The sequence below is a fragment of the Pogona vitticeps genome, chromosome 4 (assembly GCF_051106095.1).
Source record: "Pogona vitticeps strain Pit_001003342236 chromosome 4, PviZW2.1, whole genome shotgun sequence".
Taxonomy (NCBI): Eukaryota; Metazoa; Chordata; class Lepidosauria; order Squamata; family Agamidae; genus Pogona; species Pogona vitticeps.
The window spans coordinates 6,617,902-6,906,259 of NC_135786.1; the positions used below are offsets into that span (position 1 = coordinate 6,617,902).

The 288,358-nt window shown below is 44.2% G+C and overlaps 3 protein-coding genes, 1 long non-coding RNA gene and 1 pseudogene across 11 annotated transcripts; 3 read left to right on the forward strand and 2 right to left on the reverse strand.

Annotated features, from left to right (window-relative positions):
- Positions 1–21,938: 21,938 nt before the first annotated feature.
- Positions 21,939–23,711, forward strand: LOC110090670 (sentrin-specific protease 7-like; annotated as a pseudogene). Its single transcript, XR_013544256.1, has one exon. The product of XR_013544256.1 is annotated as a sentrin-specific protease 7-like (transcript).
- Positions 23,712–23,974: 263 nt separating this feature from the next.
- On the forward strand, positions 23,975–49,854 carry TCEA2 (transcription elongation factor A2). Its single transcript, XM_020814397.3, has 10 exons — positions 23,975–24,209; positions 30,499–30,561; positions 33,354–33,459; positions 34,386–34,467; positions 41,553–41,686; positions 42,334–42,390; positions 44,310–44,464; positions 45,855–46,001; positions 47,348–47,419; positions 49,605–49,854. The coding sequence occupies exons 1-10, from the start codon at positions 24,009–24,011 to the stop codon at positions 49,611–49,613; spliced, it is 1,026 nt and encodes a 341-aa protein (XP_020670056.2). The 5' UTR covers positions 23,975–24,008; the 3' UTR covers positions 49,614–49,854.
- An 11,551-nt stretch (positions 49,855–61,405) lies between these two features.
- RGS19 (regulator of G protein signaling 19) lies at positions 61,406–127,461 on the reverse strand. 4 transcript variants are annotated; one of them, XM_072996715.2, is made up of 6 exons: positions 127,238–127,461; positions 80,954–81,100; positions 75,588–75,727; positions 67,443–67,514; positions 63,996–64,230; positions 61,406–62,116 (listed from the first exon to the last, which is right to left on the reverse strand). In XM_072996715.2, exons 2-6 carry the CDS (start codon positions 80,981–80,983, stop codon positions 61,928–61,930), a joined length of 666 nt encoding a protein of 221 aa, XP_072852816.1. In that variant the 5' UTR covers positions 80,984–81,100; positions 127,238–127,461; the 3' UTR covers positions 61,406–61,927. The 4 variants fall into 4 exon arrangements, with proteins under 4 accessions (XP_072852816.1, XP_020670057.1, XP_078248118.1 ...); XM_020814398.3 differs by lacking the exon at positions 127,238–127,461 and adding an exon at positions 100,158–109,880; XM_078391992.1 differs by lacking the exon at positions 127,238–127,461 and adding an exon at positions 83,282–83,305.
- Positions 127,462–153,920: 26,459 nt separating this feature from the next.
- Positions 153,921–188,953, reverse strand: LKAAEAR1 (LKAAEAR motif containing 1). 4 transcript variants are annotated; one of them, XM_072996718.2, is made up of 5 exons: positions 188,933–188,953; positions 168,836–168,932; positions 161,712–162,034; positions 156,934–157,056; positions 153,921–154,115 (listed from the first exon to the last, which is right to left on the reverse strand). In XM_072996718.2, the coding sequence occupies exons 3-5, from the start codon at positions 162,003–162,005 to the stop codon at positions 154,053–154,055; spliced, it is 480 nt and encodes a 159-aa protein (XP_072852819.2). In that variant the 5' UTR covers positions 162,006–162,034; positions 168,836–168,932; positions 188,933–188,953; the 3' UTR covers positions 153,921–154,052. The 4 variants fall into 4 exon arrangements, with proteins under 4 accessions (XP_072852819.2, XP_072852817.2, XP_072852818.2 ...); XM_072996716.2 differs by lacking the exon at positions 188,933–188,953 and adding an exon at positions 169,991–170,089; XM_072996717.2 differs by lacking the exon at positions 188,933–188,953 and adding an exon at positions 169,995–170,088.
- Positions 161,942–164,574, forward strand: LOC144588701 (uncharacterized). Its single transcript, XR_013544374.1, has 2 exons — positions 161,942–162,048; positions 164,230–164,574. It is a non-coding gene; the product is annotated as an uncharacterized LOC144588701 (long non-coding RNA).
- Positions 188,954–288,358: the final 99,405 nt, after the last annotated feature.

Below are 288,358 nucleotides of genomic sequence, written 5' to 3' on the forward strand. Positions count from 1 at the left end.
TGTGTTTTGAACGAACTGCAGTTTCTAAATAGTCTAAAAAGGGAGCTCTGGATGCAGAAAGGGGCAACAGTCTAGTCGTGAGATAAGCTAAGCATCAGTAATGTTTTCTCTCTCCAGGACCGGTCGCAGCTAGAACACCAAAGAGACTTGCCTTATAGAACAGTGGTCCCCAACCTTGGGCCTGTAGATGTTCTTGGATTTCAACGCCTAGAAATCCTGGTCAGCAGAGGTGGTGGTGAAGGCTTCTGGGAGTTGTAGTCCAAGAACATCTGGAGGCCCAAGGTTGGGGACTACTGCTATAGAAGACATTTAGGCGTTCAGTGAGAAAGTTGTATCCATCAACATCCCCAGAGACTTCAAAGCCCCTGAAGGAAACAGAGCTTTCTTTCTTTCTTTCTTTCTTTCTTTCTTTCTTTCTTTCTTTCTTTCTTTCTTTCTTTCTTTCTTTCTTTCTTTCTTTCTTTCTTTCTTTCTTTCTTTCTTTCTTTCTTTCTTTCTTTCTTTCTTTCTTTCTTTCTTTCTTTCTTTCTTTCTATCCTGCCCATCTAGACCAAAGGTCTACTGGTTGGTGTGGGTTTTTCGGGGTCTTTGCCGTGTTCTGAAGGCTGTTCTTCCTCATGTTTCACCAGTCTCTGTGGCCGGCATCTTCAGAGGACAGGAACAGGAACTCTGTCCGTGCTCTGTTGCAGTTTGTTGGACAGTTGAGTATTTATAGCTGTGGGAACAGCTTTTGTCCTTTTCAGGAGATTGGGTGATTATGATGTTTTCGGTGTATTGTTGCAATAAGGGGGAGAGATTATCTGTCACTGTGATTGATGAGTGTCGTTAGCTGGTCTTTTGTGTGCTATGATTCCTGTGGCTGGGTAGACTTCGTTGACCTTTTGCAGGCTGTATTTTTCAGTGCTTTTTCAGTCTACTCTTCAAGCAGAACAGCTTCAAGCAGTATCACGAACCAACCTCCCTCTAGGGAGCGCTGTTCATTCGGCCAGAGAGTGTCCGGGCATTTATGTACCCCTTATCAGCTGGCTGACTCCTAGTAACACCAGCTAGGTGTAACATAAATCCTTTCTCACAAGTCTGACCTAAAAGATCTCTCTTACGCCTGCTTAGATCTAACTTGGCTTCATCGCCATTGTCGTTTAGTCGTGTCCGACTCTTCGTGACCCCATGAACCAGAGCACACCAGGCCCTCCTATCTTTCATGGTCTTTTCCATGATGTTGGGAAAATGTTCCATGATGTTGTGAAGGCAAGAGGAGAAGGGGACGACAGAGGATGAGATGGTTGGACAGTGTCATCGAAGCGAACAACATGAATTTGACACAACTCCGGGAGGCAGTGGAGTCTTTAAGACTCACTTAAGCTCAGAAAAACAGGACTCTGTAAATAGCAACCGTGGCCTCAGTCCTAGGGATTCAGGATTTTCAGCCTTGCCGTTCAAGAGACCAACACTCCCAATCTTTCAGATGAAATATTTTTATTGAAAAAAATAAAGTTTCATAAAGAAATCAGTTTATTGCACAAGCATTAGCATCTGAACGCATATTCCAGGATTATTACAGTTAAATAAGACTTCATTGAGACCTTAATAAAGCTAAATATAAAAAATTATAAAATTGAAGCTAAATATTCTAAAAACCTCTAAAAGCCTCTTTCAGGGTAGGCAAAAGGCATAAGGCCCCCCCTCCTTATTCTCTGATTCTCTACATAGTCAATTCCTTACCCTAGGTCTTGGCATAAGAAAAAAAAAGAACTCAAATATTATTCTGGTTCGTAAGGAACACTCCACACAATACAACATTCGTTTTTCTACGTGCTAAACTCCTCCTTTCTCTTCTGTCTTCCAAGGTGTCAACGAATTATAATTCAGGGCAGTAGAATTAGCCCCCTCCTCTCTTTCTTGTGAGAATGCAGGTGTTGTTTCGTTCCTCCTATCTTCTTCCAATTAGGATGGAATGTCGTGTCTGGTCTCTTATCTCGTCCTTGCTGTACCGGCCTTAAGAAAATTTTCTCACCATCTCTTCCGAAAAACATTCCCAGTTTAAAAATGATCTTCCCACAGGACAATTCAGTTTCCATTCTCAGGACTACATAAACCATTCAGATTACAGGCTTTAACTCACATACTCATGAGCATGACAACCAGAACGAGCCAAGCACAATGGATCCCAACGGGTGAGCCCCTTATCAACATCACTTGTTCTTGTCGGGATGAATAATGTTTTATTTTTATATTACTGTATTGATATGCCACCTTTCTCCGCAAAGGGGACTCAAAAGTGACTCACAGCAACTAAAGGTATCAATCAATCAGCAGTTTTAAAATATGATGGTTTGATTTTTTAAAAATGAGAAATTAACCCCGAGGAGAAATGGTTTGGTGGAATGGCCCCTTCAGCTGCCCAGTTGTTCTCAGACTACACAATGTGAAGAATGGAGGTCGTGATTCATTGCGATTCACATCTGTCGAAATCAGATTCCGCGCTGGTGAATTCACTGTAGCCATCCAGATTTGCAAGAGTCAGCAAGGTTCAGCGTGGGTCTTAATTCGAATTTAAATTGCTGAGCCAATGACTAATGCAGTCGGACCCTCAATCAGTTTCGCTCATTACCTTGGGAATTAGGCCCACTGACTTCACTTACTGGATCTGTCTAGGATTGGATTGTTAAATTTGGACCCCATCCTGACCCCTGCCTTTTCAACCAAGGTGAGCAACTTCCGGAGGTCCCAACCGTTCACTCCTTTGCTCTCTTTATAGCTTTTCTCATAAAAAAATCTTTCTTCAAAATTGAAAAGTCCTCTTTATGCCATCTGGTGGACTATTATTATTATTATTATTATTATTATTATTATTATTATTATTATTATTATTATTATTATTATTATTATTATTATTATTATTATTATTATTATTATTATTATTATTATTATTATTATTATTATTATTATTATTATTTTTATTTTATTTTATTTTATTTTATTTTATTTTATTTTATTTTAAAGGAGTTTGGGGAACCAGAGAAACCCTCCCCCCTCAAGTGTGGCAAAATTGCTTCCTTTGTAGGAAAACCAGGACGTTTTCTGAGCTAAATGTTAATGCTATTTGAATAAGGAGCCTGAGTGGTACTCTGTTTTAAAGTTTTGGCAATGGTTTGAGGAGACAACTAGAGGTTTGTGTGTTTCGTTTCGATTTTGCTTTTTTGCAAGATGCACTCCGAAATAATAAAATTCGAACCACTTTTTAAAAAAAATGATGTGGTCATTTAGCTTCTAGGAAAGGGGTTGCGTGATAGAATGACATGTTGTGACCGAGTGCCTTTTTCATCAGCCGGCTTCAATGCCTTCCTCTTTGAAAGAAGCATTTAACAGTTCTATACCTCTCAAATGGGAGTACGGCTTTGTGGACATGCTTTTTTCTCCAGTTCAGAAATATTCACATTTTTTCTATAGGTCTTCAGCTGTTGCCAATTATTACATGGACCATGTTTTCATGGGAAAGCTGTTTTGACTTCCACCAAGTTCTAATGTACCTCAGAGCAGGGCTTTCTGGGAAAAACAAAAAAATAGCAGCCATTCCTTTTTCCTACCCCCAAAGAGCTTTGTCTAACTGCCTTCTATTAATGCAGCCTTTTCTAGTTGGTGAAATAGTTGAAAAATGGCTTTTGTCCATCTGACGCAGCCCCACAAAAGGCAGATTTTTTGTTTCTTGTATGCAGTACAACTTACTGTTTCCTGCTGAATTGAGGAACCACATCCACCATCTTGTGTGAATTGGAAGAAAAATAAAAATAAAGCTATGACAGGATGCCGTCACCCGAATATGGAGGGCATCTCACTCGGTATCCTCAAATGCCCAACCGAACTTTGCAGGCAGAGAAATCATATTTTGGGGTGGTGGGGTGGAAGAATCGATGTTCGCCTCCTGCTGACCAATCACAAAACAAAATACACTCATGTGCAGATTACAGGAGATGTGAAAAAAATCCTGCAGTGACAATCAGGCAACTTTAGCACTTAAGGAACTCTCCTTTCTAGCGCCAGGTTATCTGTCATGTTAGGCTTGGCCCACATCCTTTCCAAATTTAGGCAACCTTTTAGGATAAGTTTTCCATCCGCAGCATCAAGAACGGCTGGGGATGATGGGTGGTTGTAGCTTAACCCATCTGGAAGGTCTTAGAGCTTCACATCCCGAAGTCCGTTGTATGGGACGATGGATTCACCATGGAAGCTGAAACCGGAGAAGTGGATCCATTGGGCTTCTCGCGGACGTTCTTCAGTGGTGTTTTTTAAAAGAGAGAAAAGAGTTGGGGAGGGGGAGGAGAAATCATTGAAGTCCAACTCTTTGCTCTTTGGCCCCGTGGTGTGCTGGAGGTGAAGGAATAAAGCACTGAGCGCTTATCTGATGGAGCGTCCGAGCTCTGCCAAAGCTCCTTGCTATCAGCTTGAGACACATGTGCAATTGGCAGAGCTTCTGGGAAGGAACAATACAAACAGTCTTCATTGTGGAGTCAACAATGCTGGGAGAAGGAGCCCGTGGGCTGTGGGCGGCCTGCAAGCCTCTCTGCAGGCGATTCCAAGCCAGGAAGATGCTGTCAAAATCAAACACTGGAGATGGCAGATTTCTGGAGCATGACTTCCCCCTCCCTGCCCCAACCTTTTCTCGCTCTCTCTTCTTTTTTTTGGTTTGTTCCCAAAGGAAAATTCCTCCTTTGGGAAGGATTTGGAGCCAACAGTATAAAAGCAAGAAGCTTTTTTTGGTCTTCATAAAAGAGATGATGGTTGCGGTCATTGGTGAGCTTAAAATAAACTGCTGTTGCCAGCCAGTTTAGGAAAGGAGATCCATTGGCCAAGGTGCTAGTTCTCACGCCAGCCGACGGAGTGGAGGGTGTTCTAGAGAAGTTCTAGAGAAGCTGAACAAAAGCAACTGAATATAATTGGCCATATGTCATGGCAGGCATACAATTGGCACTATGTCATAGGCATAGGTTTGAAGTATATTTGATTTTTCAAAACTATGAATCCTGATGTTTTAAAGATTTTTAAAAATGGCATTTTAAATTTCCACACCAATAGTTTTAAACAGAAACTTGATCTTTCCCAAATGCTTACAAACAAATCTGTCACAGATTTTTATTTTTTTATGTACATCACTCTAAACGCTTCAAAATATCACAATAATATAAGGGTTTCTGGATTTTCTTCCCAGGAGAGTTTGAACTGATATATGTGTTTTGACTGATTGTATGGCATGCCTTATAATTATTCAAAAAGCATAAAAAGCGGCATTCAAGATTCTGACCCTATTTCCGCCTGTGAGGGTTCATCTGACAAGAAAGACTTTTTAGGCTCTCTGTGTGTAGGGGTAGATGAAACGCCTCAGGTTCTTTCAAACATTCAACTTTTATTTCTGGATCATCGAGGAAACTCTGAACATCAACGTTAACATTTAACAACTCTGCTGAACTTAAAGGATTAATAAAAAAATTCTTCTCATAAACTAGAAAAGGATTTTCAAACATTTGTTCCCATACTCCTCCAACATCTTCTATCTCTAAGTCCATCAGCAGTGGCTCTGGTGATAATGACAGCAAGAACAACTGTTGTCCTGGTGGGCCTTGGGTATCCATGAAGTCATATCTCAGGTATTCTTTCTCTGCTTGATTTCTCTTCACTGATTTTAATTCCCCACTCCTGAGATTCTTTCTTGCCCCAATATGAGGGTTTCTCGGATACCCTTTCTCTCCTTCTCCTGTCAACTTCCTCCCAAGAGACCATCAGTTTTTCCCACTTATGGGTCCACAGGTTCTTCAAACAGATCCATTCCCAGGAAACTTCACACTGTCACCTTTTACTTTTGCTTCTTGCTTCTTTTTTGCAATGTTAAATGTTTCTTTTGTCATCTATCTTGGTTTTTCTTTCTTTTACTACAGGAATTGTCTTTTTTAAAATTTTTCTCTAGTGATATATCTGGTTTCAATCTACAGTTCTTCAGGTTCATGGACAATCGAGTTTAATAACACAAATCTGTTCTTTGTATGGGCTTGAAATTCACCAGAAATGTTGGTTAAATTATATTTTGGTGTTAGGATTCTTTTAGTGCTCTTCTTCAGCTTTACTCTGTTTGATATTAACAGTTCACTATCAGTATCACAATAAGCTCCTGTTCTTGTTTTGGCAGAGGTAATACAGCTTCTCCATTTCCTGTTTCCAATTACATAGTCCATTTGATTTCTGTATTGAACATTTGGTAAAGTCTAAGTACACTGTCCTCTGTTCAGCTGTTTGAAGCATGTATTTGTGATTAACAGACTATTGGCTTCACAGAACTCTAAGAATCATTCTCTTGCTTTGTTTCTGATTCCTGGGCCAAATTCTTCAATAACATGTGGTTCTTTCGGTTCTGCTTTTGCATTCCAGACACTTTTGATAACAAGCATGACTTGTTTTGTTGTGTGAACAATTTCCTTCTGGATACTTGCACAAAACCTTTCAATTTCATCTTCTTCAGCATCTATAGATGAAGCATATAATTGGAACATAAATTTGAATGATGCTTATGTTGATAGATTTTTCCCAGAAGTCTGAGATTATACAGTCATACTTCTCATGTTCCATGTTCTGCTTGTATGTGTTGTGCTGCATCAGACTTTCCTTTCACCTCTATGCACATCAGCCACTAGTCGTCCTTTCAGCTTTAATCTAGTTGCGTCATTACTGGCTGCGCTATTCGTACTTACTCTTTGCTCTTCCCCAGTAGCTGACAGAGAGCTTTCTGACCATCTTCCAGCACTATTTCTTTTTTGGACTGTCTCATCATAGGGTTTTTGAAGTTAGAAAGGTTCAGCAGTGCTTTACCATTGCCTTCTTCTGTGCATTACTAAGAAAAGTTAGCTTGGCAGTCACTGCTGTTGTCTGTGACATGTCACCTTCAGCCACCAAAGCTACCTAGTAGCCGTCCTGCCCAAGTTTCTCTGCCCCCATCACCACTGGAACTATCCATTCTATTCTGTTGATGTGGCCATTACTCCTTGGTCTGGTGCCTCATCTGTGACTATTACACTTTGGGTAACCCTGCTAAGGAGTCCAGACTCATAACGGAGCCTAGCCTCCTGATGACATTTCTCTTGGCTTCTCTGAGACATGCAAACCCCATCATCACACGAAATGGGATCAATCTGATAGGATATAATTAGTATTAATGGGATAAGAAGACATTTGGTAGAACTTTACAGGCAGTTTTGTTGATGCCAACCTTCCAAGAAGACAGTTGTGATTATGGTTGCTGGATGGTTTATGAATGTCTAGTTACTACCAAGAAAATTTCTGGAGTGGGAATGCTTCTGATCCCAGTAGGGGCACTTTCAGTCCAAACAGAGGTGTGTGCATAAGTTGCCTCACCCAAAGATGGCAAGGTTAGGTGCTCGCCATGCAGATCACAAATTTCGGATGCATCTTAAGTGACGATTATATCGTCCAGGTAACTGTGTGTGCCACTGAAAAGAGACACACTGCAGTTTTTATGAGGGATGGAGTGGAAGGAGGAAGATAGACGGATAGGTAGGCCAAAAAGAGAGACCTTGACACTATAAGAGAACAGCATCAGGGAATGGTAAGAGGGGCCTCTGGAGATCTGAACAGTATATTTGATTGTCCCTTGCAAGGTTTAAGCTCCCTGCTCCCACCTGTGCCCAACCTGTATGAAAAAAATAAACTCAGTACCCAACAGCCTCTGCTGATCTCCTTTCAAAACAAAACAAATCCATATAATTGTTGCATGTATGGATTTATGCATCACTCAGCATTGAGGGGGCAAACTAATAGTTTAAATTGAAAAAAAGACAATAATGCTAGGAAAACTTGAAGGCAGTAAGAAAAGAGGAAGACCAACCTGAGATGGATTGACTCTGTAAAGGAATCCACAGCCTTGAGTTTTCAAGAGCTAAACAGGAATGTAAATGACAGGATGTTCTGAAATAATCATTCACAGGGCTACCATCAGTCAGGGGCAACTTCATAACGCATGCCAACAACGCCTTGTAAGCTAACACATCCAGGAAATATCTCTCAGGGAAGACCAATCCTCTCTTCCCCCACCTGCAACACAAAGGGCTGCAGGTTAAAGAGAGCTACGGTTCAGATTATTTTGGCCGGGTCGTTTAGTTGTGTGATTAAGCTAAAGCTCAACCTAGTCCAGATAGGCGGGGTATAAACAAACAAACAAACAAACAAACAAACAAACAAACAAACAAACAAACAAACAAACAAATAAAAGAACTTCCCCGTTAGCTTTCTGGTAGTTCGGAATGGATCGAAAACAAATGAGGTGGCCCTCACTGGCTGTAGTCCAACAAAGGCCAACGGGCTTTGAATGAACCTGTAGATACACCTCCACCTTGTGTCAGATGGAGATATGTGAACCCTCTCTGCTTCCCATGGCAGTAGCTTTATTAGAAAATCTGGAGAGGGTTATTTTTTTCACAAAAATCTAATGCAAGGCTGTGAAACCTCTCCTTTTAAAATTTATTCTGCTGTTATCTCTGACCAGTGACGGGGAAATGAAAGAAAGTTACATATGTGAAAAACTTGCAAAGAGCTAAGTGTTATTTTATGCTTGGAAGCTGTTGCATCGTCTTCATCCATGCTTTGATTTCTTAAAAGGTGTTTCATGGATGTTATTTGTGCTTTCTATTCCTGAGGCTGTTCCGTAGGTTTTATCTGTATTTTGAAGTCTGAGAATGTTATCGCTGTATTGGATAGCTCAGATAGCCAGGTATCTGGCTGTGGAGCCAGAGTTTGGGAGTTCGATTCCCCTGTTGTGCTTTCTGGAGAAGAGCCAGCCTGGGTGGCCTTGGGCAAGCTGCACAGTCCCAGAGCACCCCCAGTGGAAGAAAATGGTAAACCACTTCTCAGTATTCTCAACCTGGAAAACCCTGAAAAAAGTCACCATTAGCAAGAATTGACCTGATGACATATGATGCTTATACTTATGAAATAGATATGCACACATTTATACTATGTTTTACCTCTAGCAATGGGGCTTAACCTGAGTAGACAGCCATCCCTACCTTAGAATGTTTTGGCTTTATAGAGGCTATCTTTGATTCCGGTTCAAGTCTGTCGCCCCATCTATTGCTAAAATGCGCGCGCGCGCGCGCGCGCGCGCGCGCGCGCGCGCGCACACACACACACACACACACACACACACACACACACACACACACACACACACACACACACACACACACACACACACACACACACACACACACACACACACACACACACACACACACACACACACACACACAGCGCCTTCCCAAACTGGAACTAAAAAAAAAATAGGAGCTTCTCTGCAGCTAATTTCTATCAGCACTCCTTAGAACTTTCTGGCATAGCTACCATGGTTCCTTTTTCACCCTGTGCTGCACCATGAATTTACAGCAGAAATAGAAACTTTAATTCATGAATCCTCAGAATCAAATCCAAGATGGGAACCACTGAACCATTCTTCCAGGAACTTGTCTATTGAATGGATGAGGAGGAAGTGAGTGAAAGCTAAGGAAAGAGAGGCTGCTAAGAAGAAAGGTGGGAACCAGTGGAGACAACTCCCTTAATAAAACGTGAAATGTTTCAAGAACAAATATTTTTTCCACGTCCACAGCAAGTCCTCTGCCTGAAAGGGAGACCATGCGAAGATGCAGCCTGAGCTTCCAGATATTATTTATTCCCCAATCATAGTGGCTAGAAGATTCTGGGAATTGCAATTTAAAACCAACCAACCAGCCAGCCAGCCTGCCTGCCTAGGGCCACCGAAAGGAAGTCCAAGCTGTATCAAGGATATAGCAAATACAAAGGCTGAAATCCATACAAGAAAAGCCAGGGTGGGTGCGGGCACTAATGTACAACATGAAGATCATGTACTCATTTCAATCTTTCCCCAGGAGCAGGTTTAGAGCCAAAATGGTTCAATTTCCCCACCCGCAGAGTACCTCTTTCTGTGGCACCTTGTTGACTAGTTGCATTGCCCTTATCAACATGCCAGAAATACTCTGCTTTTCTCTAGTGTTCCGTTCTGCTTCTATACCTCGAAAATTGTTCTTATGTGCAGTCCTGCCCTTTCCAACATATGGTGACACTACGAATTTCCAAGACATAGTATCTTTTCCAGTGAATCTTGTTTTCTCATGATATGTCCAAAGCACAATAGCTTCAGTTTAGTGATTTTAGTTACTAGGCTTGGTTTGATCCGGAAAATCCACGTCCTTGACATTTGCCTAGCTATGCGCGAGGATTTTGGCCGCACATTGGCCAATCGCTGTCAAAATGCTTTAAAATGCAATTCTTGAAAGTAAAAGCAAAGCAAGGCTAGAAATTATAGCTCATCGCTCTGAAAAGAAGATTGTAACTTTTCATTGGGGTATCTTTAAGAAGTAATTGAGTTTCATGCTTGTTACCCTGGAGGTAACTGGGTTATCAGTTCTAACAAGCTGCTTCCCAAGCCTGTCGAACCAAACTCTGTACTTAGCAGTTTCCCAGCCTAATGGGCCAACAGTGTCTTCCCCCATTCCAACATGCTCTTCCAACATGCTTCTGCTGGTGCTTGCTCTCTCCATTTTGTAGCTACTGTGTGAGAAACCCCTAGGGCTCCCCATTTCATGACCATCACAGCCTTCCTTTGCCAGGAGGTGGAAGGGACTATTCTTTTGCATTGGTGCCGACGGGCCGGCTGGCTGGCATGCGCCTCCCAAGGGAGGTGTTAACAGGAGGTCGTGCGTTTCTGGGAATTGTGCTGATCAGGGAAGGAGATTGTCATTGTTTGAGTGAGAGGTTTGCATCAGGAATATGAGATCTCTGCTTGGTTGAGGGCAGCAGATGAGTTGTATGGGTAAAATCAGAGGAAACCAACAAGTGTTATATCAGTACAGTGGTGCCTCGCTAGACAGTTACCCCACATGACAGTTTTTTTGCTAGACACTGACTTTTTGCGATCGCTATAGCGATTCGCAAAACAGTGATTCCTATGGGGGAATTTTGCTGGACAATGTTTGGTCCCTGCTTCGCAAACCGATTTTCGCTAGACGACGATTTTGACAGCTCCCTCCGTGCTCGCAAAACAGGTGTTTTTGTGACCTAAGCTTCGCAAGACAGTGATTTAAACAGCTGATCGGCGGTTCGCAAAGCGGCTTTCCTATTGCTGATCTTCGTTAGACAACGATGATTCTTCCCCATTGGAATGCATTAAACAGGTTTCAATGCATGGTTTCATAGACTCATGGTAATAATAACTGCATGTCATCAAGTCTTTGACTTATGTTGACCCCTTCTAGGGATATCATGGTAGTGAGTGCTCAGAAGCGGTTTTCCATTCTCTTCTTCTGGAGGTACCCTGGGGCTATGAAGCTTGCCCAAGAACACACAGGTTGGTTCTACTGGGGGGAAACAAACTCTCAACCTCTAGCCAGGCTTAACTCCCTGAGGTATCAAGCCACCTCCACTGATGGTCCAAAAATGAAAGGAGGAGGTTGTCTGGAAGGCAAAAACCTGGGATTATCTTGAAAGCTGATCTCCCACATTTCTGTCCTTGGTTTTGCTGATGTCTCTGGGAAGCAGACATGTATGCGGGTGACGGGCAAGTCTGCAATGGTCATGGTGGTGGGATAGATGATTTAGGAAGCATTAAATAGTAAAGCCTTCTGTGAGAGCTCAGAAGCCCCCACCTTCCCACAGCCAGTTTTGATGTGGCGCCATTGAGAGTTTTTTAAATTTTTTTCTTTCTTTTTTTTGCTGAGGCTAAAAAGGAAATACATGACCACCGGTCAAGGGCACAGAAGAAGCACAGAAGAGAATGGCTGCAGGGAGGGGAGGCGTGTAGCAGGGCAAGGGACACAAATAGCAAACGCATCGCTTGCACTTTCTACGGGTGCAGCGAAATAAAAAAGGAAGACGTCCACCGTGCACAAATGACCGTGTCAACACTAATACATCTAAATATATATCCATCTCCATCATGCTGCACGGTGAACGGGTGGCTGAAATCCAGTAATAAGCACAACCAGAGCAGACCCATTCAATCAGTGGGGATTTGGTGAGTCAGTGATTTACTACTGGAGCTAGATGAAGAGCTTGGAAAAGTGACTCAGTCCTATGGCTCAATCCTGGGAAAACTGAGCTTCTGGAGCACTCATCCTTCATAGTGTTTACTTGCCATGTCATGCCGTTTGAAGCGTTCAAAAAGAGTTGGAACCAAGTGTCATCCGCTGTATCGTTCCGTCACGTCTGGTTCAAGTGTGGTTGTGCAGCCCTGAGATCCTGCACTGGTGTTTTGTTGCAAATGGTGAGCTAACTGACGGCCAAGAGATTGTGGTGGAATCTTTAAAAAGATGGCGGCCATTGTAAATCCTAGAGACAGGTTCTGAATGGTGTTAGTTGTTAAGTCATGTCCGACTCTTTGTCACCCCATGGACCAGAGCACGCCAGGCCCTCCTGTCTTCTGCTGCCCCCCAGAGTTGGGTCAAATTCGTGTTGGTTGCTTTGATGACCCTGTCCATCCATCTCATCCTCTGTCGTCCCCTCCTCCTCTTGCCTTCACCCTTTCCCAACATCAGGGTCTTTTCCAGGGAGTCTTCTCTTCTCATGAGATGGCCAAACTATTGATGGGATCTGTAATCCAAAACATCTGAAAGCTGCCGGTTTGGGGAAAGCAACGCTAAAGGGACTGATGAACTGGCTGGATGTTGATTGGCTTCTCATGATCCTTGAGTTTCTGGGCTCTGTTAGAGGAGGAACCAATACAGTACATTGATTTTAAAAGTAACATTCAATTTTATACTGTTTTATATATTTTATATATTATATATATATATATATATATATATATATAAAATAAAAAAGTTATTACAAGTATGCACACACACAGAAGGCTGTGCAAAAATCCAAACACACACACACACACACACACACACACAGAGAGAGAGAGAGAGAGAGAGAGAGAGAAAGGCTGTGCAAGTATCCAAAGGTCACTGATGGCTTTTCCTGCCCAAAGAGCGGGAACCTCTCTGTTTCTTGCCTCCTTGGGAATTCCTGCGGCTGCAACAGGCCGGCTCCTGAAGAGGTGGGGTTTCCTTCTCCTGCGCTCTCTCCACCCAGGCTTGCTGGCATGGGTCTTTTGTTTTAAAGGGGTGGAGCCGAACCAGACGACGCCACCCGAGCTGCTTCATCCCTGCAGGCAGCCAAAAGCTACCAAGTCCCACAGTACCGGCTGAACTGGACTTTCCATGAACCGTTGGAAGGAAAGGAATTCTGCATTATAAAGCAATGGGAAGGAATATTTAGGGTAACTGGCATCACTGAGTGGTGAAAGGTATGAGCTGGGAGGTCAGGAAATTTTGGACCAGGTGAATGCTCTGTACTGGAGTACTCAGAATATTGTGTGCTCAACAAACTTGTTCAGCTCTTGCAAACTCAAGCCTGTGGCTTCCTTTAGTGAGTTAGCCCATCTTCTCTTTTGTCTTCCTCTTTTCCTGCTGCCTTCATCCTTTACTAGCATTAATGTCTTTTCTAGAAAATCCTGTCTTTTCATGATGTGCCCAGAGTCGGACAGACTCGGTTTCAACATTTTTTATTTTCAGATATAATAATAAACAATGTAAAGCAGGAACTCATAATTTTACACACCTTTGTGGTGACAAACATATCAAGATAACATTTAAAAAATAAAGTTGCTCTACTGGTGTAACATTTCGAGTTACCTACAAATGTCCTTTTTAAAAGCACATTTAAAGACATTGAGAGGATTTTTTTCAAGTTTCATTTCACTTTCTTGCTAATTTCTCTTTTTTCTGAAATAAGAGAAAAGGAACAAGCAGCACCATGTGGTATAGTTACTTTTCCCACATTGTACTGGGTAATGGCAGCTGGTTACTTCTGAAATACTGCAAACAGCAATAATAAAAAATAATTTTCCAGGCTCTGATCCAAAGATAAGAAGTCACTAAACTAAATAAACTAAGTAAATTTAAAAAGGGAGAGATGGAAAATCTTTTAGGGAGATGACCTCAGAACTGGCCATGCTCAGTGGGGCATGGAGTGCTGATTGTTGAAGGTAAATAGAAAACTTGGAGCCATAAAATTTACACCATGGTTGGAATTGTGAATTGCAGTGCCCGGCGCAACATTTTATGGTGGGTTCCATATGTGCAGTGTGGTATTATTTAGACTTAGACCCAACATCTCTGGCCAATGCTGCAACTCGGAGCTCAGTCCCAGCGATTAGAAAAGTTACTTTTTTGGACTGTAACTGTCAGAATTCCCCAGGCAGCATGGGATGCTGAGAGTTACAGTCTAGAATCTCACCCCAGCAAGCTCCACTCTGAGTGCAGTTACACTAAGAAAACACACACACACACACACACAAACAGAGCAAGCATATTTTGAACCATTTTTTTAAAAAGGGACTGCATGAAACTTAGATGTGTGGATTGTTTTAACAGGGAATTATGTTATTCAGATTGGAAATAAGGTATTTTACTCTTCCACCAGAGGGTCATTTATTTTAACTCGGATGTCAAATCAATTTATTTGGAATTGTTTCATCATGTGTGAATGTTTATGTTGGTGTAAATTGTGTCTGTGGGGTTTGCCACTCACTGGTGTGCCTTCAGTGCACTCCCTCTCCCTCTTTCTTTTTGTCTTTCCCTCCTTCACAAGCCTAGAAGTGCCTATCTAGTCAAAATGCCGGTCAAAATCTAATCAAAATGTTTGGTCAGTTTCAGCCCCAGCTCCTGTGGAAGCCTTGTCAGTTTCAACTCTAGCTGGGTGGTTTCTTCTCCTTCTCTACCATCTAAGTGTGCTTGTTTATCTGTCTGTCTCCCTGCCCATGTATTGGGCTGCAGGAAAAACTGTTTTAATTTTTTTTCCTGTCCATCATTCTGTTCTAGTGATATTTCAGATTGCAAGAAATAAAACAAAAAACCCAAACAAACAAAAGTATAAAAAACAACACTACAGCAGCAGTGACTAATGGTTGTGAGAGGCAGCCAGAAAACCACACCTGGGTGGGAATAGTACAAAGCCTCAAATGCAACATCTCTAAAACCCCTCAAACAATATACAATGCGGATGGACACAGTGACTCCAAAAATCACGTGACTACCATGTGCCTTTAAAACCGAATTCAAAATCCCCGAACCCTCACTTGATTTATTTCAATTGTGTAACCGTATTCTCAGTCTTTAAAGACTAGGCAAGAATAAAGTAATGCTCTAAGTTTCTTTTTCTCATGGAATAAACATCAGTTCCTGTTTACTTGCTTTCCCCATCTTGATCCATTCAAATGATTATTTTACGATCGCTAACAGAAGATAATCTAGTTACTACATAATAACTTTTGTTATTGTTGCTTACGCTGCTTGTTCACTTATGCAAGGTGCCCCAAGGCAGAATGCAAAATTAAAAACACAGAGCATGTTGCAAAAGCTCTAAATGCACAAAGATAAAAGTTCTTAAACTTGTTTGTATCAATAGCACATAACTATCGGGAATCCACGGAAGTATATATACAAATCCTCAAAATTGCCACGGAACAGAACAGGTCTTGTTACAGCATTCTAGTTCTTAAGAAGGTTCCAAAAATAGTTTAAAATATATGGACTTGACTCAGCAAAAGTGAATGTTATTAAGACTGTGCTATAGACTTTTCTGGAAACCTGCCTCCAATTCTTGAGTAAACATGCACTGTCCCCATCAGAACTTTTCTTTCAAGAGAATGACTGGGCTCACATGTGGCTCATGTAATACATATTTTCCTATGTAAGACTGAGAACCAATATAGGGTATTGGATAGTCTGTTGGACTAAGACTCAGGGGATGTGAGTTTAAATCCTCACTGGCTAGGGATATTGACGATGGGATGGCCATAGAAAATCACATCTGGAACATCTGTTATACCTCAAAAACTCTGAGAATCACTGGAAGTCATCAGAACCTTGATGACACGTATAAACGACACATCAGATTAGAAAGAGCAGTAGCACTGGGTTCAAAATGACAATCTTATGAACGGTCGCCCTTCGGAATCTTGCCTCCATGCTTGAGCTGACTTCTGGTAGTTTTGCAGACATCTTATTTCCAACTTTGTGATGTACGAAGATTTGAGGTGCAAACCTAGATTTTAACCTGGAAGCTATGCCAGCCCCCAGGAAAGTGGGAATGAGGAGTTTTACCTTTGTTCCTTCCTTTCTCTCCTCTCCTGTTCCTCCTGCTCAGCTTTGACATGACAGAGCACCCTGGAATCTGGGAAACATCACATGCTATCTCTGTGGTTGCAGACAATGCGGTGACAGAGATCGGATGATACAAACCACATTTTACAGTCCACCCTTTGCATAAATGAACAATTCTGTGAGGTGCTTGGGATGGGGCCTTAAACTCAGCTTTCGCATTCCTGTTCTCAATCAACTGCCTACTTCAAGACCTCAGCCACACCATCCCTCTGTTGAAGCGTGACCTTCTGTAGTCTGCCGGATTTTGCCACGGGATGGAACGACGCCAGGTCCTATACTGTTTCCAGATTCTGGTTTGGACTATTGCCTCATGTGTGCTACACTGAGCCTCATTGTTCTGGGAAACCTGGGAGCATCTATCCCCACTTCTCCTGCTGTAATGAGAATCGTGCTGCTAAAGTTTCAATTTTAACCTTTAAAAAAGGTGTGTGCAGAATCCATGTACAGTATCTCAAAATCCACATGCTCTGTCTTAACAGTCTTGTTACCCCATTTCCCAATTATGTCAGGCTCAGGGTAAATACATGCACATGTGATTTCAAAGTCATCGTTTTTTTACTTTGGTGTTCAGGAGAGGTGCTGAAGAGAGAGTGTATTTACTCAGAGAAGCCATGAGAGGTGTTTGGACCAGGTAGTCAGTGATTCCATTCTCCTACTGCTATGTAACTTACAAATAATCTGATATCCAGAGGGTCTAGAATCTTTTCTTAACTGGACTTGGGAGCAGAGTCTCACCTTATCTCCCTTTCTGCTACCTAAGAACCCTAACTGGCTTTCCGAGCCTGGATTCCTGATTGACTACATAGACTTTCTGTCTCTGAAAAGTCTATAGTGCCTGGATATATTGATGATGGGCTCCAACTCCTAGTGAATGCTGGGCCTCTGTCTTTGCTCCCTGGTGCTCCTGCCTCATCCCACAGACCCCTCTCTTGTCCAGAGGTTTCCCTCCCTTTGCTTCTGCATCCTTTCACATCCTCCTTGGTGACCACTTCCACCCTCACTGCCCTTGCAGTGAGCACTGGATGGCAGAGTGAACTTTTTGGAAGGTGCCAGCTCAGAATACCTTATTTTCTTGGCAGAGACATCTGTGTTTCCACGTTCCAAGCATCCAGAAAGCCTGTGCCTCTGTTCTCTGAAGAGCAGAAAAAAGAACGATGGAGTCTATATTGAGAATTTGCCAATGGTATGAGAGGAAGTCTGTTTTCTATTTCCTACAAGAGCTTATTTCAAGGATTGGGAGCTCAGCACATCCTTTTAACTCTGCCCTAGAATATGCATATAGACAGATACTTTAAAATGTATTTTTTTAAAAAGTGGAGGGCAAATAGTTATAGTTTAAAAATATGTAAATAAAGAGACGGGTAAAGATCAGCTAATTTTGTGTACCAGCATGCAAAGACTTGGGGTGACAGTTCTAGAAAAGAACCTCAGTGAGGTTGCGTGTCCTGTGCAAAGATACAGGGTTGATTTGTACTAAAAGGCTGCTCCTGCAGGACTGAGATAGTGACCACGCCAGCTGACATAGCACCCAAATACTTCTTGCAAGGTCTCATACTACCACCTACAGGCACTTCTCCTGTATTGATGCTTGAGAAGCAGAAGGAATCATATGGAAACAGAAAATGGAAAGCCATGTTTCTCTTATTCTAATATTTATCACCATAAACCCAAGTATACATATGTGCTTAACTCAACTTTACCCTGAAAACTGATTTAGGGCCATCTATACTTTGTATAAATAAGAAATATGAAAAAAAATTAAAACCACATTGAAGGGATATATTGCAGCAAACATAGAGTAATTAGCTATGTTAAAAATCAGATATTAAATATCAAACACCTGTTGGAATAAAAATGTTTTCATTCACTGCCAAAAAGAGAGGAGAGAGGGGGCCAGCCCAGCCTTGTGGGAGAGGGTGTTCCATAGCCTGGAGGAAGCCACTGAGAAGGCCCGTTTTTGGGTCTCTTCCCCAAATAATCATAAGACCCAAGGAAGGTTGTTTGGTGAAGCATATTCCAACAGATAGCCTAGACCCGAACAATACAAGGCTTTACAGGTCATAACCAGCAGTGGTAGCCAGTGAAACGGGCTAGTAGCTAGTGAAGCTGTTGTAATAGAGGAGTTACATACTCCTTGTAATCAACCCATGGTATGTAGTTTTCGCGAAGGCTTTCATGGCTGGGATCTAATGGTTTTTGTGGGTTTTTTGGGCTCTTTGCCGTGTTCTGAAGGTTGTACTTCCTAACGTTTCGCCAGTCTCTGTGGCCAGCATATTCAGAGGACTGTCCTTCAGGAGTGCTGTCCTCTGAAGATGCCAGCCACAGAGACTGGCGAAACGTTAGGAAGTACAACCTTCAGAACACGGCCAAAGAGCCCGGAAAACCCACAACAACCGTAAGTAGTTTTGCTGCAGCATTTTGAACCAGCTGAAGTTTCTGAACCATCTTCAGAGGCAGCCTTATGTAGAGAATGTTGCTATAATCCAGGGGTTTTCAACTCAATTTACCTGGGGGCCGCTAGAGGCAGAGTCTGGGTGATGCTGGGCTGCATCAGATTTTCCGCCAAGCGGAGCAAGAGCCCGAGGAAGCCGCCCAGGAGTTCCCTTAGCCGACAGACAGGTGGGCTGGCTGGCAGGCTGCAGTTCTGGATGGAGGGTGCAAGAGGTGCTGTCTTGGGAGAGCTGGCGAGCGAGGCAAGGCTTTTTTTTACTCTTGACAGCAGAGGATGTGTGGGCACTTTGGGGGGGGCAGGCAAGGCGGGGGCCACAAACTATCATCTGGGGGGCTGCAAATGGCCCCCGGGCCGCATGTTTGAGACCCCTGCTATAATCCAAACATAATGTAACCAAGGCATGTGCCACTTGTAGCCAAATTCATTTTATTTATTTATTTATTTTATTTGATTTATATCCCGCCTATCTGGTCTATAGTATACGACCACTCTGCGCGGCTTCCAATATAACATACAGTGGTGCCTCGCATAGCGATCACTCCGTTTAGTGATGAAATCGCTTTGCGACGCATTTTTTGCGATCGCAAAAGCGATCACTTTGTGATGTTCCCTATGGGGGAATTTCACTTTACGATGATCGGTTCCCTGCTTTGGGAATTGAGCATCGCAAAGCGATGATTTTTAAACAGCTGATCGGTGGTTTCAAAATGGCCGCCGGGTAAACAAAATGGCCACCCGCTGTTTTCTGGGACGGATTCCTTGCTTACCAGGCAGCGAAAATGGCCGCGCTATGGAGGATCTTCGCTGAACTGTGAGTTTTAAGCCCATAGGAACGCATTACTTGCGTTTTAATGCATTTCTATGGGCTTTTTTATTTCGCATTGCAACGTTTTCGTTCTGCAGCGATTTTTGTATATACAATAAAATAGCATAGCAATATTACATGACACAATCAATAACAAATACAGTACAAAATAGAGTAAATAATAGAGAGAAAAGAAAAGAAAATCAAGTGTTGACAAGAGGGAAGGCCTGGGTGTACATCCATGTTTTTAGTTGGCTTTTAAAGGTACCCAGCGTGGGGGCTGCGCGAATCTCCGGAGGGAGGTTATTCCAGAGGTGAGGAGCCACCGCTGAGAAGGCCTGATTTCATGCCTTTTCCTTCCAGGCCTCCCTCGGCGTCAGGCTCCTCAGCCTCACCTCCTGACTTGCGCGGGTGATCCGGGTAGATCTTGGTGGGAGAAGGCGTTCCACCAAGTATCAAGGTCCTAAACCGTTTAGGGCCTTATAGGTGAGCATTAAAACTTTGAATTCAATGCAGAAACGGATGGGCAGCCAGTGCAGCGTGGCCAGAACAGGAGAAATATGTTGGTGTTTTCTCACTCCAGTAAGGAGTCTGGCCGCTGCATTCTGCACCACCTGAAGTTTCCGCATCAGCCTCAAAGGCAGCCCCATTGGACATTTCAAGAAACAGGTGCAGCTGGCGCACTAGTAGCAAATGCACTTCCGGGCTTCCAGGTTGATCTTCTGTTCTTTTTTTTCTTTTTCTTTTTTACAAATAGCAGTCCTCTTTATCACCTTGCTCAGTCCATGACCAATTTAAAGACAACTCCCCCCCAAAGTGATATTTCTTTCTTTCTTTGTATCTGAGAATTATGTAATTTAAAATTATGGACATATATGAAATGTAGATAAAATTAAAAACAAATTTAAATGTTAAGATAATTAAACTATTGTTGACCAGAAGTGGGCTACTTCAATAGCATTATCTCAGCTATTTGTGGGTTCTTGATGGGGCTGGACTTGATGATCTATATATAGAATCCTTTCCAACTCTACGGTTTTAAGATTATATCAGCCCTTTAATATCTTCTCTTGTATATGTGGTGGGACATAAATTGTATGCACATAAGTGCAGCACTAGTTACATTTCTTTGTGCATCTTTGTTCAACCAAAGAAGGGGCTGAACAAAGATGCACAGCCAGATGATGTTTATGTTCAGTCTCCATTGTCAAGGCTCCCAGATGCTTACCAATGGGAAAACCCACTACACGGGTGGACTTCAGGATCAAGAAATAAGACTTATTCAAGTTGGAAGAGGAAAAGGCACTCTGAACACTGCAACAGTGGTGAAGGATCAGCTTATGGGCAACCCAAAGTTACCTTGACGAATGTTTTGAGGACGAAAACAGGAAGACAATACAGTGGTGCCCCGCATAGCGATGATAATCCGTGCAGCAAAAATCGCTGCAAAGCGATTTCATCGCTATGCGGTTTTAAAAAGCCCATAGGAATGCATTGAAACCCCTTCAATGCATTCCTATGGACTTAAAACTCACCTTTAAGTGAAAATCCTCCATACGGCGGCCATTTTCGCTGCCCAGTAAGTGAGGAATCTGGGTGAAAACACAGCGGGTGGCCATTTTTTTACCCAGCGGCCATTTTGGAATCGCCGATCAGCTGTTGGAAAATCATTGCTGTGCGATGATCGGTAAGCGAAACAGAGTACCAATCATCGCAAAGCGATTTTTTTCCATTTAATACATCGCAATGTAATCGCTTTTGCGATCGCAAAATCTCCATCGCTATGCGGATTCGTCATTAAACGGGGCGCCCGTTAAGCGAGGCACCACTGTATATGCAAAAACAGTTTTTAAATGATCTTAATGTATTAGATGCTAACATGTTGCAGTCAGATGAACAGCTCTCCTCATCTATTGCCAACCTAGAATCATGTCAAAAAATAAGCTGTCAACAAAGCCATATTTTATCTAAAAGGTATGGCAGGCAACCCAAAGTTATTTGACGAATGTCCTGGAGACGGAAATAGGAAGAAAATACATAAAGACACAGCTAATAAATGATGCTAATTTATCTCATGGTGTCAAGTTGCAAACAGATCAACAAACCTCATCATCTGTTGACAGTGTAGAGATATGTCAAATACTAAGTCCTCTTCGTGAAAGCCTTTTAATATCTGGAAGGTATGGAAGATGCCATAGAATGACAAATGACTGGAAACCACCCAAAGATGCAAAAAATTATCTCATAAAAAAAGAGGACTGGACAGAGAAAAGAAGGAAAGAGCCCAGATATCAAATTCCTAACTTGAAGGAAACTCCTAACTTGAAGGAAACACATTTTCAAAACAGTGAAAGCAGAAGACAGAGTGATGTTTCTCTAAATCAATGTAACTCCTCTGCACATGAGAACAGCTCAAAATCTTCTTCCAAGACAGAGGTGCTTTCTATCACTAGCAAGGAGAAAGAGATGCCACCACTGGTCCCTGTTGCTAAGAAGCAGAACTCTGCCTCCAGAAGAGCCATTGAATAAGCCTGAAAGTAAGGAGAGAGCTAATCCAGTTGAACCAATTGTGCTTTCTGGTGATGAAGAAGGAAATGTTGAAGCAAAAGGTCCAGAGAAGCATTTCCAGACTGGGAAAGGCTACGGACATAAGAAAAAAGAAAAGAAACAAGAATCTGAACTACTTGTTCCAGAAGTTCTGTCCCAGAGCGTAACTGAAAACAAAACAGAACAGGTTTCAGAGGAACTGCTTACAATCAAGTCTATTGCAGATGACAGCATCCTCAGGGAATAGTTGGACCTTGCCTTAGATCTCAAGTTTGAAATGCTTTTTGTTGGGAAATACAAAGGACCATCAACAGATTGTTTCAGATTTACAACCAGATGCATTAAGATCCCTTTTGAAGTGGCTCATAATAAGAAAATAGAACTGTCTCTGGATCCAATGCCTTTAAGAAGGTTTGGACTGTGGATGAATAATGATCCCTCAGTTGTGAGATATGATGCCATCATTTTTCTTTGGCTGTCATCAGATTATGTGGGACAAATTGAAAACAAAATAGGACTGTCTATATTAAACCGGCAAGTGAAAAATACTGAACACATTTTTATAAAGCTGCTTGAGCCGCTTACAGGGAAGGAGCATGTCATGCTGAATAAGATAATAGTGGAAATAAGCAAGAAGAATCCCTCTCCAGATCTCACTAACTCTATACCCTGGGAGGAAGTTCTTCAAGAAATCTCATGTGAAGAAGACAGCTGCATCATGGACTATTGCTACAAGTCATTTCAGCAGCAGTTGCAAAAGGACAGTGTCTCAGTTCTGACAGAGACACCACCTCAGGTATCAAAGGCAAGTGTTCCCAAACCCAATTACACTGTACTACAGAAGCAAAGTAATGGGCAATATTCATTTTCTATCTCCTCTACAAAACACAGTGAATGGAAAGAGTTGCGAGAGACTGGACCGGTTCAGAAGTATGTAGACTGATTGGGTAATCTTGAATTATGTAAAAGTAAATTATATATGCCTTCACACTCCTCTTGTCATGGAGTGGGCTGCCTAGCTTGCCTCTAGACGTCCACCTGTTTGCATGGTCCTCTGCAAAGGAGGACCACGTTCCTCATTACTTAAGTGGTGCTCCCTTAATGGTTAACCATTGATCTGAGACCATGCAATAGAGTTTTGCCACATGCTGTAGAATTACTATCCATTTTCTCTCATTAATTGCTTCTTTTTGAATAAAATAGAAATAGAAAAATACCAAAAGAGACAACAAATGGCCTTGATTTTTCTTCCTACCACATTTTTTTCTCACATTAGACACAGTTGATTAATCCAGAATGAGGCAAAGTGTGGGCCTCCAGATGTTGTTTGACCTCAGCTCCCATCAGCTCTAGCCCCTGTACCCAGTGAACATTTCACATACCTTATTAGGATGCTCACAGAATGGGAGAGACTTAGCACATCAGCCTATAAACTGGTATAAGCAGTTTTATGCAAACTTTGTGGGAATAGATAAGCAGCCAACCTAACTCCATCATCCATAGATTAAGCCCCTTCAACTGCAGCTTTTCTGTTCTTTGCACCTTTCTCTTCATTCTCTCCTATCATCTTTCCAGTTTTCTCCCTTTTTTTTTACTCTTTCGCCTCATTTCATTGATGCTGTCAAAATCCCATTTCCCCGCATAATCCAAAGATGCTAAAAAGTCTATGAGGCCAACGAGCATCCTGGGGCTTGTAGTCCTTTCCTTCGAAGCTACGCATATAACCCTCGCGACGCAGAACTTCAACTCCCACAATGCTTCACGGATCCCCACACAGCCGTCGCCGCGTTGCCCTCCGGGAGCTGTAGTCCCGGCTCGCCCTTCGGATGCGGCCGTTGAAGGAGCCCGAGGGGCGCGGCGGGACTACGTTTCCCGTCGTTCCTCGGGCCTGCGCAAACAACGGAACAGGCGGCCGTGTGTTTATATGTGTGTGTGTGTGAGGCGGTCGCTGCTCTTTCCGCGGCCGGCCGGACTGCGGCACGGTTCGCTCGGCAGCCTCTTGGGGTTCTTTTCCTCACCCCCGACAGCCCAGGACGAGCCGGGGGGGGGCGGCGCCATGGGCGGGGAGGAGGAAATCGTGCGCATTGCCAAGCGGCTCGACAAGATGGTCGCCAAGAAAAGCGCGGTGAGTGAAGGACTGGCTCCGCCGCAAGACTGACGGGCACCGACCGACCGACGGAAGGACGGCCCGGTTCCCTTCATTTTGCCGCCCCTTCAGGGGGGGAAACAGGCGGGGAGGCAGGCGCCAAGTCTTCCCGAAGGCCGCCCGTCGTCTTCAACGCCCTCACAGAGAGAAGGCTGCCGCTCAGCTCCTCAGAGGTTTTTTTTTCCCCCTCGTCGTGAGGGAAGGCAAGCCCGCCAGCGCTCCCCTGCTCCCCACTTCGCCTTTTCCCCCCCCCCTCGTTGCCTTGACAACAACGCTCCTGCGTCCCGAGAGACTGGCCCCGCCCCCCAGCAGCGCCGTCCCAACGGCTTTTTCCCTCGTCGCCCCGCCCCTGGCGCTTAAAAAAAAATAAGCCCCGCCCCCGGCGCGAGGGTCAAGCGCCGCCCACATTCTCCCGAGCTCGCTCGGCCCGCGCTCTAGCCTTCCTGCTCCCTCCCAGCTCAGCCCCCCCGCCCATTCTCGCTCGCAGCTCGCCCCGCCCCTTGGTCCCGCCCCTTCTCGCCCTCAGCCACGCCTCTCTCTTCCCTTTAGTCCGGGACGTCCTGCCTTTTTGGTCCTTTTTTTTTTTTTTTTTTTTTTTTTTTAATTATTTTATTTTATTTAGAAACAAGGATAGAGGGTACAGAAAGAAAGAGGGGATAGGAAAGGAAAAATAGTTTTTGGGGGATAGGAGAGCATAAAGTATAACATCATCCAATCAATTCATATTACTAATACATATCAACTTTTTGCTTTTTCACAGTTTGATTACCCTCCTGCTTTTATCTTATCATTTAATTTTAATTTTATTCTATGTTATTCCAACATCGTCTAGTAGCTGCTGCCATTTATACAATACATCCCATCTTTCCGTTTCTTTTTGAATTGAACAGTCTTTCAGCCCATCTGACAGAATATCCATTTTTTTCACTTCCCATATTTTCACCATAAAATTATCTGGTTTCAGTATCTCTGCCTCCTTAAGATTTTTGTCATAGTACTTTTTAATTTTGGAAGCTGCATGGGTCACTGGATAACTCTCTACTGCATTCATATTACCTGGTGTCATGTCTAATACAGACGATTCTAAAGTCTGTACAACTTCATTTAAGTTTTGTTTGGCATCTGCTGTCCCCTCTTTCGTCCCTTTCATCAAATTTTCTATTTTGCTAAGACCTGCATTCACTCGCTGGAACCCTGTTAATATTAGCCTTTGTATATTAATCTGCCATTCCTTTTCTATTTCTTGCACCACTATTCCAGAATTTTGGGATTGAAGAGACCAAGCCTCCATTTGTTCTTTTGAATTTTTGGGGTCCATCTCAGGCTTTGGGGTTTGTTTAAATACCACAATAATCACCCCCTAGAAATCCTTCCCGTTTCCACAATTTTATCAACAATTCAAACCCCTCATCATAAACCTCCCCTTAGATCTCCCTCCAATCTTTGTCCAGATATTGTAGTATAAAAATCAACTTTTAGCCCAGCAAATACAATATCAATTAGAACCGTGACGCAGTCATTTCTTCTTCTCCTGAGTTCAGCAAGCTTCTATTTTTAGACTCACACGTGGTCACAAACAAAACAACAGTCACAGAGTCTCAAACTGTCCAGTAGATTGTCCTTGGAGCTCGTCTTGTGATCTTCATTAACCCCTTAATGCTCCTTAGTCCAGTCGGCCACGTCAGCTCCAACCACCAGATTCTATTATTTATAGTTCACAAAGTCCAGAGAAGGCAAAGAATAACACACTGCATCCACCGAAGTCTCTTAAATCCAGTCAGACGGTGTTGCTATCTGGGATTTTTCTCCAGAAACATAAGATTTATTTTTCCATCTCAGACTCTCGGCTTTAGAATCAGCCTGGCGTTTTAATAGTTCACTTGGAGAAGCTTAGTTTCGCTTTTGAGTCAGACTGATAAGATAAACCCGCCGCTGCATTATTCTTTCTGCCAAATAATTTCATTCTTATTTCAGCTTAATGAGGCTGTTTCATAAATCAGAGGCTTCGGCTTACTTACTTGTTATATATTTTTAGTTTATATTGAGTGCTCTCCTCTCCCCCGGTAAAGGGTTCCTCGCGGCTCAGTGCCAAAAAATGGCGCCCGCTCCGGTCTGTGCACGGTGATTTCTTCAGAAGAAAAAAGTCCGGGTCTGCCTCCCTTTCTTCTCCTTCTGCTGCTCACCATCTGCTTCAGAGAGACTTCTTCTAGACTCTCCTTTGATCCCCATTTCAAAAAGAGGATCCTGGACCGGAGGGTTCCAGCTTTTCCAGAGAGAGCTCCTCTCTGGAGTTGCTGGCAGCACCGCAACAAAGCCCCGCCTCTCCTGCCTTTTTGGTCCTGATGAGGGTTCAATTTGGCGAATGTTGGTTTTCGTTTCCCATTTAGGTTTTTCAGCGAACAGCTCACAGAATGGGGGTGCTCAATGGCTTTCCCTCCTGCTGTATCTTAATATTTGCATTTTTAACATCTTGGATTCTTGCATGTTTATTGGTTCTATTGCTTTTTAAATGTTGTAATGCCGCCCAGAGTAGACCGTTGGTCTAGATGGGCGGGGTATAAATCTAATAAATAAATAAATAAATGAACAGAGGTGGTCCAGGGGAGCTCTGCTTTAAAGGAAGAATGCATGAGGGGTTGTGCAAGAAAAGCTTAAAATTGGGTTTGAGGATGTGCAGGGTATTGTGTATTTTTGGTTCTTATCTATGGCCTGGAATTATTGATGGGAAAAAAAAAAAAAAGCTAGAAAAATTTGCAGCGTGGCTTTATTTTATTTATTTATTTGATTTATACCCCGCCTATCTGGACTACCAGACCACTCTAGGCGGCTTCCAATACAAAATCAGACAATAAAACACAGGTAAGTACATGATAATTCAGTAATGGCTGCAATGAAATAAAGGATAGGGAAAAGTAAGAAAAAAAATAAAAAATCAAGAGTTGGCTGGAGGGAAGGCCTGAATGAACAACCATGTTTTCATTTGGGTTTTAAAGAATTTAATGGGTTAAGAGGATGACCCACAAAGAAATAGTAAAAAGAATGAATGAAGACTAAGAAATCATGAAATCCTAAAATGCTGGGTTCATATGATGAGACATGAAAAGTTGCAATTGCTAGGGTGGATTATTCAGGGTAAAATAAAAGCAGCACAGGAACGAAGTTATCTGAAGAACCTTGGAGACTCTTTTCTGCAACTTCATCTTTTAGAACTGCCCTCCCCAGGAAGGGTCATGTTGCCATCCAATGTCTGGTAGTAGAGGAACAGGAACAAGAAGAAAGGGAGTTCCGTAGGCCAAAGTAAATGTGCTGATATTCTCACCATGAACAAGGATCAGAAAATATCAGTTGCATGAATTCTTTTGTCTAAAGCTGGGCTGGGCAACAGTAGTAGTTTTAGAAGAGGTTGCCATGTTAGTCTGCGCTAGCATGTCAGACAAAAACACCACCACCACCACCACAACAACAAAAAAATAGACAACTCTGGTACCTTACAGACTAACTGCTATATTTGAATGTGAGCTTTCATGGACAAATCCACTTCCTCGGACATTAGACATTTTTTTTCTTTTCCTTTTGTTTTTGCCTGAAAAGGAAACCTGTTTTGATTCCAGTATTGCTATAGCACCGAAGTCCTGTAGGAAAAGATGGGGCTCTTTATTTTAGCCTTTCCAACCTGTCCTTTCCTTAGTAACCCTAATAGTCCACAGTCATCACCTGTCAGCCCTAGAGGTAAAGGTAAAGGTTCCCCTTGACAATTTTTGTCCAGTCGTATTCGACTCTAAGGGGTGGTGCTCATCCCCGTTTCCAACCCATAGAGTTAGCGTTTTGTCCAAAGACAATCTTCCGTGGTCACGTGGCCAGTGCGACTAGACGCAGAACGCCATTACCTTCCCACCGAGGTGGTCCCTATTTATCTACTTGGATTTGCATGCTTTCGAACCGCTAGGTTGGCGGGAGCTGGGACAAGCGACAGGCGCTCACTCCGTCGCATGGATTCGATCTTACGACTGCTTGGTCTTCTGACCCTGCAGCACAGGCTTCTGCGGTTTAGCCTGCAATGCCACCACGTCCCTAGAAAGCCACGTCAGCCCTAGAAAGGTGTTACAAAAAATGAAAGAGAAATGAAAAAACAAAAGTCTTAGTAACACTTTAAGCTCGTATAAAATAGCCCACATTTAGGAGGTTTTTTTAAAAAAATAATGGCCTCTCTCCCTCCCTCTCTGTCCACTCTCTGTCATTCTTGCAATATAATGACCCACAACATAAACCCAAAGTTTAACACATGATAGTTTGCCATAAAATCTGATTTCAGGACAGCTTATCCTGCCCACAGCACAAATTGCAAGCAGTCACAATGATGAAAATAGGGAATTTATGCCAGTGTAAGTGCAATTACAGCAATTGCAGCTGGAAATTGCTAGTAATTAGCAAGTTGCTGCTTGCGTTCCTGGTTGTGTGTCTTGTCTGTGCAATTTGACTTGTGACCAGGAATGAAAGTATTGCTATTATGTGCTGTCACGTCACTTCCGACTAATGGTGTTCCTATGGATGAATGGCCTCCAGCCCTGCTAGACTCTGGTAAGTGGCAGCTTATAAATTCGTGATACTGTACTTTGCTGCCATGATTTATACAAATACAGTACACTTAAATCCCTGGTAAGTACCCTGTAGGCTTTTGGCCAGTGAGCTAATTTGCCTTGCAAAATGTGCACAATTTTTCAAAGGTGAAAAGATAGCATAAAATACTGAGCATTATCTGTGCTGGTTAAGTGTATAATTTCTCCCGCTTAAAAAAAGCCTTTATCTTTTGGAATGCCTTCGATCTTTTAGTATAATACAATAGCAAAAGGATAAAGCAAATATCTAAGTGAGCCACGTAATTATTATCCTGCTGTTTAAAGAGATGGTTAAAAACTCCAGTGAAATCAGAAATGCTAGTTTGAAAGGATTTGTATTTTCCTGACTTTCAGAAAGATGAAGAGGAACAGCTTTAATGAGAACAAATAGTGTCTTCTAGATACTATCGCTCCTGGCTTTTTTTTTTTCATATCAATCTCATGGCCTGTGCAATTCTGGATTGTTCTGGGGATTAAATCATTTTCAGAGGTGAAACAGAAAAACAAGCCTGTTTTATAAATAATGGAAGGTCGAAAGGGAGAGGGGCCGGTTTAAGCCTCCTCCTCCGTTTGTGGTTACTCGTACTGGAGAGGTTTTTTTTTAAAAACCCAGAGCATTTACTGATTGAACCCAGCAAGAGAGCCCTTATCTTATGAAATGGGTAGGGAAGTTGCTCTGGAGTTGGAGACACATTCCAGACGATTTACTTGGCTAGCCCTCGCATTCCTTTATCAGACCTTGACAGGGCATAAAAAGTGGGAAGAGACAGATGCAAGGGGGCCAGGTGAAACCGGTTGACTGAACATCCTTTGCAACCTGCAGATTTATTTAACTACCTGGATTTGGTGTTTTCTAAAAGATTTTTAAAAGCTCATTCATTCATTTCATTTCATTTATTTAATTTATACCCCGCCTATCTGGTCCGAAAGGACCACTCATCTGATCTGTTTTGTGTGCTGCTGAACACACACTTCTTTCACTTCTGTACAGTCTTCCACTTAAAAGAGTGGTTGGCAACTCTCTGTATCCAGATTGGTTGCAGAAGCCTTGTGTTTTGGAAGCTCCAGTGTGTTTTGGTGGCGATTGTGCCGCTGGCACCACCTTCTTTTAAGCCATCTGTTTTTGTTGACTGCTGTTTCTTCTGTTTCGAATAAAAAACAAACAAACAAACGTTGGCGTGATTGGTCAAGAACACTTTATTTATGTATTTATTCGATTTATATCCCGCCCATCTGGTATATTCTACCACTCTGGGCAGCTATTATACACTTGCATATTATAATGTGACTGGTAGTTCTTCCTTCCCCTGTGTGTGTGTGTGTGTGTGTGTGTGTGTGTGTGTGTTTATTTGTTTGTGTGTGTGTGTGTGTGTTGCTTGAATGCTGCAAGGTGAAAATTGTTCAGTGGTGGGAAAACAATAAAGTTGTCTTGATTTGAGAAACATCGCGCAATGTAACACAACAGTTGTTTGCTGCAAGAACTGCGAGTTTAACCAGGCGTGTTTGTGTTCCTCAAACAGCATTTTCTTTGCTCGGCTTGATTTTGAAATTAATAATTCGCTAGACATGTTCTCAGTTGCTTTTGTGAAGCAAATTGGACTCATGTTGATTGTTAGGTAGTGTTAATATGTAGCATTTTTTTACTCTTCCAGGAAGGAGCAATAGATTTACTGAAAGAGCTGAAAAGTATGCCAATAACTCTGGATTTACTGCAGGTAAATTGTGTTGGTGGATACTCCTTGTGTTTTACCCTGCTACCAGCCTCTTGCTTCTGCTTTGGCATCTGTTTATCTAATGCAATGTGCAATTTTTTCTTTTTGGTTCTTCAGTGACATATCTACTTTGATAATCTCTACTGCAATGGCATTTGTGATGGCTTGAGGACTAAAGAGCTGATGATCATTAGCACTAATATTTTCAAAATTTGGTTGGCACAATCTCTTCAGCTCATTGAAATCAGCCAGAAATGTCGATGCAGAATTTTCAGATATTTTGAAGCCATTTGGTGAAAATTATTTTCCTTTTGGGGAAAAACCCTTAGAGACGAAGAATTTTTTTTTTTGGAAAAAAATTAAAATGCTTATTTTCACATCTGAACTAAATGTATTTCAGTGTCTTAAAAAAAACTAAAATAGTTCATTTCTAACTTAGAATGCAAGATTGTACTAGTTATGGTACTGGAATTGGCAATGTACTGTGCACTATGGAGAAAAGTTACAAATTGCTGTACCCTCCATATCCTGAACAGATCATTGTTTTTGCCATCCGAGACGTAGAAAACAGAAATTAAAACAGAGTGTATTATTTAGATACAAGCAGTCTTGCTTCTGCAGGGCTGTCTCTACTAAATGAGAAAAATCAAAAGAATGCAAACGGGCTGCCAGCAGTGAAACCCATGTTCCTCTCATGCAGATGGCAGCACTCACTAGTTGCAGAAATACATCTCGTATGGGAGTGCCAGTATACGTCTGTAGCATAATGTAATTATCCTTGTCTATTTCTGTAGATTGTTTTGCATGCTAATCTTAATACTCTGCAGTTCCTGGCAGTCTGAGTAAGTGAAACCTTACCTTGAAAGGTGTTTCACTATTTTAGCAAACCTTTTTTGATGTCCCCCCCCCAGTTTAAGAAAGCCTTATGATGCTACTAAGAAAGTACCCCTGAATTTTCATCATCGTCATCTTAGAACTGCCAAGTTGGAAGGGACCAATTTTCCTAGTTTTCTCCCAGACTTTCAGGACTCTAGCCAGAAGGATGTGTTTCAAGAGTTGTAACCAAGGTGCATGAATCATGATTCATTCAGATAATGTTATGGATACCAGATTAAGAAGTTGTTGGGAGAACCATATAATCTTATTCTTGTAAAATAAAACAGCATCAGCATTATTCTTGCTCCAGGGTAACTGCAAGGAGCACGCTGATACCCAGAACCTGGTACATTTTCAGAATAAGTGTTTACTTGTTATTGTGGGGTATTCGGGCTCTTTGGCCGTGTTCTAAAGGTTGTTCTTCCTAATGTTTCGCTAGTCTCTGTGGTGTCCTCTGAAGAGGCCGGCCACAGAGACTGGCGAAACATTAGGAAGAACAACCTTCAGAATACAGCCAAAGAGCCCGAAAAACCCACAACAACCATTACATCCTGGCCGTGAAAGCCTTCGCGAATACATTGTTTACTTGTTAGTTCTTATTTTTAACTCTTTGACATTACTTGTATAACTTACTATTTTGAGAGTAGTACCTCAGTAATGTGTTACATTTCTAAGGTGTTACTAACACGTTACTTTTTAGTTACTTTAAAAAAAGTATTATTAAATATAAAAAGCAAAGTAAATCCGAAAATGGTCTGAACCCTGTCTAAATGAGTCCTTGGCTTTTCCTATTTAGAATCAATGAATAACAGTATGGCTGGAATCCTATTGGTAGTTTATGTATGTGTAAGTGAAATTGCATTAGTTGTGGTGGCAAACTGTTGCCGATTAATGAGATGCAATCCATGTTCCTGGTTACGTAACTATTGCATGATTGGGCACCTGGCCAAGAATGCAACCAACCCCTGGCTAATTAGTGCACTTCACTCTAGTGACTTATTCAATTCCACTTATGCACTCAAAAACTAGTACTAAGCTTTGAGTACATGTTACACCACAAAATAATGAGATTACTAGTTGTTTCAACATTTATTTTGGGGGGGGGCAATAATATTCTTGCTTCTCGTTACCCCTAAAAGAAGCACATTGCAAGAAATGTAATTACTTCTATTGCATTATTTTCAAGCATTGGGAACAGTTGCTTGTTTGCAAAGTCAGGCCCTTGTCATCTCCATTGAAATAAACATGCGTAGCAGACCCAGGTTGTTAAAAGGACGGTGTCTCAGTGTAATCTGGCACATTGCTTCCCTGAGTGGTCATCTTGACATCTAGTACAAAATCTACCGGGAAATCCTGATGGTGAGCAATGCGCTCTAGCCCCAAGCTGCCTCTGAGAATCCTGTGCCCAGAGGTTTATGTTCTGTCTGTTGAGAGTAGAAGGCTTAGACATATTCCTCTCCTCTACCCATGCTTCTCTTTTAGCAGTCATCACAGTATCCTGTGATTGTGAATTCTTTAACTGAGCTTTAAGTTTCATCAGGAAGTGTTTATTTGTTTTATCTTGACCGTGCTGCTAATCAGTTGACTTGCACGCTTCCCTAGCTCTAATGTTTTTGGAGAGTTACAGCCCATTCAGCGCCCTGTCTCCAGTTGGGTAAGTCCTTGATGTCCCCGGGAAGAGCAAGACAGAACCCAGGTCCTACACAGAATGGGCAGAATCCTTTCTGGCATGAATAAGAAAAGGGTTATAAAGAACTGAAACGAAAAAAAGTGCTGTTTCATTGAACGAAGCAAGCACAAACCGTTACAAAGCCTGAGATTTGGCCTTTGTCTTTAGCTACTGCTTCCTTTTTGTGGGAACTTTTATCTAACCAGCCTTAGTCTGATGAATTGGTCACTCCTTTCTTATTGGCTTGCAGTCTACCCGGATTGGGATGTCTGTGAATGCGCTTCGGAAGCAAGCCACGGATGAAGAAGTGATCACACTGGCCAAATCACTGATCAAGGCCTGGAAGAAACTTCTAGGTAAGGAGAAAAATACTTTTGGATAGTTTTACTTGAATATAAGATGGGTGCTGCTGATTTAGATGGAACGATCCATCAGGGGAGTCGAACTGTGGCCCTCCAGATGTTCTTGGACTTCAACTCCCAGAAGCCTTCACCACCACCTCTGCTGGCCAGGATTTCTGGGAGTTGAAGGCCAAGAACATCTGGAGGGCCACAGTTCGACACCACTGATCTAGCCAGTTGCTCATGCAGAGTTAGTCCACAAGCAGGGCAACCCCCCCCCCCCACCAGAATCATTCCCCTCCTTTCTTCTCAGAGTGTCTGTTACCTTACAGTCCTTTTGTCGATCATTTGAGTCAAAACTTGCAGTCCCCACAATTCAGTTAACAGAAGATGCATCTCCTGGTTGCCTTTTAAAAATTGTTTCTTAACATTGTAGAACATTCATTACGTAGGAAGTTGGACTATAATGTTAGTACTGAAAATATGCCTGCTCTTATTCCTCTTAACGAGCAGATACTAGTATCAACCCAAAAACATAACTTCAGGCAATGCTCGGAGAACCATCAGACTGATGAGAACAAAATCCGTTTTCTAGCCTTTGGGGCGGACCCTTTATTGCTGGGAGAGGCATCTTCTTCTCTTAACTTTTGGTGGTGTTGCTCTTCAAGGCTTCATAAGCCACTGTGATCAGCAGAATTATCAGAGAAATGAATGCCCGGGTGCAGGAGGCTGGAATGATGTATTTTGCCATCATGCTGAACCGTGTCTCTGCTTTTGCCCAGAGTTTATACACTGGGCTGCCCGTATGGATCATTTAAGAATGATCAAGCAGTCAGACGCTTTTAGACATCTGCTGGGTACAGAGAGAGGATCTCAGTCCGGATGGCAATTAATTCTGTTGTTGCTTCTTCTCTTCCCTGCGGCTCTTTTACGATGTTCAGATGCCTCCGAGGATAAAAGCGACGAGAGGAAGAAGAACTTGCCAGCTTCCTCAAAGGAGAGTGGCAACCCAAGAGACCAAAGGTAATGCTTCCCTTTAGCCAGAAATGGTGTTGCTGTATTTGGTCCTCTCTCTCCCCCATCTTGGCACCACAATTAATTTCCAGTGTTAAAACAGAATGGGATCATTTTGTCTTTATATTGACATATGAAGGCTGCTTAGAGGGAGAGAGTGCTACAGGGAGATCAGTCAAGGTGGTGACTTTTTTAAAAAAAAGTTAACAGTTGTAAATAAAACAAAAATAAATGTCTACAAAACACAGCAGTGTTTCTGAGATTATTTTGATTGTTTATGATTTGGTTCACCTTCATTTCTTCTTCATTCAAACCTCATGTGTTATTAATAAAAACATTCCTTCTGGTTTTGTTGATTTACTTTGTGGCTCTTTTCCACACTTGTTAACCCACCCTTCCTTCTGTCCCGCATGTACCGTGCAGACACACACTCATACACATGGTTTCTTCCTTAACCGTTGAGTTTAGGAAAGCTCTTTAGAAAGAAAGAAAGAAACAGTAGAAAGAGTAAAAGAAAGAAAGAGTAGAAACAGCGGGCCATGCAGCAATCCTGCAACCTTTCCAATCTAAGCTCAGTTTACAGCAGTCCCTGTCATGCATCAGATTTGTACAAATTTTCATGAGTCCCCAGCCCAGTTGACACATGAGTTTTCATTTCTAGGAGATAGTTTATACTGGCGTAGTCTCTCTGAGATTAGAAAGAACTGTGCTGGATCTGACCAAAGGCCTATCTAGAACAGCATTCTGTTCACACGGTAGCTGACCATTTGACTCTGGGAAACTCTCTAGCAGAACATGAGTGCAACTGTAACTCCTGTATTCTATTCTCCAGAAACTGCTAGAGCTGATATTGCCATCTTGAATAATACTCAGTGGCCAAAATCTTGTTGCGTAGTGTAGTAAATTGCACTCAGATAGACCCATTGAATCAATGGGTATTTCATGAGTCAAATCCCGTGTAAACGCTATGTTTCCAAATGCTAAAGTCACAACAAGAGTTGTGACTTTAACATTTGAACCAATGGAACATTCTGAACCAATGGAACTAAAGGGGCTGACTTGCCAATTTCCTTCTGATACAACGAGCCTTCCTTAGTTGTGACCAAATTCCTTCTGATACAATGAGTAACTTCCTTAGTTACTATGCTAAGCGACAGGATTTCTCCCATTATTTCCTTTAAAAATACTAGAGGAGACCAATTTGAATCAGTGGAACTTATGGAGGAGTTGACTTACTAAATTCTCACTGATTGAAAGGGCCTACTCTAGTGCAATGTACTGTGCTATCAGCATTTTAGCTATTGATGGTCCTAGCCCCCACAAGAGAAAGGGCGTTTCTATGAATATGTAATAATGCTGGTAGAAAAAAATGTTCTTTGGATAAAAACACAAGGCCATATAACTAGCCAGGTGTTCCTTAAAATGTGGCTCCACAGTGACCAACCACTTAGGAGCTGGTTGTCTGAAGCTTTCAGATGTAACACATTTTTGTAACTATTTAACAATCTGGAGAAGCTGACTTTGCAATGAAATCCTGATGTTGCAGATGTCCAGTGCTCCACATGGTTAGGCTAACTGCTATGTCCATTGTCAGTTATGTTACTTTTTCTGTGCGGTTTGGGATTATATGTTTTTCTCCTAAATTCAGTTCCTTTGCTAGGTGCTTACCATGGACATATCTGGGTTTGGCCTTTTATTTTGCAGTGCTTTTGCAAAGAGTTTTTGTCTGCAACAGACAGAATCTTGATTGTGTTTAATGGCAGGAACAAGATCACACCTGCTGAGATTTTAATTCCTTTGTTCCATATCTCAGTCTGTAAATTGGAGAGGTAAGAATTAGAGATGGGCACGAACCAGTTCGTCGTGGTTCGTAAAGGCGGCAGCACAGGTGTTATTGCTCCCCTCCTCCTCTGGCTCAATCAGCCCCTCACCAGGCCTAGCGCCCTCGCTTCCAGCATCATCTCAACTGATCTTCCAGTTCTGGCAATGGCTCAGGCTTCTCTGCCCCGCCCTCTTGTCTGATCTGCCAATCAGACAAAAGGGTGGGGCAGAGAAATCTGGGCTCTTGCTCGTGACTGGGAGATTAGCTAAGGAGGTGGGAAAAGCAAGCAAGCTGGGCTTGGTGAGTGGCTGATTGGCTGAGGCTGTGGAGGGGAGCAGCAGGACCTGTGCTGGCACCTTTATGAACCGGGACGAACTGGGACAAACCAGTTTGTGCCCTTCTCTATCAAGAATCTGCCAGAGACTGGAATTCTGTTGATGGAAGTATGCCTGTGGAAAGCTGATGTTGTTACCAGCAGGGAGTGATCTTTCAGAAATTAAACACTTCCTACTTCTGCAGCCCCCAGGTCTCCTCTATAATCCCTTTCATCAAGTGGGAACCATGGGATGGGAGGAGGAAGACTTTAATTACTGGAAGTTGCATCTGGGGATAATATCCTGGCGGGGATGATTTTTGATCATGACTCCCTCCTTCTCTCATGCAGCTTCCACATGAGAAGAGGGATTGCACAAACTGAGTGACAGAAGTTGGGTGTTTTTAATTACTGAAAATTGCTGCCTGCTAATGATGTCATCAGCCTTCTGCAGGTATCGTTATGCCAATAGGATTTCAGCCACTACACTAGGCCATTAGCCCCGCATCACACAGGTAAATGATAGTCATAAGAAACATGGCTTGGGTTTGGTCAACCTTTTCATCGGTCACCTTGTGTTTTTGTGGTTTGGGTTCATAAGTTTGGGAAGTAGCTCAGCTACAGATTTGCTTCACACAACTGTTTTGCCACATGATGCTCCTTCCCTGGTGATGGATAAAGTAACAGCAACCCTAGTCTTTTCACATTATCTGTGGGGCCTTTCGTCTTAATTAATGCATGGCTTGAGTGCACTAAGGCAAGCCGTGTGCTTTCTTAAGCCAAACTGTAGCTGTTTGGTTGAGACTGTTCCCATTCCCATAAGTGAACTGTGAAAGGAAATGGATAATACTTCAATGTGCTTACGAGGTTAACAGCTTCAGCTGAGCTTTGTGGCAGGGCAAGCCATCCGCCATCCACCTACACAAACAGAGAGTAAACATGCGCTGGGGCTTGTTAGAGCAGCCAGTCCTGGATTACTCAAGCCGGTGAGTTTTCCCACATATTTCAGGGAAGGACTGCAAAAGTAAACACTCAGGGTGGCAGAAATGCCACCATAACTTAAACGGGTGGTGGAGCCAAACTTCCCCATTGAGTCTGTAGAGCCAGAAGGCGGGAGTGCAATTCCCCACTTGTGTCTCCCAGGAGAAAAGCCACTTTCGGGAGAGTGCCACCAGAAGCCACCAAAGATAGGAAGGTCAGTTCTGAGCAATTTATACCTCAGAAACCCTGGCAAAGGTGGTCATAAGTCAGAACTGACTTGATGGCACATCCTTGTCATTTGATATGACCATCTATGGTCTCCTGAGCAGCACAAATTCCTTGGGCATTCTGAACCGTAAAAAGCTTTTCTGAACTTGCCAGCCCGAAATACGCGCTTCCTGCAGCTTCAGGTCCGTGAGCGGTTGGGCTGGGACACAAGGGAAGGGCCCCTGCGGAGTGTGACCTCTTGGAAAGGGGCCTCGGCCCTAATCTGCTAATGCCTTCTGCGTGACGCAAGGGTGCTCCGTAGCAGAGAGTGAAAAGCTCTGATCATGGCTTACCCGTTGGAAACCTTTGGATCTAACAGCTGTCCTCTTCAATAAAACGTAGAGTCTAGATTCTCAGATCTAGTAGGCAGATCTCAAATATTTACTCTTCTGTCCAGGCGTGCTGGTTGGCCAACATATCTCCAGCATCCCGTATATAATAGCTATATGCATTCTGTCACTTCAGTTCAAGGCAGGCGTTGCATGGCGTGCAGGATGCATGCAGTTCTCCAATTTATTTATTTATTTTTGTCAGCCCTCCATGGATTTCCCCCTCAAAACTCACTGAATAGTTTATCTCTGAAAAATTGGTAATGCAACTCCCAACTTGTTTTCCATCTTGTTTGCAGTTATTTTATGCTTATATCACCTTGCTTACACTTATTTAGTGGATATCTATTATTTCAGAAGTAACTTTAATGTAAAACTATTTTTCAATCTCTCTCTCTCTCTCTCTCTCTCTCAGTCTAACTGATTTGGAAAGTTTTCGGTCACATCTAGTACTTCTTGGTTTCTGATAACAAATTAACTTTGAAGGAGTCTGTGTGACTTGAAACCCTTGCTGAAAAGCAATATCAGACCACAAAATAAGCACAGAAAACATACACGCAAGGTATAAAATAGGTGGAATCTGACTCTCAGCTGACTGAGAGCAACTGCTTCTGCTTTGACTGAAATATGAGATTAGTTTTTACGTTCCTGGACCACTAAAAACCTCTTATGAGATTTGTCAAAATGTCTGTTTTCCAGTACTATGGAATGTTTTGTCCCTCTGCATCAGTGACTCCAAAACTGATGTCCCCAGATGTTCTTGGACTACAATTCCCAGAGACTCCGGCCAGCACAGCGAGTGGCAAAAACTTCTGGGAGTTCTAGTCCCAAAAGATCTGGCCACCCAAGATTGGGAAGCCCTGCTCTAGATGCTGTTAATGTCCCACTGCTGTCAGTGCCCTCCAGCCAAACCGGTGGTTGGAGGAGATGTTCTCCAGCAGCATCGGAAGGGCTTCACATGCCCCGTGGCATTGTTGAGATTAAATTAGTTCAGACGGAAAGGTGTTTTGTCAGGCAAGGGGGCTTGGTGCAATCCAGTAGGGGAGTTAGCATTTACTGTTGCAGGATGAACAAAACAGGGCACGTCTTACTGGGAAATTGTCCTGCCTAAGGACCTTAGAGATGAACTTATTTTAATGAGCTTTCACAGAATTTAGTCTTAGTAAAATACATTCCGAAACAAACCTTAGTGATCATATAGATTAGTTACTGGGACGGAAGGAACATTCCGTGAAGTGATTGATCTGGTATAATTTAGTCGTTGATCGGTGAGGCGTAGGTTTCATTTTTGCTTTATTTTTCTCTGAGTAAAATTATTTGGTGGGGGCTGAGATAAGGCCCTCTTGTAGGACATATCAGAGAAAACGACAACAACAAAAATATCGAGACAAAAATATTGTGGCACATTAAAGACGAATTGCTATATTTTAATGTGAGCTTTCTTGGGTCAAATCCACTTCCTCGGACATAAGATTGAGACCGTAGGAACTGCCATATTTATATGCAGCCCCATGACCAAGCGGGGATAGATATAATAGATAATGTGACAATGGTTCGTTAGTAAACGAATAGGGCTATCAGGCTGTGAATAATTTCAGTTATGGGTCTCTGAAGTAACAATAGCATAGTTGAGACAGATGGCCAACAATGTGAATCAACGTAGGATTTCATATTTAGTAATGACTTAAGAACCCCTGATTGATGTTCAGTCCTTTTAAGTGGATTTCCAGCTTTAGTATACACTTTATCACAGCTGTATCTCATTTTGTGGTACCCTCCCCCCCAAATGATGACTTTCAGGTCATTCAATGTGTGGATAATGCTGAAATTTCTGAAAGCACCCAAAATCTCATGGCAGGACACACCTTTCCTCTTGCTTGGGTCATGGGCTGCCTAAAATGTTCTTGTTAGGATTACAAAATAATATATGTATCTGATATTGCTGCCTTCTTTTACACCCAGAATTGGGAACCATATACATAAAACAAAATTCAGCCTTAAAGGTTTAGCACTAGTAGTAAAATGAGAGAAGTCGAACTCCAGAATAATGCTGATCTCTGTTCCTTTCTATAATCCTGTTTTTTGTACACTCATGAATACAGACACTGGTAATATTATTATTCTGTTAGAAACTCAGCTCATTATTTAGACACTTCTAAGAACTCTACAGCGTGGTGGGTTTTATCTTGGTTTCGTGGGGTGCTATTTCCACTGATCATTTTATTGCCTGTGTTTTATATTTTAACATACTGCACAATGGTTATTTGATGGTCTGAAAATATAGTCAGTCGATTACCGTGTTTCTCCGAAAATAAGACAGGTTCTTATATTAATTTTTCTTCCAAAAAACACAGAAGGGCTTATTTTCAGGGGATGTTTTATATTTTTCCATGTACGACAATCTATGTTTATTCAAATACAGTCATGTCATCTGGTTGGTGCACAAGGGTGGAGGGCGAGGTTTCATTTAACTGGGGCTTATTTTGGGGATAGGGCTTATATTATGATCATCCTGAAAAATCCTACTAGGGCTTATTTTCAGATTAGGTCTTATTTGTGGGGAAACAGGGTAAGTTCATTTTTGATTCAGGGTATCTTATAGCTAACTCTGGCCCACTCTTGGGATTGCATGTGGAGATGGGCCTTTGTTCTGATCCAGTAGGACTGTGATGCTCATAATCCCAATTGAGTCTACTGTCAAAACAAGGGATTTGATAGGAGGCTTTTAGTTGAATTTGACAGTGGCGTCCTGCCATCCAACAGGAATTGATCCAGGAAAATTCACACCAGGTTTACAGATTAAGAGAGTACATGGATCATAGCTCGGAAATGCCGTTTTGAGCTCACAATATGCCAGCATGCATACGCTACGGTGGGTAACGTCATTAAAAGACAATATTTAAAGCTAAGAACAATGAGTATACAAATATTTTTTTTAAAAAAAATGCTACTCTGAGAAATGGAAAACACAAAAATGGAAAACAAGCAGTACTAAAATCGCACACAGGTAGCTAGTTACGAAGGGAAGGCTTGCCTAAAGAGAAAGGTCTTTGCCTGCTTGTGGAAGGATAGCAAAGATGGGGCAAACCGGACGTCCAGTGGCCATGAATTCCAAGGTTTTCAGCCACCAGATTGTGAAAGAAACGGAATAAGGTCACCTTGTTCCATCCCTTGATGGGGTCCTTTTGGGGGTTTGAAAAATTTCGAAGTACAGGTTTTTTTTTTATTGGATGATTTTGTGATTCCATGATTCTGTGAATCAGTTTTGGGAGCTTAGATTCTTTTTCAAAGTTTACCCAGTTTTACATTCTCTTGCGCTCAACACAGCTTGATCTCCGTCCTGTGGACCAAGAAATTCTAACCTGCTCAGTGTCTCTTTTAGCTCCACCAAAAGACAGGATCCTCCGAAAACCCCCACTACTCCAAAAATCACCACCTTTCCACCGATGCCTGTCACATGTGACACCGTGCGTACCAAGTGCCGAGAAATGTTGACCTCTGCTCTACAGACGGACGGTAAGGAAAAATTGTTAGCTGTTGCCCCTTTCTTTCCGTATGTCTTTTCGTTCTTTACCTTCCTGAATCTTTGCATTTATAAAACGTCCTGTGGTTGGTTGGTGTTAATAATGGCTGCTGTGAAACTGTGGGCTTTCTCAGAGTGATGTGCTATTCTGTGCTCATCCCGGTCCCACTGTGGCATTTTCTACCCATTTCCCACTTTTCCTAGGTCACTTTTCTTTCGTTGTTGTTTAGATAGGATTTTGGCATTTATGCTAGGCCAATATGAAGAGGTGCTCTAGCTAGCACTCATTGAGTGCTCTATAATTCTTTTCTAAAAGATTTATTCTGATGGTGTTGTAAAACTCTTTTTTTAAAAAAAAAAGTTTAACTGTATTGGTTTTTATTTGAGTTTACTTCCACCCCAAGTGTCCCTTTTTGGCCAGAAAGGTAGGATATGTATTACAATAATAATAATAAAAAAACCCAATAAGCTACAGAGAATTGTTTGAGTTGGAAATGTATCTGAAATCTATGCTCTATGTTCTGGACCTCTGAGTGCAGAGGGACCCCTGCGTGCTATGAAATTTGTCTATCATTCTCGCCTGCTGGCCCTTTTTTGTCCGTTAGAGGAGTCTGATTAGTTTATTCCTGTTCCTTCCCAGGTGACTATGTAGCTATTGGCGCCGACTGTGAGCAGATCTCAGCCCAGATAGAAGAATATATCCTTGCTTGGAAAGAATTTGAGTGTTGTTGTTGCTGTTGTTGTTTTTATTTTTATTTTTTTGGAGCTGCCACTGTTCCAGATGTTTTTTATATTTAAGTCTCTCTGTACAGCGCAACACGCTGAAAAGTGTTTGGCCATGGCTTTTTCCAGAAAATCTCAAGAAGCATACAGGTTGGACTGTTTTTTTTTTAGGATGTTGTTGAACTCTTTAGAAAGGATCCCTATACTTTAGCAAAATGCTGTAAGGCAGGGGAGAAAAAGGAGAAGCACAATCCTAAATAGTCAATGTGTCTGATGATTGAGAGTAAGCTATCTGTGGCTATACTGAATCCAAACCTACTCAGCCTAGAGATGGTTTAAAGTTACTTTGAATTAGAGTAAGACCCCTGTATCTGCAGGGGGTGAATTCTAAGTCCCCCACAGATGCTGAAAAATGCAGATTATAGCAAACACTAATATCACAGCAATTGCTACACATAGCTTGTTCTCCGGCTCCCTCTCGTGGCCAGTTCTGGTAATTTCATAATTAGAAATATATATTTATAGAAAAAAAAATTCTTCTAAACATTTGCATATTTTCAGACCATAGATCGGTGAACCAGTGGATGTTGGTCCTGTCAATAAGGGATGTGTGTGTCCCTCCTGTGCCTGATCCTGGCTTGATTTAGTGCTGGCCTTGCAGCTAGCTATGAGTCTGGGCAGAGCAGGATCTAACAAAGATTAGCATCTTCTTCTGCTTTTTTTAAAAAATGGCTCCACTACCAGCTGGGATCAGGTGGAACAACTGTGCGGGCCGATCTGAGATCAACTGGTGCAGGGAAAGTGGGGCTGGCTCCAGAAATGTTGCCCATGCCACACCCATTATCTAGCTGGCAGATCTTTGAGTCTGGATTGCACTACTGCCTGTGAGCAATGCCCAAGGAGCAAAAGGGAAGAACAGGTGAACTGGGAGCAGCTTAATCGGGAGCGCAACCCATTGGACCCTATGATGGTCTGGAGCCCATTGTGGTCTGACATATTCTTGGAAGGAAATGTATGTCCTAGTCCATATTTCCATGAGAATAAAACTGCTTCCAGCGATGGGAGCCACATTTGCGTTGCGTTGCAGAGGGTTCTGACGATGTCTTCATGTCTCTAGGTTAGGCCTGGGAGTGAAGGTGGGATCTGGAGAGTAGAGACCTCCAACGCAGGAGGGGGTAAGGAAAGAAGGCCCCTTTGAAGAAGGAGATAAAACCCTTTGACTTACTTCCCGTGATGGTTTTCCTCCTCTTTTCGTTGTGGAGAGATCTGGAAAAAGGGCGTTTTATAGAATTATGGAATCATCGAGTTGGAGGGGGCCTCTAAGGCTACCGGGTCCAACCCTCTGCTCAACACAGGGATCCAAATCAAAGCAGATCTGGCAGAGAGAGGTCTAAATTTCTCCTGAATGTCTCCAACCTTGGAGTGCTCAACACCTCTCAAGGTCATGGGTCCCATGATGATCCTGCTCTAACAGGTAAGAACTTCTTCCCGATATCCAGCCTAAATCTGGCTTCTTGGAGCTTGAGCCCATTATTATGTGCCCTGCACTCGTGGGGTGACGGAGAACAGATCCTGCCCCTCCTCTGTATGATTACCGTTCAAGTCTTCGAAAAGGGCTGCCCTATCACCCCTCAGTCTTCTTTTCTCAAGGCTAAACAGGCCCAGTTCTTTCAGACTTTCCTCACAGTTCTTGGTTTCCATGATCATCCTTTCAGAGGACTTCCCCGGATGGTCTCTCCCATTCTCCAGCTTCTCTCCAGGTACAGAAAAATACAGGGTCTGTGAACCCCCCCCCACACCCTTTTTTTAACAAGACAAGCCACGGCAATAGGTCATTGTGGCAGGAGCTCAGACAAAAATCTCTTGGGCTGCTCCTTAACGGCTTTTTTGCACGTATCTACCAAGAGGTCAAGAACACGGACTTGAAATACAAGAACCGAATCAGGAGCCGCCTGTCCAACCTGAAGGACTCCAAGAACCCCGACCTCCGCAAGAACGTCTTGTGCGGCGTGATCACCCCGGAGCAAATTGCCGTGATGACCTCGGAGGTGAGAAGGGAGGTCTTGCAGAGCCTGAAAGATCCCGAGGGGGTGGCTTGCTGGCGGCCCGCCCGCGTCCCTGCAGAGCTAGGAGCCACGTGGCCGGGTTCTCAAAATTCTCCAGAGCCTGTGTGGGGTGTAGTGGTTAAGGTGTCAGACGGGGATTCAAAAAACCTGGGTTCAAATCCCCACTCAGCCCTGGAAGCTCCCTGGGGGGGGGGGGGGTTAGGGGGAGGAAAGCCCTGGAAAAAAGCTCTCCTGGAACATCATCCTATGCCTGCCTTAAAAATTTTATCAGGGTCAGCATAATTTGGAAGTGGTTCATCACGCACATCATCCCCACTACCGTTCGCACAGCAGTTGTTCACGAGGAAGACTATCCATTGAAGGGCCAGGAGTCTTATATTTCGTTTGATTGGGGGCGGGGGGTGCCTGGGTGGATTCCCAGAGGGACCGAATATAAAGGCAGGAGTCTATGATAAACTTTAAGGACAACGAAAGAACTTCACGCCTCTGAGGTTAAAAAAAAAAAAGAGAGAGAGAGAGAAGGGAGCTGCCGGCCTCTCTTTTATTCCAGAGGGGCCGAGTTGGCTACTGTGGAAAACAGCCTGCTAGCCAGGAGGCCCCTTTCCTCTGGTTCAGCGTGGCTCTTATGTTAAATTAGGCGACATTTCTGTGCTCCTTTTAGCCATCCCCAGCTTAAGTGGTGTCAAGCTTGCTCAAGAGTAGCTCCACTTTTTGCAAGGGTATGAATGGAGTGGAATCGCTCCTCTGTTCGTGATGACAGAGAGTGAGGCAATGTATGATTGCGGCTAGCTTTGTATACGCAACAGACCCCAACCTTTTTGAGTCGCTGCTCCCTTTTATAATAGCCAAATCACCTGTGATTCCCCCCCACCCCTCGCCACCACATTTGCATAAAGAGGGGGTTTTAATGGGGCAAAGTCGTCCCACCTGAGAAAGTGATTTCGTTCTCCCTCAAAGGGCTGGTTTCTCATAGACACACATACGTACTCTGAAAGGTCAAGGAAGAAATTATTTTAAAAGGTTTATGATTCCCGGTGTGGTGTATTATAGAGTGACGGACAAGGACTTTGGAGAGCAGGGATTCAAATCCCCACTTGGTCCTAGAAAGTCACTGGGGAGTAGAATTGTTAAAGCCACTCCTTGAACATCTCACGTAACCTTGGAAGCCCTTATTAGGGTTGCTCTAGGTCACTTCCAGCTTGGTGGCACAGAACACATACAACATACATAAGGCAACCCGCACCCCTATCAGAAAACACTTTGTCATGACCCTCCGGCTGGGAAACACGGATCTTTTGCAGAAATGCTGCCGACAGATACATAAATGAGTGACTCGACCTGAGATCATGCGTTCACCTTCTTTCCCTGAAAGGAAATGGCCAGCAATGAGCTGAAGGAGATCCGGAAAGCCATGACCAAGGAGGCGATCAGGGAGCATCAGATGGCCAAAACCGGAGGGACCCAAACGGATCTCTTCACCTGTGGGAAGTGCAAGAAAAAGAACTGCACCTACACTCAGGTAAGGGCTTCAGGCGTCCCCACAGAGCCACCTGAAGGGATCCCCATCCATGCCCTGCTTGGAGAAAGGGCGCTTCTCACATGATCCATAATAGAGACGCTATCTGTAACCCCTGAGGGAAGGGAAGGCTGCTCTTTATTTACTTACGGAAACAGAGAGAGAGAGAGAGAGAGAGAGAGAAAAGAACAGCAGAGATGTCAGACGTTCAGGCTAATAGAGCAACTAAGATTACTCATCTATCTGTAAGGAAGATCAGTGTTCTATTCAAAGAAAGGAATGCAACATTGGCCAGAGGTGGTGAGCTCTCTCGGGCAAAGCCTTTTCTTGATGCAGATTTCTGGGCCCACCAAGAAAACTTCCCTACAAATTGCAAATTACAGTAGGGATGTGGTATCCGCAGGAGATCAAATCCAAGCCCCCCACCCCCAGATGGCAAAAAATGCAGAAGCATGGAGTGCTGTACATCGAATGGTCTCTTCTCCCCTCTAGTGGCAAGTTCTGGTAAATACATGCTGGGTGTTTTTAGTGTTTTCATGCAGCAGATAAATGAATCAGTGGATACTGATCCCGTGGATAGAGGGGTCCTACAGTAGTTTGTGTTTAGTCAGCCTTTAACTCTGTGTTAAAACACCTGTTCCTGCAAAGAGTCAGTTTGCAAAAGAAGCTGGTCTTTGTCCTTCCTCAGGATTAACATACACTAGAAATTGGCCATGTTAAAAATTTAATTATCTGCTTTCTAAGAATGGGGTGGATTTTTCCAGGTGGCACATTTGTCAGAAATCGCCATTGTGAGAAAATCACGGGGAGAGTTCAACGTTGTTTATGAATGCGCTCTTCTGCAGAGAACTCGGCTTTAAAGGGTTCAGATGCCTTTGGAATATGGCACATGGTTCTGCTCACCCCTCTTCTGGTAGGGTTTGCTCGATCTGGAGAAGACACCAAAGGGCAACGAGAATGATCCAAGAGTAGACACGCCTTATCTATGCAGGGGAAAAACAAAAGGCCTAAAACATTTTTATTTGGGAGAAAGATGACAGCGGCACATGATTAAGCGGAAAAATTAGGATTTTACCAAACAGTCCTCTCTTTCGCTCTTGCAATGTAGAACTTGGAAATGTCCAGTGCATCTGATTCACAGCATGCTTTAGAGGAGACAAAAAGGAAAGAAACATCATCCATATGTAAAGTTGGCGGTGGTAGTGGATGAAGGCGTGTGGGTGAGGTTTAGATGCCCCGTCTTGGCCACTGGAACTAAGCGAGTGCATAGGACAGAAGGGTGACATGGAAAGACAGCTAGTTGGCCCCTGTTTGTGCTCCTCCTGAGATGTTTTGTCTCTCCCACACAGGTGCAGACCCGCAGTTCAGATGAGCCCATGACCACTTTTGTGGTGTGCAACGAGTGTGGGAATCGCTGGAAGGCAAGTGTTACCAGACCCCTTTCGGTCAAAGGGTCAAACTCTGGGCAATACCATAGTACTGTCAGTTCTTCTCCCTGAGCTGGCTCTGAGGTTGATTGGAGGGGGGGGGAGTGTCAAGGTGTCGAACCCTTTTCCTGCTAGCCATTTGTCTACCCAAATTTGCCTTCTTCCCTGCTCACAAAGCATAAAGTAGCCGTGGAGGGCAGCAGACAAGGGAAAAGGTTAAGCCGTCCTTCCCTACAGCCATTTCTCAGCAAAAGCAGCCACCTTTTGTGGTTCTTTTTGCAGGGTTTAATAATAATAACCTTTAAACGGCAGAGCTGGAAAAGGGACCCTATGGATCATCCAGTCCCTACCAAGAAGACACAGTGGGGAATTGAACCCCCAACCTCTGGCTCCGCAGCCAGAGACCTTAGCCACTGAGCTAACAGTTCTGTTGTTACTATTTTGAAAATCAGCAGGAAAAAAAAGAATTGTGGTACTATTTGTAAAGCATTAGTTGCAAAAGGTAGTGTGGATTTGACTCTGGGCAAGTGAAAGGGTACCATAGGCCCTGCTTCAAGACTGAAATACCCTTGGCCGATTTGGAGAGAGGGGTAGTGTTGGTCCATTTGGAATAAAAAACAAGGGGTCCCAAAGAGGTATGATGAGGTCTGCCCGAAGATGTCCTGTTGGCCACTGGGAAGGTTTAAGTCCTCATTCCATTTTATAAACTAAGAGACTGTGTTGTAATTTGCCTTTGAGAACACCCCCTTTCACTCTCGAGAAACAGATGCCTAAACCCTGCTGGTCCGTGTAGGTTTAAATGCAGAGTTTTGTACCCTGGCCAAAAGCTTGCATTTTGTGCAGAATAAGATTTCCAACTTATATGGATTTTATGGCAATCTGTTCTGACTTCTCTTAAAGCATCTCAGTTGTTGTTGTTTTATTATTTTACTTGCCAGCCCGTGCAACAGAGGATGATTTCAATTGGCCAGATGACGTTCTTCTGCCATATTTATGATTTGCCCATTGAAAACCTCTCGGCACTTTGGGGCTGCCGCAAAGAGATTCCCGGCATGATTGGCATTTTTCAGAAAGCTTCAGAAGGCGAACGACTCGTTGCCAGAATACCAAACGGGTCACAGGCTCGCAAACAGCGTGAACAGCAGTTGTGACTAGATATGGGCACGAACCTCGATTCGGAGGTTCGTGCCAGTTCGTACACATGACTCTACAGATGCCGCACATTTCCTTCCCCTTGCCTCCCCCGGCTGGATCCCCCACGCACCAGCTGGCACACACACCTCTCCTCCTCATCCTCCTCTCTGGCTATTCAACCTGTCTCTGGCAGGACCCCGGGGTTGCCTGTCCTGCCTCCTTATCTGAATGGGCGATCAGCCAAAGAGGTGGGACAGAGAAGCCCGTGCGCCCGCCAGAGGCGAGGAGGAGAGGAGCGTGCACCAGCTGGTGAGTGGGGGATCCAGCCATGGAAGCAGGAAACGGCAGCACGCAGCACCTGTAGTGCTGTACGTACAAACCAGCGCCAACCTCCGAACTGAGGACTTCTCTAGTTGTGACTCCCCCCTTTGCCATTTAATGGCTGCACTGAAGACTGTGTTACCTATTTGTTGCTACACCCACCAGCCCTCTTTCCTTGGGGTTTGAGATTGATGGTTAAATCCATTGATAGTGTCGACAGCACCCAATTATTTGCTGGTCTGTAACTTTTTCTGACTGTATAGCCAAGAATTTTAAATGATTAGACTTTGGGATTCTGGTAGCTAGAGCTTAGCCTTCTTGGAGTCGAAACTCTCAGCTCCATCTCCCACCTAGTTCTCTCCTCTACAAGTTCCATCTTTTTGTTGCCAACGGGGTGGATAAAAATCGAGGATTTAAAAAATCCAAATCGATTGCAAACCCAATTTAATTTTTTTAAATGATTTTTTTAAAATGGTAAAAAAATCCAATTTTTAAAATGTAAATTGAGATGTCAGTCAATTTGATTTCAATCGAATCCCCCTTGGTTGCCATCACTGTTGAACCACAAACCAACTACACTGCAGAGAAAGTAAAAAAGAATTATCTTTTTTTCTCTCCTGTGGACCTGTAGCTCTTTTGCCTTCCAGGACAGACCAAGCTTGGGGCAGGGAAATACTTGGCTTCTTCCCTAACTCTCTAAAAAAAATCCTTTCCTCTCTTGCAGTTCTGCTGAGACCTCTCTGACTGGAGCACCCATCATCTGTCCTGGGCCGGGTCTCTGCCACACACCTCCCCGACCAGCACTCTCAGAACAAATTTGTCATGTTTCTCTGGCCCCGACTTTGCTTTGTGCTCTGTACATTAGCCAGGTGAGGAAGGCGTCCGCACTTCTGTGGAAAGGCGCGCCAATTGGAAGCCGGAGGTGCCAAGCAGTATTGTGAGGATTTGGAACTGTATTAAACGTTTTGTTTGCTTGTTGTTGTTTTTTTTAAAAAAATATCGGCCAAGTGTCTCATCTTGAATCTCAAAATGCTCCACTGCTTCTTGTGACTTTCCATTTGTTCCAGTTGCCTCTTTTGGAAGCCAACGTGAACGTTTGTTGAACTCTTTAGCCCGGATGGGGCAGGCTCCCGCTCTTGACACAGAGGGGACCCCGTTCTGTCTGCAGCTGCTCAAGCGGCTCTTTCTGCCGTTGTCACCGAAACGATATGTCCCCTGCGGCAAACAGAAATACATCTCTCCCCTGCCTGAGGAGGAGGCAAGGACCGAGCGGTCTCTGATCTTCATTGGTAGAATTTCTTTTGGGGGCGAGAGTTGAGCCAGGTCAAAAGCTGGAGGGACCCGCTTTTGTTAGGTGCTTGGGCAGAGCGAGACACAGCCGCAAGGAGGTGGGAATTCGTGAGGATCCCCTCTTTTGCTAGACCCACCCGTCCCAGTGCTTGGGGTGCAAAGCAAGCTTTTATTTTTGAGCACTCTTTCCCAGCTTTCTGGTTGAATGTTGTGGAAGGTGGGCACTTGACCCTTCGCCTACGCTATGCACTTCCGGCCACGCTCCCCAGTTGCAATTCTCTGTCCTAGACAAGAATTCTAACCACTCGCCCTTTGAGAGAGGGGGCGGAGGAGGACTCTGTCGGACACCCCTCGCCTTCCCCACTTGGACCAGGCAGTTTTCCTGATTTGTTAAGGGCTGGAAATGCAGCCTGTGATGAAAGTTAGGGCTCCAGCCTCCATCTGGGCTGGTGCGTGTGTTTTGGGTGCGTGAAACGAAGGAATGCAAACCCACCGTGGAGTGGAGCAATTTGGCCAGCAGGCCAACCCACCAGGTCTCTGGCATTTCTGGGGAAGGTGCATTACCTACACGAGCGTTATCTGAGGCTGGCAAAGGAGACATCCTGGAGGAGAGACGCGGACCACTAGCAAAGGAAGGCGTCAAGAGCAGTGCTTGAATATTCAAAGTCGGTGGAGGGAGAGCAAGAGAAGCAGTGGCTTATCTTGGCTGGTAAGTGCCAAAGGCCAGCCGCTCAACCCTGTTAAAGATAGCCTGTAAGAAAGATGTAAGGCACCGTGCTTCCCCCATAAATAGAAAGAGTGCACTTTTGTGGAAAGGTGAGAGCACACAGCTCTTTGCAAAAATTTTTAAAAAATACACGCTGATGCAATTCGGATTGCAGCTCTCACCCTTTGGCTGCATCCAGCGATCTATGCCTGTTTTTTTGTTTTGTTATGTGTACAGTTGCAAACGAACAAAAATAATAAAATGCCTAAGTGAACAAGGCCGTGAGCTCGTCCTGTGATTCAGGTTGTTAAATCCCCCCCCCCAAGTTCTTGCAGAGAAAGATTTCACTGCAGGCAAAATTTGAGCCTGCCTTTACAGGGCTGTTACCTGGATTCGGTGGTTTGATCTTGGCAGGATTTGTTTTGTTCTGCTTGGGTTTTGGCACAGGTGAACAAGGGGAATCTCTTCGTGGGATTAGGTCCGATGAAGAATATTATTTTAATGTCACCCTGTAGCCTTTAAAACAGAAAAGGAAAGCCACCAGTCCAGCTTGGCCGTGTCATCCAGGTTGGCTTGGTTTGGTGCCCTTCAATCCAGGTGCATAGTTTTGGGTGGGTGGGTGGTTAGAGAGGGGCACCTCCCGGGTGGTTACACAAAGAAATTGCAAGCTTGATCTTTATGGTATTACTGTGTCTTAAGTCCTGAAATGGGGCAGAGGTAGGTGGGCACACAGCTCAGTATGTTACGGTTATGGGCGTTCTTTAGTAATCAGGTGCAATGAGGACTGGCATGGAAGATGGGTTATATTATATTTTTGCAACCTGTCTACGTGGTAGGAAGACATCTGCAGCAGCCTCTTCTCCATGTCCCGCGCTGGAACAACAAACACCATTTAAAAATTAAAACAAGAAAAAAACCCCACTGCAGTTCTTTCTTTTTAAAACACTGTAAATGAATTAACAGCAACCATGAGCATGCCTTGTTTGTTTGTGTGGGAAAAGGAGACCTTGTGGGGGAAACAAAAACAAAACTAAACCCAGGTTGTTTGGGCAGAAAGGATGATGGATAGGAAAGGGCTTGACATCATGATCTGAAAACGCAACCCCCCTCTTCTGTTTGTGGCTGAATTCCACAGCAATTTTGTACCTGTGCCAGTCGGAGAACATACTAAATATGGCAAATATTCGCAGTCGAGTCTGCCCGCCTCCTCCCGAACTTGCATCTTTTATGGTGTATAAACATACGTAGCCCACCCGAAAGCAGTTCCATTCTGGCTGAGGAGCTGCTCAGCATGGAAAGAAAATGCTGATGCATTGAGCAAATGAGGGTTGCCATGGCATTCCTTCAAAGACATCCATCGGGTAGGAGGAGCATTTGAAAGGAGGAAGGGATCCTACCAGTGCAAGTCAGAGGCTGGAGGATTGGGGCTGCTCTTAAAGCTGGCCATCCGACGTCTTTGCTACAGCACACCGGCCTGCTCTCAGAGCATTCCTGTCTGCACCTTTCTGCCCCCTGTTAAGGACTTTTACTTCTCCGGGCCTGGCTAGAATCCTATGGGTTGGATCGTTGGTTCTAGCATGCATGCTTGCTGGAACCAACCGAAAGCAAGCGTTCCTCTTTTAATTTGCTAATGTCATGAAGTGAAACACTTCGGGACATGGGCAAAAGTGTAATCACTTTCCTTGCTCAGCAGAGGGCAGGAGACACACACTCAAAAAAACCTTTGTTATTTTTTAGTGTATGTCGACTCTTGCTGATGTGATATATCAGCTATAGAAAAAGGTTGTTTTTTTTTTTTTAAGAGCCGGTTGAGAAACCTCCCACATTTGAGTCCATGGCAATGGCTTCAGCTGCAGGTGCTTTCTCGGCTGGCCCTTGAAGATTAGAAGGAGCCGCTTCTGTCATGTGAATGGCCACATGCTTTAAATCGAGCCCAACCGCTCCCAGGCAGCCCACACAAGCAAAGCAAAGCATCCTGCTTCTATACTGCCCCCGTAGCGCTTAAAGCACTAAATTTAATTATGCAGGCTACACATTCCCCCTGCTGCCCACCCCACCCCACGAAATGAGTAGTCAATGTTTTGACCTTGGAAGGAGGGAAGTCTGTGTCAGCCTTGAGCTGGCTACCTAGGTCTGTTGGGGTCAAACTCAGGTGGTGAGCAGAGTCTTGACTGAAATACTGCAGTTTAGCCACTCCACAAAGCTCCCTGCTGCAAGTATAGCCATACCCTTAGGCTCACAGGCCAAGATTCATGGTAGAAAAATGAACCCTTAGTATTTTTAACATAAGGATTTGCAGGGAGTTTCAAATAATTTATATGTGAATCTCTTTCAGCAATATTGCCATTGCATTGACGGAGGTCCTGAGGGTGGGTGGCCCCAATATCAGTGGTTTGGGAAACTCCCTCTATTGGGGAGGTGACTTTCACCCCGAAGAGTGAGGTTCGCAGCTTGGGGATCCACCTGGATCCGGCGCTTACCATGGAAACCCAGGTGGCATCGGTGGTCCACTCTGCCTGTTTCCATCTCTGGCAGATTGACCAGCTGCGTCCCTATCTTAATGTGGGAGCCCTCACCACTCTGGTCCATGCGCTCGCAGTCTCGAGATTAGACTACTGTAATGCGCTCTACGTGGAGCTACCTTTGAGATTGATGTGGAAACTTCGAATGGCGCAGAATGCGGCAGCCAGACTTCTCACTGGGGTGAGAAAATATTTGCATATTTCCCCTTCTCTGGCTGCCTTGCATTGGCTGCCTGTTTGTTTCTGCATTGATTTCAGTGTTAATGATGACATATAAAGCCCTAAATGGTTTAGGACCTCGACATCTGGCGGAACGCCTCCTCCCACCTAGATCTACCTGAATTACTCACTCTAGCCAGGATGGGTGGCTGAGGGGCCTAATGCCGAGGGAGGCCCAGAGAGAAAGAACAAGAAAGCGGGCCTTCTTGGTGGTGGCCCCTCGCCTCTGGAACAATCTCCCCCCAGATATTTGTCTGGCTCCCTCGCTGGGTGTTTTTAAGAGCAAACTTAAGACCTGGCTCTTTAAGCAAGCCTTCCATCCTGTCATCACTTGAATATTTTTTCCCATCTTGAACTATACTACTACTGTACTGTTGTTTTTTATTTTATTATATTGTTTTTATTCTATCTATTGTTGTTATCCACGCAGAGTAGACTTTGGTCTACATGGGTGGGGTATAAATTCATTCAATCAATCAATCAATCAATCAATCAATCAATCAATCAATCAATCAATCAGTCAATCAATCAATCAATCAATCAATCAATCAATCAATCAGGTATAAAATTCAGGTCACACAATGGCCAAACCGTTGTCTATAAGAAACATATCCGCAGTTTGAGTTGCAGCTCTGTCTTCTTATTTTTTTAACAAATGAGCCATGCTGCATTCACCTGAGTGCAAACTGAAGAAGTGGCTCAATTTCTAAAGGTCACATGGTTCCCTAGTGTGCTCAAGAAAAGGATTTTACAGTAGGACACCCCCCCATCCCTGGTATCTGCTGATTCACTTATCCGCTGGATGAAAATATAAAAACTCCCAGAAATACCTATTTTTATGTATTTCCAGAGTGCATTTACCAGAATTGGCCACTAGAGGGAACCAGAGATATGCAATGTGTAGTGTTCAATTCTTCCACATGTTTCAGCATCCGCAGGGGTCGGACTTTGGAACAGATCTCCCACAGATCCTGCCGTCCTATAGGTGTCTGCACTGCATTCTGCACATGGTTCACAGAAATGCCTTTACAAAAGTATCGTCATAATAAGGGATACCACAAGCAGCAACACTGGGAGTTCTAATACCCTAAATGGAATCACGAATTTTGCAAAATTCTGTCGGCGTCTTTTTTGGGGGTGAAAAATGGGGGGATACTTGAGAAGAAAAGGCTCCATCTCTCTGGTATTCTTTGTTGCCCCTTCCCCAGCCCTGTAATATCCCTCTTAAGAGAGGGCAAGTGGAACAGCATACTGTGTTCCAAATGTAGCCAACCTACAGATATGTCTAAAGTACATTATGATACTAGCCTTGCACAAGTTACATATTTTTTTTTTAAAAAAAAATCTTTTGCGTAGTATACATTATTTTGCTTTGGACTTCTACCCCAAATCAGTTGGCACCCACGAAGGTTGCAACTTCCCCATGGAATCCCACTATGGAGCTGATCATCAGAGAGACCAGCTGAAGGTTTCCAGCTCTTGGCTGCATTCCTCCAGAAACCCCAAATGAATATTAAACTAGCCAGCACTGAAACATGCCATCTTGCAGTAGAACCTTGGTTCTGCCAGACAGGCAACCAAGTATTGTTGGGTTGATGGGACAGAGGCTCAACCTTGAGTCCCCAGATGGTATTGGACTAAAAAACAAAAACAAAACCCAAAGCCTTCACTGCTACCTGCATTGGCCAGGGCTTCTGGGAGTTTTAACCCAAGACCATCTGGGGACCCAAGGTTGGGAACCACTGCGCTAGCGTCTAGTGAACATTTGCGCAGGCAGATTTTCTGATAGTGATTTGCAACCGAGCCTCAAGAGCGTATTCGTTTCCATAGTTCTCGTTGCACTTTCTTGCAAACTGTCCTTGTTCCACATTCCTTTCCTGGCTTTTGCATCACAATCACTGTATATTTAGGGGACGTGGTGGTGCTGTGCTAAACCGCAGAAGCCTGTGCTGCAGGGTCAGAAGACCAAGCAATCGTAAGATCGAATCCACGCGACGGAGTGAGCTCCCGTCGCTTGTCCCAGCTCCCGCCAACCTAGCGGTTCGAAAGCATGTAAATGTGAGTAGATAAATAGGGACCACCTCGGTGGGAAGGTAATGGCGTTCCGTGTCTAAGTCGCACTGGCCATGTGACCACGGAAGATTGTCTTCAGACAAAACGCTGGCTCTATGGCTTGGAAACGGGGATGAGCACCGCCCCCTAGAGTCGAACACGACTGGACAAAAATTGTCAGGGGAACCTTTACCATTACCACTGTATATTTAACTAGGAGAAAAAAGAGACCAAGATCCATGCAGCGCCATGGAATCATTCAGAAACATTGTCTTGTGCAAGCTGCTCTGAAGAGCCCTTGTTGCATTACCTGTATTGACATAGAAGTTCGATCAGGAATCATTCACTTTGAAAGATGGTTGCAAGGGTAGCTTCAGAAGATGGCAACCAGCTTGCAAAGATACCATAGGTGTAACATGCAACCACATGCTCTTGTTCTGGGTTCCAGTCAGTCACACGTTGCTGCTTCCAGGATTTCCCATGCTATCTCACTGTTTTACTGTCTCCAATAACCATTTGCATCAGTATGTGGCCTTTACAGACTCTTTGTAGCTCTTTATTGCCCTCCTTTCTGTGCAGGATTGATACCAAGCCCCCTGCAGATGCTGAAAACCGTGGATTATGGAGAACACTACACACGACATGATAAACAAAAAAATCCAAATATATGTATTTTCACCATGTATCATCACAACTGGTCACTAGAGGGAACCAGAGACCATGCTATGTATTCTTGCCTCTGGTTCCCTCTAGTGATGTGGTTTGTTATATGTTTCTTTTTAAATGCATGTTGTAAGCCGCCTAGAGTGGTCACAATTGACTAGATAGGCGGGGTATAAATGAAATAAATAAAATAAAAATAATAAATAAATAATAGTGGCCAGTTCTGGTAAATACATCATGAAAATGCACATTTCGTTTTTTTTCTTTTGATATTTTTAAACCATGGATCAGTGAAACCACAGATAATGGTCCCATGGATACAGGGGTCCTACTGTCTTTTGGAAACCATGTGGTTCCTCAAAACTGGATACCTCCCTTTTGTGTGTGCACGCACACACACACCCCTGCGCCATTTTGATTGCATCAGAACAGGCACTTGGGGATACTCAATCTCTATTTGTGTATGTGTGCTTTAGAGCAGTGGTCCCCAACCTTGGGCTTCCAGATGTTCTTGGACTGCAACTCCAACCACCTCTTCTGGCCAGGATTTCTGGAAGTTGAAGTCCAAGAACATCTGGAGGCCCAAGGTTGAGGACCACTGCTTTAGAGGATCAACTTACAGCTCTGTATTTCATGGCTGAAGGCTGAACTTACAGGATTTTTTGGTAACAATCCTGGAAGTATTCCACTCTGTGCTAACATTTCTGGCTACTTGATGCACCCTTCAATCACTAATAAGTTTTTCTTAGGCCTAAGACACACAAGCAATGATTTAACACTGCCATCTCTCAATGAATCCCCCCACAGCCAAGAAGAGATTCGAACTCAAGTCTCCAGATATCTAGGCCAACGCCCCATCTACGACAGGAACTCGTATCTATATCCTGTTTCCCACAGGCCACAAAACCAGGAGCCCAAGAAACAACTGAGCTTCGTATTGGGATGGAGATGGAAAGGCCGCACCTCAATATTTTTGGAGAAAAGTGTTTCAGAGAAAATCACTCAGTTGTCCATGTACGTGCATAAAATTTGGGGGCTTTCTTTTGCCTCTGAATAAGGCATGTGAACACAAAACGTACTCCTTATTTGCACATCTGTTTCAGACTCTCGCCCCCGCCCCATGTTTTAAATTTCGGGAGGGGGGGAAAAAAGGCAGGATCGGAAGGGATGGCCTGTGGAATGAAAAAGGTGAAGAACTTTGCTTGGAGCAGCTGTGCAAAATGGTCATGTTTCACCTACAGCAGTGGTTCCCAATCTTGGGCCTCCAGATGTTCTTGGACTTCAACTCCCAAAAATCCTGGCCAGCAGTGGTAGTGAAGCTTTCTGGGAGTTGTCGTCCAAGAACATCTGGAGGCCCAAGGTTGGGTCTAGAGAACATCTGTCAGGTTACATAGTTGTCCTTCAACGATGTGATTTTCAAACCGAGCCTGTCTTTGGGTGCGAGAGGTGTGCAAAATCAGCTGTGATAACCACACACCCTTCAGCACTTGAGGAGTTTCTTCTTCTAATGACAAGCATCTACCATGCATAATGTTGTCTGGATGCAGGCCAACCCATACTGCCTCCATGGTAATTTATTCTACTGCTGGTTGCTAGAGAGGAGCTCTAGATCCCAATATCGAGTGATGCCGAGTCTTGTCATCTGCATGAGAAGATCAAAGCCCCCACATACCAGGACCACTTCAGAATATTTTTTTTGTTAGAGAAAAAGTAATTATACGCTTAAAAGACTTGTGGGAGAGTGTGCACTTAAGTTGCAGTGTGAAAATACAAGGTTCTTCTCTAGAGCAGGGGCTGTCATTACCTCGAGAGGTGGCGGGCCCTCCTAACACTGGAGGCATTCAACAGAAAGACAACTATCTGTCAGGTAGAGTTCCTCCACTGAGCAGGAGGTTGAACTTGATGACTCCCTCCCAACTCCACGACTCTTTTATGATTTTATGACTGGGGAGGAGATGGCTTCATGGACTGCCAGTGTGGATGTGATATGCTGATATGCCATCATCCTGCTTCTCACCATGGACAGGCTGTTCCAAATACCTCCAAGGACTCATTCTGGCTTGACTGTTTGGCCACGAAGGGCCTAGGGGGTGCTACTCTGGTGGCACCATAACCGTGGGACCAAATGAAGAGGCAAGGCCGCTCGGTATTGCACTGATCCAGAAAAGCCACACTGCTTTTACACCCAGTGCAACCTCTGAAGTTATTCTGGCAAACCCAAGTTTTCCATCTGTGAAGGGATCATCTACTTTCCAAAATTTGTTCTGAAACCCCCAAATTTCACAACCTGGACCAAACCGACCAGATATGGTAGCCCTATGAAGTGGAGAGGACTGAGCATCTTGTCCACCTTCGTTACCTGTGGGAAAGAGGACATTTCAGCAGGTGTAGATTTCCTCTTCTCACTGTTAGTACAGGAGACCTGTCGGCTATTTCATGTGGCCACCATGTCATGCCTCAGAAAGCCAGTGAGGATGGCCACATGGGACACCTGATGAGAGCTTCTGTATCTTTAATAATTAGGTAGAAGCAGGAATTTCCTTATATGTACCTTCTCCTGTAACCAGCACTTGCTGAAATTCCTACGCACACTCGCACACACACAGAGGACCATGAGCCCTGTGTGTCCACCCTAATCACAGCAGAACTTTCCTGGGTTTTTCTAGTGCGGTAGTTCCCAGCAATTGACTATAATTCCCAGAAATCCTGGCCAGCACAGCTCATGGTGAAGGCTTCTGGGAGTTTTAGTCCAAGAACATCTGGGGACCCAACTTTGGGAGCCACTGTTCTAGTCCATTATGTCAGTACAGCGGTGCCTCGACGTACAAACGTCCCGATGTATGATCATTTCGAGTCACGACCAGCTCCGGCCGCAAAGTTTTGCTTCTACTTGCGACCGGAGCTTCCACTTACGAACAGAAAAAGGCAGGAAAAAAAGGCAGGGAATTCAAGTTTCTAACTGTAGGCGGCGACGAGGCTGCTTCTTCCTAGCTCTTTCGCCCCAGCAGTTGGAGAGTGTGTGATCAGAGGAGGTTCGGGACTGCCTGGCTTCTGCTTCTGTGTGTGTGTGTGTATTTGCAGGGAGGCTTTGGGATGCCTGGTAAGGTAAGGTGCTGTTTTCTGCGTTTTAAAAACTGTTCAAGGTGTTTTTGCAGCATGTTTTGAGCTGGGGGGGGTTATGTTTCTGTGCTCTGATGGGTCTTGCAGTGTGGATTTAAAATGTGAAAAGTAGACTGCAATACAGTAGTGCCTCGCTTGACGAGGATAATTCATTCCATTGAAATCGCTGTTAAGCGAAATCCTCGTCAAGCGAAACTAAAAAGCCCATTGATATGCATTGAAAACAGGTTCAATGTGTTCCAATGGACTAAATACCTCAGCGTCCAGTGAAGATCCGCCATGGGGCAGCTATTTTCGGTGCCTGTAAAGCAAGGAATCCGTCCTAAAGCACAGCGGAAAGCCAGTTTGCACAGCGGGCAGCCATTTTAGAGCTGCCAATCAGCTGTTTTAGAATCATCTAGTGAAAAATCGGTTCCCGAAGCAGGAAACGGATCATGAAGCAAAATTTCCCTATCTAAACATCGTTTTGCGATCGCTATTGCGATCGCAAAAACCTCATTGTAAAGCGGATTCGTCATTTAATGAGGTAATCGTTAAGCGAGGCACCACTGTATTATATAAAATAAAAAATTAGACTAATCTTAAAATGTAGAATTTATTTATTTTTGCATTCTGTGGCTCCTATGGTTTGTGTACTGTGACCTCTCTTTGCTGGTCCATGCTGCCTGGCTTGGTGTAAAATGGAATTTAGACTCAAGTCTCTCTCTCCCTCTCCCCCATTGTCTTCTCTCTCTCTCTGCTCTCTTTTTGTGCTGAGGGGGTTTGTTTGCTGGAATAATGGTTGCTGGTTTTGGTTTAAAATGTGTTTTGTTTAAAAGGTGCTTGGTTTGGTTTAAAATGTGTTGGTGTAAAAAGTGTAGGTTTAAAATGTGTTTTAGACTCCAAACTCTCTCCCCCCCCAATTGTCTTCTCGCTGTCTCTGTCTTCTCTCTTCTTGTGCTTAAAAGCACAAACCTTTGTCTGAGGGGTCTGTCTGCCCCAGTGATGATCTTTCTTTCTTTCTTTCTTTCTTTCCTCATTTCCTCATTGTCCTTTCCTCCATCCCCCCTCCCTCCTTTCCTGCCCTTTTTAAAACCTAAATCATTTTAGATTAAAAGAAGAAAAATTCTCCCCCTAGTGGTAGATAGATTAGCCACTTTTTGCATGAGTTCCTATGGGAACGAATGCTTCGACTTAAAACTGGCACCTCTACGTACAACCCAAAAAGAGCCGGAATGGATTAATTGAATTTCAGTGCATTTCAATGGGAAATGCTGGGTCGACTTACGAACATTTCGACTTGCAACCCTCTTCTGGGATGGATTATGGCTGTAAGTCGAGGCACCACTGTATAGGCATGGCCGCCATGCAAGCAGAATGTGTCAGCTTGTCTTGGGTGAGATTTCTGAACCTGGGGTTTCAGGAAATCTGACATCCAGGTGGATTCTGTGGAGGGCAGAAACAGCAGGTCTTCCAAGAAGCTCCTGAGAAACCCTCCAACCTGTTCCTCTTAAAGCAATGGTTCCCAGCTTTGGGTCCGCAGATGTTCTGAAATCCCCAGAAATTCTGGCCAGCAGTTGTAGTTCAAGAACACCCAGGGACACAAGGTTGGGAACCCCTGCTTCATGAGCTGTGAAGCCACACCCGAATTTTGCCCTCATCGCTGAGACGAGAAATCCACCCCTGAGATCTGTATGCAGCTGAAATAAAACATAACCTCATAATACAGAACAAAAGCTTCTTGAAGGGAGCAAAATACTACTTCGGGCAAAAAGTCACTTCTGTGTAATCTGGATTTTTCTCATCTCACCTCTGAGCCTGGAAAAGGTAGTGACTCGCACTACAACTCCCAGAATCCCCAGTGTCCTACAGCTAGGGGATTTTGGGTGCTGTAATCCTGACAGTAGCTTTTCCAAGCCCTCTCCAAGTTAGCTAGCAGAGGCTTTGTTTAAAGTTACCACCATGGGACCGGCATGGAAACAATTCTTTTTAAAGAGGAGAAGGGGGGGAAAAAAAGACAGATCCAACAGAGAAAAATATTCAGAAAACGTGGACTTTGGCCTTTTTTTTTTTCCTTTTTCTTTTACCATGATGCCCGGATTCCTCCCAACCCATCCCAGTCTCTCTCTCTCTCATCCTCTGGTTATTCTGTCTGGGGCCGCACGGATTCAGTAGTAAAAGCAGAGGCCTGAGTTTCTGAGGTTCACAACAGCGGCAGCAGGTACCACGGCCCACTTGTCTGGCGAAAGGAAACAGGATGACGTCGGGCGAATTTTGCCAGCAACCGGACAATCGTGCTGGAGACAGAAGTGCGGCGCGTCAAGGGGATGCGGTTTTGGGTCTCTCGGTCCTGCCCAAGACGAAGTGGAAGCTCTGTTCTCTGTTTTTAAATTAACTGGACACCGGCTGTAGGTCAGGAGAGCATGACTCCGTACTTTTCTCTCCGTCTCTCTCCATCACCACCCCGCGCAGTGTGGCAGTGGAGGACGGGGGGGCTTAGGACTCCGAGGACGACCGGGAGACGGTCTGGAGCAAGGCTTTGTAGATGGACGAGTTCAGAAAACGGGGGTAGGAGTCTCTGTGCATGAGGGTGTAGATTTGGAGCTGTGCGTCGTCGAAGGTGTGAGAGGACGGTTCCTGCATCTTGCGGTTGATGCCTTCCCGCACGCGTGAATCCAGGCTGACCTGCATCAACAGGGGAGGGGGGTGGGTGGGTGGAGGAGATGCACATGTCACTTAGGAGGGAAAAGAAGAGAGGAGAACGGCTGCAGGAGGAAGGGGCCACGGTGGGCGGGTGGGGAATGGAAACTCCAAAAAGGCCGGAGCAAAAAGATGAGGAGGGTATGTAAGATGAGTCACAAAGAAGCTGGTCTTTAGCAGAAGGCAGAACCTGGACCTCCTCATCCAGAGGATTCTGTATCAGTAACATCAAGACCAGCATCCTTCAAATCTGGAACCCTCCAGAAAGACAGGATTACAGTAGGACTGTTACATCCGCGCGGGATCAGTTCCAAGCCCCCATGCGGAGGCTGAAAAACGCGGATTATAGCAAACACTATTTTAATAGCTGTTATGCATAGCATGGTCTCTGGCTCCCTTTAGTAACCAGTTCTGGTTTCATCTTTAGAAATATATGTTATCTAGGATTTTTCTTTTAATATTTTCAGACTACGAATCAGTGAATCAGTGGATACTGATCCCGTGGATATGAGAATCCTACTGCCAGCTAGGGGTGATGGGAGTTGTAATGCATACAGTGCCAGATTAAGGCTGGTGTAGGCAATACCTGAAGCCTGCCGAGGCTGTAAGCAGTTACACCTGGATCAGGAAATGTGGCATCTCTGAAGGGAGAACTTAACTAGACGTCAGCTTCACAATTAGAAAGTGATAAAATGTTTTCCCTCCAGAGAACCAATGTTTTTGAATTTGATTACTTTCTGGTCACTAATCATGAAAGAAAAGCACCCTAATTTGCAGGTTGTGGTGCTACCTGGGGAATTCTTGCTGAATTCTGAAAGTTGGACACCCCACCCCCCACCCAAACAGCACAGCTCTCATCAACACTAATTGCGCTAATGTTGCTCTACCCTCTTTCCCCGAAAATAAGTCCTAACCTGAAAATAAGCCCTAGTATCATTTTTCAGGAGGCTCGTAATATGAGCCCTACCCCAAAAATAAGCCCCAGTGAAGTGAAATACCGCCCTCCATCCTTGTGCACCAACCAGAAAATGACATGGATGTATTTGAATAAATGTAGATTGTCATACATGGAAAAATATAAAACATCCCCTGAAAATAAGCCTTACTGCGTTTTTTGGAGGAAAAATTAATATACGTAAGACCCTGTCTTATTTTCAGAGAAACACGGTAGCATTTCAGTTTCTCCAGCCCTAGTTGGAACCAGCTGAACCCAGGAGCTTCTGCCTGCAAGAGTCCTTGGTAGGGATGGGCATGAAGCACGTCATGCCATGGCATCACAGGTGTCAATTGTTCCCTACCTCCCACCAGCTGGTGCTCGGGATTTCTTCCCTCCCTGTCGCACGATCTCCCAGTCGCAGCAGGAGCACAGACTTCTGTGCCTCCTCCAGCAGCTGCCCGGTCAGATGAGGAGGCAGGGCAGGGATTCCTGCAGTGCTGCCTGTGACTGGGCAGCTGCTGGAGGAGGCAGAGAAGGAAGTCCATGTTCCTGCCAGTACCGGAAGATCGCACAACGGGAAGCAAATAAGCAGCATGCACTGGCTGGTAGAATGGGGGAGCTGGTGGGGTGGTGGTGGTAGGGAACACGCAACACCTGTGATGCCACATTGATGACTTAGGATGACCATGAACCTGCACAAAGTGCTTCGTGTCCATCTCTAGTTCTGGGTTCACTGAGATGCAAGGGCTGCTGGACTCCTCAGTCAAACTGCACCCTTAGCATCACCATCAAGCTGCACAGTGAGTGAGAGTCTTGGATCCTAGGAATTGCTGCTCAAAGCAGCAACGCCCCCCCCCCCCAGCTCTGCTCTAATGGAGAAACACGTTAAGCCACGCTTTGGGTGGGCCGATCCACCGAGTGCAGTACCTCCTTGGGCGAAAGGATGGAGATGTAATCCTCGTAGATCATCCGCGCCTTCTCTTCAATGGCGTGCTTGTTACACTCGCTTTTCAGCTCCTCGCAAGCCAGCCAGAAGAGCATGTTCTCCTCGCTGTATTCAGTCCGTAAGAATTCCCGAAACACGTTCCTGCCGGCTGGGTTTTTCATCAACTTGTCGAACGACTGGGACCAGCCCTTGACTTCCTCCGTGCTGGGTTTGGTGCTGGAGAAGGTAGCCCCCGTCCAGCAGAGGCAAAGCAACGAGGAAGGGGCCAAAAGGAACGACAGAAGGAGAAGAGGAGAGACTTCAGTGACTTTCCAGTATGCTCTGCCTGTCCTTAACCATTTGCCCTCATACACATTCACTGGGGGGGGGGGAGGGTTGGGTTACGTGGGGTGTCTTAAAATAAATCTACTGTTTCTCCAGTTGGAAACGCCAAACCAGGTACTACGTTCAGGGCAACAAACTAGAATGATCCCTGGACACTAACATTGCTTTGTTATTGTTATTCTTATTTTGTACACAAAACAGTTCAACCTTTCACATCTTTTCAAGCAGAGCATTTTTTTCAGCATAAAGAATGATGAAGGAGAAAGCTTGGAAAAGTTACTTTTGGGGTTGTTGGCACCCAGAATCTTCCAGCCCACTAGCAGCCCACTGGCTGGGGTATACTGAAAAGCTCTAGTCCAAAAAAGTAACTTTTCTAAGTTCATAGTAAGAGTAATGCACATGCACGCAAATGCACCTGGATACAGGACAAATCTTCTGTGACTGGGAAGAAATCCGGTCAATGCAGCACTTATGCCATTCAATTTATGCCTCACTATGTGATCTAGCAGGTGGCTGAGATAATTCTATTGAAGTACCCCACTTCTGATCAAAAACAAACTAATTATATTAACATTTAAATTTGTTTTTAATTTTACGTATGTTTTATATAGATCCATAATTTTAAACTGTGAAACACTCTGGTATGAATAAAGAAAGATGCTAATAGATACCCGGTTTCCCCCCAAAATAAGACCTACCCTGAAAATAAGCCCTAGTATGATTTTTCAGGATGCTCGTCATATAAGCCCTATCCCCAAAATAAGCCCCAGTTAAGTGAAACCCTGCCCTCCACCCTTATGCAGCAACTAAAAGAAGATGACATGACTGCATTTGAATAAATGTAGATGGCTGTACGTGAAAAAAAAATCCCCTGAAAATCAGCCCTAATGCGTTTTTTGGAGCCAAAATTAATATAAGGCCCTGTCTAATTTTCGGGGAAACATGGTAGTTTGGTCCATGCAAATACCTAAAAGTCTGCACAGCATCGAGAATAAAGTTAATAATGCATTTCAAATATGCATGCGTTGTCTGCTGAGCCCTGTGCCTTTTCTTGAAAGATATCCGTGGGAGCTGGGTGTTTGCCAATACATGCAGAAGCAACACGCATTCTTTGTGATTAAAGTACAGTGGTGCCTCGCTTAACGATTACCTCGTTAAACGACAAACCCATCTGACGATTAGGTTTTTGTGATCGCGTTTGGAATCACAAATAATGTTTCAATGGGAAAAAACGCCTGCTTCGGGAACTGATTTTTCGCTTTACGATGACCAGAAAACAGCTGATTGTCGGGTTTCAAAATGGCCATCCGCTGTGCAAAATGGCTCCCCGCTGTGTTAGGGACGGATTCTTCGCTTTACAGGCACCCGAAAATGGCCGCCCTATGGAGGATCTTCGCTGGACAAGCAGGTATTTCGCCCTTTGGAACACATTGAATGGTTTTCAATACATTTCAATGGGCTTTTTTATTTCGCTTGACGACGATTTCGCTCTACAGCGATTTCGCTGGAACGGGTTAATGTCGTCAAGCGAGGCACCGCTGTAAAGAAACAAAATGATAACAGTGTGGCATCCTAAGCTTCTAGAAAGCAACCACACAACACTGGGGCTATTATATGGGGAAAAAGCCACTTGGACTTAACTTCCTGGCCAGGTTCAAGGAAGGCTAAATATAAATTATCCAAGGTTAGAGAAAACAGCCATTCTGGTGGAGGAGAGGGAGGGCTGGAAGCTATAGCTCGAACGAGTAACCTTTTAATATGCACATATTTGCATTAACTCTACCCCACATCTGAATTTCACATGCAGTGCAATGAAAGAGCAACGCAGGACCAAGAAGCCTCGTTGTCAAATCAGTGGAAAGCTTTTCTCGTTCCCCCCGCCTCACGCTACCTTACCTTCTCCCAAAATAAGCCTTTGATTTTTAAGATTTCGCCATGCAACCCCTTTCAAGTCTACTGAAGCTTGGAAATAGGGTGTCTTTCTTTGGAGAGATGGGTTGTAAAATTTTACAGTGGAGGTGACCGTGATATAAAGCTGGCACCTCAGTTCTCCCATGCCATCTCTTTATAGTTTACAGAGTCGCGCCTCGGCACTAGACGGTCGGGATATAAAGGCAACAAATAACGAAATAAATAAGTTACGCTCGATCTGCACTTTTAAGGATTTTATGCGCTGGCTGTATCCTCTGAGAATCTGTACATCTGCAACTATTGAGATGCTGTGCGGTACAAACACATACACGCACAAGAACATTCAGCAACATGCGTAGGTTCAAAAGTGTCTCTTTGCTTCTAAAACCCACACAAATGCACTTTCATCAATGGTGCATAAAACACGGCACACTATGAAGGTCACATAGATCTTGATGCAAAATGTACATGCTGTGAGGTGATACATGGAAAGCTTTGCCCAGAACGAGGGGAAAACGAAGTTTGAGAATGGCACACATTGTCTCCTAATTGTGGAGAGTTTTGTTGTTCAACTGGTTTCAGCGATGCTTCTGAGTTGCCTTAAATACAGCTGTGCCCCGCTTTACGATTCCCCCGCATTACGACGAATCCGCTTCACAACGTTTTTGTGATCGCAAAACAATGGGGGAATTTCGCTTTGTGATGATCGGTTCCCTGCTTCGGGAACCAATTCTTCGCAAAACGATGTTTTTTAAACAGCTGATCGGCGGCTTCAAAATGGCCGCTGGGTAATTTAAATGGCTCCCTGCTATGTTTAGGGACGGATTCCTCGTTATACAGGCACTGAAAATGGCTGCCGTATGGAGGATCTTCGCCGGACAGTGAGTTTTTAGCCCACTGGAACACATTGAACGGTTCTTAATGCGTTTCAATGGGCTTTTTATTTTCGCTTTACGACATTTTCGCTTAACAGCGATTTTCCTGGAACGGATTATCGCCGTTAAGTGAGGCACCACTGTTGTGGAAATATTTTAGTGGAAAAATCCAATGTACAAAAATGTAATACTAAAGGGGGAAGGGAGAGAATTAATTTGTCAAGACAGGACAGGAGAGATCGCCAGCTGCAGCGTGATGGGGCTTCTGTAGGCAGTACAGGCGCAAAACGGATGCCGTACATGCCGCAGGGAACTCACCAAGATTCACAGTTTGGGATGGGCTCCAGTTTGGTGTCTCGCGTTGGCCTCCAGCGCTCACGATCCTCATTCCTAAGGAGAGAAGGAAACGTTAACAGACAGGATTGGGAGGTGGGGGGGGCGAGCACCAAGAACGGAAGGAACGATGGGCTGGCTTTGTAGAATGATCGCTGTTTGAAGATGATTAACGGGATGAGGTAGAGTTCTATTTGTCTGAGGTCTTTCAATTTGTTGGTTCCCACAAGCTTCTGTGAAAAGACTGGCTGGCCAGGAGGGCGTGAGTACAAACGTCACTTTGCTCCAACACCTACAGTAAATAACGGATGCTATTTTTAAGGGAGGAGAGGAGCTTGAATGTTGGCCATGAAGGGCCAAGGAAGCAGAAGTCAATGAGTTTTGTATTGTTTTGAGGAAGACATGGTCCTCATTTTCACCCAAAAACATACAGTCGTGCCCCGCTTAACAATTACCCCGTATAACGACGAATCCGCTTCATGATGTTTTTGCGATCAGAATTGCGATCGCCAAACGATGTTTTAAATGGTTTTTTTTTTTTTTTTTTTGCTTTGCTTTGCGAAGATCGGTTCCCTGCTTCGGGAACCGATTCTTCGCATTACAACGATCAAAACAGCTGATCATCTGGTTTTCAAAATGGCCGCAAGCTGCTCAAAATGGCTCCCTGCTGTGTTTTTGGATGGATTCCTCGCTCTACAGGCACCGAAAATGGCCACCCCTATGGAGGATCTTCGCTGTACGGTGAATTATTCAGCCCAATGGAACGCATTAACCAGGTTTTAATGCATTTCAATGGGTTTTTTTATTTCCCTTAACGAGGATTTCGCTCTACAGCGATTTCGCTGGAACCAATTAACGTCGTTAAGCAAGGCACCACTGTACAAGTTCACCAGGCTGCCTTGTGTAAGCCATTTTCTATTCCCCCCCCCCATTCATTTAAGAATATATTTGTCACATTTGAATACAAGGTATTACAAATCATAAAATCTTCTATTAACCTGACCTCCCACCTAGGATTCCTAGCATGGTGGGTAAAAAGCAATGATTTAAAAGATATTGTGATTTAAAACACAATTTAAATTTTTAAAACTGATTTTTTTTTAAAAAAAAAATTAAATCATCCAAAAAAGCTCAATTTCAAAATTTAAATCAAACCCACCCTGGTTCTAAGTGTTTTGTAAAAAAAACAAAACCCCATGGAAGCATCCCTAAAACCCTGCATGGCTTATCCAGTAAAACCCTAAAACTGTATACATGGCTTACAAAAGTTACAGTTGAAATACAAATAAAACCTTGCAAAATCAGTGCTGATCTTGGATATTCTGGCTTACTCAGGGCCCAAAAGAAGAGCGGGATAACAAATGAAAACACAGAACAAACATATCTGCATAAAAACAGGACATTTGTCAAGTTACTTCCACTTTATAGAAGCAACAGCAGAGGTAGCCTCTTGAAAGAGGTATAATGAAATAAAGCCATCAATGTACTACATTGCCTTAACTGTCCAGGTGTTATGGAAAGCATACAAACATTCCAACTGCTCAGGTGTTTAAACATGCCCGGGTATACAAGGCCTAGATAAATGTGAGATTGCTTGTTATCAGTGGCAAAAGGCAGGAAGTCTGTAGCACTGTGCTGATTTCACAGTAGATATTTTGGATGGCAGAAGGAGTCTGTCTGTCTGTACGTCCGTCCCCCCCCCCACCTACCTAAAGCAGAAGTGTTGTGCTTGAAGACAGGCTTCACTCTGAAATGTTGGGGTGAGACGCCCCCCACGTAAGCATGAGCCGCTCTGGTCTATATCATTCTCTCCAAATGGAATAATACATCAGTAAATAAAGACAGAATGAGTGGAGAGAAAGGATTAACGGTGCCTACGTTGATGACTAATGATGATCAACAGGTCATGCAATGTGAAAATTTAAGCAAGCTTCTGCTCCCGTGATTTAAAACACAAAGAGGAATTAAAAATGACCTGGATGTCACTACTAGATCAGATGTAAAAGTGGGGTGAGCTCAGAAATCAAGCTTCCACCCCTCTCCAAATTCACTCCCCGTTTGAGATGAGTGAAAACGTTATTCCTAGGTGAAAGCTTTTCAAACCACAAGAAATTCACCTTAAGAGCCCTTCAGCCTCTTGCCGTTCCCAACTGTATTTATTTCTACGCTTGCTTTCATGTGGCCTTCTCGGCTGCCCATTCAAGGAGCCTCCGGAAGAGCCGAAGGGAAGAGTACAACAACATGAAGAATAAAGAAATAAAAAGAATAAATAACCCCTGTTTCTGAACACATCAAATCCTGATGAAGGATGAAGAGCAGAACAAATTCGGGCTGGATTGAAGGTGGAGCTCGGCTTCCTGGTAGCTGTTCAAGGCAGTCATTGATCAGCATCCTATGAAGTTTCCGCCAGTAGAGGCCAGTGTTCTCTCAGAGTTAAGCGAAGAGCCGCCCTCCCTGTTCAGGCAGAAGGATTTGGGATCTCCCAAGCACACTGCATGGTTTACCAGGGAGAAGAACCCTATCCTTCCTCATACATCCTGGTCATCGCCTATGCAAAGGGAGAGGCGAGCCACCTCGTCCTGTCGAAGCACTGCACACAATTCGGAAAGCTGGGGGAAAAAATTCATGCATCAAGATGACCAAGGGGGTCTTCTAAGGACATTGTGTGAATGTGGTTCTTTTGCTTCCAGGACCATCAGTTGATTTCTATTTTAATTGCAGTTTGTTGCTCGAGAGAATTTGGCTCGATTCACCGATGCACGGCGTTTGGCAAGAGGTCATAATAAATTCACACAAATGAACACAATAATTTTCTTTCTCTTCTTGCTTTTCAGGCGATTGCAAAGGTAATGCCTATGTCCAAGAGGCATGATCCCAGATCAAACAGATAAAGAACGAAGGGGTGGTGAATGCTGCTTTGAGAAACAAGGGCATATAATAATAACTGCATGTCATCAAGTCAAATTCTGACCCACGCTGACCCTTTTCCAGGCTTTTCTAGGTGGGCAGCATTCAGAGCTGGTTTACCAGTGACTCCTTCTGAGGGCACTCGATGACTGTGCAGCTTGCCCAAAGCCACACAGGCTGGCTCTTCCCCTAGGAGGCACGGTAAGGAATCGAACACCCAACCTCTGGTTCTACAGTCCGATATCTAACTCACTGAGCTATCCAGCCAGCTAAGCTTACCATCTGGATCTTAAATCCTCACACTCTTGTGTAGGAAACGTAAAGACCTGAAAATGCTTTTTTTTTTTTTTGGAATGACCAGTCTAAGAATCCCCCTGGCAGTGCGGGTCTGCAGCCATGCTGACTTAGCAATTCTTGGAGGTACCAGATTCCAGAAGGGGGAAATCAGTGAATAGAAAATACCTCTCTCTTAGCAGAACTGGGAGGGCAGCAGCCTGTCTCTCACCATTCCCAAAGAGCTCTCCTGCAGGTGGTTTATCTCAAAAACCTTCTCTAGAAACCCAAACCTTGGGCATCACTGGGGGTGGTGGGAGGTGGAATGGGGCATGAAGGAACAGCATGTTGTTATGTGCTCCAGCATGACGTTGGACCTAGGCTTTTGAAAATAGTAGCAGGCATTGTCGTAAATCAAGTAGATTCTGATTTATAGCCACACTTTTCAGGATTTTCCAGTTAGAAAATAGAACTGCAGTACAGTGGTGCCTCGCATTACGACGTTAATTCATTCCAGCAAATGTGAAAATAAAAAGCCCATTGAACGCACTGAAACCCCTTCAATGCATTCCAATGGGCTGGAAACTCACCATCCAGTGAAGATCCTCCATAGGGTGGCCATTTTTGGTGGCTGTCTTATTTATTTATTTATTTATTTATTTATTTATTTATTTATTTATTTCCCGCCCATCTGGTATATCATACCACTCTTGAGAGGAATCTATCCCAAAAAACAGCAGGGAGCCATTTTATTTACCCGGTGGCCATTTTGAAACCGCCGATCAGCTGTAGGAAAATCTTTTTGCGAAGAAAATGTGAAAAAAGCCTATTCAGACCATCGTTTTGCGATTGCAAAAACATCGTCGTAATGCAGTTTCATCGTAATGCGGGGCAATTGTAAAGCGGGGCATGACTGTATCTGTAGGGAATCAGTTCCAAACACCCCCACCATCATGGCCGAAAAATGGGGAAATGCTATACATAGCATGGTCTCTGGCTCCCTCTAGTAACCTCTTCTGGCAAATACACTGTGAAAATACATATACACATGTACTTCTGGGTTTTTTAAATTTAATCTTTTCAGGCAGCAGATAAGTGGATACCGCAGATTCTGATCCTGTGAGTGGGTGGGTTCTACTGTATTCTGAAGTGGTATTCCCTTCTTCTGTGCAGCTTGCCCATGATTACACAGGCTGGCTCTTCTAGCTGGAGGCACCGTGGGGGAATCAAACTCCCAGCCTCTCGCTCAGCAATAACTTTCTCAAATTCTGTGTGGATCTGCTTTTTGATGAATCAGCCCCCTTTTAATCAATCAATCAACCAATCAATCAATCGTCATTACACCCATTCATGATTTCCACTCTTCGTCCAAATGGAAAACACATGTTTTCAGATACTTTCATCTGAAGTTTTGTCTGAGCTGAGGCCAAATCCTTCATTTCCCCTTATTCCCTCCCCAACCCCCAGTTCTGATCAAACCTTCTAAGAGGGGTCTTTAGTTAAGGCCACCACTTCTCCAGAAAGCCTTCTGCTCGCCACGTAAACATTTGCTGCTCATTGTTCTGCAGCACCATAAAAGTCCACCTAGTCGCACTTGTCTACTTGTCCAGCTGTTTCCAGAGGTTACAGAATCTGGATGTTTGAACACACTGGCCGGGAATCCATCACTGTCTCCACCCAGTCATCACCAACTCTGAAGCAAGATTCTTTGCTGGTGTGGTGCCTCTACTCATGAGCGTGATCCCAGTCTCTGTACAAACAGGACTTCAGACTTGGCAATAATTATGAGAAGACAGATACACTCAAACCACTCGCTATGAGGAACCTCGTGGTTAAAACGCAGTACTGCAGTAGAAACTCTGCTCATGAACTGAGTTCTATCCCAGGCTCATGGTTGACTCAGCATTCCATCCTTCTGAAGTCGGTAAGTTGAGTACCCAGCTTGCTGGGGGGGGGGGGAATATCTAGCCTGCATAATTAAATTATATACACCCAGAGAGTGCTTTAAGCACTATGGGGCAGTATAGAAGCAACCTATGCTGCTTTATAACAGGCGTGAGGAGTGTCCAGGACTGGGTGTTTTGGACTACAACTCCCATAAACCCTCACTACTGGCCATGTACCTGGACTTCTGGGGACTGGAAGACAAGAACACATGCAGGGCCACAGGGTGGCAGCCTGCTTTAAAAGTTAGCGGTGCTTTGCTCCCGAAAAAGGAATGTGAGAAAGGCAAAAATAGGTAAGGCTATCAGGTGCAAACTAAGGTAGAAAACGCTGCTTTTTTCACAGAAAAGATCACAGGGAAATAATCCAGTGGAGAAGAACATCCTAGATCTAACACTGAGAAACAAGAATCCTGAACCCAAACAAAACTGAATACACAGAGCCTTCAAAAGCCTCCACATGCCCAGAAAGCACAAATACGACACCATCTGCTCAAGATGGTGTTTATACTTTCTTCGTCAGAGAGTCCCCCCCGAGGATCCTCCAGTTATAAACAAGCAGAAGCATACGGACAGCACAGCTGAGCATCAGGCCACAAAAGAAAAAAGGCATCTCCTCAAGTCTATGCAATGATGCATCAGGCCGGACCAACTGTTCATTCAGTTCTTTTAAAAACCCTCTGGTTAATTTATGTATTTAATAAATAAATAAATACTGTGTTTCTGTATCCATGATTCAAAACACCCATTAATATGGTGCTTCTGTATCCCTGATTCAAGACATCAAACTTTCCATAGCAAAGGGAAGCATGGATGTTGCGGACATCAATGGCACCAGTCGAGATGGTCTACAGCAGTGGTCCCCAATCATTTTTGCTTCCACGGACCAGTTTAGCATGTGGGTGAGCCATCTGTGCATGTGTGGGAGGGGCCATGGGTGTGTGGGAGGGGCCGTGTGTGAGTAGGAGGGCCGTGTGTGAGTGGGAGGGGCATGGGTACATGGGAGGGGCTATGCATGCATGGGAGGTCAGTGTGTGTGGGAGGGGCCATGGGTAGATGGGAGGGGCTGTGCATGTGTGGGAGGGCCATGTGAGTGGGAGGAGCATGGGTACATGGGAGGGGCTATGCATGCATGGGAGGGCCGTGTGCGAGTGGGAGGGGCCATGGGTTCATGGGAGGGGCTGTGCCTGTGTGGGAGGGCCATGTGAGTGGGAGGGGCATGTGTAGATGGGAGGGGCTGTGCATGTGTGGATGGGCCATGTGAGTGGGAGGGGCCATGGGTTCATGGAGGGGCTGTGCATGTGTGGGAGAGCCATGTGAGTGGGAGGGGCATGGGTAGATGGGAGGGGCTGTGCATGTGTGGATGGGCCATGTGAGTGGGAGGGGCCATGGGTTCATGGAGGGGCTGTGCATGTGTGGGAGGGCCATGTGAGTGGGAGGAGCCGTATGTGCATGGGAGGGACAGGAGATTTGTCTCTGGCCCATTCCTGGCAAGACAGGAGACCCTCTTGTGCTTGCAAACATTCACAAAGAGACACCAAGCAAGGGGCCGGGGGGGGGGATTTCCAGAACCCGACTCCTTCTTTCAACCACTTCTCACCAAAACACAAAGCTATTGTCGGGGCTGTTTTTCAACGAGACTTTTTAAAAAAACCTACAAGTCCCACCCAGCTAGCAGTCTGGATAGGCCTCACTTCCTGTTTGAAAAGGAAACAGCTTTGCTGGGAAGCTTCCTTTTCAAACAGGAAGTTAGGCCTATCCAAGGCAGGAAGCCTGTCAGGAGAGGGCCTACTCTCCAGGTGAGCACAATTTAATGACCGTAAGGTCTGCAGCCTGCAGAGGGACTCCCAGAAAGCGGGATGATGGGATGTGGAGTAAAAAAAAAATCCATAATGTACATTCACATCTTTTTACTCTCTCTCTCTCTCTCTCTGGTTTTGTCATTATTTCTAGGAGAAGATTTCTAGGCCCACAGGGCGAGGCCATAGCTCAGTGACACAGAATCGGCTCTGCCTGTCAAAGACTGCAAGTCCGATCCCAAGTATTTCTGCAGGGTAGACGTCTTTGCCTGAAACCTGAGCAGCTGCCACCAGTCTACCAGTCTACTACCGATAATGCTGGGTTAAGTTAGACCAAGCATCTAACCCAGGATTAAGGCCATTTCCGATCTTCTAGTGCTAGTGTGTTGTAGTACAAACAAAACGTTCTCATCTCTATAAGCCAGAGGAAGGGAAGCTCCCCAGGGACAGGGGGCCCTTTTAGAGCCCCAGCGCCTGCGAAGTGGTTGCAATGGCCCCTCTGAACAGAAAACGTAACAGCAATAAAACAAAACTGGGAGGACGGGAAGAGAAGATGTGGCGGCTCATCGCCTTGTTCAAAAGAGAAATCACCAAATATCCCCCCCCCTTTTTTTTCATGCAAGAAATTGTTTAGGGGTTCCGGAGGTCTGAAAAAGGGGCTCAGAATGGATGTGAAAGGAGATGAGAGTGCATGCGTTTATGATCCTGCCTTGTTAAAACAGATGCTAAGCCTTCCACGTTTTCACCCCCATTTTGATGCTCACTACAAAGGGTCTTATTTACATGCACACTTTTGAAAAAAAGATCCTTCTATTTCCATGTTCCTTTGGCATGCACGTGCATGCCCGTCAATTTTGGAGCCCTTGTGGCGCAGTGGTTAAAGGGCAGCTCCCAACCTGAGTTCGATCCCAGCGGGCTCTGGCAGCTGGCTTGAGACCGACTCTGCCTTTCATCCTCTCGAGGTCGGTAAATCGAGGGACCCATCTTGCTGGTCAGGAGGGGCGAAGTGTAGCCTTGCATAATGAAATGGGAAACCACCCAGAGAGGGGGTTCAAGCCCTATGGGGCGATCTATAAGCAGCACGCTTTGCTTGGGCTTTCGTTTGGCAGATTCATGTTCGCGAGGACATTTGGTAAATGCTGAATTTGTCCGCTGCAGCGAGAAATACACTTTCCCTTCTCAAACCCCGTCGCGGCCGCCCGGCCTACCATGAGCAACTGCAGCAACAGCACCAGCATAAGCAGCAGGGGTTGGCCCGTCGGTGGTTGCTGGCCCGTCGCAGTGCAGTCGGAGACGTCTCATGCTGGGACATCGGAAGCGGTCTCTCCGGGTATTCTGGCTCTGGGTACTAGAAAGGAGAGAAACAGAAGGGTAAGTAACACAGTTCCGCCCCCCCTGGATCCCTGCTAGGAGGTAATACTTCTAAAAGGTTACCCTCTTCACAACTCTGGGTGCAATTTGTATTTCTAGATCTAGATCATGTTTCTTCTGCACCAGAAGCATCACAATACAATTAACAAACAGATCAGTTTTCACCCAATAACAGACCACACCCGAACCATTTGGGGCAGCTACTACCCATGGTACATGTTGAGGGGCACCGAGAACACCGACATGAGGTGTATGTGTTTGCGCCTTGCCTGTTCACCTCCACATTCACAACGGACTGTGAGGATGCAAAAGCCCTCTTCTCTTAGATCCACCAATGCCTATTAAGTGAATAAAACAATAAAAATAATCGTGAACTGTCAAGGTGAATTCTGACTTCTGACAAACCTTTTCAAGGTTTTCTAGGTACAGGGGAGAGTAACTCAGAAGTCGTTTACCCTTCCCTTCTTCAGGGCGTGCCTTTCTTACCCAAACAGTACTACACATACAGCGGGACCTAGGTTTACGAAAGCCTCGGTTTACATAATTTTCGGTTTAACGAGCCAAAATCCCTAGAAAATAATGCCCCGGTTTATGTTTCTTTTCTCCTCCCCCCGATCTATGAAAGGGTTTCCGCAGGATGCATTGCGCCTGGGGGTTTCTAGCGCGGCCCCCGTTCCTAGCGCAATCTGTGTTACTGGTTTAACGAAATTTCCCCAGAAGATGCATGAATTTCGTAAACCGAGGTATGCCTCTACCTGGGAATAGACAGGCACAGTTTCAGCTTCCGTGTGCCACCTCAGCCGTACGTCTCTGAGGGTGGATTGTCTGCCCTTTCAACTAATATTTTTGCAGCGCCAGCTTTCTTCTCTCAGGTCTGAGAAGCGACTGAGCTATTCTACACATCTTTTTAAAGACGTATTCTTCACTGACCGCTCTTTGGTCTTCCGAGAGGGTAGCTGTTTTTCTGGTTGCCACAGAAGAACAACAAAGGGTCTCGAAGCACCTTAAAGATTAATGAACAGATTCTGACCGGTGTTCATTTTTGTGAACTGTAGCCTACTTGTATCAGATGAGCTGGTTACCATCTATGGGACAGAGCTTTTGATATTTTAACGACCAGGAGGATCCGACTGGAAATTTACCCATGCAAAATGTGAAATTGTGTAAGCAATGTCAGTGCATTGCCGGTAATTACAAAGGAGCTGGTTGCATTCCTGGGAGCGTGACTCGACATGCAATAGGCACCCAACGGAGAACATGATTGGTATCTCATTAATACTGTACATTTGTGACAATTTTGCCACTATGATAGAGGATTTCACCACCACGCACAAACTCATCACCGTATTGCTCCTGCTTGTTATCAATAGCCTGGGATTAATTTAGCCACCATCATTATCATTGTTTGTTTGATTCTACAGGCTGCCTTTCTCCCAACAAAGGGGCCCAGGGAGGCTCACAATATTAAAAACGAATAGAATTAAAAATATAATAAGCTAAACATTTAAAAAAACAACTCTATGCCCAATTAACATACAATTAATTAAAGCAAGTAAATATTTAAAAACTATCTTAACTTGAGTTCAGAGACTCAATCATGATTATGAAAAACCCTGCCTGAAAAGTTGGGACTTTGTGGAAGGATAAAAGGGCTAGCGTGATCTCCCGAGGGAAAGATGGGTCTTCTTCACCTGTCGGTGGAAGGATAAATGGAAGGTGGATCAGCTTGATCTCCCGAGGGATAGCGTTCCATAGCTTGGGAGCTGCCACAGAGAAGGCCCTCACCTGTGTCCCCATCAGCTGTGCAATGGGACAAAGAAAAAGGTTTCCTCTGATGATCTTAAATGCCAAGAAGGCTCATATGGGGAGATAAGGTCCTTCACGCAGCCTGGACCCAAGCTGTATGGGGCTTTATAGGTCATGAACAATGCTTCTTGGGAAAGGGAACTGAATATCAACAGGGGGCTTGAAGGTCATTGCCAGGCGTGCAATGTCACATTTTCAGCACCTTGTGACCAGGAAACTGTTTGTTAAAAATAAGAGTATCTTCCAACAGCAGTCCCATGTATAAATGGATAAATATTTGCTATGCAGTCCCACTCTTGAATCTGAAGAAGTGGACTTGTCCACGAAAGCTCGCATTAAAATATACAGCAGTTAAGTCTTTAAGGTGACACAACATTTCTGTCTTCTTTATTGTGTATTTTTCTCTCTTTTTTTTCTTTTCCGCCAAATATGCTAACAAGGCTACCTCTTCTAAAAATACATGAATGGCTAACAGGATTCTGACCTTGTATGTTTCTTTACAAAGGCAATCAATCCATGCTGGAAATACCTACTGGAAGTGGGTTTATGTCCAAGCACACACACTCGTTCATTTATTCAAAATACAAATAAAAAAAAAATCAGGAATACGTCAAATGTGAAAAAGCAACACTTTGCCTGCAGGAGGATTGCAGCATTCTAGTACTTCTCAACAGAGCAGGAAAAAAGGTGCTGGTTCTGGCGCCTTGGACCGCTGGATAATAAGAATCTAGACAGATCAAACACTTACCTAGGCATGGCATCACTTGAAATAATTTTCATTGGAAGGAAGATTAAAACGGACTACCACAGCATGAAGCCAGACCATCTAGTTATTGCAAATTTGCAAACATGAAATACGTAAATAACAAGACTAACGTGCAGAAAATGGCCAATGCTTGTGTGGAAACAGATGGACAGAAGAGTGCATGCCAAAAAAAAAAAAAAAAAAAAAAAAAAAAAAAAAAAAACAAAAAAAACAGAAAACTTCAGACTGTATGTATTTCAGCCCCTGAAACGTCCTCATTAGCCTCAAATTTTCACTCTCAGCAATTTTGTTCTTTCCAGCCTTTGAAAGCTGTTGTTATCTACATAAACAGAGCCTTTAATCTTCCCTAAACACACTGAGCTCACTGGAAGGACAGGTCCTGAAGCTGAGGCTCCAGTACTTTGGCCACCTCATGAGAAGAGAAGACTCCCTGGAAAAGATCCTGATGTTGGGAAAGAGTGAAGGCAAGAGGAGAAGGGGACGACAGAGGACGAGATGGATGGACAGGGTCATCGAAGCTACCAACATGAATTTGACCCAACTCCGGGAGGCAATGGAAGACGGGAGGGCCTGGCGTGCTCTGGTCCATGGGGTCACAAAGAGTTGGACAAGACTAAACAACAAAACAAACTGAGATTCCTTAGTCCGATTTGCTCCCGTCTTCTCTGCCCTTCTTCCTTGTCCTTTTTTCAAACTTTTTGTAACTGTAGAGCTCTGTCTGAAAATGTGGTGTTCCGAGCCGCTTAGGGTACAATCCCACGGGCGTTTAGCCTGCTGTGTGTCTAGTGCAGGTACGGGGTGGTTTACTCCCTTTTCATGGTGATTGCATGATGTAATTGCTGGAGTGAATAAGTCCATCTCCAGGGCATTCCTATCTACAGCTTTCTGGGTCTGTGGTCAAGGGCTTTGACTTTCTGGGTCTGGGTAGGACGGCTCTGTTTTGGTTCCATTTCCAGTGTGTGATCACCAAAGTCCTCATTGAATTTCCCAGTGCTTAAGAAGACAGCCCATTCACAGCATTGGCAAATTAAATCCTTCTTCTGCTCCTTGAAGGGGCAGAGGATGTTAATTTTTTAAAGACTGCATAAGGGCAGTTTAGAAAAAAAAGAATTTAAAATTAAAAACTTCCTCCTAGAAGCAAGAGGAAACAGGAGAGGGAAACAAGGTTTTCTCTTCTTTTTCTTTTTGTGAGAAGCAGGGGAGATCTTTTCCTTTTCGTGACTTGTTTCAAAAATCAAGTCAAGAACCTGCCTGCACAGATTTGGCTGCCAGCAGGTTCTCGGCCCTATCTTTAAGGCAAGTCACATAAAGAAAAAAATCTCCCCTCCTCCCCATTTCCTCCTGTTTCTGGGAGGAACTTTTAAACTTTTTTTAAAGTGATGTAGTGCATTTGCACTGCCCTGATACAGTGGAGCAGAGGAAGTGTCTACATTTTTAAATACTGAGAAGCAGCTAGCTTGCTTCTTAAGCTACAGTGGTGCCTCGCTTAAAGAGCGCACCGTTTAACGACGAATCCGCATAGCGATGTCGCTTTTGTGATCGCAAAAGTGATCGCATTGCGATGTTTAGATAGGCAAAAACTCGCATTGTGATGATCAGTAAGCATTTCGCTTACCGATCTTCGCATTGCGATGTTTTTACAACAGCTGATCGGCGGTTCCAAAATGGCCGCCGCATGCCCACAATGGCCGCTGCAAGTGTTTTTGTGCCCTGCCCTCGCTTACCGAGGGCACGAAAATGGCGGCACTATGGAGGAACTTCACTGAACTGTTGAGTTTGGGCCCCATAGGAACGCATTAAACTAAGTTTAATGCGTTCCTATGGGGTTTTTCGATCCGTTTAGCGATGTTTTTGCATAGCGACGATTAATCCGGAACGGATTAACGTCGCTATGCGGGGCACCACTGTACTTTACAATATGGCAAATGGACAACAGAAGGAACTGCACCAAAGAGGGCTGCTTGAAGTGCATATGTCATTTGGAGAGAAGGATCACATCAAATGGCATCCTAGTGACCCTATGTAGCCCACTCTAGCCCACTCCAAAGATAGTCATGTAGAGAAGCTCTTAAAATAGTCCAGTGTAAGAACAAGAAATGGAAACTCCAGGGAGGTGCCTGTCTCTTCCACACTCTCTGCCTTATAACCTTCTATGGGGATTGCAAGATTTTGTACACGGAAGTTCCCAAATTTAGCCCCAATCATTTCCACAAAGCGCCAGGAAAGAAACCTGATGACAACTAAGCCAGTCCACTGCTGCTGGTCAGAGCTGGCAATATTAGCTTAACCGAGGGGCTGACTTCATGTATTGGCTCCTTATCCACACTATTGTGGAAAGGAAAGCAACACATGCTGCTTCTTGGCTCACCACGTTCGCCTCTTTTTCAAGCCATATCCCTTCTTCTCCTCCTGTCTTGGGAGAGGGGTAAAAAAACCCACAACTGCTGGAAGACAAACTCTTTCAAACCCTTCCATTTAAATCAACCAGAGACTCCACTTTCACATTAAGACAATATCGCTAGCAAAAGATGCCGATTCTGGAATTTCTGGAAACGGCAGTTCAGAAAACAAGAGCCAAATATTCGACACACACCCCACCCGCTGGTCCCCATATCCCTACCATCACTTCACCTGTTTCCCCACTTCATAAACGGTCGGCATGGACAGATCTGTTCTGCCGTTCTGGCCCACGGTGGCTGTCTTCTCCGGCCACAGGCTGGCCACTCCTCCTGTTGACACCTGCCCTGCCTAGGGCACCTGCAGCTCAAGGAATGGCACCTGTGGGAAGAGAAAGGGAACGCTTCTTAGTCTCATCACAAGCCCCTAGTCTATGACATCCCACTAGGACCTTTTATTTTCACACTTTTTCCAGAAATCCATGGTGGATTACAATCTGAAACATCACAACATCTTCTCATGCGTTGAGCTGTATGCGAACACCTTGCTTGTTTACATGTAACAATGGCATCCTCTTGTTCCATGAAATGCCTGCTTGAGAAAAATACGTGAACATCTGCTGGAAAAATCGTGACCGTGCACAGATGGATCTGTCAACCACAATGAACTAGTTTATTTAGAACATGGGGCACCGTTTCTCTCACGGAAAAGAATGTACTCCCCAAACACCTGATCCGGTCTAATTCTGGATGCTAAGCAACATCGTGCCTGGTGGATTCCTGGATGAGGATGGATTCCTGGATGGATTCCAGGTAGAGACAGGAAGGAAAACTCATCCTGAGATCCTGGAATACCACCGCCAATGGGAGATTTAACTGCTGTCTGTATCCCTGTGTTCTTTTCTGCAGAAGTTGGGTGTCTTCAATAAAATGTTGCGTCATCACTGACTAGGCTTTCACCTACTCCAGATTTTTCTTTTTCCCTCTCATTCTATTTCTATTTTTTAAAATTATTTTATTTTGTACATACAAAACAACAAAGTAAAACAACAAAAACGACAAAAACAACACATCCATACTACATATATAGATCCGATAATTTGTTGTTGTGTAGGTCATCTAATACTATCAACAGGTTCTTTTAAGCGCTATTTTTTCTTCCCCTCTTATTCTATTTGGACTTCTCCCATCTCATTTGGATCTGGATTTGTTTGGTTTCTTTTTTCCCCCCTAGGTGGACTGCAGACACTTGCGCCCACACTTAACTACAATGAACAAATGGGAGACTGAGACTAAAGATGCATAAAAATGGTAGCAATGCAGATTTTACTCATTAATCATTGATGCTGGCACCGATATAGACCAAACAAGAAGCAGAAGTTCTAAAACCTTGCTCCTGAAGAAGACCACTGCCGAAATGCATTGAGCCTGAGCTTTTTTAGGTTAAGAATAAAATCTGCATTGCTACCATTTTTATACATCTTGAGACTCAGTCTCCCATTTGTGAATGTACCAGTTCCCTCTGCTTTGTTTAACTATAATGAAGCCACTGAAGATTGACATCCACTTAGAATCACAAAATAACTAAGTTGGAAGGGGCCTATAAGACCACTGAGTCCAACCCCCTGCTCATTGCAGGAAGCAAAGTCAAAGCAGATCTGACAAATGTTCAGCTTTCTTTGGAGTGCCTCCAGTGTTGGAGCGCTCACCACCTGCCGAGGCCATTGGTTCCGCTGTCGTACTGCTCGAACAGTTGAGAAGTTTTTCCTGACATTCAGCTTAAATCTGGACTCCTGTAACTTGAGCCCATTATTATGCATCCTACATTCTCGGATGATTGAGAACAGATCCTTCAAAGCATTCCAGAACAGCTTCGTTGTGTGAACTAGAGGATGAAACATGGGCAGAAAAAAGATGGATGTGTCTACCCAATTTATCTTCCTGTAATTTCTTCCTCCCTCCCGCTTCTTGGTCTGTCCTCCACATTCCATTCAGCCTGCCTGTTGCCCCACCATCTTTCTCAGCCTGCAAACATGCTGTGCTATTAACTTCCCACCAGGTTGCTTTTGAGAGGACGCCCTCCTCAAAGAGTTTCTTTTCTTTAAAGTTTCAGACACCTTTACAAATCTGAAGTCATCCTAAGTCAGCTGAGACCTCCCTCATCTGCAAGGTGTGCATGTGGGTGGTTCTAGGAAGCATTTCTAGGAATGCACCAGGAAGCCCATGAGTGGGATCCCATGATCTACCAACTTTCTTCCCGTCTTTGAAGCTACAGACATGGATGGAAAACTGCTTAGTAATGGTTCAGGGATCTGAGTTTGGGAAGGTCACTGTTCTGGATCACAATGCCGAGAGATTTCCAGAGTCTGATGCTCAGGGACGCTAGAAGGTGCACGACACTCAACTATATGCCTCCTTTCTGCCCAAATCCAAGGAAACAGTTCCACTTCTAAATGGGTGTCTAGTGCTAGCAACTGAGGGTAAACAATCCAAAACTTAATCCAGACAAGACCAGACATGTTCCTGGTCAGCCAAAATACAGATCAAAGAAGAGAGATTCAACCTGAGCTGGATGGAGTCACCTTGCCCTTGAAAACAGAGGCCTCCAACTTGAGAGTATTCTTGGGTTTCCCTCTGAGCCCGAATGCCTGGGTTTCAGTGGTGGCTAGGAAAACATCTGCATGTCTAAAACCGGTGTGCTACCTGCCATCTGGAGAGTTTGGACTTGCACATGGAGATGCATGCCTCAGTTATATCACATCTGGATTACTGAAACACAGTCTCAAATGGGGTTGACTTTGGAACCTCCAGTGGGTCCAAATTATTGCAGCAAGGTTGATGGCTAGAGAATTGAACAGCCTCACCGGCTACCAGTTTACACACTTCAAAGGGTTGTTTGTGACCTGTGAAAGATGCTACAACCTGGATCCAACCCACATTTCAACAAATGAGCCTGTTCAGGTCTTAAGATCTTTACGATAGTCTTTCTCTGAAGAGGCAGATCTGTCAAAGGATGTGACAGAAGGTCTATTCAGCCACGGTTCCCAAGTTTGGGAATGCCCGCTTAGACAAGAGACCAGAAGACTAGTCCATTCCTTGCTTTCCTTTAGGTAGCAGGTGTTACATACAGCACTGATGTTACCTGTCTGTCATGGGTTTGGAGGGAAAGTTCCATCCTATGGGGAGTGGAAGGCGGGACATCAGGAGGAGGGGCTGTACTGTATATAAATGTGATGCCTGTGTGGTGAAGGGAGATGCTGAGAGACACTGGGTTGTGACGAAGCAGCAGCTGGGAAGAAGAAGCTGTTGTGGGAGTCTGTGTGTCAGACAGGGTACTACTGTGTGTCAGAGTACCAACCTGATAGGTTCAGGTGTCTGTTGGTTAGCCAGAACTGATAGGTTCAGGGTCTGTGCTTCAAGTTAAGGGTTCTGTGTGAACCAAACTGTATGCTTGCATGAGTGAGAATAAGCCACGTTACTTTATCCTATTCACCTGATTGTTTATTTTTCCCTGTGTGTATTTAAAATAAACCTTATTCTTTTTATTGGTTAAAAATCCATCCCTGGTCTGTGTGACTTCTTAAAGGGAATGGTTGGTGGCAGCTTAGTGTAACTGTGTGACATATCCCAGTAGGTCTGGGTTTGTCACATTGATTGGTGTCCAGCGGGTGGGATACGACTGGTCCAGTTGTCCAGTGGTCCAGCAAAGCCTTGGCAGGTGTGCCCAGAGCAAGGGGGGTCTAGTCAGGGACAGTCTGAGGCGCGTAGGTAATCTTCTAGGTGTACCTCACGGGGAGGTGCGCTAGTAGAAGAACGTGCCAACTGGGGAGACTTAGATTAAGGTGCTCTGAGGCAGCCTAGTTTTGGCGGGAAAAAGCTGAGGCAAAACTGCGTAGCAACAGCGAGCTAGCTTGCCAGCTGAGAGGCCCAGCAGAGGGGGGTAGGCTCTGACTCGATACTGTTGCAAGTAGTGCTGAAGAACAGCAGCAATCTCTATAGGATAGCTGGTTCTGAGGCAAGCAGGAAAAAAAAAGTGGTCGTTTTATTTTGAGGCTTGACTTTTTAAAGCAGCCTGTTCTGAGGGGGGGTATGCCCTTGACTCGAAGCCAAGTAGCAGACATGAGTGAAGTGAAAGACCCCCAGATTGACCAAGGTTCTGAGGATGAATTTGGCTCAGTGCAGGGTGACAGCACAGGAGAGCAGGACCCAGAACTCAGAAAAATACTCCTAGCCCAACAGCATGAACTGAGGGTGAGGGAAATGGAGGAAAGATTAGAGAGAGAAAGAAGGGAGGAAAGGGAGAAACAAAGGCAATTTGAACTAGAGAGAGAGAGAGAGAAAATTGCTCTGGAAAAAGAAAGAATGGTGTTTGAATTAAGAAAACTGGAACTAATGAACCAGAACAATAATAATAATAGGGATTCTGAGGGAGGCCAACTGTCTAAGGCTGACCTGAAGAAATTCCCTGTGTACCACAAGGGAGATTGTCCTGAGGTGTTCTTTTCCTTAGTGGAAAGAGCGTTTGTGGACTTCTCAGTGAGGGAAACTGAGAAGATGACCATCATGCGGTCTTTAATCAGTGGTAGCCTGGCTGAGGTTTATGCCGAGATGCCTGAGGAATTGATGAAAGATTTTGCAGAGTTTAAAAAACTGGTGTTTGCAAGACATGGGATAAATGCAGAGCAGCTGAGACAAAGGTTCAGGTCCCTCACTAAAAAACCAGAACAAACTTTTACCCAAGTGGGGGCCCAATTGGTGAGGCTGCTTGAGAAATGGCTATCGCAGGAGGGAATAGAGACCTATGAGCAGCTTAAAGACTTGATAGCCCTGGAACAGTTCTATTCAGTCCTGCAGGGGGAATTGAAATTCCAGGTGAGGGAAAGGAAACCGAAATCTGTGGCAGCAGCCGCAGAGATCGCAGATTTTATCTCCCAAATAAGAAAGCCCTTGGGAGAGGGGAAATCTGTAGGTAAACCCAAAGAAACCTACAGCAAGTACTCTCAGGGACCAGGGAAAAGCCAGCAAGGGGGAGGGGCCCATGGTGAAGGGAAGCCCTCAGACATGAAACAAAGACCTCAGATTTTGGAGGGAAAACCAAAACAAGATGAGAGAGAATCAAAATATACCAGAAAATGTTATTTCTGTCAGGGAAAGGGTCATCTAATCTCAGAGTGTGAGAAATTAAAGCAGCTAAAAGGAATGGTGCCTCAGAATTCTAGTGGGACCAAGCCAAAAGCTGTGTTCTGTGTCCAGAAAGAGCAAGGCTCAATGTCACAGAGGGAGCCTGTTGCCATGGCTACTCAGTCTGGGACAGCTGCCTCTGCTGATCAGGCTGGGGAAAATGGTCCTCTTATGGAGGTAAAGCGCTGCTTGCTGATAAAAACAGATTCTCAGTTGTTTGAGACAGCAGGGGTGGACGTAGGAATACTTGACCGTCAGTATAGGGGGCTGCGGGACACTTGTTCCCAGGTAACCCTGTGCCATCCAGATATCATCCCTAGGGAGTTTATAATCCCAAATGAGAGCATGAAGGTGGCAGGGATTGAGGGGCAGGTAATCTCTCTGCCAGTAGCAGAGGTACCTGTCAACTTTCAAGGCTGGAGGGGAGATTGGCGGATAGCGATTTCATCGACTCTGCCAGCAGCCGTGCTCGTGGGAAATGACCTGGCTGAACATGTGAAACGGGTGCTAGTGATTACACGCTCACAAGCCACCACAGGGACAGTTCAGGGGGGTAATGATGAGCCAGAGACGGAAGCAGAGGGGAGTTCAGAAGCTGTGGTGGAAACCTTAACCACAGACAGCAGATTTGGACAGGAGCAGAAGGCAGACGCCACTCTCCAAAAGTGTTTTGAACAGGTGACTGACGCGCAACTAACACCTGAAACCCCAGTGAGATTTCTGGAGAAAAAGGGGATTTTATATAGAGAAACCCTGAGGAATATCTCAAAAGGGGGAGATGGGATCAGAAGTCAGCTGGTGGTACCTGAAAAGTGTCGCCCCATGATCTTACAAAGGGGTCACTCTGACATGTTTGCTGCACACTTAGGGGTGAAAGAGCCCCTTGATTTGATCAAACAAAATTGGGAGCAGATCACCCAGGATGACCCACAAGACGTTGTGACTTACATAGACACCTTGATGAATGACCTAAGGAGAAATCTAGAGCTGGCAGCAGAAAACCTGCAAGCTCAGAAGGTCAGACAGAAAACATGGTATGACCACAAAGCTAGAGAGAGACACTTTGACCCAGGGGAGGAAGTGCTTTGGCTTAGGCCCTGCAGAGAGAATAAACTGCAGCTCAAATGGGCAGGACCATATAGGGTCATTTCCAAGATGTCAGACCTGAACTACCTAATAGAGCAGGAGGAGAACCAAGCAAGGAGGGTGGTTCATGTGAATGCCCTAAAACCCTACTACAGAGGGGAACAGAGGGTTTTATTCGCGATAAAAGCAGCTGAGAGTGAGGAAGCGGAATTACCCTTCTGGGAGGGTAGAGGGGAAGTAAAATACAACCCAGAGGAGGTAAAGATCAGTCCTGCACTCACCCAAGACCAGCAGCAAGAACTAAAAATGCTGCTTAGTAAATATCAACAGGTGTTTTCCAACAAGCCGGGGATAGTGAAGGGAGTGATGCATCGGATCCACACAGGGGATGCACCCCCGCAGGCAGTATCCCCATACCGAGTAACGGGACCCTATAGGGACAAGGTGCGGAAGGAGCTGGACGAAATGCTGAGGGAGAACATAATCGTCCCCTCTTCTAGTCCTTGGTCCTCTCCGATAGTCCTTGTGGACAAGCCTGATGGGAGCATTAGGTTTTGTGTTGATTACAGGAAATTAAACCGTGTAACCACTCCTGATGCCTACCCAATGCCCAGGCTAGACAACCTGATTGAAACCATAGGGGGTTGTCGGTTCATCTCATCATTGGACCTGGTAAAGGGATATTGGCAATTAAGAATTGATCCCAGGGATCAAGAAAAGACTGCCTTTTGCAGCCCTTTTGGTCTCTATGAGTTTCGAGTCCTGAGCTTTGGTCTCAGAAATGCACCAGCCACATTCCAAAGGCTGATGGACCAGACCTTGGCAGGGCTCAGTGACTTTACAGTGGCCTACATTGACGACATAGGGATCTTCAGTAATACCTGGGAAGATCACCTGATACACCTGGAGTTAGTGCTGCAGAGGTTAAGTGCAGCAGGGCTAACGGTAAAGGCCAACAAGTGTCAGCTGGGTAGCCCAGAAATAAAATACTTGGGTCACATGGTAGGGGGAGGAATGATAAAACCCCTGGAGGCCAAAATAGAAGCTGTTCGTGATTGGCCTAGACCCCACACCAAGAAAAAGGTCAAATCATTTCTTGGGTTGGTGGGCTACTACAGAAAGTTCATCCCGAGGTTTAGCGAGATTGCGGCTCCGCTGACCGATCTGACGAGGAAGACGGCTGATGACCGCATCCCGTGGACCAGCGACTGTGAGGAGGCGTTCCAGAGGTTGAAGGAGGCGTTAATCAACTATCCTGTCCTGCGTGCTCCAGACTTCGACCGGGAGTTCATCATCTACACCGATGCGTCTAACAGCGGGGTAGGAGCAGTTCTGTGCCAGGAGGATGAGAATGGTGACCAGCATCCAGTATCCTACCTGAGTAGGAAACTCCAAAAAGGTGAGAGACATTTGGCAACCGTGGAGAAGGAGTGTTTGGCCATAGTCTACGCGATCCAGAAGGCCAAGCCTTACATCTGGGGAAGACATTTTATTCTGTGTACTGACCATTCACCATTGCAATGGTTAAAGACAATGAAAACCCACAATAGCAAACTTATGAGGTGGGCTTTAAACCTACAGGACTATGACTTTGAAGTGAAGGTGGTCAGAGGGTCAGTGAACTGTGTTGCTGACGCCTTATCAAGAAGACCTGAAGAATGAAGACGGCGAAAGAACATGGACTATGTGTATATATTGATGACAAAAAGTAAAATGTACCTGGTTTAGAATTTGGTTTGTATGAATAAAGGTAAATGGATGTATTGTATATGGTAAATGTTTAAATGCCTATTTGCTATGGTTAACTTAGAATGTAAGTATGTGTAAGTATAATATGGTATGTATAAATGTTGTTGTATGTTTTATTCAGGTTGTTTTTTTGGTGAAAAGCACCTTAGCTTTCCCCCTACAAAACAACTTATAAAGAGGGGAGGTGTTACATACAGCACTGATGTTACCTGTCTGTCATGGGTTTGGAGGGAAAGTTCCATCCTATGGGGAGTGGAAGGCGGGACATCAGGAGGAGGGGCTGTACTGTATATAAATGTGATGCCTGTGTGGTGAAGGGAGATGCTGAGAGACACTGGGTTGTGACGAAGCAGCAGCTGGGAAGAAGAAGCTGTTGTGGGAGTCTGTGTGTCAGACAGGGTACTACTGTGTGTCAGAGTACCAACCTGATAGGTTCAGGTGTCTGTTGGTTAGCCAGAACTGATAGGTTCAGGGTCTGTGCTTCAAGTTAAGGGTTCTGTGTGAACCAAACTGTATGCTTGCATGAGTGAGAATAAGCCACGTTACTTTATCCTATTCACCTGATTGTTTATTTTTCCCTGTGTGTATTTAAAATAAACCTTATTCTTTTTATTGGTTAAAAATCCATCCCTGGTCTGTGTGACTTCTTAAAGGGAATGGTTGGTGGCAGCTTAGTGTAACTGTGTGACATATCCCAGTAGGTCTGGGTTTGTCACAGCAGGGAGGACCTTTTTAAAGGTAGGCTTTTAAGAACAGGATCAAGCCACCGGGTTTCACTGCATGACGCTGTGTGTTCTTGCTGCTTTTCATGTGTGGGTGTTCTTAAATCAACAGTTTTTAAAATACGGTTGTATGCAGAATGGTTAATGTTGTAACAGCTAATTGTGTTTTTAAATTGTGATTTAGGTTGTACTTTAAAAAAAAATCATTTTGTGAGTTACCCCGGGTGCCTCTATCAGAAGAAAGGTGGCACAAATAAAATATACTATAAATAGAGAAATGGCACAAATAAAATATACTATAAATAGTAACAAGCAGAAGCCACATGGAAGTCAAGAATTTGCGGGCTCACGAACTGGCTGCCAATTAAAGAGATGTTTTATTTATTTTAAAGACGCCCCTGAAGCCTTGTGTTCTCTTTCCTAGCCACATAAAAGCTACAGTTCCAGATATACATTCGTTGAGCCTGATCTATTCTACAGGGTTCCCGTGAGAATAAAATGTACTCGTTGGAGAGAAGACAACAACATATAAATAAGACTAATAAATAAATAATGAAATGAATCAGCACATCTTTTCTGTAGGCCTGAAGACAACTTGGGAAAATCACATTTTGGCATACGAATTCCAGAATCCCCCAGCCTGCAGGTCCACAGGAAACTAACATTTAAAACAGCTACTTTGTCAAGCATGCAAGGCCAAAAACTATGCTCTCTCTAGATGCTCTCCAATTCAATTCGGCCACTCTGCTGGAAATGCCAGGAGATGCTTCACTCATTCTGTACGTAGGGTTTTTCTGAAATTAGCACCTAACTACACAACATGGGAATGAGACTAATACACATTTGCAAACATTTGCTTCACTCACAAGAGCCAGATCCGTCTGAAGGTCTTTCTAAAGAAGTGGTGGGAAGCCTGTGGCTTTCCACAGTTGGAATCCAACTCACATCAACAAAGGACAATGTTCAGGAATAATGACAACTGTAGTCACCCATTGGCAGGGTCATAGAATGATAGAATCGAGTTGGAAGGACCATTGTGCCCAACCCCCTGCTCAAGACAGGAATCCAAATCAAATCAGTTCTCACAGATGGTTGTCCCATTTTTCTCTTGAATGCCTCCAGCATTGAAGCGCTCACCACCTCCCTAGGGAACTGCTGCCGTTATCGTACTGCTCTAACAGTTAAGAAGCTTTTCCTGATACAGTGGTGCCTCGCTTAACGATTGCCTCGCTTAATGAGGAAATCGCTTGACGATTAGGTTTTTGCGATTACAAAAGCGATTGCAAAATGATGGTTTAAATGGGAAAAATCCGCTTCACGACAATCGGTTCCCTGCCTCGGGAACCAATTTTCGCATTACGACGATCTAAAAACAGCTGATTGCTGGGTTTCAAAATGGCCGCCGGGTGTACAAAATGGACCCCACTCTTTTCTAGGACGGATTTCTCGCTTTACAGGCAGCGAAAATGGCCGCCCCTATGGAGGATCTTTGCTGGACGGTGAGTTTTCAGCCCATTGGAACGCATTGAAAGGTTTTCAATGCGTTTCAATGGACTTTTTTATTTCGCTTAATGAGGATTTCGTTCTACAGAGATTTCGCTGGAACAGATTATCCTTGTTAAGTGAGGCACCACTGTATTCTGGTTCATCTGGGTCACAGGCTCACTATACTTCCTATAAAGTGTGGAGGTCATGGCAATCCAGTGTCTCCTGCCTGGGCATGCACAGAAAGGTTGGAAATGTTTGCTCTAGCTTAGTACTGTCTTCTTCAATGGAGATTCTTCCCGGGCTCTCTCCAGCTCTCCTAGCCTTACTTCACTGAATCACGTTCCAAACTGTAAATATTCAACTTTTAGTCCCAAGGGACACAGACGTTGTGACACCGAGTTATAAAACTTTTGGTAGAAAAGTCTTGTGGTGGCCCATTCCCCAACACACCTGGCACGTGGGTGTGTGTCAATGAATCTCTCCCTGGTAGCATCTCTATGTAAAGCTAAGGAAGAAGCATTGGAGAGCTTCTTTCAGTCAGTGTCAACACAGTGGTTCCCAACCTTGGGTCCCTAGACGTTCTTGGACTTCAACTCCCAGAAGCCTTCGCCACCAGCGGTGCTGTCAAGAGCTTCTGGGAATTGCAGTCCAAGAATGTATGGGAATCCAAGGTTGGGAAACCACCAATCTGGATGGATCAAGGGTCTGAGTAAGTATAGCGCAGCTCGCTCTTTTCCCATAACTACTGTTATGAGGTTTGCTATCAAATTGCTTTCACTGTGGATTTATTTGGCATCAACACCCGGCCAAAGTACCGTATTTTTCGCACCATAAGACGCACTTTCCCCCCACAAAACAGGGGGGTGGAAAGTCTGTGCGTCTTATGGAGCGAAGAAAACAGATTATATTTTCCTATTTTCTTCTCCTAAAAATTGGTGCGTCTTATGGAAAGGTGCGTCTTATGGAGCAACTCACATCTGAATGGAAAATTACTCAGAAGCCGTTACTGCTAATCTCGGATTTTAATTTTGCTGCTGCTGGACTACAACCTCTTCCTTTCATGCAAACTACTTCTCAGCACTTCATGACACACAGCCCAGCATCCCCGGGGCCGGGGTCTAGACTCTCTCCCTGGCTTTTGTTGTACCTGAAATATGAGCTGCTTCTTCCCAACACCCCTCCAGTAACCTCAGAGGTGTGGGGCACATCCTATGAGAATTGAAAATGAAACTGACCCTGATTTACATCTTTGGAAGCATTCTCTCGGACTCTAGAGTGAAGCCTTCTAGCTCTGCAGTTCAAAGATTACAATTATTGATGGGGCAAATATAAAAACACATCAGGATATTCGTTCAATATCCCTGATTTGTCAGATATTTGTTGCTTCGTATTCTTGAGATCCAGAGACCCCCAATGAATACAAAGCAATGAATATAACACTTTTACATTTGTCCATTCGTTCCCTATCTGCTTATGCCACCGCGGATCAGCTGTTCCTAAGCAGAGAGGGATTTTCCCTTCGGGCGGCTTGCTAAAGCCTAACCAAAGGGAATCCCACCCCCGGGGCTGGGGAGTGGCTTGGTTTCTCTTCTTATGCCTGCGCGGTGTAAAAGAGGAGGGAAGGAAACCCCCAGCCACTGCGGGATCACTTTGATCCCAGCTTTCTCCCCTCTTGCTAAATCCAGTGCGGGGCTGAGCAAGTGGAGGGGTAAAGGAATTGAAGGGCTGCATGATCGCTTGTTTTCCCCCTCCTTTTGCTAAGCCCTGAGGCATAGCAAGAGGAGGGAAAGGAAGAAGAAGAAGAAGAAGAAGAAGAAGAAGAAGAAGAAGAAGAAGAAGAAGAAGAAGAAGAAGAAGAAGAAGAAAAGACCTGATGAACGACGAATAGATTCATTGTTCCTCGGGTCACAATTCATGGCAGTTCCTCCCCATCTCTAATTATAACTCCCCCCCCAACAAATCACACACTGGCCCATATCCATAATACAGATTACAGTGGTGCCTCGCTTGACGATGTTAATTCATCCCAGTGAAATCACTGTAGAGCGAAAACATCGTCAAACGTAACCAAAAAAACCCCCATTGAAATGCATTGAAAACCCATTCAATGCGTTCCAATGGGCTGAAAAACGCATAGTCCAACGAAGATCCTCCATACGGTGGCCATTTTTGGTGCCTGTATAGCGAGGAATCTGTCCTAGAAAACAGCGGGGGCCCATTTTGAAAGCCGGTGGCCATTTTGAAACCCAACAATCAGCTGTTTGCTGATCGTCGTAAAGAGAAAAATCCGTTCCCGAAACAGGGAACCGATCAACGTGGAGCGAAATTCCCCCATTCAAAACATCGTTTTTGTGATCACAAAAGCGATTGCAAAAATGTCGACGGAATGCGGATTCGTCGTAGAGCGGGGTAATCGTCCAGCAGGGCACGACTGTATTAATAATCGTGTGCTGACAAGTCAAGTCTGACTTATAGCAACCCTTTTCATGGTTTTCCCGGTAGAGGATGCTCAGAAGTGGTTTCCCATTCTTTTCTTCTGGTGGCACCTTGGGACAGCTGGCCCAAGGCCACCCAGGCTGGCTCCTCTCATAGGAGGCACAGTGGGGAATCAAACTCCCAACCTCAGACTCTGTAGAAAGATACCTAAACCACTGGGGTATTCAGTCAGCGATGCAGACGATGACACCCGTTTTCATTTTGTGTCATCTTCCAAGGGGGCATCAAGGATTACTCACACCCTTCCACATTCATCTCTTTAACAACAAGAATTAGAACTTGGAACTCGATTAGAAAGGAAAGCTGAGGTTCTCTCAGACTAGGATGCACAGGATACAGTTGGGTGACAGTCATGCGTTCGTAGCACCAAAGCCCAAAACGTTCTGCATGCTAAAGGCGTTGGGTCAATCTGCGGTATTTTCAATGGACAGCCTTGGGAGACCTTGGCCAACCACGGGCAACACTGCACAGGGCAGAATGGACCCCTGTCGCTTGCGTCTTGGTGTAGCCCTTCAAAATAATGTTCTCTCAACAACAACACTGCCGAGCGTTAGAGCTAAGAGAGGCAAGCTGTGAAGCAATATCCAGTTCACTTCCCTATCATGGTGAGGATGTTGTCAGTCCCAGAGAATACACGCCCCTCTCTACTTATTTTTTACACTCGTGTTTATTATTGTAGATTCCAAGTTTGCAGCTTGTTCCTTGCTTAGAAGGGCATCTTGTCTTCTGCGTGTGGCATCAGTGTTATATCTAGAATACATGCCTTTTGTACTACCTGTGTTCAGGAACACACACACACACACCGATATCTCTTAAAGTATGAGAGAGAGAGAGAGAGACACACACACACAGAAGTAGTGCAGTATCTTGCATACAAGCCTTCAAGGCTACCAACAGTTGCGCCAGCAGCTGGCACCAACAGTAGCAACTTCAAGGCACCGAAAAGCCACAATACCGGCACCCTTCAAGGATAGCTGCCCACTTCTCTGCCAGCAACTGCTGCCGTTTCCTGCAAACTCAAGCTCTTCCTGTACATTTAACCGATGTCTGGCAAATAATGATAGTGGTCCGGTTTCAAAAGGCTGTCGAACAAGATTATACGCTATTCAAGCACTTTGAATATGCTGGGGATAAGAAAGATTAAAAACGATACGAGCTAAGACACAAAAGATGGCTCAGTTGTGACAGATACACTTCCGCTTGGTCTCTAGACAAACAGGATGTTAAAATCCCCCACTTGAAACACCTCGTGTGAAATCTTATCTGCTTGACGCATCGGTTTCGGGGAATGGCCTATTCCCAAGCTGGCTTCTTGGTTTGATGAGTAAAACTTCGCATGCGGGGGGGGGGGAACCCACAGAAAGCAAATGTTAGCATGAAAGGGCTTAGCTTGGAATCTTGTTACGCAATCTCGCGAACGCCCGGCCAAATCCATGAAAAAACTCTGCAGGCTTCTTGTGTGTTTATGCTAATATCACGACCAGACGCGCACTTCCGTGGAGCCCAGGTGCTGGCCTTGTCAAATGTATTAGCAAGAAGCAGCTAGAGGCTGGACGCCCGGGCCAGATGCACTGGGAGATATAGAGGGAATTAACAAGACCACACCAGAAGAAACAGATGGTGGCCATTAGAAGGAAGGACCGGGTTTTGTTTTTTTAAAAAAAAGAACTGGAGCTATAAAAATCTGGGATAGGGTCTCTGGGTCTGAAACAGCTGCAGAGCTAAGAAACCTAAAGGGTTCAAGACAGAGCAGCACACTTTTGCAAAGGATGTCTTGCCATTTATTATTATTCGGATGATGATGCCTGCTGCTGTTACGGCCATGAGAACCCACAAGGGGAGAACCCTACTGTTAGCAATATGGTTTCTGAAATCCCTTCCATCCTGCTCGCAGTTGGAATATGGAGTAAATCTCAGGCAGGCATTCCCAGCCTGCAGCGACAGACCAGCCCGGTGTGAGTTTTCGCCACCTTTCCTTGGGGAAAAGAGAAAGCTGGCCAACATCTGTGAAGCTCTGACACCGCTCTAGCTGTGGTGTCCTGTGCAGTTATTTAGCCATCTGGGCACGCGGCAGGACCCAACGGTCATGCCAACAGAGCATCCTTTGTTGAGGGAATAAAACCCCGGCTGCTGTCAAACCTGGCAAAGGAGAATGCAAAACCCAAAGAGAGAAACTGAGTAGCTACAAGACAGGAGGGGAAAAAAGGAAGGGCCAACTAAACAATGGCAATCCAGAGTTATCTGCAGGTGACCACCTTATCTATCGCCTGAGAAACCTATAAGTGGGACAGGAAGCAACAGTTAGAACTGGATATGGAACAACTGATTGGTTCAAAATAGGGAAAGGAATACGACAAGGCTGTATATTGTCTCCCTGCTTATTTAACTTATATGCAGAATACATCATGCAAAAGGCTGGACTGGAGGAATCCCAAAACGGAATTAAGATTGCCGGAAGAAATATCAACAACCTCAGATATGCAGATGATACTACTCTGAAAGCAGAAAGTGAGGAGGAATTAAAGAGCCTCTTAATGAGGGTGTGAAAGAGGAGATCACCAAAAATGGTTGGAAGTTCAACATCAAAACTACTAAGATCATGGCCACTGGTTCCATCACCTCCTGGCAAATAGAAGGGGAAGATATGGAGGCAGGGACAGATTTTACTTTCTTGGGCTCCATGATCGCTGCAGGCAGTGACAGCAGCCACGAAATTAAAAGAGGCCTGCTTCTTGGGAGGAAAGTGATGGCAAACCTCGACAGCATCTTAAAAAGCAGAGACATCACCTTGCCGACCAAAGTCCGAATAGTCAAAGCTATGGTTTTTCCTTTAGTGATGTATGGAATTGAGACCATAAAGAAGGCTTTATAATTCTATGATAAATTGTTCTTTCTTATTCACCTTCTTTGGTGCTCCTTTTTTGCCTTCTCGACTACTCATTTAGTCATGTCCGACTCTTCGTGACCCCATGGACCAGAGCACACCAGGCCCTCCTATCTTCCACTGCTTCCTGGAGTTGGGTCAAATTCATGTTGGTCGCTTCGATGACCCTGTCCAACCATCTCATCCTCTGTCGTCCCCTTCTCCTCTTGCCCTCACACTTTCCTAGACAGTTTTTGCCAGTCTGGATGAACAATCAAAACCACTGAGCAAGACTGAAGATCAGGGTGGCTTTAAACCACAATTTAAATCTTAAAAAATTGATTTTTGGGGGGGATGATTTAAATAAAAAAAAATTAATGTTTTTAAAATCATGATTTCAATCAATGTTATTTTTTTTAAAAAAAATCATTGATTGTTATCCATCTTGTTGCCAATGGCTGATTCTGCGCAAAGCAATCTGCATGTTGCATGCAATTTGCAAAGTAATTCCATCTTGTCCTACTTCCTTAGTTCAAAAATTTGCTTGTGTTGTTCATGCATATTTGCTTAAAATATGTCATTTAGCTCTGAGGCAGAGACGACCTCCATTTCAAACGTGAATCCCACTCAACAGTTGGGGCAATTCAAGGTCTATGTTAAAAAAAAACCCAACTGCTGCCAATTCATTTGTGTTGTGCTACCCAAACAATGCACTCTTTGAAAAACACATTCTGCCCCAAAGATATTCATATTTCCATTGCAACAGGCGCAGCCCCTCATAGCCCAGTTGCCAAAGGACAGGTAAATCCTCCAGATTTCCTGCCTTCCCGGCTGATGGCAAAAAAACAGAGAAGTTCGCTAAGGACTTGGTGAACTGCTACCTATACTTAGTGAGTTTTCTTCAGTTTTGAAAGCTGCAAAAGACTAGCCCGCCTTGTGTGTGCAAATCCACAGAGACTCTACCCCAGCAAAGAAGGAAGTTCATTTTGGGTAGCTAAAATACCAGCAGTTATCTCAAAATGCCCTTTAAAAAGGGGAAGAACATACTGTGTGTTAATCTTGAAGAGGAACGATCTCAAAAATGCGGAAATTTCTCAAGACAATAAAACAGGACTTTTCTTTTCTTTAAAGCGGACTTGTTTTGTTACTGGGAATCAAACAGCTGTATACGACGCATAACGAGGTCCCGTTCACGGGTCATGCAGGCTCAGCCGTATCTGACGCTACTGAGAGAACCGGGGAGGCTACGTAGGCTGGCAATCCGAGGAGCAGAAGGCAAAACAAGCTTTGCCCGGTGAAGGGAGACCAGTGGGCCTGCTGGCTGTGGCCACATCACACTACCCCCTTGAACTGCCTGGATCTGAACTGCACAGTTTTCGTTTTTACACAGATTTATTAAATAAATTATTTATTTATTAAACAAGCAAATGTTCAATAAATACTGTATTTTTGCTGCATAAGACACACCTTTCCATAAGATGCACCAATTTTTTAGGAGAAGAAAACAGGAAAATATAATCTGTTTTCTTCACTCCATAAGACGCACAGACTTTCCACCCGCCTGTTTTGTGGGGGAAAAGTGCGTCTTATGGTGCGAAAAATAGGGTAAATATTCAAAAAAAAATGGTGTCTCCAGCCACCCTGAACCAGGGGTACGAGCTAAACACCCAAATGTCAAAGTGGTCTTCTGGCCTCGAAACACAACATCAGCCTCTAGATTAGGGGGTTTATAAGGACTTTTAAGGCTCATTATACACTGTATGGAAAGGATGGTCAACACTATGGAAGAGAAAGCCTATAGAGAGAACTGGTCTCTCTCCCTCTGTGTATCGACTGTTTAAGCTTTGCGGTGATGGTTTTTCTGGGGGAGGCATAAGAGTTATACACAGATTTTGAACTATATGGGGGTTTGGCACCCGGAACCCCTACTTTGTTGAAGGGGGCAGTGTATTCTGTGAGTCATTGTCCAAAACCCAAACATCTCCTATCTTTGGGCTTGGTTGTCTCTACGTCTATGTAGAAAGTGTCTGTGAAACTAAAACATACGTTTCTTCTGGGACAGTCATGCATGGTATGAAACAGGGGTCTGGAAGGGTGCCCATAAATACATCAAAATCTTTGCACTTCACTGGACTGTGTTTTTAAATTAGCAGACACCCTGCTTAACTACATATGGCTTCTTATGCATTTATGGATAAAGGGCTCCTATCACTCACCAACTGAAATATATTCTGCATGTATTCTGGTTTAATTCATTATTTTTAAATGATTTAAAAAAAAGACACTATGGGAAAACTTTAAAGATATACAAATGCTGTTTGGGCCTTTCGTCACTTATTGTGGCTTTTGTAAAAGTTATTTTCTTGAATGACAATTCCTACAATGTTTTATATCGTCGTTGTCATCTAGTCGTGTCCGACTCTTTGTGACCCCCATGGACCAGAGCACTCCAGGCCCTCCTGTCTTCCACTGCCTCCCGGAGTTGGGTCAAATTCATGTTGGTTGCTTCGATGACATTGTCCAACCATCTCGTCCTCTGTCGTCCCCTTCTCTCCTCTTGCCTTCACACTTTCCCAACATCAAGGTCTTTTCCAATGTTTTCTATAGCATGGCTCTATTGGCTAGGGGGATTCTGGGAATTGTAGTCTCACGTTCTGCCTGTTTTCAGTCCTGTCAAGGAGCTACTGTGCAATACAAAATGGCAGAGGAGGGAACACTGTGGCTGCCATTGAGAACTCATGATTAGAACCTAAATGGGTTGAAACCTCCATCTCATGTGGCCTTTTGCGGGAGGTCAGAAGAGCAGCAGATTGAAGGGAAGCTCTGCACCCCATTACACACAGGGCTCCACAAGAAAGCAGAAGGATGATTGTTTTCTTTCAGGGTGCAATAAGTCTCTCAACTCAAGGATGGCCAGTCCCTTTGGCCAATATACGTGGAGAAACATAAGCACTGGTAAGGGGAAAACCAGAGAAGAGGGAAAGCTATGCCTTGGCACTGTGATTTTAATGATATTCTATATAATGCAATGGCATTTTTATTCTACTTTTCTTTCCCATTTGACTGGGTTCGCAGTAAGCCCCAAACATCACACCTAGAAGACTCTAGAGTAACAATAGACAAAGGGAAGGTAAGAGAGTGCATTCAGGGGGAGCAGAATTTCGAGAACGCGAAAGTTTATATCAATAAACACTGGAATTTTGAACACTTTCCCTCCTGCTCTAAACATCTTTATTTTTAAAAAAGGACCAGTCACCAAAAGACAGATTTTCCAGCCTTCATTTTCAACAGGACAGACAATGTGAAAGGTGAGATCCTATTTGGCACGGACTCAAAAACATTGAGATTGAGGGAAGCAGCTCTGGAAGACCTACACTTAGACCAAGGTGGTAACCACTCATTTGCCTTCTGCTCTTTGACTAGTAAAAATTGTTTCGGCAAGCAAGCTTCTGATAATCAAACACAGGTGGCTTGCGGTACCTCCCCTCCGGCTCTCTGAGATGACACACACACACCCCTGCTAGGACCACAGAGTGTCCCTACATGGAAAGCACTCTGTAGGGTCATTTTCCCTTTTTGACGTCCGAGGTGCCACAAAAACAGAGAGACAGTTAGAAAGGAAGTGAAAGCAGGTGACTAATAAAAAAAGAGAGAATCTTATAAACTACAAAGTAGTCTGAACTTGAAGGAACTGTCATAGCAAGACGGATGTGTGACCTTCAGGTTCCTAAGAAAGATGGGTTGGACCTTTTCTAGGAAGAGAGAACCTACAGACCAATCAGCACGGCATGACTCTTACTACTCGTCTCTAAAGCAAAAGCCATCCGTAAGGCAGGGTTGTAGAATGACCCTACCTTTTCCATGGCTGGCCGGGTTCCGTTTAGCCATTGTGGAGGTCCCTCTGAGCCCACCGGCGCCTGCTTCCAGGCCTGGCGTGCTATGTTTCATAGACAAGGGCCAAAGCAAAGGCTTGAGGTGTGGCAGAAGAAAAAAAAAGAAAGAAAAGAAAGGAAGGAAGAGGAGAGAAGGGAAGCTAGCGTTGCATTACTTAACAGGAAAGGGAGTGGCGAAGGAAGTGGCATAATCAAATGCAACGCTGAAGCCCATTTTTGGGAAAACCCCAGCGACTTGACGACTTGCCCTGAAGGCTTCCTAGAGGCAGGAAAAGCCAGGAGCCACACCAAGCATGAAGAAAGGAAGTGGTTGAGAAATAAAGCCAAAGGGCGGCCGTGGCACAGGATGGTGGCGTTTGGCACAAGGAGGCTCGGTGCCCTCTTCTCTTGCCACACTGCAACGCTGATTTGTACAGAGACGTTTACTTTAATGGGCAAGTTCCTTCCAAAGTTCTGGCTTCCTTGGCAAGTTACCTTTTTGGACTACAATGCCCAGAATCCTCCAGCCGTCATAACCACTGGTTTCAAAAAAATAACAATGAACTAATAAGCATAGTTCTTTAGGCTGATGTACAATTTCTGTTATCTCTTCAACGCAACTCAGTAGACTAGTTTATTGTGCCTGTTTTGGACGACCACTCAAAGCACTGGAAGAATCCTGCTGGGTCTGGCTGTAGTGATGGACCCAGCATTTCTCCTAAATTGCTTGTTGGCTGTACTGTGGAACGGGGTGCTTTTTATCACCTTGAGTAGATGGGCTGATTTTGCCCACCATGGAAGGTAGGGAGCTCATTGCTATCATTTGGACTTGGGGGGGTTCTAATTAGACATTCTAAGTGGGTTCTTGGGCGCCATGATCACTGCAGATGGTGACAGCAGCCACAAAATTGAAAGTCGCCTGCTTCCAGGGAGGAAAGCGATGACAAACCTAGACAGCATCTTAAAAAGCAGAGACATCACCTTGCCACCAAAGGTCCGCATAGTCAAAGCTATGGTTTTTCCACTAGCGATGTATGGAAGTGAGAGCTGGACCATAAAGAAGGCTGCCCACCGAAGAATTGATGATTTTGAATGGTGGTGCTGGAGGAGGTGCTTGAGAGTCCCCTGGACTGCAAGGAGAACAAACCTATCCGTTCTGAAGGAAATCAACCCTGAGTGCTCACTGGAAGGACAGATCATGAAGCTGAGGCTCCAAACCTTTGGCCATGTTATGAGAAGAGAAGACTCCCTGGAAAAGACTCTGATGTTGGGAAAGAGTGAAGGCAAGAGGAGAAGGGGACGATGGAGGATGAGATGGTTGGACAGTGTCCCCAAAGTGAATTTGACAACATGACTTTGACCCAACTCCGGGAGGCAGTGGAAGGCAGGAGGGTCTTGCTGTGCTCTGGTCCATGGGGTCACGATGAGTCAGACACGACTAAACAACAACAAAGTGGTTGCCTTTGAAGGGAAAGTTAAAAAAACTGTTTGTGCCTTTCTGAAGAATCATCCAGTCCTTCTGTATCCATTCTACATTTGTGTGTGTGTGTGTGTGTGTGTGTGTGTGTGTGTGTGTTTGTGTGTGAGAGAGGGAGAGGGAGGGAGGAAGGAAAGCATGCTAGTTTTGCTGAGGTGTTTTTCTGCAAACTGTGGAAAAACTAGAGGGTAAAAAAATAAAGTGCTCTATGTCTCACTCTCGCACTGGAGCCAAGGAATCTGACAGACTTGCAAATTCCTTGTTCAGGTGTCTTGTCGTGTTGGCATAGCCTAAATGGACAAAACTGAGAATTTCAACAAGTACCGTATTTTTCACACGCCTCATTTTGGGATATGAGAGACAGTTCTCTGAAATTCCATACGTAGCTGTTTCTATCGTATTCCCGCAAGGCCAAAAAACCCCATACCTAACAAACCCAAAATATGGGTATATAGAAGGCAGTCGCAAATCTGAGTGTCAGCAGGGTGCTCTGGGAGAAGAGCCCGTTTAGTCTGCTCCTCAAGTAATCCCTTTATTTTCTCCTATAAAAATGAATGCCTATCATTTAGTCCACACAGAAAAAGGAGAAGCAATTTTGCTGCAGGCCAAAAAATCTAGAACTTATTATTGCTTTCCTAGTAATCCTGCATAATAAAGAGCCTCATTTTTTCCCCTCCTTTCCTTGGGTATTTTTTTTTCTAGGGGCGCAATTCATGTGCATTTAGCCGAGACAATCTACATTTGCTCATTAGTAGCAGCTCTTCCTGTTAGCAAACTCAACTTTGCAAAGAAGTCCATAAAGAATCACTAACCCACAAAAATGTGTTGCTGGCTGCTTGCCCGCAACTGTCCATGTTGTCATGTGTATCCTTCAACTACCAAAAAATAAAAATAAAAAAAGTAGGGTATACATTTTGTCAAGCTTTTTAGGAACGAACGTCTGGCTAGGATTCCCACACTGGGCACGGGGCTAAACGCAAGAGTATATAGGAAGGAAATACACGATCTTTCTGCATTGCATTTAAGTGGAAATAAATTGTTTTATTTGCCAAGATGAACCTTCTCCTCCTAGATCTGAAGGTTCTACGATGAATGCAAGAGATCCAACAGTAAAGCTAGATGACCCTTGTTGTACTCCAACAACATCCAGAGTGGTTTACCAGTACCTGGAGAATAAAGACACTTCTTAAATATCTTGAAAAAGTTGCTGTAAATCGGATATGACTTGACACCACATAACAACACAACAACGGAAGTGGCAGTTCTTCTGTCCTAGACGAGGCTCATCTTGAAAGAGGCTTTCTATTACGTTTTTTATGGTCAAACACTCTCATGCTGGCTGTACATGCAAAACACACGAATGAAATATATTACCATTAAAAGCCCAGCAGAAAAAAACCAGTGATTTCTAGCAGAACTTCAAATGTCAGTTTTTAAAAATCCCTCCATGTTTACGGAAATGGAGAAGTTAATTTGCTCTTGCTCGTGTTGAGAAGGATAGAATTTAATTTGCTGTAGTATCCTTATGTAATTTGTTAATTAAATTATTTTTTAAGAAACAAGCAATTTACAAAGAATGGCATGTCTGGTGTCACTACTAGCTTTCAATGACAATTTTTGTCATTTGCTTGTTTCAAAAGCACATTTTTTTTGTGTTTAAATTGCTTATTCTCATCAGGCACTTTCCAGATGCATTAAATTACAAGTCCTATAATGATCGGACCAATAGCTGGGGAGTATGGGATTTGTAGTCCAACCCATCTGGAAACTGTGAGATTAGAGAAGGTATTTTTTTGAAGCATGGGATCTATGCACTTGTTCTATTAATTTTTTTTTCACTGACCTGCATCTCTATTCTTACTACCTCACCAACACAGAAAATACTCACCCAGCTCTTTAATTGCCTAGATTATATGTCTGGATTAGAAAAATTCATTTAGAGGTAACACATTCATTCTAGTCACTGGAATAATGTAATAGAAACCTAACTAGAATCCTGAAGTACAGCACTAAGTAGCAACCAAATTACCTGATGATCTTAATCAGAAATACTGTGAGTGCCTCTGACCATGTGCAGAACATTTCCTGCAGTATCTGCAGAATCAAGATGCTGGGTTGCACATTTTCCTGAAATGTAGGATGAACAGAGAAAGATTCACATTTTTTTATATTTCACATAATCTCACACCCTCCAAAAGAACTGCCTTTTCATAAAGCAATAAAAATTGCAGGGACAACCGATCAAGACAGAGCACCCCCGTTTACTTGGAGGCAAGACTCATTTAACCATCCTAGCTGTTCGCTGTCATAATCCTTCCGCCTTCAAGATTTAAATCAAACTAGTACTGATGCCCCAGAATCATATCTATAAAAAGTTTGGCAACGCTGAATCAGATAAGTACCTATTAAAGCTCCGTAAAAGACAGCTTAAAAAGAGTCGATAGCTATTTAATCAGCATTTCCCCTTAGACAAAATGGAATGCATTTCCTAACGCCCTTTCGAAAAGCATTCCTGAGCGGCATAGGGGGAAGAGCTGCCGTAGATGGAGGCAGAAGAAACGCAAGCCAAGTCACATTATCTCTCACAAGGAAAGGATGCCCATACAATGGGTGCCAAGATAACTTTGTGCCAAAGTGGGGGGGGGGGGGAGAGAAAGTCTCTAAATTTGGCCCGCAATATCAATTATGCAAAACACTCAGAATAACACTCCACAGACATTCTTTCAGGATGTTTGCCAAAAAGAATCTAAGGCACCTTACGGATGGTAAGCCATGGAGAAGGTTCGATGCTGGCTCTCCAATATAAAACACGTACTCCGAAGGCAAGAGTTGTTGTGGGTTTTGTTTTATTTTTCTACACAACTAGGAAACATGCCATTCCCCCTCCCAAAGTGAGCCCCCAACGGTTTTCTAATTTTCGTTTTCTGCAAAAAAACAAAACAAATCTTTTGAGGCCTTACATTGGTCCAGTGGGATTAGGTTTAGATGGAAAAATCTGAATTTATGGGAGTGCAATTTGCAAATTTATTTGCGCAGTTTATACTCCACCTTTCTCCTGAACTCCCAATCATACAGCCAGAGACCTAAACCACTGAGCCAGCCAGCCAGCACCTTCTCACAGTCTCCATTACTCTATTCTTTAGCAAGGTTTTAGGCTGCGTTAACAGAAGTATAGTTTCCGAATTCCACGAGGTGCTAATTCTCTTCTATTCAGCACTGGTTAGGCCTTGAGTCTTGTGTCCAGTTCCGGACACCACATTTCAAGAAGGATGCTGACAAATTGGAACAAGTGCAGAGTTCAGATGAGGGTGACAAGGAGGGAGGAAAGGCTGAAAGAACTGGGCATGCTGAGAAAAGAAGACTGGGGGGGAGATAGGATAACATTTTTCAAATACTTGAAAGGCTGTCATACAGAGGAGGTGCAATATCTGTTCTCGATCATCCCAGAGGACACGCAACAATGGGCTCAAGTTACAGGAAGCTAGATTTTGTCTGAATATCAGGAAAAACTTCCCAACCGTTAGAGCAGTACGACAATGGAACTAATGACCTCGAGAGGTGGCGAGCGCTCCAACACTGGAGATATTCAAGAGAAACTTAGACAACCACCTGGCAGGTATCCTTTAATTTGTATTCCTGCATGGAGCAGAAGGTTGGACTTGATGGCCTTATAGGCCACTTCCAACTTCATGATTCTAAAATTTTATTATTCTAAGGTTCTAGGGGGTGTCTAGGTTGAAAGAAATCAACCCTGAGTGCTCACTGGAGGGGCAGATCCTGAAGCTGAGGCTCCAATCCTTTGGCCATCTCATGAGAAGAGAAGACTCCCTGGAAAATACCTTGATGTTGGGAAAGTGTGACGGCAAGAGGAGAAGGAGACAACAGAGGACGAGAGGGTTGGACAGTGTCATTGAAGCGACCGGCATGAATTTGACCCAACTCTGGGAGGCAGTGGAAGACAGGAGGGCCTGGCGTGCTCTGGTCCATGGGGTCACGAAGAGTCGGACACGGCTTAACAACTAAACAACAAAAGGGGGTGTCTGTCAACTTCTTGGCCGCAGGGATTTCTGAATAAGATTATGTAGGTTTTGCAGCAGCTTCAGTCCGTCCTGGGGGGGGTGGATGGGTGAGTGGAGCCCAGAGGGTGGTCCAGCTGGACTCCTCTTTGATGTCATGGCTGCCGGCCTCTGAGGCCCTCCAGGATTCTGTTCTGTCCACTATGCTCTTTAATATAGCAGTGAACTTTCTATGACCTCTCCCAATTTGAAGAGACCCTTGTACAGCAGGCCTAGGCAAAGAGGCAGTCCTGAAACGAGCAAAACCAGGGAGCTGGACAGGGGACAGATTGCATTTGTCTTCAGTGTGGAAGGGACGGTCACTCTCGAATTGGCCTTCTCAGCCACACTAGACGCTGTTCCAAGTCCTCCATACAGAGCACGTCACCATAGTCTCTCGAAACTGAAGAATGCCTACAGAACCTTCTAGGAGAGGTTAGAGTCTAGGGGTTTGGGGTCATCAGTATCTGGATGACAAACAGAACAATGTAGCCACCCCCTATTATTGAGGGATTTCCTGTAATTTTGCATGCTTCCTAAAAAGATGCATGTGAGGGGGAGATGCTAACCTTAACTGCATCGTTGCAGATTGCCAACAAGGCTTGTAAAGATGATTGTTTGGTTTTTTTTAACCAGAATCCTCCGAAGGTAGCACTTCTGTCTTGCTGCAGCTCTTCAGGAAGCATGTAAAAAATGCTGAAAGTTCCCATTTTGGAGGAGTTTCATAATGCCTAAAACCAAAAATGGCAAACTTTCTGGTGCAGGTCTGATGCGCTCCTTCCCTAAACTGGCCTGTAGCACTTTCTCAGGCCACACTCGTGGCTCAAGCACACTTTTCGTACTCTGCCTTTTGCTCCACCCTTCTGTTTCTGAAGATGGTGGAGGAAGAAGAGGAGGAAGTGGCAGTAACAGGTAAGGAGGCGATGGAGGCAGGGGACGGGTTATTAAATTCCCCTCCCTCTATGCACAAACCCAAAAAACGAATCACGAACCACTTCGTTTTTTCCAGGGTTCGAAACGGTTTGAGGGGAGCCACGAACCACCCCCGATTCCTCATTTTTCCAGTTTATGCCCATCTCTAGTTAGAACAAACACTTTGAATTTTGGCCGGCAATAGCAGAATTCAAGTAAATGCATCCCGAAGAAGTCAAGTCATTGTACACTGATATATACACCAGTATTGGTGCAACATCACTCAAATGTTTGTGAAATAGAGGCAAGTGAAAACTGAGCCTGTAAGGGTGCATTGCTGAGCATGTGCACTGTAGTGGCAGGTTCACAATACAGTACATTGTTAAGGGAGAGACTGCCCACCTTTTGCCAAAATAACGAAGCAAGGGAACAGGGCTCCCCTCCCCCGAGTTTAAATAACGAATAGCCACTCCGCCACTCATCATAACATTCAATTTCACAACTTTTGACTTGTATCTTGTCTTACAAGGTTTGATATATATGCTTCTCTCCACCATTATTCTTCCCCTGCCATACCCCTCAATGTCCTGGTTCATACCCCTGGGGGGGGTATGTGTACCCCACATTCAGAATCACTGCTATAGATCAGACTCCCATTCTTTCTGTTGGCTGGCACCTCCGTTGGCAGCCAGAATGCCATCTGAAGATTTAATGAGCTCAGCCAAGGGGAACCACCACATGGCACTACTTCACCTGCAGCGCGGCCACTTGGATGACTCCCAGATCCAAATTTACATCCATTCACATACACAGAGAAATGGATATACAGTGGTGCCCCGCTTGATGATTACCTTGTTGTACGACAAATCTGCTGTACGATGAGATTTTTGTGATCGCTATTGCGATCGCAAAACGATGTGTCTATGGGGAAAATCCGCTTTACGATGATCGGTTCCCTGCTTCAGGAACCGATTTTTCACTTAACAACAATCAAAACAGCTGATCGTTGGGTTTCCAAAATGGCTGCCCGCTGTGCAAAATGGCTCCCCGCTGTATTAGGGACGGATTCTTCGCTCTACAGGGAGCAGAAAATGGCCACCCTATGGAGGCTCTTCACTTTACAATGAGATATTTCACCCATTAGAACACATTAACCGGTTTCTAATGCATTCTACTAGGCTTTTTACTTTTGCTTGACGACAATTTCGCTCTACAGTGATTTCGCTGGAACGGATTAACGTCATCAAGCGAGGCACTACTGTACGTATTATCATCAGACTGTCTGACACAGTATTACATTGCCCACCCCAAGTATCCTGCAGTACCTTAGCCAGCCAGGAGGGGGCATTTATGACTTGCTAAATTGGAAAGTGATCTTTCCGGATCAGATGTACGTACATTTCTGTAAGATGGGTCTCTCCCGGCCTGATCTTGCGCTGTGGACCAAAAGAAGATTCTTACGGCCCCTTAAAGGGGGCAACCCACAAAACCTTATATCAAATAAGGTGTGTTTTCAAAGAGACGACAAGATTCTATGTTGGCTTTGGGGCAACACATTAAGATGGTTACCCCCCCCCAGAAATTTTTGCCACAGAAGATTTTAGAGGCAAGCCCCAGCATCTGGACTGTACCTGGTGAACTACTGCTGCAAGTGCAGGTCTGATCGTTATTTGTTATTTATTCATTCGAAATATTTTCATCCCTCCTTTCTCCTTAAAAAGATACAAGGCGGCTTACATCATTAAAAGCCAACATTAAAGCTAACAGTGAGTATGCAAATACTAAAAGGGATCAAACAAATACTATACAAAAACAAACAAAGAAACAAAAAAGCAACAGCAAGACACATGCAAAGCAGTAAGATACACCAATTTAACAACAACAACAACAACAAAAAACACCACCACAACACTTGGGGAGTGAGTCACTCAGGGAAAGCCTGTCTGAAGAAGGTCTTGGCCAGCTTGTGGAAGGACAACAAAGACGGGGCCAGCCTGGCCTCCAGTGGCAGGGAGTTCCACAGTCTGGGAGAAGCCACGGAGAAGGCCTTCTCCCACATCCCTACCAAACGCACCCATCAGGGTGGCAGGGTCCTGTGAATGTCCAACCAATATCCTTGCTCCTGCTTTCTGGAACAACTGCATTTTGTAGAGCATATCTAGTGCCTAAGTGGAATCCTCATTGCACCTAGCAATCCTAAAATGGAAAGCACACAATGAAAGGAGCTTTACACAACAGGAGGCAACTCAGAACTTTAAAGTGTCATCCTATGCATGTTTGCACCTCAGGAAGTCTTGATGTGACCAAAAAAGGTCTGCACAGGGTCTTGGCTTCTGACTTGATGTAGGAAGCAAAGCGCAGAAGCCCCCATCTCCGGGCTAGATTCCAAAAGAAACAATACTATTTTCAGAGCCGAACAGAAGCAATGCCATATTTTCTTGCATAAGGGATCTGATTTAAAATCAAATTGATTAAAAATGCACTTTTTTGAAAATGAGTTTTTTGATGACTTAAATTTTAAAAATTCTGTTTTTGAAATTTAAAGTGTGATTTAAATCAATTTGATTTTTTTAAAAAAAAACCTATTGATTTTTATTTCCCCTGCGTTCTTACACACTAATGCCACATCTCCTCTTCCATCTTCACTGTTGCCCCGGGGTAGTTAACAACCTACTTAAAAGGCATGTTTAAAATTACAAGATGAAAACCATCCATGGCAAACATTTTAAAAACAAAGCACCATACAATTCTAAATCCACCCTACTTGTCTTCACCTCTTAAACAAACTACAGAGGGTTTCTAAGCCCCTGACAGCCAAGTTGGGGATGCATGGGGGGGGAGCACAAGGAAGGAACTACAGTACATGATTCTGCTGAATCTCTTCCTGACGGAGAATCTGCTCCTGACGGATGCCTGTTTTTCTTCCTTTTTCAGAGCAGTTTGTCTATTTATTAATACAGTGGTGCCTCGCTTAACGAGGATAATCCGTTCCAGCAAAATCGCTGTAGAGCGAAATGCTCGTTAAACGAAATAAAAAATCCCACTGAAACGCATTGAAAACCCGTTCAATGCGTTCCAATGGGCTCAAAAACTCCCCGTCCAGCAAAGATCCTCCATAGGGTCGGCCATTTTCGGTGCCTGTAAAGCGAGGAATCCGTCCAAAAACACAACGGGGAGCCATTTTACACAGCGGGCAGCCATTTTGAAGCCGCCAATTAGCTGTTTTAAAAACGTCATAATGCAAAGACTCGGTTCCCGAAGCAGGGAACCAATAGTCATAAAGCGGATTTTGCCTATTAAAACATCGTATAGCGGTTTCATTGTTTAACGAGGCAATCATTAAGCGAGGCACCACTGTAATTGGATGCTGTCCAATCAATTCTAACTCACAATGACCCTTTCAGGGTTTTCTAGTTATAATAATAATAATTTATTGTCATTGTAAGTATATACACATACAACGAAATAGTTAGACGGTACTCAGAAATAGTTTACCATTCCCTTCTTTTGGGGGCTCCCTGGGGCCACCTAACTTGCCCAAGTCTACACAGGCTGGCTCTTCTGGGATGCACAGCGGGGAACTGAACTCCCAACCTCTCGGCTCTTCTACCAGACGCCTACCTTACTGAGCTATCCAGCCAGCATCTATTTATTATGCTCTTCTAATGTTTTAAAATTACAAAAGGCTAGGTATAAAAATGATGGGGGAAACCCCTGCTTAGTCTCTGCTATTCTTCAACTGAGGCAAAGGAGGTGGAGAAAATACAGACCATCTGTGACTTTTGAGAAAAGAGCTCTTTTTGGGAAACGGAACATTTAAGAAAGAAATCAGATGTTAGCTGTGTCTAACAGGCTGCGGAGCTGAAACCAAAACAAATCAAACATGTAGCTTGCAAACAAAGCTGTATCTATAGTTCTTCAAGTTTTTTTTAAAGCTTCATTTAGAACACAAGCTAATGGATAGGAGAAGGGTTCCACCCATTAAAATTGCACAATTAACAAAGTGGTTTGGGTTTCTCCCAGTGCCTCATATATACAGTCTCAGTAACGTCTTAGAGTGATCTGGTAAGTTGGGTCTCATTACTGTCCCCATATAGTGCAGAGGTGTAGGGAGAGCGACAGCAGCTCATTTAGATGCTGCGCAGAACAATCCTGTACATTTTTTACTCTATGCCCCAGGGTGCTCAATGGTGCTTGCTAGAACAGCAATCCTATACTTAACTGAACTACTAGAAGCCCCATGGAACTGAATGGCATTTTCCTTCATAGGATGGTGTTGATCAAGCCCAAACTGAAGAATTTCCAGCTCAGAGCCCACAGATTCAGCTACCATGGGTTATCAGCTGTCTGCGCTCACAGAAGATCTAAATTAGAATAAACGGCCAGAATCTTGTGGCTCTTTGCATGACATATGCAGAAAGGTGAATTCTTGAAGTGCTGGGGAACATCTCAGCTACGTTCCTGTTAGTACACCTATGTACAATGTCATGCCACAATACCACATCAATTAGCTGCAATTAGGCTATGGCAATTTGCACACACTTTATGCAAACCCAATAAAGATTATGGCCATTAACTCTCAGCTTATTTCATCAGATCTGCCCCTTGTGGTGCACCAGGAAAAAGTATGGTAGCATCCAGTAAAATAGTATTCTAGCGAAGAGTATCTAAGCCAATCCCACTTATAGGTTTCAGAAACAATGGGGATACTCCTCCACCTTTATAGTGGTGCCTTGACTTACGAATGCCCCTACATACGAACATTTCGACTTATCAACAGCTCCGTTCACAAAATTTTGCTTCGACTTGTGAAATTCGACTTACGAACAACAACCACCACCACCACCACCCCCGGCAAAAGTGGGAAATTGACTCTGGACAGCCTGGAACTGTAATTTTAAAAATGTAAAATTTGGTTTAAAAGGTGATTGGTTTGGTTTAAAGCTGCTTGGTTTTAAAGTTGTTTTGTTTAAAAGGTGTTTGTTCCCTCCTTCCTTGCCCTTTTTTTTAACCCAAGTCATATACAGTGGTGCCTCGCTTAACGAGTGCACCGTATAACGGATTCGCATAGCGTTCCCTTTTTTGGGATCGCTAATGCTAAGGCATCCCAACTGCCACAATGGGCAAAACTCGCATTGCGACGCCCGCGGATCAGCTGTTCGGCGGTTTCAAAATGGCCGTCGGACGCCCAAAATGGCCGCGTGCAGCGTTTTTGCGCCCTGCCCTCACTTACTGAGGGCGCGAAAATGGTTGCGGATGGGGAAAACTTCGCTTAACGGTGAGTACAGAAGCCACTGGAACGCATTAAACTAAGTTTAACGCGTTCCAATGGCATTTTCCATCCCGTTTAGCGATGTTTTCTTATAGCGATGGTTAATCCGGAACGGATTAACCTCGCTATGCGAGGCACCACTGTAGGTTAAAAATAATTTCACCCCCTAGTGGTAGAGGATGGATTAACCTGTTTCAAATTACAAATGGCGCCTCTGCATACAAACAGCCGGAATGGATTACGTAATCGGTTTTCAATGCATTCCTATGGGAAATGCTGATTTGATTTACGAACTTTTCAATTTACAAACATCTTCTGGGATAGATTAAGTTCCTAAGTGGAGGCACCACTGTACTACTATTTGGAACAGGATGAGGCCTTGTGCTGAGCTCCACAGGACCATCTAACCGGCAATGGGATTTCGAAAGCAAAACTAATAAAGTAGATGAATTCTATGGTCACGTTTAGAGATGGGCATGAACCACCAGTTCGTTTATCAGCTGAACAGGTGTTTGGCGCTTCAAAGCCCTGCCTCCTCCAGCAGGCACCCACTCAGAGGAAGAGGTTGGAGGAGGCGGGGCAGGGAAGGTGGGGTGCTGCCTCTGAATGGGTCCCTGCTAGAGGAGGCGGGGCTAGGAAGCACCAAAAAAACTGTTCAGCCGAGAAACGAATCAGCATGAACTGCCAAATCTGTGGTTCGTGCCCATGTCTAGTCATGTTAGACACAGCCCTGCTCAGCCAATGGGACAGCTGTCCCATCCCCATGCGGACTCAGCATGGGAGAAGGTGGGAGGAAACAAAGAAGCAGAAGACGACAATGACAGCTCAGGAAGCAATGCACAAGGAACTGGAGATGCTGCCACTGGTTGTCCGCATAGAGATATTGCCGAGGAATTCACAACGGCTGGAGCAGTCCTGCTTGCACCGTCGCTAAGGAAAGGAAAACATTTTTGTTGTATTTTACCACCACAGCAAGACTGCAATTTCCATTCTCTCCAGAGTCATTGCTCCTGGCCTCAAGACTTTAGTGATCTGCAAGGCTTATTAAGTCAACTCAGGAGAAATACACAGGGCCCCAAACAACACACATGTTTGAAAATGAAAATGACTAAGTCGCATGTTGTGTAAAAATATTCTAAAATGCTTTCGTTGACTGGGAAAAGATGGGGTGCCCATTAGGAAAATACGTAAATAAACGGGCAAGTTAGGAAAAACGTGTAGAAATAAACACAAAGAAACCGCAGCTTGAGAAGGGCACAAACGGGTTTGTCCCAATCTGTCTCTTAATCCAGTGGTCCCCAACCTCGGGCCTCCAGATGTTCTTGGACTAGAACTCCCAGAAGCCTTCACCACCACCTCTGATGGTCAGGATTTCTGGGAGTTGAAGTTCAAGAACATCTGGGGGCCCAAGGTTGGGGACCACTGTCTTAATCTGATCTGCCACTCACTAACCTCAACTTGCTTTCCCCAACGCCTGGGCTAATCTCCCAGTCATGAGCATGAGATCAGCCAAGAGAAGAAACAATCGGGAAGCCTAAACTCTTGCAGGGACTGGCAGATCAGTTGAAGAGGTGCAGAAAGCTGAGCACGCTGGGCCTGGCGAGTGGTTGATCGAGCCAGAGGAGGTGGGGTAGAGGAGCATCCGCATCTGTGCTATTACCTTTACAGACTGGCACGAACTGGTTTATGCCCATCTTGAACCACAATGTACTGTGCCCTGATATGCAACAAAGCCAGGAAGAAAACGAAGCGGGATTAAAGAAGCAGAAGGAACTAAAAAAGGAAACATTTTCACATCCCTAAATCCACAAAGGTGGAAGGAAGCAGGAAAGAAAAAAGAAGACCAAGTACAAGATGGATGGATGCCTTAAAGCAGAGAGGTTCCCAAGCTTGGGTCTCCAGATGTTGTCGGACTAAAACACCCAGAAGCCTTCACCACTAGCTATGTTGGCCAAGATGAGTTGTAGTCCAAGAACATCTGTGAACTTAAGGTTGGGAAGCAGCGTCGTAATGGAAGCTACAGGCTTGAGTTTACAAGACTAGCGCTGTTGAGGACAAGACATTTCGGAGATCACTCATTCATGAGGCCATCCTACATTGGAAGCAACTTGAGAACACATAACAAGAAGTAATAACAAGTCATAATGACGACGACCATAACCATAATAAGCCACTCTATATAAGAAGCGTCAAATACCCACTGCACACCTCACACAGCAATGAGGCAAATCATTGGGCATTTCTCTCCCAGGCTCCTTGCCCCATAGCTATACCTAATGCTTAAGAGTCACCGCTGGATAGTGGGGAAAAAAATCTATTCCTTTGACATGCGGTGCTGGAGGAGAGATTTTCAGATACAGTGGACCCTTGACTTACAGATGGCTCAACTTACAGACTTTTCAAGTTATAGACTTCTCTGGCTACAAAATTTAGGTTTGACTTGCAACCGGAGAATCAACCTACAGACCAGAAAAAAACCCAAAATGGAACAAAAACGGAACAAAAATGGCCGGTTACGGATTAACCAGTTTTCAATGCATTGTAGGTCAATGGAGACTCGACCTACAGACTGACCTGCAGCCACCGTTCCAATATGTATTAATTCCGTAAGTAGAGGGTCCACTGTACTCTGGACTGCCAGAAAGAGGAAGAAGTGGGTCTTAGAGCAAATCAAGCCTGAACTGGAAGCAAAACAATGACCAAGCTGAGTCTGTCGTATTTTGGACACATCACGAGAAGACAGAATTCTCTGGAAAGGACAACAAGGATGGGGAAGGTAAAAGGCAGCAGGAAGAGGAAGACCCAATACGAGATGGACTGGTTCTGTAACGGAAGCCACAGGCTTGAGTCTGCAAGACCTGAGCAGGGCCGTTGAGGACAGGACATTTTGGAGAGGGCTCCTTCATGGGGTCATCGTAAGTCGGAGGGGACTTGCCGGCACATGACAACAGCAGGACAGCAGCTCCTGTTCTTTGTGCGGGACGCCTCTGGTTCCTCCGTGTGAGGAAAGACAGAGGAAAGGACTGCCTGGCTGCAGAAGGAATGGCACATGGACCAACTGCCTGGCTGGTGCTTCTGCCAACCTGATCTTGTAGCCCACACTGTTCCCCTTGGTCACACATTTAGTTATGACACATGACATCAATTCATTCTTGGCTTGTGGCGACTGTTTGCGTTTTCACGATATGTGGGATGTCCAAGGTGTGATTTATCCTTGCCACCCCCAGTACGTTTCCATGGCTGAGTGGGGATTTGAACCCCAGTCTCCTGAGCCCTGGTCTAACATCATATCCACTACACCTCAATGGCTCTTACACATCATGAAAGAGATGGGGGGGGGGAGAGATAGAGATAGAGATAGAGAGATGTAATGATGTAAGTTGCCTTGGGTCCTTTCTACGGAGAAAAGTGGGGTGCAGATACTTTAAATAAATAAAATAATAAATTAAGATTGCCAATATATTGCAAAATAGAAAACAGAAGTTAAACAAAATTCCAATGCATCTTTCCTAAGTAAGGATAGAATCATAGAATCAGAAGGGGACCATAAGGCCATCGAGTCCAACCCTGTGCTCAAGGCAGGAATCCAAATCAAAGCAGATCTGACCGAGGGTTGTCCAATTTTCTCTTGCATGCCTCCAGCCTTGGAGCGCTCACCACCGCCTAAGGTCATGGGTCCCATGGTTGTACCACACTAACAGTTAAGAAGTTGCCTATCACTAAGTCACCTGTTGGGTCTGCTATCCAGCTGCTAATGGAAGATGGGGGAAGCTTCCAGGGTCTCTTGTGTCTCTTCCTTGGGGTTCTAGGTCTTATGGTCAGCCACGGACTGGGCAGCCCTTCAAAGGGAGAAGCGTCAAAGGGGGACACAAGGGGGATACCCTACGCACCCATGTGACTAGACCGGCCCCTCCATTTCAAAGTGACAACCCAGCCAGTCTGAAACACCCACTCAACGGGCAGCAATGGAAGCACATCAATCCTGACTCTGCTGGTCAAGTATATTTGGTAAGAAAGTAAGAGAACAGTGAATGTCATCTGCATGCCAGGGTGGGAGAGGAATGGCAGTGACAGTGAATCTCTCCTGAGCCGTTTATTCTGCTCTACACACAGATCTGGGACACAAATCCTGCAAGGCAAAAACGTTCACGAGCGCTTAGCACTCCCTGTCAAGATCGAAAAGGTTTTTAATGACTGATGCTGTGCTTTCCCACCGATGCCTCATAAAAAAAAAACCCAGTGCTCTAATTCATTAATTGCTCAACTGTTGTGTTTGAAGGCGGGCAAGCATGCCGAACCAGACCAGGTGAGCGGCAGAAATGCTAATGCAGAGCAGTCAATATCTAGGAGGCGAGAAAATCTGGAGGGGAAAAAAAATATCAAGCGTTCAAGGCAGACTCTTGAAGCCGCACAAGGTCTAAAGTGAATTGTGTGTGCACAGCCAAGGAGGCGAAATAGAGACACATTTGTTTCTTTACAAAAGAAGATGGACAAAATGTTAATAACAATTAAGCAAAAAGAACAAAAATTAAATTTTCCTAGAAAAGGAATGTTGGGGGTTGGGTGGTTACAAAATTACTTGTCAGATTATACAGACAGAGATGTGACATATTTTTCAAACCAGCACCGAACTGAACCTTATGAAATGATAAGAACATCTGGAAGTGCTTAGCTGAGTTTCCTGGACAAAAGCAATAGTTACAAAGAAAAAGATGAAATGCACTCCTTCGTTCACAGGACCGAAGAAGCGATAGAGGACGGAATGGAGTTAAAACTGTCCCTACAACCGGTGCTTGAAAGATTAGAATATTTTGTTTATGAAAGGTGGTTGACTTGCCAGATGTTCTTCCTGAAACAGACACCTAGAGCTAATGTGCAGAAATTCCTTGCACAAAGCAGCAAGAACTATCCTAATGGCAATGATTGCCCTTATCATTCCGGAGACTCTCTTGGAAATTCAGCAGATCGAGGGATGGCTTCTCTCCCCAGCCACCATGAGCTCAAAGTGATCGCGATTTCTGGGCACTTCCAACCTGGAACTAGTGTGACAGCTTTCTTTACTTAGGTTCCCCTTTTCCTGCTCCGAGAGACCTACACAGTTTCAGCACATGGCTCACAAAGGGAAAAAAAAGGCTTTATAGGAAGCGGAAGAGAGACAGAGAGAGATGGAGAGGGGGGGAGACTTCCCCTTATGGAGTTGTTGCATGTGACAACCAGAGTGAGGAAGGACTGTGAAGGATCGGTTTCACTCTTACCATTATTCACTTCTTACCAGACAACATGCTGGATTTCTTTATTTTAAAGATGTTGTTGTTTAGTCGTGTCTGACTCTTCGTGACCCCATGGACCAGAGCACGCCAGGCCCTCCTGTCTTCCACTGCCTCCCGGAGTTGGGTCAAAGTCATGTTGGTATTTTTAAAAATACGTATTACTTAGACAAACCTCAACAGCATCTTATAAAGCAGAGACGTCACCTTGACGACAAAGGTCCGCATAGTCAAAGCTATGGTTTTCCCAGTAGCGATTTATGGAAATGAGAGCTGGACCCTAAAGAAGGCTGACCGCCGAAGAATTGATGCTTTTGAATTGTGGTGCTGGGGGAGACTCTTGAGAGTCCCCTGGACTGCAAGGAGAACAAACCTATCCATTTTGAAGGAAATCAACCCTGAGTGATCACTGGAAGGACAAATCCTGAAGCTGAGGCTCCAAGACTTTGGCCATCGCGTGAGAAGAGAAGACTCCCTGGAAAAGACCCTGATGTTGGGAAAGTGTGAGGGCAAGAGGAGAAGGGGGACGACAGAGGACAAGATGGTTGGACAGTGTCATCGAAGAGACCAACGTGAATTTGACCCAACTCCTGGAGGCAGTGGAAGACAGGAGGGCCTGCCGTGCTCTGGTTCATGGGGTCACGAGGAGCCGGACACGACTAAACAACAACAATTACTTTTCTACCAACTGAAGCTGCCCAATGGGCCAATATACAGATGGAAACATTTTAAAACAGAGCAAATAAATTCCACAGCTTTAACATTTGTGAACTTCTACATTAAGGACTAACGCTAGAGGTCTAAGACAATGAAAAACAAAGCAGAATATCATTTACCCAAGGCTGCTCTTAATTTCACAGAATATTTGACAGGGGTCAAATAAAAACTGGCCAAATGGTGATTAATAACTTGCCAGATAAGCAGCTGCCCAACTTCAGACTTTAATGATGTCACAGAAAATGGATAAAGGCTCCTGTATGATATCACACCGTTGCTAGAAGATGTGTTGCATCTTCTCAGTGACAAGTCACTGCGATTTCCGTAACTGGAAAATACCTTGCTACAAACGCTCCATATTGGAGGAAGACTTTTAGATTCCCATGGAACAAAAGGCCACAACTCTGGCCACACTGCATGCATGGCAACTCTTATGATCCAGAAAGACACTCGAAAACACCCGTCTTGAGAGTCAAACAGTGTCACAAACACTCATCTTTTGTTTGTCTCCAGCTCTTAACATTTAGAACTGCTCTGATTTCAAGAAATCGAAACTGTCCAAGATTTTTAATTATCCTTATTAATGCTTACATGTTGTCGAGTGAAACTGACTTAATGGCGATCCTCTCCAGGGATTCCTAGGTAGAGAATATTCAGAAGTGGTCTTCTATACCATGCCTCAATTATCAACCAAAATGGTGATGGCAAACTGAGAAATCAAAAGGAGATCAAGACTTGATCATAAAGGAACCAGAAGAGATCCTTGGATGTAAGGATGTGTTGCTGGAGACCAAGTTAGGATTGTTCAAACAATGCTGTTCCTGGTTACAATGGGTGGATATGAAACTTTGGAAGACAGATGACTTGAGGGTGGGGTCAACTCCTTTGAAATGCAATGTTTCAGGAGAGCTTCGTGGATATCACAGGCCATGAAAAATCATCACAAACCAACCGTTTCTGCCCATCACAATAGGAAAAGAGGAAAACCTAACGTATGATGGATGGACTTAATAAAAGAAGCCTTAGTTCAAATTGGAAGATCTGAAGAGGGCTGTTAAGGACAGGACTTTTTGGAGTTTATTAACTCCCTGAGATGTCGAACATCAGAACCAATTTCACAGCACATCACATGCACGCACACAAAGTGGTCCTGGTCACGGAAATTGTACGTGAGCATCACTTCTAATCCTCCTTCAAACGCTAGAGATATGAAACCCACGAGCCTGGGATCTAAGTCACAATTATTCCCATGTTGCAAAGATCTGCCTGGAGCCCATTTCATCAATCACTGATTAATTAATATTCTTTTATCAAGGATGCCGTATGAGGCAGCCGGAGAGCATGATCTGCTGCGTGATGCTCTCTCTTTGTAAATGGACAAGATAGTTTCAGAGTCCTGGATGCTGGGAAGCATTCCGAAAAATTAACAAATGAAGAGGCTCTTTGTTCTTCATACCCTTTGCTAATGCTATTTAGTTTACATCCTGTCCATTTAGGAGAGGATGGTGGTTGCACTGAAATTTCAAATGTCATAAAATAAAATAAAATAAAACAAAATCAACCAATCAATCAGAAATGATGACACTTGGCTAGCATACATGACAGAAACTAGTCTGTCCAGAGGTAAGGGGCTCTATTTAGGTTGTCCAGTTTCAAATGGAAATGGATATGAGTCAAACGTCAGGATCTGCTGGATTCTTTATCTGCCTGATGTCTGGTTCGGGAGACTCTAGCAGCCGGTGTGGTGGAATGGACACAGTGATCGAATAGAACCTGGAGGATTTGGACTCAAATCCATGGGGATTCCCTGGAGGTAAAACCAATCCTTAAACATCTTGCGCATGCTGAAAAACCTATCAGGGGCAGGGTAGATAAAAATCTATTTAAAAAAATCAAATTGATTTAAATCACCATCAATCATGATTTAATTTTTTTTAAAAAAATAGACATTTTCATCAAAAAATCCATTTTTTTAAAAAAGGGAAAATCCAATCATTAAATCAAACTCACCCTGATCACATGACAACAGAGAGCTGCACCTCCAGAGAAATAATTTTCTCTCTCTTTCTCTCTTAAACACATATACAAACACACAAAACTTGGAAAAGGTGTTTCAGCATCATTGCCTTATGGAAAAAAAAACCCTTGCTTTTCTTGGCAAGGTCTTAGCTTTTTGTCACTGGCGCTCAGGACAGACTCAAATCTGACCACGGTGCGGGGGACCCCAATATTTGGGATTAAGGAGAACTGCCTCCCCCCCTCCAGCTTTCAAGCTGCTTCTGCTTGTTTCCATTTTCTATGAAAACCCAACTCCACGCTTCTACCAGTTTCCCCCCCATGTGCAATTCCTGGGTGGCCAGAGTTTTGAAAGTGGGGGGGGGAGAGGCAGTATTGAGTGAAAAAAGAAAAAATAGAAGGCCCAATTCCACAAATTCAAGAGTACCGTATTTTTCGCTCCATAAGACACACCTTTCCATAAGATGCACCAATTTTTTAGGAGAAGAAAACAGGAAAATATAATCTGTTTTCTTCGCTCCATAAGACACACAGACTTTCCACCCCCCCCGTTTTGTGGGAAAAAAAGTGCGTCTTATGGTGCGAAAAAATATGGTAAGTGATCCTTTTCACCGGACCATTGAAAATAAAGCAAACAGCAAGAAAAGATATTTCAGAAAAGAAACATTACTGCACGTAAGCCAGAGAACTCCTTAAATCCATACATTAAATTCCAGTCTGTTCTCACATTCGGTGCTAGGTTACAGTGCTTGTCTTCAAACTGCGTGAAACTCTTGATCCTCTACCCCCACATTTCAGTCATCAATATTTGGCTACCGTGGGATGCTTTCATTCCTACAGTCTTGGTCATCTAAACCAGCGGTCCCCAACCTTTTTTGGGGCCGCGGACCGGCTGGGGGGAGCAAGCTCCATGAGCGGGGTGTGTGTGTCATGGGGGGTGCAGAGATCCGTATCCGAGGTCCAGTTCCAAGCCCGCAGACCGGCATCGGGTCGCGGACCGGGGGTTGATGACCCCTGATCTAAACGTCTCCAGCCCCATAGCTAACTCCAGCCATTTCTCCCCACTACCCCCAGACCTCAAGCTAACTGGTCTCCCAGAGCTGGTCTCACCAAGCCACCATTTCTCTCCAAAAGATATAACACACGGCAGTGCTGTCACAACACCCACCTAAATGCATGCCTCATTGGCCAACTCTTCAGCCGTCTGAGAGCAGGAAACCTCCCCAAGCCCCAGTTTAAATCACAATTTAAATTTTACAAAATCAAGATTGTTTGACAATTTAATTTTTTTGATTGAAAATCTGATTTAAACCACTATTTAAATTGAGTTTGTTTTAAAAAATCATTGATTTTTATCCACCCTGCAGTCTGCTGACTGCATTCTTAAATTGATCTTAAAACATGTATTAAATTTGTATCACAAATATATTCTTTTTTTTTAAAAAAAAGCAGCTCTCAAGGCTGCTGATAAATGGAAGAATGAAACCTTTAGAATCACTGCAATGATTAAAAAGCATCTAAGCCATCACAGAAGCGTGTGCACGCACCCATATCTTGTGCTCCCCTTTGTTTGAAAAAACTGAGTGTGAAATCCAACTCACAGCTGCCTCGGTGGTAAACTTTAAAACAACTTCCTGCCTCATCTAAGACAAGAGCTGCAAAATTCATCTTGCCATCTAAGAATAATCTCCTGGTAGCAAATCCCATTTTGCCCCAAACGTTTCGACTTTTAGCCCTTGCTTTGAAGAAGTGGGATTTTCCAAAGAAAGCTTGCAAAGCATATTATTTTTTTAAATTAGTAGCTTATAAAGGTACTGTACTGCCTGTTCTTGCATTTTAAAGCGCCTGTTTGAAACGAATGTTGTGCGTTCCCATTACACCTAAAAGCAGCGAAAGGGAAAAACCAGCTGCAATGCTGAGAACACCATTTCCCATGTGCCTGTCAAATATGCCTCCGGAGCTGATGGTCCTCCCAACAGGGCCTCTCGTAAGAATCTTAACATCTGTAGAAGGGTCACAGTGTTCCAAGATGAAAGGACGGGCTTCAGATGCAGGAAGAAGCATGTGGCCATTTATTTTAAAACAGAGATGAAAAGCAGAGGCTGCACATCTTCAGCATAACGTGCAAAGCAAAAAAGGCTAGATAAACCCCTGACACGTCCGGCCGTCAGGGACCCAAACCGGGAAAGGCCCTCCTGAAAAAGATTCAGCCGTCCTCCCTCGCTCTCTGTTAAAACAGGCGATCAGATCTGTTCCCTTACAGCCGGCATTTTAAAACCAACATCCTGGAATAGCGTGCCTATTTTCTGACATCTGCCTATGATGCTATTTTACAGCTCTTGGAAGCCAGCGCTGTGTTTTGTTTTTTTATGAGATCTCTCTATCTTTAGAGGAAGAGGGACAAAAACGCCGGGAGATGCCTTAAGTGAGCTTGTCGCTCTTGCAGAAAGGCAGGGTGCGGATGGTAGGACAAATACTAAATCTAGATAGGATTGGGAAGACCTGTTCACACTAAGAACACAGCCCAGCTCCTCTTTGAATGCAAAGGGCACAATGCTGCTCTGTGCAGAGGTGGCACCTATATGGGAAGGAATTCCCATCCTGTAGGGTGTGCATGCGCATGATCGCCTTCAGAGCACTGTTCTGTGCAGATCAGACTTGTTTGCCTCTACTGGCAGCACACAGTGACTTTATAGGCCAAGAAGAGAGAACTATATGCTGAGCGGGGACCCGTGTCTCTTTCTTTCTTCCCCCACAGATGTGGTACCCTGGCTGTACAATGTATGCCCTCTGGGAAATCTGATAATAGTGGTGCCTCGCTTAACAATTGCCTCGCTTAATGAGGAAATCGCTGTACGATTAGGTTTTTGCGATCGCAAAACGATGGTTTAAATGTTTTTTTTTTCATTTAACGATGTTCAGTTCCCTGCTTCGGGAACCGATTTTCGCTTTACGACAATCAGCAAACAGCTGATCGTCGAGTTTCAAAATGGCCGCCGGCTGAAGAAAATGGCCCCCCGCTATTTTCTAGGACGGATTCCTCGCTTTACAGGCACCGGAAATGGCCGCTGTATGGAGGATCTTTGCTGGATGAGCAGGTATTCAGCCCATTGGAACGCACTGAACTGTTTTCAATGCATTTCAATGGGTGTTTTTTTATTTCGTTTGACGATGTTTTCGCTCTACAGCGATTTTGGCGGAACGAATTAACATCATCAAGCGAGGCACCACTGTATTTTGGATAACAGACCTTTACAGGGCCTGATAACGCTCACCCAAAGAATGTATAGTAAGTGGAAGTCCACCTTTGGGAAGACTTACATGCAGAGACCCTACTTACATGCAGAAGTCTTACATGCAGAGAGAGAGATCCCTAATTTTATCAACCATCTTTCAGCTGACTGGTTTATCTTGCTAGTTTTACGGTCTTGGATTTTTTAAAATGTTAGCTGCCGCTACTATAGCCGGCATCGAAGAGAAACAAACAAAAATTACGTCGCCACGTTGCAGTCTAAAATCCTTGGGTCCTCAACTCCATAACAGCCGCAACGGGTTGAAGTCTCTTGAAAGCATGCAGGTGAGAAGAGAGTCACCATGCATTCCCATCTCAAAGAGTTCACATCCATCATTTGCCCCAGACGAAGCTCCCTGGAAACCACCCTTATCTGAAAACACAAAACGGCCTTCTGCATCTGATTGTGGATTCATCCAATGAGCACTCTACAGCTGTACGGGCAGCTATTCTCCAGGGCCTCATGTAGGTTTTTCCCATCATCTGTGACCTGATCCTTTCCCACTTGAGAGCCAACGATCCAACCCAGCTGAATCCCCTTTGGATGGGGCTGGACAAACTCATCCGCTAAGGGAGGACTTCTGGCCTAGGAAATCCTGGGTTTCGGTTTCATTTTTATGCATTTATACACTGAGTTATCAACTGCTCCACATCAAATAATTTTTAATCTTACAAAAGATTCAGACAAACAATTATTACATATTCGCAGTGAAAAGAAAATCGTCGAAGAGTCCTCTGGCACATTAAAGACAAGGGAGTTTTACCGAGGAGTAGAGATTGGGAGTTCTGGGAGAAGAGCCAGCCTGGGTGGCCCTGGGCCAGCTGCATTAGTCCCGGGACGCCCCCAGAAGAAGGGAAGGGAAAGCCACTTTGTAGTATCCCCTACCTGGAAAAAGCTCACCATTAGTCAGAATTGACTTGATGGCGCATGATTATTTTTATAATGAAGTGGGCTAAAATCCATGGCAGCTCCTGATAAATAAAACATGTTCCTCTTTAATGCACCAGGGGACTCTGTGCCCTTATTGCTGCAACACACTAACACGGCCAACATGTGGTCCAGAAACCCATAAAAAAAGGAGTATATTAATAAAACTGAGACAGAAGGGTGTTTTTTTGGTGGTGGTGGTGGGGGGAATGGCCTTGTCTGGAAATGCCTAAAGATCTTCAACCAAGCTCAAATAGAGGGAAGTAAAGAGGTCTGTGCTGTTTCGGCCGGGAAGGCATTCAGGAGGACGGGTGCCACGACATTCAGAACCCTGCGCTTTGTGGCCCTCCAAGCAAATTTCACACCCACATTTTAGACCACTTTGTGGATCAAACTTGACAACGGAAGAGTGGGCAGTGGCAATCCCCTCCATGTAGCCCTGACTTGTCCTCACCGACCAAGGGACGCAGGTCACTCTCTGGTTCCTTAAACCTATAAGGTGACTTTAGCAATGCTCTCCCACCAGAGGTCAAATCTTAGCAGGGTGCAAAAAGGAGAAGGGGGGGGGAAGTAAAAGAGGAAAACCCCACTGCTCTTGCTGGAAGAAATATCAACAACCTCCGAAATGCAGATGATACCACTCTGATGGCAGAAAGTGAGGAGGAATTAAAGAACCTTGTAATGAGGGTGAAAGAGGAGAGTGCAAAAAACGGCCTGAAACTCAACATCAAAAAAACTAAGATCATGGCCACTGGTCCCATCACCTCCTGGCAAATAGAAGCGGAAGATACGGAGGCAGTAACAGATTTTACTTTCTTGGGCTCCATGATCACTCCAGATGGTGACAGCAGCCACAAAATTAAAAGACACCTGCTTCTTGGGAGGAAAGCGATGGCAAGACCTTGACAGCATCTTAAAGAGCAGAGACATCACCTTGCCAACAAAAGTCCGAATAGTCAAAGCTATGGTTTTTCCTCTCGTGATCTATGGAAGTGAGAGCTGGACCATAAAGAAAGCAGACCGCCGAAGAATTGATGCCTTTGAATTGTGGTGCTGGAGGAGGCTCTTGAGAATCCCCTGGACTGCAAAGAGAACAAACCTATCAATTCTAAAGGAAATCAACCCTGAGTGCTCACTGGAAGGACAGATCCTGAAGCTGAGGCTCCAGTACTTTGGCCATCTAATGAGAAGAAAAGACTCCCTGGAAAAGACCCTGATGTTGGGAAAGTGTGAAGGCAGGAGGAGAAGGGGACGACCGAGGATGAGATGGTTGGACAGTGTCTGCGAAGCAACCAACATGAATTTGACCCAACTCCGGGAGGCAGTGGAAGACAGGAGGGCCTGGCGTGCTCTGGTCCATGGGGTCACAAAGAGTCGGACACAACTAAACGACGACGAAGTGCTCAAGACACGATGGGAAAAGCCGTATTAATGCCACCAGTAAATCCCAAATCCGGCACCGCCAGTTCTTGTCTAAGACAGACGAGAGCCATGATGCCACGAATGTTAAGGATTTAACCCGGGATGTTTCTCCATTCTGCGCACGCATGCAGAGAGAAGCCCCAAAATGCCATGGCAGGCTTGCAGAAGCTATGCAGCAGCCAGATTCTCCCTCATGGATAAATCTGTATTTCTCTGTTGAGAAACAAGAGAAAGAGCTGTGGGGGGGGAGGGGAGAGGGAAATCCCAGTCTGCCATTTCCACACCCCCCTTGAACATATTTCCCATTTGCAAGGGGAGATCTGGGGGAATCCTCTTTGCTTCAAGGCGAAAGATGCCAGTTCTGTAAGGTGGGGCAGCAGCAGCCGGGAGGGGGTGGTGGAATCTCTGCACTGCAAGAGGGAAGGAGGGAGGGGGGGGGGAAACCCTACACCTTCCATTTTGGGAAGGGAAAACCCTTGCATGTTCTTTCTCCCTCCACTACCCCCCCTCGCCAAGCCTTCCACAATAACGGGGAAGGGTAGCTAAGCGGTGCAAGAACGTGGGAAGGAAGGAAAGCGGTGGCAGCATGTCTGCATGCATGGATGACAGGGCTAGGAAAGGACTGCAACACACACACACACACACACGTGTCGACCAGCCGCGGGGAGCATCCTGCAGAGAGTGGAGGATGTGTGCACCGGTCGGCGGTGCGTGTGTGGCAACGGGCACATGTGCCTCAACAGAAATGCATGCACACGGCTAGGGATGCGTACGCGTGGCGGTCCACACACATGCACACACAGAAAACACGCGGGCGCACACTCGGTGCACTCGTCCCCGTGCAAGGCGGGCTCCGGCACGCGGATCCCCGGGTCTCCGAAGAGAAGCTCCGGGAAGAAGAAGAGGAGGAGGAGGCCGAGAAGGGGACCAAAGGGGGGGGGGGTTTCCATCCTTCGGCTCCGGATCAAAGGCGGTGCAAAGCCGGGGCGATGCCAGGCTGCCTCCGTCTCGTCTGAAGGCAAGGCGGAGGGGGGGGGGACAGGGTGTCCTGCTTCTGGCTGCCTTGCAAAGCCCGGCGCGTGGCTTTCATGGCAAGGCTGCAACAACCCCCCCACACTTCCTCACCCCCCCATGGGAGGGGGGGCCCATTTGCAAGACGCCGCCACCTCTGCCCCTTCCTCCTCCTCACCCCCCCACCCCACCCCGCCCGTCTTTTGCACCGACCCGACCCGCTTCCCCTCTCCCCGTTGCAACCGCATCTGCCCGCCGGGCACACTTGATGCGCGCATCCAGACGACGGCGGCGGGACGCTCTCCTCCCCCCCCCCTCCCGAGTCAATTCTTTAAAAAAAAAAAGGAACGGAGGAAAAGCCGTTCCTGTAACGTTCCGGCCAGCCAGCCGAGCGAGACAGGAAGAGAAGCTCGGCAGAGGAAGAGGGATGGAGGCGAAAGCGGGCTCCGATCGCGCTCCCCCCCTCCTCCGAGGAAGCGCCCCCCCTCTTTCCTCCACACCTCCTCTCCCCCCCCCCCACAGGCATACACACCTCTGCCCGCCGGCCGTGCACCCCCGCCCGGGAGAAGGCGAGGAGTTGCAAAGCCCCCCCCCTCTCCACCCTCCTTCCCCGGAGACCAAAGAAATAATAAATCAGGGACTGAATCGAAAGGGCGGACCGGGGGGGGGGGAAGGAGAGAGAGATCGACTCACCCTTGGTGCATCCGAGGCCCCCACCGCCGCCGCCGCCTCCCGGCTGCCTGGCGGACATCCGTACCTGCCTTTCCCCCCCCCTCCTCTTCCTCCTCCTCCTCCTCCTCTTCGGCTCTTGTTGGGAGCTCCAGAATCGACACCCTTGGAAGGAAAGGAAAGGGGGGGGGGCAGAGAGAGAAGAAAAAATGCAAAGAGACTGGCTGGCAGGGTCTCCACTGCGCACGCGCGTTCCCGGGCCCCAGCGATTGACTTCCTAAACCAAGGGCTGCTTTTTTTTTTTTTTTTTTTTGCACTTCCTCGCGTCGAGGGAGCTCAGCCCCCCCCCCTCCCCTCCCCGCTCCTCTCTCTCTCTCTCTCTCTCTCTTTTGCAGGATCGGGCCGCAGCAGCAGCAGCAGCAGCTGCAGGCGGGGAAGGTGCGGGAAGGCAAGAGGGGAGGAAGGAGGTGGGAGAAGCCCCGTGCATGATGTGCGTGTGTCTCCCCCCCCCGACCCCTTTCTCCGTCGTTGCTTGGGCAGCGCTCCCTCCCCCCCAAAAGGCATGCATGCATGCATGCTCGCATGCAACGAAGCCACCGCAGGGTACATAAAGCGGCGGCAGGCGTGGAAGGAAGACTTTATTATTATCATTTTTTGTTGCCATGGATTCAGAGCTGCTCACCTCTGCATTGCATCGCCCGCCGGCTGAAATGGAGGGGGGGGGAGGAATGAAGTAGTTTGGGGTACCCTTCCCTCCCGAGACCCCCCCTCCGTTCCCTGCGCGAGCGCGCCCCCGGATCGGCGATCCCCGGGCGCTTGGATTTGGCTTGGTCCCGTGTTTTGGTTTCCAGGGAGAGATGGAGCAGAAGGTAATTGGGGGGGGGAGGCGTAATGACCCAACACACACACACACACACACACACGTTATTTATTTATTTATTTATTTATTTATTTATTTATTTATTTAGGTCATGTGCCATGCAAGAATGCATGCAGCCGCCAGCGTCTCTGAACATGGGCAGAGTGCCCTCCTTTTGGTCCAGAAGAGTTCTTGGAACAGGGAAGGCATCAAGTCCTCCCTGGCCCCTGGTGTCATCTCTGGAGTAAGAAGGGGCTAAGACAGTGGTGTTCAATAGCGGTGGATCTATCTCCTTGGTTGAGATGGGCCAACTGGGCCTCGGGATGAGGAGGATGATAGCCTGGAGTCTCTTAGGCTTCCCCTGTAACAGGGGAGGATGGCCAGTCCCTCCTCCAAGTCTTACAGTGGCCACCATAAGCATGGTGGAGGAGGAGGAACGGGCGGGGGGGCATGGTGGCCCACTGGTTTGCGTGCCCACAAGGACATCGGCAGAGTTGTTGGGGGGGTGGTCAGCTTTGAAGTGGGAAGGGACTCGTCATGACGGTCCTTCAAGAAAGTTTGGAAATGGTCGAACCAGATTGGTTCTCTTAGCTTTTTCTCTTGGTAACAAAAATCGAAAATCGGTCTCAATCAGAGAAGATCTGGGCCAGTGGCCGTCTTGGCTGGCAAACTAGCAAAAGAAAGAAAGAAAGAAAGAAAGAGTAACCTTTATTCGATTTCAGTTCCCCATTTTGGGACCAAGCCATCAGATGCTTTGCATTATGAGCAAGGATAATAATAACAAGAATGTGTTGCCAAGTCAAGTCGGAGTTACGTTGACCCTTTCCAAGGTTTTCTAGGCTGCTCGGTCCACATTTCCTTCTTCCGGGGGTGGGGGGGGAGAAGCTCTGGAACGGTGCAGCTTGCCCAAGGCCACACAGGCTGGCTCTTCTTCCAAGAGACACCCACAGGGAATCAGGCTCTCCTACCGAGCTTGCTGGCCAGTCACCTAGGAACAGAGTTTCCAATAATTGTTGCTAAGGAAATGAATTCTCCACCATCACCCCAGGTGCTTTGAGAATTGCAACCAAACTCAGAGAGAAGAGGGAAGCTAGAGATCGGCTTCAGATGTTGCCAGTACATTGTGTTGTGAGCACAATATCTTGTGGACACAGTGTTGACATTGGGGTGAAGTCCGGTTGCTAAAGTCTGCGCTGAATTAGACTTACTGAATTGCCACTTGCTGGCTAAAAATCCTGTTGCATAAATTATGTCCACGGAAGGGTGATGACATCACTAAGGGCGGGGCTTTCAAAAAAAATCCAGTGGGAATCCTCCAGGCCTAATTCTGAGACTGGAAGCCGTCAAAACGGCAGGGAATGGAGGAGACCTCATATATGTCCATGCTGCTGCCGTGGAAGTTCTTCACATCCTCTTAAAAAGCACTCCAGGCCCTTTTGCAGGTTGGAAGGAATTCCCTGCGTCTTGCCAAGATCCCCGTTGGAGAATTAATTCTCACAAAGACATCCTCTGCAAAGAACACATGGAGGATGGGACTTAGTTGTGAGGGATATCAGGGACAGAGAACCAGGTACACTGATTAAAGTTGATTAGAAGAAAGATGGGTATCAAGCTCCTATTAATACATTTGGCCTATCTGTTGTTGTTATATGTCGGCAAGTCACCTTTTGAGTTACGGCAAGCCTATAGAATGAATGATCTCCAAAATGTTCTGTCCTCAACTGCCCGGCTCAGCTCCTGTAAACTCAATCCTATGGCTTCGTTGAGAGAGTCAGTCCATCTCATATTTGGTCGTCCTCTTTTCCTGCTGCCTTTTACCTTTCCCAGCAGGATTATCTTTTCCAAAGACTCTTGCCTTCACATGATGTGCCCAAATTAGGGCACCAAGGTAGGACACCCTCAGTTTCATCATTTTTACCTTCAGCAATTGTTCAGGCTTGATTTGATAAAGGTCAGTCCATCTAGTGAAGATGTCAATTTACGCCTTGGTCATTGAAGTACTAAACGATTGTTAATATATTCGTGATTTGTTGTTGGGAGCCAGGGTGATATAACAAGAGTGTCAGACACAGGAGACCTGGGTTCAAATTCATGCTTGTCCTTTGGGAAATTCATAGGTGAGTGACCACTCCTTGAACATGACACATTTCTTAACAACCCTACTATGGTTGCCATGAGTTGGGATTGACCTTGCGTGCCACACAATTTGTGTTAAATGTTTTACGGTCTCTTGCCTGTGGCAAGAAATCCAGGATGATCCCAATCTTAAAAGATTATTGCCTAAGACTCCTTTTTGAGACTTCCCGGTCTACCCAGTCAAGACCGTCTTCAAACTACCCTTGCTATCAAGACCTTTTCCTCAGTTTGGAAGGCTCACCTTTTTTTGGGACTACAATATTGGCTTGGGGATTCTGGCAGTAGTAGTAAAACAATGGACATTCCCAAGCTTTGATTTTTTCCTAGTCTTCAAACGAAATCTAACTTCTTGTAACTATGTCCTGTAAGATTTACCATGCCCTCTGGAAAGCAAACAGTGGGCCTTTTTTCTTTGTGTCAGCCCTTCTGAGATTTAAAGCACACCGGAATATTTCTATATTGTATGTTTACTGCAGTTTTGCACTTACTGTTAGCTGCTTCCAGTGTTCCTGTGACTACGTTTTTAAAAGTTAATAAAAAAATTACATGCCATCAAGTTGATTCTGACTTACTGAGGGTTTTCTAGGTGTGGAGTTCATTGGCATCCTTCAGTCTCGAGAGACTATGGTATCGTGCTCTGCATGGAGGACTTGGAACAGCGTCTAGTGTGGCTGAGAAGGACTCAGACATGATTTACCATTCTCTTCTCTTCAGTGTGCTGTGGGACCATTAGCCCAAGGCCACATAGGCTGGTTCTACTTGCAGGGAAAACAGTGGGGAATTGAACTCCCAGCCTCTCTCTCTCCAGCCAATTAAAAGGTCTGTGTTTGTAAAAATACAAGATTAGATGTTCTACGATTACAAATCAGCAATATCGTTCCTGTGGTCTTAAGTTGTCAAAACAAAAGCAAAGTGTGCTGCTTCTATACTGCCCCATAGTGCTTAAAGCACTCTGGATGGTTTACAAACTTCATTATGCAGGCTACACATTCCCCCCCCCCCCAGCCTCAGCAAGCTCGGTTCTCAATTTACTGACCTTGGAATGATGGAGGGCTGAGTGAACCTCAAGCTAACTAACTGGATTGAACTCTGATCATGAGCAGAGTTTTGGCAGCAGTTTAACCACTGTGCCACAAGATTCATGATTAGTAGTGAATTGCAACTAGAGTTGGCTCATTAAATCCATTGAACTCATATAGGGAACCCAACTCTCCACCAACGCAATGGGCCTGTTCTAGTTGCAAATTACTCTTGGATTTCAGCCACTAGATTTCAAAGGTGAATGTGTATGCTGTATGTTCAGACAAGACCTGGGCGGGGGAGGGGGGGCGTGCATGCAAATCTCAATTCAGTAATTTATTAATTGTTCAAGACATGTCCATGGAGCAAAAGCAATAGACAGCCTTGTGGCATGGATTGGAATGATGGGTCCATTTTACAGTATTTGGTATATGCTTTCATTGGATCCAGCCAGCTTCCCAAGTTGCATCTGAAAAGCAGGATGAAATGCATGAAAATTTACATATATATCAAATAAAACTTGCTAAGGTGCTCTAAGGCTGTTTGTTGTGCTTGATTTTTCAACAGTTCTTGCGAAATCAGACTTGGGCTGTTAAGGCATTTCAGGGCTGTAGACTTTGAATCAAAACAGATGGGCTTAAAATGTGCTGAACTTAGTCAGATTCCAATGGTAAGCCATTTACATCCCTGGATAAACTTGCTCCAGAGAAATCCCATTTATAACAAGCTTGACAATCAATGTGTGGTACTTAAAGTAAATTACTATACAAAGCTATGATTTTTTTTAAAAAAAGAAAAGATAAATTATACAAAGTCAAAGGACTTTCCTTCTGAGAGTGTCAGTTCAGCTGGAATCCAATTACAAATAAGAAAGAAAAGACGTGGGGATTAAACGAGATAAATCAAGTATCAACATTGCCTGATCTTGGCCGTTTATGTTGTTTTTCACTGTCATCAGTACTGTCTTTGTTGAGGCTGAAGTGTGAAAATCCTGCAGATCTCTCCTAATTCCAACTTTTACATACATTGTGCATGTTTTGGAATATAGGCTGAGGAGAAAGAATGGAATAAAAATTGCAATGCAACCTTGTCCATATTCATTGCGGGGTAAATACCACTGCAGTACAAAAAAGGGTGAATTTGAAATGTGGATTTATTACAAGATGCTGAGTGGGTGATCAATGAAGAAGAACTAATGTGAATGAGTAAAGGCCAAGAAATTATAAAGCACATAGAGTGTAAAAACCAGGATACTCCAGTCATGTTAATGGGAAATGCCAAGTAGGGATGCTACGCCTACATTCAAAGAGAAATAAATAAGAAAAGACGTGCAGTAAAGGGAAACACTTTTGGGCTGAAGAATTCAAGAAATGGTTTAGATGCACCACAACTTAGTTGTTTAGACCCGCCCCATCCAAAATCAAAATAATTATAGTGGCATTCATCCTTGGGCAGCAGGAAAACAACAGCAAGAAACATCCACCAGCTCTATAGCAAAAAAAAAAAAAAAGAAAAAGAAAAAGAAAAAGAAAAAGTAGTATCTCAAATAGAGATACTTAGAATGTTTCTGGTTACAGAGCTCGTGAATCATGAGGCAAATACTTCCTTATCAACCCTGGCTATCAATGTGAAAAATCTTAGTTGAAAAACATAGGGTTTGAAAGCAGTCTTCTGCTATGTCAGACCACTGTGGAAACGACAGTTGAAGAAGCTGTATACGCTTGGCTTGGGGAAGAGAAGACTGGAAACTGATATGATATCACTTATCAGTAGCAATCTGGACTGCAAAGAGAACAAACCTATCCATTTTGAAGGAAATCAACCCTGAATGCTCACTAGAAGGACAGATCCTGAAGCTGAGGCTCCAATACTTTGGCCATCTCATGAGAAGAGAAGACTCCCTGGAAAAGGCACTGATGTTGGGAAAGTGTGAAGGCAAGAGGAGAGGGGGACAACAGAGGATGAGATGGATGGACGGAGTCATCGAAGCAACCAGCATGAATTTGACCCAACTCCGGGAGGCAGCGGAAGACAGGAGGGCCTTGCGTGCTCTGGTCCATGGGGTCACGAAGAGTCGGACATGACTAAATTACTAAACAAGAAAATCAGTAGCAATTATCTGGAGGGCTGACATGGAAGATCAAGTAAACTTGTATTCTGCTGCTCCAGAGCGAAGAACATGCAGTAGTGGATTCAACTTGAGAGCAGGGAGATTTTGTCTAAGCAACAGGAAGAATGTATGGACATCAGAGGGTGTGTAACAGTCAAATGGACTACGTACCTTGGTGGGTGGTGAGTTCTCCTTCATCAGAGGTTTTCAAATAGAAGCTAGATAGAAATCGATTGTGAATGCTTTGTCAGTAGGTTGGACTTGATCCTTGGAGCCCCTTCCAACTGTATAGTTAGTTCCATGATTCTGTGACTCATTTAACTTGGTTTTTTCTGGCAACTGAACTCAAGGGTTTCAGATCTTTTCAGAGCGTGACCTGAACTTGCTGGGGCTGAACCTGTGAACGCCTTTTGTGTGCAGAAATCAAGTATTCTGCTGCTGAAGTATGGATTTTGCTCCCCTAGCCAGATAGCCAGTGAAGGGGGGATAATAGGCTTTATGGCTCATCTGTATCCGGAAAGATTTTTGAGGTTTTTTTTGTTAGTAGCATCCAGATGTAATGGTCACTTTGAAAATGGACTGCCTTGCCTCAGAAAACCAAGAGTACTTTTTGTTCCAACCACTGTTTTAGTTGATTGCAGCCCGTGACTTTTGCCCTTTTCCCCACGGTGTCACAACCTGGACGATGTAACCGATAAACAGTAATTAGCTGTAATGTTGTATGGCTTTGCTTTTAATAGATGGACCAAGTCCTGTGATGACCTTATATAAAGGATACCATGTAGACATGACTCAACAATCTCAACTCGGAAAGAAAATAAAGAAGAACAAAGGGAACGAACAGAAAAATAGGAAAACATGTGTCGCTTTTCTCTATTCGCCTGGTAAAAGGTAAAGGTAAAGGTTCCCCTTGACAATTTTTGTCCAGTCGTGTTCGACTCTAGGGGGCGGTGCTCATCCCCATTTCCAAGCCATAGAGCCAGCATTTTGTCCGAAGACAATCTTCCGTGGTCACATGGCCAGTGCGACTTAGACACGGAACGCTGTTACCTTCCCACCGAGGTGGTCCCTATTTATCTACTTGTATTTGCATGCTTTCGAACCGCTAGGTTGGCGGGAGCTGGGACAAAGCAACGGGAGCTCACTCCGTCGCGTGGATTCGATCTTACGACTGCTTGGTCTTCTGACCCTGCAGCACAGGCTTCTGCGGTTTAACCCGCAGCGCCACCACGTCCCTTTCTATTCGCCTGAGAAAGTATAAATCTTTGGAGGGTGACATCAAAGTTCTTATTGACTCTGTTGATTTAACCCTCTGTAGCTCAGAATGCAAATAAGGACAAAAATGTCTGGGAGTATAATCCACCTGCTGGGATAGCTCAGTGAGTTACATTTCTCGTTGTGAAGCCAAAGTTTGGGAGTTCGGTCCCCCACTGTGCCTCCTGAGAGTAGAGCCAGCCTGTGTTGCCTTGGGCAGGCTGTGCAGTCCCAGGGCACCCCCCAGAAGAAGGGAGTGATAAACGTCTTCTGAGTATTCCCTACTTGAAAAGGGTTGCCATAAATCAGAATTGGCTTGACGGCACACAATTATTATAATCCATCAATCCCTATCCGGTAGATCAGTGGAAGTTTTGCTGTTAGCAAGAGTAGGATTCTACTTTAAATTAAACAGTATATTAAGAATAGCCCATATGTGGGAAGGGAGAGTATAGATCTTGTAGAAGTGAGATATGATTAAAGATTCTTCCTACATTCAAATTGTACATTGTTTGGCAAGTCTAAACGGAGTGATGTAGTTTTTCGCCTTGTCTCAACAGAAGGAGCAAACGCAACTAGAGGTGACGAGAGAAATGGAGTGGTGGAACTTTTAGAACAAAGTAAAGAGAGTACCTGTTCTTCATACAATACACCATTAGCTCACAAAGTGACGATAACATATAAAATTGGAAAATGACAAACAAAGGGGAGTTTATTAATACTTTAGTATTCTGGGGTGAAATTTCTTATTATAATTTTAGTTATTAATGTACTTAGATCAGTGGTTCTTAAATGGTGCTCTGAAGGTTTTTGTGGGGTTCCCACCATGTGCTTTCCATGCAATAGCCATCAATTTATTAAAAAAAAAAATAGAATTTCTGCAGACAGCAATAAAGGTTTTCAATACAGAGAAGCGTTAAGCGTCATTCTTTTCGGCCACACTAAAAATATTGTATTTCTCCCTGGGTCCTTCCATCCTAAGATGTATCTCGTCAGACCCATAGTTCACATTATTAGGCATCACCCCTGTGACATTTCCTCCGGTGGTTCCTTCTTCTTCTGATTTTGAGAACACAATACAGTTACTGGTAGAGTTTGCTGTTGTACGGCCTTGGTGAAAAAGGGACGTGGTGGCGCTGTGGGCTAAACCGCAGAAGCCTCTGTGCTGCAGGGTCAGAAGACCAAGCAGTCGTAAGATCGAATCCACGCAATGGAGTGAGCTCCTGTCGCTTGTCCCAGCTCCTGCCAACCTAGCGGTTTGAAAGCATGCAAATGCGAGTAGATAAATAGGGACCACCTCGGTGGGAAGGTAACAGCGTTCCGTGTCTAAGTCGCATTGGCCATGTGACCACGGAAGATTGTCTTCGGACAAAACGCTGGCTCTATGGCTTGGAAACGGGGATGAGCACCGCCTCCTAGAGTCGAACACGACTGGACAAAAATTGTCAAGGGGAACCTTTACCTTTACGGCCTTGGTGATGGCTGCAGGCAAAGAGGGCTTTGTTTCAGATGAAATGAGAACAGTCGTAGAAGAGGCATGCCAGTGGCAATTGAGTTCATCTGTGACAAAACGTTGCAGCCGATCCCCAGCTTCCAGCTGGATTGCTCCTGTTCTGGTTGGCTGCATTCTCCTCCTCCAGGATAATGCAACTGGCATTGGGAAATGATCTGCTCTCCAGATGTTGACGGACTGCATATCTCATCAGCCTTAGTAGCCACAGCCAAGGACAAAGGAGTACTGGGAGTTGCAGTCCAGTAGAAACTACACCACCACAAGTTCCCTATGTGAAGTGTAAGGAACTCAAAATATGCAGTCATTGGTACAAGTTGTTAGAACTAAAGTAGATCCCAGTTTGGCAGTTTCATGTACTGCCAAACTGGGTAGATCCTAATCCATGAAGATCCATGTACAGGAATGACAAGTCATTATTATATGCCTTGTGATACAGTGGTTAAACTGCAGTACTACAGCCAAAACCCGGCTCACAACCCAGGTTTAATCCCAGGTAGCTGGCTCGAACTTCACTCAGCCTTCCATCCTTCTGAGGTTGGTAAATTGGGTACCCAGCTTACTGGGGTTGGCAGCAATATGTAGCCTGCATAATGAAGTTTGTAAACTGCCTAAAATGCTGTGGGGCTGTATATAAGCAGCACACTTTGCTTTAGTACCATAGGAGCAAGAAGAGGCCGAGAAGCAGATTTTACTTCAATACATTATGGAAAGGGATATCTTGGAGAGATGGGAGTAGCTGCCAAAGATGATGATCTCAGCATTGGGGAGAATAGGGTTGAACTGCGTATTACAGTCAAGCATGGAATGTGACTTAGCCAAAGGAATTCATCTCATCACTCATCATGGCAGTGAAAGAACATGTGCTGCTGGTGTTACGTACATCAGTTGGGTTGTCTGGTTCTTAAGTTGTCAGATTGCTTGTTTTAGATTACCGTCCTTATGCGTGGTGGCCATCAGAGTACTTTTGGCTCTTATAAGTGCAGAACTGGAAAGGACCCCATGGATCATCAAATCCAGCCCTTGTCAAAGAGATACAGTATGTGTGCGTGTCTGTTCTCTTCTACCAGCGACTCTGAAGGACTCTGTTTTGCTTCCATAGTGGGCTTTGTGTCCCACAGTTCAGGAAGTATAGGAGACAGATGCCCATACTTCTTGTTGAACCCAGGGTGTCTTCCCAGGTGAACAAAATGCTGCTTCCGTTGCACCTTAGGCTGATCCAGGCCCCTGACTCTTCCTTAGAAAAATCACCCCCAATACTGCACTTGGGTTGGTCCTCTCCTATTTCTCAAACAGAAATAATAGAGGGGACATTTTTAAGCCCCCCCCCCAAAAAAAATTGCAAGGAGTTGTGTTTATATGGTAGCCTGCCTCCTCTGGGTAGCTCAGTTTATCCTGCTCAGGCAGTTTGATTTCCAAAGGGGTTGTGCGATGGCTCCTAGAGGTTCCAGAAAAGGGAGAAATGGCCCCAAAACCTTTGACAACAGCCCATCTTAGCTCTGGGCATTGAGAAGGAAGCGGTTCCCTCCCACATGCAACATGGATGGACCACAATTCATTGTTGAAATAGCAGGAGGCTACATTTTGATCACACTAGTATTTAAAATTGAGACCGTTGTCTTTTATTATTTGGGAAGTAAGGCCTAACCACAGCAGATGTGTTCCTCCCAAGCTCTAACGTTGGGGAATGAAACTGTTAATGCAGCCATGCAGGGAGTCCAACTTTGACGAGAAGACTGCTAGAGGAAGAGTCTTTATCTTCTTCTGAGATTTAAATCCCACTCCCCAACCTCTCTGGGGTGGTGGTGGACAGAGATACTGTACCTAAAATGGGTCAGCCGAAAGTAGGCAGAGGTCACCTGGCAGATCTCGGGGCGATTTGATCTACATGGATCTCAGATCCCAGGATCTTGACAATGACACCTAAAAGCCTTCTCGTTGCCCTTCCAAACTAGGCCGCGGAGATAAACAAATCAAAAATTTGGCAGGAAGACCAGGTGGCGGTTATTGTAGGAGCAGGCTATGAGCTGCTTTGGTGCCGAAAACAATGTCTTGGATGTGTCACCTATTTATAAAAGGTTCCTATTTGGCGTGTTAACTACCTGACGTGCTGTTAAAGACTAACAACCCTCTCCGTTGACAATAGGACTTTTAGCCCCTCGGTTTCCAAAAGAGTCGGAAAATAAGCAGAATGGTGTAAGGTGCAGTAAAGCTGCCGGCCGGGCAAAGCCCAAGACTGTTAAATTAGAGTTTCAGGAATTGTGCTGCAGCGTGGGATGGAGTGATAGAGTTTTTAAAAAGGTAACTTTTCTAAGCTCTGCATTGGCTGACCACGTTGGGAAAGAGGATTTTGGCATATATGAGGAACAGGGCTCTTTCTAAATAAAGGAGCAAAGGTGATTTGGCAGATCACCTGGATGTCCTTCTGGCTCCACCATCTTTTTCTGGAGGGAAAAAAATTTGTGCATTTCATTCCAGGTTGTGTTCTTTTGTATATCCAGCAGGTGCCGCCCAACTCCAGGAAGACAGGACCCTGATTTCATTGGCATCCTTGTGACCGATGGGTCTTCTGAAGAGGACCGAACCTCTGCAGTGCTGAAAGCAAGGTTCTCTCTCTCTCTCTCTTCCACACAGTGTGGCATAGGGCAGTCTGCTCTCAGTTGATTCCAGTGCAGAGTCTTTCGTGTCTCATTGGTGCTGAGTTTCCAAATGCAGGAACGGCAGAATTTCCAACAAGCTTCTGTACCTTGGCGAGCTTTGGTTGTTTGCTGCACAGCTGTGCAAGTGACACTTTTGCATCCAGGAGTGTTTTCACCTGTGCAGGGTTGAAGCAATCCCGCTTCTAAGGTCCGGAAAAGGGAGCTGAACAGAAAGACGGTAAAACTGGACTGAGAGGAACATGTGGGGAGGGAAAGGCAGGTAGAGGAGGCCTCCTCTCCTCTTTTATGGAGGCGGGTTCTCTATTTGAAGGCCTGCCAGAACAACGTCAAAAGCTGTCCAGTTCAAATTTGATTCATCAGATCGTCATTTAGTCGTTTGGTCGTGTCCGACTCTTCGTGACCCCATGGACCAGAGCACGCCAGGCCCTCCTATCTTCCACTGCCTCCCGGAGTTGGGTCAGATTCATTCTGGTCGCTTCGATGACACTGTCCAACCATCTCGTCCTCAGTCGTCCCCTTCTCCTCTTGCCGTCACACTTTCCCAACATCAGGGTCTTTTCCAAGGAGTCTCCTCTTCTCATTAGATGGCCAAAGTACTGGAGCCTCAGCTTCAGGATCTGTCCTTCCAGTGAGCACTCAGGGTTGATTTCCTTTAGAATTGATAGGTTTGTTCTCCTTGCAGTCCAGGGGACTCTCAAGAGCCTCCTCCAGCACCACTTCATCAGATATAAAGGTGCGAAAGGGAGAGGGATCAGGGAATCTGAAACTTCTCATCTGCATGTATTTATTTATTAATTTATCTTCTATGCCATCTTTCTCCTATAATGTCAGCTCGTAATAACTGGAATAAAATTACTGTGTGTGTGTATTTCTCTTTGTATGTGTTTTGTGTGAGTGTGTATGCGTATACACACAGCATGATGAAGTAGACACGCCAAGGAAACATACAATAATATAAAAATTTGATCATGGAAAATACTATAGGAACCTTTAAAAGCACATTTAAAATGTCATAACCTCAGTTTTATGGAAAGTCTAGCTTTGGCACCTGCTGTGAGTCACCCTAAAAGCCCGAGTAACAAGAAATCTCTTTACCTGATGGTGGAAGGATAGAAAAAAAGGAGGGGGGCATATGACTCTGGAAAAATTGTGAAAGATTTATACAGAGGTGTCAAATGTTTGTTGGAACTGTGAAGCACAAGAGGGAAGCTTTTACCATATGTGGTGGACTTGTAGAGTAGCGAAACAGTATTGGATAGCAGTACGTACTCTTACCAAAAAAATACTGCTTTGTAATGTTCCACTAACCGCAGAATTGTTTTTACTGGACATTATACCAGACAATATAGATAAGACAAAGAACTACCGAGTTATATATATATATAGCCGCTGCAGCCAGAATTCTTTATGCTAAGAACTGGAAGAAATCGGAGATACCGAAACAAGAGGAACTCATTGAGAAGATAGGGGAAGCGGCAGAAATGCATATTCTATCAGAAGTGTTGAAAGACTGTCCAACACAAAAGGCAGCTGAACGATGGGATTTGTTTTATAAATGGCTTGAGTCACCAGATAGTGCTTGAATAACATAGAATTAAACTAAGACATAACTGTAAGTTGAAAGCCGGAGGGCAATCAAATTGTAGAAAGGCGGAAAGTTGACTTGGTATCGTGACATGAATAATTGGATGACAGTACATTTTGTGTTCTCCTCCCCCCCTTCCCCCCCATATCCCCCTCTACCTTCTATACTCCTTATCTTATCCCTAGTTGTTAAAAATACAAAATAAATTAAAAAAAAGAGAAAGGGGCAACTCTCAAGGAATGGCACTCCACAACCTGGGGGAGCAGCCACAGAGAAGGCTCTATCTCACATTCCCACTCAAAGTGACTGTGAAGGTCTTGGCAATGAGAGACGTTCTGAAGATCTGTGGAGTTGAGATGATGCCAGTAGCACCCGGACACTAGACTCAGCAAGCAAATGGGTCTCCTGGTTCTCCACTTCCCCACTCAAGGGAGATGTATAGTAATTCTGTTTAAATTGGAAGAACTATATAGCTCACTTTGCACCAGGAGGTATGAATCCACACATGTTGTTTGATGCCAGCCAGCACCCCCTTTCGCCCCCCTTTTTAGTCAGGTGCGAATGGTGGTTCCTCTATGAGGACAGGTGTGTCAAGATATCAGCTCTCTTGCCTCTTCCCTCATCCTATCAGTTTTTCCACTGCTGAAAATACGATGGGGCATTCTTTCTGCCGGGCTAATGGTTAGATTGGGGGCAGGTCCAGCTTTGGAATCCAGTGGTCATCCTAGGGAAACTAAAAGGATGTTCCAAGTACTATCTGTTGACCCACACAGGTGCTGGATAGCTCCATGGATATGGGAACAAGGGTTATATCTAGTTCCCTGGCAGGAGTCCCAATACAGACATCAGGAGGTGTCTCTCCTAGGTCTGCCTGGAATTTGAGAACTTCATCAGAGACCCTGGGACAGGTCCCTCCATCTTGATCAATTAGGTTGGTGAGCGCTGCGGGCAACTAGTGGAACAAGCAGGAGGGAGGATCACCCCAAAACTTTGAGTGGGATGTCACCCTGCTCAGCCCCAACCTGTCTTTGCTGAGTACAGGGTCACACCCCCGACTTTGGAGCCTTCTCTCAAGGGCCACCAAGTTGCCATCACCCTTCTTGAGCTTCCGACAAGCAGTGGGAACTGTTCCTATTTCAGAAGTTTGGACATTGTTTTTCGCAGAGCAGGGCCGGACTGGCCATCTGGCACTTCTGGCAAATGCCAGAAGGGCCGATGGTCAGAAGGGCCGGTTCCTGCCTCACCTTCCCCCCCCCCGCCCTCCTTCCTCCCCCAATACGGGATGGGAGCCGTCAGGCTCTGCTCCTGGGGCTTTTGCGGTGGTTGAAGTTTTCCAGCAACAAAACCCCAGACAGTGGCTTGTTCTGTTGCTTGGCAGGGGGCCGGTTCTGCTCCCTTCCTCCCTCCCTCCCGGCGGGGTGGGGAGAGGGAGGGCGCGCGGACACGGCCGTTGCACGCGAGACCGCGGACGGACTTGCTCCCTTGCACCGGTAGCAGCTTCCCTCCCCCAACCCACTCGGCCACGCTCGCTCGCTCACCTGCCTTCCCTCCCTCCTTCCTCTCCCTCCACCTCCCGACCAGCGTGTTTGTGTCTGGCAGAGGGAGATGGCGCTTGTGCCGGTCTCCATGGCAGTGGGCGGAATGGTCGGGGCCGCAGCGCAGCTCTGAGTGAGCAGCTCCCCCCGCCCCCTCTGCTTTCCCCTCCCTTCCGTGTGTTTGTGTCAGGCTGGTCGCGGCGGTGGCGGCTGAGCGGCTGCCCGGGGCGCCCGGCTCGGAGCAGCGGGCGAGGGGCTCAAGGACCGAGCCAGCCAGCCAACCAACCAAACAACGAACGAAGGAAGGAGGGCGAGACAAAACAGTCCCCCTGCTTGCGACCAACCGACTCGGCCTCAGCGCGGCGGCCGCCCCTCCCCCGGCTTCAGGAAGTGGGGGCCGGACTCCCCTCCGGTCGAGGAGGGGAAGGCAAATCCTGTGGGAGGATTCCCTTCCCTCTCAGAGGAGTGGGAACTGCTTCCTCCCTTCAGCGCGCTTCTGAGGGCTCCAGCAGAAAGGGGGTGAAGTGAGGTATTCCTCGCGGCCCCCCACCCCAATATAGAGGGCCTGCTTGCTTTGTGTGTGTGGGGAGAAGTGGAGGTAGTAACAGGACACTCCCCCCTCCGCTCCTGGAGAGAGGAGGGCGGAAAACAGGCAGTGGGGGAATTTAAACATGACACATCCGCTCTAATTTCCCCTTTTCTAGGCCCCGAAGAGAAAGAAGGGGGATACAGTGGTAAGCAGCCAGAGAAAAATCTCCCCCTCTTCCCTGCCTCCCCTTCCCACCCAGTCTGATTTGTAGTGAAGGGAAGCGCCTATTTCCATTCTCCATGTTTTTGAGGTTGTTTTTTTTTTTTTTTTTGCACACATACATGGGAGTGTGTGCGTGTTTAGTCTGTGTTTGGTATAGAACCTGGTTGACGTGGATCGTGGAAGTAGAAATTATAGTGAATAGAACGGCGGGCAACTGTTGGTGATTTGCAGGTGGAGTTTTTTGGATTTTTCTTTTTAAGAACAGAAGGGTTTATATACACAGAGACTCCAGCTCTTGCTGCCATTTCCCTCTCTTAAAATGAGCCTGATGAAATTCTATCTCTGCTCAGCATGCCTGATAAGCAAAACAATAAAAGGCACTGATTTTTGGCTCCTTTCTTCTTGCCACATAAAATGTTGTTGTTTGGGTCCCCCTGTCCATTTATATCTCACATTTTGAAAGATGCCCTGTCATCTGGCAAATCTGGTGGGTGGTGGCGGTTTCTAAATGTCATAGGTTGAGCAACCATTACAGAAAAAGTAAATTAAAAAAAACTTACTGAATTTTTGCACAGGAGTCCTTTATCTTTTTTAAATTGGAGCATCCTTCTGCCTGTGTTTTCTTAATGGGTGTAGGAATGTTTATGGAGGGAGAAAAAAGGGGCAGGATATATTCTCTGGTGGGAGAAGGAGACGAAAAAAAATAAGCAGGATTCCCTTGCTTAGTGTTAGGAATATACTGTATAATGTGGAGATATAATTCAAGTTGCTTTTTAAATATTTTGCCTTCAGTTTTAATACTCCCTTGAAAGTCTGTTTATGTGATATGTTACTGTTATAATTGTAGAATCTGTATATTTTGTATTGTAGTGCTTATTTATAAAAACATGATTTCTCGGTCATCACGTGGCCGCCCGTGAGGTGCGTGCCCTGCTGACTCCTGGGCCGCGGCGTCTGTGGGCTGTGATATGCGCTCACAGAGCGGCACTGTGAGCGTGGCTGACTCAGCCTGGCCCCTAATATTCAACCTGGCTGCGGCCCGGCGAGAGGAGTCTGACTGCTGGCCGCAGCCGCATCATAGACCCTAGGAACTTTTCAAACATAAGAGAACAAGGGCTTCATATATCTGCAATGGAAGATTTAAGTAAAGTCTTGATCAAATTTAATGAGAATGCCACAGCTGAAAATTTGTGGTGTGAATTAACTAGTCTAGCTTTGCATTGGGACAAATTGAAGACATCAGCGCTAGAAGAATACACTGTAAGGGTGTCAAGAGAAACGCCCATGGAAGATCTAAGTCAACAATTTGATGAAATGGAGCTGTTAAATAAGCCATGTGCAACATGTAAGAAATGTGCCATTTGTTGCTATCAAATTCTACGGCGCTACAATTTATTAACAGATGCCTATAATGTGATAGGTCTAGCTTACAAATTCCTACTGACTCTATCATTTACTCAAGTTGCTTGTGAGAGAAGCTTCTCCACCTTGAGGTTCATCAAGAATCGACTGAGGAATACTGTATCCCAGGACCATTTGGATTCATTCATGTTAATGGCAACAGAAAAAGAAATCCTCATGAGTCTTGATGTGGATGCCATCATCAACAGAGTTGCAGAGAGTAGTGAAGCCCTGCAAAGTCTTCTTATTCCTTGATAACGTATCATTCCTAAGTCTTTCCAGTATTAGTAGGGTTCAAATTTAAAATGTTCAAATCATAAACGAGGTGGAAAGTTCTTGAGGCGAGCCTTTTGTTCCTGGTGGAAGTGTTGATGTAGGAGGATCTGCTACTTATGGCTTGTTCACATTGAACGTTTTGTTGCAGTTATGTTTAATGATCTAATGTTTCAATACATTAAAATAGCTATAAGATCTCACATTGTACTGTTGGTGTTTTTTGTTTAGAGAGCACTAGCATTGCCAAATTTAAACATTAAATTTTAATTACACTTTTTGTTAAACATGATGATTTTATAGGTTTAGATTTCCTGATGCTCCTTGTTATTTATACAACCAGGGCAATGATTGGGATAGGGAGAACTCGTAAGCATGTACCAATACCACTATACCAGCAACGCCCTTTCAGCGCGCCACAATATCGTGAATGGAGCCCACAACAGATGGGCCTGTGTCCCCACAGCCGGTGGGCCTGTGTGCTCTAAATGCCAGGGCCGATTTTTGGTCCCAGTCCGGCCCTGTCGCAGAGGTTGAGAAAGTTACAAATCTCAGGCCTCCCTACCTCATCAATGCGACCACAGCTTAATATTGAAGCGTCTGTTATGAGCCCAAGTATATCGGTCCCTGCCATCTCGAAATACAGCTGGAAAAAATCATGCATAAAATTCTCACAAACTGCTGCTAGCGAGTGCTGACAATATCGGGCCAAATCGACCAAGGGCCTGATTCGGTGCAAGGCAACTTTCTGTGTTGCTGTGCTTTGCTCCGTGTTGAGGATACATTTCTAAAGGGCGTTTTTCTAACAACATAGTTCGAAATCTTCTGTTTTAGAAGAATTAACACTGCCTCTCTTCTTTGAATGTTGCAAGATGCCAAGAATTCCCCCTGAAGCCCTTATCTTTTCAATTACTCTTGAAAATTCAATGTTTTGCTTCAATCTGATTTCAGGCACAAGCTCTGTTTAATTAGTTCTCTGCTGCTCCCTTGGAAATGTGATTCCAACAAAGATCAGTCTGGCTTTCTTCTCAACTGTTCCTCATTCTGTCTCTGGCTTCTCCTTTCCTTGATCTTTCCCGCTCCGGTATCTGAGTGACTCATAATTTTATAGTCACTGTTTCTTCTATGAGCAAATACTCTGAGGCACAGAAACAAGTTCCCATCTGGATATTGCAGCAGCTGCTTTTATTGCCCCTTTTTACTTTTTTTTTTTTTGGCTCAGCGTTCAGGGAAGTTGGTCTTTTTGGACTGCAACCGCCCAAAACCACCCCATCCGCTTGACCGCTTGACCATGTAGACTGGGGGGAATTCTGAGAGGTGTTGTCCAGAAAATAAAATGTCCAGACCCAACAAATCCTGTTGTGCAGCTCCGCCTGCATAATGCAAAGTTGTCAAAGCAGTTGGAAGAATTAGGGCAGGGCAGGAGCACTCTTCATGAAGCCTTTGCACATGCATGCTGTGCAGCAGTTGCAAGTGGACCCCCACAATCAATGGCACAATCAAATCGCAAAGTAGTGGTTACTTGGATGCTTCCACTAGTGCACCTTTAAGTTGTACCAGAATGAATGGGATCCAGCTTTTGTTTGTTTCTCATTTATTGTCATAGATCTCCCATAAAACCCTCTTAGGGTTGCTATAAGTTCTAATTTGATGGCACATGACAGCAAGAAATACAAGACAGGTGCCATTAAAACCTAAACTGTAGCCTCAAGACTATAACCCTACTGACATTTTGACAAATCTAATGCTTCTCTTCTGATCTCATGTTATTGCTCACCCTCAACACACTAGCATTCTTATGAGGTCAGAACGTCTTCAACAACTTGACTCATTACAAGGGCGATCTCATTTGTTCTTCTTGCTCCAGATTGAATACCACAACCCAACCAGGAAAATGTTCAAGCAAAACAGAAGTTGAGTAGACGTGGCTGTTGGCCACCTGTTAACAATTTCTATATCACCATCATGATGATTCAGCAACCTTCCTTAGGCCCCCTTTCATTGATACAGTGGGCTTGGGTGTGCCAGTTGTTTCCAGTCCTGTTTTTTAAACTTCCAGGGGAAGCCAAAAAATGAATTAGCCTCAGTTTAGTGCATTCATATATTTGCACGTAATAATCTGCTGTCACAGCTGCTTGTCTATGTACTTAAATTTCCAGATTCGAACAATCTGTGGCGAAGTACTCGGGAAAATATTTGCCAACTCTGTTGCTAAAATAAATATGTAACTTGTGCTGATACCAGCTGGACAGGATCACATCCAAGACACAACTTGGAGATGTTAGTGAAGAGAACTTATTAGAGCATGGAAAACAGAGGTGTGTGTATTTCTGGTTCTGAATGAATGGAAAGTTTACTGTTTTAAAAAAGTTGCAAGTGGGAAATCGTTCAGCAGGTCCAAAATGCAGCAGCCAGACTGCTCTATAGAACTAGTAAATTTGATCGTAATCTGGTCTTGGTCTACACTGGCTCCCTGTTAGTTTCTCTGCTCAATTCAAAGTGCTGGTTATTACCTTTAAAGCCTAAATGATTGGACCTCGATACTTGTTAGAACATCTCTCCCAAAAAGACAGCTTCTTGTGTCACACGCTCCTCGAATTCCACAATGCTAAATGCTTAGGGAAGCATTTTGTGGAACAAACTGTCAGCTGAGGTATGTCAGGTTCTACCCTTCCCAATATTCAATAAGTTTCTGAAGACAGAATTATATAAGCCAGTCTTTAAGAACATCATGACCTCAAATGATATTAAATTTGATGATGGAACTTTAGGGTTTTTTTTTTTGAGATTACCACACTCAAGTCGGTTATAGCACCATTTCGATTATTTTATTATGGGAACAATGTGGGTGGGGGTTGTGAGGTTTTCCTGGTTTGTGCACTGCCCAGTACTTTGGCCATCTCATGAGAAGAGAACACTCCTTGGAAAAGACCCTGATGTTGGGAAAGTGTGAAGGCAAGAGGAGAAGGGGACGACGGAGGACGAGATGATTGGACAGGGTCATCGAAGCAATCAACCTGAATTTGACCCAACTCCGGGAGGCAGTGGAAGATAGGAGGGCCTGGCGTGCTCTGGTCCATGGGGTCACGAAGAGTTGGACACGACTTAACGACTAAACAACAACACACTGCCCAGAGTAGTGCAAATTCACCAATCGTGTTGTAATTAATTAATTAAATAGTAAGACGAATGGCCAACAAGGATCTAGACAAGGATCTGAAGCATGGGTTCCAAAAATTAGCATGAGAAGATTCAAAGTGAGATAGATGTGTGAAAAGAATCTAGCTATCATCCTAGATCACAAATCAAATATGATTCAGGAGTGTAATGCAGTTGTTAAAAAGGTTAATGCAATCTTGGGCCGCCTGAACACAAGCATCATCCTCACAGCATAAGAAGTAACATTTCCACTCTGTTCTGCATTAGTCAATCTATCCTGGTAACAATTTGATGGTAGAAAACAACAATAACAAAACTATGTTTGTAATGCTGCATCCAGTTCTCGAAAGGAGAAAAAAAAAAGACAGCCCACATTTTAAAAAGCACATTGACAAATTAGAGCGTATCCAGGATGGTGAGGGAAACTGAAAAGACTCTTATAAGAAATCACTGAAAGAGCATTGTGTGCTTAGCCAGGGGAAAAAAAGATTAGAAGAGGCATGACACCCATCTTCAAATATCTGAAGGGCTGCCAGGCATATCATGGAGCAGATTAGTTCTCTGCTGCTCCATGGGACAGGATTAGGTCGAAGGAGAAGAAAACCAGAGGTAAACTTTAGGAAAAGCATCTTCCTCAGTGATACTAGATATATCATAGAATCATAGAAAAGTGAAGTTGGAAGGGGCCTACAAGGCCATCAAGTCCAACCCCCTGCAAAATGCAGGAAGACCATCAAAGCATACCTGCATTGAACAGGGGGTTGGGCTTGATGGCCTTCACTAGAGATATCAGAGGCTGCTCAGAGAGAGCTGCTTTATTATGCCTATCATTGGGCGCATGGATGGCAAGGTTGGATTAGATGGTCAACTGGATTCCTTCCGGTTCTGAGATTCTGTCGAAGGGACTGGGGAGCAGTGGTCTCACTCCCAGCAAGGGACAGAAAGTGTAAACGGCTTTCACAGGCTGCCATTGGACCCAAGACCTGGGACAGGGTGCAAGCATCAGAGAATTTGGAGATGGGTGCAGAGTCAGAGGGAAGTCCTGGTCCTGAATGGCGAACAGAATCAAGAGCCAGAAGCTGCATTATTGTCAATTTTACTTATATATCACTTTTCTGTATATAATGCTTGTGCCAATTTACGTTAAAACTTACAAAATATAACAGTACAAAACAGTTGAACTGACTGTCATGTATAGTGCAATCTGGAATTTATAAGAGTAAGATCTGTTTCTCTCTCTCTCTCTCTCTCTCTCTCTGAACTAATACATACATCGATGTAGACATACAGCAGATATAAAACCAACCTAGTAAACAGTTCCTTATAACTCCCAGAAGCTTTCGCCAGTAGCTGTGCTGGTCAGGATTTCTGGGAATTTTAGTCTAAGAGTATCTGGGGACCCCTCTGTGTGTGTGTGTGTGTGTGTGTGTGTGTGTGTGTGTGTGTGTGTGTGTGTGTGTGTGTGTGTGTGAACCACTGCATTAAACTAAGGTGGACAACTGCAGTCCTCCAGATGTTTCTGGGCTATAATCCTTACACTCCCCTAGCATTGGCTATGCTTGCTAGTGTAGGACTGAGAAGAACTATGGACCAAAAACTTCTGGAGCTCTTAGTAGCCAAGGATTCTGGCCAGTCTTTGGGAAGCACATGAATGCAATGTGAGTGCAACGGCATTCTTTTCCAAGTTCTGCTTCCAGCTGAAATCCAGTGAAGACGTGTGTAGATTTAGGATTTGATTTCATTCTCTCCTTCCGCACCTCTGCAGTGGAGACCATGCAGACACTTGAGCAATGCCTGGCTTGGAATGGACCAGGGTGAACTGGCTCAAAGTGAATCAAGACAAGTTGGAGATTTTTGTTCCTGGAGGGCCCCTCCGAAAGGTTGGAGTGAATTATCCCTAGACTGGACAACGTTGTCCCCCTGTTTAGGGATCGAGTTCACAATCTGGGCCCATTGTTCTTCTGGTACCATCGGTTCTTATGTTTATGCTTGGTCACTGTTATTTGTGTTATCTTTTAATGTCCACTGTTGGTTTGGTTCGGTTTTTAATTACTTGTAAACCACACAGAATAGTGCTTTGGCTAATGGGGCAGTACATAAAATCAATTCATTTAACAATGTTGCCATGTTTGTTTCACATTAGACTTCCTCACAGTGGACCTGGTTTCCCATTTCAAAGTCTGTTCTCCCAACTTAAGGCTTGGTCACACTGGCAATATGAACCACAGTTGAATCGATTTTAACATTATTTAAATTGATTTCTAAATTCCTGGGCACAGGGTGCATGGCTGAACTCAATTTATTTGGACTACAAAGCGAGTTTTTCAACTGACAAGCAGGGTCCATTCCCAAATCAATTCAATTAAATTCAGTTTGGTAGTTGTGAATCGTATTGTCATTTTTATTTGTGCCTGTGTGGATTTTGGAGGGGCACCATGTTTTTTTTCCTCCAATTCTTTTAAATTCTTTACTAAAATGTTTAGCAATTGATCAGTGCAGTGTGACCATATATGATATTATTGTTGTATCACTTCATCAATGCATTTGATATTAGAACCACCATCCCTGTCTCTTCATTTCGCTGATGAAACCATGTATTCCCATCAACTGGGGTCTCCTCTGTAATGTTTCCCCCATGTTTTCTTGGAAGCACATAATACCAGATGGTGTCTCGTTGACAGTGGGACATTGTAGGGAAATGCAGCCATCAATTTAGCGATGTATCCCATACTTAAAGAAAAATTTAAAAAATGTTACCAAGAGTGTGCTCCTCAAACAAAATGGAAATTGCGCTGATTCAAGTGTAGCTTCCCAAACTGGTTTTAATTACTATAGATATATCAAAGTAAGTTCAGTCAAAATGAGAACACCTACTGTGTTATAGACCAGGTGACTTTATGTGATATTTTAAAAAGTCAGGACTGGCATCAATGTACAATTGGCAGAGTGGCCGAGCCCTTGGAGTCCCAGATCATTAAAGCATAGATAGCTGTAATAAAGAAATTACAAGCTAGAAGCAGCAAGATTATAAAGGCAAAATCTAATTGTCCACAATTCCATCAGCCCAGGAAGAGAGGTTAAAAACCACACTAATGAACTTCAAAGGGCAATGCATTTTAAACTCGGGCAGAATATATTTGACAAGTTCAGAAACTAGTCTGACTTCCTTGGGGCCTTTTCTCAGCAGATTCTTTCAGATAGCCTCCCCCTGGATGGGTAGTGGAAAGCAGCACAGAACTATTCTGAAATATTAGGAATCTTGATTGAATACAATTCAAAAAGCCACTAAGAAATCCTCTTTAGATTTCAAAATATATTGTTTCTCACTTCTGCTCTCTGTTTGCCCTTGAAATACAGAAAAGGGTGAAAAGCAGAACGCTAAGGAAAATAACATCTAATCTCACAGAGAACCTCGGTTTTATTTGATCAGAGGTCCAGCATGATGGAAATATCTGGGGGATGAGGAAGGGACTATATACGTAACACATATTTAAAGAACTTTATCTTTAAGTCTGAGAAACTCTGACCCCAGACAGCATGGTGGCTGGCAGATGTGAGGTGTTATAATCCCAAAACTAGTCTTCCCAAATTCTGCTCTTACCCTTGGGTTCTTCTGTTAGCTTCAAGCGTCAGCATTCCTGGATTTTCATACTATTTTTACCTGGGTTTTTTTTGGGGGGGAGGGAGGACTTTCCCACCCCTCCAAAAATAAAAATCATGGCCTATGAATAACTGAAGCATAGCCATAGCATTGCTGCAGGTCCTTCCTTCTTTCTATCCATCATCAGCTCCTCCCTCCCTCCCTCCCTCCCTCCGTCCCTCTACCTCTTCCTTCCTTCCTTCCTTCCTTCCTTCCTTCCTTCCTTCCTTCCTTCCTTCCTTCCTTCCTTCCTTCCTTCCTTCCTTCCTTCCTTCCTTCCTTCCTTCCTTCCTTCCTTCCTTCCTTCCTTCCTTCCTTCCTTTCTCCCTCCCTCCCTCTACCCTTTCCTTCCTTCCTTCCTTCCTTCCTTCCTTCCTTCCTTCCTTCCTTCCTTCCTTCCTTCCTTCCTTCCTTCCTTCCTTCCTTTCTCCCTCTACCCTTTCCTTCCTTCCTTCCTTCCTTCCTTCCTTCCTTCCTTCCTTCCTTCCTTCCTTCCTTCCTTCCTTCCTTCCTTCCTTCCTTCCTTCCTTCCTTCCTTCCTTCCTTCCTTCCTTCCTTCCTTCCTTCCTTCCTTCGGCATTGCCATGTCAAAACTTAAACTTGTGTATTTTGCAATTAAAAAACAACAACCACTGTCAGAAAAGGGGAGCAGAGAAATCTGGATGCTGCCATGTCCAGTGCCTCCCCCATGGCACTAGATTGGCCAAAGTTCCCTCTGGGAGGAAACCCCAGTAGCATCCAGCAACCTCGGTTCCAGATGCTGCCACCGGCATCCTTGGCTGGATGTGTGCCTTGCAAAAAGGGGAAAGATGTTTCAGCAGACCAACTGTGGCAAGTGACATGGGGAGGGGTTGGCAGTAGAAAGTCATGGAGCCATGGTGTAGTGGAAGCGGCGCTTGCAGGGTTGAAGCCCCAGGACCATCTGAGTTACATCTGCCACCCTCTCCAACTCCCCTGCTCACTCAGCGTTGAATTGCAGTTCTAATAGTATATTCTTGCAAGCTGTCCTTGTAACAAGTTGTTTAAGGCTGGTTTGCTCTTGAATGGGCAATGATGAAGAGCCATTTTCTTTACACGACCTTTAAGACTGAGTAGCTTTTTTAGCACTAGGCAATGGAGTAGTGCTTCAAATCTGGCTGAAGTAGCATTAAAAAAAGACTTAACACAGGAAGCATGGCAACTAGGACACATGGATACACTATGGTGTTTCTCTCTAAGGTTCTTTGGCTTTCTGCTGTTCAAATGCACACTTTGGGATAAAGCATACAAAAATGTACATTGGGACAGAGAGAGCACATTGCAGGAATGCCTTTAAATAATTTTTCAGTGCAATATTTATGCAGATTCCTTTGAAAATGCTAATTAACACAGAAAGGGGCTTTATTATTACCATCAGGAAGGAGATTCAGGGTATTGAAAGCAAGGACAAGCAGATTCAAGAACAGTTTTTACCCAAGTGCAGTATTGAGTTTAAATGCGGGGCCATAGGTTTTTGGTGGAATTTTAATTGCTGAGAGAAAACGGGGTATCTATATTTGGATGGTGAAAGTTGTGTATATTTTAACTTTTTTTTTGTAGTGTTGTCCAGTTTTACCTTGGGGAAGAGCACCTCATTTCGTTGCACCCACTTGTGAGCGCAATGACAAATAAATTTCTTATGTCTTATGTCTTATGTCTTTATGGACTTTCAAGGGAGCACAGGCAGAAGTCCAGAAGCAGAACCCCTCTCCCACAATGTGTTTTAACAGCACTATACAATTTTTTCCAGGATGTTTTCTTTCCCAGTGGAAGAGCCATTTTAATGTCTCAGGGTATGACTATATTGACATATAATGTGGGATATTCTACAGGATTGGGACAATCTGATTTGCATTTTTTCCCACTGAATACATGGCATGTGAGTCAATGCGTATCAGTCTGAACTCTCTCCCCGCCCCCCCAAATCTGTTGTTTTTCCCTCTGCCATTGGGGCTTCTACCTTTTTTTTTCACAGCAGATACATTTGCATCTGTTGGAGTGGTGTGATTGCTTGAACAGATGTAGCGGAATTTGTAGTTATTTCTGGCCATTCCATCCAGCTTTGCTAGCAGTGGATGAGAGAGGCTGAATCCTCTCCTCCCCACATCTGGTGCCTGGGTCTGCTTCTTTCTCTCTTCCTTTCCTCTTCTTTATTTTCTTTTTCTTTTCTTTTAAAAGCTGGCTGACCTAGCACCGAAGTAGGGAAGGAAGTGGGAATGAGGCTTTAAGGCAGCTGTACTGTAGTTGTGCCTGCTGGAAACCTGCACAGCCAGAGCAGAGCAGAACTACCTTCTGGAACAAGGCTAAAGGGGAAAAATGCACTAAAATGGTGGCATATAAATCAAAACAATCCATAAAATAAATACATTTAACAGTCTACAGCTTCCTGGCTGATCTGGGAAGTGAAGTGCAAGAAGCCAAGGCGGCAGCTAGCTGCTGGAAGGATGATTGTGTAATGAAAGACAAGGCGTTTGCACATACCCCTTAGCCACCTCATGACTGGACCCAAGAACCCGAAACTATACTGGTGGAGATTTCTCAAAATTTATTTCCACCCTTGAATTATTTTCTTTATTTTATTAATCACTCTTCTGCTCAAAGCGAAGCCGTATAATGTTCAAAGGTGTGTATGTGATTGCAAAGCGTTATTTGAAAACATTTTTTTACACCTAACCATGCAGAATAACAGCTCTGGCCACCTGTGTTTAAATTGCTTTCTGAAAGCAATTTCTCCTTCACCAAATGGAACGAGGGATGGCCATAACCTGTACGGACAAATTTTCAACAGAGAACCAGTTTTCAGCGACTGATAATAACCCACATAGTTTATTGAACCACAGTTGTAGCCCCCCCAGAGTTTTCATATCTGGTTGACTTCTTTCCATCCGTGTCTTGCTCCCCTTATATGGCACGGTTCTACTCAAGAGTTCAGTGCCTTCTGATAAAGATCTCGCCAGTTTCATCCTCAAGTATTTCTTCAATCCGGCCTCTCTGGAAAACAAATTAAAGAAAGGAAAATGACATCGGAGAGCAATGGAATTCCCAGATATATTTAGAAGCCTATTCATTCAAAATCTTGACAGAGTTGGGACAAAGGGAGAAAACCGGTAAAGGCAGGATTGCTGCGTTTATCTGAAATAAGCAGGAGTCTTTTATTTGTCTAGTCATACGATTATTTTCACAAATTAATAGTCTAAACAATTTTTGATGTGTTGCCAAAGGCATTTTGCAAATGAATAGCAGAAGCGAATTCAGGGTTTTAAACCCCATGCTAGAAGTTATTTCTACCTTTCATTCTGGCAGGGAGACAACTTTTAAAAGCATAGTCTTTAAAACAATGCTGTTTCTCCTCCTTGGGTCTCCAAAGTGCTTTTTTAAAAACAACTCAGAACTGGTTAAGCAATGTGACATTTAGACGTATGCCGCACGGGGCTTAAATTGAGCCAGGAAATTTCCCGGCGGTGGTTCAGTCCTGAGATACATGTGGTTAGTGTTCGCGATCAAGATTCCTTTGAGCATGTGCCCGACTGTGTCTCCTACAGCATGGACCCACCTCAGCCACACACTATCAGGTTTCTAGACAGAGTGGGGTGAGCGATTGGTGCTGAGCTTCGGAATTTCTCTTTTCAAAATGCAACTACAGTAGATCCAGCTTTGTGTGCCAATGGATATATATCTGTGAAAGTCAGAATCATCCCAGCCAGTTGTGGGTGCCACCATTTTATATATTCCCTCCCTCCCTCTCTCTTTTTAAAATTAGCCTTCCTTGCCTCCAAAATGCTCAAGTTGGTGTACATGGCTGTCCTTCTCAGCTGTAACTGCACACAGACCTGTGATGTTAGCCAGCCTGCAAGTGTGACCGGCCCATGCTCACTCAGTCTGTTTCAAAGTCCCACGGGATTTGAACCCAGGTCTCCTAAATCCCAGCCAATACATCACACTTGCTATCTCACTAGAGAAAGCCCAGAGTCCTGCTTTTGGGATTTCTATCTGCTAAGTTGGTTTTTTAGAGTAAAGATGAAAAAGTTTGATAGCGGATCTGTTTCATCGAGATATGTAGAGTGGAGAAAGTTGGTTTCTTGGACAATTTTACAGACACGCTGGGCAGGTTCTGGGGGGGGGGTGCAGTAAAAAAAGGAGGAATTTCTCCAACCTCCATATAAGGACCTTTTTTACATGGTCAGTCTGGCTCCCAGTGGTTTGCCAGACCAATAAATAACAGCACCCCAGAGAAGAAGCACAAACTGAATGGAACGAACAAAATGCTTTACCATTCACTAATCTGTTTCAACCAACTGCTAACAAGATTCTCCAAATCAAAATACTGTACAGTGATGACAGCTAGGGATGGGAGGGGTTTTTTTTGTATTTTATTTCTTGGACTACAAATCCCATAATTCTCCATTGTGGTTGTTCTACGTCTCACACACACCTTTGGAAGTAAAGCTTCAGGTGGAAAAGTTTGAGGGTTAGCTTCCTCCAGGTCTACCCAGGCTTCCTGATCCTGCCCCTGGGAGCTTTCTTTATGAACAAGAAGCTAGGTGGAAATCTGAAAATCTCGTTTCTAGTGACAGCTGTTCTCCTCCTCGTTGTTCTAGGCATTTTTATGCCGGAGGAAGATGGCCTCTGTATGCATTGCCACGAATCATCATCATTAAATCAATCCATCAAGTCCTTTTCTTCTGCCACCACTTAGTCTCTTCTGTCAGAGTTAAAGCACTGGAAATGCCTCTTAAGAAATGATGGGACAGAAAAAAGCCAGCTCTCTGTTCTTTCGGTGCGCTTTCCGACTTCGTATTACAGGGTGCAGGCAGCCCTCAAGGCAGAAAGATTGATTGATCTCGGGATAGAATTAAAACAGAGCAGTAAAGCAAAAGCATATTGGTATTTTTGATCTCCAAGCAGAAAGTGTTAAAAACCAGGCCAGAATATAAATGTTTTTTGTCGCTTATATAAAATCACCATGTTGCATAGCTGGGGTGCTGTGACAAGACACAATCTTGTTCCATGTACCCACCAGCTGAAGCTCTTCAGGTTATGAGCCATACAAGAAGGCTTCTGATGTCAATCACTACCCATTGCACAGGTTCATATGGATTGCAGATTTATGGGTGACGTTGTATTGGGTGGGAAACCGTGCTGCCTAAGACACATTTATACACTGTTTCATGAGTTGCCATATCACCAGCTTAAAGGCAAAGGTTCCCCTTGACATTTAGTCCAGTCGTGTCCGACTCTAGGGGGCGGTGCTCATCACCGTTTCCAAGCCGTAGAGCCAGCGTTTGTCCGTAGACCATTTCCGTGGCCACGTGGCCAGTGTGACTAGACACAAAATGCCATTACCTTCCCACCAAGGTGGTACCTATTTATCTACTTGCATTTTTGCATGCTTTTGAACAGCTAGGTCGGCAGGAGCTGCGACAAGCGACGGGAGCTCCCTCCATTGCGTGGATTCGATCTTAGATGGCTGGTCTTCTGACCTTGCAGCACAGAGGCTTCTGCAGTTTAACCTGCAGCACCACCATGTCTCTATCAGCAGCTTAGTCGGAGCCAAAAGCAGCTCCTTCTCCTCCCTCTGCCCCTCCTCCCCTTCTTCTTCCTCCTCCTCTTCTTCTTCTGGCACACGGCCAGAATTTAGTCTACTTTTTTGGGGGAAATACAACTCCCAAAGGTTTCCCAGCATAGTCATTGGGCAAAGTATGTTCCCCTCTCCCAGTTCTGAATCAGGTCATGGAGAGAGAGAGAGAGAGAGAGAGAGAGAGAAAGGGCAAAAGTGCTTTGCGGAGAAGATTCCCAATCCAGCAAATACCTGAACGGTGTCCATGCAGTCCGATAATTTTGCAAGGTGCCTCCTAGGGGGAAGGAAGACTTCTAGTCTCACGGCACCCTTGGCGTTCCTCTGGAAGGAGATGAGGAAATTGATCTCTTGTGCCTAGGTTGAAAAAGAAAACACAGTGATTGTCCACGTGAAATTGACGTTGACCAGACTGAGTGATCTGAACCCGTGTTCCCCACCTGATACCTTGGATGAGTTAAGTGGTCTTGATAACAGCTCCAGAATTGTCACATTCCAGGGACTGTAGGACTTTCCAAACTTTTAACTCAAAGCTCTCTTTCTGGCCATGAAGATGCCAAAAATTCAACGCTACCTCTTCTGCACCAGGATTGGGGACCTAGGATTATGGTCTTCAGATTACATGTCAGGGATGATGGATGGGACCTGGAGTTCAATGTCATCTGGAGGAAAAATTGTTCCCTACCAGGATTGGCTCAGAAAAAAAAGTGCTCTGCTGCTGATTCTGAGCTGTGAACTATGCGCTAGAACAGTGGTTTGTTACTCGGATGCTTTTGAACTGCAACTCCCAGAAACCCCAGACAGGACAGCCGGTGGTGAAGGCTTCTGGGAGTTGCAGTCCAAAACTCCTGAGTAACCCAAGGTTAAGAGGGGGGATTGCTTTTTTTCTCCTCACTACAAGATTTCTCTTCCCAGGACTTTTCGCATTGGGAAACCTTTCCAGCAATCCTGCAAGATTTCTCAGAAGTTTTATGGGTTTTATTTTTCTTTTCTCTGAAAGAAATGCCATGCTGCACAGGCTGATTGCCGTCTCTCTAGAGAAGGGATTGCCTGCACAGGATTCTCCTGGAAAAAGCAGAAGAAGCTATGCAGGATTGTTATGATTCCTGAGCAGAATGCCATCTCTTCTGTGCAGGATTCACCTGGAAATGGCATGGGCACTGAATAATTGGACAGGTTTGCATATAGAAAAAAAAAGGCTGACAAATGAAATGAAAGTGAAAGACTAGGGTCTTATTTTCCCGGAAAGTTGTGAAATTTCACTGATGACGAAGAAAGTCTTGGCAGGGAATCTCGGAACGGCAAGACCTCAAAAATTGCAATGAATGCTAAATTTTATAATTACCTGTCCCATCCTAACAGAACAAATGTCACTTGTATTTGAGCTCCAGTGAATTAGTGGGATGTGTAATGAACTAGCTCAGTGCCAAATACCCCGTCAATTTTATTGGTCTTATATGCAACTAAGGTTGCAGCCACACTAGCCATAAGAATCACATTTCAGCATCATTTAAACCAATTTAGATTTTATCATTCACACAGTGCACAAGTGAAATCGATTCATACAGGCTGCAAAGTGAGTTTTGTTTTTTTCTTTTCAAGTGGCCAGCAGGAGCTTTTTAAAATACTATGCTTCTAAAACCGATTCGATTCAATGTGGCTTTGTGGAAATGAACCAGTTTCAGCCAAAACTGCTTTAAATCACCGGAAATAAATCAATTTCCATTCAGTGCATGTGAACGCGGCCACCGGTTTAAATACCACGTGACTTGAACCTGTTTTTTAAAAAGTCTGAACTGAAATGGATTCAAATCGTCCATGTGACCCAGGCTGGTCCCGGCTGTTTGCAGATGGGGATCAAAAGGACCAGGGGACAAATAAGAAGGTCACCGTCTCAGAAATATGGTCTGCTTTGTTTTTGAAATGCGTCTTTGTCCATGTTAAGCTGGTTTTTGAAGTCTGCAAAGCCAGGTGTTGTTTATTCCCAGTTAAAGCCCCTCTAACAATGTTTTGTCTTGCGAGCCAGAAAAGTGTCAAGCTAGCATGGGGTGAAGGAGCAGGAAGGAATGCTGGACAGTAGCGACCGCCAGACCTCCAACCCAAGGTTGCTAATTATAGCATATGTCTTGCGAGAGCTGTAAATAATGGCAGCCGGAGAGTTACACTAGGAGCCAAGTTATGATATCATGTTGTTCCGACATGAAAGAGAAAATGTTTTCCTCGGGGCGGTCTGGGCTAAAATAAGCAACTTATTTTCTTCCTTTCTGGAACTAGCTTTCTCACGAGGATTACAGAGGGAAACTTGGCTGGGTTTTGTAAACCCCTGAATATGAGGATTACAGGGAGGAGGAGGGGTGCGCTGGCAAGCCTCCACAGATCCGGAAGAAGCTTCCCCAATGTCCGCTTCCAGGCAGGACAGTCCAGTGAAGATGCTAATCTCTCATCTGGGCTGGAACCAAGAATGATAGACATTTTACCCACATGTCCTGGACATCTCTGGCCACAGTCCCAGAGACAGGTGCTTCCACTGGCTAAATATTCCTGTATTCTCAGGAGAAAATATATATGTATTTCACAAGTTCTCATTGTTTAGTCATTAAGTTGTGTACAAGTCTTCATGACCCCATGGACCAGAGCACGCCAGGCCCTCCTGTTTTCCACTGCCTCCTGGAGTTGGGTCAAATTCATGTTGGTTGCTTTGGTGACCCTGTCCAGCCATCTCATCCTCTGTCGGTCCCTTCTCTTCTTGCCTTCACACTTTCCCAACATCAGGGTTTTTTCCAGGGAGTCTTCTCTTCTCATGACATGGCCAAAGTGTTGGAGCCTCAGCTTCAGGATCTGTCCTTCCAGGGAGCATTCAGGGTTGATTTCCTTCAGAACAGAAAGGTTTATTCTCCTTGCAGTCCAGGGGACTCTCAAGAGTCTCCTCCAGCACCACAATTCAAAAGCATCATTTCATCGGTGGTCAGCCTTCTTTATGGTCCAGCTCTCACTTCCATACATTGCTACTGGAATAAACATCACTTTGACTATGCGGACCTTTGTCGGCTAGGTGATGTCTCTGTTTTGGAAGATGCTGTCTAGGTTTCAAGTGCTAGAAGAGGCCAAATCCAAAATCAGGGAGCAATACCTTTATCAGGACCAACTACAATCCAAGTCACATGCAGGTGTTCCACTTGCTGCTGTTTTCACGGTTGCACCTCAGCAACGTTTTCCACATCTCAGTGTGGTCTTTGCCACAGGCGGTGAGATACCGCCACGGATCATCCCTCACTCAGCATGCCTCAATTTACATCTGTGGTTTGAGTTTAACTGCAAATCTCCAGGGATTAAGACATGATGGGTTTTTGGTTTTAGACTTACATGGCTCTCCTCAAGATTTTGATCATCAGTCATGGGTGAAAAGCGATCAAGAACTTGAAAGCTACATCATTTATGAAGTTACGATTGATTCTAATATAGATATTATGGACCCCCTGTGGATCTGATAATCTTGTTTTATATCTATGGATTCACTAGGCTTTTTCTTTTGGGCGGGGGCAAGCATCCTATTTAGAGTATATCTTTGCCCTCTTTCCAGTGAGAAATCTCCTCAAAACTGAGGTAAATTTCTTGCCATTTCCAATTTCCTTTCCACCCACAATATTTACAATTTAAATGTCTTTTTGATGGCTTAATGCAATTCTTGATGATGATCTTTTGATGGTAATCAGGGGCAACTTGATGGCATAGAACAACAAAAACAATGGATTTTTAAAATGATAATTGTCAGTGAATTGCTTTTGTGTCTACTGGCTTTTTCATATTACTTGTTCTAACATGGTGAGCTGCCTTGGGCCCCCTTACCAAGAGAAAGGAGGCCTATGAATGACATCAAATGAACAAACAAATGAACGAATATATATATTTTTAAAAAACTAGGGGGGCATTTTGGGTGATGTTTGCAATCTTTAGAAAGACGCAGGGAAAGAAAATTAAGGACCACCAAATTCACCTGTTCCTTCTCCAGAGACTTAAAGTACGTTCCTGGGGACTGGACCTAGGACTCTAGACAAGAACATTCTAATCTGGCTCCTGTGCATGTGCAGAGTGTAAGTCTGGCTGGTGTCTGTTAAGTGAGTGCAGAACCCATGTATGCCTTGTCTGCACGTGTACAGGGACTTCATAAACACAGTTTGATGGACAAGGTGTAGATTGGGAACATTCGTTGTCCAGAGCTTGGAAAAGTTACTCTCATAGATGACAACTCCCTGCATCCCATGGCCCTCCTGATCTGGGAAGAGGGGAGGATTCTGGCATGCGTAGTTTACAAAGTAACTCTCCAAAGCTTTGCAGCCTGCAACCACGATCCTGCTTCCCTCTGCATGTTGAGAGAATGTGAACAGCTCAGAAATGTGAGTTTTTTTGGGGGGGCGCTATAGCTAGAGATGGGCACGGACTGGTTTGTGCCTGCTCGTAAAAGTGGCAACACAGAGGCTGCTGCTCCCTTCCCCTATTTCCTGGCTCAATCAGCCCCTCACCAGGCCCAGCGTGCTAGCTCCCAGCATCATCTCAACTGATCTTCCAGTCCTGGCAGCAGCTTAGGCTTCTCTGGCCCCGCCCTCTTGGCTGATCCGCCACTCAGAACAAAGGGCGGGGCAGAGAAGTCTGGGCTCTTGCTCCTGACTGGGAGATTAACTGAGGAGGTGGGGAAAGCTAAGCCACTGGGCTTGGTGAGGGGCTGATTGAGGCAGAGGAGGCTGGGGAGGGGAGCCTCAGCTCTTGTGCTGCCACCTTTGTGAACCAGCACGAACTGGGACAAACCGGTTCTTGCCCATCTCTACTCCTGGATCCAGTAACCTCTTTTTTCCGGGGGGAAAAAAGAGGAAGTAACTTTTCCAAACTACATGCAATGGCAGTGTGAAAAGTTCTTCTGAAGGCTGCATTGTAACCAAGCTTCGACGACCCATCACGGAGAGCCCACAAATGCCCATCGTCTCCTCCAGCTTTCCTTATCACCCCAAGGAACTCACCCTCAAGTTCTGATACTGAAGCCGCGCGTTTCGAAGGCGATTCCGAGCCTCGGCAGCCTTGAGGATCCCGATGAGGTTTTTCTGTTCTCCTTCCTTTTCCTTTTCGTCGACGCCCTTCCTGTCCTTCAACAAAACAGCCGCCAGCATTTCCTTCACTTTCGGATCACTGGGGTCGGCGAACGCCAAGTAGCGAGCTGTCTGCTTGGGCAACATCTTGTTTGCATCGGAGGTGAGGGAAGTCCTCTTGAACCGTGCGATCGATTTGCCCCTCTGGAGAGCTTCCCCTTTCGACATCTTTCTTTGCACCAGGATTGGGTCAGAGGCTAGATAGTGAAAGGTAATGTTGCTTCAAAAAACTATTTTGCATTTATATAATCCTTTTTTGTATATATATATGATTATCCTGTAATTACAGTAATGCTGGAGGAAAGCTTTGCAGATATCCTGGGCTCCTAGAAAAAATGAACAAATGAGTCCTAAATCAAATCAAGCCTGAACTCTCTCTGGAGGCAACAATGTTGAAACTGAGGCTGTCCTCCATTGGGCACCTCCTGAGAAGGCAGGATTCTCTGGAAAAGACAATCATTCTGGGAAAGGCAGAAGGTAGCAGGAAAAGAGGAAGACCAGATATGAGATGGACTGACTCCCTAAAGGAAGCCATAGGCTTGTGTTTGCAAGAGCTGAGCAGGACAGTTGAGGACATTTTGGAGGTTGCTGATTCCTAGGGTCACAAGTCAACAGTGACTTGACAGCACATAACAACAACAAAGGACAGACCAATTATTGTTGATCTGTGCAAATTGTTCTTCAGGACTACAAGACAGTAGCTGTAGCAATTCTTCAAATGCACAGAGTGGAACCACCTCGCCTAGAACTGCCTGGAAAGATCTGAACGATGAGTGTCCTTGGGCCAAGAGGCAGAAGTGTTAAGTCCCATCGCATTCCCTCCAAGATGCAACTCTCTCCATATGTTACACGTAATATAGCAGCCTTCCCCAAATGGGTGCCCTGCGGTTGGTCTGGATTAGGGTTCCCATCATCCCCAGGCAGCTACCCATTTGGCATCTGGTAAATTCAGAACCTTCAGAAGAAGGCCACAGGGAAGGCAGGGAGAGTTGTATACCTCAGGTGGTTCTGGAAACTTGCCCCATGGTTTTCAATTACAGTGGTGCCTCGCTAGACGATGATAATATGTTCCACTGAAATCGCTGTTTAGCAAAATCATCGTCTAGCGAAAAGCATTTCCCCATTGGAATGCATTGAAACCTGTTTAATGCGTTCCAATGGGGAAGAATCGTCGTTGTCTAGCGAAGATCGGCCATAGAAAAGCCTCTTTGCGAACCGCCGATCAGCTGTTTAAATCGCTGTCTTGCGAAGCTTAGGTCCCGAAAACACCCATTTTGCGAGCACAGAGGGAGCTGTCAAAATCATTGTCTAACGAAAATCGGTTTGCGAAGCAGGGACCAAACTTTGTCCAGCGAAATTCCCCCATAGGAATCACTGTTTTGCAAATCGCTATAGCGATCGGAAAAAGTTAGTGTCTAGCGAAAAACCTGTCATGCGGGGTAACTGTCTAGCGAGGCACCACTGTAATTGAAAAGGGCCCTGTCTAGCTTCATGTATGAACGCAAGCCTTCAAGGACAAATCTGTACCCAGACAGGAGTCCAGGGCCAAATAAGCCAAGCTCTTTCTTTCAATGGGAGCTTCACAGAGAATCAAAGCCCTAAAAAGCTATTGGGGTTTTTTCAGTCTCGCATGCTGCCTGCAGTTTGAGTGACTTGGAGGGATCTTTCTGGACTAGGGCAACTATCAGTCACTAATCAATCATTCCCTCCTGCCTCTAAATTCAAAGAGAGCACCACTTCTCTGCTGAGTGTTCTCTTTCCACTCGCTTTTGTCTATGGAGGTCTGTGGTTGAAAGCAGTTACATTTGTTAGTTTGCTGCTCAATCTGTTCAACTGTAAGTAAATAAAATATCTAGCTAGTTATTGAGTCTGTAAGTGTCAATTAATGAGGAAAAGGGTGGACTACTCTGGGAATTTTGAAGTTATTCTGCTCTGTGAATCCCGGCACGCCCGCTGCGCTGGTAGGGAATTTTAACCAAAAATTCAAAACTCTGCAACAAAACCATCCCATAATTTTAGATGAGGTTGGGAAACCTGGGTCCCTCCTGATGTCAGATTGCAGCTCTTTCACCACCGTCTCAGCTGCAATCTGGTGACATGCCGAAGGCTACAAGTTACTGCCAGTACCCTCCAGGTAATGCAGCCACTGGCCAACTTTTCTCCAAAAATAGTTTCCAACTTCAGCTTTAGTTCTGGGTGGTAGTTAAGGTTGTTGTTGTTGTTGTTTTTTAAAAAAAAACACTTGCTTGTGTTTTATGAAATATTGGAGTCATCTGGTTTTATTCTCCTCTCTGTTCGAAATGGTAGGCCTGCAAATTGTTTTATGTCACCCCTGTTCTAGTGAATTGCATTTTAATTGTATTTTATCATTTCCTATTTGTTTGCTATTCAGAGGACAAAGTTATTGGGAGCCACAAAATTCCTTTCCAAGGGAGACACATCTTATTTCCTTGCTAAAGACCTACAGAGACATCAAGGAAGGCATTTTATGAGAAGACATTTTAAACGTGGTGTTTTAATCTGTCTCAGCCTTGTGGATATTTTTTTTTTTTGGTTGCTGGTGCATGTGCTACTGTTTGGGTTGAGTTGCTTTTATGTCAAAGAATAAAGATGTTTTTAGTTGCTAAATCTATTATTTCTGTTGTTAGATGCCTGAAGCTTTTAATTAAAGTATGCTAATGTAAAGTTTCTATTAAAGTATGTTAATCTAAAAGTATAAATATATAGAATAAACAAAGAGTTATCAGTCTGTGCTCCTCATTGGCCAAACCCCTCCGCCTTTGTTATACAAATGGAAGACTGACGCCATAAGATCCATTTGGTTCCAGCTGGCAATTGAAGAGTCACTGCTCCGATTCTCAGGGATGCATGCACCTGCTGCCTTGGCACATGCTCAATAATCCCGGAGGGGACTCCTTAATTGCTGGTTGGAAGTGAGTGAATGCTTCACTATTTGCCTTCTCCCTGTGAAACACAGGCAAAGGATTTGAGTCACAGAAACAAAAGTTCGGCATCAAGCAAAATCAGAGCCTGGAAATATCACCATCACCACTACCACTAGCACTGCCACCATTATTACTGCTGCTGCTACTACTATGACTAGCCTGCAATCACCAGAATCAGGTCATGAAGGACGGGAATTCTGGGATTTGTAGTCCAAGAAAAGGAAGATTTCCTAAATTTGAGCAAAAGCCATCAACACAGTCTTCTTATGCAATTTGCACTGAAACATAGCCCTTTGCTACTCAGCTTATTCTGGGGTTGTTTTCCATAGTTTTTTTTTTACGAGCTACACAAGGTTTCTGTATTGACCAAAGATGGTAGAACACACAACTCAGGTGAAATAGCAACAGGCCACCTTGAGCCTTCAGGGTAGAAGGATGCGACATAAAGACAATAGAGTCTATTGAGTAGAGAAAGCGATGATGAGTCAACCATAGCTTAGGGCAGAGAATCGTGTTGCGGGAACAGAATAATTTTGGGGGGATCACCATGCCCAGATCAACTCCACGCAGCTTTGGCAATGCTGGCTTAGAGATTTGGGTAGCTGTGGTCATTGTTCCGAGCCCTGGTCGTAAATGTTCCTTCTGATGCCACCTGGGTGGAAGAGCTTCACTTTCCGTTTCCGAGATACGAAGTAATCTCAGGTGGCCTGGCTCAGCCAGATCTTGCAAAATCCCTCTCGAAGCAGCCACTGCCTTCCTGAGGGAGTGACAGGCTGGGAGAACTCCTGCCACTCAGTAATCCGAGTCTCAGAAGGGAGGGGCTCCCCTACTGGAGGTGCGGGGAGGGTTGTGGGAATGGGGACCAAGAGTTCCCTGTGGGCCAGGCTGGGCGTAAGGGCGCAGGTCTCTTTCTCCTAAAACTAGAGGTCTGCCAGCTTTACAGCCGGTCTTTGTTAATGTGCTTTTAATTGCCTCTCCATGGGAAGCCCTTTGCAGCTGATGTTTCTCACTGTCTGGAAGCCAGCATCCTCCTCTCCTAACTGCTGCCAATTAACTGTAATGTTGGGGTTGATTGAAGGGTTGACTGGCAGGGGGACTTGAGCTGTGAGACTCGCTGTCAAGTTGGACTTAAGTTGCACCAGTGACTTGACTCAGACTTGACTTTGTTTTTTTTAATTTTTTCTTTTCTGAACTTCACTCACGACTCGGAACCCAGCCACCCCTCCCTTTTTTTCTGGGGAAAAAAAGAGTTTGTTTTTAATAGGGACTTAGACTTGGGGCTGGGAGTTGGCAGTCTTAAAATACTGCTGCATATCTGCATAAGTAAACAAGGAAGTAAACAAGGAAGGAAGGAAGTAAACAAGGAAGGAAGGAAGGAAAGAAAGAAAGAAAGAAAGAAAGAAAGAAAGAAAGAAAGAAAGAAAGAAAGAAAGAAAGAAAGAAAGAAAAAGGGAAAGAAAGAAAGGAGGAAGAAAGAAAGAAAGAAAGAAAGAAAGAAAGAAAAAGGAGGGAGGGAGGAGGAAAGAAGGAAGAAAAAAGGAAAGGAAGGAAGGAAGGAAAGAAAGAAAGGAAGGAAGAAGGAAAGAAAGAAGGGAGGGAGGAATGAATGAGGGAGGGAGGGAGGGAGGGAAAGAGGGAGGTTGACTCTTTAAGAGAACTTTGTATAATTGTTACTGATACTACTGCAGCCCTACAGCATAAAACACATCAGATGTTCCTGATTAAAAAAGAAAAGAGGAAGTGTTTTTTTGAATGAAAACACAGGAGCCTTTAGCTAGAATTTCGTCCCTGGCAAGGGGACCACATTGCTCCAGTTCAGAGTCAGCTTTTGTGTAGCCTGTGACCTGAGAAACGCTTTTGTGTGGCTTGCGATGCGAGGAAAGCCATGTGTCGTCTGACCAACTGTGGCAGCAAGTTGGAACTGACTTCTAGTGACCCTCATCGGGCTTTCAAGGCAAGTGAGATATTTAAAGAGTGGTTTTGCCAGTTCCACTCCCCCCCCCCAATTTGTTTCCATGGCTGAGCGGGGATTCGAACTCTGTTCTCCAGAGTCCCGGTCCATCACTCTATCCATTACACCACACTGAAGAAGCCAATTGCTCTTGAGCATCTGTCATTTGAAGGGGTTCCTGCCACATATAACCAAACTCTCAGAAACACAAACAGATTGGTGGCCAATGGATTTGTTTTTCTCGTGACATTTTGTTCCAGGACTGAAACTTTTTTTAAAAAGAAAAGAAATCAATCTTCCAGAGACATTTGCCTTGGGGGACATCATCTGTTAAGATCCTTCTGGGCAGCATGTGGAAATGGGTTTGCCTGTACGTGCATCTCATGAGCTATGTGCATAGCTGAAATTATCAGGTGTAATAATACTTAAATTGTCTCCCAGCAGCCTGCTACTCTCTGGAGTCATTTGGATTCTCCACACACCCCACAACATATTTGCGCTGGGGCTCAGATATTTACCTCCAGGATGTCAATTTACACATTATCATGCATCACTCAAAAGGACAACAAAATAGGATATTGGTTTGCATAGAACCACATATCCCAGCTTGGTTGCATAGCTGTAAAATCAGCGATGTTTTTCATACATTAGTGGGGAAGATAGTAAAATGATCATGTGCTTATTGAGTTTCTGTTCTGTGCTTCTACCTGTGGATGGGCAGGTTCAAGAATTACCTCTTTATAGTAAAATGTTGAGATATCCGGTGTGGTGTATAGCGCAGTGGTTCCCAACCTTGGGTCCCCACATGTTCTTGGACTAAAACTCCCAGAAACCTTCACCACCAAGCTGTGCTGGCCAGGATTTCTGGGAGTTGCAGTCCAAGAACATTTTGGGACCCAAGGTTGGGAACCAGTGGTGTAGTGGGCAGAGTGATGGACTCAGAAGGCCTGGATTCATATCCCTGCTCAGCTGTGGAAACTCGTTGAGGGTATCTCACTTATCTTGAAATTCCTACTAGGGTCACTATAAGGGAGTTCTGACTTGGTCGTGCAGAACATGGTGGAATGGACAGCCAAAGATGGAATTCAGAAGGATGCCAACAAATTGGGGAAAGTTCAGAGGAGGGCAACGAGGATGATCAAGGACTGGAAACCAAGCCCTATGAGGAAAGACTGAAAGAACTGAGCAGGTTTAGCCTTGAGAAAAGAAGAGATAGGATACCACTCTTCAAATACTTGAAAGATCATTATAGAGGAGGAACAGGATCTTTCCCCCATCATCCTGGAGTGCAGGACACTCAACAATGGGCTCAAGCTACAGGAAGCCAGGTTTAGGAAAAACGTCTTAACTGTTAGAGCAGTATGCCGATGGAACTAATGATCTTGGGAGGTGGTGAGCACCCCAGCACTGGAGGCATTCAAGAGAAAATTGGGCAACCCTCTGTCAGGTCTGCTTTGACTTGCATTCTTGCCTTGAGCAGGGGGTTGGGCTTGATGGCCTTATAGGACCCCTCCTGACTCAGTGATTCTCTTCTTCTTCTATGAAAGCTGTTAACAAGCCATTTTGGCACCTGGCGCAATTGTCAGTGTCCCCCACCCACTCCACCACGAGATATGGCCTCCGATGAAAAAGGAGAAGAATTAGAAAGTTTGGTCTTTCCAAAAAAGGAAAGAAAGGAAACAGGAAAAGGAAAGTGAAGAAGGCCAATAGGTATCACTGTTTATATTCCTTGTGCCAATAGGTTCACTGCTGAAATGTGATGTAGGCTAAATTTTGGTGCCATAGGGCAAAACCCCAGTTACATCACCCTCGTTTCACCTCTGCCAACAAGTTTTCAAATGGAGAACCCTTTTGGAAGGAGAACCAACCTTTGTCAAACAGCTCAACTGCCCTCTTAAAAAAAGGACAACTATCTCTCTTATTCTTAGAATAACTCCAGCACAAGGAGATGCCTTCTTCTGGACTCATAGCTTAGAACAGTTACTTTTGTAGAGTACAGCTTCCAGACCCCTGCCAGCCACCAGAGCTGGTACTGTAAGATGAACTACCAACAGACTTTTGCTAGGAGGGTTTTGGCCATTTAAAAAAAAAAATACACCTACCTTTGGAGGAATTCAATGTAGTTTTATCGACTTAGTTATGAAATATGTTGCTGTCTTCTAGCAGGTTCTTAGGATCCAGCGTAGGATAATACTTCTTCTGTTGGTCAAACAAACAAACAGGAACACTAAATCACATTTTGCTTTTTCTTTTGAGGTGGTGGAACAGAACATAGGAATACAGTCAACTGCCTTATATTGAGTCAGGACTTTGGAACCTCAAAATTCTTGTTACTTCTGAATACAGCAGCTCTACAGAGTGTCTGGCAGAATATTTTCTTACCTAGAGATCCTTTTTTGTTCCCTGGTGGTCACCCATCTAAGTCCTAACCAGACCTGGTCCGAGTTAGCTTTTGAAATTATGTGATGAGCAGAGAAATAAAGCAGTCAACGCTGCAATCAATGTCCCTATCAAGGGGCCACCACCGAGCAGGGACAAAATGAAACAGCACAAACTTGAACAGAAGTCCCACTCCCCAGCTGGCTCTCGGTTCTGTTCCAATATCTAGAGCTGATAAAATGCAGTGAGGGTTTTTTTTTTTTTTTTTGGACTACAGATCCCAGAATCCCACTAGCAACATAGCCACCGGTCATGCTGAGAACATGTGGGGGTTCTTGTCCAAATATCTCTCCTAGGGCTGCCAGTCTCATGCCAGGATTCCGATATGCCTTGTGACCCAAGTGTGATCGAATTCTGTCCGGAACCATGGGCTTTAGAACGCTCCTCACATCGCAGGACAATTTAAAAGGCAATGAAGCAGAACACATTATTTTCTTTAAAAATGTTATTTTTTCTTATGGAAAGGAATTTTTTTTAAATGTTAGAAAAGAAGGATCAAGAAGTCCTTTTGAAAAGAAAAGGAAAAAAAATCCACCACCTTTTTTGGACAACTCTTTCCAGAATCTGCTTGGGGCCAGGGGATTCTGGGTTTTGTAGTCCAAAGGGGGGGAAGTCCATTGCCAAGCTCTGCTAACAGCAAGTCCATTGGGATTTTTCTGTTTCCCAAAATGTTCTGGACCAATAAGGAGTAATATATCCATGGGGGAAACCATAGAGGGGGCGCCAGGACGGAAGGCCAGGGAGCCAGGCCCCCTCGTCCTTTAAAAAAATTCCCCTCCCTTTCGTCCCTTTCTTCTCACCTTGCTGCCTCTTCTTACCTACCAACCAAGCATCCTTTTCCTGCTCCTCACTGAGTCTCGCCTCGCCTGCCTTTTGGGTCCAAGCCCTTGAGTTTACAACAGTCTCCATAGTAACCCAGCTGCCGGGCAACTTAGACAATAGCAGCAAAGAGCCTTCCCCTTTCCTCCCAGCTCCCATGCAACCGGACCCAGCCACTCATAGTCTTGCTGACGGAATAGGAAAAGTCCCAAGACTTTTTCCTGCCCGAGGCAAAATGGCAAATAGCTTTTGTCCCCACCAGGGGGTGCCAGACAGGCCTTTTTTCCTTGCCCAAAGGCCAAATTCCCACCCAGAGCATGTCATACCATCCTCACAATAATGATGATCATATATTTCAAGAGTGTTTCCAATGTACTTTTCATTTTAAAAAGAGCCCCAAACAGCTCTTTTTAAAACCATCAAACAAATACAATAGAATCAGTCGCTAAAAAAAACACACCCCAAAATAACAAAGTAATTTTAATATTTGTGAGAAATAATCCCTATGAAGAGGGTAGACGCAAAGGAGCGATAGAAAGGACTGGGGACTTCATGAACAGCGTAATGGCAGGAGTATTGTTCATTTATTTAATTTGCTTCATTTTTAAAGAGACGTAAAATGCTTTCCATTCTGGTTTCAGAAAAAAACCTGTTTAAAATAGCTGCAGCTACAAAGAAAATAAGTAATAATATTGACATTAACAGACGGTGCTGTCTCATGCTTTCTTGGAGGTGGGGGGTACTGAGGTGAAATGGTTAATAGGAGGAAAGCATTCTTCATACCCACAACGAGCCCCAACAGCAGTAGGATATGTCTTTTTAAGGTAACTAAAGTAACTGCTTTAGTTACTTTTAGGAAACACAAAATCAAAGAATTACTTTCAAACATTTATCACTGCAGTAACTAACTACTTGTACAGCATGGAACTTCAGTGATAACTAATTATTTTTTAAAAATGGAATTTGAAATCCATTTGGAATTCTACAATGTAAATTCCTTGTGAGTGTGTTAGAACTGCTATGGTGCTCTCATGCAGAGGTGGAAAAGTCATTTTTTGAACTACAGTTCCCAACATCCCCAACAAATGGTTTCTAGATTTCTAGAGCTGTAATCCAGAAAAAATGAGATCCTGAACGGTGTAGGTAACATAGCAGAGGCATATAGATCTTCTGGCCCTTTCTTTCCTTGTCGAGGAAGATGCATGATATTCTGTTTAAATTATAAAATTCATCCTTGCTTTTGTATCTGGGCATATCAGTTAGATTGTCCATTAAAATAGTCTTTTCTTTTAATTAATGTTTAAGTGGTTTCCCACGTTTCCGCTCCTGAGGAGCCCTGCATGTTGTGTGGGGGGGGTGTCACTTGAGACAGAGGGGCTGAAATCCTGTTGCACAGCTCTGCAGGCACAATGGGGATGACATCAGCACCAGCAGCAAAGGGATCCTTTTGCAAAGTGGTACACACTACTTTGCTGTGTTGTCTATAAGTTGGTGTACCCTGAAATTGCCTTTAAGCATTGGTGGTTTGTCCTTAATCTGCAGTGATTTGCCACTGCTGCTGATGTCGTTCTTGCTGTGCACACAGAGCTTGGCAACAGGATTTTGGCCATGGTGGGGTTTAATGTCATACTGGGGATAGGTCATGTGTTCTGGAGAGATGGCATGGTGTAGTGCACTGGTTCTTAACCTTGGGTTACTCAGGAGTTTTGGACTGCAACTCCCAGAAGCCTTCACCACCAACTGTGCTGGCTGGGGTTTCTGGGAGTTGCAGTTCAAAAACATCAGAGTAACAAAGGTTGAGAACTACTGGTGTAGTGGATAGAGTATCAGACTAGGATTCCAATGTCCTGGGTTGAAATCTATGCTTGGCCATGGAAACTCGCTATAAGAAGGGCAAGGATGGAAGTCTCTCACATACTTTAAAAAACATACGTGGGATGCTGTAACAACAAAATGACACATAGCAACAGTCTAGAAAGTAACTTTCCTAAGTTGTTGTCATTTTTATTTTGCCTGGGAACTCTAGATTCGACTTCTCAAAGGTAAGTGTTCAGAAGGGGGAGTCATTTGGGTGTAAAATAATTACACCCGTTTATAAGCTTTCATACACGGAGTCATTCTGATAGACACAGCATCTCCCCCCCCACCCGCATCCAAACTGTCTGAGCAGTTTCTTACTGCTGCCATTTACATAGTCACTGTGATTTCTAAACTTTGTGTACCTTGGCTCAACGATCTCTGACACTCTCCCTCCCTAGATGTCGAGCTAAGCAGCTACCATGTTCTCAAGACTCACAAAGAGAGTATGGCTCTATAAGAAGCTGACAGCATACACCAAGATCCAGGTCTATGGAGCCTGTGTCCTGAGCACACACCTGTCCTGCAGTGAGTCCTGGATCCTTTGTGCACGGCAGGAGAGGAAGAATCCTTGACGCATTTTTGGTATCATCTGGCAGGACAAAGTTCCAAATAGAGTAGTCCTAGAATGAGCTAGAATTTTTAGCATGTATACATGTGATGTCTACGTTGGCTCGGGCATGTTGTGAGAATCGCTGATGGTTGGATTCCAAAAGATCTCCTGTATGGAGAATTAGTGCAGGGAAATCGCCCCAGAGGGAGACCACCACTGCGATACATGGAGATCTGCAAGCGGGATTTGAAGGCCTTGGAAATGGACCTCAACAGATGGGAAACCTTGACCTCTGAGCGTTCAGCTTGGAGGCAAGCGTTGTATCACAGCCTCTCTCAATTTAAAGAGACCCTTGTCCAGCAGGCCGAGGCAAAGAGGCAGTCCTGAACCCAGCCAAATCAGGGAGCTGGACGGGGGACAGATTGTATTTGTCTTCAATGTGGAAGGGATTGTCTTTGTCTTCAGTGTGGAAGGGATTGTCAATCTCGAATTGGCCTTCTCAGCCACACTAGATGCTGTTCCAAGACCTCCATACAGAGAACGTTACCATCATCTCTTGAGACTGAAGGATGCCTACTTGAAGATTTCTAAACTGATTAGCACTTACTTTTAAAAGAGAACTGTTTGTTCAAGAAAAGAAACTGTTCAATACCAACTTCTTTTTCCCTTTCAGTCCGTCCCTGTTCCTCCACACCCCCATGCAATTGGTTCTTTTGATGGGAAAAATTATACTGGGGTCAGATAAGTGCATCACTCTAGCAGGCAGGATGAACCTGTGAAAAGAACTTGGGAATAAAAATAAGTTTTAGAGCTTTCCAGATATATTGACCCCTTAAAAGCAAAAATAACCATATCCTTATTCTCCTCCTCCTCCTCCTCCTCCTCCTCCTCCTTCACGTTGATTAAGGTTGTGCTGGATGAGAACAGTTTTTCTGGAGACAGGTGTTAGAAGAGCAACAGAAATGTTGAAGACCTCCAAAAGCACCAGCAACATTAGATCTTGCGTAAATTAATTTTTAGAACTCTGATGTCAGGATGGCCCGACATCCCCCAAACTCCACAATCCCCCAAAATTATCTGGTTCGCTTTGGCTGGATCAGAGCAAAAGCCAGACTTTTCCAGCATCTGGTTTCTTGCAGCAGGCATCCAGATGTATCAGAGAAGCCGCCAAATAGGATACAAGATGTACCCATCTCTTTTTTATTTTTACCAGCTGCTGATACTCAGAGACATGCTGGTTCTGATCCTGGTTGGATGAACATGATCAGTGGCAGTAGATTTCCTCCATGGACTTCCTCTTTGTTGTTATGTGCCAACAAGCGGCTTCCAAACAAAGAATTAAGGGCCTCCAGAAGGTCTTATCTTGAAGAAGAGTCTTGCAAACTCAATGGTGCTGTTTCCTTTATTCAGCCAATTCATCTCATTTTAAGTCTTCCCCTTTTCATACTGCCTTCTCCTTTTCCTAGCATTATTGTCTTCTCCAAAGTCTTATCTTCTAGTGATACAATTGTTTCTCTTTAAGCAGTTTTGGACCAAAATATTTGACCTAAAACTGTTTTTCTGGTGGTCCGCGCTGTCAATGAAGCTCTCTACCAACACCATTCTTCACATGAGTTGCTTCCTTGCCCCCGATAGTTTAATACACTATCCAGTTTTCACATCCCACATAGTAACTGGGAATACCATAGCATGGATGATCTTTACACTGGTCTCAAAGGACACAGCCTTAAACTTGTCTCATACCCTTTTAAAATCATCTGTGTTACATCTTATGGTAGAGAGTTCAATAGTTTAATGCACTGGTTCTTAACCTTGGGTTACTCAGAAGTTTTGGACTGCAACTCCCAGAAGCCTTCACCACCAACTGTGCTGGCTGGGGTTTCTGGGAGTTGCAGTTCAAAAACATCCGAGTAATAAAGGGTAAGAACCACTGGTTTAATGAATAGTACCTTCGGATCAAAGATCTTAGAACTGTGAGAAAGAAAAAAAAGGGGGGGAATCTGTTCTCAATCCGTTTTCTTTGTAACATGTATAATTACATTATACAAAGAAAACAGAACCAGATCATCCTACTTTAGCCCTATGAGGTTCAGATTGTGGGTTTTGGCAGAACCCACTCAGATCAGTTGGCGAAATGTTTGATGGCCAATCAAACATTTGAGCTTGATGAAAGAGAAAGGTCTTTTTTTGGGGGAAAACCATACATTAGGCACAGTATTTAATAACATTCACCCCATTCCACCCTATTGGATGGATTTCATGCAAGATGCTTCAGTGATTTATCCTTTGGGGCCATAGCAACAGGAATCCGCTCTCCCTTCCTATTTGAAAATGTAATTTATTGACGTGTTTACGAGAAAACAAATTTTGAACCCCAAAGGGTTCAGGAGGGAGAGACGAGCTTCAAAAACACTTAACTGGAAAGGCTGTAATTGTGGTGTTTAGGTAAAGAGATGCCTCTTGGTTGTTAAGCGTGTTGCTTGCTGGCGAAGATGGATCCATCTAGATGCTTTTGATGGATATTTAATAAGGAACAGCATCAGAGTGCTATTTCAGTAGGGGGGAAAACACCCCTCAATCACCCAGCTTAGTCTGCTCTTGTACTTTTAACAGGCTGTCGAGATATTTTCGTTTGAAAAAAGTGCCACGTAAACCATCGGCCAAAGCTTTTAGTGGTATATAGTGGGTAAGCTATAGTTATTTGTTTAAAAGCAAACTGTGCTCTCTGGGTTAAAAATTAAAAACATAAATCCCACCATGGACGTGGAAGAATGATGCCTCAGTATGGCCTGTGACCGAAAGTTCCCTCACATCTTCTCATGTTTGGAAATAAATATGTTTTAATATATATATATATATATATATATATATATATATTTAATAAAACAGTGTTTCCTACATTTGTAGAATAAAATCCCAACAGAATTATACGACACATCTCCATGATCTTGTGCAGAAAACGAACACGAAACAAGAATGGTCCATAGTGTCATCTAAGACCCCATAAAAGCTTTGTAAATAAACACACATTGAAGATGTTTGCAAGAAAGTCTTAATAAACAATGCAAGTTCTTGTTTCAGCAAAATCGTATTATATCTGCCATGGGCTCCATTAAGGTGGCCACATAGAGAGGAGGCCAGGACTCATGTAATTTCAATAATTGTGTGGAAGCAAGAGTGAAAATCTCATGCTTCTGTTTATGTGCCCTCAAGTTGATTCTGACTTATGGTGACCATAATACTTTTTTGGGGGTCTGTGTGGTGTTTACCATTGCCAGCCTCCAGTGAATTTCTGTGGCCAAGTAGAGGTGTTTTCCGAGTCGTCGTCTAAGACCCACTTCCACACACACACCCCTGGCTCAAATAACAATTTATTCTTGAAGACATGCCCTCTTCTACAACTCAGTTACAGGTATAGGAACCCCATCCATCTTGTCATGTGGTTTCTTTAGACCTAACATGAAAACCAAAGGTTGCAAAATAAACAAACTTGCCCAAGCTTGATTGAGTCTATATACAATGAAACTGTATGGGGCATACATCCATTTATGGCATGTGAACACAATCATGGTCACATAGCTATTTTCAAAGACACCCTTGTCCAGCAGGCTGAGGCAAAGAGGCAGTCACGAAAGCAACAAAATCAGGGAGCTGGACGGGGAACAGATTACATTTGTCTTTCAGCGTGGAAGGGATTGTCACTCTCGAATTGGCCTTCTCAGCCACACTAGATGCTGTTCCAAGTTCTCCATACAGAGCACGTTACGATAGTTTTTTGAGACTGAAGGATGCCTAACGTAATTTATTTGCTCAGTTTTCTGTGGTGAGTGTATAATTAGACAGTTGATTGTCCTTGACTGGACCAGATTAAACAGAGTCCCTCTGAAATGCAATAATATGTCACTGGGGCTAACCGTTGGGTCCATGCAGAAGGATGGAGTGGTTTCAGGGTAACAGACCACACCACATGTCAAGCGGCCTATTTAGCTTTTTCCTTCCTTTAAAGGGAAGGAGAAAGGGCCAAGAATGAAAAAGATACTCCTCTGTATATCGCCTTCTGCCTCTCTCTCCATGGGGGAACAGGAGAAAGCTGATTTTTTTTTAAAAAAAACGCAAGTTGCATGCTGCTGAATTGATTCATCACTCATTTGATTCAGCACTCGATTTAAAAGGAGCAAGGATGACGACAATGATGATAATTCTGCCTCCACATATTATTCAGTGGGAGAAAGCTGGATTTTTGTTTTGTTTTGTTGCTGCATCATCCTGTTGACTCTTGTTTATTCTGTGGTCTAAATCAGTGGTTCTTAACCTTTGTTACTCGGATGTTTTTGAACTGCAACTCCCAGAAACCCCAGCCAGCACAGTTGGTGGTGAATGCTTCTGGGAGTTGCAGTCTAAAACTCCTTAGTAACCCAAGGTTAAGAACCAGTGGTCTAAATCAGTGGTTCTCAAAATAAGGTCATAAGAACATAAGAAAAGCCCTGCTGGATCAGGCCAAGGGCCAATCTAGTCCAGCTCCCTGTATCTCACAGTGGCCCCAACAGATGCCTCTGGGAGCACATGAGACAACTAGAGATCTATCTCGTGATACCCCTCCCTTGCATCTGGTCCCCAGATGCCCTTGGTCTGCAATTCCCAGAAGCCTTCACCACTTGCTGTGTTGACCAGGATTTCTGGGAGTTGCAGTCCAAGAACATCTGGGGACCCCAGTATGAGAATCACTGTTCTAAATGACTGCTAGATCCTTTTCATGCATACTGCTGTCAAGCCAGATGTAACCCATTCTGTATTTCTGCACCCAGCCGAACACAGAACTGTACATTTTCCTCTGTTGGAACTTGTTTTGCTTGTATCGTCCAAGTTCTTCTGAGTGCCTGGTTGTGGAGACAGGGAGCAGGAGTTTGAATCTCCCCGTGTCATGTGAGATCACCCAGGGTGTGGGTGGCTGATGAAGGTTACCTGCCCTGCTGCTTGCATAAACTTGGGCAAGATGCGCCATAGCCTCAGAACATCATCAGATTTTTAAACCAGTTCTAAAAACTTTATACTTAGAGAATCATGGACAGATTGCCACAAGCTGGAACCAACTTGGTTGTTGTTGTTTAGTCGTTAAGTTGTGTCCGACTCTTCGTGACCCCATAGACCAGAGCATGCCAGGCCCTCCTGTCTTCCACTGCCTCCCAGAGTTGGGTCAAATTCATGTTGGTCGCGTCAATGACACTGTCCATCCATCTTGTCCTCCGTTGCTCCCTTCTGCTCTTGCCTTCACACTTTCATAACATCAGCATCTTTTCCAGGGAGTCTTCTCTTCTCATGAGATGGCCAAAGTATTGGAGCCTCAGCTTCAGGATCTGTCCTTCCAGTGAGCACTTGGGGTTGATTTCTTTCAAAGTAGATACCAATCAACTTGGTAGCACATAGATAATTAATCCAAACTGTTCACTTCTTGCAAGATTTGATCTGAGTGTTTGCAAGCCACACTGTCTTCTATTTGGCCCATGAGAGACAGTGGCTTGGCCTTTTAGTTATTTCATGGTGATCTAAGTGAGATGAGAACTGGGTAATTTCTAGTCTCCTTGCTCCAGATTCATTCAGATCGGCTAAATCCCCTGGATATTAAACCTATTTCAATGTATTCAGTAAGATGAGTCAATCTTGTTCCATGTTTTCCTATTGGATTTCGTCATATGATTCTGTTAATTCATCCATCAAAGTTAGCATAACAGCTCAAGATGATTTATCCCAAAATATTGACACAGAGGAGTTCTATTACTTTCGAAGTTCTTGGCAGCAGCAGAATTAAATCAAATGAGACTGACTGCTTAACAATCCCCTCGTGAATCTCGTGATTTTAGGAGATTTCCAGGTGAGGCATAACTCCAAAACCCAAAGTCTTTTTGCAAAAGAACTGGGAAGACGCTGTTGCTTGTATTCAAGCCATCACTTCTCCAGAACTGTCAGCATTAAAGATATTGCTTACAAGTTTCCAGCATCCCATGATTCACAGGGGCTGGGGGACCCATGATTTCTCTCTTATAGTCTGTGGGCACAGATGGAGCCTATGTTTGGAGAGTACAGTATTTTGAGGGTGATCCTGTGTAAAAATCCTGTGGATCTATGAGATGCAAGTTTTTGCACCACTGCCAAGCCATGTGCTCGGGGGTCCATGATTTCTGTGTTGTAGCCTATGGGCAACAAGTGAGGCCTATGAGTGGACAGCGATTTTGGGATGATCCTGCAGAAAAATCATGTGGATCCATGAGGATCCATGCGTCATCTTTGCGTTTTTGCACCGCTGCAAAGCCATGCTCTAAACTAAAGGAACCATGAGCTTTGTGGTGTAGTCTGTGGGCGCAAATAGGAATCTATGAGCTGACATTGGTTGAGAGGGGATGACATCTCAAAATCATATGAAATCACGTGAATCTGTAAAGTGGGTTAACTTACTCAAAAGTAAAATGGGTAAACTGTGCTTTGAGATCATTCAAAGCCACAAAGGGAAAACAACAGTAATTTCACAGCTTAAATGAGTGAGCTGCTGTATATATATATATGTGTGTGTGAAATTACTGTTGTTTGAGGGAAGCCACACTACCTCCTTTAGTCTGTTTTACTATTCCAGAGGTTGGGAGCAAGATGCTCCACTGTGCCTCGTTGGCAGGGACCGGACCGGATGATCTATAGGTCCCCTTCCAGCCCTCCACTTTGGAGATTATTATTGGACATGAGAACAAATTCCTGCTCAGCCATGAAAACACTCTGAGGGAGTGGGAAAACCATTCCTTGAATATCTCACATCTTGAAATCTCTGCCGGATTTGCCGTACGTTGGATGTGACTTGATGGGAGATAATACACCCAACGATCGCATGGGCTCATGGAGGGAGATGCTAGAACATGACAATATGGGGGGGATCATGCATGGATGGCGGTTGTTTGTTTTGAACAGAATGATGCTGGTGTGCAAAGCGATACCTTTGCCCCGGGAGCTCACAGGTCTTAGGCTAGGCTGAGGCATGCATCCTTGGGGTCCCAGAGGGAGATGTGAAACTTTCAGCATCATTAGCCAGTGCATGCCTCTACCCTGTATGGATTCCCTCACTGTTTGCAGAGGGAAAAAAAGGAAGGAAGGAAAGGAAAGGAAGAAAGCTGGCAATAGGCCCCTGCTGGAGAGCGAGGAATCTGGCATTTGCCCAGGGATGCTGAACCCTGGCGAAGATCCTGCCCCCTGAGAAAGAATGGGGAATCTCACAGTGAGAAATCCAGGAGAGCTTGGCAGGCTGCTTTTCAAAACGGAATGCCAGTTTGCAGAGACCTTTGGCCTGATCAGGCAAGATTTAAGGGGGGGGGGAAGGAAAAGAGGGAGAAGGGGAGAGAGAGGAAAAAAGAAAAGAAAACAAGATGAAAACTTGTAGCTCCATATTTGGTCAAAATGTTTTCCAGCCAAGAGTCGGCTTCTTGCGGGCTTTCCAAGTGAGAAGCTAGAGAGCCCTTTCTAATTACAGCTGCCCTGACGGCTTGCCATCCTTGCAGATAATTGATTTGGGACCAAAGAACTCCCCGGGGATGATTTCAAAAAAAGAGAATTTGTCTGCTTGAGATCGGCTCTTCTCCCCCCTCCCCCTCCCCCCAAGTGCTTTAGATGAGTGATTAGCCTGTTTCCAAGTTGGCAGCTGTCAGGAATAAAACAGGCAGTGGGTTCTGCTCATGATGGGGAAAGCTCCTGTTTTTTTCGTTTGTTTGTTTGTTTGTTTTTTGAAATCTTAGAATCCTCCCTGCCTACATGGCCATGATTCACCAGGCTTATATTCTGTTATTGATTAACCGTGAGAAACTCTTGATCAAGTGTAGAATGTTTTTCCGAACCTGAGTAGCCAGCTGACCGTAACTCACTGCAACATAGCATTCGGAGGGATTTTTAGACTAGCTAGTCCAGTCTCCGGCTTGATGTAGGAAATCCAGGAGACTGTCCCAACACATAGGCTTCCAGCCTCTGTTCATCCTGTAAATCAAGACCTCCAATTAAGGAGATCTCGTCCCTCTTTATAAGTACAGTGGTGCCTCGCATTACGATGTTAATTCATTCCAGCAAAATCACTGTAGAATGAAAACATCATAATGCGAAAAGAAAAAACCCATTGAAACGCATTAAAGCCCATTTAATGCATTCCAAAGGGCTGTAAACTCACTGTCCAGCGAAGATCGTCCATAGGGTGGCCATTTTCTCTGCCTGTGCAGCGAGGAATCCGTCCTAGAAAACAGAGGGGGGCCATTTTGTTTACCCGGTGGCCATGTTGAAACCACCGATCAGCTGTTGGAAAATCATCGTTTTGTGAAGAATCGGTTCCCGAAGCAGGGAACTGATCATCGCAAAGCGAAATTCCCCCATAGTAAACATTGTTTTGCAATAGCAAAAGCGATCACAAAAAGTTCATTGTAATGCGGTTTCGTTGTTAAACGGGGCAATCGTAAAGTGAGGCACCACTGTAAATGATTCCCAACGATTGGTCTGCCAGATGTTTTTGGACTTCAACTCCCAGAATGCCTGGCTGTGCTTGGGCTTCTGGGAAGCCTCGAACATCTGGAGGACTAAAAAGTGAGAACTACTACCCTGTTTCCCCAAAAATAAGAGCTAACCTTTTTCACCTTTATTGTTGAAACTTAATAAAAATTTACCCAAAAAGTACCCCCCCCCCAAATTTTAACCTTGTCCATGTTTCCACGTATTAATCTTTTTATTTCATTTTAAAATCATATATGGTTTCATTTGTCTTTTAATATTGAACTGATTGTGTTTTAATTGTGTGAATTTTAATGCCGTGAGCCACCTTGGGTCCCTTTGCTGGGAGAAATGCAGCATACAAATAAAACTAATAAAACTAATAAAACTAACAACAACAACAGCAGCAGCAACACCACCAGCAGCAACAACAATAATAACAATAATAACAACAACAATGACAACCACCACCACCACCACCACCACCACCACCACCACCACCACCACCATCATCATCATCATCATCATCATCATCATCATCATCATCATCATCATCATCATCATCATCATCATCTGCCCCTTGAAGCAAGAGAGAAAATAAACCAATATCATGGTGTAGCCATCCATAACGATTCAAATAGGAGGAAATAAATCAGTACTGCTAAAAGTTCTTGGCATGTTTGTCCTGGGATATAAACTACATGACCACGATTCAGTACGACAGAGGAATGTTAAGTATTGGAAGAACTAGAAAACATTTCCCTTATGTGACCAGGGACTTCGTCTCTTTTTTTGCAGCTATATCCCACTACTAAATTAGGCTCAGATCACGTTCCCAGTTACCATCTTAAGAAAAGCTGTTCTCACCCACACAAGGCTGACGTGAAATTGCCCTGGTTAGAAGCTGAATTCATATTTATGGACGTGAAATTGCCCTGGTTAGAAGCTGAATTCATATTTATGGCCGTATCGTTCTCCCAGTCACTTCCTCCTGGTTTGTGGCTATGCATGAAAAGATGGTTTGGTTTTTACTGGAAAGCCACCGTCATCAACATCCCACATCTTTGCTGCGCTGGATGAAAAGCGCTGCCTTCTAACTGTAGATAGCCTGCTCCCTTGTGGTGAGATTTAAGTTGTTCTTCTCACTCTTGTTTCCTGCCCTCCCAGAAGTGAGAAGGCATCTGGACTCGGATGACCTCAGATGCCGGAACTTGAAACAAGGATCTGTTGTCTGCGAGGAAGGCTCTCCTTCCTGTTTGCCCTCTTCTGCTTATAATACCTGGGACGATCTGCTCTAATTCTCTCCACTTCTTGTTTCTCATTGCATCACTGAAATATTTCGACTTCATCCATTTCCTCTGTTTTATAATTTGACTTTGTTAACTTGTCTCTCTGGTCACTCGCTTGATCCAAGACATTCTTAACGGGCAACTATCCATCCATTCTGTAGGTAAGTAAGTTCAGCTTCAATCCAGAGCTTCTGAACTGACCAGCCATGGTGCTTTCTTCTTAGAATCCCTAGGCATGTCCAGAGGTCTAGTTTCCCTATGCTCCAGGGAATCTTAAAGAACTTTGCACCATCATCCAAAACCCGTTTGTTGCTAAATGCCTTCCTGGGAGCTCAGACTATATTGCTATTACAGCAGCTTCACTGGCTACTGATCCATTTCCAGGCACAATTCAAAGTGCTGGTTCTAAACTATAAAGCCCTAAATGGCTTGGGTTCAAGCTATCTCTCCCTTTATGAGCCTGCCTGGGTGTTATTTCTCTCAGTCCTGCCACCATCACAGGTACATTTGGTGGGGGGACATGAGAGAGAGCCTTCTGTGTCCCAGCACCCAGACCTTGGAACTCCCTCCCACAGGAGGCCAGTGCGGCCCCATCTTTGCCATCCTCTGCAAGCAGGTGAAGTTCTTGCTCTTCAGGCAGGCTTTTCCTTAATGACTAAGGCAAGGTAAAGGTTCCCCTTGACATTTAGTCCAGTCATGTCCGACTCTAGGGCACGGTGCTCATCCCCGTCTCCAAGCCATAGAGCCAGCGTTTGTCTGAAGGTAATTTCCATGGACTCGTAGCCAGCGTGACTAGACACGGAACGCCGTGACCTTCCCACCGAGGTGGTCCCTATTTATCTACTCGCATTTGCATGCTTTCGAACTGCTAGGTTGGCAGGAGCTGGGACGAGCGATGGGAGCTCACTCTGCCACGTGGATTTGATCTTATGACTGCAGGTCTTCCGACCTTGCAGCACAGAGGCTTCTGCGGTTTAACCCACAGCGCCACCACGTTGCTTTTCTTAATGACTAGCGACAATAATCAGGATGGTTGATATTTTGTTCCTTCTAAATCTCTTTTTAGTAATTATTTTACCGAACATTTTAAAAAGGATAACATTATCAATTTTTCTTTAATATTTGAATAACTTACTGTTTTTAGCTTTTGATATTGTGTTAATAATTCTGTAAGCCACCTCTGGTGCTTTTTTAAGGAGAAAGGCAGGGTAAAAATAGTTCAAGTAAATAAATCAGAGAAAGAAATAAGGGAGCCTGCATTCCACCATGCAGGATCAGGGCTCTGCAGCTGATGCTCCTTGTGTAGTGCTATTTCTCCTTCCATGTGCCTCCCACTAGCAATAATCTTGCCGGATTTATTCTTCATAGAGAAACAAGCAAAGAAACAGACCCAGTGACGCCGCAAGGACACAGTTTGTGTTTGGATGCGGCCGGCCGCCTTGTTTTGTTTGCCTCCCTGTTGGAAGAAGATACGAGCAACTGGCTCAGCACAAACATGAGCCCGCGGCCTTTGTAAGCGCTGCTCAGGCGGGAATCCAAAAGCGTACAAGACTGAAAGGAAGCAAGGTGATGAGGTAGAAGGACCGAAGGCAGAACAGCCCTGCTGGAAAGGAGTGAGATTCAGGGACCGTATATGCTTCCGGCCTGAGAAAAGAGGAGAAATTGGAAAAAGTTAGTGTGTCACCAGAGTTGAGAACATGGAGGATGAAAGCGGCTGCCGTATACCAGATTAGGCTGTTTTCTCATTTAGCTCAGGGTGAAGCAAGCTGGATGTATGTGTGTGTGTGTGTTAAAGGTCAGTATTGCCTTTTGGGAATCTGCCTTCCCCAAATATGACATTTCCCCTCCCCTCAAAAAACTAAAAGTGATTGGAAATTCATTTTTGGTTCTGAAACATAACACAATGCTAAGCATTCCCTCTTGCCAAGTAACATACTATAGCAGGGCCATGAGCCTCGTTTTAGAGGAGAATGGATCAGTGATTCTCAGGGCTTATTGTTGCTGTAAATATATATATATTTATTGAGGGGAAAGGGGTCCATGTTGCTTCTGGAAGGTACCTGTAGCTCATAAAAGAGTCTCAGGAGCCAAATGTGGCCTGTGGACCGTGTGATTGGTCACCCGCTGAGAATAACAAGGCCATACAACATTAATTTGATTAATCTAAGACTGGGATCCTTTTGATTATTTATGTTGGCCTAAGGACTGTGGCACAAATCATATACTGCCTGGAATCATCCTGAGTACTAAAGGGGTGGTCTGCAAACAAACAATTAATAGTGGTGAATTGTTGCTAGTCAGTGAATTGCTGCTTGCATTCCAGGTCACATGTCAAATCTTGCAGCTGAAGCAAGGAATGGAAGCAAGGGGTGACTTGTTCACTAGCAGCCATTTGCTGCTGTGATTAGCACCACTGCATTTATTCTGGAAGAAACAACCAACAGGATTCTCGACAGGGTTTTGGCCGACCATCTGTTGGGGATACCTGAGCGATGGTTTCCCACATTGGCTGGGAGCTAGAATACTGGAATTCACCATGTTTGTTCCAACACTACAGTTTTAGGATTCTATGCCTTCCTTTATTGATTGGTTTCATGTGGGAAGGGTGTAACATATCTCTCCCTCCCTCAAGTTACGTCTCAGTATAAAGAAAGGAACATTTGCTGGTGTTCTTTTCCTCTCCATAAAGGTAGGGGCCGCATAAAGAGCGCCAGCTAACTATCGCTTAACCTCCCACCTGTGACAGAGTAGCTGATGCAAACAGGTCCCATAAGATGTGGATAATTGGTGAGGTAAAACTGGCATCAACCTGCAAATGTCTAAAGAGGTCGACATGAACATGTTGAATTTACTCCTGGGGAATGCAAGAATGCACATCAGAACTCATGTCAGTAGAATCTAATGCCTGCCCTCCAGGAATGTTAAAATGCTCTCTCTCTCTCTCTCTCTCTCTCTCTCTCTCTCTCTCTCTCTCTCTCTCTCTCAATGTGTGTCAGAAGGCTCATGTAGACCTTTCTTGGCTGGGGTCACTCTACTTTATTCACACCCTCTAGACTTAGGGTGAATAAGTTGAAGAAAGGGTATCATGTATTGCCAGGTGTAGCAAAAAGGAAAACCTTAAATTCTGTCACTTAATTGAAGAGTGTATGTCAAGAAACAATCTTTAAAAAAAATATCAAATGACCACTCATTGAAGACCACATCCTTCTGGAGGTGGGATGGGGGTGGGAAAGTAGAAACATCATGCACCTTAAATTAATTGCACCCATCGTTTGCCTTTAAGTTGTTCCAGAATGTTGCAAACAGATGCCACTTTGGAAGGGGTGGGGAGTGCTATAAATAGCTTAGATGGCGGAAGGGGACCATTTAGCATGATGGGTAGAAAAGAATTTCATTGTACTTCAGATTGCAAGAAGAAGAAGAAGAAGTGGAGCTTGCCTTTGAAAGAAAACGTGCTTGGGAGGTTTATGAGAGAATGATCATACATTTGATATGTGCAAACAGCCAAATTGCAGACAACAGAAAACACACACACTAACATGTTTTCGTTAACAGGGAGGGTGTCCGTGTGAGAAATTTGTGCAAAAATGAATACACCCTTTGGCAATACACTGCCAGCCATTGTGGTGGCGACAGAGCTGTAACTGAGCAATTTTGGGGCTGTCCTGACCTACTGGTTAAACTAAAGTCACATGAAACTGTCTCATTTGGGGAGAGGATGGAGGAAATGGGAGGAACACCAGAGTCTGAGTGTGTCCTGTCCGCATAGGTTCCATGCTGAGCGTCTTGTTTTCTTTGACCTAGGAAGTGGCTGGAGGCTTCATAGGAGCTTGGGGCAGCCAGAGTCATTACCCTCCCAGCTGCAAACTTTAATAATAATAATAATAATTGTATGCCATCAAGTCAATTCTGACATATGGTGACCCTTATCAGGGTTTCCCAGGGAGAGAATACTCAGAAAGCCGCCACTTTCCCCAAAATCCCCAGAGCCGCCACCGCTCCACTACGAAGAGGGACAAAAAAAGAGAACCTTCATTTTAAGGGGAGTGACGAAGTGTAGGATTTTACAGTGACAGAAAGTCAAGAATATGAGATAAGAAGAACACCGTCTAGTTGTCAGGGACAAACAAGGGAACATTTGTGCAGAGTTTGGCATGTGAACAATAACAAATGTTTTATCAGGAACAGCCCTGAGATATCGTTCCCTTCTGTGCTTTTATACCAAGGATTGATTTTTTTTTTTTTTGGACTTATATACCGCCCCATAGTGCTACAAGCACTCTCTGGGCGGTTTACAATTTTAATTATACAGGCTACACATTGCCCCCCCCCCCCAGCAAGCTGGGTACTCATTTTACCGACCTCGGAAGGATGGAAGGCTGAGTCAACCTTGAGCCGGCTACCTGGGATTTGAACCCCAGGTCGTGAGCACAGTTTTAGCTGCAGTACAGCGTTTTAACCACTGCGCCACGAGGCTCTTACTTTATTGATACTTTATTGGAAAAAAAAACTGCACAAAACTGTGTGATCCCATGGGATCCTGTGGCCCTAGCTTTATAGGCCTTTTGTAAGGACGCAAGAAGAGCACTTACATCAATATATATATATATATAAAAACTAAGATCATGGCCACTGGTCCCATCACCTCCTGGCGAATAGAAGGGGAAGATATTGAGGCAGTGACAGATTTTACATTCTTGGGCTCCGTGATCCCTGCAGACGGTGACAACAGCCACAAAATTAAAAGACGCCTGCTTCTTGGGAGGAAAGCAATGACAAACCTTGCCAGCATCTTAAAAAGCAGAGACATCACCTTGCCAACAAAAGTCCAAATAGTCAAAGCTATGGTTTTTCCTGTAGTGATGTATGGAAGTGAGAGCTGGACCATAAAGAAAGCAAACTGCGGAAGAATTGATGCTTTTGAATTGTGGTGCTGGAAGAGGCTCTTGAGAGTTCCCTGGACTGCAAAGAGAACAAACCTATCCATTGTGAAGGAATTCAAACCTGAGTGCTCACTGGAAGGACAGATCCTGAAGTGGAGGCTCCAATCCTTTGGCCATCTCATGAGAAGAGAAGACTCCCTGGAAAAGACCCTGATGTTGGGAAAGAGTGAAGGCAAGAGGAGGGGACAACAGAGGACAAGATGGATGGACAGTGTCATCGAAATGAGCAGCATGAATTTGACTCAACTCTGGGAGGCAGTGGAAGACAGGAGGGCCTGGCGTGCTCTGGTCCATGGGGTCACGAAGAGTCGGACATGACTTAATGACTAAACAACAAAGAAGAGCAGAGCTGGGTTAGACCAGGGCCTGCCTAGTCTACTTTTCCCTTCCCATAGTTCCATTTGTGAAGATGATCACATGTAGGATGACAGTGCTCTATAGCACCTTCTTGGTTGCATTTCCAAGCCAATAAAGCCTGAAAAAGCTCTAATCAACTTGGGTCCAAGACATTTAAAAGACTGTATCTCCCCATGTGAACCTATCTGGATTTTAAGATTATTTGGGGAGGCCTTGGTCTCAATCCTGCCAGCACACAGTGGGGTTTGGGGCAGGACATGATTATGATGTTGGAAGGGCTCTGTGAGGCCATCAAATCCACCCCCTGCTCAATGCAAGGAATCTAACCCAAAATATATCTTACAGAGGGTTGTCTAACGTTCTCTTGAAGGCCTCCAGGGTTGGAGCACTCATTATTTCTTGAAGCAGTTGGTTCCATGAGAGTTGGCCTTTTCTGTCTCTGCTCCCAAGCTGTGGAACTCCATTCCACCGGGCTGGCTAGTGACTTGACACTTCAGGCAGGCTTTTTCCTTCTTATAGCGGGCTTTTAAAGTGGGTCTGTTGTGTCTTTTTAAATTTTGAAATGTGCTTTAACAATAGTTTTAAACCCTTTTTGATGTCCTAGTCTTAACCAGGATATTGGTTTAATTGATTTTTCATATTGGAATAATTCACTGTATTGTTTTAATATGGTCTGTTTTAATATTGTAAGCTGCCTTGGGTCATCCCAAGGATGTCTGGCTCAAGGTCACGGTGGGGTGTGAATAATAAAAATGAAGGTAAATGGATGAGGCATACTACCTCTGAGAAATGTCCTTCTCATGTATACATTCCTATGCGATATCTTCTACACAGGGCATGCAGGCAGCTGGAACATGCTCTTTAATCCCCCCAAAATGCATATTTAGCTTGTTGTAGCTGGGAGTACACCTGAGACATCATTACCTGCAGGTGCAACAGGAAAAGAACAGCAGAAAACAGGGAGGGAGATGGAAGTGGAGGAAAATAGAGAACTGACATATTATCAATGCCCCCTCTGGGCCCTTTCATGCCAGCCTCAGCCAGTGCTTTGAGAAGTTCCTTTTTGACAGGTCCTTGAACCCGCAACACGATGTCCCTACAAGACCATGCTGGCTGGGGGCAATTCTAGGCACTGCTGTCAAAAAAGGAACTTTTGCATGCTCTGAACCTGACTGGCAATAAGGAACACAAAGCCAGCCTTCCCTTCCTTGCTGTGTCACGAGGCAGCCTTTCCCCAAATAACTGGAAGCAAGGATTGTTTTTGTTTCACCACTGCTCATGATGATGGGGGGGGGGGGGAGAGAAAAAAAATCAAACAGCCTTTTACAGATGCTGTTTTTCAAGGGCAGCAAAGATAAACCCCCTGCAAGAGCATCGATGAATATGGAATGAGACCGAAGAGAGGGAGTTTGCCTCTTACTGTAAGGCACACAGACTTACTGTTTGCTTGTCCCCTTTTAGCTCTCTGCGGTTTGCATCCTCGGTGGCATAAATTAAGAGGGATAAAGAGGGGTGTGTGTGTGTGTGTGTATGTGTGTGTGTTTTGCATAGTTGGCCAGTGACGAAATTTAAAAGGCATTTCCAGTGGAGTGGCCAGCTTTGTTCCCTAGTGCAGCCAAAGCCGATGGAATCCACATCAAACAGAGGTGTCTGCAAAGTGAGAAAACATCCCTTGATGCTCACCAGGTGAAAACGTTAATTGGCTTTAATTTGGGACTGTTGGCTGATCCTACCTGATGAATAAGCCAAATTATAACTCTTAACTTCTGCTGGAGGCTGTTGTTTCAAAGCAGCCAGGCAGAGAGAGAAAGAGAGAGGGAGGATTTAGTAGCTTTTTGTAATTGGGAACTTTTTGTTCTGAACAGCAAAAAAATGTAAGATTCCAAACCAAACTGCAAGGATGCTTGAGAACACAGTCTGTAGAGGACTGGGATCATGTCTCTGACATGTACTATTAATTTTGGGACTCTACCTTTGTTCCGCACTACCCATGGTCCAATAAAAGGTATCACCCACCCTGACGTTTGTGAAATTCTCTGTGGCACCTCAAAAATGTTCATACTGTATTCTCTTTTACAGGAGCCTTCAGGAACAGCAGCCTGTTCCTTTAGATATATGAACTCAGTAGACAGACTTCTGAAGAAGTGAGACGTTGCCATGCAAGTTTACGTCAAATAAAATGTGCTGGTCTTTTTAAAGAAGCTTTTATTTTTTTAGGAGAAAGAAGCCTGAATCAGATCAGCCAGTTAATCCTTTAAAAATGTATTTTCACCGTAATAAAATATGATCAGGGGACTAGAAACGAAGACCTAGGAGAAAAGACTGAAAGGACTGGGCGTGTTTAGCCTTGAGAAAAGAAGACGGGCAAGAGATAAGCTTTTCAAATACTGTACTTGAAAGGCTGTTCAATACAGAGGAGGGGCAGGATCTGTTCTCAATCATCCCAGAGTGCAGGACACATAATAATGGGCTCAAGCTACATGAAGCCAGATTTAGGCTGAATGTTAGGAGAAACATACTGTATTTTTCCGTGTATAAGATGCTCCCATGTATAAGACGCCCCCCACATTTCTAATCTAAAATTAAGAAGTCTAAGTGGGGCATAGCAAGTGTAGGGGGGAAAGGGATCAAAGCACTGCAGGATCGCTTTGATCCCTGCTTTCCCCTCCACTTGTTTTTGTTCTCTCCTCAGCTTACTTCCGTGTATAAGACGACCCACAATTTTTAGTCTAAAGATTTAGAAAAAGTATAGTCTTATACACGGAAAAATACGGTAACTTTTAGAGCAGTACAACCAAGGACCTCTGAAGGCAGTGAGCGCGCCAATGCTGGAGGCACTAAAGAGAAAATCGGACCACCATCTTTCAGATCTGCTTTGATTTGGATTCCTTCACTGAGCATGTGGTTGGACTCGATGCTCTTATACTGTAGGTCCTGTCCAACTCCAGGATTCTAGGATCACCTAGTTAAAAACAAATACTGTGCACATTTTTGAACCAGGTTTTCTCCCTGATATTCCAGTTTTCCAGATTGATATTCTAACCCGTCGCCCATGGTGCAAAGCCCGCTTTCTGCAGTTTGAAGCAGAAGAGTCTGTTCTGCCTCCACATTCTCCTTCTGTTGCATAAGATGACCTAGAACTCTTATGTGCATTGTCTGAAAGTCTGCAGTACCAGCCGAGGGTCGCTTGGCTCTTCTCTGTCTAACCTGAGCCTTCTGGACCATTTAACCCTTCAAAATACCCAGCTTTCACAACTGGTACTGGACTTCACATGAGTCTGTGCAGAATCAGGGGGCAGAACATTTACTCTGGAGCGCACAGATTTCCCTGCTTCTGCTCCAGGTTTTAACCAATGTTCTCCTTCTGTGGTCTCTAGCAAGAGGTCCATCCATCGCTGATTCGGTTTCGTTTCTGCCAAGGTGGTTCACAATGAATTCTCAGTGGATTAGAGGTTGCACAATTTGACGTGGTCTCTGCACTAAGGAAGTAGTGGGGACACTTTTCTGGAAAGCATCTCTTGGTGGTTGTGGAGGGGAAAACCCTTAATGGCTCTATCTTCCTTTTCAAAACAAAGGGCAAGACAGTTGTAGAAAATGGGCCATGGTGTGCCATACTGTTTAAACCTCCGTGGTGCTGATAAGAGTGAAACTACCTGTTGGACACGTAGAATAAAACATGTCAGTATTCCTAGGAAGAGCCCCAGGGAAGAAAAGCAAACCCTTTTAAAACCTGAAGCCATTTCTTCTTAATGGCCTTTAATTTCCATGCTCCTATGACAGATATAAAGAAAGCTGACCATAAAGAAAGCTGACCGCTGAAGAACTGATGCTTTTGTATTGTGGTACTGGAGGAGGCTCTTGAGAGTCCCCTGGACTGCGAGGAGAACAAACCTATCCATTCTGAAGGAAATCAACCCCGAGTGCTCACTGGAAGGGACAGATCCTGAAGCCGAGGCTCCAATACTTTGGCCATCTGATGAGAAGACTCCCTGGAAAAGAGCCTGATGTTGGGAAAGTGTGAAGGCAAGAGGAGAAGGAGATGACCGAGGACGAGATGGCTGGACAGTGTCATCGAAGCGACCAACATGAATTTGACCCAACTCCTTGAGGCAGTGGAAGATGGGAGGGCCTGGCGTGCTCTGGTCCATGGGGTCATGTAAAGTCAGACACGACTCACCGACTATACAACAACATTATATGAGATGTGTAATTTCCTTTGTATCTGACAAACTACCAGCCTGTGCTTGAAAATCTGGATTCTGTTTGGTGGAACACTCTTGAAAGTTTGCTTCCCCCTCTCTGGGTAGTCCTTGCCAGAGGGGCTGCCCCGCCCTTTCTTTGTGGATAAGAATAAGAACAAATATCCAATTGTCGTGACAGTTTAGGCAACACGTTTTGCTCCTTCAATTTGCTGTGCTTCTGCCTATGTTAACTATACTCAATTATGCCTAATGATGAAGTGTTCTCTTTTGAAATGGCACCATTAGGACACTTATACCCAAAGAAAACATGTTTTCTTTGGATAGTCGGTGCCCTCCTTCACATGTCTGAGATCCTGAAATGTTCCATGTTGCTTTGAAGCTGTAAAAGCACTGCATTTAGCCGTTTTCCTGCCTCCCTCCATACTTTGGCCTTCAGCTTTGTAAGGAGGAATTGATCATGCTAGAAAGGGTACCGTTTCCATTCCTTTCTTAAACACAAAAGGAAGCAACTTAAGGTTTTTTATGTAGGAGTATGAGCTACAGTTGCTTCCCCCACCCCACCCTCACTCCAAGGTGTTTTAAATATGGATAGCTGGCTGATGAGCCGGGGTTGGGAGTTCGATTCCCACGGTCCCTCTATGACAGGGGCTGGACTTAATGATGCAGAGGGTCCCTTCTTGTTCTGAAGTTTTAAAATGATAATTTCCTGCTTCTTCATTCCCAACTTTAGGGGTTATAAGGGACTTTTAAAGCCTGAATTCAGAGAGAGAGATAGTGGTGGCTAGCACTAGAGAGTGGGTGGTGGGGATGATGGTTCCTCATCTGCCTCTTGTACTCTACCATCTGTGGCAACCACCTCAGTCTCACTGCAGGGCAGCCTGGCCTTGTTAATCTTTTTTATTTTATTTTAAAAATTTATTGCACAATTATATAAAAGGCTAATAATAAGAAATGATCCCAGCAGATGCTTTCTGCAGAGTTTCATAGGGATCTGTAGATTGTTGCTCATTTTTCTCCATCTACTTGGGCATACACCATAAATGAGGAACCTGTCACTTCATTGTCATTCAACTTTATTTGTTCCTTGGCTCTTCAATCTTCTTGCATTAAGCCCTCAACAAGAGCCACATCCTGAACAGGTTTATACCAACTATTTACTGATAAGTCATTGCCATCTTTCCATGTTCTAAACAGCTCTTGTCTTGCCAATAAAAAGGTTAATAAGTCCTTATGTAACAGTTCTACATTTTGTTCTGGAAACAAATTAAGTTGGGCTAACAACGGATTGTCTGACCGCTGAAGAATTGATACTTTTCAATTGTGGTGCTAGAGGAGACTCTTGAGAGTCCCCTGGACTACAAAGAGAACAAACCTATTCATTTTGAAAGAAATCAACCCTAGAAGGACAGATCCTGAAGCAGAGGCTCCAATGCTTTGGTCATCTCAGGAGAAGATAAGACTCCCTGGAAAAGACCCTGTTGTTGGGAAAATGTGAAGGCAGGAGGAGAAGGGGACGACAGAGGACGAGAGGGTTGGACAGGGTCATCAAAGCGACCAACATGACTTTGACCCAACTCTGGGAGGCAGTGGAAGACAGGAGGGCTTGGCGTGCTCTGGTCCATGGGATCATGAAGAGTCGGACACGACTTAATGACTAAACAATAATAACCGCAACTGAACACTAAGGGATGATAATCGGAAGCTAGCATGATTTAAGAGGTTGCTTGGAGGTGCTAAGGACTGACAATGTTTGTATGACCATTGCATCATGGTCTTCCAGAGTGTGACGGATGATTGTGTGCTTCTTGTGCTTATGCCACCATCTTCTGGCTTGGAATATGGGCAAGCAAAGATTTAATCAGACACGACTTAATGACTAACAAGAACAAACAACAGATTGAAAGAGATATGTTGGCCTGGAATATTTTCCAGTTCAGCATGGGTCATGGCTACAAGCTAGGATGTGGCCACCACATATGGTAAAATGTCCCAACATTACCTTAGTGTCTCCAACATAGACTTCAGGATTTCCAGACAAATGTGCCAATGTAACTGGGGCCCAATGTATGCAAGACACAATTTTAATTGTTGTTTCACTCGTATCAGAAGAGATAAAAGGGTTTTGACCCTGTTGATCTCAAAGGTGGTGCAAGATTTGTTGTGTTGTGTTTTTCAGTCATACAACCTGTTAGGGATGGCATGTGGACAATTCTGCATGTGCAACATGCCCCTCATGGCTGACCTGTGGTACCTGCAAGAAAGAAAAAGGGATTTCAGGTCCAGTAGACTGTTTTGGAGAGTGTAAGTGCCATGGAAGTTGTTCACAGTATTTATTTTGCTCTCCCTAGAGCTCACTTGAGATATTGTGATAATGATCCTTCTGCTTCTTGTACTGCCTGATTTCCATATTGTTGCGCGTGTCAGTATTTTACAAGTGCTGATTAAAACATTGATGTATGTCTCCAATTCATCTCTGCCAAGCAATTCAGATGAGAAACAGGCTTGTAATCAACCAGGGCAACCGAACAAGATCTACAACCTTCTGATCATAAAATCAATGTGATGTAGGCTTCATCGGCCTCAGTGCATCTATTTTGGATCACCTTCCGATTATGCTTGTATTTTCCATTCCCTCCTACAAAGAAAGGACTGTGAAGGATTAGAGAACAGAAAAATAAAGACCATGGAGATTTTGCCACCCACTTTGGAGCAAATGGGCTGCCATCTGCATCATGCAGTCTAGACATCTGTAGCAAGGCAGACCAATCAAAGGGATGGTTTAAACTTGAGCAGAGAATCGGAGAACTATTGACCTGAAAGGGTCCCATGAGGCCATTGAGTCCAACCCCCCGCTTAATCAAAGCAAATCTTAGAGTTGGCTGTCCAATATTCCCTTGAATGCCCAGTGTTAATGTATTTATTTATTGTATAGGGTGCCTTTCTCCTGATAAGGGGACCTAAGGCAATGTTGGAATGCTCACTACCTCCCAAAGTAATTGGTTCTATTGTCATACTGCTCTAACAGTTAAGAAGTTTGATGTCTCTCCCGAGATATTCTTCAGCCGTCCTTTTACCTTCTCAAGTGGAGAACAACCACTGTGTCTTCAGCCTAATATATAGAGATACATATAAAGTGAAACTTACACACTCAGCAAGGATTCGTTCAATCTAACATTGACCTTTTGAAGACTGCATTTAGCTACAGACCTCACGACCACAATATCTAGCCTAATGTGCGGTTGACTTTTTCCCTCTCTCTTTGACCAATTTTTTGGTGCCCTCAGCCAAGGGGATGGACAATCTCCATGCTTGTGGCTGCTAAATTTCAGACTTCCTGGATCCCCAGAGGGCTGCCTCAGGCCCCCAAAAACAAAACAGCTCCATTTGGGTTTTTATTGGGAGTTAAAATGTGTGGATGCAGTGTGTTTTAAAGGAAAACGGGAAATGCTTTGGTTTTTTTTTTTTTTGCAGGAGGTGGTCTGAGCTGTAAAGAGATTGTCCAGAGGCTTCACATATGGTGTGTGTGTGTTGGGGTTTTTTTCATGTCTCCCACAGGCAGAAGGCTACTGCCCATGACCTTGCTCAATGAATTCTGGGGAACTTGGGAGCTCACACACTTCAGTTGCATTTTGGTTGGAGATTTGATTCGTTTCTTACTTCCAACAGCATTGTTTGTGTGCTTTTTAGAGAATGATTCTTCGTTGCCCTCTGTAAATAGGCATCAGTCTGGCTATTTAACTAGAACGTTGGCATCGGGCACTCTTCCCAGAAGCCTTGCAGGTAAATCAGCAAAGGCGTCTGTCCAGGGTCCTGAAATAAGCACTGAAAGAAAGAACGGTTGGATTCTCTCTCTCTCTCTCTCTCTCTCTCTCTCTTTTTCACTTCTCCAGATGAACACTGATTCAGCATTTTGCACTGTCCACCAAACAACAAATGGAAAAGGGTGTTTGTTTGTCCACCAAACAGCATATAAAATGCTTGGTTGTTGTTTTTGCCATAACAGTCTAACTGAGTCATTCACAACCTTCTTTTGACCAGGCTAAAAATGGGCATGAACCAACACAATGGCAGCTCATGATAGTTCATGATTTGTCAGTGTCCATGAACCATGAACCATACCATTTCTTTTTAAAAAATGAACTGGTTTGGGGTTTGTTTGTTCATTTTCTAAATGAAGGAGGGGCTTTCTGTGCAGCTCAGCTATAAGGGTTTCACAACCTGCACCCCCTTCACGAGCTCTGGTGCCTACTTTAATTGCTCAGGGCCTTCTTCTCCCCTCCACCATGGCTGCACTGCCTAGCCAAGTAGGACAGTAGACTGTCTGGGATCTACTACCTGCCCCAGTGCTTCCTGGGAGACTTAGGGTATTGTGGGAAGTGTAGTTCTTTATGGGTTCCCACATACCCTGAGCTTCCATCTCAGTTGGGCAGCAAGAGTGGCGGCAGGGGGAGGAGGTCTGGAACGAGAAAATAGGTGCTGGGTCCCATGAAGAGGGGTTTTCCAGGGGAGGGCAAGAAAGTGAAGTGAAACACCAACAATGAAAAAGCCTGTGAAAGGGGGCTTTTCCAGGACCAAAAAAAAATATTGGCATTTCATTTCACTTTCGAAAGCACAGTTCCCTGAACTGCCAACAAAACGAACCACGAAGCGGCTCGGTTTGTGGGTTGTTTGTGGTTCATGGATCATTTTGTGCCCTTCTCTAGCCACAGCCGTAAACACAACATGAAAGAAATATATTGGCACAATCAAGAGTGTTTAAGTTGCATAGCAAACCTTATAAGGTGGTGTGCGAAGTGGTGAGCATTCCAGCGCTGGAGGCATTCGAGAGAAATTTAAACAACCCTCTGTCAGATCTGCTTTGATTTTGATCCCTGCCTTGAGCAGGGGTTGGACTCGAAGGCTTTCTAGAGTCCCTTTCCAACTCTATGATTCTATCAACTAGTGTGTTTTTTTTAAAAACTTTCTGCTGGCTCCAATTACTGTAGAGGTTTTCCAAAGCTTACTGCCATGCAGGTGATTAGTGACATTAGTCTGTGAGGAGTCACAACATGCAAGTTGAGAAGGCTCACCTTTCCCTCCACAGCTGCAAATAGTCCCTGGTCTGCAACTGTACTTTTAAAATTCCTTTCATTGTTTGACAAGCCAGGAAGCTCATGTAGCAGGTGAGGGGTGGACTGGACAGGACAGTAAAGCTCCTTGGGCTGCTCCCAACTTGCTGGATAGAGATTGCCCACCTATTCTCTACACAGTACAATGCAGAGGTACTTGTAAGAGCCTTTGGGCTCACCTACAGCAACTGAACACTAAGGGATGATAATCAGAAGCTGACATGATTTAAGAGGTTGCTTGGAGGTGCTATGGACTGACGATGTTTGTATGAGCCTCGTATCATGGTCTAACAGAGTGTGACGGATAATTTTGTGCTTCTTGTGCTGATGTCACAGTCTTCTGGCTTGGAAGATGGGCAAGCATAGATTTAATTAAAAAACGGATGACAACGTTGTGGTTAGTGAAATGCAGCATGGGCACTTCAGGGAAACCGGTGAAAAGATGAGGATAATTCATTAAGAGCCACCTGCATGGGTGATGCTAGGATGCCAGCCAAATCTTTAGAGTCGGCATGAAGCTATGCGTTGCCAGTAAGTCGTCTCTCAACAGCAGAGCACTGTGTGGAGAAAAAGATATTCTGTTGACTCCCAGAGATCCTATAGTACAGAACATGATGCCTAGGATATTGCCGGGCGCCAGGTCCTGAACAGATCCAGAATAGCTCTCAAGTGTTCTCTCTGATATGCTCTTGAATTTGGCCCACTTGAATCCATGGAACTTATGGAGGAGCTGACTCTCTAAATCTGTGTGGATTCAGTGGGCCTCCTCTAGTGCAATTTCCTGTGCTGAGCCACAAGATGTTGGCCACTGTCTATAGCAATTTGGAAGACTGAGTTATACAACATAACTTACATAACTTACATAACGACATCGCCTAGAGTGGTCTAATACGATCAGATAGGCGGGATAGAAATAAAATAAATAAATAAAATAAATAAAATAAATATGAGTGTACCACCAGCCACCTTATTTCTCCAGTATTTTAAGGAGCATCTATGACTTTTCACTATTGTATCTGTTGTTTCAATAAATGTTAAATTTGGTATGGTTCAGGCTTAAGGGTCATTCTTCCCCACAGTACAACTGTGGGGACAGAGAACCTCTTTTTCACCTGCAGCCCTCTCTGGCACTGACAATATTGCTCCAAAGAAGGGGTACAGCACACTAGAGCATACTCTTAGCATCTACTCAGAAATGGTCCGCTGTTCCATTCTTCTAAGGGGTAACCCTAGGACTGGGCAGCTGGCTGGCTTTTCTTCTGTGAGGCACAGAAAGGTATTGAACTCAGGATCTCTAGCTTAGATGCCACCTACCCAACCCATTGAGACATTGATATTGGATCTATTGGTACCATTTTAAGACCAGGATCTGTTGCTAGTCCCAACCAGAGTCGACCCATTGACTAAAAGGATCTAAATCAGTGTTGGCTTACCATTCATCATTTGAGTCAATGGATCTACTATAACTGGGACTAGCAATAGAATATTGGCCAGCGTTAGACACTAACCTAGAAAAAGGTTTGCATGCAGTTCTATGGCTACAAGTGGCTCCCCCTATGTAGCTGCTGGATAGCTCAGTGGCTTATGTCTCTGACTGTCGAGTTAGAGGTTGGGAGTTCAATTCCCCACTGTGCCTCCTTGACAGGCGCTGGACTTGATGATCCATAGGTTTTTCCCCCAGCTCTGCAGTTCAAAGGTTTTTCTTATTATTATCATGGAACATTACTTATCTTTGTCTCTCTACCACTGCTATAGCGCCTCTCAGCCTTGACATTTTTTTTTAAAAAAATACATGAATTATGAACTGGCCAATAGGGAGGTTGCTAATAAGGATGCTTGGCAGCCTCTTTATCTCCATGTCTGCTATGATTGATTGTCCTTTATTACACACACAAGCCAGGATGGATGAAAATAAAGCAAAGATGTACTAAACAGAAGGGCACTGAACAGCTCCTGAAATCATGGCTTCATTTCAAATAGTCTTAGAAAATCGATCAGACATTTCACTCCAAATACAAGTGTTTGCTAAAGGTAAGCATATATTGTTTTTTGGACCATTTCCAAATCAGGATGCATGGATATGCAATGGGGCTTTGGGCAAATATTCCTATGGTGGCTTACACAGTTATTTCTAGGAGTTTCCTCTAACTAAGCAAACCTGTTGGAAATCAATAAATCAGGACTAGGGTTGGGATTAGGATAAGGGATATGCATTCATCTCGGGCTCTTAAATATTAAAGCAGAAGAGTCTGGGCCAAACCTATGAAGAACAAAGACAGCATGTGTTGCCGATTGAATGAATGCTGAAGAGTGTCTCCCACCAGGACAAGACTGTAGCTGGAAGTAACTCAATAGACTTCAGAGCAAAGTAGGAAGATCAAAGAATAATCAAGTAAAACGGGGTGACTTGGATGGAGGACAAATTTTATGTCACTGTGGAGAAATTCAACCAGGGCAGCATGCATTTACGTGCATGCAATTTATGCCCCACCACATACACAAAATAAGATTTAGCAAGTGGCTGAGATAATGCTATTGAAATAACCCGCTTCTGGCAGTCTAATTATCTTCACATTTTAATTTGTTCTTAATTTTAACTTAGGTTCATAGACATTCATAATTTAAAGTTGTGCAATGCTGTGATATGAGTAGAGAAAGATAACCAGCTATGGTGATTCAGGGATTTCACTGCTTTACCATTTTCTACCTTTGGAGTTTTGCAAGCCATACGTATCTTTCCTCCCTGAGTCTTAAAAGGTCCCTTTCCATTTTTAATGCTGGCCAAAATCCTATTAGCTATGTCTGCTGGTGTAACGTGATTGGCATAAGTCTCAGCTGTAAACTGCTGCAAGTTAAGAAGTCTGAGGATCAGTTGCCTTTGCCCACCAGTCATGTGATGACCAATTCCTAGGCTGGACTGAGGAATTCTGGGAGATAGAGTCCAAATAGATAACATTTCTGGTCTCTGTGCAACATCTCTAAAGTCTCTTGGGTATTAGTATTAATTACAGGGATGTGGTGGCACTGCGGGCTAAACCGCAGAAGCCTGTGCCACAGGGTCAGAAGACCAAGCAGTCATAAGATCGAATCCATACGACGGAGTGAGCGCCCGTCGCTTGTCCCAGCTCCCACCAACCTCACGGTTCGAAAGCATGCAAATGCAAGTAGATAAATAGGGACCACCTCGGTGGGAAGGAAACAGCGTTCCGTGTCTAAGTCGCACTGGCCATGTGACCACGGAAGATTGTCTTCGGACAAAATGCTGGCTCTGTGGCTTGGAAACGGGGATGAGCACCGCCCCCTAGAGTCAGACACGACTGGACAAAAAAAAATTGTCAAGGGGAACCTTTTACCTTTATATTAATTACAATATGAATGATTGTGTATTAATTATCACCCACAGTGTGTTGTACGAGATGGAGTGAAGGGCTAGGACTCAGGAGATCTCACTTCAAATCCCTTTTCATCCATGGAAACTCATGGAGGGTGTAGAACTGGTAAACCATTCTTCAAATATCTCACCTTCAAAGCCCTGTTGGGGTCGCTCTTGAGTCAGTTCTGACTTGACAGCGCAAAATAACTAACAGATGAATCACCTTGGCCAAAATCCAATTGCATATTTACGCTGGTGGAAGGGCAATGGCACAATTCATGGGGGCAAATTGCCCCTAACTGAGACGTCTCTGCTTGCATTCTGCACTGCATATCAGTCAGGTGGTTTGGCACATAACAAGGAGTCCAAGCAATGGCTTGGGGTCTAATGGGAGAGTGATGCCATTGCCCTTCCACCAGCATGACTACTCAACAGCATTTTGGCCATTAAAATATACATAGACAGTATATTAAGATAAGATATATTCTTTTTTATTATATCAGTAGAAGAGATAACAGATAAATCAGGGGCTTCATATGAATCTGGGGATGGGGTGGGCTGATTCTGGAACACCAAGGCTGAGTTGCTTTGTCTGACTTTTGCTTTTACATTCTGACATTTCTTGTACCCCTGCTTGCAATGTTTTAGATAGAAAATTGTCCAAGAAATGTGTTGAGGAAGACACAAATCACATCTTGGGAACAGCTGGAGGCTAGTACTGCTAGCGGGTCCCATCTCCCCCAGAAGCAGGTTTCTGAACTAATTTAATGGCCAATAAAAGCTGTGAAGTCAATGCCAGCTTTTATTACCGGAGTCTGTTGTTCTCTTCAGCCTCCTGCTCTCACATGCTTATTCTTTGTTCTTACCACTTCTCATCTCCTCACCTACCAGGTTTTGTGCATGAGTGGCTTCCCTTACCGTATGCAGGATGAGAAATGGAGATTAGACAAACCGTTGTCATGTGAGTAATTATGCAAATACGTTTCTCAAAACATGTTGCAGTTCATTTCTCCCTCCCTGAACTCACCCACGGCATGACGCTGATCAACTGAAGCTTAAAAATGGGTTGTATCAACCTTCATAGCCCACAACATGTTCCAGACACCACACTGTGTGAGAAAATGGTTCATTGCGTACTTACTCAGATACTTTATTTGAAGGTCCACAGCATGGATTCAGAGAACCAAGGAATAACTGAGTTGGAAGGGGCCTATAGGGCCATCAAGCCCAACCCCCTGCTCAAGGCAGGAATCTAAGTCAAAGCAGATCTGACAGGTGGTTGTCCAATGTTCTCTCGAATGCCTCCAGCACAGGAGGGCTCGCCACCTCCCAAGGCAACTGGTTTCATTGTTGGACTGCTCTGTTAAGAACTTTTTCCTTTCTTAAAGATAACTCTAAAATGCTAGTGTTAAAAAAAAACAAAATGCAACCCAAGAATGTATAAAACATTGCAGAAGTAATACTTGAAGTGTAAATTCTGAAGATAAGATCTAAAAGGTTGGAGGTAAAACTTCTGTTGTTGTTGTTGTTGTTTAGTTGTGTCCGACTCTCTGTGACCCCATGGACCAGAGCATTCCAGGCCCTCCTATCTTCCACTGCCTCCCGGAGTTGTGTCAAATTCATATTGGTTGCTTCGATGACACTGTCCATCTATTTCATCCTCTGTCATCCCCTTCTCTTCTTGCCTTCACACTTTCCCAACATCAGGGTCTTTTCCAGGGAGTCTTCTCTTCTCATGAGATGGCCAAAGTACTGGAGCCTCAGCTTCAGGATCTGTCCTTCCAGTGAGCACTCAGGGTTGATTTCCTTCAGAACAGATAGGTTTGTTCTCCTTGCAGTCCAGGGGACTCTCAAGAGTCTCCTCCAGCACCACAATTCAAAAGCATCAATTCTTTGGTGGTCCAGCTCTCACTTCCATACATCACTACAGAAAAAAACAACAACACATAGCTTTGACTATGTGGACCTCTAGAAAAGGGGTAAATCCAGACCAGACTTCAGTCTCAGTATACGGATGTTTGGTGTTACTATTACCAGAGTTCAATGAGCTTGTCTTGAGCTTGTGGCTGTTAAAGAGGAGAAAACTTATGAACGGGTAATAATAGAAAACTTTTGTTTATTGTTTCCGTAAAGCTTTTCAGTGTTCGTGCAGAAGGAGAAACCCAAAAACATGGTCACGAAGCCCCAGAGATGACTCCTATGTGTGCAGATTTGCTGAACAATTACGCAGAAGTCGTGTGAGTTTGCATATCCCTAGCCAGGAAGCAGCAGCGGTGTGAAGTCACCTTAGAAGGTGAAGGAAGGAGAAAAGAGCTGAACAGTCGCAATCTAATTAAAGATCTAGAAAAGAGAAGAGGGGAAAACACAGCTGGATTATGCATCTGTCTGTTCTTCCCCCTTCCCCCTTCAATTCAGATGACCTGATACATTTATTTCTTAGATTCCAAGGTGCCAAGAAGTTCAAGAAACAAAGGAAGTAGAAGTAGAAACATGAGAAAATTGGAATGTTCCGGTCCAGGCCTTCCCTTTTGAAACACTGCTTATGAAATGGCCTTACGGCAATCCTCGACACACATTTTCTGCCTTGATCTGAACTGCCATGCAAACTACTGGGATAAAAAATGATCATGACATTGCTCTGTTTTGCTATTTTAATTTATGATATACTGTACTGTATATACGATATTTCAGCCATGGCACGGCAGGACATTTTACGCAAACCACTTAAAAGTTTTTGCGGCATTAAATGGTCCATATCATAAATAAGTAAATACCAAGTACTTAACCAGGGAAAGCATCATATGGACTAATTGCACAGCTCTGTTGGAAGAAGCAGGACTAAATAATGTATGTTCCAATGCTTGGAATATTTGAAATTGCTATATAGAAGGGAGGTTCTCCACTCATTGTGTGACATCCAGGCAGATGCTACAGAGGGTCCAGAGCAAAAAGGGAAAAACAGCCCTAGCTTCAGTTCAGAGCTTGAAGAGATACTTGAAATAAACATGTCTATAAAGATGTGCTAAAGCTATCCCCAACTGACAAGTGATAAGATAATGCTCTTTGGCCCAGAGCATTATCTTACTGCTACTTAGTTATGGACCGTGGGCACAGCCTCACAGAGGTCAGCAAGGACTTATCATGTCACCTGCCTCCCCGTTCAATCCCTCTGCCTGGATTTTTCCAGGAGCACTTGTTGCAAACTGTCTCCACTATTAATGCAAAATATTTTGAAGGCGGTTTGGTCTTGAATCAAGAGCCATTAACTCTACAGATCGGCAGGGCTGCAGTAGAACAGGAAGCAGCAGCACATGATTACAGAAACATTACAGAACTTTAACACTTAGAAACTGAAATAGAGATTTTGTATAGCTTGGTTCAGTCATCGATCCAGTTGGAGACTGTGGCCAAGAAATTGGAAAGGAGGTTTGGAAGGGCAACAGTGAAGAGACTAGAAAAGATCATGAAGTGTTAAGTATGGAGGCCAAGATCATCCACGCTGTTCTATTTCCGATCACCATGTACGGGTGTGAAAGCTGGAGAGTTAAGAAAGCTGAAGGGGAAAAATGGATTCATGTGAAATATGGTGGAGAGCTTTCTGGATATCTTGGACGGTCGGAATGGCAAACCAGTGGGTCCTTGATCAAATCAAGGCTGAACTCTCTCTGGAGGCAACAGTGTTGAAACTGAGGCTGTCCTATTTGTGGCACATCATGAGAAGGCAGGATTCCCTGGGAAAGACAATAATGTTGAGAAAAGTGGAAGATAGAAGGAAAAGAGGAAGGCCAAATGTGAGATGGAATGATTCCTAAAGGAAGCTACAGGCTAGAGCAGGACTGTTGAGGACAGGGCATTTTGGAAATCGCTCATTCATAGGGTCTCCAAAAGTTGGAGGCAACTTGATAGCACATAACAATAGCTCTACAAAAGACCTCTTGTAGGGAGTGTGTTTTTGGATTCTCCTTGGGGGAGAAGCCAGGCAGTTGGATGTTTTGACTCTCTTGGTTGTGGAAGGGTGGTTTTGAGCATCTCAGCCTCCAAACTCACCGCCACCACCATAACCCAGGTGTTGGGTGAATTTAGCTGAATCGATATGTGTGCTATTCTGAATCGTAACTTCCCAAACTCTACAAATCTGGCTGAAAGACCCGCCAGTGGTGGGGTGAGAAAGACCCTTCTCTGGCCAAGCTCCTACAGAATTGTGGCAAGTCACATCAAAACAATAGCCAGATGGGACCAATAGGTTGATGTGGCCTAAGGCAAATTGCTATAAATCTGTCAGGGCTTAGATGTGCCCCTCTAGCCTTGCAACTGAGTCAAACTAAGCTTCTTTTGTCTGCTTTCTTTCCTTATCTGTCCCTTTTGAACTGGGAAAGCAGTGGCGGTGAGGGCGATCAATTAAAATAAATGTAGTGCAATTCAAAAGGCTTTGTTCGTGCCTCATTCACGTAATTGGGCCCTGCATCGCTGTTTCCTATTTGACAATCCAGAATGAGGAGAATTGCTGGTGTTTTCTTTTTTCAAGAGACTTTACTTGATGGTGAAGCTGGGATAACCTCCTCCTGGGGTAACAAATATATTAAAATCAGTGACCCAATGGTTTTGTGATCTTAAGTTCTAATAGGATGAAAATGAAAGAGAGAGAGAGAGAGACATGCAGAGAGATAGAGATCGAGAGAGACAATCTGTATATCTGCTTATTCAGATTAGAGATTTTTTTAAAATGTAATTTATTACATTTAATTTGTGTATTGTCACTGGATAAAGGTGTAAATATGAACTGAATCAAGGGAACTACAGTGGGGTCTTGACTTGAGAACTTAATCCATATTGGAAGGTGGTTCTCAAGTCAAAAAGCCTGTAGGTCAAGTCTCCATTGACCTACAGTGCATTGAAAACCGATTAATCCCGTAACAGGCCGTTTTTGTTCCATTTTGTTTTTTTTCTGGTCTGTAAGTCAAATCTCAGTCTGCAAGTCAAACCTAAATTTTGCGACCAGAGAAGTCTGTAACTCAAAAAGTCTGTAAGTCAACTCGTCTGTAAGTCAAGGGTCCACTGTAGTGATTTCTTAGGCTGACCATGGGGCAGAGCATTACTTAGTTGGAGTGGCACCCCTCCCATGCATTCTTGGTACTAAATCTAACATTCAGTTGTCCCAATTAAAAGTAGGGGGGGGGGGAGAAAAGATCCTGAATGGGAACTTAGAAATGGTCCTTTCCCCCCTTTCTTGTTGCAAAGTCATTGATTAAATCATCAATGTTTTGATACTAGCATGGTATAAGTATATAATACCACCAATGTATCTTGTTGCTCTAGAATAGTGCTACATCAATGGGAAGTTATATATTCCTATTGATGTAGCGCTATTCTAGAATAGATGAACAAGACATGTTGGTGGTATTTTGTATCCCATGCTAGCATGAAACACTGATGATTTATAGGAATATGAATATATATAAATTTAAAATGGTAGAGGAGATGAAGGTAGAGTAGGGGGACTTCTCTGTCATCTCTTACTCATTTGTCACCACAAATGATGTCTCCAGTAGCTCTGTTTTGTTGTGAATTAACCATCTGCATGGGTTACAGGATTCACTAATAAGAAGCACTCTGAATTGTGACCCAACTCTAGTCCTGTGCCAGAAAGGAGAGGGGTGGCACTAAAAAGGGACAGGATGCATCACTCTAAGTCAAAACATGCGTAGACACTGTAATTGGATTCAAATCAAACATCGTCCAAAGTGATTCAGATAGTGACCTTTTTGCCCATCCAAATGTGCTCTCAGTGTGACCACTTATCATAACTAATCAAAAAGAAGAAGGAAAAAAGGTAAGAAAATTTAAAAACACAAGACCCATTGTGTGCATGCGAATCCCTCACTTTGATCTGCAACTAAGCCAAATGCCCAAATTATTGCAGTTCTGGGACTGAACTCAAGAGACCCTCACCAATGTCTCATGTCTGCGAAGGCTGCAGGAAGGGTCAAGCCGTCAGACTCATCTTCTGTTGGCTGGGAGATTCTGGGAGTTGAAGTCCAAAAAAAGTAACTTTTCCAAGACACATGCATTTCATAGCCTCAGGATTATATTTTGCTAGTATGCAATAACATGTTGAAGTCAGGTGGCGGTAGGCAAGGAAACAGATGCAAATGAATTCCCCCCCCCCCAGCCTATGTATCCAGAAAACAGTACATTGAGGTCCCTCTCCGGAGTGTTGTATTGCAGAATCTAAGGGCTGAAACAGAGAATTAAAAAGCAGCAAAGCACAGAAAAGCCAATTGTGTTCAGGGCTGTCAAACATCAGCGTTCAGATCTGTGGTCTGTTTTGAAAATGGCCATGCTATGGCATCTTCTTTCAGCCTTTCATAATTTAATAATCACAAAGAAGGGTTTCCCCATGGCAGACAGATGAAAGATTGACGGAGATCTAATCACAAGCATCAAGACTAGCCGAAGGCATAACTTGTGAACCCGTTCAGATGGATTGTGTGGCATTTCAGCCAATTTAGGGACAATCTCGGCAGTTTTTCCAGAACGATCTAAATGTTTTAACAAGATATGCTTTGATGGTCTTCCTGCCTTGAGCAGGGGGTTGGACTTGATGGCCTTGTAGACCCCTTCCAACTTCACTTTGGGTTTGCTATCAGTTTTAAAATTCTGTTTTTAAAACACACACACACACACATACACACACACACACACACAAAACACACACAAAAGTTATTACTTATTAGCTAAAATCCTGTTGCTTACCCGATAAGCATAAATATATATAAAATTACTTATTGGCTAAGTAACAAGATTTTAGCCAATAAGTAATAACTTACATGGAAGTGAGAGCTGGACCATAAAGAAGGCTGACCGCCGAAGAATTGATGCCTTTGAATTGTGGTGCTGGAGGAGACTCTTGAGAGTCCCCTGGACTGCAAGGAGAACAAACTTATCCGTTCTGAAGGAAATCAACCCTGAGTGCTCACTGGAAGGACAGATCCTGAAGCTGAGGCTCCAATACTTTGGCTATCTCATGAGAAGAGAAGACTCCCTGGAAAAGACCTTGATGTTAGGAAAATGTGAAGGCAAGAGGAGAAGGGGACGACAGAGGATGAGATGGTTGGACAGGGTCATCGAAGTGACCAACATGAATTTGACACAACTCCAGGAGGCAGTGGAAGACAGGACGGCCTGGTGTGCTCTGGTCCATGGGGTCACAAAGAGTCGGACACGATTAAACAACAATAACTTACATATATATTGGCTAAAATCCTGTTGCTTAGCTGAGTAAATGACAGTAGAGTAGTACCTATTTTACCAGTGGGGATTTGTTGAGTCAATTCCTCCATAGATTCCATTGATTCAAACAGGCCTACTCTCGCACAGTTTACTACGCTAAGCAAAAGGATCTCAGCCATTATGTTTTTAGATGTACTTGTCTTTAGTCCCTGTTGGGCCATCCTGTCTCCCTGTACAGGAAGAAAGGTGGCATAAAAATAAAATACATAAATGAATAAATAAGGTACCCCTATTTTTAAGATAGAGAGAACTGTGTTATATCTGGTTCCTATGTTGGTGATGAGATTTTTTAAATTGCTGTTAACCACCCATAGAATGCTTGGTCACTAGAGGAGCAGGATAGAAATATAATGAATAAAACAGCTATACAAGCTGGCCTTCCCTATAGCCACCTCCCCCTTTTTTTTTTCTCTTCTCTTTTTTCCTTTTCCATCTTGGAATAATCTGGATTTTATCTTAGTTTATTTTTATATTATATGTAAACTGCGCAGAGTAGACCCATTCTAGATGGGCGGTATATCAAGCTAATGAAATTAATAAATAATAAAATGACCGAACGAAGGAAGGAAGGAAGGGATGCATGAATGCGAAGGTATGAATACCCAACAGCTCACACCCAGATTTGTAAGGACATCAAGTCGTTGACCTGGATGGTTACATGGGTCTGTTTTGCTTTCCCCCATAGCTGAATTTTATTAATATCAAGTGTAACAGCTACCCTCAAACCTCAAAGAGTGGTTGCTACTTCACTTTAAACTCTGCTGCCATCAACTTATCCTTGAAAATCAAGCGAAGGACAAGTGTAACTTTGAAAAAAAAAACTGGTTTATTGCTTACAGGAAATAAAAATAGTAAATCACTGGTAAAGAATCAATAAGTCAATCACTGTAAATAAATCACTGGCTGTCACAGACTATTTCAGACTGACAAGCTCTCTCACTCACTATAACTAACAATCACTTTAAACCCTCAGCTCAACCTCTCATCTCTATCTCTATCTCCCCTCACACACTCTTCACCCCCCTTTTTATACCGGCTCCTCCCCTTAAGTTCCACCCTCCGTCACACCATTGGCTGATGACTCACTGCCCAGCTGTGACGGACAGGTGATGTTTTGGCTGCCCATTACATCAAGATTTTGCTGTCACAATGGAAATGAAATCTGCAAATTTTGTTAACCTGTTACCAAAAAAAGGAGACTAGGATGAAATTCTTCTCTGCCTCTGTGGCTCAGAGCCAGTCAGCTGCAGACGGAGCTATTAGATGCTCCTTTCCTGCTTTTCAGGATTGCCATGGATGTTTGCTGTAACTAAAGCCAAAAATCAATGAGTCTCGTCTGCTTTTCTTTAAGAAGCTTGGTGCTTGACAGAAGGCCCATTAAAAAGGCCTCTTCTTGACTTAATGCCACTCTGTTACCAACCAATTAGTCCAGCTGCCTGGACATAAAGCAGGTTACAGATGTGTGATAATTGATGTTAAGACTGGAAGGGTCTCAATTTGTGCCTCAAGTAATGAAAAGGATTCTGGCTGCTTATCACAGCGGAGTGAATTATTCTGTCAGATGGTGAGCACTTTTTTCTGGCTCTATTCCTGTTAGATGCCACATGAAGAGTCCAGCTGGATCAGATCGGGAATGTATCTACACACAACACAGTTATAACAGTATGCTTACCATCTTACAAAATTCTGGAATTTCTCCTGGAATACCTTGCATGCTGCCTATAGTGTGTATGATTGGGAGGGACTATTGTGGGATAGATTGATTGCGTATCCAAGAGTAACCAATTGTTTTCTCCTGCCTCTGAATTCAAAGAGAACCCCACCTCTTTGCTGAGTGCTCTTTCCCTCTCTTTCATCTGAGGGAGGCAGGTGTTTGTTTGCTGTTGATCTGTTTGGTTGCTTAGTATGTGTGCAGTAAAGAAAGCAGCATGTGCAAGTCTGTTAACTTCAAGCAACTGCAAGTAAATAATTTTTTTTAATTGTTTCTCCTAAACCAAGCCTTATGAGGAAAGACTGAAAGAATTGGGCATGTTTAGCCTTGAGAAAAGAAGACTGAGCGGAGATATTATAGCACTTTTCAAATACTCTTGAAAGGCTATCATACAGAGGAGGTGCAGGATCTGTTCTCAATCATCCCAGAGTGCAGGATACACAACAATGTTCTCAAGCTACAGGAAGCTAGGTTTCGATTGAATATCAGGAAAAACTTCCTAACTGTTAGAGCAGTATGACAATGGAACCAATTACCTTGAGAGGTGGTGAATGCTGCAACACTGGAGGTGTTCAAGATAAATTTAGACAACCACCTGACGTATATCCTTTGATTTATATTCCTGCCTTGAACAAGAGGCTGTACTTGATGGCCCTACAGTCCCCTTCATGATCCTGTGATTCTAAGATTCTGTAGATTCTGTCTCAGAGTGAGTTATTTAATGAGAAAGGGGTGAACTCTGAGGAACTTGTAGCTATTCTCCTCTGTGAATCTGTGTACTTCTGTTGTGCTGGAAAAGGGAAGATAGATGGCCACTTGGTCAACCAGGTTGATTCCTCCAAGTTTTGTAGCAATCTGTACAGATCTTTCACATGAGTGGTATACAGGAAGTCAAGTTGCACAAACAAAGCTGAGTGTAGAGCAAAACCTATATTACATACTTTTTTTCCTGACTAGCGGGGTTATATTTATCCTTGATGCACTTTATAGTAGGACTTTGTATAATAAAAATGACTCTAAAAGCATCAAATAGAAAAAAAATCTTTTACTTACAGTAGTGATCTTCAGTTACAATCAGAAAAATATTTTTAAAAAAGAAGGTAAAAGAAATTGGAGTCTCAGCCATTCTGAGAAGACTGAGTCCATTCAGTCACATAGTGGAAATTCAGGAGTAAATGGTTTCACGTCTGCTCTAGTTAGTCCAAAGTCAGAAAGGAAGAGAGAGAACAACCAACCAACTGGAAGCAAAGTAAACAAACAAGAGGGGCAAGCTAGTGGTGAGAAAAAGAACTTTACTAATTCGTTAGTGGCAAAGTATACTTACGTTAGGCTGTGAAGCTCCCTTCCCACTGAAATCCAGTGTTAGCTTGCATGCAAGGTTGTTATTTTCTCCAACATATATAATATTTATTTATAGAGGAGGTTAGCAGCTGTGGAAATAGAATAGCTGCTTTTCCTCTTTGAAAAGCCCTTTTACCCACTTGAAAAGCATTGCCACTTCATGTTCCTGTTTTCAAGGGACTTGAGCCAAACGTTCTACTAGTAACACTCTCACAGAGAGAAAGAGAGAGAAAGACGTCAAGGGAGGAAGCAAGATGCATGTCCTAGTTCTCTTAAAACCATTCTTCCTTTCGGGCGAGTCCAACAAGCCTGAGGAGTGGTTACCTTTCGAGGCTAGTTTCATAGAATCCGGCAACTGGAAGGGCCCTCAGCGCTCATCAAAATCCATCTTCCCGATGAAGCTGAGAATTCATAGCTCTGTTTTTAACCTCTCTTTAAAAACCACCACCACCTTCTGAGGCAGTCTCTTCAGTTGCCCAACAGCTTTTTTTTACTTTCATGATGTTCTTTGTAAAGTTTAGGTGAAATCTATTCTCTTATCATTTACGTAAATTCATTGCTTGAGCTCCGGAGTGCTTTCTGAAGCCCCCGGATATTTTCTGGCTCAGAAAGAATTCCAGTTTCTTTTCTTTTCTCTCCTAAAGAAGGACATCTCGTTTCCCAAATACTCCACTCCCAAACAAACTGCACCAGAGCACAGAGTGCTACTCCTGTCCTCGGAAGATGCCGTCCACAGAGAGTGGTGAAACGTTAGGAAGAACAACCTTCAGAACACGGCCAAAGAGCCCGAAAAAACCCACAACAACCATAACATCTCATTTCATTTCACCTTTTCTTATGATGTTGTACAAGAGTCATGTTCTGAAACGACATAGGCCCCGAATCCAGTTGAGGTAAAACTGGGGACTGGGCAGAGCTAATCAGACCAACGCTCTTTCTCCCCGGTTACTTGTACATCCTGTTGCACCCCTGATATTGCAACGAGGATACAACGAATCACGAGAACAGTGACTCTAGGGGTAAGTGGGTGGGAACGAGGTGTAAAATCACCTTTCTGCACCTTTCTGCTCTCCTCAACAAGATTCCGGCTGTTATCTCTGTGGTGCAATGGGTGAAATATGTACAGGAGTTGGTTAATTTTAAGAAAGATCTAAGGTGATCAGTCGCTCACCAAGGTGAGAGAGAGAAAAAAAGACTGAAACTATAATTGCAACAGCCCTTGAAACGCTACCCTGTTTATTGGATGGTCCACCAAATGTCTGCACATCAAAAGTCCCTACACCGGGGAAAGAAAGTTGGTTTCCCCCACTGTTACAGCCATTTCCCCCTCTTAACCATTTTAGACCCGGGTGGATGGGCAAAGCAGAGTTTGGAGAACTACAGCTCCCATCAACCACCACTATTGGGTATGCTGGCTAGAACTGATAGGATTTCTAGTTTCAGGCACACAGGCAAAGCAAATGCGAAGCTATATATCGTTCCTAGGTTGTTGCGGTATTCGTAGCATCTGGATATTACTTATCGTGTGCCACTAAGTCGGTTCTGATTTATGGCCACCTTTTCCAGGATTCTCCAGGTATTTATTCATTTTATTGGATTTTATTGGTAGAGAAGACTCAGAAGTGTTTTTCCCCTTCCCTTCTTCTGGGCACTGTGCCGCTTGTCCAAAGCCTCACAGGCTGGCTCTACTCGCAGGAAGCCCTGTGGGGAATCGAACACTCAACCTCTGGCTCCGTAGCCAGAGAGACCTAAATCACTGAGCTATCCAGCGAACTGGTATCTGGATAGCACAACCATATTCACTGAAACGTGCTCATTTTACAGAGGGAAACTTCTGACAGCTTACTGAATCTGTGTTAAGAATTGCCTTGCTTGTTAACGCCCTAAAAAAAGGGCATCGTTTCAAGCTCTCTAAAAAGACTGCATCTCTCTCTATAAACCTGCCCAGGCATTAGGATCATCAGGGGATGCTTTTCTCTCTGTCCCACCACTCTCACAGGTACACTTGGTGGGGACATGAGAGAGGGCCTTCTCTGTGGCTGCTCCCAGACTCTGGAACTCCCTCCCACTGGAGGTCCGCCTGGCCCCATCTTTGCTATCCCTCTCTTCAAGCAGGCCAAGACTTTTCTTTTCAGGCAGACTTTCCCTTAATGTAACTGGTGGCCTGAGAAGGGTTTTTTAAATAGATTGTTGTGCTCTGTTGTTTTAGATGTGCTTTAGTATTGATTTTATTACTGTTTTTAATGTACTAATTGTTGAATTCTTTTAAAGTATTTGTATATCTACTCTTTTTAGCTTCTACTTATTATCTTTTCAATGACGTAAGATGGCTTGGGTTCTTTTTAAGGAGAAAGGCGGGATAAAAATGTTTCAAATCAATGAATAAAATAAACTGCTGATAGGTAGGGGTGTGTGCATTTGTGCAGAGAATGGAGATGGTAAGGAAAATGTGGGCTTTGAGAATCATTTGGGACTTTCAAGAGTCTAGGTTTTCACAGATCTCGAGAGCTCACATTGGTTCCAAACACTGCCACGCTGAAAGATGACCTGCAAAACCAGTAAGACAAGCTATTCATTACTAGCTTATAATTTCTTTATTGAACATTATTTCTGGTCCAGAATGATTGACACAAATAGAAGAATAAAATTTAAAAAGTGAGATACACATCCTACGTAGGCTTCTAAATTTTAACACAAAGCAAGTAAATGTCCCCCCAGGTGGCTCCTTCACAATAAATTTAATTTTTAAAAAAGAGTCTCTTTCTTAAATTTTTAGGTTCTTTTGAATTCTTTAATTTTTGGGTTATTTTTTCTTTAATTGTTGGGGTTTTTTGCATTCTTTAATTTTTGGGTTATTTTTTCTTTAATTATTGGGGTTTTTTGCATTCTTTAATTTTTTGGGTTTTTTTTGCATTCTTTAATTTTTGGCTTCTTTTTTCTTTTAATTTTTGGGTTCTTATGCACGTTCAGAACTCCTGAATGTGAAGGATTTGTTTCAACAGGGCTGGAGCACAAGAAGTGACCAAGATGGAACTAAGGCTGGCAATTTGAATCACTATCTGTTCAGACGTATTAAAAATCAGGTTCAAGTCACCTGGTATTTAAGCAGGTGGCCGCGTTCCCACGCACTGAGTGGAAATCAAATTATTTCTGGTGATTTAAACCTGTGTTGGTGTCTATACTGCTGAAATCAAATCATTTCCAGAAAACTGCATTGAACTGAACCAACTTTAGAAGTGAAGTGTTTTTTAAACAAGCCCCCTGCCGGCCAGTTAAAAGAAACCCCTCGCTTTGCAGCCCATATATAAATGGATTTCACCCTTTTGTCGTGTGAACGATAAAATCTAAATCAATTTAAAGGATGCTCAGATGGGGTTCTTATTGCCAGTGTGACTGCAGCCTAAAATAACTGAAAAATATCCAGCAGCTGAAAAGGAAATGATTCTCTGCTTGGCCATTTATTTGTTGGTATAATTTTTGGTTTGCTGGAAATCCCACCCTGGGGACAACCCGCCTCTTCTCTTTACTGGGGGTGGGGGCGCCACCGACGGCAGCTTGCCTTCTACATGCTCACCTCTCCAGACGTGGATAAATTAGTCAGCACGACAAGAAGAAAACAAATTGCTTTTTAAAATGTCAGAATAGCGGATGCTTGCCTGGTGACGGCTAAATGGTAAGCAGGGGATGTAAACAAACAAAAGTGTGTGTTTCCCCACAGATGTGTCTGGTGGCACCACAAGAGAGAACGCGGCTGAGTTTTCATCCTTGTCTACCATGAGCTTCACGTAGCTCTGTGAAGGTACCTCTGGGACTTTCCTGCGCCAAGCCCTGCTCGCCGGCAAAACAAAATACTGGAAAGTCTTGTCAACGATGTGGAAAAAGCTCTGATGTTTTGGCTTAAAGAGACCGCCAGCCCATGTCAGCAGATTTAAACCTCGCTAGACAGTTACCCCGCATGATAGTTTTTTCGCTAGACATTGGCTTTTTGCAATCGCTATAGCGATTCGCAAAACAGTGATTCCTATGGGGGAATTTCGCTGGACAATGTTTGGTCCCTGCTTCGCAAACCGATTTTCGCTAGACAACGATTTTGACAGCTCCCTCCGCACTCGCAAAACGGGTGTTTTCGGGACCTAAGCTTTGCAAGACAGTGATTTAAACAGCTGATTGGCAGTCCACAAAGCGGCTTTCCTATGGCCGATCTTCGCTAGACAACAACGATTCTTCCCCATTGGAACGCATTAAACAGGTTTCAATGCATTCCAGTGGGGAAATGTTTTTCGCTAGACAATGATTTAGCTAAACAGCGATTTCAATGGGATGGATTATCATCGTCTAGCGAGGCACCACTGCATTTTGAAACGTGCTCATGTAATGCTCAAAGGGAATTTTCCTCCCTACCTCACCATCTTGAGGCAATTTGTCTCTCTGTGCTATTAAATGGACGGATGGAAATTCTGCACATTTATCTGCAACATCTCTATCCAAAACACCACACCGTGGGATCTCGGTGCCACCATTCGCATGGCGCCTCACACATCGGGCTGGAAGAATCAATATCCTATATATTATTAGGAGCAAACTCCATTGGCAAGAAGAAAGCATCAGCTTGAAGAATCCTCAGGCTAGGAAGAAAAACAATCTCAAGAAGCCACTGGATTAAGTCCAAGGAGGGCTCCCCCATGCGCAGTAGTCATGCAATGTGGGCGGATGCTTTTGGTGGGGGAATGACACACAGGTGGGGGGTAGAATGGAGGAGTTTGCATTCGCCCAGCTCCCAAACTCAGGAGAAAAGTGAGAGATGAATTAATATATCCAAAGATAATAAAGTAAAGGAAGAGCTAAAGTGGTATAACCGTTAGTGTGTCGGCCTGCAGTCTGGATTCCAGTGGCTACTCAGCCAAAATACTCTCTGGGCATCTGAGTCCAGTCACTGGCTCTCAGCTTGACCTACCTCGTAGGACTGTTGTAAAAGTAAAGGAGGGAGGAGAAAAGGCATGGGTGCTGCCTTGAACTCACTGGAGAAATGACCGGGTTTGAGCATGACAAAAATAATGAAAGAAATTAGACCAGGTCAGATCAAAGCCTCTCACACTGGGCATCCGGAGGCCGTCTGGAAAGAAAGACCTGCAGGAAATTAATAATCCTTTTTCTCATCCCTAGCAGCTGATAAACATATCGCCTCTGAGACTTCCTTCCTTCCTTCCTTCCTTCCTTCCTTCCTTCCTTCCTTCCTTCCTTCCTTCCTTCCTCCCTCCCTCCCTCCCTCCCTCTCTCTCTCCTTTTCTGTCTCTCTCTCTCTTTCTTTCTTTCTTTCCTCTCTCTCTCCTTTTCTTTCTCTCTCTTTCTTTCTTTCCCCTCTCTCTCCTTTTCTTTCTCTCTCTTTCTTTCTTTCCCCTCTCTCCTCTCTCTCTTTCTTCCCCTCTCTCTCCTCTCTCTCCCTCTTTTCTCTTTCTTTCTTTCCTCTCTCTCTCCTTTTCTCTTTCTTTCTTTCTTTCTTTCTTTCTTTCTTTCTTTCTTTCTTTCTTTCTTTCTTTCTTTCTTTCTTTCTTTCTTTCTTTCTTTTTCTCTCTCTCTCCCTCCCTCCCTCCCTCTCTCCTTCTCTCTCTCTCTCTCTCTCTCTCTCTTTCTTTCTCTCCTTTTCTCTGTCTCTCTCTCTCTCTTTCCCCTCTCTCTCCTCTCTCTCCCTCTTTCTTTCTCTTTCTTTCTTTCCTCTCTCTCTTCTTTTCTCTCTCTGTCTCTGTCTTTCTTTCTTTCATCTCTCTCTCCTTTTAGTTTACTCCTATCTTGCCTTTCTCCCGAGAGTCGGAATCAAATGAGGTGACCTAAGCTCTCCCGGAGTTAATGTGCGTTCATCTGCTCCTGGAGGGAACGCTGTGTCTCCATCGAGGTGGTGACTCATGGCCTTCTGTGCCCACAGATGGAGGAAACTGGGCGGCTCGTGGCTCAAATTCAAATCTGTTCATCCTCTCCACTCTCTTGGCTCTCTGGGGAGTCCACTGGACCCAAAATGAACAGGATGCGTGTCTGAAAATGCAACCCAGCTGATTGTTTGATGCCATAAGGTTGTTTCCGCCAGCCATTTTGGCTAGGGAATTCTGGGAAACATAGTATTTCCAAAATAACGTTGCCAAGCTTCATTTCGGAGACATGGCCTGCTCTCTGCTGAACACTGTCACTGGCTCCAGGGGATTGGTGAAGACGATCACCATGTTCCCTTTTCCCCATTATCTCCATTAACCCCTCTAATGCTTATAGTAAATTGGATGAAGACATTTATGATGGATGCGCAAGTCATTTCATCAGGGTTATGGTCTGGATGACTTACTCAGGCATCATTCATCATTATTAGTGGCGAATCTCTTGGCACCCAGGGCTGGCGTGAAGGGAAATGTATTAATACTGAATCCTGCCATTCCAATAAATTAAGAAGTGGCTTTGCAATTACCGAGCTAGTGAAGTGGAGCCGTGCAGTTACATAAGAAATCTCTGGTGCTTTTATTGGTGCCGAAGATTAGCAATCTACCCTTCCACATGTTGAAAACTCATTTGCAGATGTGAATTGAGGAGTAAAAGAAACGACTCCCCCCAAAATACTTCAGCCTGTTAAATCTAGATTAAAACTAAAGTGAATTCTACTCAAGTAAACTTGAGTAGAATTTAGACTACGCAAGGCACAGTTCCCTGATATAGATTTCATTCCAAATTGGATGGTTGGATCCATTTGTTTACAGAAATAAGAGCATCTAAGAGCCTGGGCATGCGCAGAGTTTATTTCAAGTGGCAGGTTGTTTGGGGCTGGTGAATCCGCACCGAGTTCTACTCCAAACTTTGTAGGATCTGTCAAAGGTTTGGCACCTGTTTGGGGCTAGAGATCTGCCACTTGGATAGCTGACGTGAAATCTGGACAAAAACATGAGATGGATTTAGCTTCCTTGCGAAACTGGAATCACCAATCTTCATATCCTCTCCTGCATTGCCCAAGGCTACACAGGCTAGCTCTTCTGGTTGTCACAATGGGAGGCTGAACTCCCAGCCTCTGCAGCCAGATATCAGCTCACTGCACTACCCTGTTCAGGCAACTTTAATATGTTTACTATGTTTTTAATATGTTTTTCCAGTAGTGTTGTAGTGTCCAACTCTTGGTGACCCCATGGACAAGAGCACACCAGGCCCTCCTGTCTTCCACGGCCTCCCGGAGTTGGGGCAAATTCATGTTGGTCGCTTCGATGACACTGCCCAAGCATCTCGTCCTCTGTCATCCCCTTCTCCTCCTGCCTTCACACTTTCCCAACATCAGGGGCTTTTCCAGGGAGTCTTCTCTTCTCATGAGATGGCCAAAGGATTGGAGCCTCAGCGTCAGGATCTGTCCTTCCAGTGAGCACTCATTACGATGGCTTACACAAACACAAACTCTTAGCATGCTAAAGGAGCGTAGACGAGTCCAACCATTGGCCAAGAAAAGCTACAGGTTAAGCATCCCCGAGGGCCCCCTTGTTCATTCCTAAGGAATGGGGAGGGCCCCACCTTTCCCACAATATTTTGCACATGGAGAGCAGCAGGTTGTTCTGCGTGCATGAGCAGTCTGGAGTCTATGACAAGCGCATATACTCCAGGCACAATCACATTTTCTATCAGGTATTACGTGACTTTGTTTTCCCTAAAAACACATCTCCCTCTAACTGCACTTCTTGTGAGTTCTCTCCTAACTGGTAAGACGAATCCAGCATTGACCCTCTCCCTTGAAATATCCCCTCAAATTTCCTTCACTTGACTTTCTGGTCTAATTCGGTCCACTGTCATATGCCAGAAACCCATGAATCCAAATAAATAAATTATCTTCCAAAATACTTGCTGAGTTAAACACACGCACGCACACAACTCCAACGAAACAGACATTCTCGCAGCAAGATCTAGGTCTCTCTTTCCCCCCGAGGGTTCGTGTTTGATGTTTGTTTCATGATTTTCTTCCTCCTCTGCTTTTGGTCTTTCTCAGTGTTATTCGTTTGGGAGATGAATTCCCAGTTTCCATGTCATGTATTATTCAGCAGATGCCAGAATTCTTCCTCCGCCATCGGTAAATACAATTTGCAGAACCTTGGTGGTTAAGGTGGCTGGGTTCTAACCTGGAAAAAAAGTCCGCTCCCTGGCCTATGTCTTTTAATGCACCGAAGCAGAAAGTGCAACTTAATGACACCTTGGAAAATTGCATTTAAAAAGAATGTCTTCTGTTACTCATTATGGCTCATTTGGCAAAATCCAAAAAAACAAGACAAAAGAAAGCAAGACAGAAACATGTGCCGCCTTAAAGACTAACTATTTTATTTTAATGTGAGTTTTTGTGAACGCATTCACTTCATCCAAATAAACAAGACAAAAGAAAACAAGACAGAAACATGTGGCATCTTAAAGACTAACTATTCTATTTTAATGTGAGCTTTTGTGAACACATTCACTTCATCCGACATGTGAAAACAGCCGAACTGCTCTTGTAGTTATAATTTATGTTATGCAAGTAATTTCCTGTGCTATCCTTTCAGCTGAGCAGGATTGACTTGTTGCTACCAGCAGGCCAGAAAAAGTAGGGAAACTCTGTCTGGTTTCCTCTAGTTATTGGTTTCCTCTAGTTAATTCTGTTATTGATCATTGGAAATGGGGGGGGGGGGAAGGAAAATTAAAATAAAAATAAATCATACTTCCCCTGGCATTTAGGATTCATAAAAGAATGGTATAAAACCTGAAAAAGTCTGTTCTGTTTCTTTTTTGGCATCCAAATTGATGGATGGATGGATTTAAATTTAATATACCGCTCTCATTAGTGCTGCAGCACTACTTTAGGCAGGTTTAACAATCAAATATACGGTCAAATAATTAATATAACAAAACAATAAATAATCTAACCAGATAATAACAGAAGGTGCCAGAGTATTAGGGTCCTTAAGTATAATCTTAAGTATTTTTTAAAAAAACGCCTATGTAACTAATAGTTAGATTAGTTATTACCTGAAGTAACTATTACAAGTAACTTTGTTACTTCAACTAGTTCCATCCAAGGAAGCACTGCTCAAGGTCTATTGCCCACAGCAGATGTGGGAAGAGACTGGGCAAGAGGGCCAACTGAGCAAGTGCAACTCACCGCAGCCATCAAAAATTAAGGATATAGGTCATTTCCCTGAGTGAGGAAATGACAACTTCATAATAGTAGTTCGTGCATGTTGAGTGACCTTGTTATTTCTACAAGTGAAAAAGACGTTGTTTCATCAGGTTCAAAAGCCTTAACAAAGTAGTATTTTCTTTGCAGTGTTATCCTTATGGCTGTGACAGATTTTACTTTTTTGGGCTTCATGATCATTGCAGATGGTGACAGCAGCCACGAAATTAAAAGACGCCTGCTTCTTGGGAGGAAAGCGATGACAAACCATGACAGCATCTTAAAAAGCAGAGATGTCACCTTGACAACAAAGGTCTGCATAGTTAAAACTATGGTTTTTCTTGTAGTGATGTTTGGAAGTGAGAACTGGACCATAAAGAAGGCTGACCGCAGAGGATGAGATGGCTGGACAGAGTCACCGAAGCGACCAACATGAATTTGACCCAACTCTGGGAGGCAGTGGAAGACAGGAGGGCCTGGCCTGCTCTGGTCCACGGAGTCACGAAGAGTTGGACACGACTAAATGACTAAACAACAACAACATTTTCATTGCAGAGAAAGTTGAAATCCACCTTGTCTCAAGAATCTGCACATGAGGTTTCGAGGCTGTTTCCAAAAAGTTTAAAGAGTGCACAAAACAAAAACTTCAAAAAACAAATGGCTAAACTGAACATTGGTGTTATGGGTTGTCAAGTCTCCTCTGACGTATGGCGACCTCATGAATGAGAGATCTCCATAATGTCTTTTTCTTTGACTGCCCTGCCCAGCTCTTGCAAATATGAGCCCATGGCTTCCTTTAGGGCAGTGGTCCCCAACCTTGGGCCTCCAGATGTTCTTGGACATCCAATTCCCAGAGGCCTTCACCACTGACTCCGCTGGCCAGGATTTCTGGGAGCTGAAGTCTAAGAACATCTGGAGGTCCAAGGTTTGGGGAACACTGCTTTAGGGAATCAATCCGTCTCTTATTAGTCTTCCTCTTTTCCTGCTGCCTTTAACCTTTCCCAGCATGTTGGTCTTTGTCAGAGAATCCTTTCCATGAACATGCATGAGAAAAAATAATAATGAAGAATGATGCTTTAGTTGTGAATGTAGGTCAGAGGTGCAAATGAATGTGCTAATTATGGGAAACTACATATTTTAAAATGAGCGCGAGTATCTGTGTGGGAGGAAAACACAAAATCTTGCAACTCAATATGAAATAAGAATGGGAGAAAAATTCGACTTACTTGGAACTGAGATTTTCACACCCCTCTCTATGACTAACGTACCTATTGTTAAATCTATGGTTCTTTAAAGGTCAGCGATCTGTCACTACTCTTGAAAACGCTCTGTTTCAGCGGGAGATCGGATGATACTGTTGGCCTGTTTTTTGCAACACAATAGCAGCGTGATTGCAGGCAGCCAGGAAATGGCCTTGCAGTTTTCATCCCGGGGGTTATCAAGAGAGATATCATTCATTAAATGGTGTTGAAGGCTGAGTATCAATCAGTGCTTATTTTCTCCCTCTCACTGAGACCAGAAATGGACGCTTTGTGCAAAGAAGACCTAACAGAGTTCCTTTAAGGAGCTTACACATTTTAAGATGCTTGCTACCACTGTTTCCCATCTGTCCCATTGCTTCAGCGCCTTTCCTTTGTGGGGTATCTTGCTCCTGCATGAAATCACACAGCAATGGAGATGAGGAAATCTAATTTTCCAGGTGGGGTGCAATGGATTTGTTCCAGGAGCAACCAAAGAGGCCACTTCTGAACCTATTTTGGGAACTGTGCATTGCTCTTGTCATGTTCGGATGAAAACGCAGGGTGGATTCACCAACTCTGGACCAACTGGAACCACCAGTTTGACCCTAGCCAATTGGAGACCGTGTCGCAATAAGATGTAGTCAAACAGATTTGCCATGCCACGATGCCACCAAAAGAAAATGAAGCAAGTTAAGAGCATGGCGACACTACTTGGCTCGCTCTGAATGGTCTTTCTTTCAATTCTGGGGGGGTGGGGGAAACTACATTAAGTGAAAGGTGTTGAAAGATGAGCCCTTTCCAACTCAGCTGTCAACATTACCAAGTATTGGTTTTGTGATTCAACACACAAGGGAGCACCCCTCCCCACCGATAATCATTAAAATCTTAGGAGAAGTCAGAATAAATCTGAATCGAGAGTGGGGAATAAATCCGTTCTTAGATCCCTGCATACAGTATGTTTCTTTCACACTGAGAAACAATGGGCTTTTAATGGGATCCAGCTGGCAGATAAACATCCACAGTAGGATGATTCCAAGTAACATCAGCTAGCGTGCCTGAGAAAAAGCAACTGAGGTCATTGGATTGCCTGGTGAACCCATCCTTTGCTACACCTGCGATCACCCTGGCTGTGAATGGGTCTTTCTAGAGAGACTGTTGCCCATTTATTTTCAATTAGATGTGGGCGTTAGGCCATCTGTAGTTAAACTGAATTGCAAAGGATGTTAGAAAGACACGCCAGAGAAAAGCCCCAATCAATTTTAAAAAATCTGGGTAGTTCTAGACTTAGGTGAGCAGTAGCTGGCAGAGGGTTCTGCTATTTTTTATTAGACTTGGTAGGCTGGCCAAATTTGGGGATCCCTTATCCAGGTGTTATCACTTGGGAGGAGATAAGAGGTTCCAGGACCACATTGTGACTATTTATTCCTCATTGACTAAACCGTGCTGTCTGAAAACCTTTAGCTCTTCATGTTGCAGAGTTTTGAATTTCTGATTACCGTAAATTCCTCTAGCAGCAGAGCAGAAGTGTGGGGATTCAGAGAGTGGAATAGCTTCAGATGCCCCTTATGAGTCCACTCCTTTTCTCATTAATTGTCAATTACAGTCTCAATAAATCACTCTGAGACATCAGTAAGAGAAAGAATAAAAGGTTTCATTACTTGCATTTAAACAGATCAAACAGCAAACTGACAAACATGACTGCTTTCAACAACAGACCTCAGCAGACTCCCTGCTTCTTATAGACTACGAACAAAATTCTTCAACAACAATAACAAATCCATCAGAGCTGCTTCAATTTGGATTCCTGCCTTGAGCAGGGGGTTGGACTTGATGGCCTTATAGATGCCTCCCACTTCAATTATTCTATGATTCTATGAAGTGGTGTCCTATACCATCACATTCTGGATACACTTGACTCAGCCGATATGAAATAATTGTCTCTTTTATGAAAATATGATTTCCAACGAATTTCTTTCCTATTGAGGCAAACCACGACAGCTGCTATAGTTCTCTCCTCTCTGATTTCTCAGGTGAAATCCAAGTCAAGACCGCAAAATGTTGTGCGCAGTGTCATGCACAAGTGACTAAATCACTGCACTGATTAGATCAGGAATTTGTGCTCAGTGGTAATCTGAATTTCAGTCTGCTTTGTTTGATTGTAAACATATCCTTTGTTGTATTCTACTCTTGTGTATCTAACATGACTGACCAATGGTCATAATACAGTGGTGCCTCGCTTGACGACGTTAATCCGTTCCAGCAAAATCACTGTAGAACGAAATCGTCGTCAGGTGAAAGTAAAAAGCCCATTGAAACGCATTGAAACTCAATGCATTCCAATGGGTGAAATACCTCAGCATCCAGTGAAGATAGGGCGGCCATTTTCTGATCCCTGTTAAGTGAAAAATCCATCCTAAAAACAGCGGGGAGCCATTTTGCACAGCAGGTGGCCATTTTGAAACCCGACAATCAGCTGTTTTTAGATGGTCGTAATGCGATGAATTGGTTCCCGAAGCAGGGAACCGATAATCATCAAACGAAAATCGCCCTTTGAAACATTGTTTTGTGATCGGAATAGCGATCGCAAAAACATCATTGTGAAGCAATTTCATCGTTTAACGGGGTAATCGTAAAGCAGGGCACCCCTGTAACAAGTTAAACCAATGCTAATGCATTTTGTGAGCCCAGCTGGTTTGATGTTGATGAGACAGAAAAAAACTTAGAGGTTGTTTGGATGGCATTTTCTAGAATACAACAGCCAGTTTGTGACTGGTCAAAGTGGCTACGGGGATCTGGGAGCTATATTCCTGAAAACATACGGTCCCCATCCTTGATCTTGATTACATCCTTCCATATTAACCTGCTTTGCAATACTCATGTTCCATTTTTAATAAAATTGTGATTGTGCATGGGGCCAGAGGCGTTCCATTTTGCCGCAAGGCTAAACACTCAGAACGCAACCAATTTCATAAATTATTGAACGGTGTGGTCTTTGGGGAGGAACCACTAAGACATCAAAGTGCAATGAAGCTGCAGAGGCTGGTACTCATTTATTTGAATGTGTTAATCCAGGCTTGCAAGCAACCATTTACTAACATTAATTCAGCAATGGAAGAAAGATAACGCAGATGAGACTATTTTATCAGCTGAAAGCAGGACAGTCTTGGAATTACTTCTGATGGAAATGAAAGAAGAAGTTGAACGTTGAAAGTTAAGAAGACAAAAATCATGACTACAGAAGAACTACACAACTTTAATTTCGACAATAAGGAACTGAATTTGTTGAAGACTTTGTATATCGTTCACTAATCAATCCAAATGGAGATGGCACTTAAAAAATGAGAAGAAGACTGAGGCTCAGAAGGACAGCAATGAATGAAGTAGAAAGATAACTAAATGTTAATATGAATGAAGAAATGTCTGGATTATTGACATTGCAATTCCAGAAGATGCCAGGGTTGAAAAGAAAGAATTGGAAAAACTAACCAAGTACAGAGACCTGGCCATCAAAACATCTCGCTTGTGGATGAAACCCAGTTCAAGGGTCCCCATAGTCATTGGGGCTTTGGGAACAGTATCAAGAAATTTCACACAATACTGTAAGCAGTTGCAGATCTCAGAAATAATGCAATCAGAGCTACAACCCCACTCCCCCAACAATATTAGGAACAGCATACATACTGCACCAATATTTAACAGATACTTAGGTTTTTAGTTAAAACTTGTATCTGTTGTTTAGTCGTGTCCGACTCTTCACGACCCCATGGACCAGAACATGCCAAGCCCTCCTGTCTTCCACTGCCTCCCGGAGTTGGGTCAAATTCATGTTGGTCGCTTCAATGACATTGTATCTGTTATATAATACCAGTCAGTGTTTTTATAATTTTGATTAACTGTGTCTGGTAATGATGATGATAATTATTAAGTCAATCCCACTATTCAATGACTATTAATTCAATTATTAAGTGATCCTTCTGAGCTCTAATGAATCCATGTAGACAAGTCCTTAGCTATACCTCTGCTACTGGGGAAAGAATTAATTAAAAGTTGAGAAGTACTTGAAACTCTAAACTCTGAATTGTAAGGAGAGCTTTCGATCATATGTAGGAATAGAAGGAAGGGTTTCAAATATTTTTCCTCTCACTCAGTACAAAGGAATAGAAGAAACCTACTTCTTTTCTTGTGTGGAGGCAAATCAAAGAGGAGCAGCAGTGGTTTAATCCCCAGAGAAGAGGCTGTGTGAGCATTACAGAAATTAAGCACTTTATCTTTGAAGTTAATGTGGGATTAAGCTGTTGCTATCTGGGAAGGCTGAAGTGGAAACCCTGTTTGCAGGGAGATTTGACATTCCACTCCAGCTGCCCAGTTTGCAGCCTTAAATCAGTTTCCCCTGTTCCCAGACCATCAGAAATAAAATTGAATTGAGGATATTCAGAAGGACATATCTGAATGCCAAATACTTTCTCTATCAGATGGATCATTCTTTTTTTTTAACTCCTCAGAAACATTGGCAACTCTTTTGGGAACATTGTTGTGGGATTGTTGTTATTTAGTGGTTAAGTCATGTCTGACACTTTGTGACCCCATGGACCAGCGCGCACCAGGGCCTCCTGTTTTCCACTGCCTCCCGGAGTTGGGTCAAGTTCATGTTGCTAGCTTCAATGACCCTGTCCAACCATCCCGTCCTCTGTCATCCCCTTCTCTTGCCTTCACACTTTCCCAACATCAAGGTCTTTTCCAGGGAGTCTTCTCTTCTCATCAGATGGCCAAAGTATTGGTGTGGGATAGACAAGCAGCAGGATCGGTCAAGTTGAGCCACAATTCTTGATTCCCCTGAGGAATCCAGCCAGTTCTTGACCACTGAAGCACTGAATCAAACAAAAGGTGTTTTGGTGGGATGCTGGAGAGCTGATATCTAAAGTTCTTCCAGACTCCACCAACGTGGAAGGAAAGCCAACGTAAACCAAAGATGGGAAAATTTCCTATTTGGAGACTAGCTCCCCAGAAGCCCACCATTGAAAGAGTCAACATTCAAACTCCTGCTATGAACTTTTAAACTCTGCTATTGACATATTGCATATCTGGAAATGGCAGGACTCTGAAAAAGAGAGCCTGTGTAGAGAAGTCACATTTCGAGTCACTTCCCTGTGGATCCATTTTGACTAAGACACTGGTACACTTTTTCACCGGCGCTCATTCCTACTGCACGATACATTGAGATCTCTCCTTGGCAGCCCTTCTGTGCAGGGCTGTGCCTCTCCTGGACTCCTCAATCTTATTCATCATCTTCATCATCCATCTTATTCATCATATCGAGGAAGGGTCAGAGTCACTATGTTAACAACAGACAATCTTTATGACAAGCGGCTTCTTCACCATCGAGTCCTCACCGGATGATCCCGAGCAGAATTAGCCTTAATCCAAAGAGTTCTTTTTTTGGGATGGAGAAGGGCAACCATCCTCACAACTCTCACCCCTGCAGACTTTCAGCCTTCCTTGTCTAATGTCTCTTTGCCATGTGATGTAAATGTTTGAACTGCATGTTGGTAGCACAAATGGCACTGTGAGGTCAGGGTCAGGTCCTTCCACTCAGCTTGGTCTCTTGGGACAACTCTCTGCCTGGTCCATTCTTTGGTTGACTCCTCAGGATTTTCTACAGTGAGCCCTAGTGGTCAGAACCTAAGGGAGGTGTATCTTTAGAATCCTCCTTTAGAATCCTCTGTCTCCTTCTGCCAATAGGTCACGAACCACCTATTTCTCCTTCCACTTCCCTTGTGTAACCAATGTTATAAAAGTCCTAGTCTTCCTGTCCATGGCACGATTGTTCCTGCCTACACTTGGAGGCATGACCTCCGTCACGCTTTTTATCTAGCTAAATAAAACAGCAACCGTTTGAACTCTCTCTCGAGTCAAGATTTAGTGGCAATTCATTTTGACTTGGAAAGTATAGGGGCTAGCCTGGACTCAAAACTAGAGATGGGCATGAACCAGTTTGTCCTGGTTTGCCACTCACCAGACCCAGCATGCTAGCTGCCTGCACCTCCTCAACTGATCTTCCACTCCTTGGCAGCAGCTCAAGCTTCTCTGGCCCCACCCACTTGGCTGATCTGCCACTCAGACCAAAGGGCGGGGCAGAGACGTCTGGGCTCTTGCTCCTGACTGGGAGATTAGCTGAGCAGGTGGGAAAAGCAAGCAGGCTGAGGTTAACGAGTGGCTGAATCAATTGAGGAGGTGGGGAGGGGACCAGCAGCACTTTACAAATTGGGATGAACTAGGACAAATTGTTTCGTGCCCATTTCTAGCACAAACGCATGCTGGCACTATCTCCCAATATTATTTTTTAATATGGAAAAACAGTTGTGGGAGGCTGCTATTAAGAGAGTAGGGGTTAGAAGGGAGATGCTACTTAATCCTTTTCTTATCCCATCCAAAGCATTCCCAAGCTGCTATTTTCCAGGTGGGGAAACTGGTATAGATATTGTGCTTATTATTTCCTCTGGATGAGAAGCAGAAGAGAAACTGATGAGCACCTTTTTCTTCTTGGTCATTCCTTCACTTTAGATCAGAGCCTCCCCAGCTGATTTTCATTCTTGTACACATGTCTACCCTCCACCCACCTAGGCACCGCTTTCTGACAGACAGACGGATGGACGGACAGCCAACCAACCAACCAACCAACCAACCAACCAACCAACCAACCAACCAACCAACCAACCAACCAACCAACCAACCAACCAACCAACCAACAAACCAACAAACAAACAAACAAACAAACAAACAAACAAACATTCTACTGCTTTCAGCAGGACCACAAAAGGAAACCTTCTTTCAGCAGACTGTGTAAACTAAACTAAAAATATTGTCAATGCAGAGGGAAATCGCGACCTTGATCGGAGATGTATTTGCCTGTCCTGAAGCTTGGATGTATCTCCTTTGCTGCAGTGCTGGATTAATCCAGGTTGGGTATGATGCTTTCTGCTCACTGGCATCTTTTCTATTAATTTCACTATCACCATCGTCTCCTGGCTATGCTTTGCATGAGATTGTGATGCTGCTTTATAATAACCATTGAATCAAAGGATTGTGAGGGTCAAGATAGCAGCCTCATCTTCCTGCAAAAGCATGCAGGCATTCACATTCCAGACCGGTGTGCTGTGGGAGAGATATCCTTCATAGCATATTTTTCTTCCTTAGTAGAATGAACTCCTTTCTGTTGCTTTATAGCAGCAGGGACCTCACAGGTGTTTCTGAGTGACTATGTCTCCCCATCTCCCGGTCACCCCTTGGGGAAAATAACTCAGCCTTGTTGTCAGCAGTAAACGCAAGACCAAACGCTCCCTGTATAAAAGGCATGGGAGGGAGGAAACTGGGGCTGAAAGAGAGAATAGGAGCTGTGATTGATGGGCTGTTTGTTAGGCTTCTTGTCTTCATTTGCCTCACTGAGGCAGGCAAGCTGTATGAACATCCCGTTGAAAAGAGAGGAAGAACAATGTAGTCTTTATCAAGGTGGAAATGGAAGAGTGAGGCCCACAAATGACCCAGGTGGATAGGAGGTTTAAAATTCACCAAAGAAAATTGGTTCCTCATGCAACGAGTGACATTAGGACTGAGCACAGGTCCTTCGATTTGATTCAAATGGCATTGCTGTGTGTTGGTACGTATCCTGATCTCTGGTGATCTGAGTCCCATGGGTATCCAGTGTAGCATAGTGCAGTGATTCTCAGTGGGGGACATATTGGCCCCCTGGGGGCCCTGGCACATTTGAAGGGGCCACAGAATAGAAACAAGTATCCACACACCACCTTATAAGGTTTGTTCTGCAACTTTCACAATCCTGATTTGGCCCATCTGCTGTGGGCTAAACTGCAGAAGCCTGTGCTGCAGGATCAGGACCAGCAGTTGTAAGACTGAATCCACGCAACGGAATGAGCTCCCATCGCTTTGTCCCAGTTCCTCGCCAACCTAGCAGTTCGAAAGCATGTAAATGCAAGTAGATAAATAGGTACTATCTTGGTGAGAAGGTAAAACGGTGTTCCCTAGTCACGCTGGCCACGTGACAACAGAAAACGGTCTTCGGACAGGCACTGGCTCTATGGCTTGAAAAGCGGGATGAGCTCCGCCCCTAAAGTTGGACACGACTGGACTGAAAATGTCAAGGGGAACCTTTACCTTCACCTTTACTCTTTCATTTTAGGTTTATGACTGTGGCCAACAAAAGGCTGAGGATGATTGGCATAACGGATAATGACAGACTAGGGCTCAGGAGATCTGTGTCCAAATCCTTGCTCAACCTTGGAAACTCACGGGGTGATGGCAAAAATGTTGAAATCATTCTGATCCGTGCCACAAATTGAATTTGATGGGGCACAACTTGGTCAGGATTTAACCAGGATGCAGCCCAAAGTTCTAAATTAGCCTCCTAACCAAGTCAAGGCAAGGCACTCGATGTTCTAGTAGGCATCCTTCAGTCTCGAAAGACTATGGTAACGTGCTCTGTATGGAGGACTTGGAACAGTGTCTAGTGTGGCTGAGAAGGCCAATCGAAGAGTGACAATCCCTTCCTCACTGAAGACAAATACAATCTGTCCCCTGTCCAGCTCCCTGTTTTTGCTGGTTTCATGACTCCCTCTTGGCCTCGGCCTGCTGGAGAAGGGTCTCTTCAAATTGGGAGAGGCCATGCTGCATTGCCTGCCTCCAGGCTGAACGCTCAGAGGTCAAGGTTTCCCATCTGCTGAGGTCCATTCCTAAGGCCTTCAGATCCCACTTACTGATCTCCTTGTATCGCAGTTGTGGTCTCCCTCTGGGGTGATTTCCCTGCACTCATTCTCCATACAGGAGAACTTTCGCAATCCGACCATCAGCCATTCTCACAACATGCCTGAGCCAATGTAGAAGATTAGCGTACATTTTTGCAAAACTCCTTGTATCGCAGTTGCGGTCTCCCTCTGGGGTGATTTCCCTGCACTCATTCTCCATACAGGAGATCTTTTGGAATCCGACCATCAGCCATTCTCACGAGATGCTCAAGCCAATGTAGTTGGCGCTGTTTCTAGTGAGCTGCTAACAATTCCAGCTCATTCTAGGACTACTCCACTTGAAACTTTGTCCTGCCAGGTGATACCAAAAATGCATTGGAGACAACGGATATGGAACATGTTCAGTCCAGGACTCACTGCAGTACAGGAGTTTACTCAGGACACAGGCTCTATAGACCAGGATCTTGGTATATGCTGTCAGTTTCTAATTAAGCCATACTCTCCTTGTGAGTCTAGAGAACATGTTAGCTGCTTTGTCAATGCGTTTATCCAGCTTGACATCTAGAGAGAGAGTGTCAGAGATTGTTGAGCCAAGGTACACAAAATCATGAACAACCTCCAATTCTTGTTTGGAGATGGTAATACAGGAAGATGAGTCCATGCCCTGGCCCATAACTTGTGTTTTCTTCAGGCTGATTGTTAATCCAATATTGGCAAGCCTTGCTAAAACGATTCATAAGTTGTTGGAGTTCTTCGACAGAATGGGCAACAACAGCTGCATCATTGGAAAAGAGGAAGTCCCACGTGCATTTCAGCTGGACTTTGGTCTTTGCTCCCAATCTAGAGAGAATAAAGAGCTTTCCATCTGATCTAGTCCAGAGACAGACACGTTCTATTGCCGTTCCAAAGGTGTGCTTCAGCATGACAGCAAAAAAGATCTCAAACAGTCAGCGCGAGGACACAGCCCTGTTTCACTCCACTTTGAATGTCAAAGGGATCTGATGTTGAGCCATCCAAAACTACAGTGCCCTTCATTTCCTCAATAAAGGACCTGATGATGCTAAGGAGTCGAGGTGGACATCCAATCTTGGGAAGAATTTTAAAAAGGCCGTCCCTGATAACCCAATCAAAGCCCTTTGTAAGATCTATGAAGGCCACAAAGAGTGGCTCTCGTTGTTCACTACATTTCTCCTGCAACTGTCTGATGGAAAATGCCATGTCAATAGTGGATCTATTAGCTCAAAATCCACACTGTGATTCTGGATAGACTCTGTCTGCAAGCACCTGGAGCCTCTTCAGTACAACTTGGGCAAACAGCTTCCCTACAAAGCTGAGAAGAGAGATGCTACGGTAGTTATTGCAGTCGCCCCTGTCTCCTTTGTTCTTATACAATGTGATGATGTTTGCATCCTTCATGTCCTGTGGTACTCCACCTTCCCTCCAGCAAAGACAAAAGACTTCATACAGTTTGGTGGTGGTGATCTCTTTACAGCACTTCAACACTTCAACAGGGATTTTATCCTTCTCAGGTGCCTTGCCAGAGGCAAGGGAATCAAAGGCCGCTTTTATTTATGCTAAAGTTGGTTCACTGTCCAGCTCTTCCAAGACAGGCAAGCACTCCATGTTATTTAATGCCTCTTTGGTTACTACATTCTCTCTAGAATATAGCTCAGAGTAGTGCTGCACCTAGCGTTCCATCTGCTGTGCTGGGTCCTAGATGATCATGCCTGTAGCAAACTTCAAGGGAGCAGATTTCTTCTGTATTGGACCTAAAGCCTGCTTGATATTGTCATACATTCACTTGATGTTACCTGTGTCCACTGCTATCTGTATCTGAGAGCAGAGCTGAAGCCAATAATCGTTGGAGCATCTCCTGGCAGCCTGTTGGACTTTGCTACGAGCCATTCGAAGAGCTTGCAAGTTGTACTCACCAGGACAGGCTTTGTATGCTGCTAGAGCTCTCCTCTTATCCTTGATGGCTGGCATCAACTCCTCCGAATGGGCTTCGAACAAGTCTGCCATCTTTTTGGTCTTCTTGCCATGACTTCTAGTGACAGTATACTGCCAGGGATGGCATAGTCCAGGACAAAATGGAACCAGTTCCCAACTAATTGGAAATGTGAGTGAAATCTCACTACTTCTCATTAGCCCAATTCCCAGATGAGGGACATGGGTTCTCTACATCGCCCCTGCTTCTCTGGCTTGTGGCGATCGTCCACGTCACTCATGTCACTCATATTCATACGCTAATTTGCATGAACCTATGAGAGGGCTGGAGAAGAGGAGTCAGCAGCTACATGAGGCTTGGCTGGAGAAGGAGGAGTCAGATAGGGAGCAGATAGAGAGAGAGAGTCAGAGATGAGAGTCTGAAGTAGAAGTTAAAGAGGGTAGCAGAGTTAGAAGTTAAGAGTGTAGAACTTATAGAGAGCTAAAAGAGTTAAGAGTGAAAGAAGTTATTAATAATCAACTGAATACATTAAAGTGTGAGAAGAACCTGTTTAAGCGAACTCTAATCAAGAAACCTGTGTTGTTCAACTTTATACTCAGCTTGGACCTCAATCTTTCTAATTAAAGGGTGTTGACAGAGGTCAACTGGAGTCAGTGAGGTAAAGGACGTGTTGGGATATGCCCGTGAGCTCTGTGTTTGCTGAAACAAGCAAGGGCCATGTGGGTAAACGTCACACCAAGTAATTGGAACTGTGAGTGAAATCTCATTACTTCTCATTAGCCCAATTGCCAGATGGGGGGATATGGGTTGTCTACATCGCCCCTGCTTCCCTGGCTGAACAGAAACATGTGTGTTTCAAAAAAAGAGAGCCAAGTGTATATTCACAGCAGCTAGGTTACTCTGGGCCCAAAAATGGAAGAATGTAGAGACACTAACGATGGATGAGTTATTAAGAAGCTATTGGACATGGCAGAACTCGATATGCATTCAGAGGCGCTACAGGATCAACCAAGACACTTTGTGAAGCAAAGCTGGAAGCTGATATATAACTGGGCCCAGGAAAAGACAGGAACTTAAGGGGAAAAATTAGTTTATAGTGAACCAGTGATCACCGGAATTTCCTTGAAGGTATTTTGATGACCAGATGATGGTGAAATCTCTGATCCATAGGGGAAGGAAGGAGGTTTAGCTGTTTTTTTTTCCGGGGGGGGGGTGTTGTCTATTTTGTTTTGATAATTATCTGTTAGATTGTTAATGTTTTTAAGTTTGTATGTTTAGATATAATAATTTTTTTTTTAAAAAAAGAACCAAATGGAGAGGAGGTGTGTGTGTGCGCCCCTTCGTTTGGGGAACTGGGGTGTGAAATCCAACACACAGTTGCCTCAGCAGTAACTTTAAAATAACTTCTTGCCTCATCTAAGACAGAGGTGCTTGGCAAAATTCATTTTGTGAAGAACTTGACATCTAAGAATAATCTCCTGGCAAATCCCATCTTGCCACAAATCTCCGGACTTTTAGTACCTCCTTTGAAGAAGGATGTGGTGGAGCTGTGGGCTAAACCGCAGAAGCCTGTGCTGCAGGGTCAGAAGACCAAGCAGTTGTAAGATCGAATCCACGCAACGGAGTGAGCTCCCGTCGCTTGTCCCACCTCCCGCCAACCTAGCAGTTTGAAAGCATGCAAATGCAAGTAGATAAATAGGGACCACTTCGGTGGGAAGGTAACAGCGTTCCATGTCTAAGTCGCACTGGCCATGTGACCACGGAAGATTGTCTTCGGACAAACGCTGCCTCTATGGCTTGGAAACGGGGATGAGCACCGCCCCCTAGAGTTGAACACAACTGGACAAAAATTGTCAAGGGGAACCTTTACCTTTACCTTTGAAGACGTGGGATTTACCCACAAAAGCCTGCATATTGTATGATTTTTTTAATTAGTGACCTGTTCTTGCATTTGTATTTTGTAATGGCCATAAGGCTCTCCCCTTTTATTCTAAAACCACATTGTCTCTGCCATATATTACTGAGCCTTCATCCCAATATGTGGTCTACTAATGAGCCTGTGAAGCTGGAAGAAGCATTTTGGTCTAGCCTCAATAAAGTACTTGTTTAAACACTTGCATAAGCTCCTCCTCCTAATTATTTTTCTCTCCTTCCCTCCACACGCCTAGCACCCACCATTTCCTTTGGACCAAATTATGAACTTAAATTGCATGATTGGGGTAGCTGGGGATGTGAAAAACCTTTGAGTTGGTTGAGTTTCTCTGAACCCCATCAGCCTCTTCTTTTAGCTCTTCTTTCAGATTGGGTTGTAAGACTTTGTACTTCTCCCACACACTGTAAAATCTGTGCATGTTTTTTATGTTCTTTTCCCTAATGAGTGCATTCATCTGTGCATCTTAAATCTTAGGACTGCAGAGGTGGCAGGAATGCGATGGATCATTGAGTCCAGCCCTTGTCAGAGAGGTACAGATGGGGAATCGAACCCCCAGCCTCTGGCTTCACAGCCACTGGCGTTTACATACTTAATTCATGCAGATTTCTCCTATCTGCTAAAGCATGTTGGTGCATTTCCCCCAATTACGAGCATTTCATTCATTCACATTTTAAAATATATAAAATGTTTTATTCAAAATATGCATTTTTTACTTCTCAGAAATGTCCTGTAATCCTCACATTCCAACCAATTCTTTCTTACAAGTCTCCACCTTTCTTATCAAAATGGCTCTTGGAAGGTGCAGAAGTGATTCCTTCGTTGAAACGGTCAAACCCAAGTAAATCTTGTCAAACCCAAGTAAATCAGAGGTGTAGGATTATCCATTACTGTTTTCTAGGAAGTTTACTGAATATTTTTGAGGACAAAATCAAAAGACAGGCTAAAATTTAAATCAGCGTAATTTGAGAAATTGATTTCCACAATGGACAAATCAAACTATTTCCGACTTTTTTCACTGTTACTTTTTTCACCTATATCTTCATTCTGCTCTTCTCTTTTTTGGCCCAAATCCTGTTGCTTAGCATTGTAAGCCACACTAAAGTAGACCCATTGGATCAATGGATATTTGGTGAGTCAACTCCTCGTAGAATCATAAAGTTGGAAGGGGCCTATGAGGCCATGGAGTCCAGCCTCCTGTTCAAGGCAGGAACACAAATCAAAGGATATCTTCTAGATGACTGTCTAAATTTCTCTTGAATGCCTCCAGTGTCAGAATACTCAACATCGCCTCTTGAGGTAATTGGTTCCATTGTTGTACTGCTCTAACGGTTAAGAATATTTTTCTTTTGTTGTTGTTGTCTAGTCATTAAGTCGTATGCGACTCTTCGTGACCCCTTGGACCAGAGCACGCCAGGCCCTCCTCTCTTCCACTGCCTCCCGGAGTTGGGTCAAAGTCATGCTGGTTGCTTCGATGACACTGTCCAACCATCTCGTCCTCTGTCATCCCCTTCTCCTCTTGCCTTCACACTTTCATAACATCAGGGCCTTTTCCAGGGAGTCTTCTCTTCTCATGAGATGGCCAAAGTATTGGAGTCTCAGCTTTAGGATCTGTCCTTCCAGTGAGCACTCAGGGTTGATTTCCTTCAGAATGGATAGGTTTATTCTCTTTGCAGTCCAGGGGACTCTCAAGAGTCTCCTCCAGCACCACAATTCAAAAGCATCAATTCTTCGGCGGTCAGCCTTTATCTTTTCTAGCACCTTGTTCATTAGCAATTTACTGCTGCAGCTTATGTAATTTCACTCATGTACTTATAAATGTAGAGTCGATGGGTTAGAACTTTAATAAATAAATAAATACATAAATCAAATTCTTGGCCCGTATTATTTTAACATGTTTTTGGACACCTAGTCTACATAACTGAAGATTTCGAAAGTGTGACCTTTCAGATGGTCTTATTTTTTTAAAAAATTATACTAATAGGAGTTCTGGAATGAAAGAGAAGTATCAACAAATAGTAGAGATGATACTTGTTACCCCTAGTGTTAAGACTAAGTTGAGGTTAGGTAATGCACCTCATGCTATGGATAGTCATGCCTTTATAGGCCACTTCCAATTCAACAACCCAATGGCTTTATAGGCCCCTTCCGACTAAATAATTTGATGGCCTCTTCCAACTTGTTTATTCCTTGAATAACAGTCTGTTTTCTCCCATTTAATGAGGTAGACTAGTACTTTAAATGATTCTCATTATATGCTCTAATAATGTTTCAGTCCCTCTCCCCACATCCACCAACTGGTACTTGAGAACCCAGCTATCGGTTCAGAAAAGAGAAACAGAGCAATCTCAACAAAGAAGATTTAATAAGGAAAGCATGATAACAACATTGCAGAGTTTTCATGACACTTCATATACATTAGCCCAAATCATGTTGCTTAGTGTAGTAAATTGCACTAAAGTAGGTCTATTGAAAGGGACATGGTGGCACTGCAGGTTAAACCGCAGAAGCCTCTGTGCTGCAAGGTCAGAAAACAGCCGTCGTAAGATCGAATCCATGCAATGGAGTGAGCCCCTGTCGCTTGTCCCAGCTCTTGCCAACCTAGCCGTTCGAAAGCATGTAAAATGCGAGTATATAAATAGGTGCCACCTTGGTGGGAAGGTAAAGGCATTCTGTGTCTAGTCGCAAGGGCCATGTGACCACGGAACATTGTCTTCGGACAAAAAGCTGGCTTGGAAACAGGGATGAGCACTGCACCCTAGAGTCGGACACGACTGGACTAAATGTCAAGGAGAACCTTTACCTTTATCTTTTAGGTCTATTGAATCAATGGGGATTTAGTGAATCAGCTGCTGTATAAATTTCATTGATTCAAATGGGCCTATTCAAACTATGGTTAAAGTACAGTGGTGCCTCACAAGACAGGCACTCCGTTTAACGACGAATCTGCATTATGACAAGGTTTTTGCAATTGCAAAAGCGATCACAAAATGACGTTTGGAATGGGGGAATTTCGTTGAGCAATTATCGATTCCCTGTTTCGGGAACCGATTTTCGCTTCCCGACGATCAAAACAGCTGATCGTCGGGTTTTCAAAATGGCCGCCGGGTGCTCAAAATGGTTCCCTGCTGTGTTTAGGGGCCATTTTTTGCTGCACAGGCACCCGAAAATGGCCGCCCCATGGAGGATCTTCGCTGGACGGTGAGTTCTTAGCCGATTGGAACGCATTAACCAGGTTTTAATTCGTTTCAATGGCTTTTTTATTTTTGCTTTACGATGTTTTCATTCTGCAGTGATTTTGCTGGAATGAATTAACGTCGTAATGCGAGGCACCACTGTAAGTCATAGTTAGAGGAGGCCCATTTGAATCAATGGAATTTCTGGAGGAGCTGACTCACTAAATCTCCCTTAATTCAATGGGCCTACTGGAGTGAAATTCGCTACTTTAAGCAACAGGATTTGTGCTGTTGTATCCTTAACACCACCAGCAACATACCTTGTTTTGGCCTGCCTACTGAATACATGGCATAAGCAAGGAGCTCGAGACTGAAGCCTAAGCAAAAAGTGGGTGGTGTAATGATCGAGGTGTTGAACGAGCACTCAAGAAGAGACTCAGGTCCAAATCCTCACCCACCATGAGATTCACTTGACTAGGTTCTCCTGGATGAGTCACCCTCTCTCACCCTTGCTCACCTCACAGGACTGTTGTGAAAAGAAAGTGGGGAGGAGAATAGCTAACTCATTAGAGGGAAAGAGGGATATAAATGAAATGAATGAATCAAAAGCTGGGACTTCCTTGGAAACCATGAGACGAGGAAGTGTATCGGCTTAAGATTTCAGTCCCATGAGGGTGATACTCTCACCATCTCTAGCAGGTCATCTGCTCTGTCTTCGGGTGTCAGGACATGGCATCCCTTATGATGGAGCTGGATGGAGACAAAGGCAGGGAAAAGGAACGGCTCTGTGGCAAGAGAGAGGAGAAGGACCTAGAGCAGGATGGTGGTACGGGTGGAGCAGGAAAGGTATAGGTTAGAGGAGGTGGGGAAAAGGCAGATGGGGAGATGTGGAAGGAGCTGCTGCCTCTGTCCTTTGCCAAGGGAAAGGTGAGGCCAAGCATCCTACGGGATCACAGAATCATAGAAGCGTCGTAGGGTTGGGACGGACTTTGGAGGTCTTCTAGTCCAACCTGCTACCCAAGGCAGGATAACTCATATCATCCCAGCTCCATGGACTGGAGAATGGGTGAGCTTGGTGAAAGGCCATGGATGCAGGGGAATTGAACTCGTCTTCATTCCTATGGAAGGTCACTGCTGATGATCTCAAAGACTGGATGAGACTCCTCCTCCAGGACCTACTGCCATTCAGCATCGATACTGGAGGTGCTGTAGCCAGAGGCCGTGCCACACGCTGATTGCCGAAGCACTGGAACAAGCCTCCCACTCCCAATGCCATCCTCCGTCAAGGACTACTGGTCCTCATTGAAAGGCGTCACTGGACTGGGGCTAGTGAAGGCAACAGAGTCCTAGAGAAAGATGGGTAGAACAATCTTCTGAAGACCATATTCCCCCGCATTGTGCCTTCCTCAATCCTGGCAACACCCACTTGAACAGAAGGAGACTTTGAGATTACAGAAGAAGAAGTGACATGGGATGGCTCTCTATGAGTCCCAGTATCAGAAGGCTTCTGGGTAATGGTGTCTACTGATCTTTCCTTTGAGTGGCAACAGTGTGTTTCTGGGATAGGGAAGGAACCCGAGTCCTGATCTGCAGAGACTTCCGAAACACAGAATTCTCTTTTCCCAGGGCTGGAGATGGTGTTTGCCGATTATCCGCAGGCGTATTATTCATTCAACCAGGCAACTTGCATTTATCACCCGAAAAACCTTGGGCTGTCACCAGAAAAAGACAGAACTGTGTGCCGCCAAGCTTTGTCTCCTAGAAACAGCTGAGAAGGGTCCACATCTTCATCATCATAAGGGCTGATACGATCAGGGTGACGGATAAATATATCTCTCAGCCGAAGGCCTTGCTTGTTTGTTTTGCTTCCATAATGAAACCTGGCAGTGAGGCCTCTTAACAGATCTATAGAACCTGTTCTTTCCGGCAAAAGTGTAGGAAGATGATTGGATCTGATAAAACTCATTCTATTCTTACCGGGTCGCACACTGTTCCAAATTACAGCGTTGCAGCACGGCAGCTTGGCAGCTTACACAAAAAGGAGGGCTCGCCCGCTGAAGGTTGCTAAACAGTTTGCCTATTAGAAATTAATGTTTACACTCCGCAAGTAATTGGCAGGCTGACAGCTTGCAATTTGTAATCCTCCTTGTTAATTGGGAAAGCAGAAAGAGAAAGAAATGAGAGAGAAGAGTTATTTTGCAACGGATAGGAGGGAGACTGTTTGGTTCCCCAGATGTTTTGAAGAACCCTATCCACCAGCCTCATCCGGGATGAGGAATATCAACACCAAGGTATCTGGGTAGCTGTTGCACAAGATATCTAAAAAGTGAAAGGTTCTTATGCTCAGGATAAGGAAGATAAAAAGAGCATGCAATCTACAGATGCCCTTCTGGACAAGAATCAATGAACACCAACCTAGTATTTCCATAATATTTCCCGACTTTTTGCATGCTCAGCAGCATCCCATTAGTGCATAGATTCTTTTTCAATGATGTCTGAATCAGAGCTGTCCATGGAATTAATTCCCATTTCTCAACTAGAAACTATGGGGCACTGGTGATCTTCATGTGGCGTCAACAGGTCAGGTTTTGTTCTGGAATGGCCAGCATGAGACGTGGTCCTCACCTCTACACCCAAGGAACTATAGCTCGGTTCTGACATTCTGTGTATGCTCCACGTGTCATGGCAGGAGCAGATTTAGGTTCTCTGCTTTCCACTTTACTTCCAACATACGAAAACAACAGTGTGAAGAGGGTTGGATGGATGTATCTGCTTGTGTAGGGCCTGCAGATGACCCATAATCCTGATTCATTCTCCTTCTCTCTCTGATAGAAAGACAGAATGGACAGCTTCTTCAAAATGCACTCTCAACATTTGCTCACCCTGAGAGAAGAACTGTTCCCTTGCAGGTGCCTTAGTTGAATCTAAGACTTCACAGAAGCCTTATCAAGACTTATGACAATGCCTTGCCTGTTGAGGTCTCCATGAGATGCCCAACCAGGAATGACAGACAACATGGTGTATTGAAATGCTGCAATAGCTGCTGTAGTGGAAATTTCCTCCAAATGTTCCCCCCACCTTTTTTTTTTGTAATTACTGCTGTACAATAAATACAGATGCATGCAGAATAAACTACACGTTGTTTGTGAATAAATCAGAAGACAGACGAAGGCATCTTATTTGGCCAAACAGAGAAAGACAGTTAAGGCTGGCTGAGTCATGTCTAATGATGCCGTAACCAACTGTGCTACAATCACCCAGAATTGTACTGCCTGCAGTTGCTTCCTTTTTAAATGCATCATTATCAAACATCATCTTCTCCTTGGCTACGTTAGCAGGTGGTGTGCTCAGATTTGGCAACTAGCCTGCAAAGAACACGTGCCAAAGAAGAGAGAGAAGAAAAGGAAAGAAGCACACAGGGAAAAGTCATCTGTGGCAATGTTACAATGCATGGGTTGTTGGTGTGGAATGTGTCGTAAACCAGAACAAATGAGGATGAGGACTCATTTTTTGTTGTTGTTGTTTAGTTGTTGTGTCTGACTCTTTGTGACCCCATGGACCAGAGCACGGCAGGTCTACCTGTCTTCCACTGCCTCCCAGAGTTGGGTCAACGTCATGTTGTAGCTTCAGTGGCACTGTCCAACCATCTCATCCTCTGTCACCCCCTTCTCGTCTTCGCTTCACACTTTCCCAACATCAGGGTCTTTTCCAGGGAGTCTTCTCTTCTCATGAGATGGCCAAAGTTTTGGAGCCTCAGCTTAAGGATCTGTCCTTCCAGTGAGCACTCAGGGTTGATTTCCTTCATAGGATAGCACTTTTCAAATACTTGGAAGTTAGTCCTACAGAGGAGGGGCAGGATCTGTTCTCAGTCATCCTAAAGTGCAGGACACATAATAACGGGCTCAAGCTACAGGAAGCCAGATTTAGGCTGACAATCAGGAAAAGAGAAGTATGCCAATAGAACCCATGACCTCAGGAGGTAATGGGCACTCCAATGCTGGAGGCATTCAAGAAAAAATTAGGCAACCATCTGTCAGATCGGCTTTGATTTGGATTCCCGCAATGAGCAGGGGTTGGACATGAAGGCTTTATAGCCCGCTTCCAACTCCATTGTTCTATGATCTGATGACACCAAAATACTAGCACCAAGACTGTCAATGGTGGATGGAAACTGGTCTTCTATAGCAGTGGTTTCCAACCTTGAGTAACCCAGGTGTTCTTGGATTGCAACTCCCAGAAGACTTGGCCTGCACAGCTAGCAGTGAAGGCTTCTGTTCTATAGCAACCTGCCAATGGATAGGAAAAGACAATATGGGAGCAGTTGAAGGGATTGCCTGATGGATTCAAATGGTTCCACAGCAATGCACAGATCATGGGAAGCATACATGAACTCCGCAGGAAGGTAGAGTGATTTCATGGGCATGTCTTTCAAAGGGGATGGTGCCTCCTTTATTGGAAACAGAGGCTGGATGGCTCTCTACCAGGGATCATTTAGCTATAGGTTTCTTGCATCAACAGAGGGTTGGTCTCGATGGCCTTTGAGATCCCTTCCAACTCTACAATCCCCTGAGTCTATGATTCTGTGCAAAGAATGCCTTGCTTAGATCAGTGTGGGGGCAAGAACAGGGAAGGAGAAAAGGAAAGAGTTCTAAGAGAAGTGTGGGAATAAGTTACTTTTAGAACTGCTGCTGCTATTGCTTCTCCAGACTGGCTTCTTTCTTGGCCTCATGGACAGGACTGGTGGGCAAGAAGATATGAGCTTCTGTTGCGTTTGCTCAACCTGGAATATTTCACAGGCTTGAAGTAAACTAACTGTTGGCTCTACTCTTTGATATCTGTGAAGGTACCACAGATGGCAGAGATGGTTCCTGCCTAGTGGGGAGTGGTGTTCTACCCTTGCCTGGATCTCTTCACCCTTCCTGAAGTAGGGGGCGACTTGAAGGCACCAGGAAGCCTTGTGACGACAGTCCCATCTCCTCTCCCCTTCAGTTGCCATAGAGACAGGAGTGGGGAAGGTGGGAGTAGCAATAGCAGAGGCATTCAGGCAACAGAAACATCACTCCTCGGGTGCGTGTTCCAAATGCTGATCCACCTGTACTTCCAGCTCACCTCATCACTTTAGCCAAGACTAGCCATGCTGAAGTCCACCCTTGCTCCAGACTACCCTCTGCCCTTTCATAGGGTTTGAGGCCCAACGTTAAAGGACGTACCAAAATCTAAAACCTGTTTTCAAGCTGTGTTTTGTGCCTGGGGCAATGCCATTCAAATTTGGACTAAAACTCAGAGCAGTTTCTCTGCCCCGCAGGCTTCAGCACCAAGACCTTACAAGACAATGTATAAATAAGCAATAGAATGCCAAACCATACATACTTAAATACAAAGCATTTTAAAGTCACTGGTTATCTATGTTTTATTATTTCATATTCAGGCAGTTCAAAGTTAAGTTCCTGTTTTATTATTTTTAATTGGGAGGACTGTCCTGCTATTGTGTCAACTCCAACACTGTATTATCTCCCACAAAGTCTCATTAATTCCATCCCTAAGAATATAGCACTCTTAGCATCTCTCTTACTCACCATCATGAAGAACACTCATACACTCTTTTTATTATGTTCCTGCAACTGGTCACTGTATCAAATACAACCAAAGAAGTCCATTATAACATTCATGAACAATGCTATTGTTATCAAGAATAGAGCCAGATTAGGCTCTTTCCTTGCATACTTGAGTCTAGAATGCACACTAGAGAGTGCAAGAGTCTTTTGATGGGTTTCCAAGGCAAAACATTCTGAATATTCTTACAGCAGAGGCTCCCAACCTTGGGCCTCCATATGTTCTCCTATAGGCAGTGGGTTGGCCATGGAGAGAAACTTCATCCTTGGCTACTAAAGATGTTGTTAATCTATAGCTTCTCTCAGACCTAGACTAGCAAGCATAGACAATGCTAGGGGGTTATAAGAGCTATAGTCCAGAAACATCTGGAAGGCTGCAGTTGCCTACCTTCATTTAATGCAGTGGTTCCCACCTCTAGGTTCCCAGATGTTCATGAACTGCAGCTCCCGGAAATCCTGGCCAGCAGAGCTGGTGGTAAAGGCTTTGGGGAGTTTTAGTCCAAGAACATCTCAGGACCCAAGGTTGGGACTCAAGGTTTTATCTAGTTACACTGCTGTCTTATCTAGCCACACTGGCATAGCACAAAAGTGTGTAACACTTGGAGGAGAATTTCCTGGAATTTTAGAATCGGTGCAGACATTAGGGAATGGTTACACTATGAAAATAAATTGCACATGGATCAAGATTTTTTCAAATTGGGTTAAAGTTGTGTGGGAGTCATGTGCTTTTTGGGTTGGTCTATCCTCTTGGGAAAACTTTTAATAAGTTTTTAAGCTGTGTGGAGCTGCGAGCTAAACTGCAGAAGCCTCTGTGCTGCAAGGTCAGAAGACCTGCAGTCGTAAGATCGAATCCATAGGAGTGAGCTCCCGTCGCTTGTCCCAGCTCCCACCAGCCTAGTCGTTCAAAAGCATGCAAAATGCGAGTAGATAAATAGGTACAACCTCGGTGGGAAGGTAATGGCATTCTGTGTCTAGTCATGTTGGCCACGTGACCACGGAAGATTGTCTTTGGACAAAATGCTAACTCTATGGGTTTGAAATGGAGATGAGCATCACCCCTTAGAGTCGGACACGACTAGGCAAATTGTCAAGGGAACCTTTACCTTTTAAGCTGTGTTATATATTCGTTGAAGGGATACATGGGCTTTTAAAATAGTTTCAACTAAGTCTTTGTCCTGTTCTTGAGGTGCCATTCACCACTGCTGCTGTGGTGTTATTTTTTTATATTATATTTTAAAATGTCTTTCAAATTGAGATATTGATATGCCAGTACTGTATTACAGAGGGAAAATAAAATAAAAAGTAGTTTCCTGCAGCCCCTAGAAGATAGAAAGAGGGCCTCTTTCATGAAATCTTTAAAATGACAACAGCCTTCTGTTCTTGAAAATGTCTGAGTGAGGATGCCCAGGGGAGAACCCCTCACACACACACACACACACACACACACACACACACACACACACACACACACACACACACACACACACACACACACACACAGAGAGTGGAGCAAGGCAGCCAGCGCTGGCAAGTGGAAAGGCAACATAAACTGAGAAGACATTGTCAACAAAGCCCCAAGTTTTCAGACTTTGGAAGGAGGGAGCACTTTCCCCCTCATGCTAGCTGCTCCTTTTTAAAAAAAGTTTAATTTTTTTAAAATTTAAAATTTCTAAATTTTAAAAAAACTTTTTAAATTTTTTAAATTATTTTTTTAAAAATTAATTTTTTAAAAAAATTTAAAATTTTTAAAATTGACATATTGCTATCTCAGTATAACAGATTAAAAAACCCCAAACCAAATTGCACACACACACACACACACACACACACACACACACACACACACGCACGCACACACACACACACACACACACACACACACTTTCAGAGAGAGAATGCCCAATGAAGAGGAGAGGGAAGTTGCAGCAGGGACTGGTGAGAGGGAGAGGTGGGAGAGGCAAACCCCACAGACATAAAAAGCATTCCCATATTCACCAAAAATGATTCAAAGTAATGGTTGTTGTGGGCTTTTCGGGCTCTTTGGCAGTGTTCTGAAGGTTATTCTTCCTGATGTTTTGCCAGTCTCTGTGGCCAGCATCTTCAGAGGACAGGAGTAGCACTCTGTGGTCTGGTGCAGTTTGTTTGGGAGTTGAGCATTTATAGCTGTGGGATCAGCTTTGTCCTTTTCAGGAGATGGGTGACAAAACAACCATGAAAGCCTTCATGTATTCAAACTAAATTGATTTCTCAAGTGAGTTGAAACAAACCACCTTCTTTCCACCTAGCCAAATACCTCACTTTCTGACCAAAATACACACTTCCTGAAGAAAAAAACCATGTACACCATCCAGTCACCTTTTTTCAATTGATGTTAAACATGCTAAACCTGATTCAAATATGTCTTTTTCCACTAGTGTAACCAGGCTCTTAGTCTGCAACACATATTCTCTGCAGTGCTTTCTTAACTTGGGGTAATTTTTTTCTGAAGGTTATGTCATTGGTGTAGCTCTGCAAGAGGATTTCGCTTATCACGTTAGATGAGATGGTCCCCAGGTTGGGCATCGCAGAGTGGCAGGTGGTGCCTCTGAACCTTGCGTTTCATATTAAGTCTCTGTACAGGGACAGTCCACGAGTGGCAGCTCTTTATTGAAAAAGTTTGGGATGTTCTAAATTATCCCATCAGAAGCAAAATCTGGAACCTTCCATCTCTGAGTGGATTCTGCAGTCTCAATTTTTGAACTTGCTTTAAGCAAGGAAACTTGGCGCACAAATCCAGCCATGGAATTTGGAAGTTGTACATTTTTTTTCTGCACCATTCCAAGCTCTGCTGTGTCCAGCCTGATGAAGACCCCTATGGAGCTTTTCTGTGTGAGATTTATGAGGATTTCCCACTCTTGTCTTCAAGGCTATGATGCCAAATCAGGAGGCAATGTTTGTTAATGCCTCATTTGTCTCCAAGAGTGCTCGGTTCTGTCTGCATCAATATCATATGTTCAGTAGAAAGAGGATGATGTCTGAAAGTTGCTGAGATGTCCCCTTTCCAGAAATCATGAAACCTCACAATCTTTGGATAGAAAATTTCCAAGTTAATTGCTTCACATCAGAATTGTCCTCTGAAGTACATAAATATTACTTATCATGAATACATCCAATACATGAGCAGGGGAGAACACCCTCCCTATTACCAATTTCTCTGTGGGGAAACCTTAGTAGAGGAGAGGTTCTTCTCCATGTGATTGAGGACCTTATCTTCCAGGGTTGTTGTTTACATGGAGAGCTTACCTATAAACAGATCCTCTGTTTCTTGGTTAAAATATGGTAAAGGTAAAGGTAAAGGTTCCCCTTGACAATTTTTGTCCAGTTGTGTTCGACTCTAGGGGGCGGTGCTCATCCCCGTTTCCAAGCCATAGAGCCAGCATTTTGTCCGAAGACAATCTTCCGTGGTCACATGGCCAGTGCGACTTAGACATGGAACGCTGTTACCTTCCCACCGAGGTGGTCCCTATTTATCTACTTGCATTTACATGCTTTCGAACCGCTAGGTTGGCGGGAGCTGGGACAAGCGATGGGCGCTCACTCCGTTGCGTGGATTCGATCTTACGATTGCTTGGTCTTCTGACCCTGCAGCACAGGCTTCTGCGGTTTAGCCTGCAGTGCCACCACGTCCCTGTTTAAAATATGGTAAGATGGCCTAAATTGGGCTCATATGGTCTGCTTATGAAGGCACTCCAGTGTATGTTCCCTTGGGTGTATTTAGAGATGGGCGCAAACGTCGGATTGGAGGTTTATGCCAATTCATATGTGTGACACCCTTCCCCTGCCTCCCCAGCTGGATCCCCCACTCCTCTCCTCCTCCTCCTCCTCCTCCTCCTCAATGGTTCAACCAGTCCCCAGGAGGAGCATGGGCTTCCCTGCTCCACAAGGAGATGGGACAGGCAAGCCTGAGCCCCTGCCAAAGACTGGTAGAACAGCCAAAGAGAAAGAGGAGAGCAGTGTACTCTGTCTGGTGAGTGGGCCATCAACTGGGGAGGTGGGGAAAGGGGGAAGGGAACCCATAATACCTGTGATACCGCATGTACGAACTGGTATGAACTTCCGAACTGAGATTCACACCCATCTCTATATATGTTCCATTTTCTTCATGATGATTTTCTTGACCTCGATTGCACAGCCACCTAAAGAATTTCCTTCCACGCCAAGTTTATAGATTTCCAGCATGCACCCTTTTATAACCCTGCCAGGGGTCAATGTGGAGGTGCTCCTTCTTTCATCTTCCTGTTCCTTTACACATTGTTCGTCCCACGACAAGTGCAGCAAAAGCCTCCAGCCACAGTCCTTGACATGCTCAAATGCTCACCAAGCTTTTGTGACTGGGAGGCATTTAGTATTTTTGGACCTGGTTTCCTTGCCAAGCCTAAGAAGGATCAGCGCTCATTGGGACACAGCTGGTGGCGTCTTCCATATGAAGAAAGCTTTCTGGCATCTGGCGCCATGACATTTGGAGAAAGCGATGAAAGGACAAGTCTGGGTGGCGTGTTGGTTTTGGCTCAGAACCTTTCCAATGGGTTGCATCGACGGCAGTGAGTCACAAAAAGCCCTTTGTATACCCGCTGGGCCACCACAGAAGTTGGAAAGAGCCTCTCTCCCTGCAAACTGGCTGAAATGAAGAAGTAAACTCACATGCATTTTGGACAATGGCTTCAGTTGGGGGCACTCTTGCGTGCAGCATATGGCTGCTGGGAAAGAAAAAAAAATGTCCCTCTCCTTGGCCAAGTGACTTTTTTCCCAATTATCTCTTTCAAAGAATTCTCCGCTTTACAAGTTGGAGATGCAGCGGAGAATGCAAATACCGGGTGGTTGTTTCAGGGATTCTAAGCTGGTCCGGATCTTTCAAAGAACAGATTAGTTTAGCTTCCTCTCTGAATGCAGAACAATATCGTTCAGCCAGACTGATTAATGCCTGTAATTACCGTCATGGGAGGAGGCTTGATCCTAGAAACCTATGGCTCTTTCAGTCCAGACAATTGCACTCCTTTAATTTCCCATCAATTAAACCACTGGATAGCGCAGAGTGGATAGTTATCTGTCCATACAGCCAGAAATTGGAAGCTTGGTTCCACACTGTGCCCCCCTCAGGCCAACATATGTAGCCTTGGGCAAGCTGCACAGTCCCAAGATGCCCCCAGAATCAGGGAATAATAAACCACTTCTGAGTACTCTCTACCGAGGAAACCCTGGGAAGTCAGAATTGACTTGAAGGCGCATGGTTATTATCAATTCCTCATCAAGCATGGCCCATTGACATTAACAGGCAATGTTCTCTTTATTCTAGTTTACACCATTTTTTCCATACTTTCCTAGAGCTTTTTATCCCATCCCAAACTGCTAGTTTACTTTTAATACTGCATTGTACTGGGGAGATGGAGATGTTCAGAGCTCAGAGCAAGGGTCATCAGCCAACAAAAATATGGATAAGGGTGACGTGAGGATTAGTGGAATGGAGAGAAGTGCAATAGCAGCACCTTTTGTGATGCCTGCTGTTTGTCTACAAACCTGCAGGTATAATTTAGTGAGGCTGATGGATAGCAATATGGAGATATACTGAACCTTTGGGGGAGAGTTGCATAAGGCAAGACTAAACCTTTCAATTGTGGTGCTGGAGGAGGCTCTTAAGAGTTCCCTGGACTGCAAGGAGATCAAACGTATGTGTTCTGAAGGAAATCAAGCCCGAGTGCTCGCTGGAAGGACAGATCCTGAAACTGAGGCTTCCAATACTTTGGCCATCTCATGAGAAGAGAAGACTCCCTGGAAAAGATGCTGATGTTGGGAAAGAGTGAGGGCAAGAGGAGAAGGGGATGACAGAGGACAAGATGGTTGGACAGTGTCATCTAAGTGACCAACTTGAATTTGACCCGACTCTGGGAGGCAGTGCTCTGGTCCATGGGGCCACGAAGAGTCAGACACGACTAAACGACTAAACAACAACAGTCCTCGTCCGGACAGCAGCAGTGATGGCAACAGGGCCTGGATGCAGCTGCAACAAAAGCTGCCCAGCTCCTGACTCATGCAAGAAGAAAGTAGGCTTCAGGATTTAACCCCTCGGACAGCTCGAGAGACTCAAGCGAAATACTTAATTTCATCACAAACGTAAGCAAAGCCAAGGCAGCTGATCCCTTTCTTAGAAGGAAAAAAAATGAAACAAAAATGGCTAACTTTGGACTTCTACCAGTCTTCATCAGGCGGTGAACCAATATATGGTGGACAGTGCAGAAGACTTCACCACTTGCTTTGTTGTTATGCACTGTCAAGTCGTCCCCAACTTATGGTGACCCCATGAAGGAGCCATCTCCAAAATGTCCTGTTCTCAACAGCCCTGCTCAGCTCCTGAGGACCAAGCCTGGTGCTTCCTTCAGAGTCAACCCATCTCGTATTTGGTCTTCCTCTTTTCTTGCTGCCTTTTACCTTTCCCATCGTTACTGTCTTTTCCAGAGAATCCTGCCTTCTCATAATGTGCCCAAAGGAGGACAGCCTTTGTTTCAACATTTTAACACACAAGTGTGCTCATACATGCTCAGAATGGATTTTATGTCCTACAACAGCCATTCCTTTTTTGCAGGGGTGCCCTGGGGCTGTGCAAGAGGCCCAAGGCCACCCAGACCGGCTCTATTCAAAGGAGACACAATGGGGAATTGAACTCCCAACCTCTGGCTCCAGAGCCAGAAACTGAGCGATTATTTCTTTAAGCCTGTGGATATTTCCTTCTTGTGTTGGGAAGATTATGCCATTTTGCCTGTTTACGAATCAGTTTTGCAGCAATGAATAGGATTTCATAAAGCTGTTCCAATTTCTTTGTTTCTGCCAGTATGCCCATGTTTGTTTTCGGGAGTGCAAAAACAGGACTGTGCACCATATTGTGCCAAATGCTCAAATATTAACCAAATCAGGGTGAGTGGTGCATCTCCATGGCAACCACAGGGCAGAACCAAGGTCCCGGAGTGCTCAGCGGGTGAAGCAGATCCCTCATTTAATTGCAATATTTTTCTTCAAATAAAGATGCAGCAAAATTGAAATGCCGGGAAGGAAAACTAGAAATATCAATAACTCATAGGGAAAATGTTGAGCTGGTATCAAAGGAGAAGAATGACAGCGTCCACTCTCAATCAACTCCAAGACCTTTCATGTGCACTCCAATTATGGAGGTGATAGGAAGGATCGCTGGATAAGGTCACTGGGTTATATATCTCCATGCAGCTGTTCCATATGTCACTTTTTACATAGGTAAAGGTAAAGGTAAAGGTCCCCCTTGACATTTAGTCCATTTGTGTCTGACTCTAGGGCATGGTGCTCATACCCGTTTCCAAGCTGTAGAGCCACCATTTGTCCGAAGACCATTTCTGGGGTCATGTGGCCAGCGCGACTAGACACGGAATGCCATGACCTTTCCACCAAGGTGGTACCTATTTATCTACTCGCATTTTTACATGCTTTCGAACGGCTAGGTTGGCAGGAGCTGGGACAAGTGATGGGGGCTCACTCCGTCGCATGGATTCGATCTTACGACGGCTGGTCTTCTGACCTTGCAGCACGGAGGCTTCTGTGGTTGAACCCGAGCGCCAGCACGTCCCTACTTTTTACATAGCTGATGTGCAAAACAAGGCATCGGGGAGATCTGGCATGTTGACTTGAATTTTCTTTTTTCCCCTTCTTGGTATTACTTATGCGAGATGGGCGTGAAGCATGATGAAGCACTTTATACAAAGCATACCACATGGCACCACAGGAGCTATGTGGGCCTGTTTCTTCCCTTGCAACCAGTTGGCCCACTCACCATTGTTCTAGGAGGAGTGAAGATGAGGTGAACGCGCCACCAGGGACTGAGAAAGTAACCTCCCTCATAATGAGATATTTAAGGAGGGGTTACACACACACACAAACAACGTGAGTTTCCATGGCTGAGTGGAGATTTGAGCCCATGTCTCTGGCATCTTAGTCCATCCCTCTGTTCACTGGATCTCCCATAACAGCTTAGTGGATTTTTATTATATGCAAGCTTTTATTGAAGGAGGTCCCTGGTGGCACACCAATCTGGGCAGGACCTCAAGGTGAATTGGGTCCCAGTCTGTGCCCTAAAACAAGCTGGACATGAAATTCTATTTCAAAACACAGAAGTACTGGACAACACCAGCAATCATTATGTTAGACTGCACAGGGAAGCCATTGAAATCCACAAACAACAGCAGAGCTTCAATAAAAAAGAAGAAAGTTTAAAACTCAACAAAGCCTGGCTCCAAGCACTGAAAAATACAGCCTGCAAGAGGTCAACGAACTTTAGCCAGCCACAAGGACCAGTGATCACTGCACACAAAAGACCAGCTAACGACACCCATCAATCACAGTGACAGATAATCTCTCCCCTTTATCACAACAATACACCAACAACAAAAATAAAACACGCTGATCACCATAATCTTCCAATCTCCTGAAAAGAACAAAAACCTGATCCCACAGCTATAAATACTCAACTATCCAAACAAACTGCACCACACCACAGACAGTGTTCTGACTCCTGTCCTCTGAAGATGCCGGCCACAGAGACTGGCAAAACATCAGAAAGAACAACCTTCAGAACACAGCCAAAGAGCCCAAAAAACCCACAACAATCATCAGATCCCACTTGTGAAAGCCTTCGAGAATACACAAAAGGAAGTATGAAAAGAAGTCAATACTGCCAAATAGCAAGGTGTTCAGCTAGAAGTTGGGAGTTCAATTCCCCTTCGGTGCCTCCTTGACACGGGCTGGACTTGATGATCCATAGGGTCCCTTCCAGCTCTGCCATTCTAAGATTATTATTAACTGCTGGATAGCTTGGTGGTTTAGGTCTCTGGCTCTGGAGCTAGAGGTTGGGAGTTTGATTCCCCATGGTACCTCCTTGATAGGGGCTGGACTCGATGATCCACAGGGTCCCTCCCAGCTCTGCAGTTTGAAGATGATTATTATTATAGCTGCTCTCTTCACTGTGCAAATCTAGTTGACAGTAGGAAAAGGTATAAGAGCAAATATCCCTCTAATTTGCTCTCATTCTTTTTCCTCTGATAGTGGTGGTATCAAAGGCACAGCCTTCTGATGCCATTGTTTGCACTGGTGAGTCCCAAGAGGCCCATGGCCGCATGTGGCTTTATTTTCCTTTTTTTTTTTTACCCCTGCTTCCCCTCATCCTCTTTGCAAAGAAGAGATAACATTTGCTTTCTTCGCGGGCCATTGTGGTGGTTAATTAATGTTTTCAAAAGGCTGCGAGCTTCTTAGGCGAACGCCTCGAAAAGAACAGTGGGGGATTACGACTGTCATTTTATTGGCCTGAATCAGATCACATACAGTTGTGCATCTAAGAATCCAGCCGGGTGCTTTTATATTTAAAACGCTATTCCACAACGGACGTCAGCAGCCGCAGCCACCGGCCGGCGAGAGGAGGCATTGCCATGAATATCAAGTCACCTTCAATCAAGGGACAGATTTTTTTTCCTCTCTCAGGAATGTAACCAAAGCAAGCACCAGATCCCCAAAGGTTTATTGTCTGGAATTATAAACCAACAATCAACCTCCCTACAGATACTTGGCAGAGAAAATTACAGGGAAATTAGCTCCCTGCCTGGCAGTGACTATAGCAACACTTTGTGGTGGGAAATTTGGAAAGGGGAGGCAGGTGGGGAAACAAAAGACATGCAAAGGCTGTCGAAGACCCAATGAACTTGGATTTGGTGTGATGGTTTCCATAGAGGCTGGAGACTCCTGTTTTGCAGAAGCAGTGAATCCATCACAAGTTTTAGTAGCAACAGGAGCTACTGTGAAAACCTTGAACAGTTCCTTTCAATTTCAGACTAAACCCTCCCTGAAATTGGAGTGACCAGCCCTTTCATCTTTTTTTTTTGGACCGAAATTCCCTGGATTCTTCAAGAATTCCCAAGACAGAATTCTGGGACCCGCAGTCCCCCAAACCTAAAGATTTCACATGACTGACCCTCATGAGTTGGTCATGTGACAGCAGGGGTGGTTGAATTCCTGGGGAGGGAGGACTCTATGAGTTGTCATCTTGCTGCCCACTAGGCTCTTTAAAGGGCACCTCCTAAGGAGCTGCAACTCCAAAGATGTATGCACAGCTCCCTTCCCTCTTTTAAAAAACAAATTAACAACAGGAAACAAGGAGAGGAGAAGCTAATAGTGAAGGTAAATAGCCCCCCAAACATTCTCTTGGGTGGTCGGAGCTACAGGTATGCAGAGGTGGGTTGGTGGGCTACAGCTCCCATATTTGGTACCTTGGATAGCTCCTTTCAAATGTGCAGACTAAAAGCTGGAACAAATTAATCACTTCCATGAAACTAGAGGAAAAGCTACATTTTTGGTTGCAACTCATAGCATCCTCACCCGGCTGTAGAATTCCAGCGCTCTCATCCAGAAAGCATCTCTTCCAGATGGTGCCAACAGCAAAAGGACTATCCGACTGTTAATCTGTGAACTGCATCAAAGTGTACTCCCTATGCCTTGCTTTTTCTCTGCTTCCTCCCATCGTAAGTCCCTTCTGAACAAACAAAAGACCATCTCAGAGAAGACAATGAGACCCTTGTTCAGCTCTTGTACTGGAGGTGAGGAATCTCATGGGGCTTCAGGATTCCTCATGAAGGTGTCTCATCACATCAAATAAGAATAAATCATTGAGAATGAGAAATTTATTAAGTATTCTTCATACCTCTAATTGAGAGAACCACTGGTCTAGAATGCCCTAGGCTGATGGACTGACAGATGTTGCGAACACCAATGATATAGTAGGTTCCATGTCAAAAACTGGCTGCTGGACAACCCCATTGAGGGTGCATCTCTAGACCTTGCATCCTGCATCACCAACTTTGGGACTTCTGTATCTTTTCCCCATTACCACTTTCTGGAATCATGGAATCATAGAATCGTGAAGTGGGGAGGGGCCTACAAGGCCATCAAATCCAACCTCCTGCTTGGTGCAGGAAGACAAATCACAGGTTGTCTGCCGGGTGGTTGTCTAAGTTTTGCTTGAATGCCTCCAGTGTTGGAGTACTCAATGCCTCTCGAGGTCATTGGTTCCACTGTTGTACTGCTCTAACAGTTGGGAACTTTTTCCTGATAATCAACTGAAATCTGGATTCCTGTAACTTGAGCCCATTGTTGTGTGTCCTGTACTCTGGGATGATCAAGAGCAGACCCTTCCCCTCCTCCATAGGACAGCCTTTCAAATATTTGAAAACTGCTATCATAGCAGTTCTCAGTCTTCTTTTCTGAAGGCTAAACCTGCCCAATTCTCATCAGCCATGAGAACGTTCACTAATAAACTGCTACTGTCCAGGCAGAGACCTCACCAAAGACTGCTGAGAAAACTCCACAGTTAGGGGATGACAGGGCAAGTCCTCTTATGGACTGAGAATTGGTGGAGAACCAGGAAACAGAGAGTAGGTTTCAATGGGCAATTTTCACAATGGAGAGAGATGAAAAGCGGTGTGCCCCAGGGATCTGTCCTGGTGCTTTTCAACCTGTTCCTAAATGACCTGGAGACAGAGATAAGCAGTGATGTGGCCAAGTTTGCAGATGTCATGAAACTTTTCCGGGTGCTGAAGATGAGAAGGGATTGTCCAGAGCTCCAGAAGGATCTCTCCAAACTGGGAGAATGGATGCCAAAATGGCAAATGCGTTTCAATATAGGAAAATGTAAAGTAATGCACATTGGGGTGAAAAATCAAAACTTTAGTTAGCAGCTAATGGGTTCTGAGCTGTCCGTGATGGATCAGGAAAGAGATCTTGGTGTGCTGGTGGACAGCTCGATGAAAGGGTCAACCCAGTGTGTGCTGGGAGTGAAGAATACCAATTCCATGCTAGGTATCATTAAAAAGGGGATTGAAAATAAAACAGCCAACATTATAATGCCATTGTAAAAAAAACACTGGTAAGGCCGCACTTGGAGTATTGCGTACAGTTCTGGTTGCCGCACCTCAAAAACGATATCATGGAACTGGAAAAGGTGCAGAAGAGAGCGAATCAAATGAGGACTGGGCTGGGGCACCTCCCTGATGAGGAAAGGCTACAGCGTTTGGGGCTCTTTCGTCTAAAGAAAAGGCGCTTGAAGGGGGACATGGAGATGTATAAAATTATGCAGGGGATGGATAAAGTGGATAGAGGAAAGCTCTTTTCTCACACACACAAAACCAGAACCAGGGGACATCAACTCCAATTGAGTGATGAGAGAGTGAGGACATGCAAAAGAAAAAATATTCTTTATCCAGCATGTTGTTAGTTTGTGGAACTCCTTGCCACTGGATGTGGTGATGGCATCTGGCCTAGATGCCTTTAAAAGGGGATTGGACAGATTCCTGGAGGAAAAGTCCATTGCAGGTTACAAGCCATGATGGGGATTATAATCTCCAGCCTTAAAAGGAAGGTATCTCAAAATGCCAGATGGAGGGGTATCAGGAGACAGGTATCTTGTGGTCTCTCGTGGGCTCCCAGAGGCATCTGGAGGGGCCCCTGTGAGATACAGGAAGCTAGACTAGAGGGGCCCTTGGCCTGATCCAGCATGGCTCTTTTGATGTTCTTATGTTCTCCTTTTTTGCTGTCATTTTCTTTCTACCTCTTCAAATTAAAGAATTTATCACTGCCTTTCTAGGGCCATGGCAGGAAAGCGAAAATCGATTTCCCCCCTGCTCAAGCAATATTTGTCTAAGAAGCCACGGGCGACGATTTATAGGCAGACAGATATGCTCCGAGAAAATAGAAAGGATGCCGAGCCTTGCAACCAATTTATTTGGGGGCCTATTGGATGCTTTGTCTCGCTTTACAAATGGGGAAGCAAGTTATTGGGTTTTAAAAAAAGTTTTGTAGGGCAGAACTCTTCAGAACACATCATATGGAAAGTGAGACTAGATTCAGGTGAAGGATGAGAGAGAATATAGGTAGAAGAAGGATTTATAATTTAAGATATGCAGATGACACCATCTTACTGGCAGAAAGCATCCATTATTTGAAATGGCTTTTAGCCATAGTGAGAGAAGAAAGTGCCCAAGCAGGACTGCAGTTGAATATGAAGAAAAAAATCGTGACTACAAAAGAACTACACAACTTTAATGTTAACAATGAAGAAATGAAATGTTGTATAACTTGGTTGAATCATCAATCCAAATGGAGACTGCAGCCAAGAAATCAGAAGAACATTAAGGTTTAGAAGAGCAGCAATGAAGGGATTAAAAAAAAGATCATGGAGCTTTCCCTTTTCCTCTTGTTAGCACATATTCATGAAATCTGCCCCATATATCATAGTTTATTCTTTTTCATCTCTCCTTTCTTAGCCTTTAAGTTACAAGTTAACTTTACCATTTATAGCAATGTTCCATATTTCATTATACCATTCTTCCATTCGAAATTCAGACTTTGATTTCCAATTCCTAGCTATTATTAATCTGGCTGCTGTTAATAAATTGGTAATCGATTCTCTAGTCACCTTATCATATTCCACATTCTCAAATATTGATAACAGAGCTATCTCAAAGTTCTATATCTCTTTCACATATGTCATTTAGTTCTTTAAAGATTAGTTTCCAAAATCTTTGCACTTTTTTACATTCCCACCACATATGAAAGCATGTACCAATTTCCTTCTCACATTTCCAACAGACATTCAGATAGCTAGCATTAATTTTATTCAATTTTGTCAGTGTCAAATACCATCTTAAACCCAATTTGAAAAACATTTTCTCTTATTCTCACTGACATAAATTGTAAAACCCTCATTTTCCACATCTCCCTCTATTCTTCATCATTTATTCTTTTATCTAAGTCTTGTTCCTACACTAACTTCAATACTTCTTTCTCAGTCTTTTCTTCTTCTAGATCAAGCAGAAATCTATACATTTTACTCACTGCACCCTTTACTGAATCGGTCATCTGAATATCTTCATATGATAATAGAAATTGTTCATATTTTGTATATTCTCTACCTTTAATATACTTCTTTACCCATTCATTAGTCCATCTTTCTAATTGCATATAATTCAACCATGATATATTCTTATTTCCCCCCTCATGGATTGCTGCCTTGTAGTGCCGAAGGGACTTGAGTAACTCAGAGAAGCTATGGGCTATGCCATGCAGGAACACCCAAGATGGACAGGTCATAGTGGAGAGTTCTGACTCAACGCGATCTGCCTGGAGCAGGCATTGGTAAGCCACTCCAGTATCTGTGCCAAAGAAAACCCCATGAACAGAAACAAAAGGCTAAAAGATATGATCCTGGAAGATGAGCCCCTCAGGCTGGAAAGCGTCCAGCATGCAACTGTGGAAGAGCGGAGGACAAGGACAAGTAGCTCCAGAGATAATGAAGTGGTTGGACCAAAGCTGAAAGGATGCTCAGCTGCGGACGCACCTGGAAGTGAAAGGAAAGTCCAATGCTGCAAAGAAAAATACTACACAGGAACCTGGAATGTAAGATCTATGAATCTTAGGAAGCTGGATGTGGTCGAACAGGAGATGGCAGGAATAAACATCGACATCCTGGGCGTCAGTGAACTAAAATGGAAGGAAATGGGCAAATTCAATTCAGACGATTATCATATCTACTATTGTGGGCAAGAATCCCGTAGAAGAAATGGAGTAGCCCTCATAGTCAACAAAAGAGTGGGAAAAGCTGTCCTGAGATACAATCTCGAAAATGATAGAATGATTTCAATATGAATCCAAGGCAGACCTTTCTGTTACATACAGCACTGATGTTACCTGTCTGTCATGGGTTTGGAGGGAAAGTTCCATCCTATGGGGAGTGGAAGGCGGGACATCAGGAGGAGGGGCTGTACTGTATATATATGTGATGCGTGTGTGGAGAAGTAGAGATGCTGGGATGTGACGAAGCAGCAGCTGGGAAGAAGAAGCTGGTGTGGGAGTCTGTGTGTCAGACAGGGTACTACTGTGTGTCAGTACCAACCTGATAGGTTCAGGTGTCTGTTGGTTAGCCAGAACTGATAGGTTCAGGGTCTGTGCTTCAAGTTAAGGGTTCTGTGTGAACCAAACTGTGTGTATGTATGAGTGAAACTAAGCCACGTTACTATATCTTATTCACCTGATCATTTTATTTTCCTTGTGTGTTGTTTTAAATAAACCTTATTCTTTTATTTGTTGAAAATCCATCCCTGGTCTGTGTGACTTCTTATAGGGAATGGTTGGTGGCAGCTTAGTGTAACTGGGTGACATATCCCAGTAGGTCTGGGTTTGTCACATTGATTGGTGTCCAGCGTGTGGGATACGACTGGTCCAGTTGTCCAGCGGTCCAGCAAAGCCTTGGCAAGTGTGCCCAGAGCAAGGGGGGTCTAGTCAGGGACAATCTGAGAGCACGTAGGTAATCTTCTAGGTGTACCTCACGGGGAGGTGCGCTAGTAGAAGAACGTGCCAACTGGGGAGACTAGATTAGGGTGCTCTGAGGCAGCCTGTTTTTGGCGGGAAAAAAGCTGAGGCAAAACTGTGTAGTAGCAGTGATCTAGCCTGCCTGCTGAGAGGCCCAGCAGAGGGGGGTAGACTCAAACTCGCTACAGTTGCAAGTAGTGCTGAAGGACAGCAGCAATCTAGAGGGAAAGCTGGTTCTGAGGCAAAAGAGAGAGAAAAAAAAAGTGGTCGTTTTATTTTGAGGCTTGACTTTTTAAAGCAGCCTGTTCTGAGGGGGGATTATGCCCTTGACTCGAAGCCAAATGGCAGAAATGGGTGAGGTGAAAGACCCCCAGGTAGACCAAGGTTCTGAGGATGAATTTGGCTCAGTGCAGGAGGACAGCACGGGAGAACAGAACCCAGAACTCAAAAAAATGCTCATAGCCCAACAGCATGAACTGAGGATGAGGCAATTTGAAATAGAGAGAATGGAAAGAGAAGAAAGATTGGAGAGAGAGAAAATGGCGTTTGAAAGGGAGAGGGAGAGAGAGAAAATTGCTCTGGAAAAAGAAAGGATGGCGTTTGAATTAAGAAAACTGGAACTGATGAACCAGAACAATAATAACAATAGGGATTCTGAGGGAGGCCAATTGTCTAAAGCTGACCTGAAGAAATTCCCTGTGTACCACAAGGGAGATTGTCCTGAGGTGTTCTTTTCCTTAGTGGAAAGAGCGTTTGTGGACTTCTCAGTGAGGGAAACTGAGAAGATGACCATCATGCGATCTTTAATCAGTGGTAGCCTGGCTGAGGTCTATGCCGAGATGCCTGAGGAACTGATGAAAGATTTTGCAGAGTTTAAAAAACTGGTGTTTGCAAGACATGGGATAAATGCGGAACAGCTGAGACAAAGATTCAGGTCCCTCACCAAGAAACCAGAGCAGACTTTTACCCAAGTGGGGGCCCAATTGGTGAGGCTGCTTGAGAAATGGCTATCTCAGGAGGGGACAGAGACCTTTCAGCAGCTTAAAGATTTGATAGCGCTGGAACAGTTCTATTCAGTCCTGCATGGGGAATTGAAATTCCAGGTGAGGGAAAGGAAACCAAAATCTGTGGCAGAAGCTGCCGAGATTGCAGATTTTATTCACCAGATAAGAAAGCCCTTAGGTGAGGAGAAATCTGTAGGAAAACCCAAAGAAACCTACAGCAAGTACTCTCAGGGACCAGGGAAAAGCCAGCAAGGGGGAGGGGCCCATGGCGAAGGGAAGCCCTCAGACATGAAACCAAGACCTCAGATTTTGGAGGGAAAACCAAAACAAGATGAGAGAGAATCAAAATACACCAGAAAATGTTATTTCTGTCAGGGAAAGGGCTATCTAATCTCAGAGTGTGAGAAATTAAAGCAGCTAAAAGGAATTGTGCCTCAGGATTCGAGTGGAACCAAGCCAAAAGCTGTGTTCTGTGTCCAGAAAGAGCAAGGCTCATTGTCACTGAGGGAGCCTGTTGCCATGGCTACTCAGTCTGGAACAGCTACCTCTGCTGATCAGGCTGAGGAAAATGGTCCTCTTGTAGAAGTCAGGCGCTGCCTGCTGGTGAGAACAGATTCTCAGTTGTTTGAGACAGCAGGGGTGGACGTAGGAATACTTGGCCATCAGTATCGGGGGCTGCGGGACACTTGTTCCCAGGTGACCCTGTGCCATCCAGATATTATTCCTAGGGAGTATGTAATCCCAAATGAGAGCATGAAGGTGGCAGGGATTGAGGGGCAGGTGATCTCTCTGCCAGTAGCGGAGGTACCGGTGAACTTTCAAGGCTGGAGGGGAGTTTGGCGGCTAGCGATTTCATCGACTCTGCCAGCAGCCGTGCTCGTGGGAAATGACCTGGCTGAACATGTGAAACGGGTGCTAGTGATTACACGTTCACAAGCCACCACGGGGACAGTTCAGGGGGGTAATGATGAGCCAGAGACGGAAGCAGAGGGGAGTTCAGAAGCTGTGGTGGAAACCTTAACCACAGACAGCAGATTTGGACAAGAGCAAAAGGCAGACGCCACTCTCCAAAAGTGTTTTGAACAGGTGACTGACGCCCAGCTAACACCTGAAACCCCAGTGAGATTTCTGGAGAAAAAGGGGATTTTATATAGAGAGACCCTGAGGAATATCTCAAAAGGGGGAGATGGGGTCAGAAGTCAGCTAGTGGTGCCTGAAAAGTATCACCCCATGATCTTACAAAGGGGGCACTCTGACATGTTTGCTGCACACTTAGGGGTGAACAAAACACAGGAGAGAATCACACAGAATTTTTACTGGCCTGACATAGGGAAGCAGATCAGGGAGTTCTGTAAACAATGTGATGTGTGTCAAAGGCAGGGGAATAGCCGCGACAGGACCAAAGCAAAGTTGTGCCCTTTGCCTGTGATTGACACTCCGTTCAAATGCATAGGGGTGGATATTGTGGGACCTTTGCCCAAGGCCACAAAGAGGGGGAACAGGTTCATTCTCACCATCGTGGACCATGCCACGAGGTACCCTGAAGCCATTCCCTTGACTAATATCGAAACTAACACAGTGGCAGATGCCTTGGTGGGGTATATGTCCAGGATGGGATTTGCCTCAGAAATAATCACAGATTTGGGCGCATCGTTCACATCAAAGCTCATGAAACGCTTATGGCAAATCTGTGGAATTAAGCACAAGGAAACCACTGCCTCTGATCCTGAAAGTAATGGGTTAACTGAGAAGTTCAATGGGACTCTAATGCGCATGATTAGGGCTTACTTGGCAGAGAATCCAAACAATTGGGACCAGAAGCTGCAATCCCTTTTGTTTGCTTATCGATCAGTGCCACAAGCCAGTACCGGGTTCAGTCCATTTGAACTTTTATTTGGGAGAAGGGTGAAAGGGCCCCTTGATTTGATCAAGCAAGATTGGGAGCAGATCACCCAGGATGACCCACAAGACGTTGTGACATACATAGACACCTTGAGGAAGGACCTAAAGAGAAACCTAGAGCTAGCAGCAGAGACCCTGCAAGCTCAAAAGGTCAGAAAGAAAGCTTGGGATGACCAGAAAGCCGGGGAGAGGCACTTTGACCCAGGGGAGGAAGTGCTGTGGCCTGGGCTCTGCAAAGAGAACAAACTGCAGCTGGGTAGCCCAGAAATAAAATACTTGGGTCACATGGTAGGGGGAGGAGTGATAAAACCCCTGGAGGCCAAAATAGAAGCTGTTCGTGATTGGCCCAGACCCAACACCAAGAAAAAAGTCAAATCATTTCTTGGGTTGGTGGGCTACTACAGAAAGTTCATCCCGAGGTTTAGCGAGATTGCGGCTCCGCTGACCGATCTGACGAGGAAGACGGCTGATGACCGCATCCCGTGGACCAGCGACTGTGAGGCGGCGTTCCAGAGGTTGAAGGAGGCGCTCGTCCAGTATCCAGTGCTGCGGGCTCCAGACTTCGACCGGGAGTTCATCATCTACACCGATGCGTCTAACAGCGGGGTAGGAGCAGTTCTGTGCCAGGAGGATGAGAATGGTGACCAGCATCCAGTGTCCTACCTGAGTAGGAAACTTCAAAAAGGTGAGAGACATTTGGCAACCGTGGAGAAGGAGTGTTTGGCCATAGTCTACGTGATCCAGAAGGCCAAGCCTTACATCTGGGGAAGACATTTTATTCTGTGCACTGACCATTCACCACTGCAATGGTTAAAGACAATGAAAACCCACAATAGCAAACTTATGAGGTGGGCTTTAAACCTACAGGACTATGACTTTGAAGTGAAGGTGGTCAGAGGGTCAGTGAACTGTGTTGCTGACGCCTTGTCAAGAAGACCTGAAGAATGAAGACGGCGAAAGAAACATGGACTATGTATATATATTGGTGACAAAAAGTTAAATGTACCTGTTTTTTGAACTTGGTTTGTATGAATAAAGGTAAATTGATGTAATGTATATGGTAAATGTTTAAATGCCTAATTGCTATGGTTAACTTAGAATGTAAGTATAAGTAAGTATGATATGGTATGTATAACTGTTGTTGTGTGTTTTATCCAGGTTGTTTTTTGGGAAAAAGCACCTTAGCTTTCCCCCTACAAAACAACTTATAAAGAGGGGAGGTGTTACATACAGCACTGATGTTACCTGTCTGTCATGGGTTTGGAGGGAAAGTTCCATCCTATGGGGAGTGGAAGGCGGGACATCAGGAGGAGGGGCTGTACTGTATATATATGTGATGCGTGTGTGGAGAAGTAGAGACGCTGGGATGTGACGAAGCAGCAGCTGGGAAGAAGAAGCTGGTGTGGGAGTCTGTGTGTCAGACAGGGTACTACTGTGTGTCAGTACCAACCTGATAGGTTCAGGTGTCTGTATGGTTAGCCAGAACTGATAGGTTCAGGGTCTGTGCTTCAAGTTAAGGGTTCTGTGTGAACCAAACTGTGTGTATGTATGAGTGAAACTAAGCCACGTTACTAAATCTTATTCACCTGATCATTTTATTTTCCCTGTGTGTTGTTTTAAATAAACCTTATTCTTTTATTTGTTGAAAATCCATCCCTGGTCTGTGTGACTTCTTATAGGGAATGGTTGGTGGCAGCTTAGTTAACGTGTGGCAGATCCCAGTAGGTCTGGGTTTGTCACACTTTCAACATCACAGTAATTCAAGTTTATGCACCAACCACCAATGCTGAAGAGGCTGAAATTCACCAATTCTATAATGAATTACAACACCTTCTAGAACTGACACCAAAGAAAGATGTTCTTCTCACTGTAGGGAACTGGAATGCTAAAGTAGGGAGTCAAGAGATATAAGGAACAACAGGTAAATTTGGCCTTGGAGTTCAAAACGAAGCAGGGCAAAGGCTAGTACAGTTTAGTCAAGAGAACAAGCTGGTCATCACAGACACTCTTTTCCAACAACAAGAGTTGTTGAAAAAGACAACTCTACGCATGGACATCACTGGATGGGCAATACCGAAATCAGATTTTATTTGGTTCTCTGCAGCCAAAGATGGAGAAGCTCTATACAGTCAGCAAAACCAAGACCTGGAGCTGATTGTGGCTCTGATCATCAGCTTCTTTTAGCAAAACTCAAGCTTAAAATGAAGAAAGTAGGAAAAACCAATGGAATGCTAAAGTAAATCTCTGGATGAACAGTCCCCTGACCCTTGAGCAGGAGCCTACCATCATGGAAGGACTTTCTCTCCATCACACCACACTCATGGGTGTGTTTGGTGGGGACACAGAAGGCAGCCTTCTCTTTTGCTGCTCTCAGACTTTGGAACTCCCTCCCACTGGAGGCCAGGCGAGCCCCGTCTTTGCTGTCCTTCCGCAAGCAGGCCAAGACCTTCCTCTTCAGGTAGACTTTTCCTTAGTGCTTGCCGGGCTGAGGAGTTTTTCAAATTGGATCGTCGTGCTCTGTTGCTTTAAAATGTGTTTTTAGTATTGATTTTGTTTAAATATGATACTCATTTAATTCTTTTAAAATATTTTCATGCCTACGCGTTTTGCTTTTAAACACTGTCTTTCTAACGATGTAAAGCTGCCTTGGGTCCCTTTAGAGGAGAAAGGAGAGATCAAAATATTTTAAATAAATAAAATAACAAGAAATAACATCTATTGAGCCCGAGGACGTTTCTCGTAGTCTCTTCTTTTTGATTTGTTTTCGCCTTCATGCAAGTTGTATGAAGGCTGTGTCTCCAGGGGTAACTGAGGCCCTTTTGCTGTGTGGAGCTACATGAATGTATTGATCATTGTCTTAGCTGCGTTGCCAGAGCTATCATTCCCAAACTCCCTCGGATGTTAGCTCGCTAGCCTTTAGTTGGATTAAATTCTGTTCCTTCGTAAAGCGAGGAGAAGAGAGCAAAGGGATGAGGGGAAAACACAACATTGAAAAGCATGAGATTTGACTCGGTAAAGCTGGTGCATTCTGTGGTAAGAATTATATCCCTGTTGATCCAGATGGCTTAATGATGGCTATCTTGTCCTGGAAGCCATTTCCAACATGCACTCTAGAACAGTGGTCCCCAACCTTGGGCCTCCAGATGTTCTTGGACTACATCTCCCAGAAGCCTTCGCCACCATCTCTGCTGGCAGGATTTCTGGGAGTTGAAGTCCAAGAACATCTGGAGGCCCAAGATTGGGGGGCGCTGCTCTAGAGGACTGTGGTGGCTCAAAAGTAAGGTAGGATTGGTTTCCATCCCATATTGTCTGCTGCTATGATCTGCATGGTAGATTCCCCCATAGCTCTCATGGGTAAGAGTCTTTCATAGAAGGATGCACCAACAATTTGTCTACTCAAATTGTTGGTGTATCATTTAATCACTTTAAAAGTCATTTAGCTTTCGTAGTCCACATTACAAATCACAGTCACGAATTCAATCAGACCTTCCTTTTGCCTGTTGTGGCTAGAGAATTTACTATCTATAAACACTTTGGAATGTGGCTTTGCTTACTGGTTAGAAAGTTGGATTTGGACTTGGATGGGGTTGAATCTCTCTGAATTTGCCCTCTTTTACCATCAAATCTGTTTCTTCTGCCACAAGTACAGTTTTTAGAAAAGTTAATTTTTGGATTGCGTTTCCCAGAAACTACAGCCAGCATACTCCCACCCCCCTGAACCATTATAGTGTGTGGGATGTGTGATCGCTATCTACCCAAAACAACTGAGTTCAATGTGATAGAAAAGTCATTTGCTTCCAGCATTACCATAGAACCATAGAAAAGTGAAGTTGGAAGGGGCCTACAAGGCCATCAAGTCCAACCCCCTGCTCAAGGCAGGAATACAATCAAAGTATCTCTGGCAGGGGATTATCCAAGTTTTTCTTGAATGTCTCCAGTGTTGGAGCACTCACTAACTCCCAAGGTAACTGGTTCCATTGTCGTACTGCTCTTAACAGTTAAGAAGTTTTTCCTGATATTCAACCGAAATTTGGATTCCTGTAACTTGAGCCCATTGTTGTGTGTCCTGCACTCTGGGATGATCGAGAACAGATCCTGCCCCTCCTCTGTAAGACTGCCTTTCAAGTATTTGAACAGTGCTATCCTATCACCCCTCTGTCTTCTTTTCTTAAGGCTAAACAGGCCCAGTTCTTTCAGACTTTAACTGTGGCTTTCTGCAAAACATATGAGGTTAGTTTGGTCTTGAAGGAGCACTTTAAAAGCATTAATGTTACAAAATATCTGCTTCACATTTATGAATAATCCTGCTCTTGACATTTCTGGATTGTCCATATGAGGAGAGCTAGTTATAGGGATTATCATGAAAAGCACATGTGTTTCCAAATCCACTACTATACCACCCATGCTAACCCTTTTGCTCTTGTTACTGTATCTGTGCGGTGTCTTTTCAGTGTTTCATATGGAGCATCTCATCTGCCTTACTGTGACTATCATGTTTATACTAAAAGAAAAGAAAAAGAATACAGAAGAAGCCCTCTCTTTCCTAATCATGTTCTTTCTTTGATGCCTGGAACAAAGCCTTTAAAACATAAAGGTTTCATCTTCTTTTGTGTTTCCCTCTTTAACCTTTCTTTCACCCCTTGTGTGTCAAATTGCCTAGCATTTTTTTCATCCAATAGGGTTGTGAAGGCTGCTGTAAGCAGCCAATCAGACCATCTGAGAGAAGAGGAAGTATTTTGAATCTGTAAAAGGCCTGGACTAGTTGGATTTAAGGAATTCTCTTTGTTTCACAGTCCTTCCTTATGGATGGAAGTACTGCCTGCTGTTGAGCTCCTGATGCCCTCCATCTTGGATCCTTTCCTCTCTTTTTTTGGTCTTTTTCTCTTGGTTTTTTACCTTCCCCCTTCTTTGTATCATTTTTACTGCAACGTACCGAACAGTCTTCCTGTGCCCATGTGCCTCCTTGGGATTATTTTTTTGGATTTTTTTCCTCTTGGTTTTTATGAGGATTTTTCCTCCTTTTTAGTGAGGGAGGTCATTTTTTCTTGGGTTCTCTTCCCCCCCCCCAAATTCTTTGGGAATGCTTTCCCTGTGTCTGTGTTTTATTTCTTGGAATACTTTTGCTGTTGCCTGTGCATCAAGGCAAAAGAAAGAAAAGAAGCCATCAAGGCAAAAGAAAGAAATGTCTCCAAATGCTAATATGTTTGGTTTGTTAGAGACTTTGATTATTTTTTTTCCATTATTTTTGCTCACTGTTCTTATTTTTTGGGGAAGGTCTCTCTCTCTCTGCCCCCTTCCCCCTCCCCATGTTATTTTCCTATTTTTCTCCCTGTGCATGTAGATGTCTTTGGGTACTTTCCCTGTTTGACTGATTTTTTTAAAAAATGTTACTTGATTAATGTACTGTTTACTTGTTCTCTTAAATTATATACTGTATTTTGGTGGGGTTTTGGAAGACTCTTGCTTGCTTCTGTGGGAGTGTGTGGTTGAGGAGGTGAACTTTCTGTCTGTGCCAGCATGCCAGTGGGCTGTGTGGATGATTTTTATGACTGGTTACGCTGTTGCCTACTTTATGATTAGATTGATTCTCTGTCGCCTTGCCTGCCTGCCTTTTGAATTTTTCAAGGGTCATGTCGGACTTGGAGTGCTAATAATAGTGAATGGGAAACTGAAATGCAAGAACCTGAAGGAGGCTTTCCCTTTAATTTTGAAGAAAAGGATGGTATTGGAGGGGGGGAGGGAAAAAAGAAAACAAAAGAAAAAAGAAAGAGGCTCCCTTAAAAAAATACCCTGAAATGAAAGAAGCATGGAAATTTTCACCATGCACATTCCCATAGAAGTGGCCAGATGCAGTCCCTGGAGAAAAACACTAATGGATGTCTAAAAATGTCCTGGCATATAAAGGACTGATTGACTTGGTTTTACGAGCTTTTGCATTGCCTTTTTGAGCAGAAGTAGTGTTTAATTTCCTTAAAAGCTCTGAATGCAATCTGGGGAGGCTAAATGACATGAAATGAACTCCAGTGAAAATCTAGGCAGATGCTTTCCTGTGTTAAGGCTTTATATCACCTTCTCTTTTCTTCCTTGATTGATAGCTACAGATGAAAGCTCTGAACCCCCTTGTATACTGGAGGCAGGATCACACAACATGTCTTTTGTTGCGGATATGCTTTAACAACAGCAGTGGCTACAACAAAAATTGTTCCTATCTCCTGGCATTGCAATAAAAGTCTTGTTGATAAGCTGCAGTTTTAGGCCAGCCGTATGGTACAACGAAGGTTATTGATTTTTACTGCTGGGTTATTGCTGATTTTCTCTCTCTTGATTTCCACCAGATTGTTGTGTTTCTCCATCACTCAGTTACTACATGAAATATGACCCATTTTCCTTTTTCTGATAGAGATAAGACAGCAGCTGTGTTCCTTGAGATAAAAAGTTCTCCGAGATCAACTTTGCTTGAAATGTAAGACATCAAAATCCGTTCTTCCACCCTTAGTCTCCAAATTCCACAAGTTACTTGTTCCTCTTCATTCGGCACTGGTTAGGCCTCTGGTTATGTCTGGTTCTGGACACCACACTTCAAGAAGGATGCTGACAAATTGGAGCAAGTTCAGGGGAAGGCGACAAGCCTGATCAGGGGGCTGGAAACCAAGCCCTGGAAGGAAAGACTGAAAGATCTGGGCATGTTTAGCCCTGAGAAAAGAAAACTGAGGGGAGATATGAAAGCACTTTTCAAATATTCGAAAGGCTATCCTACAGAGGAGAGGCAAGATTTGTTCTTGATCATCCCAGAGTGCAGGACATGCAACCATGGGCTCAAGTTACAGGAATCCAGATTTCGGTTGACGATCAGGAAAAACTTCTTAACTGTTAGAGCAGTATGTCAATGGAACCAATGACCTCAAGAGGTGTTGAGTGCTCCAACACTGGAGGAATTCAAGAGAAATTTAGACAGCTATCTAGCAGATATCCTTTGGTTTGTATTCCAGCCTGTTGGACTCATTGACCTTATAGGTCCCTTCCAACCTCATGATTCTATGATCACAGAGCAGTTCCAAAGTTAAAAAAAGTTAAAGGCTTCTGTCATATTCTTAAAGAGGCTTTGATTACAATTGATATTTTTAAAGATGGCTCGATCAATGAATTGGAATGTGTAAAGCACTGTTTTAATGTGTTTCCCAAGGGGCCACAAAACATTTTCTGGAGGGGGGGTTGCCTTATATGTATTGCAGCCCCTGCTAGATAATTTTTTTCCCCTTGAGCTTTCAGAACAGGATAGTAAAGTTAGTCTGTATGTGTCTGCATGAGTTTCTCTCCTTTGGGGGAGAAAGAAGGCTCCACTTTCTGAGAAGGAAGGACTTTACCCTGTTAAAAATGCATTTTTATGCGAAAATGGCAGGGCATGTGTTTGAGGTTACTTGGCTATTATAAAAGTGGGGGTCATGACTTGAAAATGGTTGGGAATCATTGCTTTAGGGCAACTGTTGCACTACAAATCGAGTCTCTCAACAACTCAAAAACTTGCATGTTATATATTTATATAGTGGATGGGTGTCACCTGGTGAGCTCTTATTGAAGAACTCTGCCGATGCTCCTTAAAGCTCTGGTCCAGTTGCTAACTCTGAACCATCATTTGTTGTTTGGGCCTCAGCACGCCTGCTTATTCCTTCTGCCTACTGAAATTTCTATGTGTTGTCTTCTCTCTTTGATTTTGCTGGGCCTCCAGTTAATCCACTCACTGTCACCTAAGCTGTCATTAAAGATGCTCATCACATCACTGGCTGATAAGGCTTCTGTCTTGCTAAACTGTGTTCCCTCAGCTTGGCAAAGACAAGAGCACATTGCTAAGAGGGAGGGTTCAGGAAGGACCTTGATCCTTTCTAACCTCCTCTTTGGTAATTTTCCTCTCAAAATGCAAAGCTTTTGCCTTCATGCCTTGTAGTTAGTCAAATGGAAGGTCAAAGCAGCAGACGTTGGCATCAGAGAGAACCATCTCGATCAAAGGCATTTCAAAAAGATCGCTGCAGATTGAACATGCCAACAAACAACCCATTATTATGCCCTAACAGTCAAGAGGAAAAGTATTTCTACATCCTCCTGAGTTCAGTGCTCCCTGTCCATTGTTTGCCAAAGAAATCAACATTGAAAAAGCAAGATTTTCCATCATGGCAAAAGCAGTCAAGAGCTGTTCTGGAATGGCTGTATCAATGCTACAGCATTGTGCCATGTCCCTCACAGTTCCTTTTAATATTTATTCCATCCTCCACACGACGTTGATACAAATCACAAATAGATCCACTCCAATGACATGAGTTTGCACTAGATTTTTTTTGAGCCAGCAGGTTTTTTCTTTTTCTTTTTAAATAGTTTTTTTAAATATATTTTTTCTTAAATAATTTTTAAAATAGTTTTATTCCATTATTTTTCTCTGCCTTTTGGCTTGTGTGTCAACTTATACGAATCCTTTGAGGCATCTCCAGTTTCCCCCAATGTTTTTCAGGACATAATAGTGTACGTGTGGATCCCACCAAAGCCTAGCTTGTCTAACATTCTGTTCACATCGTGGTCTCTAGGTTTGGTGCAATAACATTAAATTCCTTGAGATATCTGGGCCAAAGCCTGTGACTTACGGCTGTCTGATGACATGTCATGTCTCCTTAGGTAAAGGTAAAGGTTCCCCTTGACATTTAGTCCAGTCGTGTCTGACTCCACAGTCCGGTGCTCATCCCTGTATCCAAGCCATAGAGCCAGCATTTGTCTGAGGACAGTTTCCGTGGTCACGTGGCCAGTACGACTAGACACGGAACACCGTGACCTTCCCACTGAGGTGGGAAGTTGCTGTCTTGTAGTGAATTCCAAAATGCCCTATCATTAACAGCCCTGCTCCGGTGTTACAAATGAAAGGCAGTGGTTTCCTCCATTGATTCAATCCATCTCACATTTTGTTTTCTTCTCTTCCTATGCCCTTCAGTTTTTCCTACCCTTGTTGTCTTTTCCAGTGAGTCTTTTCATCTCACGATGACACACCACATATACAATAGCCTTAGTTTAGTCACATTGGCTTCTAAGGAGAGTTCAAGATTGATTGATGCCTCCATGTGTCAAGGCATGAGATAATTTCTTGAGGTTGAGAAATTTATCAAGGGTTCATTGTATTCTAGGTCACAAGTTATCCAATGTTGCCGGAATTCTTAGATAATTAGTACCAAGATACCGAATCACAGCGTAAGATATTAATTGATTCCCAGCTCCATTCCCTACCCCTAAAGGAATCCTATCCAAAGCCCAGTGGATGCTTCCTTTTCCACTTGTTATCAATCTGGGTTTCTTCCTGTCTTAAACTCATTCTCAAGTATCACGTCTCATGCTTGGGTACTTTTAATTCCCTGTTCTCAACGCTTTATCAGCACATCAAATCCCCAGATACTTTCCCCACTCGGCATAGTTTCAGAATGAAACAGTCAACTAGAACAGAACTGTTTGGAGTGATGATTCTCTGGAGGTTAAACAGGCCTGCAGTGGGCATGAACTGCTTCAGAACACCTAGGTTTTCAAAGTACAGTATGCAAGGCACATCTCGTCCATTTTCTTCTCTTTCCTCTGGTGCTTAATTTCTTTTTTTCCTCCCCTGACCCATTTAGCAAGCTGACTCTTTTTTCCCCTTTGGTTTTTTTTTTGTGCCCCAGGTCTCTAGATGTTTCCAGAGAAAACCAGAAACCATTGATTTTTCAGACTTCATACATATTTATAGGGCTTTTAAACCAAAAAAAGTACAATACACGTGCAGTCATCCAGTCTTACTTGTCCAGGAAGGGAAGTGGGGGGATATATATTTTGAATTCAGAAGTTGAGAAACAGACAGTGTGGTTCAGTGGTTAGAATGCTGGCTACAATGCAGGAGGTGTTGGGCTCAAATTCCTGCTTGACCATGACACTCACTGGAGGATCTTGGGCCCAACATACTTTCTTGGTATTCACGAAGGCTTTCACGGACGGGATCTTCAGAACACAGCCAAAGAGCCCAAAAAACCCACAACAACACTTTCTTGGCCTTACATACTTTGTAGGATTGTTGAGAGATTAAGGGAGGGGAAGGGAGCAGCACCTTGAGCTCCCCAAAAGAAGTGGGGTGGGGTGGGAATAAATATAGTTTAACAATCGTGGAAGCAGTGACTTCAGGGGACATAATGGAAAATGATAGAAAAACTTGGGTCATGAAAGAAACATGAGATTCTCAATGGGTATGTAATAGAGATGAATCCTTTTCATTTATTTTGACCACATACTCTTTCTCCATCTGAGCTCTGAATCAGGAAATGAGCTCAGGTAGATTTGCAGGGGACTAGCTGGTGTATAGACAGCATCTTAAAAAGCAGAGACGTCACCTTGCCAGCAAAGGTCCGCATAGTCAAAGCCATGGTTTTTCCAGTAGTGATGTATGGAAGTGAGAGTTGGACCATAAAGAAGGCTGACCGCCGAAGAACTGATGCTTTTGAATGGTGGTGTTGCAGGAGGCTCTTGAGAGTCCCCTGGACTGCAAAGAGAACAAACCTATCCATTTTGAAGGAAATCAAGCCTGAGTGCTCAGTGGAAGGACAGATCCTGAAGCTGAGGATCCAATCCTTTGGCCATCTGATGAGAAGAGAAGACTCCCTGGAAAAGACTCTGATGTTGGGAAAGTGTGAAGGCAGGAGAAGGGGACGACAGAGGATGAGATGGTTGGACAGTGTCATCGAAGCTACCAACATGAATTTGACCCAACTCCGGGAGGCAGTGAAAGACAGGAGGGCCTGGTGTGCTCTGGTCCACGGAGTCACGAAGAGTCGGACACGACTTGACTAAACAACAACAAAGCGGGTGTATGGAAGAGACTGGTAACTCCTCTCTCCTCTGCCCAGTTTTTCTCAGAGGCATCTTGCCATTCTAATCTGCTTTGCATCCTTATCTTGGCAAACTCAGTTCTCACAAAGCACATTTTCTGATTTTATGTTTACCTCTGGCAGAAGCCAATGGCTCAGAAATAGGCAGCTTTGACAGGCTGGGGTTTTTGCTTCAACCTCCTGAACCCTCAGTTGAAATGCGAAATAATACACAAAAATAAAAAATGAAATACCGAAAGATGTCTCAAAAACATTGGTCTTTGTGGGTGCTAAAAATGGCACGAGGGATCCTTTGACCTATTTAAAAGGTGCACCATTCCTATCGGAGGATTCTATGAGCTGCGATCTGCCAGTTCAAGGATGGCCACCCTGAAGCCAGAGGTAGCATCTGAAAAGAAAGTGGTTCAGGTCTCTGGCTGCAGAGCCAGAGGTTTGGAGTTTGAATCCTCTCCGTGCCTCCCTGACAGGGGGCTGGTATTTGATGATCCATAGGGTCCCTTGCAGCTTTGCAGTTCTAAGATTATTAAGACTAGGTACCGTATTTATCAGTGTATAAGACTCCCCCATGTCTAAGACCCCCCCCACTTTTCTAACCCAAAATTAAGAAATCTAAGTGGGGCTTAGCAAAAGGAGGGGGAAAGGATCAAAGCAATCCCACAATTGCATGATATTTTTGATCCCTTTCCCCCTTATACAGCCATAGGATTGCTTTGATTCTTTCCCCCTCCTTTTGTTAAGCCCCATGGGATTTAGCAAGCAGAGGGGAAAGCAGAGATCAAAGCGATTCTGCAGTGCTTTGATCCCTGCTTTCCTTTTGCTATGGATTAGCAAGTGGAGGAAAAAGCAGGGATCAAAGCCCTGCAGGAAGAATTTGATCCCTGCTTTCCCCTCCACTTGTTTTTGTATTCTCCTCAGCTTACTTCCATGTATAAGATGACCCTCAATTTTTAGTCTAAAATTTTTAGACAAAAGTATAGTCTTATACACAGAAAAATACAGCAATTCTCCTCTGCTTTTTGAATGTGAACATTTCTCACCCAACATCCAATCTTTGTGCTGGGCAAGTGATGCAGGTGAAAGGGTGGCCAAGTGTCTTCTTGTATGGAGCACTCTCCTCGGTTTGGATGGTTGCCAAAGAATCATCCTCCTTTTGAGGCTTGTTCTACCTTTCAAATGCTTACTCATACTAGTCAGATTTTAAAATAAGGAAGCACGTGGAAGGTGATCAGAAATCTTGGAATTTCCCATTGTCTGTTAGCAGACTCAAAACACACATGAATCCATTTAGACTCCTCTGCTTGGCTGAGATGTACAGCAGTTCTGTTTAAATTATCAAAGCAATCTCTATTTTTTTCTTCTGTGTCTCTAAATTACCCTGTGCCTTTGTGTGCGGGATGTTTTTTTTTTATTATTTTTTTTATTATTTTTTTTGCAAATCGGTGTTTTCACATATCCTCCTTTTCAGTGATGTGCAACGTGGCCACTGTGGTGGCAGGTGCAGATCCGTGCTGAATTCTGTCCGGATCCTCCATTGGCAATCTCACATGGGTGCTAATTTTGCTCATGAGTTTCAGAGAGTGTGTTTTTTTTGTTTTGTTTTTTAGACTACAACTCTTTTACTGCTTTCACCTGGCTTGGTCGTGCACTTTTAGTAGGAAAACATTTCTAAATTGCTGTGGTTCTCTTCTTATTGGGCATTATTCTGTCTGATGCACAGGCAAAAAAGATCAGAAAAACTGGGAAACGTGACCACTGCTGGATAGCTCAGTAGATTAGATATGTGGCTGTGGAGCCAGAGGTTGGGAGTTCAATTCCCCACTTGGCCTCCTTGACAGGGGCTGGACTCATTGATTCATAAGGTCCCTTCCTGCTGTACAGTTTTAAGATTATTATCATTACAGAAGTCATTGACCAAATCCTCCTCCTCCTTCTGAAAGATATTTCAAATGTTTTTTTCTAACCTTGATAAGACTGGTCTCTTCTCCAGACTGAATTCTAACTAAGAGGTGCTATTCCAGATTTCTGCAGTTTGGCTTTGTTGCTTAGATCACTGTGTGGGGGGTGCCATTCCCAAGGTTGCTAAGCCACATGGGTGTTCTAGTGAGGGAAAACTCTCCTAGCATCCTGTGGCTGCTTCTGAGGGAAGGAGCTGCCACCATTCCTCCTCTTTCTCATTATCATAGAGAGCTTGCTATAGAGGCCTTCCCTTAGGCCAATCATAGGGCTTGATTAATTGCCTTTCTCCAGACCAGCCCTAATAACATGATGTAACCATTGTCCTATCTGAACTCTGTCTACTATCTGTAATGCTGTCACTACATGTGACCTTGTAATGTTAATAAAAAGACAGTCTCCAGGGGGCAGGCAAGCAGAACATCGCAGACGGAGAAGACTTCTCATTCTGCTTCCTTGCTGAGTCGTCCACCAGGAGTACTGCTGGCAGACGTCCATCTCTACGTGTGGCTGACTTCTTTAATCTATTGCTAAGAGACTCTTTGCTATCCCATTATCTGGTGATCACTACAAAGCCCATCAGCCTGCTCATTGCCTGACCCCAACATCACCGCCACTGTCCTGCAGACACATTCTCTTCTTGAATGGAAGCCAAGAGCTGAAAAAAAAGAGGAGCAGGAACACAAAATTTAATCACCTTTGACAAAAAAAATAAATCAATTAGCTGGCTGTTCAGGTCCTCTGTGCTGTGTGCTATTGGAAAGAAAAACGGGGGTTGGGGGGAGGAAAAACCTCCAGCCGTACCTTTGAGTTCTGGAATCAGTTACAAAAAGAATAGGATGTACTATGCATGGCTTGGCAGATTCTGAGTCTCTGATGAAACATCTGAAAGGAGTGGAACAAAATTCCATTACTGTACATTTGGAGATGGGAAAGGAGAAATGGCAGTCTTATAGTCTTACAATCTTACAGACTGAAATCTAGTTTAAGGTGAGAACGTTGGGTTAGAAACGCTGGAGATAGATGCTCTTTTCATATCTGATGCAAGATCCTGGAGAAAGTTGGTCAGTTTTTCACAGCAAGCAACCATTTACAGTAGAATCCCTGTAATCACAGGGATCAGTTCCGACCGCCCCCCACCCCCAGGCATATGCTGACAAATGCAGTTTATGGTGAACCCTATTTTTTAGAGCAAACACTCTGCATGGTCTCTGGCTTCCTCTAGTGGCCAGTTCTGGTAAAGACATCATAGAAATATAAATTTCTAGGATTTTTCTTTTCATATTTTTAATATTTTCATACTATGGATCAGTGGATGCTGATCCTGCAGATATGGGGCTCCTACTGGTTTCCATGGTAAAGGAAAGAAATACATTGCCATATTATCTTTCCTGTCATGATGAAGCTTCACAGTGTTGCTATTTCCCAATAATCTGTATCTAGTTGTTTTTTTTTTTTTTTTGGCAACACATAAGTAAGCAAGGAGCACTTTAGTCTCAGGATCATAGACAACAGCAACAACTGTAAAGGCATATGCTATATAACTCAGTAAGCACACTCACATTGACTTAAATGGCTTCTACTCATTTCTGTTCTGTTTGCAGAGCACACTTTTGCTTTAATTATTTTTAAAAGCAAGTGATACATCGCTAAATGGAGTGTCTGTGGATACACAGTTGGCTACAGAATTGTACTCAGGGGGTGATGATGATTAATGACTCCTTCTCAAACTGGGAGGAGGTAACAGGGCTCTGCGCTCTTCAACATTTTTATTAATGACCGGGATCAGGGGATGCAGGGGATGCTAATCAAACTTGTGGATGACACAAAATTGGGCGGAACAGCTAATTCCCTGGAAGACAGAAACAGAATTCAAAATGAACTAGATAGGCTTGAGCACTTAGGCTGAAAACAACCAAATGAAATTCAACAGGGAAAAGTGCGAAGTACTGCACCTCAAAAAAGTAATCTAAACACACAGTTAGAAGATGGGGGATACCTGGCTCAGCAAAACTATGAGCAAGAAGGATCTTAGAATTGTCGTAGGTCACAAGCTGAATATGAGCCAACAGTGTGATGGGGCTACAAAAAAAGGCAACTGCTATTTTAGGCTGCATTAACAGAAACACGGTCTCCAAATCCTGTGAGGTACTAGTCCCTCTCCATTCAGCACTGTTAGGACTCATCTAGAGTGTTGTGTTCAGTTCTAGGCATTGCACTTCAAGAAGGATGTGGACAAATTGGAACAAGTTCACAAGAGGGCAACAAGGATGATCAGGGAAATGGAAACCAAGCCCTATGAAGAAAGACTGAAAGAACTGGGCATGGTTAGTCTTGAGAAAAGAAGACTAAAGGGAGATAGGAGAGTACTTTTCAAAGACTTGAAAGGTTGTCATACAGAGGATGACATACAGGATGCCTTCTTGATCATCTCAAAATTCAGGATATGGAATAATGGACTCAAGCTACAGGAATCCTGGTTTTGGTTGAATATCAGGAAAAACCTCCTAACTGTTGGAGCCGTATGGTAATCAAATCAATTATCATGAATGGTGATGAGTGTTCCAACAATGGGGGCATTCAAGAGAAATTTAGACAACCACCGGGCAGATACCCTTTAATTTGTATTTCTGCATGGAGCAGGACATTGGACTTGAGAGAAAGGCCCTGGCTTCTAAGTTTGAAGGCTAGTCAAGGGTTGGGGAAATCTGTAGGAAAGAGTCAAATCCAGCTCTTAGGAACTAAGGGGGTTTAGTGGATCCCCACCTCTGTACTCAATTGTGATGTTATTTAGGATTCATTATGTTGGGAACAGGGTGAGCTCCATCACAGTTATGATTTGTACCCTTCATTATTCATGTCTGTCCTTGCAAACTAAATGAGTCACTTAAATAGATTTCTTCTCTTATTTAAATGAGCAGCATGTCGTAACTGGCAGCACCTCTCTTTTCAGTAATCTGCCAGCTGAATACATTTATTTTCAATATAGATGAAGCATGAGAAGCATGCAAGAGAAAGAAATGGTGGAAAGAGGGTTGCTTAATGGCCCATTTCTTAATTAATTTGGCCCAATGTGGGGAAGAAGAAAAAAACCAAGGATGGTTTTTGTTTCGTTTTTGTGCTCCCAGAGATTTCATAAAAATTAGAAAAGGTACCAATGTTCTTGGCTAGCTGTTCCCCCTCCCCATACATGTGTGAGAAAGAAGTGTATTTCTTTAAACTGTAGCAACTGTTATACCTTTTAAAAGAGGTTTCCAAAACTTTCTAAACTCATGACATATAAAAGGTGTATTAAATTTGGTGCTGTCACTAGAATAGATTCGGTCTGCTTTGTCCAAATTCACACAACAGGTGCTGTGAGTACCGCCCCCCCCCAAGCTCGCTGGCCCACTCACAATCTACCAAACACTCGGGTCTTTCTCCTTCAGGGGATTTTCTGGTCTGGCCAGGACCTCGGGCTTTCCTTCCCTGCCTCCTCTGACAGCCGACCACTCAATGGCTGCACAGCAAGGATCCCTGACCCACCTCCTTCTCTGGGTGGTTGGCTGTGGATGAAGCAGGGAAGGGAAGCCTACCCAGACTGGGCAGCTGCCCGAAGAGGAGGTGCTGTGCATACAAATCTGGATGGAGTGGATCAAATCAAATTGTGTCTGTCTCTAGCTGTCACTTCTATCCTGCAGTCTGTCCAAGAGTTGGACTACACTGGCAAGCCCAATGAGAAACTGCAGCTTGATTCACAGTCTCTTCTATGGTTGTATTTGGTTTAGGTGATCATACAAAGGCCCAGGGTTGTTTTGATGAAAGTGTCCACACTGGCCCACAATCAGAGGCAATTTATAGAATTGTAGAATGATTGAGTTGGAAAGGGGCCTATAAGACCATCAAGTCCAAACCCCCTGCTCAAGGCAGGAGTCAAAGTCAAAACAGATCTCACAGAGGGTTATCCAATTTTCTCTTGAATGTCTCCAGAGTTAGAGCGCTCACCACTTGTAGTTGATTCTGTTGTCCTCCTGCTCTAACAGTTACACAGTTTTTTCCTGAAATTCAGCTGAAATCTGGCTTCCTATAGCTTGAAGCCATTATTACGTGTCCTGCACTCTGGGATGATTGAGAACAGATCCTGCCCCTCCTCTGTATGATAGCTTTTCAAGTCTTTGAAAAGTGCTGTCATATCCCCCCTCAGTTTTATTTTGTCAAGGTTAAATTTGCCCAATTCAGTCTTTCTTCACAGAGCTTGGTTTCCAGTCTACTGATCATCTTTCTTAACCACTTCAGGAACTTGCTCCATATTGCTGGCATCCTTCTTGAAGTGTGGTGTCCAGAACTGGAAACAGTACTCAAGATGAAGCCTAACCAGTGCTGATCAGAAAGGGACTAGTACCCTCACAAGATTCGGAGATTATACTTCCGTGAACTCATCCAAAAACAACATTTGCCTGTTTTGTAACATTGCTCACATGTGCTTACAGCCCATTCCCCCCCTTCCTTTGATACTGCCTACATGGCAATTCCTTTCTCTCTTTTCTTATCTTTTTTTTCTATGCAAAGGTAATCTAAAAAAATTAAAAAAAAAAACCCTTCAGTGTGACTATTTGATTTAAAATATTCTTACCCCTGCCTTTCTCCTCAAAAAGACCAAAGGGAGAAAGAATGTGGGGTGGATGTTCTTTCTTGCCTAAAACATTATATCCCAGCTTAATACATCACCATAACACCTTCCCCCTTTGCAGACTGAAACAAAAGATCATGCAGATGAAACATCTTCAAAACGTTGCAGCTTTAAAAAAAGCAGAAGCCCCAGCAGCAGAGGGGAAAAAGGCTGAAGCAAACAGGCCAAACTGATATGCATTGGTCTTGGTGTTATGTGGCCACTGAGAAATACTTCAAATTCACCCGTGTTAATTGCAGATTAAACCCCAAAGTATTGGTCAGTGTTGGATTGAGTGGCTGTATGTCCTCAGAGGATAGGTTCTATTTGACGATCGGCTTGAAGGGCTGTGAGAAGTCGTGTCTCTTTATGAAGGCACGTTTGATCCAAAAGTGCTGGGGAAGTAGCTCATGGACCTTAAAGTTGCCCATCCACAGTATGCAACCCCCGGACAACAGATTCTGTTTAAGCTACAATTTTTTCCCCTCATGTTGCATCTGTCCATACGCATAAATTAGTATATACCATTCCTTTTTTTTAAGTGATGCATTTATTTATTTATTTTTTACGCCACCTATCTGGACTATTAGCCCACTCTAGGCGGACATACCCACTCTATGCATGTCCTTTCTTTGGGTAATGTACAGATGGCCACCCTTCTTTTGATTCATCCCCAGCTCTGTAACTAAAGAGGAGGCATAGTAGCCCCAGAGCACCCTCGAAATGAGAAGTTGGGGAAAAAAAAACACTTCTGAAAATGTTATACCCAGAGAAACTTAGGGGCACCTCATCTGATGGCACATCATTATTTTTACTTATTTCTTTTGGTAATGCTTGAGGATCAAAGGAGGGGAAGGTTTTAGCTGAGATTTCGCTCAAAGCATTTGCTTTGAAAATATTGCCAGCGGATTCAGAAGGGTGAGAACAGAGGTCCATTAAAGCTGAGGGACCCGGGAAACCTTAGGGGCAACCACAGATCAAACCCTGAAATATCACATGGAGAACTCTATCTAGGTTGTCATTTTCAAAATTAAGCCGTATTTTCTCTCGACAGAATTAGACAGATGCCTAATCTTGGTGAAATTAGAACTGCAGAGCTGGAAAGGAGCCTCTGGATCATGGAATCCAGCCCCCATCGAGAAGGCACAGTGAGGAATTGAACCCCCAACCTCTGGCTCCACAGCCAGAGGCCTAAACCACTGAGCTGTCCAGCAATTTGTACAAACAAGGGGTTTGCACGAGGCCCATGTCAGCGTGGCAGACTCTAGGCTGCTAACGAATGTTAAAATTATGAATAAATAAAGACTTTGCGTGAGATTCTCTTTCTGCACCCATTTCCTTTGGGACCTGCGGGAATGTTAACAGCCTAATGCGTAGATTAGAGAAGTGCAGGCAGAACTTCATAGATGTCGTCAGCATTTCCCAAAAGGAAAAACAATGACAACACAGGTTTTGGATCTGCTGTCCTGTGACATTGGCAAAAGGCTTGATTTTTCAGTCTAAAACCAATGCTCCATAAGGCTTAAAAAGGGACTCTCTGTTTTTTGAGGGTGGCATTGGGGAAACTGCCCTCAAGGGCCCTCCGTCACATGAGGGCTGCCACCCCTTCCTCTCCCTTCTTCCTCTTGTTCCTATCCGTCTGCAGCTCAAACCTGCCCCCTTCTAGAGGAAGACGCCAGGCCGGCTCTACCCTTGGGCAGAGTGAAGCAGCTTCCTCAGGTGAGTGATGTGAGACGTGTAGATACAACTCCCCAAGAGCCATCAGGAAACCATTCGGATCCACCAGCCTTCTGGCGCGGACCATCTTGGTCCGTCCCCCACTCCTGCAAAGGCTCTGAGTTCCAGTGAGTCTAAACCCCACCAGATAACGGTCTGTCCATGACAATGGAACTACAGAGAATTCTTCTGCTCCCAGATCACTATCATCTACCCTAGTATGGAAGACCAGGTCTAAAGTGTGCTGGGAACAGATACAATTTGGGACAGAGCCCTGGTCATCATGGAGGTCATGAACTTCTGATCCACTCGTGACTGAGCTGCCTCAGCATGGAAGTTGGAAGTCCACCAGCATAAGAAGCCAACGCCACCACCATAGCAGCTCAGGTAGCTGTGGAAATGAGACTGTTGAGCTATGGGGGTGGGCAGGACACCAACAGAACACCATTGGAAACCCGATTCTGTCCTGGGTTACTACTTTCAGAAGCACACTGTCAAACCTGGGCAACTGAGGGATGTAGCAGCTAGTGGGAGGGGTGACATCATGACAGACCACTGCTACCCCATCATCTGCCCCCCCCCCCCGGTCTTGCCTGCTGCTGCAGAGGAAACCCTGTTAGGCAAAGCTGAGTGAGATTCACAGCTCCAGCCTCATCCGAGCAAGTCTGTGTAATGCATGCCTGCTCATGCGCATATCAAATCCTGGATGGCTGTTGTGTTCCTATTTACTGATCCAGCATTTAGCAGCAGCGTTTTCAACTCGTGTGTGTGTGTGTGTGTGTGTGTGTGTGTGTGTCTGAAACCAATGCTATACAACGTATTTAAATTTGGAGACTGCTATTTGGAGACTGCTTGTTGTTGTTTAGTCGTTAAATTGTGTCCGACTCTTTGTGACCCCATGGGCCAGAGCACGCCAGACCCTCCTCTCTTCCACTGCCTCCCGGAGCTGGGTCATATTCATGTTGGTCGCTTCAATGACCCTGTCCATCCATCCCGTCCTCAGTCATCCCCTTCTCCTCTTGCCTTCACACTTTCCCAACATCAGGGTCTTTTCCAGGGAGTCTTCTCTTCTCATGAGATGGCCAAAGGATTGGAGCCTCAGCTTCAGGATCTGTCCTTCCAGTGAGCACTGGGCAGTTTACAATTTAATTATACAGGCTACACATTGCCCTCCCACCGCCATCAAGCTGGGCACTTGATTTACCAACCTTGGAAGGATGGAAGGCTGAGTGACCCTCAACCTAGCTACCTGGGACTGAACGTATGTCGTGAGCAGAGTTTTGACTGCAGCACTGCAGTAGTGAAACTTTAAAGCAGCACAAGGCCTAAGTTACAAAATCCCCCACAGGGGTATATTTAAAAAAGGGGGGGACTCCCATCCTCATAACACTGCACCTTGGGCTGATTTTTCAAGTCTCCCACCCTCATTTTGGAACTTAAGTAATGATATATCGTGATCATCTTAATCTTAGAACTGGAAAGATGGAAGGAACCCCAAGGATCATCCAGTCCAGCCTCTGTCAGGCAGGCACAGTGGGGATTTGAACTCCCAACCTCTGGCTTGGCAGCCAGAGACCTAAATCACTGAGCTATTTAGTTCCTATGCCTATTAACACCCGGCCATGGTAACATTTGAACTTTTCTCCTTCTTCTCCATTCCACAATTTGTAAAGATGGACATGACAACGTGTTGAGAAAGACTCAACCGCATGTTTTTGTTTCATGATAGTTCAGCGGCTAAATAAAGGTACTGCCCTTTTGTGGGACATCGTCTGTACAGAATATCTTTGCAAGGTGTTACTCTGTTTGTATTGGAAACATAGCCCTCAGAATACAATAAACAACCTTCCAGCTTATTCATAACATCTGTTGTGTAGATTGCATAAGTCTATATAGTGGTGCCTCACTTTACAATTGCCCCGCATTACGACGAATCCGCTTAACGATGATCTTTTTGTGATCACAATTGCAATCACAAAACAATGGTCTAAATGGGGGAATTTCACTTTGCGATGATCGGTTCCCTGCTTCGGGAACCGATTCTTCACAAAACGACGTTTTTCTAACAGCTGATCGGTGGTTTTAAAATGGCCACTGGGTAATTAAAATGGCTCCCCGCTGTGTTTAGGGAAAGATTCCTCGCTATACAGGCAGCAAAATGGCTGCCATATGGAGGATCTTTGCTGGATTGAATGGGTTTCAATGCATTTCAATGTTTTTTTTTTTTTGCTTTATGATGTTTTCGCTTAATGGCGATTTTCCTGGAACGGATTATCGTCGTTAAGCGAGGCACCACTGTATATATATATTTATAGCCTTGATTGAAGAATGTGATGCAGAAGCTGGCAGTTCTTTTTTTTTTTAGTATAAAAACTCTGAGTTCAGGTTTAGCTACTACATTGAGGAGTAGTTTTCGTATAGTATTTATCCTCCAGCTAAAAGAGTCACTGTTCATTCAACCCATGTTGTTCTTATTCTTCTGTGCTGTCAACTTGCCTCCAACTGATCTATGAATGAGCCATCTCCAACATTTCCCATCTTCAACGGCCTTGCTCAGCTCTCGCAAAGTCAAACCTGTGGGTTTCTTTAGAGAGTCAGTCCATCTCATATTAGGTCTTCCTCTTTTCCTGTTGCCTTCCACCTTTCCCAACATTATTGTCTTTTTTCAGAGAATCCTACCTTCTCACGATATGCCCCAAAGAGAAGAGCCTCTGTCTCAACATTTCTGCCACCAGAGATAGTTCAGGCTTGATTTGACCTAGGACCCACTTGTCTGTCTTTCTGGCAGTCCAGGGCATCTGCAAAGCTCTCCTCCGGCACTACATTTCAAAGGAATCATTTTTCCCCCTATTACCTTTCTTCACTGTCCGGCTTTCACACCCATATGTGGTGACCGGAAATACAAGAGTGGAGGATGATCTTGGTCTACAGTGACACATCTTTTTTTTACACTTCAGGATATTTTCTAATTCCTTCCTTGCTGCCATTCCAAATCTCAGTCTTCTGATTTCTTGGCTGCAGTCTCTCCCTGGATTGATGACTGACCCGAGGAATACAAAATCTTTAAGTATTTAGTATTCAGCCTATAGGCAGAAATTATTCACTGAATCATTCCCAAGCTGTTATTATTCAAGGCCACGATGGGAAGGATTAGTGCAGAACGAAGTTTTGTTAATTCCTGATGTCAGAAACGAATAACGCAGTGTCAATTGCTATGAGTAATCCTCTCTAATAACATCCGCTAACAAATCTGTAATTAAAGTATACAATTTTGGGGAAATGTCACATCCCTGTCCAGTACCTTAGCCTCGGGATATCTGTTCTGTTACACCATCATTCCCTCAGTTACAATATTCTCTGAATATAATCGATTTACCATACCTTTTAATCGTTCTCTAAATCCTTATTGACATTTTAAATGGTGGCCATTCCACACAGTTTAATCCTCTCTCGTATACGTAGCAATGAAAACATTCATTTATCTTTGCTGATGCCACTGTAAATATCTTAGCATCTTCATTTATTAAAGAAATTGTCCTAAAAGCTCTGGGATTGGTAGGGTCTATATGGCTTTGGAACTATTATGATTAATGAATATTTCCAAGATGGTAGAATCTCTTCCTCTTCCATTATTTCATTAAATAGGGACTTCAACATTTTTCTGAAAACTTTTATAATACCACGATCCCAATCGACCTGTTCCCAGAATCTTTCTTACCTTAAATGTATTAATATCTTCCATCTTTACTTCTCTGACAGGCTCTTTGATCAAATGCCTGTCCATATCTTGAAGTCAATTCCCCACATTTCTCTCTCTCTCTAATGCTCTAATTTTCTCCAGAGAAAATTTCCCATCCATGTACAATGTATGAAAAAAAATATTACGGAGCACTTCCAATGTTTCTTTCAACAAATAGCACTTTTTATCTTTTGCATCTTTAACTACCCCAATTAAATTCTTAGTTCTTTTAACGTTTGCAGTCCTGGCTCACATTCCTGAATTTTTATTGCTACATTCAAATTAGTGTCATTCATTTCAAACATATTAAATACCTCTGTTTTTCCCCCAGTATTCTGCAACATTTTCCTCTTAGCTTGCATTTTGAATAAAAATGTTATATCTCTATTTTTATATAATTCACCTCAACCAGAGATGGGGACTCAAGTTAAGAGACTTGCTGTCAAATTGGACTTAAGTCATACTAGTGAATTCTTGAACGCTTTCACGGGCGGGATCCAATGGTTGTTGTGGGTTTTTTGGGCTGTTTGGCCATGTTCTGGAGGTTTTTCTTCCTAACATTTCACCAATCTTTGATAGAACTCTGTCTGTGTTCTGGTGCAGTGTGTGGGACTGTTGAGTATTTATAGCTGTGGGATGAGCTTTTTGTCCTTTTCAGGATATTGGGTGATTATGGTGAACAGGGTGGTTTTTTTTTGTTATGGGTGTTTTGTTGTGATAAGGGGGGGGGAGATGATCTGTCACTGCAATTGATGGGTGTCGTTGGCTGGTCTTTTGTGTGCAGTGATCACTGGTCCTTGTGGCTGGGTAGAGTTCAGTGACCTTTTTGCAGGCTGTAAACCATCACATTAGTGACTTGACTGTTTTTTTTCCCCCAATGAATTGAACTTGACTAATGGCTGGGAACCCACACATCCTCTTCCTTTATCTTGGGGGAAAAGCTTGTGTTTAGTAGGGGCTCAGACTTGAGGCTTGGGATACAGGACTTGGTTGGACCCAAAGATTTACCGACATAACTTCCTCCAACATTTATTTGAAAGACCTCTACTGCTAGCTTGAATTACTCAACATTGTTAAAAAAACAGTTCTGTGTGACCAGAGGAATTAGAAAAAAACTCCACTAAGGCTAGGATTTTCAGATTTCTTGGACTACAGATCCCCAAAGTTCTACCTCACTGATGGACATCTATATGTGGCTCACCTGGGAGAAAGGCTTTGAAGCTTAGCTAGGCCTAGCTGTGCCCAAGCTTCCTGTTCCTGCCCCAGTGCTGGCTGGGAACTTTCTTTCTGAAAAGGAAGCTGAGCAGAGCTAGGCCTAGCTAAGCCTCAGAGGCTTCCAAATGAGGCCTCTTCTCTCAAGTGAGCCACATTTAGGTAACTGCAATTTGTAAGTCAAGTAGAATGTGAAATTATGGGTTTTGTAGTCCAAGAAATAAAAAAAATTCAACCCTTAATTTCCATCCCGGATCGGTGTCAATTAATTCAGCAAGGGAGAGCTAATAATTCTCACAAGAATAGTTATAAACAAGGGTTCAAAGCACACCAGCTGCATAATTTAGAGCAGTGGCTTCCAGCCTGGGTAACCCAGGTATTCTTGGACTGCAACTCCCAGAAACCCCAGCCAACACAAATGGTGCTGAGGGCTTCTGGGAATTGTAGTCAAAGAACACCTCGGTTACCCAGGTAAGAAACCACTGATCTAGAGTAATCATTACAATTATCGGGTAAGGCCAGTGACTATTATTATTCCCATCGCTTACAATAGTTTTTATTTCATTTTATTTTATTTTTACTCCTGGACCTGTAATCTGGGATTCGTTTCCATGTTTTAAAAACAGCCATACTGTTCCCCCTCCTCATTTTTATTTTCAGTGCACCAAGCCCAATATTTAATCTTTTCTCTCTGTCTTACGAAGAAATGTTTTGACAGTCTGTGAGCATGAAAAAGCCATTGTGCATTTACTGGGACTTTATAAATCTGAATAAGGCAGCTGCCAGCTTCTATAACACAAATGATCATGATAAATGTGGTCCAAGCAGGACTTCATTTACACAAATCACACAAGCAGCATTTCTCTCTTTCTTGACAATACCAGGCAAGATAGCTGACTCTGCAAAAACCTCCGTTTTATGAATGTGGGATAGTGTGGTTTTGTACCCACGATGCAAAAAGCCTGAAATGGCCCAATATTCCTGCACAATATTGTGCCTCTGTTACCAGCATGAAAAAGGATGCAAGCTTTCCATAGCTGAGGGCAGCCTGAATGTTGGCAACACCAATGGCGGCAGTCAAGATGGTTGACAGGATACCTTCTTGTGCTCACTGCAGCCCCCAAAGTAACAGGATGCAAAGGAAAGTCCCAGAAGTTTCCTCTTTTTTTTCATTAGTTAACCACTTCTCACCCAAACACAAAACAATTGTCAGGGCTGTTTTTTTCAACAAGTGTGAATGGAAATGAGCAGAAGAGGGTATTCTGTAGACAAGAGATGGGATTCCCTTCATGGATTGCTTCCTTGTCGTGGCGAAGGGGTTTGAGTAATTCAGAGAAGTTATGGGCTATGCCATGCAAGGATACCCAAGATGGACAGGTCATAGTGGAGAGTTCTGACTAAACGCGACCCACGTGGAGAAGGAACTGGCAAGCTACTCCAGTATCTTTGCCAAGAAAACCCCATGAACAGAAACAAAAGGCTAAAAGATATGGTGCTGGAAGATGAGCCCCTCAGGTCGGAAGGCGCCCAGCATGCTACTGAAGAAGAGCGGAGGACAAGGACAAGTAGCTCCAGAGCTAATGAAGCGGTTGGGCCAAAGCCGAAAGGATGCTCAGCTGCAGACATGCATGGAAGTGAAAGGAAAGTCTGATGCTGCAAAGAAAAATATTGTGACAGATTTTACTTTCTTGGGTTCCATGATCTGTGCAGACGGTGACAGCAGCCAAGAAATTAAAATACGCCTGCTTCTTGGGAGGAAAGCAATGACAAACCTAGACAGCATCTTAAAAAGCAGAGACCTCACCTTGCCGACAAAGGTCCGCATAGTCAAAGCTATGATTTTTCCAGTAGCGATGTATGGAAGTAAGAGCTGGACCATAAAGAAGGCTGACCACCAAAGAATTGATGCTTTTGAATTGTGGTGCTGGAGGAGACTCTTGAGAGTCCCCTGGACTGCAAAGAGAACAAACTTATCCATTTTGAAGGAAATCAACCCTGAGTGCTCACTGGAAGGACAGATCCTGAAGCTGAGGCTCCAGTACTTTGGCCATCTCATGAGAAGAGAAGACTCCCTGGAAAAGACCCTGATGTTGGGAAAGCATGAAGGCAAGAAGAGGACGGCAGAGGATGAGATGGTTGGACAGTGTCATCAGAGCTACCAACATGAATCTGACCCAAGTCCGGAAGGCAGTGGAAGACAGGACGGCCTGGTGTGCTCTGGTACATGGGGTCACGGAGAGTCGGACATGACTTAACAACAACAACAAGAGATGGGATATTTGGGGGAGATTATTATGAATATTGTCACCTGGTGGCCGGGCAGATTGGACCCTCCTCCCAGAACTGTCCAATTACTTCTTGCAGTGGGGCATGCAGGTCCATCATGCCACACCAATCAGTGGATTCCATGCCTCCCTGTGCTTGCTGACCACTCAGCAGCTGAGTGAGGAGACTCATCATCCCACCTCTTTGCCAGATTGTTCAGAAGCGCAGGAAGTCCTGGCTGGGATACTTCTGTGATTGGCATGGCGTGAATGACAAAAAGTGAGCAATAAGTGAACGGCCAAGTTCTGGACAGAGGGCCCAATCAGGATGGCCACTACTGCTACATCTGTACCAATTTGGGTGCTGATCTGAGGTCCAGTTGCAAAGTTATAGTTATCCTACTTTTTTTTTGGGGGGGGGAGGGTTTCCTACCATTTCTACAGTTGCCTTACAGAATGGTGATTTGCTCCGTTGCACTGTATCTATTGCTGCACCAGAGTGCAGCAACAGACACTGTGCAACAGAGTATTTGCTGAATAATTTCAGCAAATGATACCATTTTTTTAAAAAAATGCTATCCACAACACTGTCCCCTCCCTGAAATTTCAGAGCTACACTACCTTCTACCAGCATGAGCAACCCAGTCTGGTAACTTCACCAGACTCTGACCCTATGCCCCGCATAGCCAACCCCTGCTTTTAAAAAAGACCACAAGTACACATTAGGATCACCAAAAAAGAGAAGCCGGAATCATCTTTCATCATCTTAGTCACACTGTGCTAGAGCCTGAGTTGCCTGTAAGGAAGGATGAAGCAGTGAAGTTGTCTCTTTGAAGCCAAATGGGTCAGGAACAAAGTCCCAGGTTAGCTTTATCTCCCAAAGCAGAAAATCCGCAGTGCAAAGCAAGACAGATCCAGGTGTACAATTTTTAAAGCCCTTAACCAAGGTGATAGCCAATCTCCAGGGAAACAGCAGCTTCTGCATTCTTCAGCTCTGCCTCTCGATTCGTATTTTGAATTGCAGCCTTTGCTAAAATGTTCCCACCTCCTGGCTGAGCCCGTTAGTCCATAGAGGTTTACACAGGCTCTCCTGTTAGAAAGAAGTATTAAGTTGCAGCAATGCTATGAATTAATGACCTCCCAGAGGTCCTATCCTTAGCAGTCTGACTCAGATCTTGCAATCCAAACTCCATAGCTTCCTGTACTGAATCAGTTCTTCTCAAGTTGCTCTTTTCTTGCTGCTTTCCATTCTTCCTAGCATTACTGCCCTCTCTTGCGAGTCTTGTCTTCTCGTAAAATGTCTGAGG

What these genes read in the sequence shown, in the direction of transcription:
- RGS19 (XM_072996715.2), bottom strand. Translation starts at nt 80,983, where the DNA reads ATGCCGACCGTTTATGAAGTGGGGAAACAG. An exon ending in TTTATGAAGTGGGGAAACAG is followed by an intron (nt 75,728 to 80,953) that starts GTGAAGTGATGG and finishes TCTCCTTTCTAG; the next exon opens with TACCCAGAGCCAGAATACCC. An exon ending in CCATCCTTTCGCCCAAGGAG is followed by an intron (nt 62,117 to 63,995) that starts GTACTGCACTCG and finishes CTGTTGATGCAG; the next exon opens with GTCAGCCTGGATTCACGCGT.
- LKAAEAR1 (XM_072996718.2), bottom strand. Translation starts at nt 162,005, where the DNA reads ATGTCGAAAGGGGAAGCTCTCCAGAGGGGCAAATCGATCGCACGGTTC. An exon ending in TTCAGTATCAGAACTTGAGG is followed by an intron (nt 157,057 to 161,711) that starts GTGAGTTCCTTG and finishes TTTTCAACCTAG; the next exon opens with GCACAAGAGATCAATTTCCT. An exon ending in ACTGCATGGACACCGTTCAG is followed by an intron (nt 154,116 to 156,933) that starts GTATTTGCTGGA and finishes TTTGTTTTCCAG; the next exon opens with AGAGGCCGGATTGAAGAAAT.
- TCEA2 (XM_020814397.3), top strand. Translation starts at nt 24,009, where the DNA reads ATGTGTGTGTGTGTGAGGCGGTCGCTGCTCTTTCCGCGGCCGGCCGGA. An exon ending in GGCCTGGAAGAAACTTCTAG is followed by an intron (nt 33,460 to 34,385) that starts GTAAGGAGAAAA and finishes TACGATGTTCAG; the next exon opens with ATGCCTCCGAGGATAAAAGC. An exon ending in CTCAGCCCAGATAGAAGAAT is followed by an intron (nt 42,391 to 44,309) that starts ATATCCTTGCTT and finishes GCTTTTTTGCAC; the next exon opens with GTATCTACCAAGAGGTCAAG.